The sequence below is a fragment of the Myiozetetes cayanensis genome, unplaced genomic scaffold (assembly GCF_022539395.1).
Source record: "Myiozetetes cayanensis isolate MyiCay16 unplaced genomic scaffold, myiCay2020 scf20-37, whole genome shotgun sequence".
In the NCBI taxonomy this organism is placed as follows: Eukaryota; Metazoa; Chordata; class Aves; order Passeriformes; family Tyrannidae; genus Myiozetetes; species Myiozetetes cayanensis.
Window position 1 is genome coordinate 10702795 of NW_026087412.1, and position 288358 is coordinate 10991152.

The window sequence follows — 288358 nt, forward strand, 5'->3', positions numbered from 1 at the left end:
TGTATTTGTGTACTGAATGATTTATAAAAGATGTTAAATGTAACGAGCAAAGGCAGAGTACAGTAGTAGCTGAAGTGTAAAAATATTAACAGATGATATAACTGTCAAGTTAATTAAATTCAGTATGATATAAATTAAGGCACAGTTCTATGCAAAATAGGTGTTCAGGCACTTAGCTGCTTGGTTGTAACTACTATGTCCAACTGATGTCAAGTAATTATTTCAGGATAAAGAACATCATTTACATTTGTTATAAGCTCTGTGAGGTTAACAGAACTGAAATTCTGTTTGTGGGAATTTGACCTAAGTTAATAATGAAAAATACTACCTACCCTTCATAACAATCCTTTCTCTTCTGGATCTGAGGCTTGTATAAATTAGTGTAAATCCCTAGAGACCAAATATATATCCTAAGGAAAGGGAGTTGGGTGTGAGGAATGTGGACATGGAGTGTTTCTGTTACCAGCTTTAACCCCCTGCTCTTGGCACATCTAACTTAACAAATTTCTCAAGCTCCATCCTAAGCTGTTTCTTCTTTTCACTGCCACTATTTCTAAAGCTGTATTGTCCTGCTGGCTGGAGACTCATTTCTGGTGTCCAATCCAAATTCCTACAGTCCTTTGCTGCTGTGCCAGTATTTCCCTCTGGCTGCTTTCACCTTCTTAGCCTTCACTTGAGCAGCTTTGCTGCTCGTGTAAGTTAGGCTCTCCTTTCTTCTGCTTGCCACTGATGCTCTCCTCTGTAGCTGTAACAATTAGATGTAACCTTTCTTAACACCAGAAACACTGATATTGGCATGATTGTCTGTTATCTGCTTGGCCTGAATGTTGTGATTTGTAGTATTACCCCATGGCTCTTTGAGTGATTCATTTTGTTAATACTAGACATACCTGTGAATAATGTAATCCTGCCCTGTGAAGAACATCATCCCAGTGAAATATGTATTAAAACAGGCAATCATAATACTTCTTTCCTTTTTGATAGCAAACTCATAATATTTTACTATTGTAACAATGATATTAACAGAGCTAGCTACAACCTGTTTTTTAGAAGCTGACATTTATTTGATTATAATGAAACAAAGTCTTTGGTTTTCCTGTTCTTCACTGCTAAGAGGTGTTAAAATTCTAGGGGAGGCTGAGATGATTATTGTGTGAAAATAGGAGAGCTATGAATGGAGAGAATTAACAGTAATGGCAAGGAGATTCGTTATTGACAGTGTTGTATTGGAAATTCATCTCTGACTGGAGGAGATGGCTGTCAGATTGTACATGAAAAGCTTTTCTTTTTGAGATCAGGTATTTAATGACTTTGGAGGGCATGTCAGTTGTGTTTTCTAATGCATGGCATAAAAATGGAGGTGATTCAGGACACAGCTCTGTGGTGACCCCAGATGCTTACAAAACAGGAACAGGAGAACAGATTTACTATTTGCAAAGCACATGAAAGTCAGTAAGACCTTGAGTAACAGTGAACATTAGATATTCCCAGAAGAATAGGTCTTTAAGCCTGTTTAACTTGCTGAACTAACAAGAAGACTGGGGATGTCACGTATCTTGACTTAAGTTTTTTGATACTCTCCCCTTTGAGCTCTTGTAAGGAAGAGAGAGGAACACAGACTGATAACAAGAAAGGGAGATGGGACCAAGACTTATTATGAATGAGTCCCAGAGAACAATTATAAATGATTGTCAGAATGGGAAGGCTGTAGCAGGCAAGTTCCCCAGTGGGCTACCCAGGTACTCCTCACTGCTCTCATTAGCAGCCTGGAGCAAAAAAGAGAGTCAGTTTATTAAATCTGCAGGTGATATGAATACAAGAGCATGTGTGAAGAAGGCTTAATGTTTAGAAAAAGCTTGATGAGTGCAAGAACTGGTTTGCAATTCTCCAAGGCCAAATAAAAAGGGCTAGACTTGGATAGGGATGTTTATCTGTGCAACAGGTTGGGGAATCGCAGGTTGGGCAGGAGCTCTTGGGAAGGGGCTGTGAAGGTCCTGGAGTGAATTGCAGGTGTGAGGGGACCACTGGAGTCTTACTAGGAAAGCTCACACTGGAAACTTCAAGTAGGAAATTACATATATGAAATCATCCTTCCTTCTTCAGCACCTAGTAAGGTTTTCTCCTGCCAGTACATCACCTCAGTCTTGAGAAAATGGGTATTGGTTAAAAAGTGAGCATGTGCATGCCTTAATTTCCTAATTCGAATTAATTTCCTATTAGTCAACTGTTTTATAAAATAATTTTACTAAGATCTAACCTTGCAGGAAAGAGAACCTAAGAATTTTAAGCCGAGTTGCATCAAGTATTTCAGATAATAAGTCTGAGGGAAAGATTTCACTATAGAAGGAGTGTCACATCTCAGTATGACTAAATTTTCTGCATCAAAAAGACTTGAGAGTTGTCTATCCAGGGCAAACACAGAAACATTGCATGGGGAGAGTCACATGTAGCTAAAAATCACCCATGCTCTTTACCTTAAATTCACTATTGTAATTTCTGGACCTTGCTTGTTTTAAGCTGAGGGGCTAGTAATTATTTATTTTTTTATTACTGGCAGAGAAGGGATCACTGATTTTTTTCCTCCAAGTGTGCATTTTATTGTTCAGGTTATTTGTAATCTCAGTTATAAGGGTTTTTACCTAGGGCTTAAACCAGTATTTTAACAGATTTTCCTGCACAGATCTAGCTCGTTTTCCATGGCAAGTCTTTTAGATTCACTGATGAAGAGGGAGTCAAAAGTCTGCTCAAGCCATATGGCTGTTTTGAAAGTTGTACCAAAGTCCTTGCCATGCTTTGCCAAAGAGTGGGCACAACTCTGTTCCTCAAAGGTAACGTCAGGACAGGGTTATCCCTGGTCACAGGAGACTTGCAGGGCTTGGTTTGCTTCTCTATTCCATAAACCATGTGCTTGCTCCCTGCATCCCTTTCTTGGGTGAGTGGTCTGTCTCACAGAGGAGCCCCTGCAGCAACTGGCAAGAATTCGAATCCAAGCAGTTTTTAGAGGGTCAGGGACACCAGAGGAATTGTGGCCAGTGCTTACCTGCAAAGGTTGTAGCATTTGCCAAATATGTATTTATTTGCACTTGTAGTGGTGTTTGGATGGGGCTCTTTGGGCTAGAACTGCAAATGGGTCAGGGACAGTAAAGCTGATTGCTGTCATTTCTCATTTTTAGCCTTATGTAGATAAGGCTAGTTAGGTTATAGGACAAAATTAGTTTTCCAAGGAACTTCTGTGAGCGTAGGACTTGGATCTAATTTAATGCTATGATTTTATTCACACTCTGTGTGATATTTGTTACCTGCCCCTGACAGTTCTGGAAAGCAAAGTAGTTTCAGTGCTCCTCCAATATTTGCAGAAGCCCAGTTCTTTACAGGAGGTACCTGAGGGCCCTGCTGGAGGCCATGGTTGGACAATTAAGGGTTGCAGAGTTTAATATGTCTGTTTTCACACATGATGCACCAACTAGGGACCCTGCCTACAAAATGGTTTTTGTTTTCATGACAGAATTAAAAAAAAAAAAAAAGAAAGAAAGAAAGAAAAGAAAAATCCTGGAATGACATGCAGAATAAGGAATAAGATTGTAGAAAAAGTGGTCCTTCTTCTATCTTTGCCATTTTCTTGCTGTGCAGCTCTGGGTAAATTACTTTTTTTTTTTCCCTCTGTGTTCAGTATTTCCTCCTGATGGCTTTTCCAATGGGCAGGATGGACCCGTGAAACCTGTGTCTGAATCTTGCACTGAATTAGCAAACATGAGAATAATGCACTACCCTACACTTGTTTGCAGGCTGAAATGTAAGCCAGTAAAGCTACAGCAGTCATTAAACTAGGAAATAAATATAGAAGTAAACATTTCTGTTTCTCAGAAATTAACCAGGTACAATATATTGTTCCATTTGGAGTTTATGGTTTACAGTGCAATTGATGCTTGAAAAACCATGTAGGCTTTTAAATATAGTTAAATATTTCAATAAAACCCTGTAAATTAGGGCTGTAAAAATTTAAATGGGACTTGCATATCTTCTCTTTCATGGTCTGATGGACTTCATAGCATGACATTTCTTTCAAAATAGTTCAAAATAGGCAGAAAAACCCATAATGCTGCTGTGAATAAAAGCTACTGTTGTTTCCCAGTCAGGTTTTGTTGTCAAGAAGCTCTGAAACAGAAGGCTTAGGGAAGGACAGAGGGAGGAAAAGATTCAGATTAAAATTAAAAAATAAATAAAATAAGGGAACAGGGGTCATGACCATAAATTATTTCATTCATTATAAGTAACAGAAACACTTTCAACACTACCACAAGAATTTCCTGCGTAATAGTTCCTTGTTTCATTGCTGTTTTCTTTGATGATTGTTGCTGCAAGGGCTGTGGGTGTTTGGAATGCACCTGGAGAGCTGTGCTGTGGAAGCAGCTCAGCCGTGTTCCTGAAGGAGCAGCCATCCACTCGTGCTGCAGAATTCAAACCTAAGCCCTCCAGCTGACGCTTTGAGAATAATTTCTCTTTTTAACTAGTCTGTAAAAAGACTACCCCAGACCAATATACACAGGCAGCCAGATGTGGATCTGCCAGAGTCAATAGAAAGGAAAATAATCTTTCTGTCTTTTGAATTCAGGGCAAACATAGTTTAGTAATATTATAATTTAAAAGATTTAAGGGTAGATTATCAGGATTCTGGCTTTGATCAGCAAATATTCCCTTGACCTGTGCTTCTTTCAGCCTCCTGAAATTTAAACTATAGACTATAACCCCGGGGGCTCCCCAAGGGGCAGGATTGAGCCTGGAGCCTTCAGTTTGACCCCTCAGGATCTCAGCCCTGGGCCTCACCGGGGCTCAGCTGCTGACGACATTGGAGGCTAAGGCTATAATTCAGGTCTGTCCGATATGTATTTGGATTTTCATTAAAGAAATGGCTAGAAAGACACTGATTGGAACATCTTGATGTGAACAAGCAGATTTTGTCAGTGTAATGCCCAGCAGAAACTGTAAATTGTTTGTTGCATGCATTAGGAGATGAGTGGTGGCAAATGCCAGCTGTGAGTTCACAAGGGAAATAGAAATATCTGCTTTCCTGGCCAGATGTCAAATCCCTTTCTTGGATCATGTATAAGCCTTAAAAAGAAGTGGCACTGTTTTTGAATTCAGACCTAATGTCTGGTGAAGAGAGAAGAGATACAGAAAGATGTTTTTGCAACATTAGAGAGTTGCCAGGTGGGTTCTGCTGTGAGTTGTACTCCACTGCAATCAGAGCTCTGGACTACTGATTTTATAAGTCTGGAGTGCCTGAGGGAGGAAATCTAAAAAGGTTTTGTGTAACTCTTCTGTTGCCTGCAAGTAACTAATGTAAAATATGTCTCCAAAGAAAGACATTTCCATGCTGGTTTTGCTTTGATTATTCCAAAGGTAAAAGATTTAAAGAACAAAAATTCAAAAAACCCAACTACAGCCCTTCAAACTCTCTGTACCACCAAAACCCCAGAAAAGCAGGGCCAGAGTTCAGAAAAGTCAGTTTGATGGATTGGAAACACCAGCATCACACTGGGCAGGAGGTGTGAAAGGGCACGTGGATGCCACTCTTCCTTGCATCAGTGTCTGATGGTGGATGGATAATGTCACCACAAGACAATCAGTTCGGGAACAACAAATTTTCCAGCTGAAAGAAACAAATTTGCTGCTCTTCTTCACAATCACACATCTCATCCAAGGGGATGTGCCTCCAGCAGATGTAGAATTATTCACCAGAGCACAGATTTTTCCCCAGTAGGTGCAGTGAGCGGTCAGGGTGTTCATGCTGCAGGGTGGAGTGTGGTGAACCCCATCTCCCAGAGGGAATGGGCCATGGGGCATCACAGAACCACAGAATATGCTGAGTTGGAAGGGACCCACAGGAGCATCCCCAAGAATCACACCACGAGTCTGAGAGTATCATCCAAATGCTCCCTGAGCTCTGCCAGCCTTGGTGCTGCGACCACTGCCCTGGTACCCAAACATCAGCTACAAACCCCCCCCCAGCCACTGGTGTGAATCTGTGGGATGCACCTGGCTCTGCTTCCAGAAACAGCAAATTGTAACAGGAGAGAGAGAGAGACCATGGCAGTAACACAGGTGTGATGCCCAAATGTACAGGTAACCTCTAACTGCAAACTGGACCCAGGGCCAGAGCTGGTTATGCTGCGTTCACTTTCATGGCATGTTATTGGGTTTTGTTTTCTGAGCTGTGGAACAGGTTTTAGAGCAAAGGAACTGATTGTCACAGTGAATGTGACATGCCACCACCTCTGAAAAGGGTTTTTTTCCCACACCTTGTGGTAGCACATGGGAGACAAGTTGGAATTTCCAAGGATTTTTTTTTTTTTTGATGTCTTGTTTTTTTCTATTTTTATCACTGGAAATCAGAGTGATTCACAGCTTTGGCAGGCAGAAGTCAATCAGGAACATTGCTATTTCAGACCCCTAACAATTCTCTCACAAAATCGAGAGCTGTAAATTAAATACACATTTTCTCATTTGGAAAGTGTAGAAAGTTCAAAGACATACAAATGTACATCACTTCTCCATGTGGATTTTCTAAGGCTTGAGCACATTTTGCTAGCAAAAGGATAATTTAGAAAAGAAACTGTATGTTTAACTGATGAATCTGTCTGGGAACTCCATGGGAAGTTGTTTGCATTTAACAGCTTCTATTCATAGGAATTCTAAAAAAAACCCTCTGAAACCTTTAGGTTTCAGCAAGAGGCTGCATGATACTTTATTGCCAGTTGGGGTTAAACTGTGACAGGTATTACATTTTTTATCTGATGGCTTTTGATCCTTTTTTGTCTGCTGGCTGAATAGGTGTGAACACGTCACAGTTCCAAGGAAATTAGTTTTTTAATCAAATGTAGTCAGGTAATATTTTTTTCAGCATAAATTTTTGTGTGGAAATAGTAAAAATTCAAACTCTTTTATCTTATTTTACAAGGGCTGTCATTGATTAGAAAAAGACTTATTCAAGCCCAAGCTTGAAACTGAATGTCTCTTACTGTTTAAAATTTGGGTAGTTGATTTCTTTTCTTTATTGGGTATAACAGAACTTTCAGGGGGAAAGTAGTGCATTAGTTTTTGTAATTTTCCACTGATACAACAGTTGCATTTCCTTTCTGGAAAAACTGCTATCAGTGATATTTTATACCTGAATATTGAGACGAAGAATTGAAACAGGCCAAACTTATGTAATAACAGAGATTGTTAAATAACGAATAGTCATACACTCCCTGATGTCTTTCAAAAAGAGAAAAAAAGCGTTTGTGATTTTTCTTATTTTCACAGCTTGTTTCAGTTCTGGTGAAGAGCAGTGGAAGGAATATTCACAATATTGTCCTCAAGCTGTGTGCTGGCTTTATCTCTGTAACGCTTGTTAAAATGGGCTGAGGAAGAGTTTTCTGAAATGCCAAGTACTGTGTGGTGCCTCAATTCCACTGACTCTTTCTTCTGTGGGATAGAAATTTTTTTCTGAGGCCTTTGAAAAGCCAATGTTCCTCAGGCATTTCTGATCCTTGTACATCAGAAGAGACATAAACTAAAGTTACTGTGCATGGGCTAAAGTCAGGGAAGAGAGGCCGTGCTGCACCTTGGTTACCCTGGCTCTTTCAGGAGCTGGAGGGATGATCTGGTGTTCAGATGGCTCAGAGATATCTACCATGGGCAGCTGAGGATCTTCCTGTGCTGGGAGTCTCCCACAGGGGAACAGAAGATAAAAATAGCTTTGCATCAGCAGCTGCCTTCTGCTTCCATTTTAATGATGCATGATAGACCTTAGGAAAGGTCACAACATCTGGGAATAAGGTGGGATTGTTAAGATGTTTGATTTTTGCTATGGAGTCATCACCTTAGGATCCCTCCATCTAGCGAATTGTGTTTCTTGAATCTCATCAAGAGCCATTTTACCTTGGAGGAATGCCAGGATAAATATACACGTTATGAACATGCAGCTAAGGCAGGGATCTAGCTCATACTGTTAGCTTGGTATATTTTGGGAGTAGTGAAGTGGTGAGCCAGGCCCTTTAGTTTTTAGTTGTAATTTTTCCAGCTTGAGCTGGCATTTTCTACCAAAAAAAAAATCTAGCTGAGCTAGTCAAAAACCCCTTGGCTTGCTGGTAACTGTAAATAGATGCCACTTAATGTAGAACACTGCAACTCAATCCTTGCAGCCATGCATACACAACTCCTGTTTAATTAATGACATAATAAAAACAACTACGAGTTCAAAGTATCTGTTTTAAATATATTCTGATAAATAGGAGTGTACAAGTGTTGAATAACAGCTATTTGTGGGCTGCTCAACGGGCTCTCCTTTTGAATCTTCTAAGGATTATTGTTCATTATTTCTGTTTCCTCTGTTCAGCTGTTCTTGGCTATAAACAGGTACCATATGCTCAATGGGCTGATGGGCTTCACTGTTGTCCACTGATGTTCTTGGTCCACAGAACTGTAAAATAGCAATGTTTGAAGTAACATGTTGCACAAACTTTGTGGATTTGAATTTTAGACTCTTGTTGTTCTAATGCATTTATTAATCTATTGAAAACCCCCAAACTTATAAGGGAGAAGAATGTTCCACTCTAAAATTCCTTTTAATATGGAAAGTTTTCAGTCAGTAAGAACAAAAAAAGGAAGTGGAATAAATCAGCCCTATTATTAATGATTCACCTCAAGGTACTAAAATTACACAATACAATCAATGAGGCTGTAAATGTCCTTTTTCTCTATTTCACTATATTGCTAATGTCTAACTGAAGTCTAAAGTCACTGCTCCTTCTCCTCTGGTTGATTCTCTTTCTTTGTCCCTTGTCTGTCTGTCCCCTCCCCACTAGGCAAACACAGCACAGACAGACACAGCACCTTCCCAAACAGGACTGGGATGTGCCTGGGAGCAGGATGAGGGCAGTGGCACCAATTTAAAGTGCAGACAAGTCACCCAAGCTGAGATTTCTGAGGCAGAGTGGTATGGACAGGCTGCTGCCTGCACTGCCTGTGTAAGAGCCCAGAAAAATTTTGAGCCTGGCAGTGGTAGGAGCCACAAGCACCAGCTTCTTTCTCTGCTTCCAGACCCTTCTACCCCATTCCATGGAGGAACAATCCCAAATGGGACAGCATCAGCTGTCTGCAACACTTGAGTGGCCACCCAAGTCCTAAGTTACCTTTTCTCTGCTGGCCACACACCTCTGGGGCAGAGGGAGCTGTAGCAGGCAGCTCAAGGAACATCTCCAGGGATTTGTGATTTTTGGTAAACCGTGGTCCCTTAGAGTGCAGAGAATTAAACTGGAAGCACCCCAGAGGCTGAAGGGTGTGGAGATTGGCTTTGAAAGGCGTGGGGGAACTTCAGTAACTTTGAGATCCTTCATTGGAGTTATATTGCACAATCCTGCACACTGGGTACAAGAGCTTTGCTCCCTAAAGGGACTGAGTGTTGTCAGCATGCATAACAGGTCTACTTGTAGTTGGAGAAAGCAGCAAAAAAATGAAACACCATGAGAATTTTCTTTTTCTGATAGCTGAGGTTGCCCTAACCAAATTAGCATCTCAGAACTTACACTGGGAAAACCCATGCAGTAGTTAATTTCAATGTTTTACTGCTGTAGCAGTGTAAATCCCAGTAAATTAATTTCTATAATGCTTGAGAAGTTTTTTCTTTCAGACATTTTCTTTCTCATTCATATTTAATAAACTCTGAACATTTACATTAGGACATCCATGCAACTTTCTCATTTTTTTGCTTGTGGGCAAAGGCAACTATTGATGTTTAAACAGAAGGCTAAAAAGACATTAGTGACAGTCAACTATATTCTGTGTTTAACTGACAGGCCTCTTTTTCTTGGGTGGATTCTTTCCAATTCTGTTTTTAAGTATCAACTTTCTCACTTGAGACCGGTGTTCATGGCCAGTTGAGGGGCATGTGCTTTAAGGAATATTTTGATGTAATGGCCCTGTTTTTCCCTTTGATTTAACAATCTTGTAGAGATACAGGTTAGAAGAAACTCTTCTGCTGAGTTCTGTTTATACCTTTGTGCTTAATGCACTGTCTTGGAGAAGCTGCAGTATCCATCGGGATGCAGCTGTGATTCCAACTGATCATGAATTATGTGGATGCCTGCACAGCACTGTAGGAGAAACATCCTACTTACACCCTACTTACACATTTTTCTTAGAAATTTGCCCATGAAGTGCCTGAAAAAGAGAACAATTATTTAAAATAATTACCTGGTGTAGTTACATCCAATATCTTTCTGCGCTGATTTTCGATCCTTACATTTCAGCCTCCTGGCTCAGGCAAAGGGCAGAGTTACAATTGTGCATCAAACTCACCTTATTTGTGCTCAGACAAAATCAACATAATGCCAATGAAATATTTTGGAGGCAGAATATAAAACTCCTAGATGTAAAATTACTTAGAAAGAAAATGAAGCAAATAAAAGTGGAGTGCCTTAGGATGAATACTTAAAAGTTAAAAAATATCTTTCTCCTGCAAAGTCATAAACTCTGCATTTCACTTTCATAACTCCATTTATCCAATTATACTAGCTGAAAACTGCTAAAATCTGCAGAGAGCCATTAAAACTTCATCTCAGATTCATTCCTGTGCAGTGTTGTTAAACACTGACATATCCTGAACGTGAGAACTGCAGAGTATTTTTCTTTCTCTGCATTCTTTTGCAGAGAGTGACCAAACCTCTTGGGATAAAAATATTTGCTTTTTACAAACAAAGCTGCATGCACCACCTTCATAGGATTTTAGTTTTTATTTTTAGTGTTTCTAATGGTGAAAAATACAGTTAAAGACCATTCTACATCTATACTTCCTTAGATTATCCCCTGGGAATGATGTCAGAGGGAGCTGATGCCTCTCCAGGGATCCAGTAGGGAAGAGTGCATGAGTGAAAATGAAGTGAGAGGGAAGGCAGGGAATGTGAGGGAAAAGGAGGGAAGCTCTGTGATTAGGAATAAAGTATCAGTTTGGGTAAAGAGGGTAAAAATTATGGAAGAAAAGTTTGCAGTTGGTGGAAACAGGATAAGAGAAAAAGAGCAGGACTGGCTGAATTAATTTACAAAGAAGGGAAAAGAAACCACTGATAGTAATTCAAGAAGTCAAATAGAGAAAAAAAGGGAGAACTCTCTTTTGGATATCAATGGGTAAGTCTGCAAGCAGAAAAGATAAGTAGCAAGAAGTAAGGCTTGAGAAACACTTAGCTTTTTTTTTTTTTTCTTTTTTTCCCCTTGTAATGGGTTCACAGGATTAGGATTTTTATTATGAGAATTAAATTGTAATGTTAACTTTTGTATTATAAAAAATAAGATATTATTTAATAAATTTCCAAAAAGGATGATCGACTAGATAGACTAGGATGATAATAGCAATTTTCCAGAGCTATAGAGACTGACACACTGACATCAATAAGGTCTTAGAGATATAAGAAAGGCTCTATTCAGCATTTTAGCCAGAGAGACTGGCATGTCTGGCTCTTCTCAATCAGTTGTCCCAATAAAAGTCTATGCAGGAAAGAAGAAAAAGAAGGACAGGCATTTGTGTGGGCTGAATGCTCATGAAGATAATCTATGTGCTCTGTAATTTACATACTCACTCAGAAGGTTCACCAGAGGGGACTACTTATATTCTCCTCAAAGAGTGGTATGATAAAACACTGTCATTTCTGTAATGCACCTTTTGAAATGTGTTGTCAAAAAAAAAATTGTTTGGCAAACCTTTTGAAAAGATACTATTCTCAAAAATGCCACTTTTTGAGAAGAGTTTAATGAAACTCTTTATTGACCCAATTTAATCAAACTTTGTACTTCCCTCTTTTATTGATTAAATTTTCAGTAGAAAACATTACAGCTGGTGATCAATGGTTGTAATTTGGAAATGAATTCTTCCCAGGCTGCACAGCTCAGATGTGTCACTGCCATCCATACTGTCCCTGTGCTGTTGATGTGTCACTTGGTTGTGCATAATGTTTATCAGAAACGATTTCACAAAAGCTTTGGTTGCTTCTTAAATGGGGAGGAGCTTGTCAGGGCCCTGCTTGTTTTGCCCTGAGCAGCCTCACCTGGATCCCCCACTCCCTGCTCGTGCCCCACGTGCTCCAGCTGGGCTCAGGACTTGGTCACTGTGCTGCTCTGGGATTTCTGTCTCCAGCCTGCTCTCCTGAGGTGCTGTTTGGGTTTCCTGGATTGACCTGAGATCTGGTTCATTCTCTTGCTGTATCTGCTGAGATGTCAGTAGTCCCATTCCTGCTGCTTCCCAGCAAAGGTGACCTGCTAGAAAAGAGGTTAACTAGGATGGTTTGAAGGGTGTAAACAAGTGGAAATGAGAAGGAAAAGAGCCTTGTTCCTGCCTCGATGGGTAGGATAACCAAGGGCACTAAGAGGAAATGGATAGAGATAATCAGCTGCTGGGAGAAAAGGAAATGAGAAGCAGCAGCTGATAACCCAAGACAGGATATCTCTAAGAACAGACGTAGGGTCTTCAGTGGTTAAGGTTCATGGAAAAGGAGACAGAAAGAGGACTGGAAATTCATGCTGACACAATGGTAACTGGGTATTTCTACACAGCAAAACACTGTATGGGAACTGAGCAGAGCATGATGTGTGTAGAGCATAGAGAAGAGCACTAAAGTAATTCCCAGCAGGGCTGTGAGGCACAAAGTACAAATCCTGAGGTGAAAGAGAATTATGGAGTAGGTACTAAGTCCAAACAAATCCCAAAAATTTCACTTAGAGCACAGGGAATATTCCATGCATGGCTAGATGCTGATCTAAGGCATGGAGCACTGACATTTACATATACAAGATTTAAGAAGAGAATAAGGAGAAGATTAGAAGAAAAATTGAGCATGGGGGAGCAGAGAAATACAGTAAGAGAATAAAACCAATTTTATTCCAGAATAAAAAAAGAAACAGACAGACATACAGTTACTGCAGAGAAAAGGTAGCAACATAAATGCCTTCACTTGTGTGACTCATTTGGCTCTTTCTTTGCTGGTAGATTGTAGTTTAATTATGTCTCTGTGAATCAAATAGTGGTGAGCTGTGTATGTGTGGAAGATGCCAGGTGCCAGATAGAAATATGCAATTACTAAAGAGGTGCCAGTGTCCTCCAGCCACACCTTTGCAGCTGCTTCTCATCATGGTATTTAGCATAACTAGAAACACTCTTGGACTTTGTTCTGGGTGCTGGTGGTTGAGTCATGGATTTTCCCTGCCAAAGCACAGGTACTGCACTGGCAGCTCTGCCAAGTCAAATGTCTGTGGCTGATTTCTCAGTGTGTGTATTTGAGGAGAAAACTCTTCTATTTGCTGAAACATCGCACTGAATGATTTATGGCAGACAAATAAAGATGGATATGTGAGGGTCTCTAAGTAGGACTGGCATCAAAGGAAATTATTGAGGGAAAGAAAAGTTTGCAAGTCTCTAATTAATTTTGTTTATTTATGCACACAAACCTTGAAATATTAATAGAGAATGCATAAGTAATTGATGGGCTACATATAATTTTTCATTATCTTAATGCTGAGGTAGGCAAGAAAGTTGTTTAACAAAAGGCACAGGCACATTACAACCTCAAAAATGCTGTTACTTAGCCTGAAACAGCTGGGAGTGACTGAGCACCTCTCGCCCAGAGCTATGACCATGACCCACTGCCAAGACTTTCCTTGGGTCTTATGGGTCCTTTCCTAGTCTGGTCAACCTTGGGATCAGATGGTGGGTAAGTTTTTCATCTCCTATTTAAGGCATGTTTTTTAAGCAGTTTAACAGCTGAAATAAAATTAATTCATATCCAAAGGGCAAATAGAAATCCAGCAATATATGGTATTAAATATCTGATAGATTTTAATGCCTGACTCATGATTTTTGTGAGTGCTGGGATTGCCAGCAGACACTTGTCTGAATTGTGAAGCAGACTCTCAGGAGGGTGCAGGAGGTGGCATGAATTAGCAGAGTGGGGAGCAGTGCGTCAAACATTGAACAAGGGCTTCTTTTTTTTCTAAGTTAAGAATTTTTCCTTTTAGAATAGGAAAAATAGGCAAAAGGGAAAGAGTTGAAAAGACTGAACTCCTAGGAATATAATCTTAATTCTACTTCTGTTTAATCTGGTGAAGTTCTGGAAGGGCAGCCAGGTTCGAGGTCTCTGTGCTGGATGTCCACACCTTGTTTTCTTCAGGTTTTCTGAGGTCACTGGTGCTCAAGATATTGAGGTCCCTTGAACCATAAGACTCCAATGTGTGCCAATATGTAAAAAAAGTATCTGTGTTGGGAGAGATAACTGCTAAACCCCAAGAGTTTCATGGGATATATCTCTATGGACTGTAACAAACCACTTCATGATCTCCTGCCTTCTCTTTAGCTGCTTTTCATTCTGGCAGTGCCCATTCTGGCACAGATCAATCCATATGCCTATTCTCTTTAGCCTAGATGTCCTTCCTGCTGGATGGGGTCCCAGTGTCTGTATTTCCAGCTGAAGGAGAGCAAGAAATCCCTTTAATTTTCCTGCAGGATACTGTCCCTGTTGACCTTTTCAGCTTCTGAATGTTTAGCTCTCCCTTATTCTCTGATGTTGGGCATGAATAATTAAAAGACCAGGGAGAAAGGAACACAGGAAATTCTGTGGTTTTTATTTTAAATGCCACTGCTGAATTGATGATAATTTGAAGATTTCCATATCTCTGGATTTGGTTTGGTTTATGTTTTGTTTCTTTAGCTATCCCATAAAAAAGGACAACTAGGACAGTGGATTGGTGGCCAGGAGGCTCATTTCTCTACCAGCACCATATCAGTCTTCCCATAGTCAACACCTCATTTCCCCTGTCAATAAAACTGGCTCATAGTTCTGCACCAAATCTTGCTACAAATGGCCTTGAGGAGCTATAACATCAGAAACCATTTCCTCTTGATACATTTGATAGAGGTTTATCTGAGGCTATGGATTTGCTGATGCTTTTCCTCAAGGCAGTGCTGATGGTGACAGCTGGTTTCCTTCCACAGGAGGTGGTACTGATATATCTTGGAGGGTAATTTAAAAAATATTTTATAATTTAGAGTATTATGCTATTATTCTATATATAATATCTATTATTGTGTTATTATAGTGTATTTAATCAGTCAGTGGAGTCAGACAAGCATTTTCTGAAGGCAATTCATCCTGAGAGATCCCTAATAGTGATTGGTTTGTTTAGGCCAAATGTATGCTGATTTTCAAGCATTTAGAGTTGGTTGAAATTTGTGTCTATATAGAGCACTGGCTTGAACTTAAAATACCATGTTAAAATATTGACTCTACCCTTCTTTCCTCTCTTTCATCCCAAGTGCCCAAATTCTCATGGGTCTCCAAGTGGACATTACAGTAAAAAATAGCAGCCAAAGATCAGACTAATATTTTGCAAGTTGTCTCTGTTGTGAGAAACTTTTTCAGCCACTTCTGAACTGTGTGTCTGTTCTGTGCTTCCTACTTGACTTCTGTCAGAAGTGAATGGACTGCAGTGGCTTCTCACCTGCTCCTTCACCCACAGTCTCACCTCATATGCTTAAGAGAACATCTCAGCAAGCACGAGATGAGTATCCATGTCCACTCTTCTGGGGTGCACTTTCTTTTATCTTAGGTATCTGCAGAAACATCACTGTTAAGTTCACAGTAGCAATTAATACAACTGTGAGAGTTTTCCTTTGCTTAGTTGTTTAGCACTGCTGCCCATCCAAGAGGTCATTTTAAGTCATTAAGGTCATTAAGAGGTCATTAAGATTTTTATATATCTCTCTTGCCTATAAAGTGTATCAAGAATCCTTCCACATTCAAAGCTCCCATATGGGCTTTTACAGCCTAGGGATGTTGCCAAATTAGCCCTAAATCTGCATTATTTAATTTGACTGTTTAAGAGCTCACCACCTTGTATAATAGTTCCCTTTTTCCTTGCTTAGAGGTTGGGGCTGTTTCCACTGCAAGTTGCAGAGGGGGCTGTGCTCATCCTTTCTTTTTCTCTGGAATGCCCTGCATCCAACAGGACTATTTGCTTACCACAATGTAAAAAAAAAGAGATGAAAATCCTGGCCCAGCATGGCTAATAGTTTTGCTGTCCCCTTCAGTGGGCTCAGGATTGTACCTTCTTATTTCAAATCATGTTAGGTTAGGTGCAAAGCTTTTCTTGACAGCCTGGACTAGTTAGCAGCTTAAAAGCACCTCTTTTCCAGGCTGGGCTGACCCAGCAGGCACCTTTGCAATGCTGGGTAAAAACAATGAACTGTTCAATTGGAAAATTATTTTAATAATCAGCATTTTAGTAAAACTTGCAGTTTGCCCTCTGAATCCTTATTAATACAAATAAATCTCCATTACTCTCTCACTTGGTCCTACCTTGCAATTGGGTATAATTTTTTATTTCTTTTCAGTAGCAGCATTAAAGATTCAGCCATTATTCGGAGTAATTCTTATGCAATGCAAATCTAATCGACTTGATGCACAGCATTTTCTTTAGGATAAAAGCTAACTGCCTTTATTCAGCTTTCACAATCCTTTCTGAAAGAGCCCTTTATGCAGCTCATGTCATGTCAGCAGTAATCATGCACTGAGTGGTGGAGCATGCAAATCAGTCAGCAGCTGCTCTTTAATTGGGCTGGAGGAGTCACGTAGTGAATTTGCCAGTAAGTGCAGGGGTAGATCATATTTAATGCTGATGGTCTTTCGGGGCGTTTTGTGGCTGGCACCTTTGGCTGCTGACAGCTGATCAGTCTGTTATCTCTGCTGTCTTCACCCTGCCCACCCAGCACCCTCTGCAGTGCTCATGGACCTTCCAAACCCCTCCTACAGATGTCAGTAGCCAGTGCTGGGAAATACAAGGAGAGTCTTCCAGTTCCCCATGTATTCAGAGTTTCCCCAAAGTTACAGCATGGGATGGAAGCAAGCCACCTTGTCACTGTAGCTGTGTCTCTGGCAAATGTGCTTACCTTCTCATAACCCCAGTGTTCCTTATCACATCACTAAGACAGCTGGGATGTTAATGCTCATCTAAGCAGTTCTGGTGGTTTGGTTTTGGGTTTTTTCCCCTCCCCAAGCATTTAGATATGATGAGAAACCAGTTAGAAATGCAGAATAAGCCAGGCAAGCTGACCCAGGAGTCTGACCTGTTCTCAAAAGCTGGTATTTTGGAAGAGTGGAGAAATGGATTAAGTAACAGCTATAATATGCCAAACTTTTTTAATGACTGTAGATATAAATCTGGTTTCATGAGTGGATAAAAAAATCATCATTTCTTATGCATACCATGCTCACATCAGTGAGAAAACTATGGATTTCCTTTTGCTCAAATAAGCAAAGAATGCTAAAACTGTTTTATACCTGTAGTGTTCTAGCAATAATTTCTAAGCTGCTTGTGTGTACTTCACATTTTACTATGAGTTTCTCTCCTGTCCTCACAGCACAGGTTTCCAGAAGAGGGAGAAGCTATGGGATCCTCACAGAAGGGAAAAGATAAGGTATGCATGGGAATGTTACACATTGCAAACTGAAAACTACCCCATTGCCTTCTTTCTCTTCTACCAACCTCTTCTCAGACAGAACCTTTGCCTGTTACTTTTCACAAGGATCAAAACTATTCCAATATCATTTTGTTATTGGATTCCAGCTATATTGCTTCTCTTATTATATACTTATATGAGGTTGTAATGAAATAACTCCCTGGACTGTTAATTCTTGATGCTTTAGTACAATATCAGTGAATTACTGGTAATAGATAAGGCTTTTAGGGTCCCAGTGGGTTCTGGTTTGTTCCAGAAGAACAAGATGGTGAGGAGGAGAGCACAGGTGCCGTTTGCAGCTCAATGAAGCATCACTGTAACCTTGTTTAGCTGAATTCTTAATTTGTGTTAGGTGATGTCATTTCTTTGGCCATGCCAGATTGCACAACAACCAAAGAAGGGCTCATCACATTTGAGTTTTGAGATGTCTGGAGCCACTAAACACCTTCAGTACGATGAAGGTGTCCTGCTGTCTTGCAAGACAAATGAGCAGGAAGCAGGAACTGTTTCAGAGGAGATAACTGGTTTGGATTTGGTTTTTTTGTTTGTTTGTTGTGGTTTTTGTGGGTTTTGCTGTTGTCGTTTTTTTTTTTTTTTTAATATAAGTATTCAGAAAAAAATAATCTGGAAGTATATATGGATCTCCTCGCTCTGCATCTCCTTCAAATCCTGTTCTCTTTCTTCTTGTGGGAGATTTCCTTGGTGACTGTTAGAGTGAAAATACTCATCAAACATCAAAGAACAGTAATGTATCACAAAGAGGAGATTTTACCATTGAAAAATAAGCTAAGAGCAGTGCAAATGCCACCTGGGTATTGCAGGTGGTGTCTGCTGCTTTATGTTGCCATCAGTGCTCATCTAATCGTTGCTTTTTCATCTCCATTTCAAGATTTTGTGAAGAAATGAAGCACTGTTCGTTCCCACAAACTGCTTTGGGTTTACAGATTTCTCTCTTTACCCCTCGTTTCACCCTTCCTGCCCGCTCCCTCCTCCCCCTCAGCCTTCGTGCAGCCTGCCAATCCTTTGCTTAATCCCAGGGAACATATTTTTGGTACTGGCACAATGAAGAAAAAGAGACAAATTGATTTGCATTTCTTATCTGGGAGATTCACTTGCAAAATCTAGTACAGTTTCACTGACGCAGAGGCAGGAGAGATGATCCTGTAAATCTGACATATCTTTATTGAGGCTGAGAGAAAAGGGAGTGGGAGGATGGTCTGAGCTCACTACAGAAATAATGCTGTAGGTAGCTTTGTTTGTTGTCTCACTGTAGGTTTCACTGAAGCTTTCCTGGTTGGTTTGGAAATGCACTCCCAGTGCCATTGTATGGCTCCCCAGTCCTAGTTTACCCAGTTGTATGCAGCTCCTGTTTCCCTCTAGCTTGGCTGGAACTGAACAGGGGGAAGAGCCACCTGGCAGATTAGGTGTATGCACCACTCTGGTCACATCATCTTTATTTTTACATATATGCATGTGCTGACCCCAGTGAATCAGCTCCAGTGAGGGTAAAAGTTGATTTCAGCAAGTTGTGGAAGATAGATCCTGTTTGTCCTTCCCCTGCTGCCTCCCTGTGTGTGTCAGGGACTTGGCAGGCAGAAGTAACCAGAGTAGAAAAATGACTTTATGGAAATGTCTGAGGTCTCCTCCTTCCTACAGCTGCCAGAGCAGCCCCACTATTGCCTGTCTCTGACAGTTGTCTCGTTCAGGTTTCCCCTACACCAACCTGCAAGCTCTGAGCAGTGACTTGCTCACCTGTCCTATGGCAACCTGTGCTGTCCCACTGCTGCAGCTGACACAGCAGCACATCTCTGACACGTGAGGAGCAGAGGGGTGAAGAGCCAGTCCTGATCATCAGTTGGCAAAATTCCCTCCTTACTTTGAAACAGGCCCTTGGTCAAAGCCCAGCAGCAGTGGTGACGTATGTCCCCTGTGGCAGTACAAGGGCGTGCTTCCAAGTGGGACACAGAGGGGTTCTTTAAGCATAATTTGGGGCAAAAAAAAGAAATTAAAACCTGAGAGGTGGGAAAAGACAAGTATAATTGGCTGGATGAGACAGTAACCTCCTTGGTGCCTCTGCACTCAGCACTTAATGCAGCCTCTCACAGCTGAACTACTCATGCTGTAGGCAGAAGAGTTACCCACGCCTTGGATCACTGTGTTCTCTGTTCAGGTGACTCCTCCACCTCTCCAGGCATGTCTAGGAACACGGAGTCTGAGGGAATGTGGGTTTCTAGGTACCTGATGCTTGAAGGAAGCAGGAATTGCAGATCAGTCAGTATGGATATTAATGTGCTGCTCTGGGAGCTGGGTAATCTTTTAGAGCTTGCTTGTGCTCTGCTTGCTGCAGCAGTAGAGCTGCCCTGTTTTACAGCAGCACAAGGGAAGAAATGGACTCTTCAGTGCTCAGTTTTCATTGTGTGATGCTCCTTTTGCCCCTCTCCTTCCATTCTGCTTGCTTCAGCATCTTCAGAGCTGCTTTCTTGAAATATGAAATCACAGGACAACAAAAGCTTTGAGGCTGGAAGGGATCTCAGGAGATTGTCTAGGGTAGGTTACTCAGGGCAGGGTCCTTGTCAGGTGTTCAGTGTTTCTAAGGATGGAGAGTCCACAACCTCTCTGGGTGACCCATTTCAGTTTTTGATAACCCTCCCAGTGAAAAGGGTTTTTCTCATGTTTGAACAGAACCTCCTGTGTTTCACTTTGTGGTCATTTCTTCTTGTCCTCTTAATGGACATCACCAAGCAGAATGAGATTCAGTGATCTTTACACTCTTACATCAGCTATTTACAGACATTAATGAGACCTTCAGAAACCATTCTCTTCTCCTGGCTGAGCAGTCCCAGCTCTCTCAGACTTTCCTCCATGAGTGATGCTGCACTTCCTTCACTACCTTGGTGGCCTTTAGCTGGTCTTAGTAGTGTCTCTCTGGTACAGGGAAGTCCACAAATGGGCCCAGCACTCCAGATTGTGCCTCACCAGTGCAAAGCAGAGAGGAAGGATCAGTGAATGCCAGAGCACCCATTTCAAAATCATTGCCAGATGTGCAACTGGTTGTGACAGTTCTGTAGCCAGGCCATGGAACAGATTACTTTCAATGAATTTTTTAATTTTACTTTATACTGTATCAGCAGAGTAGTTTGCTATTTGGCCCTGAGTAATCTTTTCTGAATGGCAAAGCAATCCATGCAAGCCAAGCCCCTGTGATGAAGTGATTTGTGGTGCTGGCCTGGCACTTGGGTAAATTTTTTATCCTGATTTTTCATCTTGGCTTTGTTCTACCAATGTAGAAGTCATGATGCCAAATGTAGACAAATGACATTTTTAAAGTAGCATTTTAAGGATTTCTAACTTGGTTTCTGTGATAGACCTATCTTTGAATTCTCGTGAAGGCCAACGAATTGAAAACAATAGTTTTCCGGTTTATTTTTAAATGTTCACATCATTCATGAAATACGTGATGACAAATATTCTGTTGCCTTTTTGTGAGTAGGCTGCTAGCTTGTGTTATTTAGAGACGTTTTTGAATTGGTATACTCAACCAGTTTTTCATCAATTCTGCAACGTTCAGGTTTTTTCATTGGATTAATCATTCCGTGAAACCTGTCAAGTAGCCATCACCCTGGTGATGCTATTTTTGTCACTTCTATCCTTATGTGGAACTAGATTTTTATTATGAAAGCAGACTAGAATATTCCAAGAGGATCTTTGTGAGTAAGGTGTTAAACGTTGTGGAAAGGAGTTTTTGTTAAACATATCCTGGGCTGCACATCAAGAAGTGTGACTGGCAGGTCGAGGGGGGTGGTTCTGCCCCTCAACTCTGCTCTCCTGAGACCCCATCTGGAGCACTGCACCAGCTCTGGGTCCCCTACACAAGAAGGATGTGGACCTGTAGGAGCAAGTCCAAAGGAGGCCATGAAGATGTTCCAAGGGCTGGAACCCCTCTGATCTGGAGACAGGCTGGTAGAGCTGGGATTGTTCAGACTGGAGAAGAGAAGGGCCCTGGGAGACCTTGGAGCACCTTCCAGTAAAGGGGCTGCAAGAGAGCTGGAGTTTGGACAAGGGTCTGGAGGGACAGAACAAGGGGGAATGGCTTCAAACTGACAGAGGGCAGGTCTAGATTGAATATTTGGAAGAAATTCTTCCCTGTGAGGGTGGTAAGGCCCTGGCACAGGTTGTCCAGAGAAGCTGTGGCTGCCCCATCCCTGGAAGTGTCCAAGGCCAGGTTGGATGGGGCTTTGAATAGCCTAGTCTAGTGGAAGGTGTCCCTGCCCATGACAGGGAGCTGGAACTAGATGATCTCTAAGGTCCCTTACAACCCAAACCATCTAGGATTCTATATCTCCACTTATTTTCTGTAAATAGAAGATGCCTTTTCTGTTTACAGGTCTCAGGGAAGAAAGGTCACATTTTTGTCTGGTTCCTATTCTAAGCCTCAGACCAATTCAGGAAGGGATTCTCTGTATTAACTCTGTGTTTTGTATTTCATCATCCAGTATTCTATCTCCTTGTACCAAATGTAAGCAATATATATACACCTTCTTTTAAATACTTCTGGAAAGGAGATAAATGTAGCGTGCAAAATCTAACCGTGGCTCAGCAGACAGAGCTGTGAGGTGTAACTATCCAGCAATGTGGAGACAACCACAGGATATGACCTCTGTTCTGGTCATACTTCCTGTTTCAGTTCCGAAAAATTACTGGTACATAACACACTACAGACTTTTGTAAAAGCCATGGAAGTGCTGATCCCAGAGGTACTTCCTAAAGTACAAATCCCCTTTTCATTCTGGTCTTGTTCCAGTCATAGAAGAGTCGAAGTCAGGCACCTTTTCCTTTTGTATTTAACATGCAGATTGGTATTTGCAGACCCATGTTTGACACCAGTCATGAAGTTTCTGTTGGCTCATGTGGGTTGGGTTCTCCATTCAGCTGCACCTTCCACATGAGATACACGATGTCTGTCTGCCCCAACTAGTCCCTTCTTTGGGACTCTGAGATTATCAACAAAGCCTTTTATAACAGCTCTGGTAGCTGCTCCATGAGTTTTCCAAACTGCCTGGGAAGTACAATCTGTAAGCACAATAACCTGACATCCTCATAAAAAAAATTACCTTGGAGAGACCAAGTGAAAGGTTAGAACTGTTGAGTGTTTTAATCAATAATATATGAGTTGGATGAGCAGTACACTGTACTTTGCAGTGTGCAATCAATAATACATTTTTTATGCTCACCTTTTTAATCCTCAGAAAAACTACATCAAAAATTTCACCCTACACTGCCCACAAGAATCAATAATAGAGAAAGGTTGCCTCTTCCCCTTAGTAGAATTTAATGAAAAGCATAATGAATTTATTTCCTAAATGATACTACAAATCTATTAAACATCTTCTGGAAATACCAAGTGGAAAATAGTGTTTAATATAGTAATAGAGTTATGAATTTTCAAAAACTGGAAATGCAAAATTCAAAGTTGTCATTGTAACTCTTCAGCTAGTTATTGAAGAATAAAATCTAGGAAAATAGAGTTTATGTAAATCAAGCTGCATCTATTACTATTATTTACTTTTTCTCTTGTCATAGTGTGTAAAAGCCTCAACAAAGGGACCATTCCAATATACAGGGCAAATAATTCTCTCTGGTTACCATTGACTATATTGGTCTCTTACAAATGTCTCAAGACTACTTCTGTGGATGGAGGCCTGGCCCTAGCTTGGAATCTGCTTGTAAACTAATATGCAAAATTTTCAGTAAAATTTACAAAAGTTTTAAACTTCACTTTTTTCTACTGAATAGCAAAGTTTTATGCTTTTGAAGTTTTTGTGCATTTATAAAGCATTTTCTATTGTACTAAAAGGAGGATCAAACTTTCCTTAGTGCCAGCTGACCACATTTCTATTTCAGGCTTGCAGGCATTAAAATTCCTCCTTGCTGAATCACAAAGTATATTGCTTTGTTAGCAGTACTTCAGATCCCTGTGGACTTCTGCTGCTGTTTTACTGCATCACCAATTATTTGTGATGTATTATTAATTATATGTGATCTATACTTGCACCACTTCCATGACTGTTGTGGTAGCTCATTTAAACAAGAAGCAGGAGATGCTGTAAAAAGTGGGGTTTTCTTTCTTTTTTTTTTTTTTTCCCCCATGTGGCAAGTTGCCAGCAGGGTGGTATAAAAAGATTTTTATCCAAACTGTTATGAAAACACTCTTGTGTGCATGTCCACACCTGGCAGGTGCAGGTTACTGGACATGTTCACACATTTCTGGACAAAGACTGAGGAGAAGATTGGAAGTGTGCAAGAGAGACACCAAAGTCAGTATTATCTCATTTTCACCTCCTAGAAAAGGAATATGTTGCCTTTGTTACAAAGATAGTTAGGAAGAGAACCAATGTTATTCTCCTGTGGGAATTATCATGCTTTTGAGCTAAGGTCTATGAAAATCTAAAAATCAGTCCTGGTAGAACTGGGATGGGGGTACAGTTGTCAGAGTGTGCATATCATGGCAGCCTCAATTTTTTTAGTGCTATTTTGTGAGGTGCAGCATTTCCTGGGGATCTTTTGACTCCAATAGAATTAGTAGCATATCCTCAACACAACTTGTAGTCACTAAAAATTCCCCTTTTGTGTAGTATCTGTGTGTGGTTGGATGAATGTGTTGGGAATGGCCCTGCTGTTGTAACATCAAAAGATGTTTTCCCTATCCAATGGGATACAGGATCCAGCAACAACAGGAAAAAAAATGGAAAATAGGACAAGTGAATCCTGCCATTCTGCCATTATCAAAACCCACAGAAACCATGACATGAGGATCCCTCAGCAGTTTGTCTGACTGCAAATGCGAGATGTTTTTGAGGCTTTGGCTGTGTCTTGGCCAGCTCTGGTGGAAACCTCCCTGTGGAGAACTGAAAAGCAGAATTCAACTCCTTCACAAACACAGTAGAAGTGTAAAAGCCAGTTTCTACTGTGTTAGGATTGGTACCTTAAGATAAAGCTGTATTTCCTTATCACTTCTCACAGCTACCTCATTGGAAAATAAGTTTTGCAAACCCCTATAAAGCAGGCAAGTAGAATTCCAAGAAAACAATTGTCAGTGTTGCTGAAGGTGGGAAATAAAAACAATTAAGTGTTTCCCACAAAGTAATTTTCCTGTTTTGCAGTTCTGCTTAATTGGCTCTGAAAGGCCAGCACAAGGGATGTAATGAAAATGTCACTTTTTATGCTCATTGTCTCTTTGAGAAAGCATCCCCCAGATGAAACAGACCCATGCAGGGGGCAAGCTGATGCTGATATCTCAGATACCACGACTGTTAAATCCTGGGCACAGAGATCAGCCCTTCCCAGCCGCAGGGTGAGTTCATCTCAGCCCACACCTGCCCTGCCTCGCTGGAGGTATCGCTCAGGTAGTCACTGCCACGGCAGTCAGGAGTGAAACCCTCGGCTTCCTTCATGTTGCTGGAGAGACAAACGCCCCCGGAGTGTGACTCAGACACCAATCTGCTAATTTTCTGGAGGTGTCTGCCTATCTGCATTTACTATTGAGGGAGCACAAAATGACTAGTCTCCTAAATTAGGTATTCTCTTCAGATGTTTCAAGCTGGAAGAATGAATCTGCATTTAAGTCCTGAACACCCTTATAAAGGCTCTAGGCTGAACTTCTTGCCATCATTACTCAACTTGGATGAAGTCAGCCTAAGTGTGCCTGCACATCAGGTACATCGTGATTCTAGCATGGGAAATGCAAGCAGTGACAACTGCATGTCCATGTGGATCTGGCTGGAAACAGGTAGTGCTGACAGCCATGGAAGGCTGCAAAGTGGAGAATGGGTGTGTCTGCTCCTGAAGGTGGGGCAGGGAGGTGAAAATCAGACATCCTGGCACAGGTAAATCTGGTAATTCACAAGAATGCAATTCTCTCACATGATTACTTTAAGCAATATGTTTTATTTCTGTTTGGTGATTAAAGTTTTCCACTTGTGTGGTGCTGAGCATATAACCCTGCACTCACCAAAGGCAGGGGAAGTTACAGTCAGCTGCTGCTTTGCAAGACCAAGACTTGACAAGGTGCAAGGAATTAGCAGTGATTATTTTGAACAAGGATAAACTTTGCTATGTGGGTGCTTGCTCATGGTGCATGCAAGGCTTTCTCCTCTTTTCAAAAAGGAGGAGCTAATTAGTTACCAATATCATCCTTAAAAAGCAAAAATAAAATAAAAAAAAATCTTCTTGATGTATGCTATTCTACATCAGAGGGAAGTAAAGTATGTCTTGAAATATTGCCATACAAACACTCCCAATCCTGAACGTTAATCAAATAATGTGGATGGTTTTGTCAGTCTTGGGGTTTTTTTACCAGTTGTAAAGTCTATATAAAGAGTAACTCAGTTGATCAGGTTAGGTGGAAACTTGAGACATCCCTTGGTGCCTTGCAGAGATCATGGATGACATGGCTGATATCTAAAGCACTACTTGTAAGTCATGGCAAATCTCTCCCTTTCATTCCTCTGTTTTCTTTTTCCCCTGCCACAGTTTTCCTGACCACACTCATTATTGGTATTCATTTTTTATTTTCTTAAAACTGCTGACTAAGGAGCTTTCTCTTGATTGACATACCTCTCAAGTGTCTCCCCACGGTGATTATCATGGAACTAATCGTTGGACTCCATCAGGAGAAAGACCTGCTGTGTTGACTTCCAGCAGGTGCCTGTTATCATTGTTACTGCACGCTAACAAATGTATTTGGGGCTGAATGATAGCAGTAGATGTCATCTGAAAGAGCTAGTTTGCAGTGGTGTTGCTTTTGTTTGATTGCTATAGTGCTGGTTAAAATTCCTCTCAGCAGCACTATTGCTTGATTGCCGGGTACTGCAAATTCAGGAGAATTAGTGCTGTTTGAGTGTCGTGGATAGACTGTGGTGATTCAGCAGATATTATGCCTTTGTTCTTTTTGCAGCACCCCCACACGAAAACCTACTTTTCCTACTTTGCCCATGGAGAGACAACCTATTTTACTTCTTTTAACCACCTTCAAATGACGTCTCCTGAGACCTCTTTGGGAGGGGGGAAGAAGACCTATTGTTAGTTATAACTCGCTCTCTCACTGACATATTTTATGAAATCAAGGGCTGATAGATTACTTCACTTACTTCTGCCTTACTTTTCCATCCTAGCTTTACACTCCCTAAGCGAGGTGGGGGAGGAAAAGTTGAATAATGTTGCTTAAGTACTTGGGGAAGTAGAAAGATGCAGTGCTAGATCCAGAAATTTCTGCTGTTTCAGACATGCATGATGAACCTCAACCTCCAATGAAAACAAGAAGTTTGAGGTTTGCTTCCATCAACACTACGTTTGTTGCCTTGGGGAAGGATAGGTGTGTGATCCCACGTCACCTTCTAACCTGGAGCAGGATTTGCCAGTCAGTTTAAGCCCATCTAAATACTCTGCAGTGGAAGGGATTGGTTTGTGCTGGCCTTTACTCCCATCCCTTTAGTGACCAGAGTATTCTGCAGTGAGTGAGGGCAGCTCAGTGATCTTGCTGAAACTAAACATGTGCTTTGGGTTTGTTTTCAGTGGATGCTCTGCAGGTTCCTCCTGTGTGGTAGAGGGAGGGCAGACCTGCCCGTTCAGCAGCACCAGGGTCCTCTATCTGCTAAGACTGCATGAGAAATTGCAAATTCAGGTGTCTGAAGTGGGAATGCTGACTCTTTAAACAGCCAGTAGGCACAAGGATTCCTTTCAAAGCTTTTCCAGTATAACTGTCTTCAGCAGCAACCTATTAATAGGCTGCTAATTTAGAGAAGTATCAGTGGCAATTAACATTGTGAAGTGACACTCATTCAAGGGTGGAAATGCTCACTTCTGCAGTGATTATGTTATTGCATAGTGCAGCTTCTGCTGAGATTTGTATGTTCATGCAGTACCGGACTTCATCAGGAGCTGCAAAATCTGTATCAGGTCGAGTTTTGTTTAAGCACTGGAGTTTCTTTTTTGTTTTGGGGTTTTTTTTTTAAGTGATTTGCTTGTCACGTGTTCCACTGTAAAACTACATGGAGAAGGAGGCTGAGCTGCTTTATGTCTCAGGAAAGCTGGCCCCTCACTCTTCCCTGTGGAATCAGGGATGCTGGGCAGCAGTGCTCCTTCAGGAAGCCCTTTGGAAGACCCCCCCGTGGACCCAGAGTGCTGAAGCTGCACAGAGATGGTGTCGTGGTGTGCTGTTCCCACAGGTACTCACTGCTTTCAAACACACCCTGATCCTCCCCCCACTCCCACTTGCTTGTGTGGCTCTCAGTGAAGTTGCACAAGGAGGGAGACTTTGGAGCTAACTGGCAGACCAGATCCGGATTACATTGCTCTGTGGATTTTGCAGGCCAGATTAAAGTACTTGGAAGGATCAGACTGGCTCATGGGCTATATTTTTGACATACTTGTTGTAGAAAAGTATTAGGAGTTGTAAGAAGGACTAATGTGAGCTTATATTACAATTTGGTGCTGTAACTGCTTTGTTAGGGAAAGCAGAATTTGAAGCAGTTATACTATTTTTGTCTGTTGGGTGTTTTTGTTGCAGCAAATACCTTTTGCTTCTCCTGAGCTGAAAAGCAAACCCCATTTTCCCCCTTATAACCATTCAATTAGTCTCATCTCTGCTCCCATTTTCCGAGCAACTTAACGAGATGAGAAAAATCCTTCAAATTGCACTTATGATATAAACACTGCCAATGAGCCTTTAGCAGGCAGGAAGCCTAATGGGACAATCTCAATTTACAGAAAGCTGGTTAACAGCAAGTGCATTTCAGCTTCTAAATGAATGATGGGAGGTAAAGGTGTGTGTCTGCATAATACGGCTCTCACCTGTGACATGTTTTCCATGTGGAGGTATCAATGTACCTTGCAAGGAATTGTATCTTTCTACTTCTGAGGCACAAGGAAAGGAAGGACAAGCCTGATGTAACTTCCCAAGGACATGGTGCCATCAGTTGGGAGAGTTCTGTGACTAGGTGTCAAATGTGTTTGTGTTGGGCATCTTCCATCTTAGCCACCACTGGTGAATCTGTCTTGGACAGGTTTATGAATCCTTGTGTCCCCTTTGCAGTGGGAGGTTTTACTGGTCTTGCTGGGTACAGTGAGATTTCTGCATGGCATAGCTTTCAAGGAAAGCCTCATAGATAGTTGATTCTCCAGTGGCATGGGAAACTGGACTTCTTTCTGTGATGTGCTTAGGAACAGTGCCTGGCCTGGGGGAGAGAGGTGCATCCCTCCCTCCTAAGTACCACTGCAGGGCAGGCGATGTCTCCTTCCCTGTGCAAACACGGCCTGAGCAGAGCTAACCTGGTGCCCAGGAGACCTGTTTGAACTTCATATGAATGGGAGCTGTGGAAGAGCTACAAAACCCAGTACAACTTAAATCCTCTGTTTTGGTCCCTTTGCAGAAACTCTGCTCTCAGGACTGAGAGCAGTAAGCACAGTCAGCTCCATGACACCTGCCACTGCTTGGAGTTTTATAATTACACCTGTAGAAGAAGATTTCTAGGTGAATAATCCAAAAAATATTACTGATGGCAAATCTCATGCAGGCTCTGAAAAGAACTTTCACATTTCATGTGTTATAGTACAGGAATACAACAGGAACAACAACTCTACCCTGGTATTTCCTCACAAAAGAGTTTTTCAGGGTAGAGCAGTTTGCTGGTCTGCACACCTATTGAAATCTCAGTGCTTCAGCAGGTGACACGTGGATGGACACTCACATGTCCTTCAGTTCAGTTTCAGGCATCTTACTAGAAAGTGGGAGACGAGTCTGACACTTCAAGTTGAGTTCACTGGGTATAAGATTCTTCCCTGCTGAACATTTCATTTGCTGCTGTTCATTCAATAAGTTTGATGGAGGATATTAAAGGAAGTGGTGGACTTTATACCTTTTTCTAAGGAAAAGAGAGGGACAAATGCCACCCATGTCAGTGTCAGACACCTGATGATTCTCTCTCTCACCTCCCTCATTTGAAGGCACCTTTCTTTTTCTCCGAATATTACAGTTTCTTGGGAAAAGAGATTTGTTTGGTTGAGGGTTTTTTAATGCCTTGCGATGTTCAAATGGCTTGGATCACTCTCCAACTGGTTAACAAGCAGCCCTGTGCATCCAGCTGGTCAGTGTCTGTATGTAGCTTGGAATGCTGGGGATGTGCTAAGCAGATGGCAGTATTGTTGCTAGGGGAAGATCATGAGAGAACTAGAAATATTAGAGGACATCATAATCAGGAGTGGTACAAAAATGACCAAATAAATAGATAGAGGTCCAAACCTTTAGGAAATGTGAGTTTATTACCTCTTCTATTCTTTCATAAAGCAGCAGAAAAAGTTTAGAACTGACCCAATATTTTAATAGAAGAAAAGACAAATCCCACCAAAGAAAACCAAACCAAAAAATCCCAGGCTCCAGTTTGAGAAGTAGCTGTACCACCTGCAGGTCATTTAAATTTTCTTGCTCTTCCTTAACTTGTATATGTAAATGTATACAGATATTTTGGGCAGATTTTGTAGGTTGGGTTAAGCAGGCTGAATATCTTAGCCAATGAGGATAAAATAGTATAAAAGGAATGTTATCTTGATATTTGCATCACCATCTTATATGGAACTTGACATTCTGCTGGATTTCATCTTTGTCTTCATTGCTTCAGTCATCAAATTGCTGCATTTTTAAAAAATGAATTTGGTGAGAATGTGGACATTTAAATTTAGCATTAGAGGTCATGTAACAAAGTTCCTGACAATTTCACCTATTTACTTTTCTGCTCTTAAACTTTCTGCCTAACATTTCTTCTGAGAACACTTCTTGTCCTATGCTTTGTAGATGCTAAAATGCTACGTGGGTTTCAAAATGGATTAGGTCATTCCCTGCTGAACTCTGGATGAGTGTCCAGGGGTTGTATTATGATGTGTTTAAATTGATAGAGCTGGGGTTGAAACTCCTCAAATTGCTAGAAGATTAAAGAAGAATTGTAACCCTTCAGCAGGGACATTCTAGTCTGATCATTTCCTTTTCAACAACAACCTGCTTTGATATGTTTGCCATTGCAGAGTTAAGTCTTTGCATTTGGTATCCTCTTGTGAATTAGTGGCCATGGATACTTTTTTTTTTACTCTCTTATGACTGAACACTAAAAACTTGTCAAGCTCCTAATCTCTTTGCACCAAAAATAGCTTTGATTGTTGCAGGATAAAATTCCTACTAAATGTGCATGATATTAATATCTTTCTTTTTTTTTTTTTTTTTGGCATGTCAATCTTAGGTAGAATTTCCTTGAGCGAAGTTACTGGGACACCAATGGTGAGAAAGTTAGGAGAGGCACAATTTCTATAGATCAAACGAAATGCTTAAAATACTTCTCTAAGAAACTTTTAAGATTTTAAACTGAAATCCTGGTGATTTGCATTTTCAGTGTAGTACAGGCAACACTGGAGTCATCACAGCAAGCCTTGTCAAAGGGCAGTGTTAGACTTTTATTTACAGAGTGCAATTGGGTCACTTACCTCCTGTAAATATTACAGACCAAATGTTTGTTGCCTTGGTTTATAAAGTAATACCAGGGATTAAACACAGCTCAGTCTGCAGTAGACTTCTCTCTGCTGCAAAATCAAGGCCACAGTATTTTCAAGGCCAGTTTCAAAGGAGAATAAAGAAAATCTATGAAATGGGATTTTCCTGAAATAAGATCCAGGTTGGGGTTAATGACAACATTTAAGTTGGTGCCTCAGGACACATCTAAAATGTGTGCAGCCACTCAGCAGCTTTAATTCTTATAGAGGGTTATTCCTGCCAGTAATAAGAGCTAGTTTGTGCTACCGGAGTGATAAACAATACCCCCCTTAGTGAGCAAAGAGATTAACAATACATGACATTAAACATAAGATCTGCAAAAGGGAACAGAGCGTTCAGTAACTCCTCTGAGCTTTGTTTTATCTCAAAACATAAATTTTGTTGCCAATGGAACTCTATATAAGAATTAATTAGGGAACTTCACAAGCAGTCAAAACTCTTGTATGCCATTATAAATTTATCATTGCTGAAAGGATCTATTTCTGCTGTCAGACATCATGCTTATCTGGCAGAATATGAAATATGGAATAAATAATCTTCTTCCTATATAAAGTACACTGGAAAAAATGTTTGGAAAACTGTTTTTTAAAAAACCAAACGTGTTTATTTTCTGTAAGGCATTTCTGATGAAAAAAAAACCATCTAGTTTCTGCCATTCAAATGTTCAACCAGTTGCAGCAGATCCCTTGGACTCCTCAATCAAAGATAACTTGCACAGTGGTCTGTTGAATACCACAGTTCATGTGCTTGTCCATAGATGTTCCCACCTAAGAGAGGTGGAAGGTGGGATGGCAGTAAACCACTGCTATCCAAGTGTTTAGGCAGCCTTTTTGAAATGCAGGGCTAACTTACCTCTCCGTCCATTTTTATTTGGATTGCATTAATCATAAACAGTTACTCTCTTCAGTAATTTTCTAAGCTTATCTCACTCATTCCAGCATCACATTATTAGATGTGTAATCATAATTACACATCTAATACTATCTAGTTACTTGGGAAAGCTAGTGCTTTGTATTTCCAGTTACTACATATAGTTAAATATTCTGTGCTTCTCCTTATTTCAGTAATTCTACAACTCTACCCTGAACAAGTACCAGAATAAGATATAAAGAGGGGAGTTACATATTCTTCCCCTGTAGTGGCTGACATTCAAGGGCCAGCCAGTATAAAATCTGAATGCCTCAGAGGGGTTTTTCCTGCAGTGTGTGCTTTGTTAGTAAAGTGACTTCACTTCTACTGAGGAAAATTCTTTTTCCCATTCTCTGTGCACTATTAGGTACCTTGTGTAGCTCAAACCCCATCACAGATAACAAGACAATCAAATTACTGGAGATGGCGCAGCACTGCTGAAGAGACTCCCATGTGAGCTTGCACTTGCTGTCCCCCAGAAGGGCACTGGCTCCTCTGAGGTGTCAAGAAATACAGCATGAAGGGTGGTGCTGTGTTACATGTTTCCTGCTGCAAAGTATTTACATAGAAATGAATTAATTGTTCGAGTCAAAGCAGCAATAGGTGGTTTGCAGAGCCAAGCTCCTTGGCAGCCAGCTCTCTGCAAGCTGCAGTGACCCCCCCCGGCTCCTCCATGGACGTGTCACCCTGATGGTTTTCCCTGGGAAAGGATAAGGTATCAGAGCCCCTGTTTGTGCCTGGCTTTGTGTGGCCCCTGTGAAAGCTGTCAGTTGAAAAATGAGACCTGATGGATCTGCTAAGTGGTGTTCTGATTTTCTCCTTGTCTCTTTTTCTCTTCTTTGTCTCTTGGGGTGGACACCATGTTACCCTGTTGTCTCAGCAAATTAAGCTTTGGGAAACATCAGACAGATAAGGACTTAATACTGTCACAGCCTCCAGTCTGAGTCTTCCCTAACTCCTGGGTCAGTTTGCATCCTCATGTCTATGTTGCATCATTTTACTGACAAAGCCAGATTTTCCAGAAAATCACACTTTTGTTACACATCTTTCACACTCACACTGTACTATGGTTGTGATCTTTGTTCTGCTTTGTCTGTTGTTTTTATCCATGCTGTTATCACCTTAAACAGGTGACATTAGGCAAAAACTTCTCAGGAACAATATTTTTTTAGGTGGCAAGTCCATGTGCTTTGATGCCATCATTTCTAACTGAAAGTGATCCACTGAACTGTGTGAAGCCTCATAAATACCTGTGAGTGCCTGAGATGTGCTTGTTTGTGGCTCCAGCGTTGCTGCCTGGTAAGCAGGTATTTTCTCACATTCTTCTTGTCATTCCCTCATGTTTCATTTTCTCATGATCCCATGGTTGAAGGGTTGCTTGGTTTTTAATGTCATGAAGATGAAGTTCTTTCTGCGATAAAAAGCTTTAGAAACATTATTGAACTGTGACTTTGCTGAAGTTAATCCATCATATCACTCTTGTTTGAAATCTTCCCCAATTACTTCAGTGAGTCCTTAATGTGGGTGTGATGTGTATGAATCAAATTCCTTAGGGGAACATCCTACATCCTCTTCCTGGGTGCTCATGTTCCTATGGACACTGCTACCCAGCCACAGTGTATAACCATGCTTGGAAAAAATCAAATGCCAATACTTGTGAGTTCACCTAAAAACTCTAAAAAAAGTTAGATTAAAAATTCAGGTTGGATAATGAGACTGTCTGTTTTACAGTGATATTGAAACTGTGGGGTATTTTACCATGGAAGACGTCACAGATCTTTTGCTAGAGGAAAGATGGGACAAATTTTTGTTGGGAATGGTTGGGTACAGTTGATTTGGTTTTGGGAAAGGCATTTTTGGAGGTCCCTCCCATCCCATGATTCTACATTCTGTGCTTCATCATTTCAGTTCATCAAAATGCAAAAATCCCAAAGTAGGCTGTTAAAATATAAATCTGACAGTTCATTGCACTCTAAGCAGAAGTTCTCCAGAGTGGGGTAAACAACTTTGAAAGCCTTGTACTGAAAGCTAGGTCTACACCTGAGAACACTAACATATTATGAAAGCCTGAAAACATCTGCCATCAAGTAAGATCCAGGAGATCCGTATGAAACTCTGACTACAACCTGTTCTGAACATGCAGGAATGCTGAAAATGTGTGGAGATGTTGAAGCAATTGAAGTTAAGAGGCAGTGAGCAGTAGAAAAAAGATTTCCATACTTTGATTGATATATTATTTTCCAGTGTCTGAACACTGAAATCTTGAATGCCTTTGTAAACTCGATAATATTTATGAAATGGGTTAATTGAATTATTCAATTTCCTAAATTTAAAAAATATTTGGTTTTAAATTTTGGTCATGTTACGGGTAAAAGCTGATCCTGGCATGAAATGACATTTGGGGGAAGACAAGTGTGAAGGAAATTACATATTTGGTGTTAAATTTTAAACATGGTAGCATGACATGTTTTGACAATTCCTAGCTCTTATTAGTTGAGGTACTCAGTTCTAATAAAAATCTTAATAATAGACCATGACCAAGACCTGCAGAGAAAACACAGAGGCTGTAAAAGTTACAGAAACAGTGTTAATGGGTGAAATTAGTAAATTAATACTATGTCAGGAGCAGGAATAGTATGCACACCCTGCTGCCTGCTCATTGAGTAGAAATTCAGTCTCTCTAAAGCAGATAATCTTCCTGAGGCTGGACTGACTTTGAGTGTGGACGACGCAGGTTCTTGCAGGCTTTAGACAGGAATACATCTCATCTGATGCAAGATGAAAAACATGGTGGGCAAATCCAAAGCAATGCAAACTGGAAGGAAGAGTTTTAAAATGTTTGCATCTGAGGATGTGTTTAAGATTGATGCAAAGCCATATGGTGTCATATTGTTGAGAACCACTTAAGAATGTTTGCTGAATAAGCAGTTGTAAAAGAACAATAAAAAGCTATGAAATGAAGGAGTGGGTTATATTAAGGAGATAATAATGTAGAAAATTGCTAAAATGAGGAAGTAAATGAACAATCCTATGTGCTCATTTCCCTAACTCATCTATGATGGCAACAGAAACATTTAAATGAAAAAGGGGACACAGTTAAACTGAATTAAAATTAATACAGCTTTTTGTCCAATAAACAGTTCTCCAGTTTTCCTCACAGAATGCTCACTTATTGCACAGATTAGAGATTATTTCTTCCTAATACTCCATGCTTACTGTCACCTATTTGGTGACAGCACAATATTGGGCTGGAAGAAATCTTGATTTCCTTGGGAATGAAAAATTAGGTACTTCCATTGATGTACTTAGACTTGAAGGTGAAATGTGCTTCATGGGGGGTTTATACAATGTGCCATTTTAGGACTGAGATATACACAATTCCTGGTTTACTATCCAGCATATCCTTTGTACCATTAATGAGACCTTCAGAATTTTAAGTTTAGTTGAGGTTTCAAAAGAGATATTTTGATATTTGCAGAAGAGTTAAACTTTTACTTGATCTCCTTGTCTCAGATTTCCTTTCTCTTAAATATATATATGTCTACTGCTTTCTCTCTCTTTTTCCCTCCAAGCTGGAACATTTGCTTTAAAAAGTCATCTGATGCTGAGAGCAGAACCAGATGCTGTGTTTAATGTATTGGCTCAGAGTGGGGTTTGACCAAAATTGAACTGGATGGTCCCTAATGATGGCCAAAAGCAATTACTATGAGTAAAGAAAGTCAAGGCTTTTCTAGTGTGATCCTTTCTTCTAATTTTTAATACAGATATTCTGTTAATTGATTGAGTTTTCTGGGAAATCACACCAAGTACAGCTTTTGGGCTACAGATTTTCCCAGCTTTTAAGAAGCAGTTATAGACCTAAAAAAAAAAAAATCTGTTTAATCACTCTTAGAACAACTTATACTTTGGCTCTCCACACTTCCCTGTGGAAATGGGTTCCAAATAGCTGCTTTTAAATATTCCTGGGGTCGGAGAAGGATAAATATTCCATAAAATTTGTCTTACGTCAAATAGACCAATGCATTCTGATTTAAGATCATCAGGAAGCCCTGTCCATGATCTGCACCAGCTGAGTGTCCTGGTGGAGCAGCCTGTGCGTGCTGAGGGAGCTGCTCCTCCACGAGGAGCTGGTGACAGACCCAACGTTCCATCCTGCTCACTTGTCCCAAACAATCAATTTATCTGAGCAGCCACACCGATGCTCCAGCTAAACTTGCTGCATTAATTATATCTGCCCTGAGCTTACAAGCTTTTAGAGCTATTTGGAACATAAATTTTGCAAGCTTGCAAGTCAGCAAAGGGTTTTTCTTTTTCTAAGGCACCCGACTTGCAATTAAATTAAACTGCCAGATGCTGGTCATTATCAAAACTCTCCTTCAATCTGTGGATTTAGGATAAAGGATTGATATTTCTAGGTTATGGAGTAAGTAGCAGGTAGTGGTTATACTTTAAGACACTTTGTGTTGGAGACTTTCTACCTGTCTCTCTCAAAAAGGGAATTATTCATGTATATTTTTGCTGAGGAGTGTGACAAAGATGTTTTCTTCATCACAGCCTCCCTGTATTCCTTTATGAGTTAAAAGCATGGACTGAGATGCATTATACACATTTAAACCCACCATTTGGCCTAATGTGCACTACCTTGGTATTGTGAGTAGCTAATGATGGAGTATTTGAGCTGTGACAGAGCTGTATGACTTAAAAAAGAAGTCACACATATCACAAATTATATTTTAGGATATAATGCTCCTTGCAGTGGTTTCTGACTGTGCTTAAGGAATGCATAATGTCTCTGTTTGCCTCCTTAGCACAAGGTGAAATGTGTAATTTGGGAAATCTGAATGTGGAGTTTGTGAAGAGATGGCACAGAGATGAGCATGTGCTCGAGTCCATGTCAGCAAGTACTTACCTGGAAACTGAATATAATTGGGTGAGACTCTGGGTGCTTCCTCCTGTGTTTCCTCAGACCTCGGTCTGTTTGTGGATAACTTTCATCACTGTGCCTGAATTTTTGTATCAGTAACCAGCTGAAGGTACACTTACCCAGGCAGCAGTCTTTAACTAGAGGTTTAGTTATTACATAGGAATTACTGACGTAGTAGGAAGCACAGCTTTTATCCACCAAGCATTGTTTTGAGTCAATAATTAACTTGTGGTCCACCAATATAAAAAACCTAAAGAGTGTTTATTAGGTATCTATTTTTTGATGAAAGATTTAATTGCTGGTTTAATCTACCTGGTTTCTGTTTAATCTCTTCCACTTGTTCAGCTGGTATAAAAGAATGTAAGACATGTTATATTGCTCATTACTAAAACACATAAATACTTGAATATTTTGATATTTCAATCTTATCTGTCATAGGGACTTTATTTTTAAAAATATCTTCTTAATCAAGCCACAGCAGACTTCCTGATTGTTCTGAACATGAGTTCTTAGCAAAATAAATGGCAATAGAGCTATAAACTGAACTGAAGAGAGTTGCTTTTAATAGAAACCTCCTATCTCAAGTTTTCTGCAGAGCAGTCTTGGAAGACAAAATCTGTTAAATGAGTCAGGCTGGGACAGCCTCAGAAAAAAACCACCCAGGGACCTGCAGCTTGAATGGCATTGATGTCTCCTGTGAAACCCCTGACGAAGGAGGGAGCCCCAGCTGAGTCCATGAACATGCAGAACCTCTCTGTGTGCCCCAGTGTACAGCATGAGGGCTTTTTTGGTGAGGGGGAAGCATTTAATTCTCTTTGTGAGGGGGATGCTGTGAGTAGGCACTGCCAGAGACCATTGCTCTCACAAAGACCAGCCCCTGTGAGGTGGGTCGTGGAGGTTTTGTTTGCAGGGGGTTACTGCAAAGGCAAACCTGAGCCATGGCTCCTTTTATCTCTGCTGATTTCTCTCCCTCTCTCACCCCTCACTCCCAATGTAGATCAGATTCCTTAAAGCAGCTGCTTGACTTCCAAAAATGCTCAACCCTCCTGTCTCCTACTGAGAGGAGGAAACGGTTACTATGGATTCACCGCACAAGAACAGATGTATTTCAATATGTTGGGTACTAACCACACTGCTATCCGTGTGCTTCAGGTTTTTTTGAGTCCAGAATAGGATTGGCCCATGGATAGCCCAGATAGGGCTGCCCTGGCTTCAAATTCCTTGCAGTGCTGCCTGCTAGAATAGAGGGCACCAGTGAAAAATAGCAGGGGGGGTTCAGGGTCTGAATCCTTCTTATGCTCTTCCTTTCCTAGTGTTTCACCAGGTGTTGGACTGAGTAATGGCCCCTAGATAAGAGAATACATTCAGATGATTCAAAGGCTACATCTGGGACTGATTCTACCCTCAGTATGTGAAGAAATCATCAATGGTTATGTGTGAATTAAGAAGGGGTTTTTTGGTGATTATGCTATTTACCTGTTAATATATTGCAGGCTATTAAAGGGAAGAGAGTGCACATTGTACGTTGGAGTTGAGAGAAAATAATTCTCAAACTTTGGGGAAATTTGAGTGGGGATCTGAGTGCTGCAGTTTGAACCCTCTTCTATGTGCAACGTGAGTGAATCAGAAACATTTTGACATTCTGCCCATGCAATCCTATTCACTTCAGCTTATTTCTCAAGCTCAGTTCTGTGCTCTGGTATATTCTATCTGAAGGGAGGGGTGGTGGACTGGGAATAGTTTCTGGATCATTTCCTCTATCACTAACTTCTATAGGGGCTGTAAATAGAAATGTAGCATACATTGCAGAAGCACATGAAATGTCAGTCCTATGGTGCTGTCATTCATGAGAACTCAGTGATGTTATGATAGTCAATTCCCTAAAATCACACTTGTTTTGGCATTTCTCTATTTTTTCATCTTTGCAGAAAACAGTCACTGTGAGAATCAACCTGTCTAACTTGAGTGAAAGCTTCCATTAAGTGCACAAATAAGCTCTCTCTCTGATTGTCTCAGATCTTGAAAGGTTTTTTAAAGTCCTTTTTGTGCTGACATCACAAGGTCTTACAGGTCAGAAAGCCTAGAACTCAAAGCTTCATCTATATTTTTAATCTACAAAAGTAAATCTTTTGCACATCTGAGTGTCTGGTAAATGTTCTCTTATTTTATTCTCCATTATTTCTTTTGACTGGAGTTTTACTGCTGTGTTTTCTAAAGCACCACAATTCATTTCTTTAATATATGAAAATGTGTTAAAAAAACGGTCCACCTGCAAGGACATTTATTTTGTAGGCATCTTTATAAATCAACCCAAAGACTCCAAACACGATGCTGGGTTAATTTATAAGTGCCCTAGGTGGGGATGCAGAAGGATTAGAATTGAATTGCTTAAGACTGGAGGTCAGGGAGAAAGAGGAAGAAAGTAGGTTATTGGAGTGATATCTCTGGGGGAAGACTTAACAGAACTCTTTCAAAACAATACAAAAATACCACAGTCAGTGTCTGGACAGGTGCGCTCCAAGCAGTGTCACCTGCTCACAGAGCACAGTGAGGACAAGTCCTCAACAATCAGCATGTTCACAGCTTTGGCACTGGGTCACCCGTGCTGGCAAAGCTGGTGACAGCTGCCCTGCAGGCTCAGTGCAAAGGAGGTGCTGCTCGGTCACGTTGTGGCTGCAGAGAAAATGGAAATATTGCACTTGCCTGTCACTGACAGCAACTAAAGGGCCTGTCCCAAGATGCTACAGGAGATTGTGCTGTGAGATTTCCAGTGAAGAAACCATGTCTAAATATGATACTTCAGTACTCTAAGACAAGGCTTGTGAGCCCAGGAGGACCAGCCCTCTGGTCTGTGTGAGTGGCACGGCCAGTGCAGGGTGTCTGCAGGCTCCCTGTGTGATCCTGGTGCTGTGCCACCCCTAATATATCCTCACCCTATGCTTAAGAGATACATGTGTGCCTTGGCTAAATTCCTCCTTCTACTTAAGCTATATTTTCACTGGAAGGTTGCAGCAGAGCAAGAGTTTGCATCCATTACTTGGATATCATTTTAACTGATTGGGAACCACTTCTGACTTTTTATACAGCAACACTTCCATGTGTGACTTTCTTTTCATTCTTGCTGTGACGTGAACAGGATGTGATTTGCTCAAAACAACATCTGAGGCTATCCAAACACAACGAATCATGTCTGGAAAATATGAGATAAAAGGAGAAAAGGTTTAAAAGATTTAGTTGCAGTGAAAGAGCATCTCATCTTCCTACATGATTCTTGGCCTCTGAGGCTTACCTAAAGGTGAGCATAGACATGATCAAAAGTTGCCCTTTCTTTGACAGTCAGGGCTTATTTCTGTATCTGCTAAAACCCTTTGTACATTAATGCCCTGGCCCTTTGTTGGTCATTTTTCTGTGACTTGGACAGGACAGCTGTAACAACTTCACTGAAATGTCCAAGAGCAGAATAAAATCAGTCTTGGAAAGAAATGTTAGCTTCTTTATCCTTCTGGGATTATGTGCATATACAATAAAATGGAGTTCAATGTTCCTGACTGGCTACTTAGAAGATTACCATTCCAGGAGGCTCAGTTCATGGAGGCACTTGACCATGTATTTAATTTTAAGCACAGAATGAAGTGAGAGCTGGTTGTCAGCTCTGTGCTTTTCATCTCCGCCAGCTCAAATTATCTTCCTTGCTGCTCTGATCATATCTTCCACTTACATATTCTCAGTTCTCTGTGGGTTCCTATCTTGTCACCTCTTTCACATTCCTTGCTCTCACTTTAAAAGTGCCACCCAGTTTTTCCCTTCTACAGGGATTTGCCTCACACAGAGGTAGCCTCTTAATCCCACTTGACGCTGACAAATTCCTTTGACCTGCAGTGCCTTCCTTCATCCTTCTCCTTGTCTGACCACAGGGCTGCTACTCTTCTTTCCTTGTCTGGAACATTCTCCCTCCTCAGTCCCACCAAAGACCTTGGTGGTGGTCCATTGCCACCTTTGTTATCACTTTCCCCAATAATTGTCTGTCCTTATTCCTCTTACTCATATCATTGTTCTTTATCATATTTTAATTGGAATTTATGGTGCAATTTAAAACCTCCAGAACAATGGGTTTCACAGGGAAGTAAATTCTTAAATGATGGGGTCGATATTCCTTGCAAGAGCTCTGCATGCAAATTCAGCTGCAAAGGTCAAGTATGGATCTGAACTTCAGCTGACTCAGGATGGTTCATGCTCAGCTATTGCATGGAAAACAGGCATATTATGTTTCAGGAAAGGAGGCCCCGTGGACCTGTAGTTTCAGAATTACAAAAAATTTCTCCCTTTCAGACATTTCTGGTCTTCACCTTTTTCATTCTTTCAAGTTTAATTGTAGTAAATACAGTGTAAATTCCAGTGAATAGCCATTAAAACTTTTTGTTGCAGCTTTAATGCTAGAGGACAGAATTTGGTCCTTCATGAAGTTGTACTACTGTTCACTACCAGCAATATAGTAAATCAGTTCACTCTTTTATGATAGACTGCTCTTTAATTCTTACAGAGTACTGCAATTTCACTTCACTGAAACACTTTTTCTTTCCAACAAAGTTAACTTCAAGCCATCTTTATTTACCTGACTAACCTTGTCTTTGCTTGTTGCATCACTTGTTTTTCAGTATGTGCTGCTGGGATTTTTTGTGACTTAACTATCACTTCTACCAGTTGCCTGTTCAAATTGTATTATGACAATTGTAACATGACTAGAATGACAGGGGTTAAAAATAGATCCTTTTCCCCAGGGTTAAAGACCTGGAACCATAAAATAAGATGCCTTGAACACTGGTTAAAAGCCTGGATTAATTCTAAAACGAATAAAGCAATTGTAGCAATTAACTTCATCTCTCTTAAGAGACACCAACTATACAAGTAAATCTCTGAAGATCCTTTGAAAGTATTGCCCACAGTCATTTGCAGGCACGAGGTCTCAGCAGAGCCCTGTCCTACTTGAGAGAGGTTCAGGCTCAATGAGACAGGATGATTTCCAACCTGTGCTCATAAGAGTCTACATTTGATTTTGCTGGAAATGTGCTATGGGAACAAGAGCCAAAAGCAGTTGTGGCTCATAATCATTAGGAAAGACTTTTATAACCCCCTTTGTAAGTCAGCTCTGACCGCATTTCTCAGTGTGTCACTGCTACAAACAACTTACTTTGTTTCTAAAAATTAATTCAAAACCAGTAACAAACTACTTGGACAGTCTTATCTGAGGTTCTGTACATAAATTTGAGAATGCCCCATTTATCAAGTGACCACTTTTACTTGAATATTTTTCAACCACTGCCTTAGAGAATTAGAAAGGCTGGGAGAGGGAAAAGGGTTGTCGTTTCTGTTTAAAACACAACTGAGAGATTCTTAATGATCTTTAGTCTGCAGCTCCCACAGGGTAACTCTGTATTGCAGCAGTATGCTATTAATTAGCTAGGTTGGGTAATTGAAGCCATTGTTTCATGCAGTTCAATGTGAGGGACAAAAGTTGCTCAAAAGGCAAAATAAACTGTACGTGGTATGGACTTGAGAGCTCCCTGTACCTCTTCAGCCTGTAAAAGGTACTAGAGCTGGCTGTTTAAAAATTGGCTCATGATTGTCTAAAATCCACTGTGGCACTACTGCAGTCCCTGGAAGATACCTGAAAGCTATTGGTCATGGAGAAGGAGCGAACAAGTAAATCCCAAAGGAGCTGCAAAGCTCAGTCATAACTGAAGCAGCAGCTAAATGGTTATGTAGCATAGGAAAAAAAATAAAATCACTGTGTTGCTCGCTACTGTATCTACTACAAAGAGTGAGCTATATCAGTGGTAAGAACATGAAAAGTGTCTTGTTTCCCTGGCAGAGGCAGGAGGCAGATGCAACACCTTCACATTTGCTCCTGTGGCAGACTGAGCCGGCCAGTCCCAAGGCAGCTCTCATCCAGCAGCCATGGATCTGCAATGCAGAGATGAGTATCACTGCCTTCAATTTTACAGATCAGAAAACTGAAACAGGAAAAAGGTAAAATGAATTACCCCAGATCTGTTTTTTTTCCCATGGTACTGTCATTTATAAGGCTGGGACTGGTCCACTCCTGTTCTTTATCCAGTTGGCTCTGAAATTTTTCTGTCCTTTTTTGTGGAGCATATCTTTAATCACAGGCAATCCATTCTCTGACAGAGCCTTGTTATATTTGCACAGTGGGTAGATAGAACAATAAAGTGAGTGTATAAGTACTGAAGTGCAGCTCCTCATAACAATTACTCGGCAGCCATGCCCTGAGTTTAGTTCACACTAAAAGATGGTCTAATCCTCACTAGATTTATCATTGGTAAAGATGTGATTGCTGATCTCACTGCAGATTCCTTCTGGTTTTAAATGATTACTTTGCTTAAAGGCACAAAACATCTCAGTACTTTCTATTAGAGTTATAAATTATATTCCCCCTTCCCCCCCCCCAAGACCCAGTGGAATTTCATCATAGATGTTTTTTATGCCATCAGGTTGTGGGAGGCCATTCTGTCTCCCTGTGTCTAAAACACTCTCAAAAACTTGGTTTTAGTCACATTTCAAAAACAGTTTCTCTATTTCTTGTAAACTGCAAATGCCCTTGAAGAAAATTTAATTCTCTGCAGTTTCCCATCTTAGATTTTATCAAAATGTATAGCAAACACAAAGTTAAATTCCTTTTACAGATAAAATGAGGCACATATGGCTTTTAAAATGGACATATGGATACAAAATGTATATATTTATACAAACATATTCTGATCAACTGAGATTATCCTTTTCTTTCTCTCATGACCAAAATGTGATAAGACACAGACAATAGCATAGCTCGTGCACAGCCAGATGTGAACCTTGCAAAAGGCATTTGAAAGATTTCCAGTGATCTCACTGGGCCTTGGATCAGGTCTCTGTCGTTGGGTGCACATCAGTGAACAGTTCAGACTCACGTTATCTCTGTGTAAACCCCCTGTAAACAGTTAAAGACACAAAATATTTCCTATGTAATTTTGTTTCCATTTTGAATGTGTACTTCCACTAAATGACTGAATAAATAAATAAACCTATGCAAAATAAGCTAAGCAAAAGAAAAGAACAGCCTGTAGATTGCACTCATAGAGAGATGATGATATGGGCAGAGAGGTTTGCCAGTTGTTTCTGATTAGGTTCACAGGGGAATCAATAGAGACTCACTGTGTTTTCATGTGAATAGTGCTAGTCACCTACACCAGTTTCTGAGATCTGCAGCTTCTGTGTAAGCAAACAATTCAGGTAGTAAATAGTTGTGTTAGAGTCTGTAGAGTTATACCAGCTACATAAGATGAGGATCTATTCCTGGAGCAGCTGCCTTGTAACATCAAATACTCAGACAGCTCAACAATTTAGCCATTTGAATTTCAAAATCTCATAAAGATAAATCTCATAAACTGCTCTGCTGTCAGGTTGTAAACATGGTTTGTGTTTTTTCTTGTGCTGCTTGTGTTTTCTGAGAGGATCATTTTCATAGTTTAGTAAAGAACATCCATGACACACCTTCCAGCAATGCCATTTCACTACACTGAAATACCTGGTTAATGGCAGCTTTGTATTGAAAATGGGCTTTTGTGGATCATAGGGAGCATTAAAAAGGAGGCATTTCCTTATCTGCATGTTCAATAGCTTTCTAATTTCTCTTCTGTGTTTCACATAGCATTTTACAAACCACTAAGATTTAGATTTTCTTCCTAGTCACTTAAACAAAACAAAACAAAAAAATGAAATGAAATGCAGCCAAACAAATTTGGAAGATTTGCACCCTGTTATGGGCCATAAGGAATATTTCCTATTGCAATTTCCATCTTGTTAATAGAGGGTAAGAGTGTCCGTGTCTATATTGTATGCCTCTCATTTTAATTCTTTTCTACCTTTAAGTGTTGTTATTTTTCATATGTAGTAGGACATAAATATAGCCACTTCTCAGTAACAGTGAGGAGAAATATAAAAAGTATTAAAATATTGAGTATTTGCTGGTGAAACAGATTGTGTTGCAAACTCCCATTCAAATTCCATGGGAGCTGAGGGCTTTCCAGCTCTCCCTTGTTCTCAGCAAAGCCTGTGGGGCTCTGAGGCTCCTGCACTGCACTGTCCTGGACATGTGCTGTGCCTGCTGACAGTTATATATGGAGTGCTGGGAAATGTCAAGGAAAATAGATTTATGAGGAAGCTAAACTCCTGTCTGCAGCTACAGCACTTTGCATAAAGATGGTGTAAGGGAGTGCACTCGTGGGCACAGAGTTCAGCTTAGTATTTAAGGTAAATATCCATAGCTGTCTTTTGGAAAAAGAGTATGAATGAAAAGGAAAGAGCAAAGGACAGATGCCATCTATTCTCTCTCAAACTGAAGTTTGTAACTGTATTTTCCTGCCAGGCCCTTTCAGGGAACAGGATGGGATGGGAAGGTTGTGTGGCTGCTGAAGGTGCCAGAGATCAAATCTCACCTCTGCACTAGATCACAAATTTTCCTTATCTGTTCAGTCATGAGGTAGCAACAACTGTGCTCTGCAGGGCCAGGAGTTGGACTTTTATGATCCTTATGGCTCCCTTTCAACTAAAGTTATTCTATAATTCTAAGGGTCAGCAGTGGATTTATGGTAAAGCAAAAGGGAGGAAAGATGTGGAGTTTCTTTGCAGGAGGATGTTTCCAGTACAAGCTTCTCCCTCCAGTGCCAGCATAGGGTGAGCTGCTGCTAAAAAAGATAAAATCATAGAATCCTAGGCTCAAGAGGCCACCCAGTCCTCCTCCTCCAAATGGAATAGCTGCCCAGTCCTGACAGCTGTCTGTCTAATCTGTCTTCAGAGATTTCTGGTGATGGAGACCACTCTTCCTCCAGGCAATCTATTTCTTCCATATCCTTTTCTGTGAGATAATTTTCTTGATATGCATCTTGAATGTTTTGTGTACAGCTACTCGACTTATCTGATATAAAAAGAAAAGGATTGTTTATTCCTCTCTTTCATAAAGAGCTCACAGTTAAGCACACCCCACCTTTTTCTCTGTTTGATGTTTATTTTGCAGTGCATTGTGTGTACTGCTAAGGATATAGAAACAACCTGAATCTACCAGCCAGCTCAGAAAGTGTCAGCCAAGGATGCTAAAAGGCCTGAAAGTTTGGAGAAGTTTGGACTTGAATTTAGATGATAAGCTTTGGCCCAGGTCCAGCTGTTGCTAAGAACCATTCTGCTGCACAGACAGCAGCTTTAACAAGCTGGAGCAATGGGCTGCCAGCCAGGCTTTGCTGGGCACAGGCAGAAACCTGTTTCATGTGCTGAACAGGAAGTGCACAATGAAGCTGAGGACAAAATGTATGAAAACATTGATATCCAGGGTCCCTGGACATGTAAACAGGTCATTCTGGGGCTAGACACACCCTCCAGAAGGCCAAGTGACATTTGGTAGCTGACAACAGCACATGCACTCCTTAAGGCACAAAAGATACTGTGTCAGAGACAAACACAGTTAAAAACACCTGAAATGCTGCAAAATACCCCAAATGGCTGAAAGACACTCCTGAGAAGTGATCTTGGCCTCTTAGGACTGCACTGTGATGCTGGACAGTCAGTCCCAACTCTTGCCACTCAGATATGAATGTAAAATATGGAAGCATATTGTCTGCTGTCACAACTCATCTGTGAAGCAGATGTTTCTTTTGGGGAATTATTCATGCTAAAGATCACACTTCAAAGTAAACAATAATTGTCATTTGTTCCCTTTAAAAAAATGAAAGCTGGAAATCAAATTAATGAGTACGTTTCCTCAGAGGAACAGATAGAGCAGAGAATATGATCCTTTTGGTATATTTGTAGCAAATATTTTTGGGCAAACATATTAGTTCCATGCTATTTTCACATGGATTTAGGTAAGAGGGTTACAAATGACAGTAAGTGGAAAAAGAGTAATTGCAGAGGGGCTGAAATGGGAAAACTGTAAGCTCTGGAGGGTGAATACATTTGGGCAACAACAGCAGCACCCTGAAGGGAAAAATAGTCTAGAAATTTGTAGAAACTGCAAAATTCTGCATGACTAGACAAAGCCAGGCAGGTATTTTAAAAGGCCATATGGTAAATGCGATGCTGGGGGTCTTGACTTTACAGCCTGCATTAGCTTTGTAAAGCTGGTTCTGCATCTGATGTCTTGGTGTGGGCAGGCTGGGAAGTCTGCAAGGAGAGATGAAACACATTAGGTTTTCTTGTGGGTCACTGCTCAGCAGGCTCCTGGTCAAACTTCATTTCAGTGAGCTCATTCGACTTCACAGAAGCCAAAAGCAGTTGCATTTCAAATTACTACATGATTTATCACACAGACCAATTCTCACGTACTTGGGTCAAATACAGGATGAATGGCAGCCTCTAAGGGTTTATGAATAACCTGGGAAATCAAAGTCCTGTGTGATATGTTCTTGGACTCACAGGCTGTTTTCTTAATAAATTAAATGGTGCCAAGGAACATTCCCAGGCACCAGACTGAGCTGTGTTGCTGCACTGCCAGGGTGGTCCTTTTGACTGGATTGCCAGAGAGATGCAGAACCCCCTTTGGGCTGGTTTGGATCCCCCAACAGCCTGTCTATCTAGAAATCTTCCACATGAAATATTTTGGACTCACTGACCATGTTTTGCAACAAAAATATTTTGTCAGTTGAATTTCTGGTCTTTCTTAACTGACCATATGCAATATTTCGGAACTTGAAAGAGACCCATTTTGCATTTATATCAGCCACATAAACACTGCTGTATGGACTTATTTTCCTGTTTATTGCTACTGAAATTTAAGAAAATATTTTGAAAAATGTCCAAAATATTTTGGTTTTTCATACTTACCTCTTCTTGGAAATTCCTGGGATCATTAATCTTTTTTGGTTACTTCCCTGTACCAAGACTATTTAATAACCTATGAGGGTGTTCCGGAGTCAGGCTTCATCAAAACTTGTCATCATCAGTTCAGAAGCTTGTACTTAGAGCTAGTGCAATTGCTGCTGTGAACTTTGAAAAGGGTACTTTAAATGCTATAGCCTTCACTGAGTTTTGATAAACGCTTTCACTTCAAGTTTGTATCCCTAAGACATTGTTGTTTTGGTTTGACCAACTTGGGTAAAACTAGTGTGTGCTGGAATTTTGAGGACGATTATCTTGCTTGGAAGGTAGGAAGGAAATTGAGGTGTTATTTCGATTTTTTATTTATTTATTTTGTAACGTTAAAGCTGACAATTCACAACATGTCTGTGCAAGCTCTATTTCTTAGTTCCTAAAAGCAACTCCTCTGCTGAGCCGATTTGGGTTTACGAGTATGGTGTATAAATCGTTACAAGACACGGTGCTGGATAATTAAACAGCTGCTTTGCACAGAGCTCCTTCATTCCTCAATGAAGCAGATGTTGTTTCATCTTTCTGCTGATCTCAAGTATTCCATGCTAACATATAATATACATTAATATTACTCACAGTTTTAATACGTTGGTACCTTCCTAACCGAGGATCAAAGTCCCACGCTCTGATATCGGAGGCTCTGCACAAGCAATTGGCAGAGAGGAGGGCTCATTTCCCATCCTACCCCCACATCCTAAATGAGTGTCAGTCACCGCGTCTCCACCGGGCCCGGAGGAGCCACAGCAGCTCACGCTGGCTGACATTTCAGTTGCAGATGTCAGACACGATGCCATCATTTACATACCAATAGCTGCGAGTGGGAGAATAAAGCTCCGGGAAGGAGCAGAAATGGAGAGGGATGCAGAAGTGGGAGCTCGCCTTCTGCCTCTCTCCTGCGGCTGGCAGTGGCAAGCTGAGCCGCTCAGCTGCATCCTGAGCCCTCACCAGCAGTCGCCCAGGGCACGGGGTGCGGGAGCTCACGGCGTGTGGGTGTGCCAGCAGGGACACCAGACCTCTCCCGCATTTACCTTCTGCCGTCACCAGAAACACCGATAAAATCCCAAGTGGTAGACGAGCTGAATAAAACAAAGTATCGGGTTAAGTGCTGAATATTTCTCGCCAGCCTGGAAAGCTGTTCATGCATCAGGGGTTTGTGCCCTTTATTATCAGGGTGCTATGATTTAAGACAGGCACGTGTGTGCACAGAGCCACAGCAGGCAGGTGCATCCCTGGAGGTAAAGCCCTCCTACCCTACCCTGCCCTGGTAGTGGTGTCTTGTGGCTGACACTGAGGCTGCTTCCCAGGGCAGTGTGTCAAGCAGCTGCTAAAAGCCTGTGAATGGAAAGAGAAATATTATAAATATTGGGAAGCGATAGCTGGGATGTTCCAAGGATGTGTGTGTGTTAACCAAGCAAGACGGCCTGAGCCAGTCATCAGTCTTCAATCAAATTCTGATTTCCAAAGGTCTGTACTTCCTTATACAAATATTTCCTTTCAGTTATGTGCTTCATTAGGATAAATTTCATGCAATATTGATATTTTTTGACCTGCAGTTTTTTTAGTTGGCCCTGTTAGGAAGCATACATTGTTCCTAGCCCTAATTTATGTTGTACATATTTATACTTATTTCCAGTATATTTATAATGGGAATAAAGTTATTACTTCAACTTATTCCTAGATGGGAAAATGCCCATGAACTTGCTTAGGGGATAAATGGGTATTGCAGTACATGGTCCATATTCTGCATAGTTATATACTGATGTAGCTCCCCAGTTACTTCAAATTAATGTACCTCTTTGAAGTGAAGTGAGTGAAGGAGATGTGCCAAATTCAGAGCCTGGCTTATTTTCTAGAGATGTTGAATTTTCCAAGGCTGGCACTGTACCCTTCAGTGATGCAGAAGAAATAACTGCCTCAGAAGGTCTCTCTCCTTCTCACAAAAAGATAAAATTTTAAAATTATTGTGTAACATGCCCTTTTCTCCATCACATGGTCCTCATTTTGTTCACCATTATTTTTAATGGACTCATTTTCTCTCTTGCTTTTCATCCACTGAGTCTTTATTATTATTATCATCATCAAATTCTTTGTGGGCTGCCAGCATTTGATATTTCATTTCACTGATTTAATTATGTCTGTGGCTTGTTCTGGGCCTGATTATTTTTATAGATCTCCAAATCCTCTTCTTTACCAAAATGCTTGCACGGGAATCTGTTTGCTCAGTGTTTATACGGCGCTTGGCAAATGTGCTCCTTTGTACTTTGCGTTTGTTCCGGGGGGTGTTTTAGTCTGATCAGATTTTACAACTTCATCAGCTGGATATGGGCGGACAACTAACACCACAGTGCCTTCCCACCTGCAGGTAAAAGGATGTTGTGGGCACAGCTGGTTGCAGCTGCTGTTTGGCCCCTGCTCCCTGTGTGCCATCAGCCCTTGGGGACTGACGGCTCAGCACTGCTCGGTGGGTGACAGGTTAAAGGAGGAGATATAGGACCCATTCTGTCCCTGACTCTGCAATAGGGTAAGGCTGAGCTTAGTTTAGCTTTTGGAGTGTGGAGGATGGAGATGGGGACAAGATACAGAGGTATAAAACCTGTTTAATTTAACTTTACTGTCACTGGCGGATGTTACACTGGTTTAAATAATCTGATTTTGTCTTCTCAGCATCATGATCAGCTTTTGAAACTTGGGCAAGGGACAAAAGAAAAGAGAGTCTCTATGAGACCACCTGAGCTAAAGGCACTTTTTGCTGCCATCTCTGCTATACCCTAAACTATTCCTCATATCAGCTGTTAAGGTTTTCTGCCCTGACTCTGTGCTCTAGGAATGACACATCAGGTAGGAGTCCTCACTGGCACTGTACTTCAAAATCTCCTCCTACAGCTTTCATCACGTTTTCCCAGTCAGCTCCCCAAAACGTTCATCTTTATATGATCCAGAATATTTGACTTATCCCTCCCTAGCACCTCAGTGGCTGGTCCCTCTGTTCTCATTCCTCCAGCAAACCAGGCCAGCCATGTGCTGTCAAGAAAGATCTTGTAGCTGTTACTCTTTCAGAGAACTTCAGCCCAGATTTTGCTTTGTGCTGATTGGCTTCTTGTAATTGCAGTCACTTCAGCAGTGATGACATACACACACACATGCACACACCGTAGTTTCATGAGTTCCTTGGATCTGTTATCATCAAGAGTCCATAAATAACTGTTTCTAATGCATTGGACTGAAGAAAGTAATTGCTATTTAAATGGATAATTTATTGTGTGCTAATTAAATACCCAATAGGTGAGAACATTTTAATGGAAAGTAACTTCACTCAATAAGCAGGTTTTTAATAATTATTAGTTGCTTGAAAAGCATCTGATGCAGAAGTCATGTAATGACAAGCTCTAATTGATGTTTTTAAAGTATACTTATCGTGCATAAATAGCAATTTAATTGTATACGTGTCTCTCCCTGTCTCCCATGTGCATGGTTTCCCAGCTGGAGGCCCTGTTCTGCTTTATTTTAGTCTATTCTTCCCTGCTTTGGAAACTTCTCTCACTCATGCTTCTGAAATAATCTCAGTTACAGCAGCACAAAGCAGGATACGAGCAGAAGCAGGGACCTGCTGGCTTCTCCAGAAGCAAAAGTTCTAGTTTTACCTTCAGTTGGCTACCCAGTTTTAGGTTTTCTGTCAGGATCAGGTTCAAGGCCAACAGAAGTCTGTTTTCTACACAGTCAGGTTTACAGTGTGAGCCAGAGAAACCCTTGGAAGATCAACTTCCTCCAGAGATTGAAACCATAGTGGCAGGGCAGGGTGTATTTTTTGCAGACATCCTTACGGTCACAGAGATACACAAATGGTTCCTGTAGTGTCACATCTCAGAAGAGAAAGCTCATAACTGAGGTTCTCTTGGATACATGGACACTGCCCCACCCCTGCTGATGGTACCTGAGCAGAGCTGGGAACCCCTACAAACAGAGAGCTTCTCATCTGGGAAGTGTGCAAGATGCCAGCTGTTGTCCTGGAGCAAAATGACTGTGCAGAAAAAGATGATAAACTGGAATGTCCATTGTTAATGAATTTCATTTGCAATGGGGGAATCTGAGGAATGGGAGCCGGACAGGGGATGTGCTCCAGGCAATGCAGGATTGTGCTGTGATCGAATCAAATCAAAACCCTGAAGAGGTTTGATCTGGGAATAAGTAGTATCAGATTTAAGGACTGGGGGAGTAGACAGCTGATTTTCTTTCTTGGCAACAGTATTATGGGAAAGCCTGTACTGACCTTTCCTCAGCACTTGCTTGCTGTTCATCTTCACAAATCTTCACTCCATTGTAATTCACTGGTGTCTTTTTTTGTTTTGTTTTGTTTTGTTTTTGTGAATTCAAAGATCTTTTGTGAGTAAAATGAGTGGTGGACAGAAAATGGATCTGTTGGTAGCCCTGGTGGGATAGCCTTTAAAAAGTCACTGCACTTGCCTGGATCTCTTTTCTTCCCATCCATAAGATGGAGTTAACTATGCACATTTCCTTCATGAATACCATTTGGTATTTTCTGATGAAAACTCCTATATATGTTATAAGTGTTAATCATTTTTGTCACTCAGGCACTGATTTAGGAATTTCTGGAGTACTCCCACATGTTGAGAATCACACTTATCTTAAGGACGAGAATATTAAATTCCAGTGCTGAACCTGGCTAATTTGACAATGACACATTTTTCTAGGATAATGCTTCAGATCTTATATAAGAAAATGAATTGCAATTATATCTAGAAGGAACTATGGATCATATGATTTCACCTGCTTCAGTCCAGCACTCCTGCATTTAGGGAAGCATTCTATGTCTGATTATGGTAGTTTTTCCAGGGAAACATTATATCTTCCTCTTCTGTTGGTCCTTTGTTCCAGTGGTTAGTCACTTGCTAACTTATCTCAGAATTGTTGTTTCCTGGTGTTTTTTTCTTTTTGCAGGAAAAAAGTTAAATTACTGAGGAGGTTTTATTTTTTTCTTCTTTTTGGGGGGCAAAGTTAGGGGTCAGGTGTGTGGTTGAGTCAAAAGTCTAACAACCCATCAGTCTTACAACTCCTTGGTTCCTGTTGCTGAAAGAAGATGCCCATAATTATTTAATTAAGAAAGTTGTTGAGGTAAAACCTTAGGGATTTGATCTAATTAAGATGGTACTTATTCAGTAAAGAAGCAAATGCTTTAACTGCAGGTACCATCCCAATGAATTATCCAGCTTGACTTTTGAATAGTCACTATTAACTGGAAAGAAGAAATCATTGCATGGCAACAGAGCAAGCTTGAATGCTACTATCATAATCTGCTCTATCATACAAGATAATTAAATTTTAATCTATGTGTGGGCTTCAGAGGGAATATTCACAAGGTCCACCTTCAGTGGACAAATTCTGACACTCAGACCACTGGATGCAGCCTGAATTGTCAGAGAAAAGAAAACAGTAAGGACAGATTTGAAGAGGCAGCAAATTTCTTTTATGCAAGCAGCTAATAGAGCTTTCAGAAATGGATATGCTTTCAAATGTGTGAGTTCTTCTGCAGGGCTGGCAAACTATAAACTTTAAGTTTAGACCAACCTGTGAGCAAATTACTGGAGTGTTATGATAATCACCTGGACAATTAGGCAGAAGAAAGGTTAACTCCTTAGGAATAGAGGAGCATCTGGGGATGCCAAAATAGGTCATTAGCTAATGAGCCCCTGCAGGCCCAGGAGAGGGAAGGAGAAGCCTGGAGAGAGCTGTTGGTAAAGGGCAGGTGGGAAAGCTGTACCACCAAACCACTGCCTCTGCTGGCTCCATGGGTTTTACTGCCTGGGAGAGTGCTGAGTTTCAGTTCCCAGGTATTTGATTAGTCTTCTTTGGGGAGACTGGTAGATTAGGAGTCAGAGAATTAATTGGCAGACCTTCAGCTAATTGTAAGCAAGAAAGCAGGAAAGCAATCCCTGAAAACCACAGTGGAGATCGATTAATTCAGAAACATCTCATCACAGAATATGAAGAACACCTTCCCCCTTCTCCCTCTCAGCTGCAGATTCCTACTTTAGGTGTTAGGGAAGAAACTGTAAACTTGCCTGAATTACAAGCAAAACTGTATACTGCCCCCAAAACCGGGAAAGGAAGTATTTTTAATGCTTATACATTATATAACACATAAGCATATATCATTTAAAGTGATATGAGTAAATTCACTTATTTCCTTATTTTGGAGGTGATGCATTAAAAGGGAAAATGCCACTACTGCAGTTTTCTTCTTACATAAAGGAGATTTGTGTCCACAGCACCTGTGCTCAGGTCTGGTGTGATGGAGCAGCAAATCCTCCTCACCCACAAGTAGATTTCTTTGCCTTCCCTTGAAGGCCACTGCAAAAAGTTCTTGGGCAGAGTGGCCAAGCAGGCAAAGGTGGCACAAAGGGAGCCTGGTGGGCCCTAGTCACAGTTTCTTTCAGGTGCCTTGGGTGGAGCAAAGTGGAGGCCATTTGCCCAGGTCCTTTATTCAGTGCTGAATCACTTCTGGTAAGGAAGCAAAACCGCTCTCACTCACATACCTATTGCACAGCAGGGAGGTGTCAGTGCAGGCAGGCAGGGCACACATCCACCCTACTCTTGGTTTACATCTCTCCGAAATATCCTTAAAATGCAGGGGAAATTAAAAAATCGGTGTCATGGAAGGTCTGCTTTGACAGCTGAAAGCCAACCCATCCTCTCACACAAAGGTCTGGTGAGTTTTAATTTGCAGAGTCCCTCCCAGCCTGGAACCTGGAACAGTAGGTTAATGGGAGGTGCTGGGAAGGAACCACCTTGTAAGGAGATGGCCATGGAAATGAACCATCCACAAGGTGCAGAAAAGTTTTATTGCAGCTGCTAAAATTAGGAAATATATGACATCCTTGCATACCAGGTATTTTAATAATGTTATTGACTATTTATATACATTTTTTCAGACCACTTCCCAAACACCTTGTAATATATTTTCCAAATCACTCTCCAAAGAAAATATTTTTTTTTCCATTTTTTATTTTATTTTCTGATGCCTCAGGGTTGTTTGCCTCTCATGATACTGCAAAAAGGAAAGAATTTGCAGCTTCCCTGGGTGTTGTAAGTATAAGTACCCATTCAGAAATGATCCTCACTAAGAGACTTTCAGTTGCAATTTACTTTTGACCTTTGGTGAGAATCTACCTCAAGTAGGTAGATTCAAAGGGCTGTGTGTACCTCCTATGAGTCCCTGTTTGTATCGTGATCCAAAGAAAGGGCTGTAATTCTTCACCAAGTGCCCTATGATTCCTTTGGAAATTACAAGTCTAGGTGTTATTTCTCCAGCAGGAGAGTGGGCTCTGTGTAACTGCACTGACAGTGGCTCATTATAGTGACCAAATTTGGGAATCCCTTCCCAGGGGAGGGGAGCAGTGACCTGCTGGGGGCTGGACAGCTCTTGCACGCTGGCCATCCTCAGGTCATGCCTGCATTTGCTCACTCAGGTGTCTTCCAGCTCTCCAGGTGGGTCAGCACCAGTCTCCACGTGGTTCCTTTTTATCTGTGTGACTTCAAACTCCTGGCAGTGCCATCAGCACACCTGAGCTCGGAGCTGTTTGTTTGCTGCCAGGCTCTGCATTAGGAGCCCTGCACAAATGTTCCTCAGGCGTGGAGAGAGATAACAATAGACGTGAGTCTTACAGAAATGCACCTAATCCTGAGGCTTCCTGCTTTCTTTTCTGTATGCTTTTTGGATTTAAATTTTACGGTTTTCCCCCTGGAGAGGGAAAAACACTCTTCCTGCTCAGCACCATGAGGTGTTTGTCCCAGCCACAGGTCTCTGCACCTGGGGAGGACTCAGGGCTGCAGTACCCGTGGCAGGAGCACCACGAGCTGTGTTGGACTGAGCAGCGAGAAGATGGCCATGTGTTTATCATGGGAGCTTTGGCTTCATGGTAAGTCAGGATCTCTTATTATTGTTTTATCATATTTTTTGAGGTTCATATTTAATTCAGGTCAAATCTAAACTACTAAACAGAACTGTTATGCAGCACACATATCAGATAAATGAAGTGCGGGTTTAGTGTAGCTCTGACCTAGTTACTTCATGCAATGTTTTCTAAAAGCAAAAATTGAAATCTTTTATCTGAACACGAAATGAGTCTTTGTTCCCCTGCCTATTGCAGCACTTTGCATATATTTGGTTTCAAAGACTGATGAAATTTGCCATTCTGAATATTTCACTTCAGAAAGGCTTGTCTTTGCTGGTAACCCAACCCAACAGTGTATATTGGCAAAAGGAATGTCTGCCATCAGAGGTACACAGAGCAATCTTGACACATCAGCTGGCAGAAAGACAGGACCAGAGTCGGTAAATATTAATAAAACATTAAAAATAGCTGGATGTTTTTAAAAAGAGTAATTCTATTTTTGTTACTGTTCTCAAAAATTAAAAAAATAATAAAAAAAAAAGACGATGCTGGAAAGAAGAGTCAAACCAGAGTATGAAATGCCAAGATGTTTGAAGGACTCGCAAAATACAGATGTGCTTTTCTAATCTTTCTGAAATAAACATTTATTTCCTACCATCTATATCTCTATAAAGATTTTGAGTCTGAGAAAGAGAAAAAATGTAATTAAAAATTCTTTAATTTCTTTAAATTTCAATTTATATTATTTTAAAAAAATGGTTTCACTTTGAATTATTAAGAAATCCATAAAACAGCTATGGGATTATTTCAAGTTTTTAAACAAACATGGTTTTCAGTACTTATTTTTAATTGTTTTTGATTTTAGAAATCCTAACAAGTTCCAATTATGGTTAAAATGGGAAAAGCGAATGTAGAATGAAAATGATGAAAAACAAAATAGAATGTTCTGCATTCAACCCCCCACTGAGCTATCCAGAAAATTAATGTTTAATTAAACCCCTGATTTTAGAGAAATAGAGGTTTTGTGATAAAAAGATGGTAACAAATTGCCAAATAGCTGTGTATTAATAAGTGCTACATGGCAGTTATAGGGCAGATTCCACCAAGAGAGCTCAGTGTTGCTCATTACTGCTTGGCAGGGAAAATGCTGATGTTCTAATTTGAGAAACGCTGTGTAATTTGTAACAATGCAAGATGTCCAGTAGTTGCACTAAGAAGTAATATAAATTGGAGCTGGAATGAAGTGCTGGGATAGGTGAAGGAGATGAGGATTTAGTCATTCCCATCAGGTGAGTCATTGGGATTCTGCACTCATCACAGAAACACCTGTAGCTCTGCAGGACACCGGCGTGTACCAACGCAATTTTATACTTCCCACAGTTTCCATTTTGTACCTTCTACTTGGCCTGCCTCTTCCCTCTCTTTTTTTTTTTTTTTTTAACTTTTCTTGCCACTCTCCTCCATTTCTGTCTTGCATCTCCTGCTTCTTCCTGACACCCTTGAAAATGTAATGCTTGTTACTCCAGCGTACGAAGCACTCAAACCTGAAACCACGCCATGGTTCATCTCTTTTATCTATTATTTATCAGGAAGGCTTTTGAAAGCAATGATCACTGCTAGACATAAAGACTGGATAGCTCACAAGACAGCACAACTCAGACACGTGCCAGCTCGGGAATACTGCAGTGGCAGAACAGCCATGTCACAAATGGAAGAGAGAAAATCAGCTTATGGAAAGTGTAAACTGCATTAACTCTGCCCTGGGTCTCTGCTCTGTGATCCACAGGAACTGCAGGCTGTGGAAAGGACTTTTCCTTTTTCCTTTAAAAACTTTTTAAAGTTGCTTTTCCTTTAAAAACTGAAGGGAGAAAGAAACAAAAATCTTCATTAACAATATTCAGGTCAGTAGTGCAGGGTTATTTCTATGGTATAAGTCAAATTTATCTGGATTTACCTGCTTCCTGAAACTTTAGGTAAGGGGGCAGTAAATAAATAGCTCATGAGAAATTGCTGCTCGTGCTAGTTTAGGCTGGGACTGGCCCTTACAAAGATGTGGTCTCATGAGGAAGGTCAGAACCCTGCCTTGGATGGGACACCGTGGTTCCTGGTCCCCTCTAATTCCCAGGACCAGCACCAAAATGTGGCTGTGGCCACTACCCTTATTCCTAACACTGGCTTTATCACCTGCTGTTGGATGATAACAGACCTTGGAGGGGAATCCTCTAAAACTCTGTCCTTTCCTGAGCTTTCTTCCTCATGTATGGAGTTACAAAAATTCAAGCCAGCCAACAGTAACCAGAGATGGACGAAATGTTAACTGTGAGTGATTTATCACTTGAAAGGAGGAATAACTCTCTCCAATTCTTTGCCTTACCAGGCTGCTCTTAGACTTTGCTGCCATTATTCCTTCTCATTTTGAACATGGCAGAACTCTGCAGAGAATATACAAATTCCCAAGAGGTCTCTTCATGTCTAGTTTTATTTGAACAATTAATCTCCGTAGAACCCAGATTATCTGGACTACTTTTCCTTGACTCCATCTTCATACTTTTTTTTCTCTAACTCAGAGACATGTCCAACTTGGATATGGAAAGGAAATACAGAATAAGGGCAGACTGGGAGACTACTTCATTGAAATTCTATTTTGGCTTCTGGCATTTGTGGCTAATACTAGGAAATTAGTCAAGTTGGATTTTTACACTTCATGTGTGATTATGCTGGGCATAATTCAGCTGTCACTCATGCAAAAATAAATACTGAAACTAATGGAGTTATATGAAAATAAAACTGATGTAAATGAAAAGAGAATCAGCCCCCCTGTGGATATGAGATCAGATTACTACCACACTCTTATTTATACTAAAACTCCTTTATACCTCTGACAGTCAAAAGTGGTTTTAAATTGGTGGAACAGTGATATCCACTCAATATAAGAAGCCTTTGTGCTTTATGAAGAGTGGTAAAGGCTTTATTGTAAGTGTGAATTGAGTCCCTGTTAACAGAGGCAAAGTATTGAGAGGAGTGCTGGAAGATGCAGTGGCTCCTGGCACCACCACAGCCCTCCCGACTCCACTGCTCCCTTCCTGCCTCAGACCAAGCACCTGAACCACAGGCTGGGCTCAACATGGGGTTAAAACAGCTGGTATTAGATTAACAATAATGAAATGCCTCCTCTCTTCTCGGGTAGGGAGAGGTGTGCTGTGCAGACCTGTGTCTGTCTCACATTGTTGGGGGTGTGGTAGGAGGGACAGAGTGAGACTGGAGTGAATCAGAAGCACAGAATAGGAGCACTAAACCAGATTTACTGCATTTATCAAATGGAGGCATCCACGAGGTGTTAGACAACGAGGTTTGCTGTGCCCCAGGTCTGCTCAGGGCTTGCTGAGAATAGAAGGCAGAACAGGAGAGAGGCTCTTCTTGGAGCACTGGGAGTGTCAGCTGCTCAAAAGTTGGTCCTGTGATTTTTCTTGCCAAGAAGCTTTATAATCAGGTTTCTTTTGAAATCTTCCAAATCCTTCTTTGATTCTGTGCATAAAACTACCTAACTTTGGATAACATGTGCTGCTATGATGGGTCCTGAAATTTAATGGCAAAATAAACTGTCAGATAAGGAAACCATAAATCCTGCCACCTTAAAAGTGTCTGAAGGAAGGGCTGAAACAGTTCCTTGTTTCTATGAGGAGCAACCTCAAGAGGAGCAGCAGCTTAGATGGCAGTCAGGGTCTTTCCCAGAGGATCACACTGATGGTTTGTATTCAGTGTATTGGGAAGGAATGCAAGTTAGGAGGAGTGAAATGCTTTAAGGTGCTTAGTTGTTTGCTGTCACCTTGAGGCACCTTTCTATCCCCAGGAGATCACTGGAGTAGATAACTGAGATGCACACTCGTGGGCTGGGAGATATGCTGTGGCTCCAGGTGATTTATTTGCACAGGCAGAGCGACTGTTCCTGCGCTGCTTCAGGAGCTCACCTTACAAACACCGGCGTTTCAAGCACTGCACATCAAAATTGCTTAAGTATGAGATGGGCAGCAAAAAATGAAAACTGGATAAACACACGTGACTCTGCAGACACTTGAAGCATAATTAGCGGTAGTATTTTAATGATCTCTTTACAGAGAATGTAAAAAAAGCAGCTAATGTTTACACACTGAGTTCAGCATTAAGAGCTGTGCTGTGATTTGTTCTCTGGAAATGCAGTGCTGCCTGCCTCTGATTTTATAATCTGTTGACTGAACTCATGGACTGTCAAGTACGTTTCAAGATTATCCATGTTTGGATGTCAGATTATATTTTTTTGGGAGCACAGCTTCTATTTATTCTTAACTCCGCTGCTGATTTTCCCAGGTCTCTGCCATATGCTACACGTCACAGATGAGTATTTTGCTGTCTTAAAATCTGACAACTCTGTATCCAGTTTAATGGTTCTGTCATCTCAGCATTGTCATTAGCGCTGAATTACAACAGAGGATATTTAAGCACCAGATTATGGCACCCAATATTTGTTAAAATAACAAATAAGAAGGGCAGACATTTTAAGAAGAGTCAGTAATACTTCAAAAATATCAGTCAGTCAACAAAGTCATAAAGACTGATTTAGCGACTAATTAAACAAAGTTTGCTGAATGGTTATGCCTACCTAGCTAAACTGCAGTTTTATGCATCTGCCTCACTGTGGGCTTTATGCATAATTCACACACACTGACAAAACTCTGTTGAAAAAGATGTATAGAAAATATATTTAATGAACAGTTTAAAGAGTCTGAAGATTAAAACCAGCAGATTTGTAAACCCATATTCAGAAAATATGCAGATATCTTCTTGTGCATAAATTGTACATTAGCTGGCTCTCTAATATAGTTTATGCAAAATAGAGATAATATGTAGTACTGTGCAAGGTTAATATTGATCTGATCTTTTGAAACCACATTCCTGCCCTGCTGAAGGTAAACACCCTCCTTAGATTCAGAAAAACAGAGGAAATAAGTGGGTAGTTAGATAAGTACTATGAAAAACACAGCCTTTAAACTCTAGTCAAATAAATACATACTGCTAAATGATAGCAGCCATTTAGTGCTACCATTTCCCTGCTGTAATATCAAAGCAATGAAATTTGAATCCTTTTAAAAACAGGGATTATTTATGGGCCTGAAATGACACACTTTATTGGATTAGAGACACAATTCCAAATATGAACCTGATTTGAACAATAACTGCAAGTTCCTTGTTATTGAAATGACAGCCTTGTTTTTCTGCAGCTTTGCTTCCAGCATTTTTTTCCTCTTTTTTATAAACATTTTTCTTTTAACATCTCTCAAGTACTTCAACTGGGAACAACCCAAAAACGGTAAGGAAAAGAGTTTCAATCAGCAGACAGGAATTTGGGGTCCTTTATCCTTCTAAACACTGCAACCCAAACCCAAGCATCAGCAGCCAGAGCTATTTTTTCTATTTTTTTTTTTTTCTTTTCACACTGTGATTTTTAACCAGCTCTAAACATTTAACTCATGTAAGTGAACATTTTTCTCATGGAAGCAGTTCTTCTGTCATGTTCAAGTTATTAACTCTGCTTTACCTTTGCTTGGGAGGATTTATCTGCCCATTGCTCACAGGCTGCTGGGAGATGTCCAGCCTCTTCATGGCAATGTGCTGATTAGAAAACTTGCAACAAATGGAAAAATCTTGCACACACTCCTGGTCTAATCAACTTCAACATGGCTCTTCACTAACTTTGCAAATTAAAATCTAAGTATTAGTTCACTCTTTAAGTTTTCAGGTCACACTCAGCGTTGTAGCCTGCTTTATGCTGAGCATAATTACCCCGGTATAATGTGGGAATGGAGGAGGGAAAAACCAGAACAAGAAAACAGCATCAGTGTTCAATGTTGCTGCAGTTTCCCGTCCCCTGGGCAGATTTAGCAGGAGAGGGATGAGCTTATTAACTGCAAAATCCAGTCTGGAGCCCACTGGCATTTCACGTGAGTCAGATCTGGAGCTGGCAGCACAGTGGGACAATATATTTGCAATTAGCAAATATTTTAATGTGCACTGGCGTGTCCTTTAATCAGCTGTTCTCCCAGCCTTTTCCTGTTTACTTTCCTGTGAAGAAGGTTTGCTCTGGTGAGAAGGTTTCTCCGAGCAGATTTCTCTGTTGGCAGGAAGGTGATGGAATAGCAGCTTCTGTTCTGTGTTCAAACCTCAAGGACACCGGCACTGGCAAACACTGCAGATCCCAAGCCAGCCCTTACAAAGTGTTCATAGCCAGGCCAGCACAGGGAACAAGATTCTGTGACTGACACAGCCCTACCTTTGTAGCAACTGAGGATCACAGAATCTCTTGTGAGGAAGATGTGAGTATGAGAACATGAATCTCTTCAACTGTTTCTCTGCTGCACTGTGCTGGCATGCAATCTTTTAAGGTATTAGGTGAAATGAAAACATTGTTAGCTAACCAAGTCCACTTCTGAATAGTTCACAGAGAATAAAACATCTGTGTACTATAATAAAAAAGCTTGTAGCTAGGTGAAAATTATAAACTTACAGTCTTGCATTTAATAATATCCTGCTTCCTATAAACTGTGTGACTGGGAAAAATATGTGGCTGTTTTCTGACTTCCTCTAACCCCCCACTGCAGGGATTAGTTCCAAGAAGGGATAATGGAGGGATAAGATGGGCAGTGGCCTACCTCCATGAGTTGCCTTTCCTGGATGTAGCTCCCACTGGGGCTTCAAGGTCCCAGTGAAAGCTGTAGGGAGTGACTCTTCTTCCCAATTCATTTTTCTGTGTAGCTGTTTAGGCTGCTGCTTTCCCTGTACCAGGACAGGCTGCACACTTTATTGATTAAGCTGCCTGGTTTTCTCTTTCAGTGACATCCTTCATTTGAATGTGTATCTGTTTTGCTGAATCAGCTGTGTATTGAAATGCTGGAGGGTTCAGCTGCTCTTCTGTTTGAGCTGCATATTTGGTTTAATCCTCTTGTGATTTTTTGCTTGCTCATCTGGCTACTACTTTAGCCAAGCAATTCTGGGGGGTGGAGGGGTTGCACTGCCAATTTCATTTCTGACTGGGAAACATATTGTATAAAATGAGTGCAGTCATTCACAGCTGCAACTGTATGTTGTTGGAGTTAAATGCCTTTTAAAAGAAAATAATACAAGATTTATTTAATTTCTGGTGTTGGCAACCCAGTGTTGGGAATATGGGGGGAGTTCCCAACCTGGAAGCTAAAGCTAAGTAATCAGGAACATAATCTGAAGCTGTGGAGGGGAGGTGGGTGGGTGAATGGGGGGTGGTGGGAAGGAGGGAGGGTGCCATTTTAAATTGAGATTCAAGAAGATCTGCTCTTTCTCTCTGTCTCTCTTTAGCATCTGTGGAAGTTGGGAAGCAAAATACAGCAAAGGGAGCATCGGTGCAGATTCAATTGTGTTTCAAGCAAACGCTTTATTTCTATGGCAGTAACTCCCCTCAGAATTAAAGCTGAGGTCACAGACAACTCTGTATATTTATTTATTTTGACTGGGTAGAGACCCCAGACTTTAAGAGATGTGTTGTAATGCAGACCCAGAAATGTTAGCTGCCCAAATCCCAGTGAATCCTAGCTGCAGAAACCACTGTTTTCTCCAGCATCATCTCTCTTTTGGCATCGAGCTTGTGTTTGAGACCTTTCAAATGCTGCAGAAGATGCTTCCTGCTCAAGAAAAAATTAGCTCATCTCTCGGGAAGGAACAGACTGCAAGTTGTAGCTCACAAACTGGTAAGTGATAGCCCAGACCCTGGGGAGAAGAGTGAGCTCCATTGCCAGCAAAGGTCTGATACTGCAGCTCAGTGCTGGTCTTAAAGTGGTGTCCTTCCACCTTCCTCATCCTCACCTTTTTGGGCATCAGGCAATGCCTGAAGGCACCTAAACCAGCACTGCCTTCCACAGGTCTTCAGAGCAGTTCATGCTCTGTGTACCCTCCAGGGAGAGCCAAAGGGTTCTGTATGGAGCACAGTTACAGGGAACGGCTCAAGGGCACATTAAGCTGGATATAAAGTACCATATGGATAGACTTAGCATATTCATTCCTAAACCTGCTTTAGTGTCTACCTTGTCTCCAGCTGCTCATCCTATAGACTCACCTAGAAAGTGCCTGAAGCCACAAGGATTAAACAGAGAATTGCCTTGCTGGAATTAGACAGGAGACCACCCTCCATCCAGGCTTCTTGGCTGGAAAAGTCTCTCCTTCTCCTCTGGCTTCACAGCTGCCTGCAGCCAGAGGGGCCCTGCTGAGCGTGGGCTGTGCAGGATGCAGAGGTCACACACTCAAACTCAGCTGCTGGTGCTGGCTGTACCTCTCCGTGAGCTGCTCCCAGCTGGACCATGGGGCTCCCTGCGTCTGGGTGGTCCTAGCAGGGCTCCTCCATGGCACGACCAGGAGCTCACAAGAGTATTTTTAACTTGCCTACTAAACCCTTTCCTCTTTCTGCAGAGGGGAGATATTAAAAATTTGCAGGAGCTTTCTCACTGACACAGTGAAATAACCCCCAACAGAGCTGCTCCCTCTTAACTCAGGAGGAAGGCTTTGTGTAAGTGGTGACCCTGGGGGTCAGGCATTGTGGCTAGCAAGTGTGTTCCCCTATTTCAGTTCTTTTTTATGCCCTTTTTTTATTTTTCTGAATTCAGTTTAGGTCTGTATATTTAAAAAAACTCTCAAAGACTTTCCTTAATCTCTTACAGCCTCTGATTATCCCTTATTCTTATGGTATTGTTTCTGCCAAATCGTTTACTTGTGGAATTTTGAAAATGGACGTGATAAGAGAGAAAGGTTATCAGAAAATCTTGTGCTTTCTCAGTAGAACTAAGCAAGATTGCTAGCTGTAAAAAAATACTTCTGGGAGGTTCCCCACACAAAGCTTTTTTGGTGCTACTTGTATGGTGCTTAAAGGATTCCGGTGCAGACTGACGACTGCAATGGCAATTCAGTGGAATTTATATCAGTGTCTACACCTGCCTCTTCTGTTCGAGTGGTGGCAGGCCTGTGAAATCATTATTAGAAATTCTGTGATCCCCTTCATCTAGGCTCTGCATTTAATAGGAAAATTAAACAAAACTCAAAGCAATGCAAAAAAAAAAAATAATCAATTATTAGGGAAAAGAGCAAAGTTGCAGTGAAGTCTAGCAAGAAACAGACATTCAGTTCTGGTGAGCAGACTGGGCATAATGGATGTTTAGGGTCCCTCTTTCAGGACCCAGCTCTCATAGCCCTTAAAGCACAGGCAAGATCCTTTGCATCTTCCCTACCATTATATCCTTTTCCAAAAAGTATCATCTTTTGTGCCCGCATTTCTATTTACTAGTTACATTTTCTGTTATTTCAACGCTGTTGCATTTTATAACACCCTCCCCTGGGGCAGACCAAGTGCAGGAGTGAGCTGCCAGTGCTGAGAAGATGAAAGGCTGCTGGGGTGGCTGGCCCAGCACTCGCGGTGTCCCGAGAATGGCTTTGCCTGTTGTGAGCAGCCCAGGGAGATTAGAGCAGCCCGACTGCTGCAATCAGCCCTCCGGAGACCTCTGCTCCCCAGAGCTGCAGCCAGCGTCTGCCCCCACCGTGACCTTGGTCCACTGAAATGACATTGGACTGAAGGACTTTTTAATTTTCTCTACTTTTTTTCCCCCTCTCCTTTTCTTTATTCCCTTTCCCTCCCTCCCCCCACCCCCTTCTGTTTTTTGTAGTGTATCTCGGACTGCTGCGGATTAGAGAGTCTCTGCTGTAAAGGAGAGGGGCTCAAATGTTATCAGTGTTATCAGTTCGTCTGTAAGTGATGCTTAACAGCCAGGCAGCCTGCAGCTGAGCAACTGTGCCATCATCAGGCTCGGATCAGCAGCACAAAGTCGGGGAGACATCGCAGGAGCTCTGAGCGGCCCGGAGAGGCACAGCGGCTCCTCGCTGCAGGCACCGTGCCACGGAAGTACTGTAAGAATTTGCAGCTATCATAGAAAGTTTCCCTTTAGAGTACTGGAATTTTTCTTTTTTTTTTTTTTTTTTTTTTTTTTTTTTTAATCAAAACTGAGGAAAAAATAAATCTGAAGGGAAAGGCTATTATTGCAGTTCATGAGCTGACATTTTATCTAAAGGCGAGAGAGATAAAGAAAAGCATTAGAGAAAAATCGCCCAGGGAAGTTTGAGCTGGCCTTGGCAAACACTTCTAAATATTTACAGGAGACTTCTGCAGATCAGCTACTGCTTAGAGCTGCAGTCATCCCAGTGCAGGAATTAAAACACAGGTTGGATAATCAAGGTCACTAAACACATATCATTTTATTTCTTGGGTCAACCAAGCTACCTAGGGAAAGAGATAAAGCTGAACCAAAACTCTTCATAAAGCAGAAACTGAACCCGAAGCAATCCTTTAGAGCTGAAAAAATTCTCTCCTCTGAGGAGAGAGGGGCCCTCACTTAAAAGTCCTGTTGTGTGTAATTCCCCTCCACCCAAAAAGAAGAGGCAAAGCTGTCCTGCCCAAAAGCTTCCATAAGATATAGGGCTGACCAAGAAATGTACCTATAGCAGCACAGAGACTCAGTCCAGCACACACAGTCTGAAGGATTTATGCAGTTATAAACATTTATGTAAAGAAAGATAAAAATCAGCTAATAGCAGGAAAGTTCATGTTTTATACATATTTAATAGATGGGCTCTTTCCTAGCTCATGTCTATAGAAAACCCAGGGCTGCAGTGTCCTGGGTATGATGCAGCTATAAAACCTCGCTGCTGTTCAATCCCAGGGCTCCAGTGTCCTGGGTATGATGCAGCTATAAAACCTCACTGCTGTTCAATCCCAGTGCCCCTGGGATTTGGTTTGTAGGAGTTATCTGTGGCAAGGGCTTGGAGCACAGCACTCAGGGGCTGCTGCTGCTTTTAGGCAGTGCAGTGGCAGCGTGTTTTCCTTGTGCTGTTCACTGAGCACTGCAGTGCTGGCACACAGATCACAGGGATCTCCTGCTGTTACAGAGACAGTCCCAGTGCCCAAAGAGCCAAGAGGGGCAAGGGACACAACAAAGACAGCCAAGTTACCTGTGCCGTGCACTCCCCACACAGGTGATGTCTGATTCCCCTCCAGAACACTGGGATGGCCCAGGAACAAGAACATGGGAGAGCAGAGTAGAAGAGGGTCTCCCACAGCCCCTCCACCTGCTGCCAACTGAAGCAGCGTGAGACAAGCTTTGGGGTGACCTTGTTCTGCTGCTCAGCTCAAACCTGGAGGGCAGCACTGAAAGCCCCTCTCATTGGGCTGGTCACTGCTCAAGCAGCAGAGTTCACCTCTGCAGGCCAGTTGTAAACACTCAGGTTCTGCTGCAGTTCCCTCCCCTCTGCCCCTCTCCTGCACACACGTTGAGGTGTGACTGTTCTACAATGCTAAATATAAATATAGAGACAAGAATCAATGTCACCAGGAACGTCCTTGACCACCATCAGGCTTTCCTTCCATGGTCAGCATTAGTTGCAGGCAGTTTGGATTTAGAGAGAAGGATTTGTGATTTAGCCTGATCTTTAACTCAAAGACAAGAAGATGGGAAAAATAGTGATTCTTCTGAATATTCACCTTATACTAGAGACAGAAGAGCTGAGTGACTGAGGTAGGTGAACTGGATCATCCCTCTCCCAGAGCATTCCTGCACTCAAGCAGCTGCAGCTGCTGGAGGTGTTGCTGGTGCTTTGCATGTTGGGCTTATGTGTAAATAGGATTGCCAGACCTGTATGCACAATTTGGGATCGGTTTCTCATTCCCAGTTAAGCAGCTGGATTTTATTCTGAAGATGCTTTTTGTTCTTATACAGGATAAGTTCCACAGTCTTGTGATGGTTTTGCACCCATGTGTTTGGTAGGGAACCATCACCTTGGCCCACCATGGAAGAAATGTCCCATTTTCTCCCTTCTCATTGACCTGCAATGACTCCTAAACCTACATATTTCACTGTTGGTCTCATGGTTATTGTTAGCCAAGGTTGGTTGCTTGGTTTTGTCCGAAAACTAGAAACCTTCATCAATCCAAGCTCTGCTTTTTTCTCTGCCTATGGGCATCTTTAAAGGTACACGGCAGCTAATGAAGGGAAGAAAGCCTGTTTTCAGAATATCAGAACTCTTAAATAGGGGTTAGCACCTCTGTTTCAAGATTTTTCTATCAGAGAAAGGCTGAGATCTGCTCCTTTGGAAAACTAATTCCTTACTGACCCAGAGCAAGACAGTAGAGCAAGACAGTAAATTCAACAAAGCAAAATGAAAAGGATGAAGCCTGCAACCTGACTGGTATACACAATTTCTTTTCCTCTGCAAGGTTAAATGCATAAAATGTATAAAACCTGGAAACTGGTCCCTGTTTTGCTTCTAAACCCCTCCTTCAGGGGTCTTCAGCCCATTGGAACCCTCCTGAGGACCCAAGAGCCCAGAGATGTTTGGTGGTAGACCTTTGCTAGGACTGCCCCAAGAACTAAGGGGCAGTGGGGAGTTTCTAAACAGACATCAGGTAAACTCATCGTCACAGAGACTGCCAGAATAAACTGGAAGGTTTTGGGTAAAACAAGCTTATTTCCTACTGATGTTAATCCTTCATGAAGTATGGACGTTAATCCACGAAGAAATTCTTAGAAAATTATCTGTTACATCTCCAGGGTGGAAAGGTCTCAGATGTGGCACTGAATACTGAGAGTATCGTATTTGATTTACCAGCGATCACCAAGGTTTACATCAAAGGTCAGGAATAAGCCTGGAATTTGTAAGCTGTGAAAAAGGTATAAACACTTTAATTTATTGCCCTGTCACTGTTAATTCATTCAGTATTCACTGTGATAGCATTGCTGTTAATGAATGTATTTGGTAATAATGTGGATGTCACAGATATTTATGCTCTCATCTCTTTCAGTGGCTCAGCAGGCAAGGCAAGTTAGGAGCTTTGCCATTTTACATTTTATAAATTAAAGAGGGAAAATAAATCATGTTTTATTTCAAAGAAGTACTTAACAAATATCTATTACATTTAGCTACCTCAAATGAGGGCCCATCTTATCGCAGAATTAGTATTGGACACAAAATGATGGGTGTCTGGAATGGATGGAAGCCAAAGGGGAAGCTTCCCATGTATTTCAGAGGCATCAGGTCAGACTCTGTTCAAAATATGTAGATTAGCTCATGTTTGTTAAATATAGCTAATAAATAAATTTTAAAAACCATGTCTTTTTGTCTTAGGTATGAACAAAACTAGAGTCACAAATGGAAAAAAATACTCTTGGATATCTGTTTCAAATCCTGAATCAACAAAAAAAGGAATCAACAGAGGAGCCCTAACCTTTGCACAGTGGAGAAATGTGTGCCTGTGTGGAGCTTATAGAAATCTCCTAATTGTAAGTTAACCTTGATTTCTGAACAGTCAGGTGGCACACATACACTGAGCTGACTCTGCATTAACATGATTTTCCACACATTTTAAAATTAAACACAAATACTTTGTAATCCTTTTGTACATATTTTTAGCCTGCACTCTGCAGATCATGCAACGGTGCCTCAAAACATGGAGTTTTTCCAGTTAAGGTCAGCAGAAGCCTGGCCATTGCTTTCAAAGGCTCCAGGACTCGGATTATGACCAATTCATTAACTTTGTAATCTGGTCAAAAGCAAGTCCATAATATAAATATGGATAAGCAGCAAATACCTTCCTCATTCTGAAATACTGACTGGGAGCAGGAGGCCCTGCACTCCTGGGCTCATGAGAACATTATTGAGCAGCTGCTGACAGTTCGTGCATGGAATCCTAAAGGAATGCCTGGAAAATGCTTATGCACCTGGGCAATGGCTAATGCTCTATTATTATGCAATAATGCATTATTACTCATATTTGAAGAGCAAATGCTGATCAGACAGTTCCATTGATATGAATTTTCATATCTTTTGATGGTGAAAGTCCTGCTTCATTAATACTTTAAGTCCAGCTCAACAGAACTGAGGCGGGAGGAGGAAAATAAATGACTACAAATACACTTTAGAAACCTCTGCTCTGACCTAAACCACCTTGCCCATAAATCACGATCTTGCACTTTCAAAACCTGGTTTGGGATTGTACACATGGGCTATACAAGCACAAGTCCTGGCTCCAGTCTGCCTGGGGAACAGGAGGATGGACAGTCCTCCTCTCCACAACCCTCACAGGCCTCTTTTCCACAGCTGCCCATTATTGCTGTAATCGCTTCATTACGGGCTCTGTGAATTGATTAGATTTGGAAAGTGCTGCAGTGGGAAAAGGGGACTCTGGCAGGATGTGTGCCAGCCCGAGAGCTGGTGCTGCTGGGGATGTGCTGCCCATTTGTACATCACAAGTGGGACTGGGCTTAAAAAAAAAAAAATTTTGAGGGGAGTGGGAGGGACAGAACACCCAACTTGTGGTTTTTTCGAAGCCTCTCAGTGTTTTCTTCTGAAAAGATCACTCCTTTACTATGCAGTACTGTGTTCCACAGATTAATTTTATGTCTTGATTAGGAAAACTTCAATGTTTCCTTGAAGCCTTTTACAATTTGTTGCCTTTTAATTAAGATGGAAAAGTACCTAAATGCCTGAGTGGTATCTATATTATGAAATAATTTGCTATTTTGTATTTTCCCCATTGAAGTTTGCAACTTGGTGTCATACAGGATCTAATACCTTCCTTTTGTGGTGCTCTGAATGCCTCTGGAGCTGTAAGCAAGTGTTGGATACACAAATGGAAATGGTAATATTCACAGAATACTGATTTGGGAGCTTATGAAACGTCAGGCTTGCATTCAGTACAGACGTGACTCTCTGTGAAGGAGTCTTCTGGCTTCCTTTGTTACTACATGAAGAATTCATTTTGGCATCTCCCTTTAGGGCTGGTTTCTTTTAAGCTGTGATTGCATTAATAATATCAGCTCACGGTGTAACTGATTGAATCCCTTTCACGTTGAGGAAGAATTAAAGCCCAATCTAATTCACTACTGACCCATAATCAGCAAAGCCATGAAGTAAAGGGCATTATTTTCTCACAACTTTCCTGTATGGATATATTAATTTTTATGTTTCAAACTCCTGAGGTAATTAAATGCCCTTAAATGAGAAAATGCTTTATGTAAATGTCATTTTAACACCAAAGATTGTGCCTGTTCCCAGGGAACAGTGTTATCTAACTAAAAAGCTGGTTTCATTTCTTAAAAGCAAATCCATTTTGAGGTCAAAATTTTCGTTTTATAGTTATTACTTTGCTCAGATGCAAACACTGGTTTTCTAACTGAAGAATAGAAGGACACCTTGATTTTTTTCAAGTCTATACACTGTATTTTTTTGCATGGTTCAGCTTGCTGGATCCTTAGATCTCTTTGCTTTAGGATTAGCAAGATAACAAACATATTCAGGTTCTAAGAGATTGTTCTGGTGATGTTCTTTGAAGTGGTGAAAAAGGCAAGCTTAGCCCCAGCTTTATAACTGAGGCCAGTTTACCATAGCTAAGCTAAACACAAACACATGTGGCATGTTATCTGAGAGGAGGATCATTTCTCCCCAGTGAGGTTCTCCAGGAAGCTGACTGTTGTTCACAGCCAGTTTTTCATGGGAACTGGGCCCACATTCATGTTGGTTTTGTCCTTAGTTTATCAACTTACCTACTGGATGCCACACGGAGGTCACGGAGTGCAGCAGCACAGTTCGGATGTCAGACCCATTTCTTCAGCTGTGCAGTCCCCCATCCTGCTGAGATAGGTATGTCTCCTTGGCTAACCTCCTTTTAAAAGTCCCTGATCCTTAAATGTTCATTTAAATCTGAAACCAGAAGACTCTTTCCATTTCTTCAGTTTGAAGACTTATTTTTCTGTTTTCTTAGTGATATGTTAACGTGCCCAGCCTTTCCTGAAGCTTTTTAAATTTCAGTGACTCCCTACAAGTCAGGGAAGGTTTAGGTTGGATATTAGGTAAAGGTTTTTCACCCAGGGGGTGTTTGAGCACAGAAATAGGTTCCCCAGAGCAGTGGTCACAACACCAAGCCTGACAGAGTTCAAGAAGCGTTTGGACAACACTTTGAGGCCCATGTTGGGATTCTTGGGGTTGTCAAGTGCAGGGCCAGGAGTTGGACTTTATGACCCTTGTGGGTCCCTTCCAACTCAGGATATTCTATGATTCTATAATGAGTCCTTCAGCTTTTTTTGGTCATTTTAATCATATTTAATGTTGTGTAATAAGTCACCAGGAACACAAGGCTGTGGTCTTACCTACCAAGATGAAAGATACCTCTGCAAGTGGGATCTTCAGCAGATGCTGATCTTTGCTGAGCTGTCTTTGACGACTTGCCAACATTGAGAAGGGAGAGGCAGAAAAAGGGCTGGACCATATTTAGAAGCAAGGAGTCCCTTGGAGAAGAGCCCCGAGGTGGTCCTGAGGGTCACAGACTCACAGGGCAGCACTTGCCCTGCTCACTGAGGAGCCAGCTCCCCTCCCAAGTGAACCCTTGAAGTGAGCAGAGGGTGAGGGCTCTGACAGCCACCCATACCTGAGCCCATGCAGTTCCCACAAGACTGTTCAGAAACAAGAAAAGTCACCTATGAATGTTAAGCTTAAAAAAGCAGCAACACTGATGAGTATTTTTGGCATGAACTGAAGAATCCTTTTGTTCCAGCTACAGCCCACATGCTGATTCAGCTCAGCAGTTCTCCTCTTCTGTTCTTTTCCTTTCCCAGGGCTTTCTTAAACGCCACTTCTAGGTTGCTGTTTTCTTCCAGCCTGCTTCAGTTATGTTTGGGAATGATGGCTCATAAAAATATTGGCACGTACTCTCAACTGGTGGCAATAGTCTGTAGGAGCATGCTATCAGTCAGGATATGACTCTGTTCTTTTTTCATGGTTTTGCTATATTTATTTGATCTCATCTACAATAAAGCCTTTTGATACTGCCGAAGTGATGGAAAGGCATCATATGGTAAATGGTAATCAGGCTTTTCAATATGAAATGGTTTGAATAAATTTGCTTTGTGGAGTCTACCCAGAGCTAAACTCTGCTGTAATTTACCACCGAGGCCCCTGCCCAGACTGCTCAGCATTAGCAGGTGAGATCTTCCTGAGGCAGAGTGGGTGGTGTCACCCCTACATGCTGCACCCAGGGTGACCTGCTGGCCTGGACTCCAGACTAAAGGTGATTTTAAGTAGAAATGGATCTCATCTATTTCTTTCCTACTTAAGACTCGTCATTTACAAAACAACACTATAAATTTTTCATACAGAATATACCAATATTGCATATAAAGCCAGAATCACAACTCACTGCACACTAAGGTGTCTAATATCTTGAGTGGCTATTTATGCCTAAATAAATGGGGAAAAAACCAAATAGATTTTTGAAAAGAATATAAGGGAAAGGATAAAGACAATAGTCTGAACATGCTGTGGAAAAAGGAGGATAAATACTTAAGAAGAACCAGATCTTGACCAAAATTTAAATATCCTCCCAAATACAAAATTTCCCTGTGACACCCCTGCTTCCAGCAGGAATAAGGCACATGAAAAAGCTGCACCTGCACTGGCTGAGCTCTGTATAAGAACTAAAGGGGGGAAAGCATCTAATTAAGAAGTCCCTAAGTGATGAGGTGAGCTGTTTTCCCAGGGAAGGTCATTCCCTGTCCAGCAGAGCTGATGTTTCCCATAGAGGTGTCCTCAGTCACTGCATTCAACAGCATTCAGGTTGGTTCATTTACTTCTATATTCATACCATCAGAAAGGAATCTTTTAGTGCTAGTTTACCTCACCTGGCCTGGAGACAAGAGAGAGATGTTTACTCGCTGCCAGGTGGCACCAAAGAAGCTCCAGGGACATTTACTGCATTTCAAGCCCCAAGTGATAACGATGTGATGTGTTTATTTGATTTCATCACGCAAAACCAGAACCATCTTATACAAAACTTCAAGCAGAGCAGTCTTTACTTTTTATTTTTCCCCTTTTTTTGGCTCTAAACCTGCCAGATTATTTCTAAGTTACCCAAAATGGAACTTTTCTTTCTTTATTTTCAGGTTTATGAAGTTCCTTTATGAGAATACAAAAAGTGTTGAATGCCACCATAAACATATCTATGGAGGATTTATTTCTTCTATTACTATTTCTCATATGGAATATTTTATTTGTTGAAAAATGAGTTCTGTTCTGAGTCTGATAAGGCTTGTGTCCATACGCTCTCAGCCCAAACCATAATGACAGAGCATTTCCACCACATCCTCTCACCCTTGCACTCAAAAATCTCTTCTGATGGTAATTGAAGCTGACTTTTCATTTCCAGTGGCCATGGAACCACATTGTGCCTCTTCTGTAAGGACGTAAGTGCTGGGTAATTTCATGATCATCTGCACCAAAACCTTAGAGGATGCTGGCAGAAAGCTGATATGGTTTTTTGAGTTTTTTGTTGTTTTGGGGTTTTTTTGTGTGGTTTTTTTTTTAAGGGAAAAAAAAAGAAAGTAAATGCTAAGAATTAAAAGTAAGTTAGTTTGAAAGCTTAACTGGGAAGGTTGACTGCAGGGGGATGACAGGTGTTTGTGGAGGTGCTGGAGATCTCCCACTGGCCAAGTCATGACCTCAGCTGCAGCTGCCTGGAAATCTTGGGCACCCAAAAGTAAAATTTGCCAGTGAATCTTCACCACGAATTGCCACTAATATCCACTGAACCCCCCTGGCCCAACCTTCACTGGCTGGGCTGAAGGGCTGGTGTCCACAGGCTTCCTACAGAGCCAGAGGGGCTGGTCTGATCCTGATCTTGGGAATGCAGCTTCTGAGGAGCTTGTCTTTTCCAATTAGCAGACCCTGAAGGACACTTCCTCACAACCCAGATGAATGCATATAAAGTCAAAGCTGAGCATATGCTTTGTGTTAGTGTTCCGTTGTTGGGTATTTTATCATTCTTATTTTCTTTTTTTTTTTTTTTTGTCTTCTGAAAAATGCTGTAAGGAACTTGAAATGCAGATTTCAACCAGCTGTATTTCTTATCTGATGTCCTTTCACAACACTACCATGCTGTTGTCAGATATGTGTGATGACACTTTGAGGAAAACTGATTGCCAGAGTCTATTGATTCTGTGTAACTATATTAAAATATTGGAAATTATCTTGGCACGCTCGTGACTGGTTGTTGGTTTTTTTTTTAAAAAAAATGCTGGAGAAAGGATAAAGTGAACATTGGACTGATTATTTTCTCCTTCTATTGTTTATAATAGTGAGTGACCTTTCTTTGGAATGGGAGATCTAAAAATGGCATTCCCTGCCGGTGACAGGAGGGTGTTTGAGATGCAGGCTCCAGCCCAATCCGTTACTCAGATGTAGGAGTAAGCTATTTCTATTGAACAGTAAGATGGATTAAATGCAGAATGGCATTAAAGGGAGAGAGTAATGCAGAAGCACCACTGTTGTTTCTTGAATGTAATTTTAAGTAAATGACCTTAAACTGCTCACACGCTTGAAAATAAATCTCTGTTCTGCTTGGGTAGTGTTTCCACAGTGCTTGTTATTTGCAAGAGGATATGAATAAGACAGATTCTGGGTTTTAATTTCTTTTTTTTTCCCTGTTTTCCGTCAAGCTAGCAATTCTTTTAAAAACAAGTCAAAAGTTGAAATAAAGACTTTTTCAGGAAGGAGCCTTGTATGGAATGACCTGCCATGAAGCAGTGGTGGTAAGTCTGGAGAAGGCACTGGTTGAGCTGGCTGCTCCCTGGGCAGCTTGTTCCCCTCCCCAGTTTGTGACACAGCAGCAGGACCGACACACGGGGTGGGCACGACCACAGCTGTGCTCTCCTCTTTTGGGCTGCAGAAAGAGGCCTTTCTACTAACCTATAAGGAAGCAATTTATTTTTCTGGCATGTGTGGCAGATCCCACTGATCTGCAAAGGATGTGGAGTGAGGAGGGAGGCCGGGCCATGGGGGCATCGCAGTGCCCTGCCCTGGGACCCGTTTTGGAGAGGGATAAGAGCATCAGCTACCACCCACGGGTTTGGGGTGCCTGGTGCCTGCCCCTTCACACACACCTCTCCTGGCAGAGCCTGATCTCACACCAGGGCTGGAAACGGCCTGGCTTTGATAAGCGGCCGGACAGGAGCTCCGGGATCGGCTGGCCGGGAACCATCGCGGGCTGACAGCGATCTGTGCCGCGCTCGCAGCCCGGGGACGCGCCGGCCACTAAACTCTTCTTTTACATCCCGAACTTGGACAATGCTCAGTGATAAGAGCGTGGCAGACGTTTGGCAGCAGCTCAGAGAGGCACTTAAACACACGGCCGGTGATAAGCGTATCGACAATCAGGCTGCGCCCCGGGAAAGCGCGTTCAGAGGAGCTTTGCCAGGGCAGGGGCTTAGAGGTCCATCAGACAGCAGCGCTCCCAGACAGGATTATCAAAAGATCCGCTGAATGCTCTCTGCTCAGTATTGGGGTTTTTAGGTAAAACGAAGAGAGAGAGAAAAAAAATTATCTGTGGAAAAATGAATTATACATACAGAAGCAGGGCAGTGAATGTATTTTGATGGATTTGAGGACTCCAACTTCTTTTCTTAAAAAAAATTAAAAAAAAAAAAAAGGGCAGGTGAGGAAAGGGAACTGAACTAGCTTTTCAGGTGAGGAAGTATTCAGTGAATAGGTTCAGTGGAAATAATAGTCATTCATACTTTTGGAACTGTCTGAGCACTTCATTTCTGTATTTTCAAAGTGAGTAATTTCAATTCTTCAAGTTATTGAGCATAAAATATCATTTACCTAAATGCTAAGAAATGTCAGTTTAAAAGAACTTAAAATTGCTGAGGTTGTTTAGTCTGGAGAAGAGGAGGCTCAGGGGGACCTCATAGATCTCTACAACTGCCTGAAGGGAGGTTTTAGCGAGATAGGGGTTGGTCTCTTCTACCATGTCTCAAGTGAAAGGATGAGCAGAAATGGCCTTAAGTTGCACCAGGAGAGTTTAAGAAAAAATGTTAGAAATAAACTTTCACTGAAAGAGTGGTCAGGCATTGGAATAAGTTGCCCAGGAGGTGGTGGAGTCACTATCTCTATATGTGTTCAGGAGGCATCTGCATGTGGCACTTGGGGATGTGGTTTAGGGGTGATTATGGTGGTACTGGGTTGCTGGCTGGACTAGACAATCTGCGTTCTGTGAATCTGCAAATACTATGAAAGTGGACTGAAATATTCTGTTCAGGTTGAAGGCAAATATTAGGTAAGTCTGAAACTGGTTTAGAAACATGTGGTTTCCATTTCAGTGGAAAATTCCATCAAGTAAAATGAATATCACATCTGCCAATTTCTTTGTTTGGTTTTTTGTTTTGGTTTGGTTTTTTGTTTGTTTGTTTGTGGTTTACTTTTTACAGGGTATTTACATTGTTAGGTCAGTGGTCTCTCTTAAAGATTACACTTACAGCCCTTTCCTGCTGATGGCTTTAGCATACCTATTTCAGTAGGTTTTTAGCCCTCCTTGGGGAGCCTCAGCTCTGCCCCCACTTAACCCTCCGCAGGCTGCAGGAGCTGGGATGGCCCAAGGGGTGGGTTTGGTGCAGTGGCCGGAGCTGAAGTGCAGCAGCACAGGGCAGAGAGCACAGGTGGAGCTCCTGCCACATCCATGTACCATCACCTTTTTTGTGAGGAATGTGAGATGGTGCTGTTTTTAGAAGCCGAGGGATGTTGTCAAACTTTCTGGGGGAAAATGTTATGCAATGAGAAGACGTCTGGGTGGAGGGTGCTTCCAGCAGCAGGCAGATGGGAACAGCAGTGAAGGCAGTGAGTGAGAGTGGCTGAGTCAGAACAGGCTCCTGGTTTCACCTGCTCCTTGCTCCTCTGTCTGTAACAAGGTTTTCACACAAACCGGGGAAGATGGAGACTTGCATTTTTTAAAGAACCACTGAAGCTTTTCTGCCTTTAATTTTGAGAAAGGTGATGGCTGTGCATCCCTGGAGCTGTTTCTTCTGTGAGAATGGTTTCATCAAACTGATGTACCTACACTGGGTGATGCACACCTGGACTGGATGGGGTTTTTGGGCACGTGTATCCAATCTCCTGGGGAAAAAAGGCAGCCTTATTCCTGTTCTTGAGCATGTGGTTAACCATAAGCTCAGCAATGAGCTGAACCCCAAAACATTCTCTTTCATGAGAAAGAAATCATTTTAGGACTGCACATTCCTAGCAGGTCATCCTCCATTTACACAGCACTTACAAAGCTAGTTATTTTATATCACTGTTGTTGTCACTATTCTCTACCCTCCACACAAAGCAGGATGCCAAGGGAAGGCACCTCTGAGGGGAGTGTTTGGTAATAACCTGCTCCTGAGTGATATTCTTGCTACTCAGCACAAAGCCTTGATGTGCCTGCAGCCCATCAGGGGCTACCAACCATCCCTCCTGTCTCCTCATGCGTGTTTGAACTCCCCTATATTGTATTTGTGTCAATTAAATTCAGAAAATTGTGTTCAAACTACATTAAGGTTTTGACACAGAGTTTCAAAAGCAGTCACTAAGCAAGATAGATCCACGAGCTGATATTTCAGCACTTTCCACCTACCATAGCTACAGGAGGAGGTGATAACTGAAACAGGAAGGGCTGAGTTTCCGTACAGTTTTCCCAAAGCTGATGTGCAGTTCTCCCACCAGGAAACGTAAATCTTCTTAACAAATAGGACTGATTAGGAGTGTATTTTTTAGCAAAATAGTGCAGCCACGGTGCTCCAGGCCATCATAAAGCATTAGACCCAACAGAGGAGTTACCAGTACATCAAAATCACTTGTTCTGTCAAAAAGGAAAAAATTCTCTATGTTAGAACCACACTGATCAGGCAGGCAATCCTTCTGACTGACCCCAGAGAAATGGGGCACCTCTGCTCCCCTCCCAACCTGCAGGGAAGGTGTTCCAACCCCAGAGAAGAGCCAGGAAATCTCAGTAGGCTCTGCTCTGGTTGCCCTCTCTGGAAGAAGCACTCAAACAGGTTTTACAGGGCAGCAGAGCCCTCTCCTACCATGCAGAGAGTGTTCACTGTCCAAAACACACCTGTGGAGGACAATTGCAGGTGTCTCCATGGGCATTATTGCACAGAGGAGAGTAAGAGGCCATGCTTTCTCCAGGTATCACAGGTTTCTTGTTGCCTGAGCTGAGCAGCTCTCCCCTGTCCACTCTGAGAGGGATTCCCAGCAAGGAGCTGATCCTGTGCACATCTCATGTCTGCTGGGTATCAAGGACATGCTTCATTTCACATTTGTAGCTAATCAGAATTTTATACAAATCCTCAGTTTATAAGAATTTTCTTTTATCATTTCAAAATTTATACTTTTTTTATAACTTCAAAGTTTATACTTTTTTCCCACTCCAAACAAAGCAGAAAATACAGTGATATTGTGACATTTGCAATTTTGTCATAGCAGGAATTTTTACTTGCTGTTTGGCAGATATCAATGTAACAACTTCGTGATATATTCCAATAGGTTGCTTCAACTGCTTCTGTTCATCTTCTATAAGTTATTTTTTGAAATACCATTACAGGAATCAGCCACAGACCTTCAATGTTTATTTCAAGAATTACAATGTTATTCTTTGGAGAATTTTCTACTTCCCTCTCATGTCAGCTGTGGTGCCTGTTCCCCCTGCTGAAAGGGAGAAAAGCTGTGCTGTGAAAATGTTGGATGGAGTTAGTCATTCAAACTGACTTTGCATTTCAAAATTTGTCTCAAAAGTATGCTTTAAACCAGATTTTTTCCTTACTTTCAAACATCAGTGGGGTTTTTTTAATGTATTTATTAAAATCCAGTATGAGTTTGTAGTATATCCTTACTGACAGGTAAATAAACAATATGAGATTATCAGACATAAGAAATTAAATAAATTTGAAAATAAAATTACAATACTTTTAACAGACAATTCATAAATTTAAAATCTAAATATTCTGAGTATATTACATGCAGAAACTTTCATCTCAATGTGTTTGACTTTGTAGGACTTTTTCCACTGCAAATTCCAAAACAAATAGAAGAAAAATATAATTAAAATAGCAACTGCCAGTAGAAAATTCTTTCTACAAAACTATTCAGCTGATTTGAATTTTCAGTATATAATGTCAGATGGTTGATTTCTTTGTTTGCCTTTAAAGCCATTTTTTTCCCCAGTGAAATTCCCCACACGCTGGTAAGCCAAGGAAATGATCCTCATAAAAAAGACCTTGAATGTGAGGTACCCCCTACCCACAAAGCACCCAAAAGAAAAGAGGTGCTGACCACTGATTATCAACTGTCTTGTCTTTTTCCCATTCGTCCCATTTGTCACATTCAAGAGCTGTCACTGAAGGAGGAGTGGTTCCTCTACCTGTTACAAGAAGAGGTAACAATCCAAAACCAAAAAGACCATTTGTGCCCTCCAAAGCATTGGGATGAGAAGGGTCCCCTCTGTCCTTCCCATCCCAGCCCTGCCTGTTGCACCTGGGGGCACCCAGAGGGAGGTGTGGTGCTGCCTGGCATGGGCTCAGGGAAGCAGCTCTAATGGTCCCTCCATTAGCAGCAGGAATAGCTCAGTGGGAGAAAAAGCAAATGCACTGTCAAGGACCGGGCTTTGAAGCTGGGAGTGCTTTTGCAGCGTGAGTGCTCCATGGTGTGACAGCCAGGCAAGAGGGGAGCTAGCACAAAAAATGCCCATTAAGGAATCAGAAGAGTGTACAGCTCCTGGTTTCTTTGATCCTGCCTTCAAAGACACCCCGTGAGCCTCCTCCTCTTCTTCAAGGCTGTCAGAGCATTGCCCAGCGTGTGTGGGCATTTCTGGGGCTCTGGGATGAGGAAGAGAGAGTGTGGGATGGGCAGAGGAAGGGCTCCAACTGCCCACCTGGGGGTTCCTTGCAGCCCCCAGGCCACTTTCAAGATCAGTGTTGATTTTTTGATTTTTTTTTCCCTAGAAACACAGATCCAAAGCCATACAGCTGATGCATTTGGTCCTAAGCCCACGGGACTGCACAGAAGAAGGTCTGGAAGGAGATAATTGGGGCTGCCTCATTTTCCACATGCCACCCTTGACAGTGATTCAGGTCAAAGTGGTAGAAGTCAATGCCAGGCTGAACCAGCTTGCAGCAGCTGGAGGACACTCCCTTGTGCCATCCCTGGAGCAGTCCCACAGCAGTGCCATTCAGATGCCCTGGGAACATGCTCCTCCTAGACATGCTGTGTGGTTTTGGCTGGGATAGAGTTAATTTTCCTTTTAGCCAGCAGCTGCAAGGTGTTCAGCTGCTGCAGGTGCTTCAGCACTGCCTTGTTCTAAGAGCTGCACCAGAAATGACAGACCACAGCCTAAAGATGTTCCCTTAACTTCCTTTCAAGCCATCTTGAAATATTAAAATTTTTAGAGGTACCACCTTAATGCAATGAAGTTTTCAAGAAAAAAAGGTTACAGTGCTTGAACAGCTCTGGGATTTAATACCACGGTGTTGCTGTCACTGGCACCACGAGGAGCTCACAGTTACAGGAGCTAATAGGCTCATGGATGTGAGTGCACTTCCTCCACCATTTTCATACAGGAAAAATGTTGTCTTTCAACCTCACAAAATAGTCTTCAGTAAGACATTTCAGGGCATTACAGACAAAACTCCCACACTGGAAAAAGCGTTGATGGTTTCTGCGAGGCCCGTTCACCAGTGAGCGGCTCTGCGGCGCGGGACGGGGGAACTCACGGCCCTTCATCACTGCTGGCCTTTCAACACAAACATAAATGCAGAAATCTCTTAGGGGAGCTATGGGGAACAGGCTGAACCATCTGCCTTTGAATGATTAGCAGTCCTGAGGGAGCCAATGTGCTCGTGTTCACCGTGCAGGTGTCTGGTGCTCCCGCGGTGGGCCGTGGGCGAGGGCAGCTCCGCGTCCTGCTGGGCTGTGCCAGGAGCCAGCCTGGCACCCAGCCAGCCTAGATGGATGTCTGCACCAGGGAGCCTCATTGACTCTGCCTCAGAAGGTATTTATTTCACTCCTTGGGTTTTCAGAGCAGAACTGCATTTAGCCACCTACCTGCAGCCCCTTCACTGAGAACTTACCCTTGTACCAACCTGGGCACCAGTCTCTGCATCCCTCAGGGAATGGAAACAACCCTCCTCACACTACCCCAGCCAGAAAACATCAACCCTCAGTGCTGTTTAACGACAGAATATCAAATATCTTTGTTAACTAGTTGGGGACATCTGAAGGTTAAAATCTGACTGCAGAAAGTGCTCAGGACATTTGTATTCAGCATCTCTACGTACACACACCCCGAGAGTGCTCAGCGAACATCGTTAAGGAGCTCCAAGACAACGAGGCTAAATTTAAAGTGTGCATGGTTTATTGATACACTGTTCTAGGCTTTCTTGTAGCTTTCTCTGCATTTTCCCCTGACTGGCTGTGTCTCCTTACAGCCCATACACAGGTTTGACCTGAACTGGCACCAATGAAAGCCTGTGTGAGCAGACATTAGTCTTTTACAGTTAATAAATATCCTCATTCTCTACAGGCTGTTGCAAAGGCACTAATGATTCATGTCTTTTGAATAAAACATGTCACTACTGTCCATCTCGGATCATGGGTAATTACAGCTATCATTGTCACCATACAAATGCTCTTGTAGGGCACTTCAGGCATTGTGAAGGATGGCAGAGTTATATGAGGCTCAGCATCGATGTCAATACTTTCTCTGCAATTAGAAAGCATATCAAATATTAAAATGCAATTGGAGTCATTAAAAATTTTTAGAAGAATGGCTTTCCACTTCCAGTCAATCAGATATGCTTTGGAAAATGAAGAATTGGGTGAGGGTGGGGAACTTGATTCACAAATTTAGGTTTCAGCAAATATTTTCTCAGTGATAGGAATCATATCTTTATCTATATTTAAAAAAAAAAAAGAAGCTTCATAAGACTCTGCAAACATTCTGCCATTGCCATTTCATCAAAAGAGAATTATTTAGGAAGGAGTAAGTTCAGTGTGTGGCATATAACAGAGTTATGGTGACAGTCTTCCCATCACCTGGCTCGACCTGGCCAAGCTCCAAATTAAATAATTGCTCTGCAGCATCCTTGGCTTCCCTGAGCACAGCATCAGATGCCAAGGGAAAGGCTAAGGGAATAACATCCCCATCCTGTGCTGCTGAGCATCTGAGTGGAGGGTTGAAAGCCAGAGGGACTCAGGTTCAAAGGCACATACTCCTTGTGAGTGCTCAGGAGCCATCCTGAGACCCACCTGCCTTTGGCCTCCTGGCACCGTGCACATCATCGGATGAAACAGCAAAATAAATTGCTCTGAGCTGCTTACTGCAGACACAGCTCTCCCTGCTGCAGGGGCCAGAAAGCAATTTTGGCATCCCAGGCAAGAGGGAGACTGAAGTCAGGCAGGATAAATCCATGCCTGGCCGTGTTTGAGGGTGCGGGTCCAACGCCTGATCCGCAGCGGCATCTCACGCAAGGCTGTGCCGGCCCTGGGGTGGCTCTGCCCTCTGAGCTGGGTGGCCCTGTCAGGGTGTCCTGGGGCACACGGGGCTCTCTCCAGCCTGGCATGGCAGGACTGTGCCCACGGCTGTGTCTGGGGCTGCTTCTCACTGACCTCGGGAGATGGGGGATCAGCCAGTCTGTGAAAACTCAGCCCTGGGACTCGCTACAATTTCTTGCATTTTCGTGCTTTATGAAACCTAAACTCCATCCTGAGGTGATTGCCACATATGAGCAAGAGAAGATCCATGCTGCAGGAGACAACAAGTGCTGTGTGAGCCAGAGACCAAGTTACTGCAGTCAGTGGTGGAAGAAGATGACCTTCATTGCCCGTGCCATTAGGCCACTATTGACTTTCTATTTCTGTGCAATTTTTCACACAGCCAAGGAACAGAAACAGGCAGAACCTGATTCCTTGTGCTTTTAAGAAGAATTACAGACCTGTGACACTTGGTTTTCAGCAGCTACGTGGGAAGGGTGGGCTAAAGGTATGATATGTATCATCTGAAGTTCATTGCAAGTCCATCCAGCATGTAGTGGCAGCTTTCATTAGGTTTTGCCATGAAGAAGCTTCACAGGAGACAGGAAAAGAAAGTGGGAAAATTATGAAATTTGACAGTGATTAAAAGTTTTATCTAACCCCTTCCTTTGGTCCTAAAGAGCCATTAATCAAAGTGTGGATATGGATTTATGTAGTGCTCAGCAGTGACCATGAAGGAAATAATGCTGACTCTTCTGAAAGACAGAAGAAGAAAACATTACAAGGTTAAGAATCTTCTCTGAGGTGCTCTGGCCCTATCAGTCACCAGGAGAGTGGTGCTGCTTTCCTTGGGAAGGCAGGTGGGCCGGGGATCAGGTGCCCCAGCCCCCCATCCTGGCAGCCCAGTGCCAGCTCCCCCTGCTGCTCCACTCACCTGAGTCTCACCTAACACACAGAAAATGACCTTCGTGCTCATGCTTTTTTTCCCAAGGTCTCTCTTACTTTGTGTTTAATAGGCATTTTTTTCCACTTAGAAGTTTTATCAAGGACAAAACTACCAAGGCCTGCCTTTAACGAGGATTCATTGCTGCCCTCTCCCTCTGGGCCGGTGTTTCCACAAGCACAGGGTGAGCAGTGCCCTGCTGCAGGCTCCTTCAAAGGGACCAGCCAGAGAGACAAATGAAACCTCTCATCAGGGATAATCAGTCTCATCTTTAAGAAACTCCAGTGTAAACTGAGGGCATGTGGAACCTGAGTGTGATGAATTGGGGGAAAAGTTTGTGTCAGCTAATTAAAATCAGACACATACCCTGGAACAGGACTGCTGTGCTGGGTTGGCAGTTGATTTAAAGCCATATCACAGTTTATACACTGACTCTCTGGTTTTGGTGCATGAATTTAGCAGGGCCAGCTTGGAAAACTAGTTAATTAGACTCTCTTTTTACCTGTACCCATTTTTACCATCAAAGACTTCACACATATTGGACAACTGAACCACAAATTAATTATTGTTGCATAATTTCTGTAGACATGTTCACAGAAATCAAAGTATTTTCCAGCTTATCTGTCAAACTCAAACCCAGCTAATTCCAATAACTTAATTTCCAGGAAGCTCACTGATAGTGTTTGTTGTTTGGATTTTTTTTTAATTTTAAAGTGACCATTAATTTAAGATAATTACATGCTTATCACATTTTTAATTTTTAAAATAGATTGCTATTGGGAATATAAAAATAATAAAATTGTTATTGCTTACAGACTCATCCAGCAGTACTTTATTTTGCAGTCTTAAAAAGGGGGGGAAAAAGCCTCAGCTGTACACAAATACCTGGATAGACCTGAAGTTTTGACTGAATGAAACAGTTTTCCTGGGAGAAATCCATAGTTCTGCAACAGTGATTATTTTACCTTGGTGTTTTTGGAAGTTGCTGTAGAAAATGAAGAACAGAAAGTACCACTTAAACTTTGAATTGCCTCATTTGGCTAACTTGTATTCTGAAAAGATATTTTGCTTCTATAGTCCTCTTTTCAGTCTTTAATTCAGCTGGGACTGCTCAGACATTATGAATTCACACCAATATATTTCACAGAGTGTCTTTGGGGAACCAGGCTTTTAAAGCAGCTGCCTTTTTGCAATGTGTTTATGCCTCCTGTATTTGGATTTAATACAAAACATTTGGAAGGGGGAGATACTACTACCCTTATTGCAAGGACAAAGAGCTTTCATTTCTGCTGTTGGTCCATCCTGATGCTCTGTCTGTAGAAAAACACTTCGAGGCTCTCACACAGCTACACAGACTGTAAAACATTGGTGCCTTGAGTGCAATTCACATTTTCTTAGTAACTCCATCATCTGTTAATAGAACAAATCTTAAATTCTTCAATAGACACCAATGAATGTAAACATATATTTGAAGTTAAGTAATTATTTGGGGCCTTTTTGCATTGAGGTGTTGGCAGGCAGAATGCCTGGGATGTATGAGAAGCTTGGTTTGAAAATGAAAGGTAAATCTCTATTTTCTCAGACACATGCTGGCACTGCCCTTGGGTAAAGTTTTTGACAGAAACAAACCCTGACTTGTGTTTCAAACTTAGATACCAGGTGAATCATGTGAATTCTGGCTGTCCCTGAATCCAAGGAAATATGGACTCATCCACTGGCTCCAGTGCTCTGGTGGCTGATTTTGAACATTAAGAAATCATGCTTCTAGAAGTGGGAGAGAAATGTTTATGTCAGCAAATATCCAAAAGAAAACAGAGCTGTGTCACGGGAAGCAAAGCCCATGCAGGGAGAGGCTGGAGAGGCAGCTGCTCAGCACTGCAATGTGCAATAACTTCTGGTAAGTAGAAATTAAACGTATAAAACCAGTCTGAAAGGCAGTGAGTGGAAATGTCACCAGGGTAGATCCAGGAACTGGATCCAGGGAAGCTGGATCTGCGTGGTGGTGTCTTGCTGATCAAAACCATCTCCATACCCCATTGAGAGGTCTGAGCCCCCAAAATCATGAGCTGCCCAGGCCCCCTGCCTCTCTCCTCGCTGGTGTTCACTGCAAGCACTGGGAGGAGGCCTCATTAAAGCACAGCTAATGACGACGGGCTCGTGGTAGGAAATCTAAGCGGTCAAGCAATACCAAAATTAATTTGTTCCTTTATATGATTCATCAGATGAATCACTAGACCTTCCAGTTTACAATTGACCTTTCTGATTTATTTTGGTTTTGTCACACTGCTATTAGAGGCTCTCCTGTTCTCTGCACATACCAGGCTAAAAAGAAACAAAAACAAAAAAACCCCAACATTACAAAAGCCTCAGCTGTTAAGTAGTAGAGTGTTGATAAAATGACTGAACAGAGCAGATGGGTTCCCACCACTGTGCATGTTGGCCCAGGGCTCCTGGTAAATATAGAAGAGCGATTTCTGTCATTCTGTCAGGGGTATTTATATGCTGCCAGTCACCATCCTATCAAGGGCAGAGTAGTATTAGCATTCTCCCCCAGCGTGGTTTCTTCTTGATCACTGCAAAGCTTTGCTCTGGCATGCCAGAAAAGTCATGTAAAATGTTAGATGGTAAAGAGCTTAAATAAATGTAGGCTACTGACCCACCCAGACATGAAACACTGGTCCTCTCTACCTTCCTCAAGCTGGTAAGGGCACTGCTGGCTCAGAGAGCAAAATCCCACACCGAGGAGGACGAAGGCACAGCCGCTGTGACACCCGGCCTTGGCCAGTTAGGGTTGGCAGTTACTGATTCAGAGCTTTGGGGAAGAGTAATTGTTTTTAATTGCATTTGGCATAGAGTTTTTCCCAGGGCTGCTCTCAGGGCAGAACTGCCCCTTGTGACCCTGAGGGGCACAGGGTGCCTGGGGCAAAGCCAGGGCAGAACCAATCCACTGAGGGCAGGAGAGGAAGGGCAGCAGCTCTGCCACTGCTCTCCCTCCCCCAGACATAGGCCTCTCTCTGGGGTCATGGACTTCCAGGCAGATTTTAATGTCTCTGAAATAACAGAGGAAGGGATTTCTCCCCTTTTGGATGAAGAGGGGTTTCCAGTATGTTTCCTAAATGAGATGAGAGCGATACATGCCTTAGCAGGTTATATGTGGATTTTTATCTTTGTCCTGCTGGCCCTCTCCTCTCTCAGAAGGAAACCTCTCACCTGGACACTTAAGTTCACTTCCCACTCCTCCTCTGAACAGCAACTTTGTCTTGCTCACAGCAAACTCTAGAAGGGCCCTGTTATTTACTTACCCCTGAAAGTAATTTCTCAGGACTTTTACTTTCACAGTATCTTTTGTGTTGGTGATATAATGAGCAGGAAAATAAATCCCCTCTTGGGTACAGAAAGATTTTTCAATAAAGCCTGATAACCCTTGTATTTGTGAGCATCAAATTCTTTTTTGAACAGCAAGACCTATAAACTATTTTCAATTTTGATGACAGGCATATATAAAATCAGTGGCCCCTTATCATTTCAGGACTTCACTCTGCTGTACCTTCTTCTTAGGGCAAATGTTTGTGAAATAAGCTTATCCTTATCTTCTGAAACAGGCTTGCTTGTTACAGGAATCTACTGCCTTTGCTTTTGATGACATCTTTCCACTGGTCTAAATGGAGAAACTCAACTTCAGAAAGTTTATTACCTACTCAGGCATGGCATCTCTGAGAATCCACTTAATTCCTTCTCTCTCTTTTTTTTCTTTTTTAAACTTATTATAACTTTCCTGTAGTCTGGACTGGTATTATATAAACCTGCCTAAAAGGACAATGAGATTAGAAAACTTTCTTTAGCTTCTAGCCTGAACACCACTTTATTTTTTTTCTAACTGTTGCTCAGTAAGGATGTTTTACAGCTGAATTTGCCACAATGCCTTCCTTCTTCTGGCATTCAAAAGCATCTGCTACCTTCTACTAGGGAAACCTATTAGTGCACCTATATCTCTGCTCCCCTGAAAAACAGACTTCTCAAAAAACCAAAATACCAATGAAGAAAAAACAAACTCAATCAGGCAGGAAAACAGAGGAAGCCTGTATGGGCAGCAGAACATTAGTCTGTTCCTTCCCTCTGCTTTCCCATGTACCCTGAAAATAAACCCAGAGTATCACAAGATACTTGCACTGCAATAGAAGAAGTTGTGCTGTTTTGAACATATATGATGAAAAGTTCTTCTCATGAGACTGTTTGCTGGGGGAAGACCAGCAAAATGCTGTGATTGATGTGAGGCATATGACTCAAAAGTGCCTGTGACACTGAGATGCTGCAGTATTTCCATGTATGCCAGTGAGAATACAGCCCCTCAAAGGTGATTTAACCTGAACTCACAACAAAGCTGCCTGGGAATCAATGGAAGCTGTGGGAGAGATTTTAGTTTAGTTTAGATGTTTAGTAACAGTCAGTGAACACCTGAAAGTTGCTCTCCCCAGAGAATTGCTATCCTTCTTCACAGCTGCTGCAATATCTTCTAGCTTCCCAGTGGGAAATACTTATGGTCCCAAATGGCAAAGAACTGCTGAATATCATAAATCTATCTATCTGTCTTTTTTTTCTTACCTGTCAAGGACAGGTAAGGGAGCAGGCATGGCCATTTTTTTTTTTTTTTTTAATGGAAGCTCTAGAATCCACATTCTTTATTTGTAAAAATGACAGATTTTCCTTGAAAGGGAAGGTGTGTTGTCATCCAGCACAACTCTCGGCTCATCAGAATGGTAAAACCTATTAGGTTGAGTGATCCAGCGTGGAAAGACACCACAGGCTCTGCATGGCAGCATGAATGGGCAGCTGTAAGGTGGCCCATGCCAACCTGAGCTGGCTGTGTGTGGCTCTGTGCAGCCCACAGCACTGCAAGGGGTCCTGAGCCTCCAAACCCCTGAGACCTCTCAAATCTTGCTGCTCTAACACAATGAGACCACTTGTGCTGCAGCAAAGGAATTTATTAAACCTACTGAAGCCTCACTGGCAATACTCCTAAATGGAAGCAGACATCCTCCCCAGCCCCACAGGTGTTGGGGTGCTCCTGCTCAAAGATGGCACTGACTGAACACTCACAACATTTTAGGAAAATCATGTTCTAGTCTAGATCAAGACTTGGAAAATAAATCCTCTCTGTAACTGCCCAGAGTGAGGCACAGGCTATCAGGAATGGCATGAGGGCTGATGCTTCAATCCTGGTTCCTGTGCCAGGCTCTCACAGCCTCACTTGTGACAGGCAGGAATCGGAGCTGAAACTCTGAGCAAGCAGAGCTCAGGAGGATGTGTTAGTCCTCAATGAAGACTCACTGTCTCTTGAAAGACATGTTAGCATTTTGCTTTAAAAATGCTTAAACTCAAAGCTGAATTCAGTATTTCTTGATCAATTATAATCGAATCTGCTCAGACACAGAAGTTTTATGAGACTAATTACCTACTGTCTCTACTGGAAGTAAATATTAAAGGCAAGAATGATAAGCATAGGCTGAAGAATGCCATGTAAATAATATGTATAATTACCAGTTAAACCCATACATTCATAGTCTGTTAATCACTATGTGGCTTTAGGTAGTATTCACAGCAAAGCAAAGGTAATATGGCAGGAGAATGTTGGGGTTTTGTCCCTCATTGCAAATAACAATTCAGGAAGAAATATATTAACTTGTCTGTATCCTGTGTCTCATCATTGCTACACAAATGATAAGAAAATTTCTCCTTTACCAAATCCCAGCTGCTTTACTCTTCCCAGGGTCTGCTTTTCTAAGAGTGCAGAATAAAGCTTGGGTCACTTGTACGATGCACAAAGCAGAGGGAGATTTTTCAGAAGCAGCGGGCTTTAAAGCAAATCTAATCCTACCAATGGTAACAACATAAAGCCAATTACGAGCACTTCTTAAAACCCCAAAGGGTTTTACTATTTGTTTTCCCACATAAAAAGATGATGAAGAACATAGCTGAAGGAAAAAATACCATAAAGTGAAGATAGTCTGAGAAATACCTTCATAACAACATTGCTCAAGAGAAAAGACAAACCCAAAGTATCACTAGTCCATTAGTGTTAAATCCAGAAAGGAATCTGAGGTGAATGGGGATATAATGTGAAAGCCAGAAGGGCAAGGCTTGTGTGGGCTGAGCTGGGGCAGCTCTGAGCCCTGAGAGGTGTCAACCGCCTGAACTATTTGGGGATTCTTTCTTGGAGAGACTATTTAGAAAAAGCGATTCAAACAATCCTTTCCCTTTTCTTTTTCTTTCTTCCTCTCCTTTTCCTGTGGTGAAGTGTTTATAGAGCTGCGTGAGGTCCTGGCCTATATTTCCAACCTCCTCCTGTTACAGGAGGTTTGACTCAGCTCTTGACCTCCTCTCAGATGGACTGTGATTTCAGTTTCTCTCTTGACAACAGCAGTTTTAAATAAGAAAAAGTTCCTTCCTGGCCAGTGTCCTACATTTCAGACTCCAGCACTGTCTCTCCATGGCTAACCTCGTGTAGCCAGCAGCAGCTCCTCAGCAAGCAGCACAGAGGTGCTATTTTTGGCAGCCCAGGGTTCTTGCCTGCAGGACTGGGGTCCCTTCCCCAGTGCAGAGCAGAGTTGGGCTGCTGGGCCCACTGGGCTGTAAGTGCTGCATTGCCATGAGCCCCTCTGTAACCGGGAGCAGAGAGCGGGAGCTCCTAAAAATACACGAAAGGAAATCAGGGGCTAATGCTGCTGACTTGTGCTCTGTGGGGATGCATTATTCATAGTGTGTAGAGACAAGAGAGGGAGAAGAGATGCCTGGCAAAGCCCCCAGAATGGCTTATTTACCCCTGAGTGAAAACTTAGGTTTGTTGAGTAGACTCCATAAATTTAGGAGGACTCCTGAAATGTCCAGATGTTTCTGAGCAGATGAATAATGTTCTGTTTCTGAAAGCTTACTGAATCTTTTATCATTTTATGCACTATTTGCATGGACAGGTGTTCTGAATGGTAAATAGCAACCTCTGGTGCTCAGGTATCCAGCAAGGGAAGAGAGACAGAGACCTGGAGTACTAAGGATGTCCTTAGGGTGGCTATAGTGGAGACCACTCTTAAATAGTCAGAAAATAAACACTGAATTTATGAGTTAAACCTCTCTTAGGAGTCTGAATGCAGCTGTTCTGTAAGGAGAAGATGGATGAGAATCACCAGCTGTGCTCTCAAACACAGCTGCAGCAGAGTCAGGTGTTGCACTCTTGGGCAGCCGGACCTCCAAGAAGGATTTTGAAGCCAAGGCAGAAATTGAGGTGGCTCTCTCTGCTGAACAAATTATGTATTTTTTCAGATTGGTAATAGTTTTTTCTCCATGGTAATTCTTTATCAGTGCTGCTCACTTAGACAAATATAAACTGGAAGAAAAATATTTCCAAAGAGACAGCAGGACCAGATTTATATCTTTACCTTGTTTATTGTCTGGAGGGTTTACACTTTCATCTGATAATGATCTCTCCTGTGAGATTCCCTCAACACTTAAAATAGAAAATGTCACTAACCCTAGGACTGCTGACAGGACTTGGGTGCCTCTTGGATAGTGGTATTCTGTGTTTACTCTCTCTACCTAAACCAACTGTGCATCTCCTCTGTCTGTGTTTGTGCTGTTGGATTAGGGCCAGCCATATGTATTTAATGAATAGAGACAGCTCCCATGACTTTATAATGGATGCTTAATTATTTTGTGTTTTTCCTTCCAGATTCTGGTTTCTCCTATTCTTGCTTTTATTTCATACTGCCTAAAGACTCAATTTGCTTAAATTCTCAGTCTTTGTCTGTGTGTGCTTTCTTTACTGATCAAAAAAGAGCCTATAATGATTCTGAGTGTGTGTGTGTATATATATATATATACATACACATGCTTGTTCTCTTTGTATGTTCGTGCTTTTCTACAGCTACACCCACATGCACACACATATATATGTAAATGCATACATATGTCTGTGTGCACCAAAATGAGATTTATCTCACTTGTTAGAACCACTGACAGGACTTAAAGTACTGCAGCCTTGATTCACTGGTCACAGCGACTGTAAATGTGAGTGACTCCAGCCAAGACTGAGTTGCCTGCTCAAGACTTGTATCCCAGCAGTTGGATACAACAGAACCCCTGGCTGCAACCGGCTCAAATCATGTCCAAGGTGCAACAACAGCATTTGCTTTATTTTAAAACATAGCTGCAAGAGGAGGGGATGGCATCAGCATCCATCCTTTGTGACTCAGATGGCAGGGGAAGTGGCACAGCTCGTTCACAGCTCCTCCTCCCCCAGCTTCAACCCAAACCCAACCTCCCAAACCAGACAGAAAGCTCTCTGGAAGCAGGCAGGTGTTTGTCACATCAACACTTTGCTGCCATGGGCCAAAGGAAATGAACCTTCTTAGGACATGGAGAGAAAGTCACAGACTCAAAGGCAGAAGAGATTCTCAGGGCAGATTTTTGAGGAGGCAGAGCTGGGTGGCTTAGCAGTCAGTGCATCACTCAGGGAAAAGTGCACCTGGGGCTGGACACACTGTTCACACCCTGTTCACACATGTCACATTACCAAGCTGGCCAGGTAAAACCCAGAAAGCAGCCTGGGATGAAAGGCAGGACCTGAAGCCTCTCTTGCCAGCTCAGCTTCATCTTCACTGCATCACCACTGACACCTCTCCCCACTTCATGCAACAACGTACCATTGCCAGCATATCTGTCATTTTTATCAGTTCCTATGGCTCAGCTGCTCAAAACTTCCTGCTAGTGTCATTTAGCCCTCTCGTCTCATAGATAGCTCCTAGCTGCTAATATATACTAACAATTTTCACAGTCGCCTGCTTTCCATCTGTTATAGCTTCACTGCTGCTTTTTTTCTAACTTCCTCTATGATCTCAGCTTGCTTTTGTTGAAGTTACACACTTTTTCATCCTCACTGTGAATTTTTAGCTTTTTGGATATCAAATAAAATGTCTCTAAACTGTTTTCAGTTCTCAATCACATTTCCCTCGATTTCAGTTCCTTCTCCCAGATGATTTGATTCATAACAGCTTTCAGGCTGGTGACACTGGTGTTTCAGAGGTACAGAAACTGGGCTTCAGAGGCTGGCTGGGATTTTTTTTCATGGTATAAAATGGATGTAATGCAGCCATGCTGTCTTGAACATAAGTGTTTTTTAACATCCAACCCTGTGGTCAATCCTTTAGCTGCCAATGCAGCACTCCCAGAACACTGGGAGCACCACCTTTGGAGTTACAAAATGTCATTTATAATTTGAAAAAGTTCTGACATTTATGTATTATGATGTAAGTCCTCCAGGAGCTGTCACTCACTTGGCAGCCTGCCTGAGAGCTCCCTGCTACAGACAGGTGGAGAAGGAGCTGATGTTCTCAGTTTCTTGTGAGATTTGCCTGTCCTTAGCAGGCACCAGGTAACACTTAATCTTATTCCTTAGGCCCATGAGCCCTGTGCTTGAGTGTTGTTGAATTCACATCTGGGTAATGAAACATTTGCCCAAGCATGTGCTGCTCTCTTGATTTTATCCAGCTGATGCTGCCCAGGTCATCAGAACCACTCTGTGTGTTTGAGTCACATGAACCTTTTGGATTTCAGCAGACAGGTCAAATATATATGCATAAATGACCAGCTCCAGTTCTCTGTGTTTAATCATCAGATGTGTAGCACCTGTGACTCAAGATAAAAACAATTCTTCTCTTTCACTCCCTTGGTTGCTTGACCTCAAGTGGAGTCAATTCAAACTTTTAATTCAAGCCACCTCTAAAATCTTCCCATCCTCAGAGGCAGAAGGTGTTTCAGATTTGCCTGAGGACATTCTGCATTTGAAATTATGGCTCTCAGGTGGAGCATCCCCGGGTGGCTGAGTCTTCAGAGTCCATGTACCTGATGTGCTTTATGCCTGAGTGAGGAGCTGCAGACCCTGGGGGTTTTCTTTCATTGCTGAGCAGGAAGGCAAGTGATGCCAAGCAGACCCAGTGTCATCATCAATGGCAGGTCACCCAATGCCTTGGATTAGACCACAGACACAGGAATAGGTAGCAGAGAAGCACTGAGGACTCTGTAGCACTCAGTAGAAATCCTGCACCATTTTTATTAAGATGATAAAAGAAATGAGGTGTTAAGCGGGAAGGATGGGTGCTGAAGGTGGCAAGAAAAGCATCAACTACTTTACAAGTAGAAATGGCTCTGAGTGGTGGGTTTGGGTGCTTAGAGAAAAAGGATCACTAAGAGGTCAGGTCTATAAAGGCACTGAGGAGCCTTCAAAGATAAATGGCAGATAGATGATTTCCTACAGATAGCTGATTTCCTAGGACAGATTTCACTCTGAGGCAGTGCAAACAAAATTTTCATAGTCAGAGAATTTTTACTGAAGTGCAAATTGAAACAGCTAAACGGTGTTTATGCATGTGTATGCATATAAATATGTATCAACTTCCCTTCCTCACTTGACATGATTGCAAAAGAAATTCCCATTCTGACTTTTCACACCCACATGAGTACAGGAAGAAGGAATTTAAAGGTTGCTTAAATTTATGTATCCACTGTGAAATTCCTGAGTACTGAAAAGTACATTTTGTTGAAGAGATATGAGTGCTATGTAATTTACTGTTTGAGGGCTTCCAACTGAAATGTTACTGTACATCGTGTAACACTTTTCATTGAGTGGGAGTTCACCTTGCTTATCTCTGGTCAAAAGTTTGCAGCGTTATTCACTGTGCAACAGCTGCCCTTTACAATGGAATCAGAAACATTTAACTGGTATTACATAAGAGCTAATTAGTGCTCAGCAACCCCTAAAAAATGATGGAGGAACTTCCTGCCCTCAACAGACAAGAATGTGATTGTTTGCTACTAATACTGATAGTGTTGCTATGGGCAATAGATCTTTGGGGATCTAAGAAGTGTGATATGAAAAATATGGAGGTATAAGTGCAGCAACTTCATAATACATAATGGAAAGGAACAGAAAACACCAATAGCTTCTTTTCAGAGAAGAATGTGTTGGCTCAGGAGACACAGCCCCATCCCACTGCCTGCCAAATCAAATCCTTCCCTATTTTTGCCCAAATGCCAGTCCCTCACTAGTGGAAATGCTGCACTGATCTGCAGGGAATATCCCTATTCCATGGACAGGGGATACTCCTGTTCCATGCTTTGTGCTGAGCTTTATGGAGCTGGTCCTGCTTCATCCTGAGCCTCTGCCTGTGGTGCTCTTAGACACAGCATGGATGGATGAATCCTCAGGAGATAAAAGCAGGGCTTCTGTAGAGCAGCCTTGTGCCTTTCACAGAAACAGGCTTGAAAAACTGAATTAACCCTGTTCTGATTTTTCTGGGCTCCTGCCTAGGCCAGCCCTGCCTGTGGGAATGCTGGGGCTAATGGAGGAAATATTGAAGGCTGAGCCTGCATCCAAGGCCAGGGATACTCACAAAGGATTTCCACATCATGCAAATTACACGTATCAAATTGAATTTGATTTCCTTGCTGGTTGGCACGATTGGCTTAGTGTCGTGAATGTGTAACTGTAAATAAATAAACACATTTTCCTTATGCTTTGTGGATAAATGTCATAAATTTGGCTTTTCTGTCTTGGAGAGCAAGCCCCACAGATGATTACACAGTAAAAAACCACATATGTCAAAGAAAATGTTTCACAGCTGCAGCCAATACTGAATTAATAGGTGACTCAAAAGGCTGCAGTCACTATTTGTATTGCTTTCATGCTACCAGCCTTTCTAAGAAAACTTTCTGACAGCAAAACAACAGACTTCATTTGCCACAAGCCTGGTAAACAGAATGAAAGGATTAAGAAGAAAGAGAAAACATCAAGGATGACAGTGCAGCAGCTCTGGCTCTCCTGAATCCACCAGTGCCAGTTGTCAGGCCAGCTCTTCCCCCTTTAAATTAATTCTATGTTTGGTTTCAGGATAATTTAATTCCCCAGAATACATGCACTGGAAAATCCAAGATGTATTTTTTCAAAAGGGTAAGAATCAGAGAATCAAAGCAACTAAAGAATAACAAAGGGAGTCATATTCAGGCAGCCTAAAATCCACCAAGTCACCATGTCCAGAGCTGTTTATTGGCCAGCTCTGTCTGTAAAGCACAGACAGTTTAAGCTCTGGGGCTTTGGTGGAATTTATTTCAACCCTAAGTCCAAATATTGTCATTAGCGGGGACTGTCAATATTTAGACAAATTGATAGCTATTTCACAACAACAATGCAAACAGTCATGTACCAACAAAGTCAGCCAGAGCCTCCTACCTTTCTTGGCACTGAGGGAATTGTGTACCCAGACAAGCCAGGAACAGATGTCCTGGTGACTCTTGGTGTGGGTCATCCTCATCAGTGCTGTTCCCTTCCCAGCCTGATCCTGAAAAAAATTGACCTTCATGAGCGAGAGGGAATGCTTTGATTCAGAAAATGGGCAGTGCTGTAATAAACTTAATCTTTATTAGCAGGTGCACATTGAGGAAAGTTTGCAGTAATTGTACCTTGACTCTATAGATTAAAAAAAAGAATAAAATCACTTTAAATTTGCCCTTGATATAGGGCATAAAGAAATAGGAAGAATCTACACATAAAGAATTTACTACTGTTTATGAAACCTAAAATCTGACTTCAGGGAAAGGTGTGCAAAGATCAGGAACATCCAGATGTGTCCTCAGATGTTCTTATATCTGTAGCTGACACTAAAAAGGACTTAAACATATAAACTCAACATCCATCACAAGAGTAGCTCAAAATCACTGGTTTTGATGAGCCATCTCAGAAACTGGCACGTAAATTTGTAGAAAATTTGCAGAAAGCCCCAGTGTGCACACTGCTGGGACAGAAGGCTGTAAAAGGGGTGTAAATACCTTGTCCCAGCCCAGGCCTCTATGATTAGTGGCAGGGCAGTCAGCTCTTGGTTTTGTCATAGATGGGGAGGGCTTGTTCGAGGAATTGCTCCTGATTTCTGTGAGTAATGTGTTTTCTCCAGGCTTCATCTCGCAACAAGTGCCCCATAAATCATGTTCAAGAGAAAATGTTTAGAAAGGCAACCAAAAGCTTTACCACTTCAGCCTTTTCCTAACCATTGACAAAGCTCTGTAAATGTGCAGCACGTATATGCTGTATCTTCAGTTTATTAACTGTCTGGGGGTGGTCATTTGTTTTGGTAAACATTGCAGGCAAAGGTGAATGAGCCAACTTTTTAGACTTTGTTTGCATCAGATCACATCCTGCTGCAACTGCTCATGCATTTGTCAATAAATATATGATGAATTCACAGCAGTCAAAGTAACAGAGGAAAGCAGTAAAACACAGAGCAGGAGTCAACAAATTCACATTCTGGAGAAACTGCATGGCTTGAGGACCAGTGACAACAAACAGGGATATTTATATTGGAACAACATGACTGCTCTGATTTTATTGATATGAAAACAGGAATAGCAATAGGACATATTGACTCCCATTAATTACCAGGAATGTCTTTTTGCTACCACTGAGCTATCTTGTTATTATTGGAAGAGTGGGCTGACTGCACTTCTGTTCATGTTTTCGTTGTGCTTGTTTGGAGTAGTGTCCTGGTTTTGGCTGGGATGGAGTTAATCTACTTCTTAGTAGCTGCTACAGTGCTGTGTTTGGATTCAGTGTGAGAATGACACCAACAACACACTGATGGTTTGGTAGCTGCTCAGCAGTGCTTGCCCACTCAAGGAGCCTTCAGCCTTTCATGCTCTGCCAGTGAGCTGGGGCACAGGAAGCTGGGAGGGAGCACAGCCAGGGCAGCTGACCTGAACAGGCCAAAGGGATATTCCATGCCATGGAACGTCATGCCCAGCACATAAACTGGGAGGAGTCACCCAGAAGGGGCCGATCACTGCTCGGGGATGGGCTGGGCATCAGTCAGCAGGTGGTGAGCAACTGTATTTGCATCATTCCTCTTGGGTTTTATCTCTCTTCCTCTCATTTTTATTACAATTATTATTACTATTAGTATTATGTTTTATTTTGTTTCAGTTATTAATTCAGTTATTCAGTTATTGTTCCTACCTCAACCCATGAGTTTTCCTCTTTTTTTTCCCCTATTCTCTCCATCCCACTGGTGGGCAGGGAGGGAGTGAGTGGTCCTTAGTTCCCAGCTGGGGTTAAACCATGGCAAGAGTGTTTTGAGATAACCTGTGGCTCTTACATTTTGTTCTGCTTTGTTTTTCTCTGTAGTTACACAGTTCTGTTGTAACTTTCTTTTTGGAAATATGCACAAGGCTTAAACATCATTGTGAACTTACCTTCAAATGTATTAGCTTTCTTTTTAATCCTGGCTCTTAGCAAGCCTTTCCTAGGTCTTCATGTTACAATCAAGGATCTGACCATAGCAAGAAGGCTTGATAAACATTAACATTTGGCCTTATATGAGGACCAGTCCTCAACTGTCAATGATTCCCATTAGTCTTTCAAGGATGAAAAAGTCCTTTCTGTGTTGAAAATGTAGCTCCTGAATCCATGCACTAAAACATCATTATCAGAAAGCTGTATTTCCTCCTCATTTGTAATGAACATATCAGAGATCTAATTGCTTCAAGTCAAGGACAGTAACAAATTCCACACTATCAATATTTTGGTCTGCTTAAAAGTAGTAATTCATCATATCAGAAAAAGACCCACTTTTTTCTCCTCAAAAAACCCCAAATAAACAAGTGAAAAAACGCACCAAAACTACCAAAAATTCTAAACCAAATCCTACCAGTTCAGCTTCATTCTGTGCTTCAAACGATCAGGAACAACAACAACACACATCTTCTGGTCTATACCTCCCTGGCTGCTCTAATTAATAGTGGCCTGAGGCTGTATTTATTTCTTAGCTCATGAGATAATAGGTTATTGATTGATCTGGGAGCTAATAGCCAAGGTTATGTCTCACATAAGAAGTGATTGTGTGGATTGAAGTTCATCATTGATCCTGTTTCCACACACTCAGGGGGATCATACATTTAACTGTCACACAAATAAGAACAAAAGATCCTTAATGACATTTATTGACTTCTAAAGATGTGATTCTTCACTTGCACCCACCACCACTTACTGTGGTCAGACCACAGCTTGCCTCTGACTTAGCTTTGGTATTTTCTGTTCAGTGGATCTTCCCTGCCATAAGCAGGAAAAGAGGAAGGGCTGAAGTGCTGGAGTCAGCTGCTCTTGCAAGGATAAAGATGCTCTGCATTTCAATGCCTATTCCTCTTGTGGCATTGCCATCCTGTCATGGCACAGATGAGCCCCGGGATGAAAGAAATATCCAAAGGAGTATTTTGAAGGACTAGAAAAAGTTTGGAAGAAACCAAAATCTGAAACTAATGGAGCCAGAAGTGCAACATTGATCTGAATGCAAATACTGAATGACGAGCACATGATTGGAACAGCAGAACTGGGAACAACTGAGAACATCCATTCTAATGAAAGCTTCAGGAGTATAAAATCTGGCCTCATTACAGAATATTTGGTGAAAAATATTTGCTTCAGTTACATCACTTTGACTGTTCCAAGTCTTAACATCCAGAACCAAGAACCTTATTGAAACACGTTATTTCTGAAATGTGTTTCACAAACGTGGAGGTTTCAATAATTTGATGCAGTACTTAGAGATGGTTTGAGTTCCTCTGAATTGGGGTATTCTGAATGGGAAATGATCTGGCAAAAAAACCCTCACCCAAAATATCAAAATAAAAGGCAATGGAATACATTGAAATATCTTCTTTGTTTAGATGGAACCCAGCGTTGAAATGAATATTTTATATCAAAACATTTTGAACTGTTATAATCACTGACAAAGCCAGTTCCTCTGCTTTTAATTCCTCTACCTCATTCTTACCTGTGTGTATATATATGTATATATATAGATTACATTAGTTTACCCTCTCTTGGGAGTCATCTGGAGGCTAATACTGAAAACCAAATGCAGAAAATTACCTCACTCTCCCTTGCAATCTTTGTTAGTGTTACTGAGAAATGCCATCCATTTTTTTCCTGGTCATTGATTTTCCCAATCGTGTAGATCATTTCCACACAATTCTGGCTGACCCTGCCAGCCCCACGTGTGGAGCCACAGCTAACACAGGCACTTTGAAAAGCCTTTTTGAGACTGTTCTCACTAATTGTTTTTAAACTGCCACAGCAGTTTGGGAATTAATTTCACCTTCCAGTTTCCCTGAGCCTTTGGCCTTTCATGAGCTTTAACTGAACTTCTGTTTTTCAGATGCTTGCCCAACTAAGTCAGGATTTCCCAGTTTACTTGTTCACCTCCATTTAATTTACAGGGAAGACACTGGTTATGAAGGTACACGATGGGAACCTAAAAAGCTATTAATTTATTTGACACAAAAGCAGTGCTGCTCAGTGGCACATGAACCTTGTTTTTATTAAGCCACGTAATGGGGAAAAAAATATCAAATCCAAGGGAGAACATTAAAAAGCTGATTTGCCTTAAGGTACAGCAGCTCCTGAAAAATGCGGTATTTTCTTCTCTTTCAACTATTACAGAGAAGTAGCATTTTTATTCTCTCATTTATGTCAGTTAGGATAGCTAATGATATATTATTACATGACCCAGGGCCAGCCTCATCTCGTGTTAGCATTACATTCTCTTCTTTATGTCTCTTACTGCTTTCCTGACTATTTTGTGCCACCCAAACCATTTCAGATACAGTTTCAATTACAGAAAATAATAGGATTCTTGAGGAAGTATAAATGCATCAAATATTTTAGCATCCCTGTCCTGCTCAGCAGTAGCTGAAGGACCTGTCTGCATTTCCAGGGAAGGAGCTGGAGCTGCACATCTGCCTTTCACCCAGCAGCCTTAGAGGCTTTTGTGTAACGTGAGCAGGCTAAATATTATCTAAAATATTATCTACACATAGGAGGGAGTATGTCTTGCTGTTTAATTATGCACATTCACCATAAGTTCCCATTAAGGGACAATGTCTGCTTTCCTTTCCTCTGAATTCAATACAAATCCAACAGCAGACGCAAGATCAAATCCCAAGCCCAGCTATGGAATATTTGTTATACTAGATCGCATTTTTCAGCTCAGGTTTGAGCAGACCATGCTAATTAATAAAGAATTTCCAAATGGAAGTCAATGATTTCAACAAAGCCAATGCTTTGGAGAAAATTAGCCTGCCGTGTGAAAAGAAATCAAATATATTTTGTCCAAGTACTTAACTGAAATTAAATACAGTGAGTATTTGTTGCTTGCCATGCTGTAGCCTGCCTATTGATTCTCTCTGCAGAACTCTATAACTCCAGCTTTTTAACACTGAGGATCTTATGAGCCTCTTTTTGGGTTTCTAATAATAAATATAAAAATTCCCTTTTTGCTTTGGGATCTGGATTTCAATGAACTAATGTCATGAAAGAAACCTGCTCTGAAACAGAAGAGCTTAATTTAATTTAAGATTAAAAAAAAAATCCTGCACTGAATTTCATGATTGGGTGCAAAGATATGTGTCAGCACAAAGTCACTGGGATCTATTCAGGGACACATGGAAAATGTAAGACTATTTTCATGACTGCTTACGTTGCTAATAGACCTTTTAAAAATAGTATAATTGAGATTGAGGTTCGTATCTGAACATATTGTACTATTTATCATTGGCAGCTGCACCTGTTTTTTACATTTATCTTCTCTGAGAACATGCACCAAAGAACTGAAGACTCAGAGCTGAGGCTGATGCTTCTCCCAGAGTCTGCAGGAGAGCCCTCGAGTCCCTGGGACAGCCGGATCCCTGCCCAGCTCGGGGGTACACAGGGACACCACGGGGTCTGAGATGCCTTTGGCATTTACAGGAGGGGGGTTACACATGCTGGGCAAAGCAATCACAGAGGCACTGGAGGTGAAACTCCCGGGAAGTCCCATTCTCCCTTTGCTCCTTGCTGTGGGAATACCAACTGCACCAGGCGTTTTGTTGATGCTGATGACTAAACTGGTGCTGGGCCAGCCCTGATGTGCAAGTCAAGCTGACACTGGAGGAGAGGAGACTTCCAACATCTTTCCTCCCAGTTCTGCCTGAAAACAAGGAAAGCAGCTCTTTGGCTTTGCCTTACATGGCTGTGAAAGAAGGATGTAGAGCCTGGTATTTACATCCTTAAACAAAACAAACCTAAACCCAAACCAAACCAAAGAATCATTACCTTAGGTTGTACTTCCTATTTATTTTACACTATTGCAACTTGAACAAGTTCTTATACAACCACTATGACTTTTGACCTGCTCCTCTTGGCTTCATCCCTGGGTTTATTTAGGGTTCATCAGGACCCAAGAATGAGGTAGGTAAGTGATGTGCCAAACCTCTCCTTAATTCCAGCCTCATCCTCGCCACTGGAACAAGCTCAGTAGGGTACCTGCACACTCCAGAGAGTGCCAAGCCTTGTCAGGATGTTACAAGGCTTTTTCCAAGAAAAGAGAAATTGCCCAAATACAAAGAGAATCAGAGTCCTCACAGAGCACAAGAACAGCCAGGCTGAGAGATGTGATTTGGTACCAGCCAGCTGCATCAGCAGGTATTATTCTCATTTCAATTTCACGTTTTTCTAAATGAAAGGCCCATCTTTGGATGTTTTAAATTGTTGAAAAAACCCAAAAATCTACGTTTATAGAGGTAAAATGCACCATGTAGAGGTAAAATGTATTAGATAATAAAACAGGAGAACACCAGACTCTGCTATAAAGGAAAACAAATTTTTTTTCCAGTAAGCAACATTTCTCTAAATAATGGATTAGCTGCTTTTCATTTTTCAAATTAGAGCCTATTATTTTCAACTTGATATCAGTCAGCACAACTTGGCTATTTTTAAATACTTATAATCATGAACCTAAAAGGCGTTGGCATGGTAAGAAGCTTAATGGCAATAAAAAGAATGTAAGTGGAAAGGTAGAACAGATGAGAAGCAGCAATAATGCTTTTTATGATACTCATCTAATTTTAAAATAGCTTCTCATTTCTATGCAAAAAAGGTATTTGCAGTGGTGCTTCCCACACATCTGCATGGCCATGGAGCAGGATGAGCACTGTGGGAAGGACAGGAGAGCCCTTGGCCCCTGCAGCAGCCTGGAGGCACTCTGGGCTTGGTATCTAAAATATGCTTGATAAAATGGGATTTTCATACGGAGAGAAGCAAAATCTAATTCTGCCAAGACTCAGGAGAAAAAGATTTTTTGGATACAAATTATCAAATTTGGTTCTTGTAATAGAGTTATCCTTCATCTGCCACATCACAAGAACTTTCATTACGTTATACTTTTACATAAATAATGATAGCACATAATTTATTTGCCTCACATGAACATGTGATTATTGTCTACCAGAAGTTATTCAATAATATTATTAAAGAATCCTTTTCTTGTAGAGAAAACCATAATTTTCTATACCTTTATTTTAACATTGCTACAGCAATTCCTGAATTAATACCTTGGAATGAAGCAGAAAGTAAAAACTGCCAAGTGCATTTGCATAAACTCTAACTTTAAGAATAAAGAGTCCTTAGCAGTTTGGAATCAACTTTACAAAGCTGGTAAAAATCCTTAGAATATAATTAAGAAAGGGAAAATGATAATATAGTTGATTTTGTTCAAGATTAGGGAATTTTCCAGTCAGAGATACTCAAGTAACTATGATGACAAGCAGACATTACTTTTCTACAGTCTTTTGTAAGAAAATACCCACAGAGGTGAGCTCTCTGTCAGACTGAGGACAGTTTCCCATATTACAATATGATTTTTTTTCTGCAGAAAGACTGACATTCTCCAGAGCAGCATTTGTATCCTGCTGTGCAGAATAGATCATTTTGACCACAGCAATCTTTTCATAAAGTACTCCATTCACAAAGGAATGTTTATGAGTGATGTGCTTTCTTCTACCATTTATTACTAAAGGCTACACTGTAGCAAATACCTTTCCAATTGCATTTCCCACCTTGAAGGTGAAATATTCTGCTTTATTTCATTACAAGACTTACCATTTGTAACAAAAATAAACACATATATATATTTAAATATCATTAATATTGAATGCTTACTTTGACATTGCAATGGTGTATAGCTTATTAGGTTTTACATATGTGTTTCTGTTTTTTCTGTTTTTTCATGTTTTTTCTGTTCACTAGCTTGATGGGCAATGATATACAAAGTTTTTTCCAAACTCCCAGACCCTTTGTGTCAGTAGAGTGAATCAGTGTGATCCATGGGCTTTTGTTGACTTACTTTGTTGAGTATTTTTTCCCTAAGTCACTCAAAAAATCTCCTGCACTGGGCTCCCTTTCTTCAGGGCAAGGACAGCTGCAGAAGTGCTGCCAGGAGTTACAAAGTCTGCCACCTACAAACCCCTCTCTTATATCCCTATTTCACTGCGTTGATCATCCCTCTTGCAATGCACTGGGCTCATTCACAATGGGCCCAGAACACTTTTACACCCACAGTGTCACCTGGGGCTCCTTTTGAGGAACAGGATTTATCATGTAGGACATCAGTCAGATCAAAGAGAGCTCCTGTGGTGGGAAGTGGCTTTGCCCATGGGAGTAAGCAGAAAAGCTCATTTTCACAGGTTTACTTGTGAAAGTTCTTTTTTTGGAGAATGTTCACGGCATAAATGCACCAAAAAAATCCCTATGTTAGGCAAAGGAAACAAAATCTTACTTTTGATGCTAGTAGAATCTAGAAATAGCAATACATACATTTGATCTGCTCCTGCCCCTGACAGACAGGGTTGTTGCAGCTGAATTGGGCTGGCTCTGTGCTCCTGGAATGGCCCAGGCTCTGAAGGCACCAGCACCCTGGTGCCACCCCACTACAGACATTCCTCCAAGTAAATTATCTACTCCACAGACTGTGTGAAGAGCAAAACTGGAGTCACCATTTCCGTTCAAGTACTGTACTTGCTTAAAGGCACAACACAATTAGTTCCCTGTCACATACAATTAGTTACCACCATGTTGGCACATATGGTAAAGCTTTTTTTCTTTAGCTTATGTGCAGCTAATTGGACCTTGATTCTGGAGAGCTGTACCAGGGGCGTTTCTGCTGCAAGGAGATGGTCCCTTCTGCCTCCACTGAGGGTAGAAGGAGGGGAGGGCATTTTCGACACAAACTTAGAGGACAGTTGTGACATCTCAAATTAAGGATGAATTATGTGATCAGGACTGAAAAAAAGTATCAGGGTCCAATTTCTTGGGACTTTCTTAATGACTATGAAGCAGTTTTTCTCTCTTATCTACAGTGAGGTCCCACTCTCCCCTTGGCCTTGTAGGACCAAGATAAAAGTGCATGGATTACATACAATGTTAGACCCACTTTTTTGCCTAGGAATCAATTAATACCAAGGAGTTAAGGTTTTCTTTAAGCTGTTGCTAATGTTAATCACGTGTGAGCACTCATAAACTCCTCTCAGGATTGCCTTAGCTGCAAAATCCCCATGGCATTGCCTCCCAGTACAATTCATATAAATAAATTACCTATAAGGTAAGGTAATACAGACCTTATTTGACCCCAGCATATTAAGATAATGTTGTGATGCTATTACCATAATAGCAGTGCGGTCACATTGTTATCACCATGTAACAGCAGACAATTACTACCTGTTAAAACCTGCCAAGTTAACCTTGCAGGGCTCATTAAAATAACTGTGAAATGTTCATTTCTCTATAAAGGTGTCTTCACCTGAGTACAGAGCAGGTGCACACAGGCATTGCTCTACATTAACAACAGAAATTGTGAATTCATCTTTGTGTTCCAGAGGAAAGAGCAGCAACTGCAAGCAAATGGGATAGTGCAGTACTGCCATGGGGATGGAGGGATCAGACATAAATCATAAACCAGGGAGTCTATCAGTAAGAGCAGTGCCAGGTTAGGCTAAGTGAGGTGGCCAAAGCAGAGAGTGTTTATTTCTAAATGTAGGATGAGCATGACTGCCTGCTTGAGGGAGAGGTCCCTGCAGATGTGCTCACTGTGGAGGTGCAGCTGCAAATTCTAACAAAAATGTGGGGGTATGATTTAAAGAATGCATGATTAAACACCAATTTAATAATCAGAAAGTATTTGGGTTGCCTTTCAAGGTGTTCTGTCAGCTCAGCAGAGCTGGATTACATCACTGTATTGTGCCTTGCTCTCCCTGAACAGCACAGCACAGCACAGAAGGGCTCCTGGTGGAAATCCACAGAGCCTTGCAGGGAAAAAACAACCGGTCTGGTTTTGTTCTTTCCTGAAATGTACTTGCCCCATTTCTTGACAGACTCTAACCTATGTTCTTTGTCTTCTGCACCACAGGCAATAAAAAGATTTGTCAGGATTCCAATGGAAAACCACGAGTTTCTGTTTCTCATTATTTTCAGCTCTGCCGTACAACTCCTACTGCAAGTAGGAGTTTAAACCTGTCCTGGAAACAGTTTGTCACAGGCTGGCAAAGGTGCAGCAATGCAGGGAGGTGCTACAGGCAGAGCCCATAGTGCTTCAGCTGCTGGCAAGGAGTCAACACAACATTACAGCAGGGAGAGAAAACTGATTAGAAACAGTATTACTGGATAAAAGCCTTTTTTCCCCAGGATGAACAACCCCTTTATGACTTGCAGAGGGCTCTGTCAGTGTTGTGAGGGTGCAGATGTCTTGGTGTCTCTCCCCTGAAACACTCCACAGTGTATCTTTTGTCTTTCAACACTTCATTACAAGTGAAGATTGACAGTGCCTTGCTGGTGCTGGGGAGGTTCTCTCTGCAGCACCTCTCTGCCTAAATACAGAAATAGTTTTGTCATGCTGGATAAAAGCTGCTGAGCCTTCCTGAGGAATCCCAAGTTGGGGGATGTGACCCAAATAAATGTTCTCTGGAAAATGTATTCTGGCAGAAGACTCAGCACATTGTGCAGATTACAAATTGCACCCAATTTTCTGTTTTAGCTGCCTGATTTTTAGTGCTGAAGCCGTTGATTGCTTCCACTGTCCCAATTCAGAGAAACGTTTTCCATGCAAAAGAAGAAAAGTAACAGTTGCAAGCATTTAAAGAGTGCTGAAACACAATGGTTGTTTTTTATTCCATGCTCCATTGCACAGTTGCCTACTATAGACTGATACTGGTGACATGAGCCCTGATTTCACAAGGGCTTTTTATGTGTGAAGAAAGCTCAGAAGTTTTAATGCAGCTTCAATTCTGAGCTGGGCGAATTAAATAAACTCAAAGGTGGTTATGACACAAATCTGTGAGAGTAGTGCCTCTTTGGCCAAGATACCTATGGGACCTCCTCTTTTGTTGTCCCTACCACTGCTTGAAAATTCAGAAATGGCATTTTCTGTAGCATTTCTTTCAGAATCTGCTGTTCCTCAAGTGGTCAGAGAGCTGGTGGCTGGAGGGTCAGAGCACAGGCAGACATTTTTGTGCTTTGGCCCTGATGTTTTGAGCCCAGAGCTGTCTCATACCCTTCCATAACACTAATTTTAACAACAGTTAAACATCTGAAAAACTAGGAATGAAAGAATTGAATAATTTCAAAATTAAGCCTCCAAAATATGGGAAGCCATAACTCGAGGATCACATGGCCCAGCTTTTATTGCTCTCCCAGTGAGAGCTGGCACATGGACATCCCTCCTTGCTCCTCTGAGCTGCTTTCAGCTGGAGCAATGTAAGCCCACAACAAGGGCACACACAAGCCCAGGAGGCACCAGCCAGCTCTGTTAAACACCACAGGAAGACACATCAGAATTCCCTGTGCTGCTTGACACCTCCACCAAGGCTTTATCCTCTTCCCTACCGCTCAGTGTTGATGCCCCAAAGCTGAGAGATGGGAACCTGCTGGCTCAGAGAGACCTTCTGTGTTTAACTTTTTTCCAGTTCCTTCAGTTTTCTCCATCACTTTGCAAGACCTGTTTCCTCAGTGGGAACTGTAGCCCAAACAGGCTTATTCACAGGACATGGTATCTCATGAGGCTGTGAATAAACAAATGTGTGAGAGTTTTCAGCACTTAATAGTGTCAGCCGTGCAAGAGAAAGCTGTTCTCAGCCCTCACCGTGTGGAGGTTGGCTTGCTGCAGAGTTCAGCTCAGTCTGGGGAAAATGAAGCCTCATGTTTAGCATCTCACAAAGGTCTAGAGAAAAATCACAACTTCTCAAAGTTACCTTCATGGCTCTGACCGATGAAGGTAATAGAAAAACTCCTGATTTTGGACAATGTCTATCAACACACTGGCAACCAGATGGTTACTGTCTCTGTCCTGTCTAATTCTGGCTCTACAAATTTGAAGATATTTCCCTGAAATCCAGCAGGTGTGATCAAAGGGATTAGGTAAGGGAAAATTAAGCCCTGCTTTAGCTGCCTTCTTTTTATACCTAACATTAAACCACTGCCTTTTGTTACAATAATGTTTTAAAACCTGAATATCTGGTCATATTTAATCTTTTTCTAGCTCCCACCTGTCTGTCACTGGAGTACCTTACTTTGCCACTCAGAGAGAGAGAGAAATCATACAAGACTCTGAGACAGCAGGAAATTAAGCCCAGCCACTCAGACAACCTCCATCCAAGATGTACCTGTGGTGCTCCCCCTCCTTCTAGTGAGCAGGATGTTGTTGGGACACTTTTCCCATCCTCTTCAGCCTTAGAAACATCAAATGGATTGCATGCACAATGAATTTTGGCTTCTCAACGTGAGTGAGAAAATCTCCATAGAAGTATTTTTAAATGCCTGACATGTATCTTCAATTAAGTTTATCTGTATTAATAAAATACATTTCTCACTCAGTGGGTAAGGATATTTTTAATCTTTTATACCGTTATCCAATAAGCCTGAAAACTGATAAAAAATACATTCATGTGCAAATCAGTCCTTTTTCATTTCCTTTTAATTTTTTTCATCCTATTCCAATATTTTAAACCCCAACCTCTTTTGTGAGTCATGTAAATAATTCCTATTGGCATGGCTAACAAATGTTCAGAAGTAAAATGTCAGCCACTTCAGGGAAGATGTGCACTGATGGATGGACTGTGCTGAGATTCCGAGGGCTGACAATGACATAGGGAGCCTTTCACACTTTGATCATCAGTTTGAATCTGCAATACCCCAAATTGACCACAGTTATAATCATGTGATAATTACCTAGTTGTCTGTATGTGATTGCTGGTCTCTTCATCCCCTGCAGTGGACGGGTATTCTGCTTGCTGACAGTAACTATCTTTTCTTTTGCTATCAATCTCAACCATTCAGTTAAACTAAAGAAATTATTCTCCTCCCCCAGGCTCTCTTTTCCTGAAAGGGCTATGTGACTCTCAGAACACTTTGCAATGATAGCTATCCATCTTCCTGCTGACTTTTGCTGTCATCCTTTTACATCCACCGTAACTGTGAAGAAGAAATGCCTTTAGCAGGAACCAGGAGGAAAGACAAATTTTTCTGTTTAGAGGCGCTTTGAACTCTCAGGCTCTTGCAGTAGAGCTTGGTGACAAAATCACAGTCTTTCCAAGTTCTTTACAAATATCATTTCCTAACATTGCAGAACAACTCTATGAATTCCTCATGGACCTTGTCTATATGGAAATGCAAAAAAAAATGTTGTGGTCCAGGTTGTGTCTACCAAGTTAGTTCAGATTAGGAGCTGTGTCATCCCTCTCTAGAAACACTACCTTAGCTGACTCCTGATACTTCTCTGCCCACACACTGTGAAGACTTTTACCACATAACTCAAGCCAGGCTGCAGTTCTGAGTGATTTCCTCCATTTTGACAGTTCAAATAGGAAAAGTTACACAGGATATTCAGATCATTTCATTCCCACTACCTTTGCCCTTTTCCCTGGGAAACATAGCTCTTGAAGCACATGCAAACCATTCTTTCAGATTTCCTGCTAGTAGTAAATACATTTCCCTTCATTATTTTATTTCCCTGATCTTTGTTCAAAGTAACTCACAAATACAGCAAAGTGTTACCTGTCAATCAGGTCATCAGCTTAGCAAATGTCTGACAGCAAAGAAACATGAAACAAAGCAGCTACAGTGTAATTTTCTGATCAGTCTATTAGATGTTTGTTCATTTGAACAGTTCGTGCCTCTGTTCCACTATGTCATCTGGCAACAGCAGACATCTGAAAATTATATTCTTTCACCAGATATAAAGTCTGTAGCTCTCATTAAAATATTCATGACAAGAAACATTCTAGTCAATTGGTGAATTGCTGTTACAGTTAAAACATAAATCAGCACCATGCCATTACTGTGATGTGGGAGAACTTAATGGACTTGCAGTAATTTATGTATAAATACAAAGAACAGGAACACTGTGATAAGCTCAAAGCAGCCGAGGGCTTCTCCCGTGAAAATGAGAATTTGTGTACAGATAAGTCTGTAAAGAATTTTGTAAAGAAAATACTAAATAAAATGAAAAAAAACCCCTCCAGGTAGAAACTAAATAGCTTAGGTACCAGCTCAGAGGCTGAAGGGAATGCAGCAGAGATTGCAAAATCCATCCAGGATTGTGGATAACTCCCAGGCTCTCAGCCTTACTTCTGAGCTCTGGCTACCTCAGACCATGCAAATATGGACTTATTTTCCTACATGACTGGCTGTCACTGCCATGCACACCCTACATATCCCAATCCCACCTGAGAAACTGCCTGCAGAGTGTTAATTCAAGCAGCCACTCTGTATTTCAGTTTAAAGGACCATCAATCTGACCATCCTACCTAAAGATTTTCTAGACTAGAGACAGCTTATTCTTGAGTAGGGAAGTCCTTCAAATGTATTTGAAAGCAACAGAGAACAAACAAAAGAAAGGTAACTTTTCCATGAAAAAATCCAGCAAATTCACCTGAGACCAGCCATACTGGGAAGGCCAGGACCGATGCCTCTCCCTCAACTGCACGTTGTTATCTCTGCATCATCAACTACAACAGGAACCTTTACTAAAGCCATGAAAATATGAATGAACACATTTTTTATGTTTGACCAAAAGCTCAGTAAATTCTGTAAATGACCCCTAGTGTTCAGCTCAATATTTTGGCAAGGCTGTCCCTAGGATATGTATAAAAATTGGTTCAACAATCTCATTCAAAAAGGCCCAGAAACACTCTAAACCCCCTCCTCAAACAGCAAACCCCCAAATGGAATTATTTTCCCTTATAGTTTTCCATCAGAGTACAAACACCTTTATAAACAAGGTTTTTTATGTTTTTGGTGTCTTAAATAGCAGTATAAGAAAACCACCATTTTTATCTTATTTATCTATTTACCACATCATAATGATTATAGATCATTTCTACTCTCAAATTAACCTTGGGGAGCACTTAGATACTCTTTGGGACTTGTTCAGACAACTCTGGAAATCTCTGATTTCTATATCAACAGAGGGGGTTGCATGCTTGGTTAAATCCGGAATTGTCTGTTTTAATCTATTTCTCCAGATGAATATTTATTTGATTCACAGCCTCTTTCACAGATGCTTTTAAACATATTGTCATCAAGGAACTGGGATGCAAAACGGGAAACTCCTGTTTTGTCTTCCTGGGTGTTACTTTTAAACCACTCATTTACTTCCACCTTCCATTTCTGCTCCAAAGAACAGAGAAGACCTAACCTTAGAAAAGCTCATTCATTCATTCTGAGGTGGGTATTTAGTTGCTAAAGAGCAACTGTCTGCTAAGTGAGGGATTTTGCTGGTAAAACCACTTCTTGCATCTCCTTTCATGCTGAGTGGCAAGTTCCTGACTCTGAACACTGACAGGTCATTGTAGCAGAAGAGTTGGAAATTTTAGTAGGCAGGCTGAGTAATAAAATTAAAAAGATCACCAGTGATAGAAGGAGAAGTGATAAGGCAGAAAATGGAAATAAAATGGAAGAGAGACCTCAAAAAGAGACAGTTCTGGTTGATCAGTGGCAGTCAGTGGTCACACTGCCTGCATGGGCTGGGTCTGCCAGTCCCTGGGAATCTGTATGCAAAGCCAGCCACAAAGCAACTGATTAATGCAGCTACTGCTATAAACCAGAAAATAAATTGTTCCATTAAAAAAAGATATTTTAGGATCAACTACGATCAGTGAATCTCTTGCTCTGATTTTCCTTTGCTTTCCATTTGCCACATGTCCTTCTCCAGCCCCTTCCAGGATGTCTTAATTACCCGCAGTGAGCGATTGCCACAGGGCTGCGGGCAATGAGACAAATCAGTGCAGAAGTACAGTGGCTCATGTGCAACTTCTGCTGCTACAGATTACTGCACTGAAGATTACAAGCCACCCAGAAAATCCCAGAAGACAACATCACCGGGGTTTAAACGGGGTATGAAAACTGTAGGTTCAGATTTTCAAGTGTTTCTTATTGGATTTGATTTGCTACACAGCACCCAGAGTAATTGGTGTTCTTCTATGTTACTTCACACACAGCTGTGTGGAAGTCTGGAAGGTTGTTTGGAGAATGACTATAAATAAAGCTGTCAGAAGCCTGTCCCCACAGGGCCATTTGTTTGTCCATACAATGACAATGTTAATACTCTATTTTCAACAGCTTCTTTCCATAAATGTGGACATAATTTTGAGCTCATATGAAGTCCAGCCAGTCAGAAATTGTAGCCAGGTCCTGTGGTGCCGTTTATCCTTGTCACTACATCCTCAGCAGTTCAGAAGTAAAGATCCAGCTGCCAATTAAACCAAGAGTAACCCTCCAAAGAGATTAACATGTGCCCCAAGTTATCTCCGCTTGATGGTCTAATCCTGCTCCCAGGGAATTCTGTGAAAGCTGCCTGACTCCACTGAAATCCTCTCCTGCCCAAATCAGGCAGAGCTGCATTAACACAGCTGAGGCCAGAATGCAGGCAGGAGAAAAATCAAGGTCATTCTTATAAATGATTTTAAGAAAGTGCCCAGGTGCCATAACCTACATAATGGGATGTACCCAGGAATGGCAAATAAGGCTTGGGCTCTGTTTGAGTAGGTATAAATGCACTTTTGTGTTTATATTTATAGTCAAATATAATGAAAGCTGATGGAAGGAAAAGTAATGCCTTTTTCAAATTGGAATAGCTGTTATTCATTCTGACTGTCTAGATTTGTAATCAACTTTATCAATTTAATTTCTTTTATGGTATGGTTTGTGGCAGTATTTTTTGCAGGTTCAGAGACAGCTGAACTCAGTTTATTAAAGCCTTGGGTGTTCCTCAGGCTTGATTAATGGAAGTATGAATATATTATATGGAATTTAACAAAGGCAGGAAATGGAGATTTTTGGGATGGCAGATATAGCTGTTAGACCATATAGAGAGGGCTACTGAAAATGCCAGGAGAAAAGCCAGACCAAACAAAGCTGAATTTGCCAAGAGAGATCAGTGAAGAATAAAACACTGTATGCCTGATAAGTTGGAAAATGAAGTCAGACAACACAGCAGGCTTTCTCCAGCAGCATGTGTTTCCCAAAAGCTTGACAAAGAGCTGGCAGTGATTCAGGATTCCCAGAATATGTATCCACAAATAAGTAGGTCGTCAACATATTTCAATCAGTTTATCTATACAAGCCCTGTCTGCAGAGCCTCTCTGTTTAAGCAGTGGGACTCTGCTGGCTGGCTCAGATGGGTTGGTGAAGGAAGAGGAGGTCCTCCAGTCAGGACTCAGATCACTGCTGCTGCCTGGTGTCATCACACTCACCCATTCCTCTCTAGCCACTGGCACTCTCTCATCTTGTTTCTTTGAGCTCTTTCTTGTAAAAGGACTTGGAAAACTCAATTTGCACTGGTTGAAGTCACAGGCATCTTCTACTCAATCTGTTCCAAAACTAAGAACCACAACTTGAGGTCAAGGAACATTGGCATGGTGGTTCCTTGCAGACACTCAGTGTGGGTGGCACTCACCTGCATGCAAAGAGCTGACACAGCTTTGATCCATCACCCTGCTCCCTCCTGAGGTCCTGTACATAAGCCACAGGGATTTGCCCACGTGCCTCTGACCAGATTTGAAGGGAGTCTTAAAACATCTCACATTGTCCCAGTCCCCTGGTTTCTTGTTGCAAGACAGTCTAGGATTGCCTCTCAGTGGTCACATGGCAGAAGCAATGGGGGGAACAAAATGACCAGATATTTTGTCGTTCCTGGGATGGCAAAGTGAGCTGGGGATGCTGTTTCAGGTTCACTGGCAAACCACGTGGTCCATGTGCCACACAAAGTGCTGCCAAGAGCTGTGAGCACGGCAGCTTTGGTTTGTTTTCCATGTCTGTCTCTAATGTCTCTCATCTGCTCTAACTTCCACTGCATCCTTCAAGGCAGGAAATCATACAGCCCTCCAGATCTTTAAGTTCAGCTACGTGGATATCGACAGATATATTTTTAAAGTGTTTCTATTGTAAATCAAAGTCGGGGATTACGCTGCCAGATGAAAAGGAAATGCAAAGCCAAAAAATTCCCACAATTAAGCCCAAAATTCTCATTAACATTTATGGATTCAAAATTAATAATACACCCTTGAAGCCAAAAATTCTCATCAATATTTGTGGATCCAAAACAAACCATACACCCTATTTACATGATGCATTTATTTACAGGAGAAATCTAATCTCAAGTGGATTGTTGTGACGGTTAGGACATTGGACTTTCCTTCTTCTCCAAGTTCACACATTCGACCTTCCCTTGCAGCATGTGAAATCAATGCATGCAAATCCTTTTTCACAGCTCTGTTCCCACCTAAATCAATGGCAAAACTCCCACCAAATCGAATGAGGGTATAATTAAGGCCTTTACATTTTAGTAAACTCCATGCCAGTAGCTCACAAACCTACAGACTGAGTAAAAATTTGGTTATGTAGATGGCACAAAGCACAAAGGAGAATGTGGAAAATAACAAACAAAAGCAAGTTTCACAGGCATTTTGGCCAAGTCTAATTATCCCTCTACTAATCCTGTTCCTGCAAGAGAGCTGTATAAAGTCCTGGTAGAGCAAACCTTCATATTCAGACCTGCCACTGAACAATTAGGCTGCCTGCACCTTTCAAATTCAGGATGGCTGATCTGCACAAGATCAGATTCTGTCCCTTTTCTTCATGCTGATGCTATCTACCTCAACAGCAGATTGCTGATTTGGGGATACAAATATCTGCTGAATGTGTGCTGCACCAGGTCCAAAGACAAGAGGTAACCTCAGGATTACTTCTGCAGAGTCATTGTGCAAGGTGGCTGTCCCTAGCAGTGGGAAAAGTTAAACCTCAAGGATGCTGACACTGAGGATTCAGAAGACTTATATTTAAAGGTATGCATAGTATACTGAAGGGGAAAATAACTGGCCCTGGTTTAACATATCTGTGTAGTGAACAGTAGGACAGGAGATTTTCCATATAGATTATGCCCAGCAGTGCAGGGAGAGGGAACCCAGTAGTGACAGGCTTTGTTAGAGTCACTAGAGAAATCATTTCTGCCCAACTCCATGGCTGAAAATGGCAATTCAGGGAAAAAAAATGGCTTGCTGTGACTTGGAAACCACTGCAAAACCATTGCTTGCCAGAAGCATACAAGGGCTTGTAATCCTTTTGGAAGTATTAGTTTTGGAAAATGGCTTTAGAGCATCTTCCAAATCTTTGCAACCCGATCTTGAGCTCTGCAGAAGAGTGCCCTGAATGCCCTGTTACCATCTCTACATTTCACCTTGCTGGTTTGTCCCTCCCCTGCTGCAGTGCCCAGACTCCCTCTGCAAATGCCACCACACCGAGTGGTGCCACATCCATGAGGCAGTGCTGTGGTCACACATGGTGGGGACTGTGTGGGGAATGTCTGCCCTTGGGAAGAGATCCCACAAATGTGCCTGAGAAGTGTCAGAAGCACCAGCAGAGCAGCAGCACTACGATCCCTGCCCTCATTATACACAGATCTAGTAACCTACTTTGCCAAAAAAAGCCCTGAATCAGGTGGGATGGCTGGGGACCACGGAGGCAGCTATCCATCCTGCACATCTCTGTACTGCCACTGCACCCCACAGAGATGCAGCATAAGAAGCAAGGCAGGGAGAAATTCTTCATCTGCCTGGCAGGGAGAGACCTTGCTGCTGCTGAAGCCTTTGATTTATTCCCTGCATGAACACCAGCTTCTTTTCCCATTGCAGAAGAGTCTCTGAGCGAAGTTCTGGTCTCCTGGTGCTGTCATCCTTGTACAGCCTGCTGTTGTCACACCCCCTGTAAACCAGGCCAGAGCAGGGCAGAAGACAGGAATGCTTCTGTGGACTGGTCTGTCGAGGCAGTTGAAGCATTTCACAGCCAGATCCTTCTCACAGGTTTTGGTCACTGTCCAAAATCACTGTCCTGTGCTGATTTATACCTGATACAGTTTAGAGCTACTTTATTTTTGGAGAGCTGGACAAATACTGGGAACAAAAGGAGGACCACTCAAAGGCCAGTACAGGGATTGCCAGGGAAGTGGCCCTAGGAGAGCCTGGAATCTTGGCTATGCAAGCAGGTGACCCTGCAGTACCTGTTTACAGACTGAGCAGGCAGGTGTCACCTCCCTTTACTTTAAATGTCCAAAATACAGACATTTACATGTTATCTGCTTGAACCTCTGCTCCCTGAAGTCAAAGAAAAGAAACCAGATCTCACATTTAAGTCTTTTCACTGGGGTGAAATGACTTGCAACCTGAAAATGACTTTTAGAACAACTTCAATGTAGCCTGAATATGAAGTATTCAAACTTAATTATACGCACTGAAGAGCAAACAACACTGTCTAAACATAAACACAAGCTTTCTCCCACAGTTTTATTTCCCAATGACTCACGTTGAAGGGATGTTGTTTTCTTTCAGGCATTAACTGATGAGATATAAATAAGAAATAAAATTTCTGGACCAAAGCATCCATGCCAGGGAATGGATACCATTTTTCAGCCAGACCTTTCTTATTACAAAAAGTCATTATGAGAGCTGCTTCAGTGCTATGTCATACAGCTCACGTCCTTTTCTGCCTGTGTATGAACACTGGGTCAGCTTCCTATCGAGGTGCTTTGCATCCTCCCAAATTCCACACAGACAATGCTGCTGTGACAAACACAATGTCACACACACACACACACACACACACTCATTTAGCAGTCTTAAGTCTACAGAGAAACCTGTCATTTCCAATACAGCTATACCACTGATTCAGCAAAGAAAAAAGCCTTGCAGAGGGCCCTACCAGGTCAGAACAAACCCTTCAGCAGCTGTGGGTCTTTCCCCTGCCTACAGCCAACTTGGGAAAGTTGAAGGAGCAGAGAGTTCCTTCCCCTGGTGCCTGGGTCAGCAATGTGAAAGGTGTCTTCAAAACCCTTCTGGGATTTCCAGAGAATTTCAAAATTCTCCAGGGAAGAGAAAATTGTCTCTCTTATGGTGTCCTATCATGTGCTGCTGGGAGTTATTCTCCACAAGCTGTTGGACCATGGCCTGCTTTCATTTTCCTGCTGTCTGAAGGCATCTACTTGGGTTTGCAAACAATTCCTGCACATGCTAAACTTTGAAACAATTTATTATATGAAATTTTTTTTTCACCCAGTTCTAATACCCACATCTCATGCGATCAGCACATTCAGAAGCTTGTTTTACAGTAAACTGGACTTATTTACAGTAAGCAAGTATTTTGGTGTAAAAAGAACTCTATAAAATGCATTCTGTTAGATGCACCCCACCAAACATGGTAATCCCTTTTTGTTGTAATCGAGCACAATTTCTAGCATTCGTAACACCCCAGAACACATGTTCAGAAGCTGTTTGTCCTCGTGTTTGTGACCTGAAATACAGTCCCCAAACCCATATATTTTCATGCACATATTCTTTAACTTACGCTGATGATGCAGGAAGTCAGAACAATCCCCTTCCGTGCCTCAAAGTCATGCACTAAGTTTGCTTTTTCCACACCTCTGCCTGCTCCAAATACAAGGAAAGGTGTTCAGAAATGCATGTTAATCAGTTTTTCTTGCAGTGCTTTTTCAGAGTAAGTGATCCAGGAGTTTTTGCCCATCTGGCTTCCTGCTCATGAAAACACCCTTCCTGGATGAGGGCTAATTAGGCAATATAACAGTTTATCCTTCTAATGTACTGATTTACTTAGTGAAGCAAACAGTGTACTGGTGTGTTTATTCACAGCATTTATGTAACTGTTTGCACACAGGTTTTCCAGTGACTGTGAAATAATTATAACGATTTTGAATTAGCATAAACGTTGCATTTTGCAGCTCAGGAAGCGACCCCTTTTGATTTCAGGGGCAAAAATAAGTGGGAGGATGCTTAAACATTTGAGAATGAAACACACTCATTAGCTGTAGCTGAGTTTACGAACTTCAGAGGTTAAGCATTAGCTACAAAAAACCTTTTAATCAAGATGGATCAAGCTTCTCCACTTAAACACATTATCCAAATTTGCAGTCATCTCTAGTTAATGAGTCAGTCTGAATTAGCCTTTCAAAAGAATTAAGGAAAAAGAATCAACACTTTGATGGTGTTTGAAGCACAAGCTGAAGTAATTGAATCAATGTGTTAAATCTTAGATGAGATCTCTCAATCTGTAAAACAGTGATCGAGAGCTATGTGACTGAAACCAGATGAAGTGGTTAATTTGGATGAATTATTCTGTACAGGGAGGTCCCCCTCAATAACAGCCTGTCTGAAAGCAGGATTTGCTTATATTCACCACACCTGAAAAGGAACAATAAGGGTTGAAATGTGCCAGTTCTTCCCCTTACATTCCCCTGTGAATTCAAGACAGATTTTTATCCTTCAGGTCAAGGCTCATACCTGAATGTGTTGCGAAAACAAGAATTTGAGCAAATCTCTTGGGAGTCCACCTGGGAGAGACAGTAAAAATTTTATCTTTCCAGGTCTCTGGGATGAGGTCATTAATAGATAGGCTTTCTGCATTCACACTGTAAACCTACTCTCAAGTTTAACCAGAAAATTCCTATAGTAACACATTAGAGGAAATCCTGCCTCCTCAAGAAGTACTTACTGGACTTATTTTAATATATGATAAACCAGATCCCTCAAAATTCTGATGAGATCTTGAATGTGTAGGTATATAAGGACTGATATGTACCAGCTCTTTGAGTACTTTTCCTACCAGAATAAGTTGCTAAGAGGAGAAGTCATCAGTCTCACTGGGTCTTTGTATTAGTCCTTGTCCCCTGGCTGCCCTGGCTGCTTTGTGTGTGCAATTCCCTTTGAAGCAAAGACCACATTATGTTCATTAGAAATTTCATTAGTTGTCAGGGTTAATTTCTGTAATTAAGATGTGGTGAAACAACAATCAACCAAGCACTTTCTTTCAATGAAGTATTAACTTCAAAGCTCTCCATATGCTTAAATGCGACCCGTAAAACCACCCATCCTTTGATGTTTTCCAGCTGCAAATGGCTCTACTCAGTGACAGAGCTCAACAGAAAAACAAAAGTGGGCATCAAAACCCAGTTTGGAAAAAAAAAATACAATTGTGTTCAAGAAGGGGTAACTGTTCTCTTTTATGGCTCCTAAAACTGCAGAAAGGCACAAAACACTTCTGAGTTAGGAGCTCTTTAAAAGCAGCACGTTAAACCTGCCAACCAAGGCTCTTACCCAATGTGAAATACAGAACAAAATGAAATACAGAAAACAGTCAAGCCCAAAGCTGGCCAGGGTTGTTTCAACCACAGTAGGGATGAAGGTGCAGCACCAGCACACTCAACCCAGGCCATGCCCCAGGCCTTCCCTGCACACCTGGGACTGAAAGCAGGAGCTGTGTGGGAGATCAACACACTGAGCTTGTTCAGAATCTCATTCATTCAGCACGTTGCATTATTTTCCTCGCTTGTTTTCTCTATTTTTTTTCACCTCCTCGTTCACTAAATTATTCCTAACCTGAACTGTGACAAAAATCCCCTCATCTCCTCTGGACAGAATATCATTCAAAAACCAGAAAATGGAAAAAAATGAACCAAATGGTAATTTTACTCCTGTTAGTGAAGCAAAGAGGAAGCCCCAACTGGCAGCTGAGTGCCCTGAGCCTGCTGCGTGCTGAGGTTCAGGTTATCCCCGGGAAAGGGGCACAGAATCTACTTGTAATGGAAAAACTCCTCTGTTGTGTCAGAGACCTCCTTTCAAGGGGAGCAGAGGGGCTCAGTGGGATGCCTGTTATGCAGACAGAGGTTTGCTGTCCAAGATACATGGGTGAAGAACAAAGAACAAAGCCCCAGGCACAGTTAAAAACAGGTTTTCCTTCCAGCAGAGGGAAGGGAAAAATAAAAAACGGGGTGGGAAATGCAATGCAGAATAGCAAAGATCTGAAGAAAATATCACATAATCTAACCAGATTTTTGTGTGGGAGAAATAAGCATTGACAAAATTCACGTGTCTGAGGGGAATTTAATTGAAAGATGGAATGTAAATCAAGACTCAGAGGCCCAACAGCAAAAGATATGCATTAAAAGTAGCAAGTCATGCCCTTGCTTAGAAGAGTCTGTGTTTAACCACGTGCCTTGTACTGGCATAGCCTGATTAAACTGCTTATAAGAATCTGAGGCCTCTTATTAACTACAAATTTTTAAAGTTTGTTTTTTGTAAAAAGACAAAGTACATGTCAAAGCAAGTACAAGATGGTTATAGCCAATCTCTTTTCCAGCACACAAAGATATGCTCCACTGATCACTGACATTAAAAAAAAATAATAATAAAAAATAAACTGCACTGGGTTTTTGAGGTGAGAAATTGAAAAGTTCTATTAGGTTGGCTTGTCCACTGCCCAGCTAAAGCAGAGGGCTTTTCTATGGATTGTTTACCCAAGTTTTCCAGAAAACTTTCACTTGGACTAAATAAAGTGTTGTATAATGTTCTTAGTAATATCAATATTTTCCCTATGCTGAATTAGCTGGATTCATTTCCATGTGTTTAAAATATTATTGCACTGGTAGATACGGGCATAGGGTTCCCACAGCTTAAGAGTCCCAGGCCAGCTCACAAAGCTCCCTCTAAAAACCCAGCTGGCATTGATAGCCCCCCTTCCTCATCTCCTAGAGGAGAGGATTTGAGGACTATTTAGGGCTTGGCAGCTCAGAGAGCCCCTGAGCAAGGGAACAGTCTATGGCTGGAGATGGGCACCTACAGCAGAGGTGGATTCACCCTGGGAGAGCCTTTTGTCCCCCTCTGGGCACAGGCAGGGACATGTGGCACAGGCTCCCAGGCACTGCAGTAGCAGGAGCTTTGCTGAGCACAGCAAGGTACTGTTGAGAGAGAAAAAACCCCTCAATATTAAACTCTATGGAGTTTTCTTTAAAGAAGGATTTTAATACTATGCTTTTCTCTATTTATTGACAGAAGTGTCCCAGAACTGGGGTATGGACCCTCATGCCAGTTGAACTACCCAGTGGAGCAGCATGAGGGGGATGGAGAGGGACTGTCCAGAGTACAGCATAATCCAGGCAGTGGGGAACAATAAAACTGTGAATGGTATATAATTCTATCTGTTTGTTTCAGATTTCTTTTTTTAATAAGCACAAGGAAAGAGACAGAAGTTGTGAGGATAAAAAGCTGAACTGTTAGCATATAACTTCTGTAATTAGATTAATGACATGCCAGAGGATCCAGGTCTGGACATAATAATGTAGAAATTGCAATCACGTTTCGTGCTGTGAGGGCAACTAGAAAAGCAACGACATATTTCAGCAAATGTGTTCTTTATCTGTACTGAGAAAAAGATAGTAAAAAACAATGAGGAGACAAAGCCTATTTTCTTCATTGTCTCCCTTAGAAACAACTGAATTGCAATGAAGTTCATGGCTTTGTTAAGGTAAGACTGGTGGTAAACTAACATGAGTACTAGTTGTACATTTCTGTTGATCACATGAGACTTCCTTTTTAATTAGTGAAAAGCTAATGTATTTGAGTGAAGTAATTTTGCAGGGAATTGCTGCACTGCTGATTGTATATTTTTAGAAATAGTAGGTTATTAGTTGTCATCTTCTGTTTGCTTTTAACACTGCCAAATTAATAGTAGAGAAATAATAAGATACATAAATACAATACCAATATTACTGTACAATGGCACAGATACCTGTAAAAATCCTAGAAAGGATATTTATGTTGTTGAACAAGTCATCTTAAGGGTGACTAACTCTCCTTCTGGCCACAGAATTCCCCATCAATCATAAGGTTCTTACTAATTGTTCTAAGTTAAAAAACTCTCAGCAAAACTTCCACAGAACTCCACAGAATTTTGCAGTTGTTTCACTTGAATTTTTGACTCTAAAAAGAGAATCAATTTTGTTCACACCAAAATCCAGAACTTAGAATTTCTGCATACCTGAAAAACCCTAATTTTGTGACATCGTGAATACTTTTGATCTATCATACCAAGCATGCATTAAAAACCCATATAAAATAAGCATAGAAAAATAGCTTTGTGTTGCTGGTTTTCATTATAAAGAAGTTACAACCAGGTCCATGTGGCAATGGGTGATCCCAAGGAATGCAACCAGAAGGCAGAGCCAGTCTGGCAGTGGGAGCAGCTGCTGGCTCACTTCCCCCATGCAGGACAACCAGGAAAGTCCCAGCACTGCTCTGCAGAATTGTTGATGCTATCACTCCTGTTTCTACCTTTTCAGTGTCTCTCCTTGCCCTGGCTGTGGCTCTACTGACAAAAATCTGCATTTTGTGCTGGTCCACACGTGCTTCATGTTCTTGCTGGTCCGTGGGGGCCAGGGGAGCGGGCTCACTCTCAGGGCTGAGGCTGGAGCCTGCTCTCAGTGCAAGGGTGCCCAGGCTACCTGGAAATGGGATTTGTCACATGCCAGCTGCTGCTCACAACTTCATGGTGGGACTTCATTTACCTGGGTGATCTGCACAGATGCACCACAGAGCAGAACAGAGCTTCAGCACGGAGCTGGACTGAGCCTCCCCACACCAGAACATAAACGCAAGCAAACCCAAAGCTCCTGGTTACAGTAAAGAGCTCCAGCTTTCACTTGGCATGCAGCTGATTCCTGTCCTCTGGCACTCGTGCGTATCCTACCACTCCTTTGGGGGGGCGAGCAGCCAACAGAGAAGCTGTAAAGGCAGCTCAGAAAAAAAAAATACTCGACTCACACGAAACGGAGCACTTCAGTGCAGTGTCACAGCATTAATGAAAGCCTTGAACCAGCGTTAGAGGAGTGTTATCTCTGCACTGGCTCTCCTGCAGGGCGGTCAGCCCAAAGGGAGCACAGGGTTTGCCGGAGCGGGGTTGTTCTCCCGCAGCCGCAGCCACAACCCCAGTGCCGAAGTGAATGTTGATTGTGGAGGGGCTGTGCAGACACAACCCGGTCCAGGGCTGGGCTTCAGTGCTTTACAAATCCTGTCAATACGGGAAAGTTTCCTTCTTACTCATTCCAGTATCCATAAAATGAGAATCGTCACGGCAATTAACACTAATTGAAATAAACAGTAAATGTTAATAAGAGACCAAAATGATCTATTTCAGTGCAACGAAGTAGAAGTTTTTCCTTATTACTCATTATGACCTCGTTAAATATATTCATTTATCTGTAAGTGCAAGAGCCCATATTCCAGGAGGATAGGTACCTCATAATTTTTTCCTCCTTTCTCCCTATCTTGAAAAGATAAATGCTGTTGTACTCAATCTCTTTGAAAAACCGCTGAAGCAAAAGCCAGGAATAATTAGATCTGATGGGGCTGCAAACATTTTTAGAGAAAAATAGAATCCCCTTCAGAAATCATCAAAGTAATTATTACACTACAGGAGCTCTAAGCTTGAGAACAAAGTAAGAGAAGAGTATTTGTTTTGGAGGTTATTCTATTTTGGTCAGAAATTGCTGCATAGCCCTGTTTCTTATTTTCCTTTATTAATGTTCTTTGAATCATGGTATTAACCTCCACTAAAAAGTCCCTTTTTCAGTCTGGTCTCTGCCATTCAAAAAAACCTGCCCCTATTTCTATTCACATATCACTGTCAGATATTATGAGGTCTCAATTACAGATGGACTTTTGGGTGCAGGGCCTGTGCCAGAACCACAGTAGCTCAGAAATTCAGGGCTTCTACTGGACCTCAGGATGCCTCAGGGTTTGGGATCAATCTGGGACTGGTGCTGGGGAGTGCTAAGCAGACACACCATCCCAACAGTGCCCTGGGTTCTGGCTCTTTTTGGTGCTTAAGACACGGGGAAAGCCAAAGGAGCCATGGAATAATCTTTAATCCCAAGTCAAGATCAAGAGATTCAAAGGTTGCACAACTCAAAAGAATACATTTTTTTCTAATGTTATGATCACTTACAAAATGTGTCTATAAACTACTAGCAAATATTCAGCGTGTTCCTGATATGAAGGACTTAAGGACAGCATTTTCTAACAAATAAATAGCAAGTCCATCTACATATTCAGGAGGAGCCACCTTCAGTCCAAATTTCTCAGAACCTTAGAAAAGAACCATTGGCAAGGAACTTTCAAGTCTAAATACACTTTGCCTCTCTCCTAATGGCCACCTCTTGATAATATTTTGGGTGTTTTCTGATTTCATTCCTGTTTGAGCCAAACAAATATGCCCAGACAGACCTATCTGTCTGAGTCCTTGCTCTGGTATCAAAGGGTCTGTGTGACTGAGTTTATTGCAACAAATAAAAATCAATGCATTTTAAATGGAATATTATTTCCACCTGAATTACTGTAGATACAGATGTGGAAAAAATATTAGTCACAGCTTGCTGAATGGTAGGCATTTTTGCAGCTTTGTGAATAGCACTTCATGAGCAAACAACTGCTTCCATGCAAATAGAAAACCTCAGTGTCCCCAAGTACATAGAAACCATCATTGCAGAATGGGAATGACTCACATTAATGCATCGCATTTCATAAGAGCCCTGAGAGATACAAAATTGTCAGATGCTAGCGATGTGAGACACAGAGATTAAATGATTTAACTAACTCCCATAGACTGCTTTTTGACAGAGCCAGAAAATTAACTCAGAATTTCTCAGTCCCCATCCAATATTTTAATTTCAACATTAGCATTAGCAATATTGGAGTGACCTCTCTCCCCAGCACAGCGATAGGCAATGGGCCATTAGGGATTGCTGCAGATATCAAATCCCCCCTTCAGGAAGGGTTTTGCTTCTTTTTCTTCAATCTGTGCACACACTGGGCATAACAAGGCCAGTCACATAAACATAGAACAGCACTGTCAGGCCTCCAGCTATTGGACAGAGTGTTAAACAATTTTTAACATGTAGATGAGGCTTTGGCTTTCCTTTGAATCTGGCAGACAAGACTTTCAGCAGCATAATGTCCAGCAGGATCAGACTGGAGCCTTGCTTTGCCCTTCATCACAGAGAAACTTTCCACCTGCTCTTTCCCTTGCTCCCTGAGGTCTCTGCCTGCTGCAGCCTCACCTTATCCAGCTGTGCAGCAAATTTTGCGTGACACGACTGTGTGGCTCAGGCCATTTGCCTGCAATTCTCGGTGTCTGTGCCACATTTCTGGCTGGTTCACTGATTTTTCTGAGGCTGTCTTCCCTCCCTGTTGTTTCTGGGGCAGAAAAAGGCACTGTTACCCTGGTATTCACTGTGGTGAAGGGCATGGCAGTCCCTGCACAGCACTGGGCACGTACAAATTATCACAAAGAACCCCTGATGTGTTTGTTTTACAAGCCAGTCATTTGGAGAAATAGATGAAGGGTTTTTTTTTCCTAGGATAGTTCTAATTTGTCTCTAGATTGGAGTAACAAATAAACAGAAACGAACCTGCCAAGTGCAATCTCTTCAAAAGGGGTTCAGAAGCTGGATTTTAATTGTTTTAGTTCTTAAGCAAGCAACATTGGCTGCATAAAACTATAAATCACTGGGTTTTAATGACTTACATAATATTTTGTCACTGTGAATACAGGAAAAGGCAACAGATAAAAAGACTTAATCTGTGCAGCAGCTATTTATTTCTTCATCCCATTTATTTGCAGTATTCAGCAAAATGAATAAAAGTTTCCAGGCTACCTTGCTGAGATCACTTTCAAGTTTACTGAGCTTTTCTGCCTTGAACTGTGTAACAGATCAAGACATATTCTCTGAAGTATTTGTAGAAACCTTTGGAAAACAATGTCCTGGTTTTGATACATCTACCAACATATCAGTGGTTGTCTGACTCCAAGAGCCACAGCCCAATCTCATACTGACTTGAATAATGTTCAACTAGTTCCAGTATTTATCAGCCAGTACAAGAGCTGGGGTTTTTAAAATTATTTTAACCTATGTCAAGATCTCATTATTTTGAACTGGCTGCTACAACTTCAGAGCTGCATTGGAAGTTTTTTTTTTCCTTTTTTCCTTAACTAAATATGTGGGTTTGCTAAAGCCAACCTGTTTAAAAGGAGGGTATTGATTTAAAGTTTTTGATGAAAAAGTTCCTGGGAACTATGGTTATTTCTCTGGCCAGTTTGGGGGGGCAGAAAGAGACTGAATAAAATGCCTGACCCTCTCAAGTAGGAAAATGGATGCTTTGACTGAATCCAAAAATACGTTTGAAAGAGTGGAAAATGGTATGGAAATAGAAAAAGACAAAACTACAAAAGCTGTCTCAAACTGATATTGCCATTCTTCAGCCATCTCTGCTTCTGGAAGCAGTTATATGTGGACTAAAGAATGACATTATGAGTCATAAAGTACTTACAATAAAAATATCAAAGAATTCAGATCAAATGCATTGTAAGTGCTCTTCAATAAGATTAAATGAAATTCTTCTTTGACAATTACAGTTCAACAGTACAGCAGACATCTTATGCAATTCTATAATAATTTTTAATTTTGCAGTAGATGGCTATCAAATAAATTTTTCTTCTCTAGGTAAATTGACTTCAAAGAGATTGTTGCCAAAACACTTTTCTATTTCCTTTTATGTTCAGTTATAAAGAATCTGAAAAGACCCATTCATTGTAGGTAGTCAAATTCCTCAGTGTTGAAAAGGAACCAGGAAACAATTCTATAAAATGTGAGATTAGTTATGACTAATAACCTGAACAGAAATTCAAGCTTATGAGCCACTGGTATGTCTTCCAACATGTATGAAACCTACTATCTAATGTGTCACAGTATTTTCAGAAGGATGCTGGTTTGAGAGCAAGCCTTGCTTTTTTGAAGACACATTCATATACGATATGTTTTAAATGAGAAACATCTATGAATTAGCTATAGTACAATTTTCTATGCCACTATCTGTTTGTATGAAGAAAGCTTTTATATCTAACCAGTGATGTATAAAGCAACTTTGTGCTATCCCATCTTTTTGCCTTTATTCTCTGTTAAATCTGGTCGCTTTAGAGGGTTTTTGCGTTTCTGGTCAAAACAATTACAATTTATAGAGGTATCTTTTGTGTAACTTCTGGAGAAAAGCAATTTAGCCTGCAGTAGATTAGAGGGTTTAGATGTTCAGCACAATCCACAGTCCCAATGGAGAAGCAGTCTGCATACCAAAGAAAGAAAATACTAATAATTCAGGGAACCCACGCCAAAGGCCAATGTTTCTGCTATTTTTACTGTCACAGGTGACCAGATTTTGAATAAGTTGAATTCATGCTTAGAAATCTGCTTCAATACTTCAAACTCAGATGACTGAAATAAAAATATTGTAATCAGCAGTAGGTTACAATAAACTGCCTTTCATTAGAATAGATGAAGAGGTTGCAAGTAAGTCAGATCTTACATTGAAATGTCAAATGGCAGCTGACATCATTCACCATGGAATTGAAAGCTGCTTATAATGCAAGAACAGAAATGTAATTTCAACCTATTTCAATGTAAATTGATCTTTAAGGGCCATTACATAAAATAATCTTTAGAAATGTGGTTCTGAACATGTCCAGAAATGGCTATTGGAATCTTTGCAAAACGACATCTTTACTTGATGAAAGGAAGTTTGCATAACCCAATATGAGAGCTGTTCACAGCCCCGGTAAAATTAATGCACGGGGGGGTAATTTTCAAGTCAAGGTTTTTGATTTTGTGTAGTATGCAGGGACAACAGTGGTGGATCTGAGTAACTTACTACTTTATCATCTGTAAATCAGGAGACAAAGCTGCATCCTATGCACACACCTGCATAATCTATAGCAAATGAATGTATAGGTCTGACTGAAAAACAGTAACTCTTTTCTGAGGAACCTTTTAAAGGGAATTTTGTCTCTATCACTCTTTCATATTCTCCTAGTTTTTAAACCTTCCTATTTTTTAAATGAACTGCTAGAAGATTTGCACATCAGCAATGTTTGCATCATAGACTATCTTCCCTTGTTATGACCACTTTAACTCAAGTTTGGCTGCACCCCAGGAATGGACCAAGCTTTCCTTCCCACACAAATAATTAACAGCAGGTTAATTTCTCAGCAGAGAAATCTCATCTTGGTCAGCACTGGGACTCATCAAACCATTTTCTCACACCAGACATTGGCAAGCATGTAAGCCTAGAAGACAGCAGAGAAATGGCTGTCATATATTGTTGTTCTGAAAACTTAGCAGAAAGCCCTTGTTTACGTCCCATAATTAACAGAGAAGAGCCCCTGGTGGCTCTATCACACTGCTAGCAAATAGAAAGAGATAGGGGAAAATAAATCTGCCCTGCATGTGCTTGGCATTGTGCAATTTGCAGCTGAAGGCCAGTGGTAGAGGCAGGAATGAACTGCTCAGGTCACATGTGAGATCTAAATGAAGCCCATCGCTGGTATTTTTAACTGTCAGCACACAGAAAAAGAGGACTGAAAAGATGACAGTCTCTTAGAGAGCTCTGATTCAGTTAGATCTGGCCAACAAGTAGGATCCTTGGATCAAAGCCTCCTTGCTCTTCGCCAGTACTCCGAGTCCTTGGCACTGCTCTGGGGTGGGGGGGCACTCTGGGCACCCTCTGTGCCAGTGACAGCGACCAGGGAAGGGAGTGGCTCTCACTGGACACCGGAGTCCATGCACAGGGGGTTTGCCTGCAACTCCTGCCTGCCCTCCCCCCCTGCCCACAGCCCAGCCTGGCCCTGCTCCAACACTGCCTGGGCCGTGCTGGGGCACCGGGAGCTATTTCGGCAGCACTGTGGGATTCAGGAAGCAGCCGGTCCTTCTACATCACCAAGTGGCCAGGGGAAGACAGAGCTACAGTGATTGCTCTGGAGAAAATGGTACTTCTGCATTGGCCACACGTATGTCCCTGTGCAAACACACACCGGGGCTTTGCCTGGAAGCCCAGGTTTTGGTAAGATACTTCTGACAAGCCCAAACATTGTTTACTGAAATGTTTCTCTCTTCTGATAACCCTGATTTCTCATCCTAAGTTGGAGTCCAGTTAAGAGTTGTTTTACCGTTCACAACATAATTTTTAAGTACCCATCACCTTCCCAGTTCCCCTTCTCCAGTATCACCTGGAGTTCAGGAATCATATAACAGGAAATCAGGAAAAGCAAGGCTTTCAATACTTGGAGCTGAACTTTTTTTAAGCAATATTGCTCATATCCATAGTCACTAAGATAATAAATGAAAGTCAGTCATGTTTGGAGCAAAAATCACTGTCATGAATAATTGAAACACTGAAATAAAGATTTCACTAGAGCTATTTTCCTTTGTTTGCTTTTAAAAAAAAAATTAAAGTGAAGAAGGAACAAAGCAGGGAAGAGAATATTAATTTACAAGATTTCAGACTGTACTGAAAAATTAGCAAGGAAGTATGAAAAGCTAATAACTTTTAGCTCCAGTACACCAGCCTGTGGGGCAACTGAGTACAGTGAAACACAGAGAGCAAACCAAATAATTGTGCAGGAACAGCACAGCCAGCAGCAAAGGGATCTGCAGAACAGCAGCTTGGATTATGCTGAATGAAAACAGGGGAAGACAGAAAGAAGGATGAGGAAGAGATGTAGAATAATGCATTCACCTCTTCGACTGTTTTAGTTAAATCTGAATTGCTAACACGGAGGGGGGGAATCATTCCCTGCCTCATTCATCACCACTCCTGCCATGCTCACAACGTGTTTTAACTGCTATTACAGTAATTGAATGAACGAGGCTGTTTCCAAAACAGATCTGATGTGTTGATGCGGGAAGTTGAACGGCAACAATCTAATCGAGCAGACTCGCGAACGGAGTGGCAGCCGGGGGGATGCTGCTGCCAGCCCAGCCCAGCCCGGCCCATCCCAACCTATCCCATCCCATCCCATCCCTGCCGGCACTGGGAGCGCAGGGATGCGCTGACACCTGCCGGCCGCCCCTGCCCCGGTTCAGCTCCGGGGTTCGCTGCGCTGCAGCGCTTTTGACCAGTTCTAAAAACTGAAGAGCATCAGGTGTGCAGACAGGATCCCTCGGGGACTTGTTTGATTCTTTCTCCCCTTTTTTTTTTCCCCCTTTTTTTTTTTTTTTTTTTTCCCCCTGCCCGCTCTGCTCTCCACAGCCCATATCACACACGCAGCAGCTTTAACCCCACCGTGTTGGTATAGAAAGGTGAGAGCAGCAGCAGTGAGAGCCTCTGCTCCTGTCCATGCCCCTCGGGTCCGGACTGCTGGCATAACCCGAGCTAGTTTGCTCAGCATAAAGTCTAAAATAAAGAGAAGAACTCTGAAGTTTTTGGTTGGTTGGTTTGTTTGTTTGATTGATTGAAAATGCTGTAAGTGCAACCACCAAAAATAATGGAAACCTTTGAAGTCACTGTGCAGTATTATAGATATGAACTGAAGTCCGAGGGAAAGCTTACAGGTTGCACTGACATTACTTTGTGCACCGGTTTTCATCTGTTTACTGATGCTCTCTAATTTGTTGATGCCCTTTCCACAGTGTGATTCTGAACAGAGGAAATCTCCAAGCACCTCAGGGAAAAACTCTGAAAACCTTAGATTTCAAAAAGCTGTTCTTAAATCTCCCTCCCTCCCTCTCCCACCTTACCAAATGCTTTTTACGAGTCTATTAGCTTCATTAAAGAGTCAAAAGAAAAATCCATCATCAGCACTCTAAGTGTTTTTTCTCTAGTGATTCAGAGATATTTATGGACTTGAAAGATGCACATTTAGGACACCCTAGACAGTGATAAAAATGTATAGACTTAAGACTCTATATTTTTAACTTAATGAGTTAGAAAGATTTATCTATTAATTGGTTGATATCTATTAATTGGTAATGCTAAAACATAGGGATTTATACTCTTTTCGAAATAATCTTTAGTTTTAGCAAAGCTTAAAGTGGCTAATATAGCACCTTCCAGGAAAGAAATGTCTTTAATGCTGAGGTTTATTGTGTCTCAGCAACGCTGCCTCAAGCTACGTGCACAGAACTGGTGAGCACTCTCCAAGCAGCCTGTTAGATTTTGGCATTTAAAACCTCCTGGCTTCCAAAGATTAACTCTTCTCTAAAGGTTGTTGTGCCACCTGTGAAGGGCATCTGTGATTAAACCGGTAAACACTCCTTGCCTGTGTGAGCTATGGGTAGGAGAGCAAAGAACACAGGAGATTTATGGATGTTTCTCATTTCCCATGGGCCATTCACCAGGAGCAAGGAGGGTTCAAGAGAAAACACCCTGGCCATTGCCAGCCAAATGCAGGATGGGCTCTGCCAATGCTGAGCAGCTATTTCTAGACAACATAAGAAAGAGCTGTGCTCAGCTCTTTCACTCTGTTGAATCAATGGATTATGCAGAGGTGTGATCTACTTCTAGGTGACAAAAGTGGCTCTAAGGCAAAATCAAAATAATGCAGATTTGACCCAGTGTTCACCATGGAAATTGATAGTCTCTGTCTAGGAGAAGGCATTGAGAACACCTCCTGTTTTTCAGCTCTTGCCTGTCTGACAATCTGGATTTTCATTTGTTGATTCAATTGTTTCCAGTTTCCACATGAAGTGCATGGCATACAGCTGGGAACATGGGGTTTTGGCTAAGAGGACAGCACTAATGCATTTTCCCTCTTTGCACTCACAGAACTGCAGCCTGTGACATTTATAGTACTTTGGTAAATAATCTGGCATGCTTCACCACTTTCTCTTTAAGAAGTACTCAGCTATATTGAAGCATAAACATAATATCTTCCATTCACATAAAGTCTGTCATCAAAGCAAATCCTATAATGGTTGAGAGATTTTACTAGGAGCACAGATTTCTTGACATTTATGCCCTGTATGAGCAACTTCACTCACATAGATATGCAGACACCTTTTAGGCTGCATTAACTGCACAAAGAGGGACTTTGCAGGAGAAAGAAAACACAAGTCAAGTGACAGGAATGATCTTGGCAGCATACTGCTATTGCCTGAAGTGGATTTCATGTGGTTAATCCATGGTAAGAATATTCATTTAAAAAGTACTTTGAAGACTTGAATGACAGCAAAGGCTCTTAATCACTTATTTGTCACTGAAAGACAAATTCCCCATTCTCGCTGTGTCCCCCTTCTGACCCCAGAAGGTCTCACTGCAGCCAAGCCAACCGGCACCAGCAGAGCAGCCAGCACTGCTTCCCTCAATCCTGTGCAGCCACACAAGCTGATGGTCAACTACTGACCTCTGCAAAACCTGTTTATCTTTCCATTTCTGCCAAAAATTGCTGCTTGAAGGAGTGCATCAAACAAATCCTCAACTGGCATTAGCCTCGTGTCTATTTAAAAATTGAAACAGGAATAAACTTGTAGTGTCATGCACCAGTGACAAGGGCCAAGGTCATTCCAGAATAAGCTACTCTGAGCATAAACATAATTCTAATCTCAATTAACACCTAAAGTGCATCTCTTACTGATTAAAGTGCTAAAGTTTTAATGGAATCACTAGTATAGTAAGGAGAATAAAATAATAACATTAAGCTCTTTGCTATGACAAGTTCCTACAATCTTACCAGGAGAGTTTTTTAATCTTCTATCTACAGCAGTAATCAGAGAAATTTCAATTTTTAAGATGAGCTTTCACCTCACTGGAAATGAATTTCAAAGCAGCTTTGCAAGTTCCACTGTTTTCCCTCAGTCCCTAAGTAGAGAGCAATTATTGATTGAACTAATTTCTTAGGAAGACAGGTCAAGTTTCAGGTTAAACTGCATCTTGTAAAAATGTAGTCTCATGCAAAAGAAGAGACAGAGAGGGATTAGCAGCTTACAATTCACTTTCTTACAGGTACGTTTATTGTGTCAGCACCTGCTCACAGTAAGTCTATGAAGTTTGTAAGCAACAAACTTAGTTTAGTTCTTTGTTGGTCCAGAAGATATAAATAACACCCCAATATAAGCACCCCCTTCTCATGGAAGCATGGCTTCTTCAGGAACTGTTCCAAAGGCCTGATCAAAGATTTTACTGTATCATATAAACTGTAAGTGAGAAAAGTGTTTTCTAGGACTGAGAGGAGCTGTGTGACACTCGTGGCTTCTGCAGCCTCGGGGCAGGTGGCTCTGTGGGACAGTTACAGGAATTAATAAGAATCCCATGAGCAGTAGCATTATTGATACCATTGCAGCTGATATAATAATCCATGTGCTATTCAAAGTTAGTAAAGAGTGTAAATACTTCAGTAGGGTCATCCCTGGGCTGAAATGTAGAGGCCAAATATTAAGGCTGGGGAAAAAATAACTTCTGTAGGTATATATAGGTGAGGCCCACACATAAAGCACTCTTTAAAAACAGCTTTTGATTTTTTTTTTCTTTCCAGGCCATGTTGTACCTATTCTCTAGGGCTGAGAACACATCCAGCCAAAAGCAATCATTTGTACTGCTGAGGGGACAAATTCCACCAAAAAGGGATCATCACGGCTTTGGAGAAACTGGCTCTCCTAAAGATTTCTCACAGCTCTGAAAAACTGCATCTCCTGGTTTTCAGTTCTGAACCTTGAAACAGCCTGGTCTGAAAAACAGTAATTTTGGAAGACATTCTTCTTCCTGGAAGGACTGTATTCCTTAATTTTCTTTCTCAATTAACTGTAATCCAGCAATATTAGAAGAAGGTCTTGTTTGCCTATCGCTCTGCTGTGGGGCTCCTCTCAGAAGGACGTAAAAAAAGATGTCTGAAGAAGACAAGTTGCCTCACTCACTGCCATTATCCTTCCACAAGCCAAGATAATACCAACATCAAGGCAAAACACCTGAAATTCAGGTGGCTGAATGGAAACAGCAAGCTGTGGACTAGCAGGGGCTCCCTGAGAGAGAAACAGAGAGGGGTGTCTTGATCCAGAGGCACAGCCACCCCCACCACCTCCCTTTGGGCCAGGAGCAAGGAATACAAGAGGTGCCAAAAACAAGGTGGGGAGGAATGTAAGATATTTATGTATCTGAAGTCATGTGTCTTGTGCTTGCTACTCCTCAGTGCAAGGAGTTATAGGCAAATATTATCAAAATATCAAACTGTCTACTAAAAGAGGATGTTGAGTCAGGCTCCAACCCATATTTGGAACTATTAAATTATGAAGTAGACTGATGTTATCTGCTGACATTTCATTCAGCAGAAAAACTTACTTAAGGAGCAAAGTAAGGCTGCAAAAGAAATCAAGGTCAGGGTGACTAGAGACCTGCAGCTGTGCAAGAGGAAAGTGTGGGTGCAGTGTGGGGTGCCAGCTTCCCCTGGGTGGTAGTGATGGAAAGCACTAGTATCACTAGACATAGCTCTGAATTTAAATTAAGTCCATCTGACAGGGACAATAGCACCTGGAAAACCCAGCAAGGTGGGAATGGGAGGCCCTGTCAGCCACACAAACTCCCCCAGCCACCTGCAGAGGGAACCTGGCAGTGCTCATTAATCTGCTGCAGAGTCAGATCCAGCCCACACAAAGCTGCTTTTTATAACCAGCTATAATCCAGGTCGCCCACTTCCTCCTGACAACCTCAGCTTTCTCTTTTTCTCTCATTTTTTTTCCACTTTCCTGCTCCAGACTGAAATGTGCTGTATTGCCTCAGATTCAGCTTGGAATCAAAGCAGAGGCCGTTTCTGCCACGTGCACATAAAAGCTCCACAAAGACAGGGAGATGAGGGAGCAAAACTGATATGACAACAATGAATAACATCAGATCTTGCAAGCCATGGGGAATGGGAAGAGGTAGAGACTTTAAAAGGTTCTCAGCGGGTATGAGTTAGACATGCTGCATGTTTTGACTCCTGAGAGTTGGTACTACAAACATTTTGAATTATAGTCAATTTAAATGTCATAGGAACCTCTCAGACTGATTCTGCATGAATTTAGGATACATGCAGAATGAACTTTCAGAAACACCTCTGATGCTTAGGTGTTAGAAATTAAATCACTTGGACAATTTAAGATTATTTTGGATCTATTGTTTCACAGAGAAAGTGATACAGCTGGCAGGGAGGCCAGACCACGTAGGACATACCCCAAAAATACATTCATGGATACAACGGTGTCCTAAGACCCCTGAAATTTAAGGGAGCTCAAAGTCCAGAGTTAATATTCTAGTCTAATCTATTGCTGTGCCATCGAGGGTAGCAGGCACAGTTGTAACCTTTTATCCACTCCACTTTTCTTTCAAAGGTGTCAGATGCACTTTCCAGCCTGTGGCCCACCCGTGGTTTAGGAGTGGGAGTCACTAAACTACTCCAGCACCATTTGCAAACCTTAGTCCTGTGAAAGCTCAGCTGTTTGTTTCTGCAATGCATTTGTCTGAATGACCAGCAACCAAGACACATAACTTGTCCAAAGTAGTATTGTTTCTATTCATTAAGTGATGAAAGGATTAAGAGTTACAGAGCATTTCTTGACATAAGAAAAGAGTCTGCCCGATTTAAACACTTTGCAAAATGGATGAATTACAGTCTTGGACCATGTGAAAATAATCCCAGAAATAATTAATTATTTGTGTCCTACAGTGCAACTCACTAACCAAAACTCCAGGATACACATGCAGTCTATGAAGAATGAAGAAATAAATCTCTCAAATTTCACAGCATCAGAGCACCCTCTGGACATTCGCTCGATTTGAATTACTGGCACTTTCTGAAATGCATTTTGGAATCTCAGCCCCACTGCTTTCCCTGCGACCTGCTCACACAGAAAATTAAAACACAGACTTTACTTTGAGCACTGGGGAATTCAGCACCTATTTGATGTTCATGGGCTTCAGGGCTGCAATTGCCTTCTGGGATCCAAAGGTTTTCCTAAGCTTACAACTGAACTGTACAGACAAACAACGGGATTTTATTCACTCTTATTAAAATCAGATCTGCAAAGTACTTTTCTGAACTGGGACCACTTTTGCAGGTCCTGATGAGGCAAAAAGCACGTGTTAGGACTGGCGCTGCTTTGGGCCCTGTAGAGATGTGATGCTGTCGAAGGACAACTGCAGAGATCAACATGTACCACAAGAAAGGCACCATTTCTGACCTGTCACACATAAAAACAAAAGGAAAAGTAAATATCTGAAGTCTGTCAGATGTCTCTAATCACTCTCTAAACCCCTTCCCTCCAGAAGAGGAACTGGTAGGAAAGAGCCTGTTCTGAGCACTGTGTGTGCTGTGCAGTAGCTCTGTGCTGAGTCCCTGTCACTGCAAGAGAGGACAGGGTTTGTCCCTGCTCTGCAGACCATTGGTTGTGCTATTTGGTCACACAGAACAGATTCACTCCCACCTCACACCATGCACAGTTTTCCTGAATGCAAAGTTCTTGCTTCAGAAGTTGGTATTTCTGTGCTCTCAATAGAAATTGGTTTGCAGCCTACATTTGTGCTATAAACCTGATTATTATAACTATTACAACTTGAACCAGCAGAGTCTTAGTTACTTCATAAGAAGAAAAAGAATCACAATGAAGGGTTGATTCATGCTGCTTTATAATCTAATTAGATTTTTAAAAATAGTTATTTACTTCAAATACTTTTATTTCCCTTAAATCAGCATTTCTTTTAGTATTGCATACCACAGCTCTCAAATGTGAAGTTGAATTTTATCTTCAGCTTATAGAAGCAGCAGCCTAAAAAAATCAAGTTCCTAAATAGACCAGGAATTGTGTACATGCTTATGACAAAGACATCCAAGCCACATCCAAGTAAGCCACAGCATGCTTACAGTGATACAAAATTTCCACTTACAGAAGTATAATTTCCTTTGATGACTTCTGTAGAATTATTTCCTACCTTGAAAGTGATAAAAGCACATCTGAGGCCTCCAAAATGTTTATGCTGTTTTCCATATGGGGGTTAGATGAGCTGATTGGAAGCTTATATGCTTTCAGTTCCCAGCTGTGGTACTATTGTATTATTAAAGAGTTGTTTGAGATCTTCTTTGTGTTTTTAAAAGAGAGAACATGAAGGGCCTTAGTTATCGTACGAAAGTTTTTATTTCAAGCATTCCAATATTTATGCAATGAGGTCGAAAGGTAAATACTGACTAGTGTTACATGGTTGTCTCACTTTAATACAAGGTGAAAACCCAGATTCATTGAGGAAAGTGAAATCTCATTCCTATTAACGTTCCTGACCCCTTCATGTTGACCATCTTGCAATAAACCTGCTACTGACCCTGAAATGAGCAGTGCCCAGTGTCTGTGTAGAATTCTACAAGCCAATTTTCCACTTACAGTACTTTGTCACTAATTTAATTCTTATCTAAGCTCACGTAGTAGGATTATATGGATTATAACGGTGAGAAAAATGTGGTTTCCAACCTGTGGACAGGGAGAGTGATGGCAGGAGTTGCAGTACTCCAGAGAATTAAGATAAGGTTTGATGTTTGCTTCAAGGGAAGAGTTGGCATGCTTATATTTCTTTATTCAAATCGTTTCTCCCATCCATTCTTACAAGACTAATTTGGTTCAAATTCAAGTGGTTTTCACCATCAGAATTAAAAGTAGAGCTGCCGAGAGGTTACTGCTGTTGGACAGACCTTGCTGCAGCTTTATCTTCACTGTCAGTCTGGATAGGAGTGGATAAAAGATACAAATTCCTCCAGTTTCTCAAGCCAGGGAGAGGCTCGAACACCTCTGCAGATCCTGCTGGCAACCACACTGCCCTGTATTTGTGGCAAGGTACAAGAAGGGGTTTTTTCTCCCTGATGACACGATTTTAAACCTTCCAATAAATCCATAGGAAAGTTTTCATTACTCTAGCTCATACATGCACTGGCAGCCTGTGCCAGTGTCACATCATATGTCTTGCAATGTGCCTTTCTACATTCCCAAGGGTCAGCATATTCAGGAGTACGTTTGACAACTCCTCAGTTTTCCTGGACATTATTTTTAATACACTTTAATACTTTGTCCTCATTAGCCTTTTGAAGTCCTCCCAGCCCTGCCATTGCTGAATTTCCACAGTACTTCTAGCTTTTCAGACTCATCACCCCCTCCCTTCCCCAGTAATTATCACACCAATGTTGAACTTGGACTCCATTTTCCTGTTTCCAGCTGGATCCAAACCATCCCCCTGCCACCTCATCTGTCTCTGACCTCCTCTGAGCCCTGCAAGCCATGTCCCCCTTCTTCCAGTGCTGTCCCTGTTGAGACTCACACTGATCCCTTACAGCTCTCCCACCACAGCACCCCACTCTGGTCCTCAGCAGCTCCTCCTGTCAGCTGATAATTATAACTCCATGAAAAAAATGAGTCTTTATGTTTATATTTAAATGCTGACTAATTGTCCATACATTGATTATATATATTTTAAAGCAATTATTTTTCATATTACGTACATACACTATTGTGCTCAGTTAATGCTAGGCAGAAGGATGTAGGAACAGATGATGTGCAGGAAGGAGAACACAATATAAAGTGACAGAGAGAATTTATAATGGCAATGGGAGTGACATGGAGAGGTGACATTTTACTAGATTGGCAGATGAAGCTGGAAAAGGGAACTACCATTCTGAGCACACAGGGCCTCAATACATACTGAGTTTAACTTGATGAGGTTAATCTGCCAAACCCCCTGAAAGCAAAGGTCAGTGAGACTGGGGACAGGACAACTGAGTGAAGAGAGAACTGTAAATGTGTTCCCATGCTGTTTCTGTTTGTGGACTGTTTATGGAGCTACGTGAAAGATTGCTGAATGTAAATGTATCCTCCAACAGGGTCTATTAAAAGAATTTTATTTTGAATTCTAGCTTTTAGTAAAATGGTCATAGCATTGCCTTTCCAAGCAGACAGCCAGACTTTGGATAGATCTCCAGAATGCTGAGCCTTCCCAAGGCTCCCAGAAGAACCACCACCACTGCACTGCACCTCGAGAAGGAGCTGGGGGTGGGCTGGATGTGAACCAGCCTCCAGCTCCCAGTGAAACCAGCCAGATGGTTCAATGACACACCTCATGCACTTACTGCAGAGTGAGCTCTAAATGCTGTGGGCCCAAGATCCCTCCAACACTGATAGACCAGTAAATCATGATATTTTTCAGGCAAGTATATACAAACAATCTGCTGAGTGGGACTGGTCCAAAAACAGCTGGGATCAACAGAAGACACCCTTCTGGTCACAGCTCAATGAAATTACGTCTCTCTTTCAAGTCAAATCAGGAAAGCAAAACACCACCAACCACTTTGCTTTATACAGGTGCTTTTTAACCTCCTGAGAATCAGAAGGGTGAAAATCTCTCATCTCAAGGGCAGGGCAGATGTGTATGTATGTGCTGTTGTGCCTGGCCAGGACTTAACGCATTGCAAATGACTTTCACCTACGCACATGCCAATAAATAAGCACTGTACACATTTTCCTTCTGCAAATGCATATTAGTGAGTTGGAAAGAGGCATTAAAATGAAAAAATGTGTTTAACCTTTACCCTTCTGTTGACGTGTACTTTAACCACTATTTTCCTGTAAAAACCTGTGACTGTGATGAGACCTATGGGTGCCCTTTCAGATGGTTGCTTTCTCTTTTTAAATTATACCGCCTTGGCTACACCTGGCTAATAATCCAGCTGCCCACATTTCTCTTTGGTATTAACAGCATATATCTCAGTGGACACCGTGAGAAGTAGGAAAAGTTAGCTTGATGGGAGGAGACATGAAAAAAAAAAATCTTTGTATTAAAACCCCATCTGTAAATTACTATGGTGGAAGGAGGCTCAGCCAACTCAAGAAACATCAAAATAAAAGGTATATTTAAAATCGAGGAGAGATGTCTGAAATGACTGTTTATTACACTCTCCCTGTGAGCCTCAGACATGCCTGCTCTTATATTGGGTCTTATGTGTAATGCAGCTATGCCTGGAGGGCTGGCAGAGGAATTGTGCCAGGGAAGAAGGCTCCTGGCTGAGCTCTCGAGGGGTTAACATGATGGAGGTGGATGGCAACCAAAATGGAATCAGTAAGTGAAAAGAGACTTTCCTGCTTCATGCTTCCCAGCACAACTATTCAGCATTTTCCTATTTCAGCTGCTTCTCAAGCCCATAATAAATGAATTTTTAGCAAACTGAAAGCCTTTTATTTTGAGATGTCCTCCTCTCTTTTGCACTGTGTTGTCTGGGCTTTTGGCTAAGGTACAATTTAGGTAAAACAGATAAAATATTAATCTTTTAGAACCGCATTTTTTCCCTTCTGACCTTTCTCTTTCCCTAGAGCTGTCTGTGCCTGCCATATAAATGCACACAACTCTATCCTAGTGATCTGGGACCATCACTTCTCATAACTGAGCAGAACATTCTTAGCTGTAATAATTTTACTCAAGATTATGCAACAACATATATGCTGTTTCACTGTTTCTCCAGAATAGATATAGCAGAGATGAGCATTTCAGGAGACTACATAAATCACCACAGCTCCAAATCCACCTTTTTTAAAAGAGAGCCATAATAGAAAGTGCTGCTGCAGCAGCAGAGAGCCAAGCACTCCTGGACCTAAAAGTGGAGTCTACTGCCAAAGCCAAGAGAGAGCTCTTCTTCCTTGCAAAGAACAACCAGCACAAGCTTCTCTGAGTGTCCCAGCTACCCAGTGAAGGTCAAAGTCTTGGCATGATGGGAGGAGCAGGACTTCTAGTGGGTATAAGAAATTCCATGGCACTTCCTGACCATCTACAGCACTGTGCTTGGTGCAGAGATGTGACCATGCACCTGCTCTGCATCAGCATTCTTGTTTCACAGTCGAGTTTCACACTTACCAAATGGTCAAGCCAGGTGTTTGTGTCAGACCTTCACCAAAAGGCACATCTCTAAAACCCTGGGAACAGCTCTGGCTTGTTACCCCAGGGCAAAAGGCTGGGAAAGAGATGTCAGAAGTTCCCACATGCTGTGCTGGACATCACTGTGCCTGACAGTTTGCACTGCAAAGATCACCTCCACACTTTGGGACTTTGGGAAGCTCTGGCTAATGGACCCCCCTGCTGCCAATGATAACCTTCACATCACCACAAGAGTCACTCTACAGCATGTGATTTATAACTTATCTGTTTGCCCAGACAGGAAGCAAACTACAAGATAAGCTTCTCCAGCCCATCTACTTTTCTGCTTCAATCACTGCCTGGATTTATCATCTTGAGTTAGAGGACGGATAACTTGGTGACCTTTTCAATCTTGTCTCCTTAGCTAAGGTTGCCAATCACAGCACACACACTAACCCAGAGCTCTAAGCCATACAAATCCAAAAAAATCAATTTCTAATTATAAATCTAAAATTTGATTGTACCTCAATTCCAACCAAAAGGGGCACAGAAAAGCACTTCTGAAAATATGACAGGAAGAGTACAGCTTCCCTGGGAAGCCCCATTCCATGCAACAAAGGGAGACCACCACCTCAGTGCCATCGTATCTCACAGGGCACTAAAATACCTTTCCATTTCATGGTACCTCTTTTTGTTCTCAGCCTTTGCAGCAACATTTGTAATAATACTAATATGATTATAATTTGCAAAGGGTGAGGACAATTTCCCAAACCTGTTGAGATAAATTGCACAATCAATGCCAATACAAAAGACAGACTTCTTTCAAATTTTAAAACTTTACTCAGCACTTACTCTAAATGTATTACATATCACAAATACTACTTCATTAGAAAAAGAAAAAACCCAAACCAAAGCAAACCCAAAACCAAACAGACAACCAAACAAAAGCAAACAGAAAACTGCCAAAACATAGGAGTCAGCTGGTTTTGCTTCATTTGACTTTAGGGACTACAGAGTCATATAAAAGACAGATTAGATTTTGCTATGGATTATTTAAAAAGTATGACTTTATGATTTCATTTCACAATTTTCCCTTCAAATTACCAAAAGCAACCCATTCTCAAAATATTTATGCATAATCTAATATTTACCACTACAGTTACTACAGATGTTAATATCAAGTGAAAGGAATATGGCAAAGTTGAATGTGTCATTTTACTATTGATTAATATGATGTTGCCTAGAAATCCATGTACTTTAATGTTCAGAATCTCAAAGCAGATAAACACTGGCAATAAAGTATTTGAGGCCTATGTGGAAAAAAATAAAAACCTCAGTAAACTGACAGAAAATCACATTTGAGTGAGATGTAGACCTTTGGTTTATCTTTAGTCAATAGACTTAAATCAGTGCTGCAGCTTCTGAGAGTCACAAACAGGAATGATGTTTGTCCAAAGCACACTGACTCATTGAAAATGAGAATTGTTATAGATTATCCCATGTTTCTAAAGCTACTTGCTAAGTTTTACTACCTCTACTGTTCATCCTTTTAATGACTTGGCAAGTTATGGGTCTAGAACTCCCTGAAAGGGGGTGGAGCCAGGTGGGAGTCAGTCTCTTCTCCCAGACAACCAGCAGCAGGACAATTGGGCACAGTCTTAAGCTGCAACAGGGGAGGTTTAGGTTGGACATCAGGAAGAAATTCTTTACAGAGAGAGTGATCAGACATTGGGAGGGGCTGTCCAGGGAGGTGGTGGAGTCACCGTCCCTGGAGGTGTTTAAGAAGAGACTGGATGTGGCATCAGTGCCATGGTCTGATGGACAAGGTGGTGTTGTGTCAAAGGTTGGACTTGATGATCTCAGAGGTCTTTTTCAACCTCGCTGATTCTGTGATTCTGTGAAAGCAGTGCATAGCTCTAGAGGGAAGATACCTGGAGAACCAGAACAGCGCAGCTGAAAAAAACAACCATTCCTGGACTACAAACACCAGCCCGCCTGTTCTTTAAGCCCTACAACAGAGAGAATCACCTTTTGGCTGGACTGGCCGAGCCCATAACTCCTTCACCAGAGCAGTGGGATGTCGGCACAGGGGTGCTGTGAGCTCAGGAGGGCTGTGCAGAGCCGATCCATCGGCGCACAGTCGCTGGGTCTGTCCGTTCGCATCACGCCGGGCGCCGATGGAGCGGCCGGGAAAAAGCAGTAATGGGGGAAGCTGTCAGCCCGGATTACTGCCAGGGCCCTCAGCCTGACACAATCCCATCTGACATTGCCACGGGCAACCTGCCTCCATTTATAGCCAGCTGCACCATTAAATTGCTGCTGATAATTTCGGAGTAAAGAGTTTAAATGATTGAGCATTCCACTTGGAAAGAGCAGGCTTTTTGGTACGTCATTAATAATGCAATGATTTAGACACTTTATTGTCTTAAGAGATGTGCTTGTTTGAGGAGCGCAGGGAGGGAGCTTTCCATGCACCCCTTTTAAACTGACATGTCTGTCTTGGAAAAATGGAGACCCAGTGCTCTTCCCAAATGAGGTATAACTATGATTCCTCACAGAGGGAGAAAAAGATGGATGTGGTGCTGGGAGGCTCACTTTGCAGACTGCTGTGCTTTATTAACTGCAGACTGCTGTGCCATTACACCTCAAAACATTAGGAGATGTTCTCAGTGAAGTAATTCAAATTACTTAGAGTAATACCAAGTTAACAAATGCAAAATGACTGTTTACAAAGTTGGAAAAACATGCATGAACTTGCCTAAAATAAGAAATAAAAATAAAAAAATATAAATTAAAAAAAAAAAAGTTTTTGAACTCTGGAGAACTTTTGAGAAACAAAAAGCACATCCTTATCTCTGAAATATAAGGGAATCATCACTGATGATAAACCTAGAGGAAAGTACAGCTCTTCATGATGCAAAAGCATAGAGCATGGCATATATAATTGTAATGAATACAAGTAGACAGGAAAATTATTACTCTCTGACAAATACAACATTTAGCCTAAGTAGAAAATATGCAACTCACTATGAAGGCTCATCAATAATCTTCTAAATTTCTGATGGTCACACTTTAAAAGCAGCTTCCATAGAATTTTAAAAATTTCATCTTCATCTCCTTTTTAAGAGCTTGTACCAACCCCTCAACATGCTTCTAACTTTACACAAAATATAACAATTATAGGAGAAAAGGGCAATTTGGAGAATAATGTGATATTCCTCTATGACTAACAGAAGATTTTTTCAGTTTCCCTTTACTTCTGTTTTTTTAAGGGAAAAAAGTATTTAAAACTAAAAAAAGAATTCATCAGGAAAAGAGGCAAGTACAAAACCCAAGAACCTGAACCACAGCCTCGCTATAGCAATAACTTAGCAGTAGCTGCACACAACTATCACAGCAAATGCACATTCCAATTATTAAAACAATAATGAGTAGGTTTTAAAGAGTTGGGTTTGCGTCTATTCAAGCTAATTATACGCTTCTCTCTTATCCTCATCCTGATCAGTAAACCAGCTAATTTCTTCCTATTTTTCACCTCAAGCCATTAAAGCTTTCATACATAGCCCAAATCACTAAATCTTAGAGCAAATATTCACTGATCAGTTAATTTAAAAGGATCAGCCTTCTTTTTCTCTCTTACCATATCAGTTGCCATCAGTGAAGAATGCTGTGAGTTGTAGATGTGATGTGTATTCTCCAAGTGTGGAGAAGCTCATATAGACTGATGTAAAGGAATGTAAAATATTTAGTCCTACTAAAGACTTAAATTTCAGAGGGAAATAATGTATTTTTATTGTAGTCACAGACCCTGGCAGCTTAGTCAAGATGAAGGTCCCATGGAACACCGAATCATGAGAAAGATCTCATACATCTGCATATAAATAGCTGGTGAGAGGAATGAAAGATGGGAAATGAAAGACTGTCTGGTGTCAGCCAGGGGATGAGCTGAGAGTCAGTGGCAGAAATGGGAGCACACTGTAGTCCAATGCCTGGGAAAACACTGCAGTTCAGCCTTTGCTGCCTGCAGCTTTGTGTCTTTCATGCCTGCAGTATACGGATTCTAGAAAAAGATGAATTATAATAGTGTGGAGCTTGTAATTGCTTTCATTAGCTCTATTAGTTTACTTCCAGTGCCAGATATGCAATTTTAAAGTACAGATTGTTCCAAGAAGAGCTCTTTCATTCACCAGTATTTTAGAGAAAAGCTTTGTTTTCCACTTCACAGAAAGCTGCCACAGGCTTACTTCAAATGTAAATATCTATTTTTGTTATCTCTGCTGGCATCTGATTTGACATATGCATTTGGTGAAATGTTGTATTCTTCCCATGCTTCTGGAAGCCGTGTCCATCCCATCTGCTTCATTCCCAAATACTTAAATTTGCTTTGTCTTCAGCATCAACAACTCAAAATAAATAACACATATCCTTTGTCTGCTGATGTGGCTGTCAGCCATTTACTACTTCTTACTCCATCTGCCTCCTCCCAGCTGTTCAATCCCAGCACTTCTTTCCAACCTTGGCATTCACCAATAGCACTTGCAGGATGAAGTGCTGACATGGAGCCCTTTCCTGAGATGTGCTAGCCCTGGGGGAGAGAAGTACTGCCCATGATTGGCAAGGATCAAGACTAGAGTATCCATGTCCAGTCCCATAGACAGGGATAGCTCCCTGGGAGTGGACAGACTGCATCCAAGACTGGTGATTTATTTGGTTCATGGCAGGGGCAAACCATCTTCAGTACAAGGCAGAGGGAACTGCAAGCAGGGCAGTCTAACCTCGCTTCCTTGACAAAATTTTGGAGCACATCCTCACAGAAGCCACTGCCAAACTTAGGAAGGACAAGAAAATGAGGAGGAAACAGTATGGACTTACCAAGAGGAAGTTGTTCTTGACCAGCTCAGCTAATTGCTGTGAAATGACCTGCTCTTTAAGGAGATCAGTGCATGTAATTTCCTTTCTCGTTAGCAAGGCTAACGAGATCTCCCATGAATCAGCTGAGCAGGAGCCAGAGGAGCCATCTCTTCCAGTTTTTCTAAGTTTTTACAACCATCAACCTTTTCATTTCACAGTAATACATTCATCCTGAAGTTTTAAGACTTTTTAAGAGGAAAAAGTTTATTAAAAGGAGCAGATGGTTTGAGTGGCATTGTAAATAGGTGTATTATCTAAATGTAAGGAGTCCATTTGGGATGACGAAAAGAGCTCACATCTGTCACATAAAGAGGAAGTTTATTGTGCTAATAAGGTGTCACCTACAGCAAAAACAAAAACAAAAAAAAAAAATCAAAACATCTGTTTGATTTTAAACACAAGTCTTTTGGGAATAACACAATGAAATGCCACTAAAAATTATACATATTTTCAGCTTTCAATGGGAAAATAGAATTTCAAGAGGACATAAAAAAGTGGAGCAGTTTTAAAATTTTACAGATACTTGCATGTAGGTGGTGGTGGGACAGATATACAGTTTCTCATCCAATGTTTCACCACCTGTGATCCACAAAGTATCAGAAAAGGCTATACAACACAGTTGTAAAAACAAATAAAACTAGGCATATTCCTCTCCAGATACAAAAATGCTTTGGAAATAAATGTGGGAAAAGAAATATAATGCCTGTGTATATAAGGTAATGTTTCATCTGGTTATAAATGGAAAGTGTTATAGTAATGTTGCTTGAGTTAGCTCATTCTCTTTTTTTTCACCAGATGTTTTTGTGTGCTTGTCAAGACAAATGTAAACCATCAAAGGGAGCTGGGTCAATTAACATATTGCTTTGTCCTCTACTCAGAAATATAAGAAATAAATGTGTAACCTAAAGACCTTCCTGAAGGGGAATGGGAATGCAGGCATGATAGAATTCTGAGTGTCTAGGGAAGAGAAATTTCAGCTTGAAAACTGAAATCTGACCATTACTGCAGTTAGTGAAGGCTCAATTGGTACTTGAAAAAGCAGGAGAAATTATGTGATGCTACCCAGAGCACTTGTGAAACAGCTTCAGATACAGGTTCTGGATAAAAGCAACAGACAGGGAACAGAGGACATTAATTTTAAAAGAATTGAGCATCCAGGATTCTTAGCAATTCCAAATTCTTGGAAATTTGTTATGCAGTCCATCCAGAACACTCAAAAACCAGGAGACACTGGCCAGTGAGTAGTAAAATGTACTGATGTGGAGGACTGAGGAGTGAAAGAGCTCTGCACGAGTGAGAGCAAACTGCAAGGGTCAAGCCATGATCAACTTTGCCATGGAAAACTGACATTTTCTTGACTTGTTACTAAGCTCTGAAATTTTGATAAAAAGACTTGAAAGGAACTGGGGAAAAAAAAAAAATCCAAGTCAGTGATTAAAGTGACCTACTTGATATCGTTTACTCAAGGCCAAATTTTGCATGCATTATGCTTCTTAGTTAAATGGTACATTTGCATGTATCTATTTTTGATAGTTCTCCTTCCAAAAGAGTTGAAGAAAATTAATAACTCCAGACAAACTCACTTCAAGCATTACAAGCTTCAGGGCTAGGAAATGATTGAGAGCAGGAAACTTCTACTTCTGACAGAAGATTCCTAAAAGGATACTACCAGCCTTAGCTTTGAAAGCGATAATGTTGTGGAGCAAGTAAGGAGGAAGTTGTTTTTGTTTTTTTTTTCTTTAGTGATGATATTAAAATAATAAAATTTCAGTCTCAGTAGTGATAATTCTTAAGTTTTTTTGGCAAAACGGGACAATTTAATATTTCATGTTGTGTTAACTTTCTTTACAATTTTAAAGATATGGAAAATAACATTTTAGAACCAAATGTCTTTTTTTTTTTTTTCTGAATTACTTTTGAAATTTGCAGGTTTTGTACACATTCTGCTTTTGTGAAAGCTCCTAGAGAAAGTCAAGTCAGATTAAAACCATTTTATCCTATTGCCTACAATTATTTACTTTGTGAAAGACAGGATTCTGCTGGCACTGGATGTTCAAGAGCCCATTATTTAAGATGCTCCAGCCTGCTCTGCACACCTTCCAGCTATTGTTCTAGAAATCCATGTGTATCCCACAGTCCAAGTGGATATTCCTAAATGCCACTGGAGATGCTCTGTGAGGGCAAACAGATCCACACCTTAATGTTTGGGGGTGGGAGAATAATTGTTCCATTTTATAAGCCTAGGGCTATAATTATTAATGCTTAGACTATTCTAGATAACCAGATGAATTTTATTTTAGGCCATTATCAACAACTAATCTTCATCTTTTCAGGGAAAATCCCTGAGCTTTGGACATCTCTGCTTATATAATCTCTTCAAATATTTATTCAGAAATAAATAGGTTTTACATATCCCTACAGTGTCAATCCAAATATAACTTTGATTGACATAGATACTTCAGCAAATTATACTGAGTCGAGCAGAATACTACAATTACTCAGTTTTATTTGCTAATCACCGCCCTATATTTATTGAAGTGGCTAGAAAGATTGTGTCACTTGATCTCTTGCCTTTACAAAAATTACTTTGAAACACTGCCTTTGACTTCTTCAGTTATTTTTATTGCACATCACCAGCCTGGCCCCTTTGTTCATGGAAGAATGACAAGCTGCAATTATTGGTGTTTTTCTCTAAGGGCAAAACAATGACCCTGGAAACAGTAAATGCCCTGAGCCTTTCCCCACTAGAGGCATTTTGGGGTTGTGCCTGAGGCCAGCTGTGAGACAGAGCACTCACTTTTGGCCATCCCTGGGGCATCTGAGAAGGGCTAGGAGAAGGTTGGGGTTTTCCCACCCCAGAGAGCTCTGCCAGGCTGCCTCCTTTGCCCTGGGACACTTTTTGAGCCGAGGCTCTTGCCCTCAGGGCCCTGCTGCAAAACCAGCCTTGTCTGCATCAGTAAAACTGTTTCTATCCACAAATGCCAGACAGCATCAATATGGAATCAACCAAGCAGGGGATCTTTTCTCTTCAGAAATCCTTTAATTCTTCACACCTAGGAGGAAGAAATATCCCACCACTTTCACCCACCTGTACATACTCTAGAAGCCAGGAAAAAACCCTATAAAGTCTGACAGTACAGGATAATTCACTCATTTATGATCCAGGTATGCATTAAAACCTTTTATCATCTCTCACTATTTAGTGTTGGAAAAAAATATTCCAGCAGCATATCAATAGATAATGAACAGAGCTGACTTGTTTCCTCCAGAGTAAAATAACTTACCATCTGAGTCATGGTTGATCTATTTGATTTACTGATTTTAAGGCACTCTGAGTACCTGGACTTTGTCATGATGTATATAAATAGTAAAAGGAAGAGTCCATTGTTCTGAAATGTAAAGAAGCTAATGGAAAAATAGATATATAGGAGACACTTCATCAGGAGGACCACAGTAGGGATATAATTATCAAAACTCTTAGTCACACATTTCTCTTTGCTCTAGATATTTCCACAATTTCTGAGGAATATTTCACTTGCCAAAGCTGCAAAGCAACAAGAACAGATATGAGAAATTGTGTTCTAGGCATAGAGTGACCTTTTCAAAAGGGGAAGCATATGTCCTCAAATCCAAGTTGTCTCGTCTTGCTGAAATTCCACTTTCAAGTCAGCTCACAGGATGAATTATGTCTTCTGGTAAAATAGGAAACAGAAGTCTGACAGCTGACTGCAATCTTAAATTTCATGGAAAATAGCATAGCACACTCATGGCCTAGGGTATCTTCAGCTTACAGCAAAACCCTTTTGTTGCAGGACTAAGACTTGCCCAGAAGAAGAAAATATCACAGGTTCATTTTCATACAAAATAAATGGAGTTGTTTGGAAACATATGAAAAGTCCTAATGATACATTCAAAACACTTTTGGCCACAAACATTACCAAAATGTAAAGCCTGCTAGATACTCTTTCCTTGAAGAAAGGCTCTTTCTTTTCATCTTTCCATCCGTCCATCAGCCAATTTGCATTCCTAAAATATCATCGAAACACCAGCATGCTGTAGAATCACTAAACAACCATCAATTTCCTCCCATTTAGGCTCCCCAGTAAAGAAAAGCTTCAGGAGCAGGGAAAAGAAAAGGATCTCATTAGGTTATCCAGAATTCCAAATGTGACCTTTAATAAGAAGTTTCCATTATTTGGGCCAACATGCTAATTCTAAATCTCTTACTGGAAGCTTCCTTTGTTGGGATGAAGGCTTCACCTGCCCACTGGAAGCTGTGAACCAGGGCACCAAAGAGTTGTACCACTTGGAGAGACACATTCCTGCAGGGCATCAGTCCTTTTCCTATCCAGTCTCACAAGCCCTTCTTTCAGCTGTTAGGAATGAAGTTTTCTACTTGGTTTTATTACTTTTCCATCACGTTAATAATTTCTGCTATTTTTAAAATCATGCCAAAAGTGTAGTATTTCGGGAATTCCAGGGTGGGCAGAGGGAAAATGTAAAGACTGGCAAAATTAGAGACTCAGAGTTTCAGAAGTTGCTCTTCTAAACCTGTGAGTTGTTCATTAGTTCTGAAAGGGAAATTAAAAAGAACAGGGAAGGGGTGTCAAACTCTGTGATTCTGTACTATGCCAAGTGGGATATACCCAAGCCCTTTTCTGGTCTCAGCAGAGTCAAAATGCAGATATTGCAGAAGGAAAGGCAATGAAGAGCCTGCCTGTCTTTGTTGTATGCTATTGTTTGTGTTAAGTCAGTAGAGTCAATTTAATGCTATTATTCTTGGTGGGGAAAACTGGGAATGGCTAGTGGCTTTCCCATTGCTAGCAATATTTCCAAAAAATTTAGGCTTAACAATATAACATTATTTAGCAAAAGCAGCATTTCTGATTTTCGCCTTTGCCTCCTTCCTGGCAAATATTTACAGCTTTACACCATTTCCCACTGGAGGAGTTGCCTCTCAGAGCCAGGCACCAAATTCCTGCTCCATTGACACTACACCATTAGTGGATGTCACTTTATCTCAAGGATTGCCTTTATATAAAGACACTGTTGGAGAAGTTAAAGGCTCCAGAGAGGGATAGCGAAAGCCACTGACAAACTTCCCGTGTAACAACATTATTCACCTCCTGCTGTGACCATAAAGGAGCAGACTGAGCTTCCACCAGCACGGAGCATCTTGGTGCCTTAACTACAGATTGTGCTCCAACAAAGGAAACCTGAGGCCAAAAGCAAGGAGACTGGAAGTGGCAAATGTAAAAAAGGTGCAAATGCCTCCATTATTTGAAAAAAAAAGGTGAGAACACTGAACACCTAACAAGATTAAGGGTGAGGACAAATAGAAGGTAGAGGGTAAACTCTGCAGCCAAATAAACAAATAAAATGCTGAAGGGCACTTCCATTCAGGAAAGACAGAGGAAGAAAGAGATCTCCTTTCATGGTGTAGAAGCACTATCACCAGCCAACATCAAGAATTTATTCCTACTTGTACACATGCAATTAAGGGAAAATACCTGTACCTACATCCTGTTCTAGGCTTTATTTGAAGATCTAATAGACTATATTTCTTTCCTATAACCTTATTACAAACAATAACAGGTAAATAACAAAAGTGGTTGCTTATCTTGCGGCTTATAATCATATGGAGGTTATTGCCCACTTATTTTTGCATCCTAGAACGACATACATGTGGGTCTTTAAATACTAACAAGTCATCAAGCACAGGCACAAAATCACTCTTGTACAGGACAATTTAATTTTAGCTAAAAATTAGCTAAAGAGACCTTAACTGGGCTGATGTCAATCCCTTTGTGCAGAAGAACCCCTACATAAGGGAAACATAGTTTAATATTTACAAGTACTCCAAAGAAGACAAAAATGACCTTTCTTAATTAAATGTCATGACATGAAGGGTAATATTGGGATAGAATATCCGTCTAAATAAAGTTAAGATCCACATGTCTCTGGTAGAGTTAAATATTCCAGGCTCAGTTCTCTGACTTAACACCAGTGGAAAAACAGGACTTGCTCTTTTGAGATAAATGGAATTACCTTGTTTTATATCAGCAAATCCTGCACAAACCCAGGCTCTCTGATCCTAGGCTTGCTGGGATAAGTACATTTAAAGAATTTATAAAGTTCTATGGGGGGAAAAAGTATTTTCACAGACTTGTACTCAGTAGGAGGTACTGCTCTATATTAACTTTCACTCAGGAATGCTTCATTATCCAAGATTATAAATTCATTTGACATAATGGAAGGACAGGATAAATTATTCAAAAAAGATGTAAATAGTTTATGTGCCATTAGTAAATTCTCAAGGACAGGGAGATTTGAAATATTTTGTGGCATAAGGTTAATTACCTATCTGATGTGAATTCATACATTCTCATTTTGAAGTACGATTATGCTTTTAAAACACACACAGAACATTATGGTCTGCTCATTTCGTTGTCTTAATCAAAACTTTAGTACAGATAAGACAATATACATTCCTTTGGTTGTTCCTCCTGCTGATAATTTTCAGGGCAAGCTGTGATTTCATTTGTTTCAGTCATGCTGAAACATTTTTAGTATTTACACTAGGTTTTCTCCTTTTAAATTTGTGGGTTTGTTGCAAATGAGAGAAGATACAGCGTGAAGGTACACATCTTTAAAGGCAAAAGAGAAACTTAGAAAGTTCAGAGGATGTTCAGGACATGCAAATGGGAAAAAAAAAGTTTCACATGAAAAGTTTTTTTAAACCTTTTCACTGTAATATGCTTAACTGGCTCATTCTCTTAATTTAGGTCTATAGTAAGGATGAAATGCAAATGAGAGGGCTGATAATTCATCTCATTCTCTAATTTGCTTAAGCAGTGCGTAAGAAAAGGGATAAGATCTGTTTTAGTCCCAGTGTTAGACCAAACAGGTGCTTGAGTGCAGTTCTGGAGCAGCCCTGGTGCACCCAGGTGGCACCCTGGGGATCACTGTCCTTGCTGTCACCTGGGGCAGACCCTCCAACCCTGCCCATCACATCCTTTGTGCAGAGAGAGGACACACACAAAGTCTGTTGTACAAAGCACAAAGGAAGGAAAAAGCCAATCAATACTGTCACCTGGAAGGAGTGCTCTCCTATCGACACCACTGAGTTATAAGGCAAACATTCATGTTGCTTTTCTCCCAATTTTAACCTGCAAGAAGAGAACAGGAGGGTCTTTGGGGTGTTATGCAGCAGGAAAACAGGCACTGTATGAACAGGAGGGGAGCACAAGGAGGGCTGAATGTGAGACTCTTCTCTATAATTAAGAGGTCTGACCCATTAGCTATAGCTTCCTGCTCCTCTCGAGCAGAAATAAAATAGCTATGGGGCAAAATATAAAAAGACAACAAAATATTCCTAGTATTTAGAAAATACACCAGTCATTGCTATTTTGTAAGTATAAGTATTTGATTTTTTATGGATTGCATTTATGGACTTCTTAACTGACTAGCAGTCCTCTCAACCTCCTACATGCAATAGCTCAAAGAAGCAGGGTCACAGAACTTCAAAATATACCTTAAAGCACAAACATGTATTTCTGACACTACTCAAACTTTGACATAAAACTAAATTTAGAAAAACTATTATTGCTATATTACATGATCTTTACTAGTAAGGCCTGATATAAATTCTAAGCCAAAAATCACTTCACCCTTTAACAGTTACTTTATCTTCTGTAACTAATGCTGATTATTTTTCCAATGCTTACATTTTGTTACATTTTTACAGGATTTCTGTTCAACACTATTGAAGACTGTCCCAAATTGGCTCAATACTCTTAATTAATATTTGTGTTTCCAAGATGTTCTAGTGTAATTACAGGAACATTAATCTGTCAGCAGTAATTTTAGAAAGGTTCACAGACTCTGCTCTCACTGCATTTAATAGGGCCCCTCTGCCAGCAGGCAGTGGGAGGGCAGGGCTCTTGTCTCTTCTCTGACAGAATGTTCCTGCCAAGCCAGTAGAATAGTAAAGGAGAATAAACAACTTATTCAATCAATTTTCGGAGACAGGATGTAGGCCTGGTCCAAATTCCCCCAAATCAATAGAAAAATCAACTTTCCCCAGGCTCAGAGCCACCAAGAGCTGCTGGGCTTGCTTGCAGTGCTGAAACCAGAAGCAATCAGCCCAACAGAGCTTGGGTGGATCCCTGAGAAGGAGAGGGGCTGTCCCTGGGCTCCACTGCACCCTCAAGGCAACAAGGCTCAGGTGTTTTGCAGTTTCTCAGAAACCAAAGCTGTGAAGGAGGGTATATTCCTCTGCTGTACAAACTCCTTAAAAGATGGATTCCATATTGGAATGCCTAATTAATATCCACCCAAAAATGAGATTAAGATCTATCCTTCTGTGAAGAGTGAGTTACAACTGATATCTACCTGTAGAGTCTGATACTTGAGGCAACTGATACCCAACCCACAGGCTTAGCAGGTGTCAGGATTGATCAGGTTGAGCCTTATTTACTTGTTTAAACCCCTGAGTATCATTACTGTTTTTAATATAGCTGTTTGTGCAACCAGCTGCCAACCCAACAGGGTACCAGGGACAAGGTCTGACCCACTGAAACACACAGCATCTTTCTTCTCTGTAAATTAAAGTAGGATAAGGACTGAAATAATCTGCTCAGAAAGACACCCGGAACCTTTAAAGGGGAGCAGTGGCTGTCTGCCAGCTTGTATCAAAGTAATATACTATTGCCAGGTTCAAGCATGTTCACAAAGTTGTGAACCTTCTACCACCACTCTGGAATGTCTGCTTTAATTCCAGCTTGTCCCTGGCAGGACTGACTGATGCCCAACCACCATCTAAGTCTTGTGCCCCAGATAAGGGGGCCCCAGATAAGGGGGAGTCCTTGTGCCATGGGCTTGTCTGGCACAGACCAGAGCAGCCCTGTTGACTTCAGCTGCATTGTCTTCTAAAGAACTACACTAATTTATACCAGTTGAGGCTCTGACCTTTTAATTTCGAGACCAGTTTAGTCTGCATCAGTGAATAGGTTATCTCCTTAATTTAAATCACTGCTGCATATGAAATTACTCAGTATAATTTGATGGTTGAATACAATTAATGAAAAATTTGTCTCGCTAAGGGTTTGCACAAAGTTGAACTTTCCAACATTAATCTTAGTAAATTAAGACATAGGAAAATGTGCTTTGTTAGCAGAGGAAGATTTGTGTCATGAAGCAAGCGCTGAAGGAATGAAGACTCACTGTTTAGACTGGATACTGAATCAGTGAATTATGTTCGTGTTATGGACCCTCATCTCAGGTCTGAGCACGTAAACTTGTGCGACTGTAGGGAGCAGCACAGGTAAATTCACAGAGCTACAGCCTCTTTGGCTAACATAGGATGCTGACCCCACACATGCAGGAGAGGGATGCTGTAAACCCCATATCTGCAAGAAGAGGTGTGCAAATCCCATGCAAGGGGAGCTGGAGATGTGCAGGGTTAGTTACAGGAGGGTGGTGAAGAATTCACCGTTATTTTCTAAACCCCAACAGCAGACAAAATGTTACCTCTTGTATTACTGACACTGAATAATTTGCTCACTTATTTCCTGCTAATTATGTGCCACTAATAAGTCACTAAAGCACTTTGATCCTAATTTGATGTAAGCTGTGTGAGCTGAGCATGACAAGACACTGCAGCAGACACAGCACCAGGCACTTGGTTTGTGTAACCCTGAGTGCCCCAAACAGCACATCCCTCCTTTTCCTATGGCAGCTCCATGCTGGGTGTCAGAAAAGACACACTGACACATTTGGCATGAAGGAACATCATCTCAGGCAAAATTATTTCTGTGGGAGGCAATAATTCATAATATGTTGAAGTTCCAGCATGGTGCTCTGAGCTACTAGACAGTGTGGAGGCCAGGCTGGTACCCACTCCTTCTTTGTCTTCCTTCATCCCATTAAAGATTATCTGGACCACTGAATTTATGCCATGCTTATTGAGGGAGGAGCAGAGATGCCTCCTTTCCTCTCATTGCTCCCTGGCACAGTTGAACCAGACTGCAGAACCCTTGCCTATCCACTCCTCAAATAGAGTAATTTTGATTCACAAATATATTATGTGCAAATATAAGTTTCCCCTAGGAGGATGCCTGTTCTGCAGCCATTTTTCTATAAATTATGAAGTGAGATCTGTATGACCTCATGCATCAAAGCCAGGACCATATTTTTTCTACTCTTGTAATTCATCAATACAGGATGCTTCCAAGGATTCATCACAGGCTCATTCATATTCTATTAGACAGCCTTTGCATTCACATCTGCTGCCACCATGCCCGAATGTGAAACAATTTCTAAACCAAAGGGTCCATACAACACTGGGAGATTTTCAGCAAAGCGCCTGGCTAGAGATACATGATGATGATTTTTAAACAACAGGTTACATATAATTTTATTACAACTACAGCGCCCTAAAGGTCTACTTCTGAGGGAGAGAAATTTCTTTGTAAACCAGAGAAGTTTAGGAGAATGTGGTGCCTTGAAAATTTTCAAAGTTCACGGGTTATAATTTAATGCCTGGCTGATAGCACTTTTACAAACACAAAAATAAAAACAAAAATAATTTGAGAGTGAAAACAGACAGCTCTCCTTTCTATCTGGCAGAGTCCAGTAGCATAAAAGAAGTGTTCTTAGGAGCTACTTTTAAACAAGAGCGAGTGCCTTTCCTAAAGCTTTCCCTCAGCAGTGAGTCATCAGACAGGGCACCAAAATGCCTTGGTATAAATTAACCCCTTTAGTTCAGGACCTTGAATCCTTTAGTTTGGTTGCTCCACAACCTAAGCCTAAAGCAAGTGTGGTTCAAAGTGTGGTTTTCCAGGAATGAACTCAAAGGGAAGCTGCTCTGACACCTGACCTGGTGTGCTGCTGCCGATTTCTAAACCCTCCATTACAAATATTTAGCCTGGAAAGCTCAGTCCCTGCCTTCATGAAGGCTTGCCCTTCCTTGTGAACAAAAGGTAGTAGCACAGAATAACAGAACAACACAACCTCAACCTAAAATTTGACTGCACAACCCCTGACCTTCAACAAAGTTGTGGAAATTCATGGATTATCTGTAAAAGACTCAGGGATGTGAATTTAAGTAGGAATTGGTTATCTCATACTTTCATTAGAAAAGAGCTCAGATTAATGTGAATAATATCTTAACTATGAGAGATAGAAAGCACAGGAATCAGCAATAACCCTTATTTGCTATTTGTCTAACTCGGTGTCCAGTTTTCATGCAGCACAACCACAAAAAGCAATGACCTTCGTGTGCACCTGCAATCTGCTCTGTGTGCAGGCACCCCCACCTCTGCCCTGAATAAACACTTCTCATTTCTCTCTGTCCAAATGCATAAAGCTGGGAACTGCATCCAGATGTCAGAAACACGAGAGGGGGCTGCAGCTTCCAAGAAACCCACCCCTTGTCTGTAAAATTTTCCATTTAAATGCAAAGTGGGTTCGTGGAAGTTACTGGTCCTCCTCCTCCTCTCTCCTTGCCACCACAAGAGCACTGCAGAGAGCTGAACTGCACGTACCTCTGTCTCTCACTTCTCTGCCTGCCTGGGTCCTCAGCCTCAGGAGGCTCGAGAACTGGTAGGAATAAATACGATGTGGTCTCTAATACAAGATTCAGGTCTGACAGAAAGGCTGGTAAACATAAGCTTTTATCTTCAGAACAAACTTCAGCTTACTCTTTCCTTCTTAGTAAGAGGCAGAGACTGAATTTTAAAAAGTTTGTTACATAAGGCTGGTTATTTTCTTCATCACAGAAGCATTTCACAGCTGTATTCCACATCACCACATGTAATGAAGGAGCAAGGAGACCCTCTGCACAACCTCAAGACCCTTTCCTGTTTAAGTAGATGGTTTTGTGCTGCAGGAATCTTAAAATATATTTATTCTTGTCTACATAAAGCTATAAATCTGTATGAAGCAAGTTTAAGTCAGAATTCATCAGGAATTGTGATGCTTTATGAATGTGCAAAAGCCAGTGAACTATCAAATTAAGGAATAAAATGTTCCTTATTGGTGTCCTAAAAGTGGTTCCTTAAAAAAAAATCCCAAGTTTTCCTTGAAAATTACAAGTTTCAAGGACTGTCAACCTATAAAGCGTAGACAGGCTATCAATTATTCCTTTCTAAATGTGAAGTTTACAGTGCACCAATTAAAATTATCTAAACACTTAATAATAGATTGCATACTGCACTACAGATTAAAGATCCCAATCTGCTTGTTTACTCCCTACAGTGGGATTATCAATCCTTTTTTTACTTAAGAAAAAGTAGTAATCAATAGTGTGATTCTACTGATCTGTTGGAAAATAATAATGAACAAGGGTTGCTTTTCTCATGCATGGATAACCTTTTGGATGCATAAGTGGATAAAAACTTATGACAGTGTAATGCTTGTATATTGATAAGATGATTTTATTTTTTTAATGAATGGGGTTTTTTTCTTCTTGCTTTTACACCAGGGCTAATTTCTGGGAAAATGTCTTAGTTTTCTTAATTGGAATAATGACTGTGCCAGAGCAGCTAGGATTACTTGCATTCAGAGTAAAACTTGTACACTGCAGAACAGATGGGTATTGTGAACTGTTATGATGGCAGAGGAGTAGGTTTTAAATAATACATGGAGAATTTTTCTATCTCATTAAGTTTCCAGTTTCTTTACGAAACATCTTTAAAATGCAAGCAAAATATTCTCGGTGGAAGCTGTTCTTATTTTGTGTAACTAGATGTCTTTAGATGTTATGAGGGGAAATACGAGGTATCAGAACAAAGGCATCACAGCTTTAGTTCTGATTTACAGTTTTAGTGCACAGTTGTACAGCAAGTGTACACAGTTCCTGGTGCTTCTTCAAAATTGCCAGGGTCAAACACAAATGTAAAGGTACAAATGAAAAGGAAGGTGATAAAAATACCTTCCTTTCTTCCCCTCAATTTCCTAGAATACCTACAAAAGACTCCCACCTCCCCCAAAGGTAGTTTTTTTCATCTCTTATTCTAGTCCTTCTATATTCTCAACTTTTTGTTCAGCTTTTCACCTATTTTTTTCATTTTTGAGTGCATAGTCCCTTTAGTAATCAGTAACCCTGTCTGTTTGCATGTTTTCTGAACTCTGTTAAGAGAGAAACTGGTAAGCACAGAAATGTCTTATAAGTTTCATTCAGAGGCTGCACAAGCAGTAGATTATTTAGCACAAATTCTGAACAAAGAAAGAGAAAAAGGCCAGTGCTAAAGAGGAAAAAAGGTAATTATTCAAATTTTCACTTAGGATGCTTACTTTCTATTAAATGGATAGTTTCTGAGTCCAGTAGTTTTGCTAACATTCAGAACATAAATTTTAGATTTACACCAATCAAAATAATGAAGAAGAGATGCCAGTTGTCAGAATTCATTTTCCCTTTGAATAAACTGAGCTGGAATGCAATTTAAATGAGATGAGCCAGAGCAGCAGACCAGCACATAAGGATTATGGCCCAGTATACAAAGCAAACATTATGAATCTGAGCAGTGAGAACACATTCATTTATCAAGATTAGGAGGGAGGGGAGACTGAGAGCTTGCAGGATACAAATGCACCATCAGGATGGTCAGCCTGGTCTGTCATTGCACATTCCTGAAAATATGCAAGGTTTCGTTGGAAAAAGAGCAAGTTCTGCCTTTTGTGCCACCTGAGCTTCCCTTGTTGTAAATCTGTGCTGGGGAGAAGGGCTCAAACAAAAGATTGGTGTATCTAGTTTGAGAGTGCTGTTAAGAGAAAAGATTTAACTTAGGGCAGTTTAAGGTATCTGCCCACAACTTAAAGACTTCTTTTCTCTTGTAAATGAAAGCATGTGCCTTGAATTCATCTGCCCACTTTTTGAGACTGGCTTAACCCCAGGCTCTGGCAGGAGGGGGTAAGGTGAGGCACAGTCCCCCCGGAGATGAGTCCCTGCAGATGGCCCTGCTGCAGCTCCTCTGTGTCAGCCACAGCCAGGGGGTTTTGCCCACCCTCTGGCCCTTTGGGTTTCAAGTCTATTGTCAGACTCTCTAACTGGTCCTACATCAACACAACACATTGCTTCCTTCACCAGATTTCTAGTACTGCTCTCTCCTGCCTTCGAGTAGCAATCCTGTAGCTTCAAATTTTATTCCAGAAGTGAATTGAGACCATATGAGACTGCATATATGTGAAATGATATCTAATGATAATTAAAAAAAAAAAAATACAACTCTATCCCAGCCAAACCCAGGACAAGCTCTGTGTACTAAAGGCACATGAAACCCTTCTATAGACAGCCCAAATCCCCACACAGCTTTGAACTACAAACTGAACAATGTGAAATTAAATATTCTCTCTTCCTATGAATTTGTGAGATTAAAAAAAATGTAATCACCTCTAGGGCCATTAACTGCTGCTCAAAATTGTCTCATTTCCATAGGAAACACTAGAAACATTCTAGCTCAGATCTCAGTAATCTGATTGGATTTTTTGGGTTTTGGTGTTTTGTTTTTTTTTTTTTAAATATGTCTACCACTATATACCCAGTTTAACTTCCAGAGTTTCCTGATTCTAAAATATTTATGAGCTGACTCAGGTGACATTTGTTTACTGTTTCAGGGTGAACACAAGTATCAGCAGTTTTGTTGCACAGTGGTTAATTTTGCTTAGTCTTCATAGCTCCTTAGCAAGTTTCAGTTGTTTCTGCTTTACCTGTTTCTACAGAGGACTCTTCTCTTGGCACTGACAAGTGAGCTGATGTTTTCTCTAGAATTCCTGGGCAATACTTCCCTCTCAAAACAATTATACAATGCATCTCACAAAAACCCAGCATTCAGCTGCACAGTCACATTTGAAAGGCGAGATACAGGACAAGACATAAAGGTAATTTAAAGCTCATACCTTGCAACCTCTCTGGTTTTTGTTGTTTTTTTGTTGGTTTTTTTAGGGTCAGTGATGACAGTAAAAAGGATTTGTTATAGCAGTTAGTGCAGCTGATAGAGTTTGGCTACATATGAAAGGCTGTGGCACGTGGCCATTGCTTTTGGCAACACATGGATTATAGAATTGTGCATTCAACTCTTTCCTACTCATGTTAGTATTCTGCCAAGTCTCTCAGGGCTTATTTGTGCTTTTCAATAGCATCTGTACCTCCTACTTCCCATTAAAATATACTAAATCGAAATGCAATGAGATGTCCTCAATGTTTCCTAGTTTAGTCAAGAGCTTGGTTGAGTTTGATTAAAGTTCTTAAGCAATTTTAATTTGAGGGGGGAAAAAATGAAGGAATGCAGAAATAGTCATAACAGAATTAAATACTCAATTAACACTTAAAAATGATCTGTGGGGTCAATGGCTTTCAGCCACGGTGAAGACAGTAAACAGATCAAATATAGGCACAGTCAAGTGGGAACTGGCACTTGCAGAGAAGAGTGCAATGGAGTAATGTGACTGTGGAAGCAGTGGAAGAGAACAAGAGACACCTAATAAGGGAAGGAGCTGCCCCCCTCTTTTTCTGCCTCTGGTGCCCTTTGTATGTACTTCCTTCTCCAGGCACCCCATGCCAACCTCCCTGTGTGAGCCTCTCCTCTTAAGGAAGAGATGTTTAAAAGTGAAGGGAACCAAGACAGATGGAACAGCACAGGGACAGAGTCTGACTGCATCCATATGGAAAAAGAATGGAGTGGGATGAAACACAAGTAGGCTGACTTGGCTGATGGGCTGCAAGTCACTGGAGGTAATTTACAGCTTCCTTCCTCTTTATAAGCACCAAAGTATCCTTTCTTCTCCTTCCTTCATCTTTCCCTCTCACTTGAGAGTGGATAATTCACCAAATAAGAATTCATTCTTTCTACAAGTACAAATTCATTCTTTCTATAAGTACTGCCCAACTAATCACTGGGCAGCCCTTGGCAACTCAGAGCTCCTTGCTCCAATTATTTTCCAAATGAGTGATCTTGCTATTATTTAATCTGTGAATAAGAAACTGCATACAGTTCCCTAATAGGCCTTCAGACTGAAGGATGTTAGTAGGTTTATGATATTTTTATTTGACTTCCCACACACACTGAAGAGAAGAGGAAGAGAAGAGGAAGAGGAAGAGGAAGAGGAAGAGGAAGAGAAGAGGAAGAGAAGAGGAAGAGAAGAGGAAGAGAAGAGGAAGAGAAGAGGAAGAGAAGAGGAAGAGAAGAGAAGAGAAGAGAAGAGAAGAGAAGAGAAGAGAAGAGAAGAGAAGAGAAGAGAAGAGAAGAGAAGAGAAGAGAAGAGAAGAGAGAAACCAACACAAAGCCCACAATTTTTAAAATCTTTTGTTACAGAATGGTCAGACCTCCATTTTCTGTGTTCTCCTCCTCTTTTCCAGAGAAAGCTGAGTAGGTAACAGCCCTCAGAAGGAACTGTTCTTGACACAGGTCTTTCCTTCTTCCCAAAAGTGCTCCCTGATTTTTTTTCATGCAAAGGACTAAAAGCCAACTAAGAAGTATTGCCATTCCCCTCCCTCCCCACCACCTTCCCCAAGAGTAATTTTAGTGGAGCTTTGATTGATGTCAGATGAAATTAACTGGAAACATTTAATGTGTTTAACATGTAAAGGCTTAGGGCTCTATTCACTCGGAGTTAGAGACTTTCTGTGCTTCATAAACTCAGAGGACACTGAAGCCTGAATTTCAGCTCTGCAGCCAGATGACTTATTAAACAGCACCTTGACTCCTGCCATCGCTGCTGCTTTTCACTTCATTATTAATAGGAGGAGGACTTGGACTGATGGCAGCAAGAATGGAATAGAAAGTCCTGTGGCAGAGATGCTGTTAATTTTAGTATTGTGTCCATCATTAAGCACTAGATTAAATCAAGCTGTATTTCCCTCAGCAGCTGTTGAAAATCCTCATTTAACCAAGTGAAAAGGAATATTGTGCTTCAAATGGAAGGATGTATGAGGTCCCTGCTAACAAACAGCTTAGAGGGAAGGGATCTGAATAGACAGGAAGGTTTCATGAAGCATATACTCAAGAGTATAGCCTCAGGTTTCTTAAAACTAGAAAAGTCTCCAGTCATTTAAAGTACTGAAAGTTGAATAAATTGTTTCTGCTTCCTCATACTTGTAGCAGCATCCTGGAGAGGAGAGGTTTATTTCTAAGTCAACAAGTAGTTACATCATGTTAGAAAGAAAATATTTTTTAACAACTATCAAAGGTAGATTAACCTGATAAGGGATAAGTAAGAGAGGCTCTGGGACTCCTGAGGGATGCCTTGTTCAACCACAGCTGATAAATGTGAAGGTCTCTGTGACTGTGCAAGGCAGTCTCTGCTCAGGGAATTCACCACTGAAATTTGGTGGGAATCAGGGCAGAGCATAGGCTATTGAGGGCATGCAGGATTTGAACATCACTCGCTTCTACAGCATTTACTTCTTGAAACTGCTTTTCTATTATATTTCTATTCAGTATTACTTTATTGACATGTAATCAAGTCTATTAACAGTGGAATTTTTTTCCTAGGTGAGAAAGAGCCTTTGAAAGGTGTGTCTGTACAAATACCAGACATTATCCTTCCTACTCTCTATGCTTTGCCATCTCTAAGTACACTTGTTTGTGTTCTACATTACTCTGATTATTTACCACCTTATCTTTAGCACACAGCTGATACGCCACGCTCAGAGCAGTTGGGTTTTTAAAGGTCATGCTTCAATGAGACAGCTGTACTCTGTTACTTAGTTATGCCTTAAAAAGTTGTCAGTGATTCTTCAAAATCCAGCAGTCATGGCTTCAGCAGCGTATTTGCTACAGCCATGACACTAACGGAGCAGTAACCACAGAGCAATGGCTTCACTGTTACTGTGCCTTAATGCAGATTAGTGGCTTTCTGAGCAATTTTCCCCCTCAGAAGATCTTGATAAGAGCTCTCCAAGACATTCTTAGCGTTATTACATGCTTTAAGTAGAAAACTCACATCCTTCATTCTGCCAGAAGACTTCCCATTGTCATAGTTCCCTTTAACATCTCATTTTCTCCCAGAATGCAACAAGAGTTGAGGTTCAGTAGCCTTGCTCTGGAGTTAAGCAGCAAGTGGTGAAAAGGCTGAAATATGCCAGACTTTTCCTGCTCATGAAGGATTAAGTCACTTGATGAAACTCTGCAGATACATTTATCTCTGGAAGTCTCAGAGAGAAAGTAAGAATTGAGTTTGTCTGGAGCAGAGAACCAGCTGAGATGCAGTCACAGACCACGTAAGCATTTTAAATCTGCTCAATGTGAAATGAAAGAAGTCCTTAAACTACCATGATGAGCGTATATATGAATATCTGTCACCAATTATAAAATATTTCTCAAAAGTGGGACCTTCCACTAACTTGATTTAAATCTTCCACTTTCCAGAAGAACATTAAGGGACTCATTCAGTGTCCTAAATGAGACTTTACAATATCACATGGTTTTGTCCTTCTACAACAGCATGTGTATCACATATGCTTTCTGGTGAAAATATATATGCATATTTCTGGTGAAAGCAAATAGTTCTTTCTCAAGACAGCTGTAAGATACCTTGGTTGTATTTTATAACTGCAGATGAAAAACCTTTAAAGGTTAATCAATCAGCAACCCTTTTCTAGGCTGTGTGTGAGGCTGGGAAAAAACGGCACCAGTTGTGCTGTCTTTGAGATAATTTCTTTTTCCATATTTTCACTGTAAAATAGTAAGTTAGAAAGCATCAAGAAAGACCCATCTCATGTAAATACAAGGTCATACCCAGTGAGTAGGAGGCTGGCAATTCCTGAGTGTCATAGGATTGTATTGCTGCTACTTATTTCAGAACAGCACAAAGAGGAAAAGTTCCTTTGCTGTGTCTGTCATGTCTGGAAGATCAACCACACTATGCAGCCACAGATGCTACTACCGTGTAGTGAGAGGAAATCAAACAGCCTGTAGAGCTCATCATTGATGTGGGTTTGAAGTGACTTACAGAAAAAGCATCAGAACTATCACATTCCTGGAGCTGAGTGTAATGCTACTGAACAGCCAGGTTATTTACAATTATTGCTGGATCTGTCTGCAGTGATAGGCCACAGATTCTGCCCACCAGCTAATCCTCAGGGTAAAGTTCTTCTGTCGTGGAGAGACTTTCAAAACATCTCTAAATGTCTCTATGTACTAAACAACGCTCACCTATACAGTGTGATCCCCAGGTCATATTTAGAAAAACTCTGTTCAACACCTTTTGATAGGTTAGTGACAGTATTTTTTAGATGCTGAACAAAACCAACATATGTTCTGACTCAGGTTAGACAAAAATAAAGCAACTATGTGACGCATGGCATTAGTTTGATTCAAAAAACATGCATTACTAAAAAAAAATGTATGGCCTTTTCCTGAAGCAGCCAAAGAGAGAAACAGGAAATTATTAAAGGCACAAATCATCATCTCACAGGTAATCTGCCAAAGGGAAGAGTAGTTCTTTTCCTTCAACATGCAGTATTATCTTATGAGCTCCTAAGAAATGGGAAGACATGAAACAGAAGTGATAGTAAAATGGAGATGTAATGTTAGCTAGAGAATTACATTACCCCAAATTATGTCCAGCATTTTAGAAGTTGTGTGCACAGGTGGAAGCTCTGAAGTATCCCTGGTTTTGCATTCTACTTTTATGTTAGCCTCCTATTCCCAAAAGAGCACTAGGAATTTCTCATCAATGCAGAAAATCTAATATTAAGGGGCTGAACTCCTAACTCCACAGAATTCACTGTCCATATTCCCACTCTCTTGGCCCCATTTAGATTTCTTTTCTTTTTTTTTCCTTTTTTTTTTTATTTTATTAGGTAGAAATAAAGCAGGAGGTTAATCTGGGAGACTGATAGCAAGCACAGTCCAGACCGCCTCGGAAAGGCAAACTGCCTAAACTATTGTGTAAAAATGGTAAATCACTCTCCTTATAGACTTCAAACCTGAACCTAACAGCCCACTAAAAACAGATGAGACTGGGGGACGGCTGAGGTCAACAACCTAATGGTTTGCTGAAGAAACAAGGGTGAATGTCAGAAGCAGAACAAAAGCCCATCTCAAAAAGCTTTTCATCAGTATGCTGGGGAGTTGCTGACTCCATCAGGTCATGGGGCAGCGAAAGTGAAGCAGTCTCCCTTTATCAGACTCTATTAGAGAGAAGCAGCATTCGAAATTCAGAGCGCCTCTTCTTCCACACACGGCAATTAGTTTGACAAGGCAGTGTTTGGAGCCTCTCTGGGGCTGCATCACACAAACCAAAGCAGGGTTTGGAGTATTATGAATTGTGATATATCAAAGGTGAAAACACTCCCAGAACAAGGGGTTGCTGAGTTTAAAGTATGATTGGAATTGATTCTGGGTGGCTGAGGCAGTGCTGCTGCAGGACTGGGCAGCAGTGCTCCCACTGAGGTGCCCACGCTGAGCCCTGTGCCACAGTGGGAGCAGAGAGCTGCTGGTGAGCCTGAGTACAGCTGCCCCCAGCACGGCTGCAAACTACAGCACTCTCACCCCAGCATGGAATCAGGACATTGCCACCACCATTTCCATGCCAGGAAACCCCCATTCTGTCACAGGACTGGCTGGGGGGAAAGCCAGCAGCTACTGCCTCATCCTATTGCTTTGGGACCACCAAAGACTTACGGCACAGAGAGAAACAGAGTTCTCCAAAGTGTCCTAGGAAGGCCCGAGGAGGGAAATTGGGAGTTCATGGCACTTCCTGAGGCAGCAAGGAGGCTCCAGGACACAGGCATCAGATGACATGACAGTGCTGGAGGAGAAGCTCCAAGTAGCTTCTGTTCAGAAAAATAAATTTGTGTTTGCTGTCTCCAGTTGCTGGAAGTGGAAAAATATCTATAGTGCTGCCTTTGACCCCAGTAACTCTGCTGTTTATCACAAGTCCCTGCTTTTAAAATGTAACAGAGACTACAAAACGTGGAGTTAAATACTTTGGGATTAGAGATGCAATCTGAGAAGCAACAGTAAAATAGTTCATCCCACAAGAGATTTCACTCATCTCTTTTCACAGATAAGTACACAGGGAAGCTGACAAAATAAATTTGCCCTTGATATCTTCCTGGGTAACCTGAGAGGAAAATTAAATCCAAGTTCTTTCCTGAGTATATTTATTTTGTTTAAGGAAAGTCATGTTTGTCAATTACATGTAGCACTTCTGATTAACCATTAAGAATGAGGGGGAAAAAAACCCAAACAAGTTTTGAGGGCTTTAAGTGACTACAAATATAGATGTCCTGGTTTTGGCTGGGATAGAGTTAGTTTTTCTTCCTAGTAGCCAGTACAGAGCTTTGCGAAGCCAAGACTTATAGAAAGGCTCACAAGATCAGGACTTTTTTTTGACCTGTTAAAGCATGTGATCCTGTTAAAATTATGAATTGAATAAAAGCTTTATAATTTTTTTAAATTATCATTAGATATCATTTCACATACATACACTTGTTTTCTCAATTTCTTTCCAAAACAATTTTTCATATTCTCTTCCTTCATTTAAAATAATCTGCCCCAACACATTATTCAGGGTTACCTCCCAAAGCCTTGTCAATAAAAATCAACAACTGATTACAGAATGTCACCAGTTACCAAGTAAGGACATGACCACAGGGACAATTCTGGGGTCAGATGAGGTACAGAAATCCCCACATGCTTCTTCACTGCAAAAGAATTTTTCCTCAAAGAGCTGCTGCTTCTACTTTTTCAGACACACAAGTCTGAAGCACACAACAGAACTTTTTGGTGTTTGTTTTTTTTAAAAAAAGGTTTCTTAAATTAAGCGGTACTTTTGTTGAGAAAAAACACCTAAAGTAAATTTGCTGACTTTATGCTAAACTCTTTTTCCCTCCCAGTTTAAAGTGACCTTTGATGGAAACTAAAATGTGCAGGTGTCAGAGTGTATCAGTATCGTACACCAGCGATGTGCTCAACTGAGTTTTTTTTGGCACTTTCTCCTTCCAATTTATTAAAGGTTGTGTCAGAATAAATTTATGTAAGCAAGGATCAGATTTTATTAGTGGAACATCATTAGCTTTTAATGAATAAGAGTAGCTTATGAAAAGAGCTGATAACTAAGGTAACGTTTGAGAGCTGAGCTGTTTCTCCTCGCTCCTACCAGCTCTTGTTTTAACCCTGCAAGCAAGCGTGGCATACACTACCAGAGAGCAAAACTAATTGTGCTAAGGCTGTAACCCCAATTCAGCAAAGCAGCTGACAGTGTTCTAGCGTCTATCACTTTTCAGCACAGCAATATGTGCTAAGGCTCTGCTACTTAATGGAACTTCATGAAGTGCTTAGAGTTATGCAATATTTTTTTAAGTAAAAGCTAATTAAACAGGCTCCAAGACTGCAACCACTTACGGGGTTGCAAGAACAGCTAGCAAACTAGGTGCCTGCACAGCAGATGAGGACAGACAGAACAAAGATGGCCCCTGGTCCCAAAGTCTAAATTACAAACTCTTGGAATATCCCGGGGATTGTCCATCAGGAATGTAACTGATCCTCACCAGCAGAGAGAGATTTAAACTGACAAGGGAGCTCTCCAAGCTATCACAAAGGACAGAGATGCTGTTGAGCTCTCCTCCCACAAAACAATTCCCCCCTCTTCAGCAGGCTTGTGGGCACTGCTTTCTCCATCACAGCAGGAAATTTTACTTCCTGCTTGTATTTTATTATCAGCCAGACTGGAATAAGAGAAAATGCGCCAAAGTTACATAATTCTACTTTGAAAACCAGTGCTTGATTATACCTCTGTACAGGTTCTGCCAAGCTGTACTAGGATGCAATAAAGAAGAAATGCAAGACATTTGTGTTAATTGCCATTAGCATTGAAATTTTTTAAATCCCATTGGAAGTACAATATTTAGAGCTCACACCGCTCTTAAAAAGGAGATCTCTCTGCCCTCCTCTTGTCTGTAAAACACCTTATGATTTTTTAGGTTCCTTCCATTCAACAAGGAGTCAAACACAGTTATTTCTCGGCACTTCCCATTTAGTGCTGTGCACCAGACTTTGGGGGCAGCAGAGACACTGGCAATGCCCTTTCTCTCCCACCAGCTCTGCTGGGCACGTCTGGAAGCTGTGGATGCTTTCTGTGCACTGGAATGTGTAAGGACACTGATCTGTGGGAGGCAGATCCCCAGAGGGACCACCCATCACTTCAATACCAGCAAGAGCAGCCTCCCACTCCAAAAGGCACGGAACTGATCCCCAGTGGGTTTCCTTTGTTTATCTGGACACAGCACAGCAGAAGGACACTACAATTTGACAAGAGCAAATCCAGATTTTGGGACTTGCTATTGGATTGGCAAAATTAAGGCAGTTGATTCTGGGTCCTAAACCCAAGCAATCTTATCCCATGTTTCCACTTTGGAACAGCTTTGTGTGCTTTACATTGGACTGTATTTCCCAGGCACCTCTGCCTCTGAGTCCCTAAATAAAGCTGAAATAAGCTCCATCAAGCCCCTGGACCCCTTTGATCATTCTTCATCCTTCTCAGCTTTGTTGCACCAAAAGATCTGGTAGTACACAGATCACCCTGTTTTTACAACCACATCAAAATGCCTGTTGGAGTTCAGACACAGATCTGACAGTCAAACAGGAGTAAATACTAAAGGACCATTAGGTTTCCTGTCCCTAATCATAATGGACTACAAAGATAATTGACTTCTTGGTCCAGATCTCTCTGAGGTTTTGGGGAAGCACTGCCAACAAAGATTTTTCTTATCCTTTCCCTTGGGAAGGTTAAAATAAAGATTTCTAAAAAGCTAAGGCACAGATATTGCCATAATGTACCAGAAGCCCATTAAAGGTTTACATGACCTTAGCCAAGAAATGCACCACATACCTCTGAGACCAGGTAATAGGATAAAGCCCATAATACTGTGTTTGCTAGGCAACCAGTCACCAGCATTCCTTAAGTGTATTGAGCCCAGGTTTAAAGCCAGATCAGCAAAGTTCTTATAAGGATGCAGTTGCTCAGTTTTCCCCAGAGTAGCCCTGCTCATATTAGAAACTAACAACAAGGATTTAGAAAAAAGTACATTTACGTATTTTTTCCATTAAAGAGAGATGTTACTCACAGAAGGTTGGTATCTGCTTATAAAGTTGAAAATCCCTTGTGTGCACAAACAAATATAATTTGAGAGATTTTCAGAGTCATATGCAGTCTGTGCCTATCAATTCCTGTTAATTTGAGGAGGCTGTTGATGAACCAAACAACCACTTTTCTCTCGCAAATGTCTGCAAAGATATGAAAGGAAAATAGTCTTAACTTTCTCATGTATGCCCACAAGATAAAAGAAGATGAAAGACTCAGTAACTCAAATTCCTGCTTTTTGAGCATGCAGAACACAAGCTAAACTGCACGTAAGCACAAACTAAAGTGCCTCTTCCCCAATTCACATTTTTACAGTTCATTGGCGTATAAAGTAGCATCCAAACAGCCTGAAACAATTCCACCTCTGCTGTAATTACAGGCTCTCACTAAAATTGTAGGATTCCACATCTAAAAATGTCTTAACTGCTTTCATACTTTTCTACAGTACATTGCCTATGCCACCCTCCTTCTTACCAGAAAGATATCTATGTATCTATCTATATATAGAGAGAGAGAGAGACATACACACACAGAAATGCCCACCTCAAACCCCACACTGGCCATTGCTACAGCAAATCAATACCCAGATTTATTTTCATGGGCAAACATGTTACAATTCTACTTGAAAAGGCAATTTATAGCAGGAATTAGAAGCAAATGCTGGACAGGTCCAAGTCAGTACTACCCTGAGTTCAGCTGAGTGATATCAGTTTAAACAGCTACAAGATCTGTCCCATAAAGCAGTGGCAAGCTCACTCACTGAAGTTACCTACCTACACACGAACATTCACTTCATACTTTAGGATATTTATCTCTCAAGATTGGGTCCATTTGGTATATTAGTCACAATTTCCTTAGCCATACTTCAAGCAGAGCATAATATAGCATGAATCACTACTCTGAATAATCTAGAAGTATATTTCTAGTATTACTTTTACCATCCTCCTTTTTACTGATCTTTGATGGATCATATTATGTTCACTTTAAAAGTACTTTAAATAATAGCTGCACTTCAAAGGATTTTTTTTCTTTTATCTTTTTTAAAATATTACATCAATTCGCATGTGTCGTGATTCCACCCAGTTATTATTAACATGCTGACGTTTAAATATTGCTTCCTTAGGAATCTACCTGCTAAGTATTACCTGTTGCATTCACCCCTCTAACCAGAAATGTTTATTTCTTACAACAGCAGACTCTTCCACTCTAAAACACTTTCTGCTTTTTAATCTCAGAGCTGTGTTCTTCACTTCTGTTTCTAAAATCTGTGGACACCAATGACTGTTTTCTGTGGCCTATATTTGGAAAAAAACACAACTGCATGACTCAACAGCATTGGCAGGAGCACTGACTATAAGCCTTGCTAATCTAGATGTCATTCTGCAACCTCTGGTTCTGATGATCCATGTGTTTATAAGGAATTCATAGCCAAGGTCCAGGTGATACAGGTTCCTTCTCTGGTTCTGCCTATAAAGTTTTGATTGGTTTCTGAGAAGCTACTTGACTTTCCTCCACTGGGAAGCAGAAGTAATGATGCCAGGTCAAACTCAAAATAAAAGAACATTTAGTTCTTCCCTTTGATCTCCTCTCCTCCCTACACAAAACCCACTGTTTTCACATCCTCTCATTATGCCAAGGTATAGGGTTTTTTCTGCCTGAAGGAAAAAAAAAAAGACATGGTGCTGGGCACACCAGTATATCCCATGGGCAGTACCAAAGATTTAACGTTTGATAAAAGCATTTAAAAAAAAAAAAATCCACTTTTTCCTCTCTTTAGCAAGCACAGTTCATTCTCGTCCTTCTCCTGACAGAGACAAGTACACTTTTTGTGAATGATTTTATGCTTTCTGCCAGCCTTCACTCTTGGTGGGAGGCTACTAATCTGGAGTTCAGCCAAAAAAACAGAGAGGATGAAAAGTAGTTTTTTGCACTTGCCTTAAGTAGTTCTACTTAGGGAGGATGACTTATTTCATAAAAAGTGAGAATTAGATATTAAGCCTGGAAAATAGCCTTAAATTGAAAACCCAGCAACTGTCTTTAAAACCCCAAACTTGCAAGTTAAAGTAGCTGCAAATAAAAATCACAGCTCATATTATGCAAGTGAGACCTTTCTGGCAAAGGCTGAGTACATCTGCACAACATACAGCAAACTAATGACCTATAAACACAAACATCAAAGATGGTTTTAATTAAGTTCTTTTATACTCCAACTTGCTTATGCACTGGTTGTAAACACTGACTCCCTTGTTCAAAGCTGCATTTGCTGTGTTACTTTTGTGGCATCATTTCAAACCTTTTGCAGCTTTGGGAGGAAAGCTAATCTGAGCTGTGGTGTTGCATACCAGTTACAACTGTTCTTCCAAGTAGAGCAGCTGCAGTCCAAGTGCAAAATTTAACTTAGTGAAAGGAGAAAGAATTGAAGTCTGCATATACTCAACTCATGGTTTACATTTATTATACAGTCTCTTGTAACACTCAGCTTTAAGTAGTACATGTGCATTTCTGGTTTGACAGCGTTACTGGTTTTTCATTTGCTTGTTTTGGTGAGTGGGTTCCCCCCATTTTTATTCTCACAAAAGCATCTTGTCAAACCACATTAATATCTGCTTTTCTGCGAGTTCCACTACTCTTTGTTTGTGAAATAAAGGATTTAAAAACAAGACCTGAGGCACTATTTCAGAGCCATTGCACTTAACAGAAATATGAATAAGCTGGTTCCTTTAGTACTCAAAATTACACTTGGTTTGTTTATTTAGTTTTCTGTTAAAACTGATTCACAAAGCAACTGATCTAAACTTCTTTAAAAAAAAAACCAAACAACCAACCAACACACAAACACACACAAAAAGACAATCCAAACCAAACAAAAAACCCACCAAAAAATCCAACACAAATCATAAACAACCAGAAGAAACCCAACCAAACAGCTACAAATGCAACAACCATTTCCTGCTTGGATATGAAGTTTTTTATTTCCATTAAGTACTTCATACACTTATTCATGCTGACCTGGTCACATGTCAACATTCCTTAGTGCATGGAGTAGATGATCCCTGTAAGTCACAGCCATTTCATTATTAAAGTAGAAAAAGTCTGCTATCTAGGGCCTGTAATTCCTGCAGCTCCTCACACTTACATTATACTGCTGCTGATCAGGAGTGCCTTTACTTGTTTTCCAGGTATGCAGTTTCTATCACTCTGTTGTCTTCAATCATAGACTCAACAAGGAAAACTCTAAGTGGAAGAGAAAACAGAGGAGAAATGATGAGAGAACAGAAAGAATTATTATACTGAGTTACTTTAGGAATTGAAAAGGAATTTTGCAGTGATACTACTCCCACAGCCCCTAGAGAAAGACTGCTCTGACTCAACTGCTTCATAGGGTGATTGGGTAGGATTAGGTTTTTCGATGAGAATAAAGCACCAGGTGTGATCTGTTCCCTCTGTGTGGTCTCAAAGGCCACACACAGTTCTCCCCCTTTGTAGAGATCTTTCTGCTCCTCAGCCAAGGGGCAGAACACAGTTAAGAGCACAGGATTTTAACTCTGTTTGCCCCTCCCTCATTTTGGGATCAGTTTAGGTTGAGCCTCCAAAAGCTCAGTGGCACTGTCAAACACACCAAATTTTAGGCAGAGTATTTTTTCCCTTTTAGACAGTGCATATAAAGGCTTGGTTCTAACTATCAGGTAATGATTAGATAATGAGCTAAGAAGCAGTGCCTCTAGAAAGTATTCTACACATTTTGCAGTAATTAAAATTATTTTTAGGATAAGACTATTACAAATTGTTGAGTTCCTGATCATTTATGAGCAAAAAAAAAAAACCCTGGCAAAGTTGCGTTTGTTCTTTTAGCAAGAAAAGAAAGCATTAATAACTGACAAGGCTTTCTCTCTTTCCATTTATAAAGGCTTATTTTTTCCCCCTTTTTCTAACATATTAAATTAATCAGTTTTCACACTGTTTCTTGCTTGTTTAGTATAACCAGTAAGTGCATTAACCCTTTATCTCAGCCATTCAGAGGTAAGTTTCTTTAGATTTCTTCTGATCATGTGTGTTTGTGTTATTTATTATTGAACCTTAGTAATTTTTATGTGAAGCTTATCCTCCTTGATGCAGACATGGTTTTATGCCTCTTATGAATTAATTGTACTTCAATCATAATAAAGGCAGATGTTTACAATGTGGAAGCTACTTATAAGACCAGAGTTATTTCTGGGCTGTTCAATTCCTGTGTTTCAGATGGATTGGAATTACTGCATGTCTATGATAATGCATTCAAACAACGATTTTCTAGGCACTTTAAAACAAAGTGCACACTAATCACCAGTTTCAGCACTGTATTCAGATCCCTCCCCAGGGATGATGGGAGGCCTAGGTTGTGTTTTCACTTCATACCTGCTCCTCCTTTTATAACTTGCATGATGTCAGTGAAGACTTTTAAAAAGGGAGGGAAGATTTAAGCATGCTTCTGAGGCAGAGCTCACACAGCCCTGGCAGCAATTGCATTCCCACTTCTTTCTGACATCAGAGTGTTTGAAGGGCTCTCTCAGGCTGACTCAGTTAAGTGTCTGTGAGACACCATGGGTATCTGATTCAAAACAAACCATAAGGGATGATGTTCCAGAAAACCAGGGGTTAACTGCTCTAGATGCTAATGTACTTAGGATCAGGGAGTTAAATAACATTCCTGCAGTCAATCTAGGGGACAAGCAGGGATCAGAGGGGTGTGAGCTTCCCATTATGTTGTTTTCAAAGAGGTAACAGTCTATGGATCCTCTAATCTCACTGGCCAGCAGCCTCATCAGTTTATGATCATGTTCCATTAAGTAATTGTCATATTATGTGAAAAACAAAGTAATGCTTCATAAGTTTTAAATTAAAAAAAATCAATTATACATCCACAACACCAGTGTTTTGAGCAAATACTTGACCAGGCTTTTTACAGAATCAGCTGCAACCCAGTGCTCTTTCACATCATGATTTACTTCAATCAACTCCAAGTTTCTTAACAAAAAGATAGAAAGTCCTGAAGACAGAATGACTTGAAATATCCCATTGAGTGTCTTAAGTGTACTTTATCTACTGATATCAGTTTTCTCCAAAGTCATCAATGTTTTCTCTGATAAGTGGAAAGATCATCTCAGTATATTACTGAAAATGTGAGCTTTATGTACCAGTGCAGAAATCATAGCTATTTTACCTTAAATACCAACAAATGTTTTATTCCATTCTCAACGGCAACACAACTCAGAGGAAAAGACACAGTGATAGTCCTGATTCCTTCTTGTCAGATCCATTTTATGCTGGTGAGATGCCATCAGTTTCCAGATGATATCACTGCATAGAAGTGCTGTAGTAAAATGACAATCAGGTCAAATAAACCTGACATTTTGGTTTGCTTCTAATTGAGACAGGTAAAAAGCTAAGGCCTGAATGATTAGTTTCAACCGAGTCTACCTAAACATACAGTTCTTTGAATTTCATAAGTTTCATAAGTAGTAGACAAGATCTGTTAAAGTTTTGTTCATCTTCTACACAAGGAATTGCATGTCCCTGGGAGCCACATTATGTGTGTGGCCAAAAAGGATAATTCTAAAATTATTTCTTTCCTTCTGCTAAAAGTTAGAGCTATGTTTTACAGCAACACTGTTTTTATTAACGAGCTGTATTTTAGGTCTCTGTTCTCAGATATGCTTTCCAGAGCAGCTATGCTTGAGGCCTCTCCTGTGCAACATAACTCAATATCCCTGTTATGTAGATAACTCAGATTTATGCCTCTATCCTATGAGACATTTCACAAATGCAGGCTTAGTGTTGTCAGGCAGCTTGATGGATGTTAAATCCCGAAATTTACTCAAAGACATCCAGATAATGGCATGGCAATGCTGGTTCCAAATATAAATGCCTCATTGTTGTAGTAACCCATTCCCTTCTCCCCACCCTCACTGCCTCCTGTGATAGCAGTTCATATTGCTGGAGAAGTGGAATACATCAGATATCACATTAACATTACCCAAAGCACATGCATCACCACTTGGAGACAGCCAGATAATTGAGTCCTGCCCAAAGGGAAGCTGCATTTCTTCATCAGGCCTCATACCTGCTGTGATCATTTAATGTAGTAAAAATGAAGCCAGGAAAGACTTAGAAAAAAATTAATAGTCATTTTGCTTCATTCTGATTTTAAGATTCAACAACAGTAGGAAATGAATACTGCATGACAACCATTTAATATTGACTAACCTGATAAAATTCTATATGACGACACCACTACCAGATCCCCAAACAAGAAGCAATCATTCTGCTAACTTTGCAGCCCTGGAACCATCTGACACATCAAATTAAACTATTTTAAATTCTGGAAACACGTGAAAAATATTTTGCTCATAACATCCTCATTAGGGCTGCAAGAAGCCTCTGTGCAGCAGACAAAGAAATAGAAGCTGATGATAAAAAGGCAGGCAAAGGGACCCTGTACAGTAATGTAGCAGGAGGCAAGCACAGTATCATGTTCAAAGTCTTTAATGAATGGAAGCAGTGGGCAATACTGAGGAAGAGGTTTGCTGCCAGAAGCAAAAGGATCCATTTAATTGTTCTTTTTTTCCGAGAGACTTTGTTCAGACTTGGATCTGTTGAGCCAAGTCTTTAGAAGTAAAAGGGACAGACTCCTGGACTGGCCTCCTTCTATTCTGCTTGGACACAGCTTAAATACAAGGTCTTTTAAAAAACTTCAGACACTGTTTCAAACACCAAAACCCCACAGTTTTATGAGCAAGTGTGGTCAAAGTCCTCAAGTACAAACACTACTGACCAGCTGAACATGAGATAGGCACTAGCAGGGAAGGACTGAATATTTTAACTTTCTATGGAGCCTGCAGTTTCTGGGCAGAATTTCTTTGAGCTGAGCTGACCAGATTTTTATTATTTAATCATTACTTGCCTGGAGCAGTCATTTCCTTTACAAAACTTTCCAACCATTCCAGTGTGGCCCAGATTTGGAAGTTAGACTCAGCTACTTCCCAGTCAGAGGCTTCACAGAAGAAATCATGCGGTGCTGTGAGACTGAGGAGCAGCGAGTATGAGTGGATGTGTGGTTCTGGGAAAACAGCTGGGCAAATCCTTAGTTGTTCTAGTGTAAATCTGCCACCTGAATTCAAGTAAAAGAGCAGAAACCTTATTATAACCTTCAGTAATACCATGATGGATGGTGTTACTGCTGCCTGGAGACCACAGTCGCTATGCCAGAGGTCCACAGGTTAAAATCAGTTCCCTTTGTAACGAAATCTGAGACTTTCAAAGAATAACTCAACTAACAAGCAGTTTTCTTGAACTGTAAATGCAAGCTATTATTTCCCATTATTTCCCACTCTTCTTTAGGTCTGATGAATTATGTATCCATTTAGGCATTGTTGGTTTAGCAGTGGCATCAATAGGAGGTGAAAGGTGGGGAGAGATAGTTGGCATTAAACAGTTATATCAAGAAGGTCTCACCTCTGCAGGGTTCCTTTTGGAAAGCTGTTCAAAAGAAGTTCTGAAAGAATAAGTGTAACGGCAGGAAGATAATACTTCAAATTAGCACAAATAGCTCTAAGCAGCATTGAAAAAGTAGGGTACAAGGTGCAGTGTCCAACAGAAATTCAGACCACAGAGAGATCCATGATAAATGATTCATGCACTGCAGAGTTGATAAATGACACAACAGAGCCATTTTAGTAACAGAACGGAGACTTATTCACAGCTGAAATGAATGGGCTAAGTTTGTGACTCTTTAACAGGAAAAGATTTTATATAATTCAGTATGGTTCCTCCTTACCTGAGTTGTTAGAATACAGAGCTAACCCCTAGGCCAACAAGTTCAACAGCATCAAATTTATTCAGGAACCAGATTTCCCAGTCTTTGCCCTTGTCTCTTCTAAATCTGAACTGAGAAGAAATAAAAGCAGCTTTACAGAATGCTTTAAACCAAAACAGGATCCTGACTCGGGGTCCTCTGTCTCACTTCAGCTTTGTGTACTTGTGTTTCACCAAGTGCAGCACATTTAGACTATGACCAGAAATGTAGGGTTCACTATCTCATTCAAAGAGGTTGGTACATCATCACCTCAGCTTCTGACTCACCCCAGCCATCCTTTAATGTTCGTCCTAGAGATTGAAAGGTTGCTCTAGGCTCATGCCACTTCTCTTCCCAGGGTAGTCAACCCTACTCAGCAACAGTCACTGACGGTACTTACTGGTGCCAGATAAGTACTGGAGAAGGAGCCAACCCACTGATCTTAGATGAAGATGCTCCTCTGGGTTGTCTGTATAGTGAGCAGATCTGGTGCAGGACACTGTTCCTGGATAATGTAAGTCATCTAACTTGATTTCAGGAAAATGGGGCCTTAGACTGGCTCAGAAAGAAAAAAACAAACAAACAAACAATTAGAGCCTTTCTTCTCAAAATCAATTAGAGCCAGCAGTGAGGTCAGCCACTGACCTCTCTTTCAGCTGGAATAGCAGCAGTGCCCCCTTCTGCTCCCCTCAGTCCACTTTGGTGACAGATGTGACGAGGACCTTCCTCTGCTGTGGCCAGACCCTGCCCAGCTGCGCTCAGTTCCTGTTTTCTCCACAGCCAGCAGAGCTGGTATTGTGAAATCCTGTGTTCACAGAACATCAGGGCCCTAAATTTGAGCAGAAGAGGTTCTGAGCAGTAGTAGATCTGCTTCTCCCTCAAAAAAATCAATTATTCAAGACACAAGGAAGCTGCTTTTAGAACAACCAGATTATTAAGCTTTATCCTGTGACTTGAACAAGTGGAATATAGCAGCTTTAACCTTATCTACCATCTGAAGTACTCATTGATTTTTGTTCATCTGGACTGTAAATTTCTCTCCCAGGTTCTATATCTCCATGCCCAGTAAGGCACTTTTCCCCTCACTGCAGATTGTTAAATAAACCATCTGATAGGTAACTCAGAGAAGCAGCAATCTGTGTGTGTATATATGTTAAAGTCAATTTTCTTAAAGGTCTTGGACTGTCCAGAAAGTCCAAACTCCCTTTGGCATTCCCCACAACGGGATCCTTGCTTTGCAATTAGTGTTTCCACAGGAAACTTCCCACTACTTAAGTTATTAGTGTTGCTTTACTCCGGAGTGAAAGGAATGCAGATAAGCTATTAATCATCAAAAAAGGACTAGAGGCAATTCTGGCAATACATTAATCCTGTCACCATCTGGAATGAAATTAATCCAGAATTTACAAGAGAACTGATAACACTCTCTACTTCATTTTGTTGATACATTATACCAACACATTGTTTGTATGAAGAGGCTCCTATAACTCACCCTGCATCTTCCTGTGAATGCCATATTTTGTACACACTGTGAATATTTAGTTTACAGTAAAACAGTCCTGCATTAGCCACTGTGAAGTGGGAAGTAAAATCATAAAAAGCTATTCGTAATCCAGGGAAAAGAGATCCCACTGCCAATATCCAAAAATAGTGGGTTGCTGCTGTACAGCATTTTGGCCGTGGCTTTGCTGCATATGACATGCCACTGAATTAAGTCTTGGGAAATAAGTGACTAATGGCATTAAGAAGAGCCTGCCAGGCATTTATCATTTGGAGCAAAGTTGCTTCTTATTTTTTGGGGAACCATAACTTGGACTCGGAAAATTTGGCTTTAGTTTTAGTATGTCTTAGCATTCCTGTACACACAGCAGCATATTTGGTCTTACAGGTTCTATCCTGTTCATGAATAGCAAAAGAAATAATTCCTAATATCACCACAGTGTTGGAAAGATAAACATTTTAATGTGAGATTGTGCTGCAGTTCTAGAGCCCATGCAGCAGTCCCAGAGCTGAGGAGACAGTGAGGTATAAAGCTGTTTATGGAATAAATCATGGTCAAAAGTATGTTTGCAGGTCAATTCCCTTTACACCAGGCATTCCTCCTTCCCACTGCCCTGTCCTGCCAATCTCCTTGGTCATGAATATGCCAGCTGGTCTAGCACGGAGCAGGTAACAGCATGTGTTGTTTGAGAGCAGCAGGCACTGCTTTGGAAACATGATGGGATTTAGCAAAACAGGAATGAAGGATATTGCACAGAAACAGGAGTTTATTGCTGGTCCTTTTGCTTCACTGCAAAGTTTGCACATGTAATATATAATGTCACTTTTAACAAGATTTTTTATTTAATCATGAAAGACTTATCTTTAGGGGAACAGAGAAGAATAATTACTGCTGTAGGAAGACTTGTGGGGAAAAAAGGACTTAAGAACCGTTATACTAACCTTTCATGAATTCATACAAGGAAGGAAGTGCCTTTCACTCTTGTTGCAAAACCTTTAGCACCAAGCCAGCCGACAACCCCAATAAAACAGCAGGTTAGCCAAAAAATGCTCGTGTTTCTGCAGAAAGCAAGAGGAGAAGGAATACAAAGAGACAAGTCATAATAACCCAAGCCCCATTATTCCTGACTCCAAGACAGGGTAGGGGTTTTCTGTGCCACAGAATACAGGAGAAGTTCATGTGGTGCCATTCAAGGGAAGATATTTCACTGCATTAGGGCTTCAAAGACTGTCAGAGATCTCTTTTTGCTCCTACTACACATGCTAATGAAACAACACTAGCTGATGGCCTCCACACAAGTTTTCTCCTTAGGCTGTATTACTGCTCCCCAGCTAAGCTTGTGAGGATTTCCCAATCTTCACCTCAGGTCCTGTTTTGCAGCCAGTTGCATCTGTAGCTCTTCATGGCAAAGTAAAGCAGAACAGAACTTGGCACAAAAAGTAGAGACAACAATACAATCAATAAAGGTGATAAATTTGTGCATAGTTAATGTAAGCAGTCATGCATTAGTACACACCACATCCAAAACAAACACTGTTTCTCACCACTGTCTAACAAAACCCAGCATGACTGTGGCAGTACAAATAATTCTTTTTTACTTCACTGTGTCCAGAATGCAGAAGAATTACAAAAACTGTTTTACTTGAGAGAAGAAATGGAAAGATTTATAAACAAAAAGGAAATTAAAAGGATGTTTTACTAGATAGAACATCACAGTTTTTACAGCTGGGACAAAGAACCTAGTGCTTGTTCTACAATAAAGCTAGTGGTATCTGCTCACAGAAGGACAGCACACATTTTCAGTTTAGGATGTGAGATTTTTTTGTGGGAAGGAAAGTTTGTTCTTCCTTATTTCAAATGCTGAAGCACATATTTCCTTAAATCAGTGCTCAAAGATCCTTGGCACTTCCTTAGAAGTGTTACCTCATGACAGATTGTCAAAAAAAGGTATCAATCCTCCTTATATAAATGGATGGTGAAATGCAAGCTCCGTTAAGAAAACACCTTCAGTACTTTATCAGTTCCTCAGCAGAGGAAGATACCTCCAAAATAGATCACTCTCCTCCTACACAGAAAGAAGTCATTCCAGTACAGCTAAAAGGTGAATCTGACCCGGTTTATACAAGACTATGGGAGACAACTCCAAGAGTACTTGGTTTTAATTAGTTTCTATATACTAGAGTTGTACTTCTCTGGACTTCTTCATTTGAACCTTTCTTTCACCAACATCCCCACTTCATCATTTCAAGCCCTTATTTCTGTTTTAACCTTAAAACCCAAAAATGGTAAGAAAATGTGAATCCTATGCAACAGAAAATGTGGTATTTTCCACAGCCTCCCCCAGGTGGAAACGACGAGGCCAAGAATTCTCAGGTACTTTCCTACAATCAGTGTGTTCCCTAAAATGATGTCTCTCTTGGCCTGTTTGTATCCCAGAATGTCTATTCCTCAAATAACAACTTTTTGTAAGATAAACAGCCTGGGAAACCTTTTCAAGTATCAGCAACAAAACTACTGAACTAGCACCAGAATTAACAATTAATCCAGGGAATGGACCTGAGATCAGAGTGGTCCCTCTATGAAGGTCACTCTTGGTCTCAGGCAGGATGGAAAGCACCACAGGTTGGATCAGTGCTTCTGGCTGATAGATCCACCTTACATCCCAAGTTAAGGAGTTTTTTCCTAAGGAGTGCCTGGTGGCTGCTGGAAGTTGGACTCTGCTGTTTACTACTTTCAGTGCCCAAAATTAATGCTCACTTCTGTAAATAGTAGCATATTTATTACTGGCTTCAGATCAACAGAACCTTTTAGATGCATTATTTTTCATTTCAGTTACCAAAATATGCCTTAACACTAAACTAAAGAACTTAGAGAATTACTGAAATATGTGTATTTTACCCATATCCTGTAGCTGAAAACAAAACCGTTCTAGCAACTGGAACCATGAATGGAAAAGCACAAAATACGCAAGTGGTTTAAGGTACTGAATAAAAATAACAGAAAACAATTGCCCACAGAAGCTTTCTCCCGTGATTCTGAGTCACAATGTATTTGCAGAAGACAAACTGATCCTTAGCAGAATGAATGAAAGACATGCTCCCAAACCTCAAGTGATCCTCCTCATGTTAAGAGCGCCAGACTCCAGCAGCAGACAGCGGGGTCTGCGCTGTGGGAATGCCAAAGAAGACAAAGTTGGGGAGTTCATGGTCATTCACACAGCAACATAAATTAATAAGTACATGAGGGATAACACAATGTGAACAAAGACATCAAATTTTCTGTTAGAGTGAGAGGATGAATTTCTACTTTTAAATTATGCTAATCCTTTTGCTGGTACTTTGATGGTTCTTTGTGTTTTGCTTGGATGCTCAAAACTCAGAAAGAAGGTTAAATAAGGTTCCTTGAAAAGAAAAAGCTAGTTAAAAAATTAGGAGACTAGAAGAAAAAAAAAAGGAAAAAAAAGTAAGAAAACAACCCCCAAACAGATGGAAGTCAAATATCTCCCTTTAGGCGTGAATGTGATTCCTGACAGTCCAAACCAAAGATTTTCTGTGGTTTGTTTCAAGACAAGGAAAAAAAGTATATATTTGGGATGGCAATATCAGAATGCTCTCAGCATTATTTTGGGAGACATTTATAGACTGTGATAGGTTTCCAGAAAGACAAAGTATTTTAGTAACATGTCTTTATATCTGTCATAAAGAATCTTTCACAAGTGCTGTTAAAAACCCCTGGCCAAGAAACAGTGCTAAGGCTCCTTTCTATAATTTTCATTTGTTTGAATGATAAGATTTAATACATACACTTTGGAAAGTAACTTACAGCAAGCAGTTACCAACCCATGCAATAATGAGGATGGGTAGAAAAACTCATTACAATCACATCTTATTATATGAAAATCATGGTAACTTCTATACAGGCTAATTATTTACTAATGTACAGCTGTTACATTACCTGGTACTAATGACTATTAGAAATTACTACCAGAAGTTCATGAGGTTTTGTAAAAGCAAAATATAAGTACAGTGTAAGTGGAAAATTAGAATATATCCTCAGATTTGTCCCTGATCCTAATTTGGGCTGTTTTGTCTGTGAAGACATACAATCTCATTAAACATTCCACTACAAACAGTCTAATATTTGGCTTCCTCCAAGAGGTCCATCTTCAACTGAATAAAAATATAGTCAGCATTTTAATTTACAAAAACATTCAAGTGAATGTTTAATTTTTCCCCTGTCACAAAAGTTCTCCACTTCTGATTAACTTTGACTTAAGTGGGACAGATCCGTACATTTAAAGGCAGCAGTATGGCTAAGACTGTCCCACTGGGGTTCTTTCCTTTAATCACTCTGTGTTGCCCTTGTTTCTCCCTCCTCTGATAGCCAAGAACATGAGCAAGTGACTCAGTTTTCTCAGCTCTGAAGAAAGGCACAGTGCTCAGTTCTCTGGGCAAAGCACTATCACCACTTTTATACTAAAACTTCACTCTTTCACAAGCCCCAGGTGTGAAGGGAGGCACCTCTTACAAGCAGACCCAACCCCAAATGAGGCACCATACACCAGTATTCTAAGAATCAGGAATTCATCAGGAATATTTTCCTAAAAACAGCAGAGGAATACAGGGCTGCAGTGTCTGGAAGTTAAAGCACTCGGACAAGAAGTTGGAAGTAGAGGTTTCAGGGCTATCATAGCCTGAGGGAATCCAAACCTCCTTGACCTTTAGATATTTAGAGACCAGGAAATTCAGAGCCTGCAGAAAGGTAAAAGTAGCCCTGGAGTTTAATTTGCAAAGAACAAGAGAGTCCTGAGCTTGACTTCTGCTGTTTTGGTTACTGCTTTGGTTTTACATCTAGCAGGACTTTATATAAAAAGAGTAAATAACCTTGAAGTCTAAGACCTGAAACACACTGTGTGACTCTTTCAGTACTGTTAAGAATATATCAAAGTAAATAGTCTGCTAATAGTAAATAAGTAAATAGTCTGCTAACCTTGCAGTCTTTAGGCTGGCATGACATGTATTTAGTGGCTGTACTATGTCATTCTCCCTGGTAAATACATTGCTGACTTTGTAATCAATGAGATACTGAACCCATCCACCAGTCTGATAATGAATAATAGGCTTAAAAGTTTAAACACTCTGCTGCAGAAAAAGTAGGAAAATTGTAATAAGTAATTTTCCTGGCATAACTCTTCCCTTTCCTGTAATAGCTGCTTTTTATTTCTATGAAGAGTCATCCTGTATTCATAGATGACAAGTCTTACTGGCACCAAAGGGCTCGGAATCACTGGAAAAAAATACAATAAAAAATAAGGTTCACAGAAACTGTGCAAGAACATTAATATATTTGAAATGTTGATTAATTAGGGAAATCCAGTCATGATTAATTTCCTAGTGTTTGATGACTCCTTATCTGCTGTCTCCTTTCCCCAGAAAACATTTTACTCTTCTCTTAGCAAGCAGTGAGATTTCACAGAGAGCTTTTCACAAAATGAACCTACTCAAGGCTATTCTGTGAAAAGGCTGACATTCATTTTGCATTTCTGGTAATGTTTAAATAAATACGCTCCCCAAAGTGTTTCAAAAACCCTGGAGTGCTGCACTGAGTGGGTAGATGGCTTCCAGTCATCTTCATTACAGAAAGCAGATTAACGTGGCAGAGCAGCCAGAGAGGAACATGTGGAGAACTTACTGGAATGACATTCCTCATTTGATAAAGATGCTAACAATAGCTATTAAAGAGGCCCAAATAAAAAGAGAGCTAGGGAAAGAAGTTGCAACAGCTGGAGACTTACAACTGCTCTCTTACCATCTTCAAGAAGGCTACCACAAGTGTGCAAGCCTGCATTTATCCAAGCACACATTTATCTAAGCAAATGTGAGGACAAAAAAATCACTCACAGAACTAATTGTGAACTTCAAAAATTCATATGAGATTGAAATAAATTCTCAAAGGATTTGTTTAATCAGAAACAGCAGAAGCACATCTGTGATTCTCCTTTGGTTCACTGGGAGGATGGAAGGGAATAGGGCTAAGGTGGTAATTAATGCAGTGCCTCTAGACCTCAAAGGATGGGAGTCCTACAAAACATTATTTATTCAATAAAAGAAATAAAATATTAATTTTCTCTTCCTGGCAAAGCAAATATATTGAGTACTATTCTGTTGCATTTATATTGAGATGAGCCAACAGGATTGGAGATTCTTTTTAATAATAGATAAATATGAGATTTTCTTGTATAGTTTGGAGAGGTACACAAGGCTTAACAAATATGTAGCAACACTTTCCCTCCTCTCATTGTCTAAGAGAGACAAGATGAAGATGTGACATTTGCAACAGAGTGGGAAAGAGGTTCTCTGTGGATACAGGGAGGAGGGTTGTAGGGATTGATCAAAAGCCACTGAGTTCATGAAATGAAGGCTCCATTTTGACTTCAGTCTCAAAAGAGAGGACTAATAGGTGGGACAAGAGGAATGAGAAGAGTGTCACAACAGTGAAATACCCAGAGCTAATGAGAAAGGTTTAGTGCACCTCAGATTAGTTTTAAGGAAATGAAAGATATTCGAGAAGAATTAAATTTGGGATAAAAGGCTTAAAAGCAAGTTTTTCTGCTATTGTTTGAGGATGGTAGAAGAATAAAACTTAGAAGACAAAAAAGTCAAAAAGAGATGACAAACATCAGGTCAGCATTTCAGAAGCATGAAAGGGACAGAAGTGTGGATTTAAGGGGTCTGAAAGATGGACCAGAGATTTAACACTCAGAGGAGAATGAAAAGAGACCTAAAAATGAACACTGAGTCAGAAGCCAAGAGAAGGCCAAAGACTGGCATTGTCATAAAAAATAAGGCAGTGAAAGCATGAAGGAAAATACTTGAAAGACTGAGTTTGATGATGAGATAGTACTTTACGGTGGCTGAAAAGGACAAGTGACAGAGGTGACAGGGAGGCAAAAAAAGCAGGGAAATAGATACAAAGGCATGAAATGAAGTGGAGAGAGCAAACCCTTAAAAAACAGATAGATAGGTGAGGAGAGTTGTTTTGCTTTACCACGTTACAGTTCGTAGTTAGTACCCAGAGCTGGTGACCAGCTGACAGTGCTGTGCTTGCTGCAGTGCAAATCTGTGCCACTGCTGCTCCTCAGTCACAGCATGCCCAGCTCCTCCTCAGAAACCCCCAGAGACAACAAAGGAGTGCGGTGCTTTACAGGGGATATTCCCTGTCCCAGAGCTGGAGCTGCAGGAGCCACAGGTCTGTGTGCCAAGTGCTGCGTTTCTTACTGTACCACAGGTAAGGTGTGATTCAGTGTCACATGCATCATTCAGCAACCAACAATTTACAGAGACACTGGATTCCTCCTGGCTGCAGTTCCCAATTAATATGAGCTACTGGAGAGCGAGGCTGCCGAAACAGCAGCGCTGGTGGTGTAAACAAGCCAGTTAGAAGCATGTCAGGCTTTGTTCAGCCAGGAATCACATCCTTGTTATGAGCTGAAGCATCACACCTGCTTCTTTCAGGTTAACTGACAAATTGCTGCTGTGTAAATCTGCAGTTTAAATGTAATACCATGCCTCTCCTGAGGCTGAATGACAGTGTGAGAGAAAGTGAGATTGAAACAAAAAACCAGTTGCACCAAACTTGTGATATCTCACATGGCAACATACCCTTCCACCAGGGAATGTAACTCTGTCCTTGAGGCATGATTAGTCACAAACAACAACTATATAATAGCATCCCAACACAAAGAGGAGATGATGTTTCCCTAAACAGTCTTAGTAACTGCAAAAACTGAAATAGAGAAAATTGCCAGTACCCCCTCTGATTCCCCAGAGAAATGAGTTAAATGGTCTCTGAGAGTCATTAGAAGTGTTGGACCTTCCTTCCAGTCCTGCTTCTAGAAATATGCAGAGGAAATGGCCTCCTGTAATTAACCACACAGTCACACTCTTCTTATCACCTGTGGATATGTAGCAGTGGGGGCATTTCCATATTAACAGTGTTGTTTTTCTGAAAAGCCCAATCATCCTACCAATTATCTATGCAAGGCTGTCCTGGCATTCCTGCCCCACCTGAGGACACAAATGGGCTCTGACAAGAGTGTCTCTTCCATGTGGTGTGGCTGCACAATCCCAGACACAGCTGAGGGAGATGCAGATCTGCTGCCCACTGTATCAGTAGGTCTTAGCTCATCTCCCTAAACCCCCTGATGGCTTTGGGAGTGCACAAACAGAACAATTTTTCAAATTGTAAAACTTAAATTCTGAAATCCTATACTTTCCTGCTTATTTTAAAATTGATAGCAAGCTGTACATGTAACATCTAATCATTCATCTCAACTAAACATTATACATCCTGACTTATCAGAATGAATACTTAAGAATTAAACAAGTAGTCATGACACAACCAAAAGAGTTGTAAGTATGACTGTATTATACATACAGTTTTACTTTAAGATTAAAGTATGATAAATCAGTTAATCCATCAAAATCAGAGGAGAAAGGAACTTCAGGTTGTATAATTCAGTGAGTTTCAAAAACAGAACCTAATTGCCTGAAACTGTGCTCTGATCCATAAGTTTCCACGGACAAATGCAATTACCAGCTCTTGTAAACAAGCTAATTGATGTGAGAGAATACAGTTCAGAACATCTTATATGTGAACAACACTTCAAAAAAAGCACATAGACCTGGGGTTGAGCTGGGATCAATAGAGAACATCACAGTCTCATTGGAACAAGTAAAATTAAGCTGTTCTGTTGGTACATCAGCTGAGAGTCTGGTTCAGTTTTCCTTAAAATAATAAAAACATGTCCTCTCACCTAGCAAAATAAATGAGCTGTTCAAGCTCTTGAAATAAATTCTCATTAGCACAAAGGCAAAAAGCCTTTTTTAGGTGAGGCAATCAAAAATCCTAGAGCAACTCTCAAATCTGAACTCCATCAGTGATTGTTCAGTCATTACACAGAAGCCTCTCAGGAAAGAAGCATTCTAAAAATTACATTGCCAATAAAATGACAAATGTTAGCAATTCTTGATTTTTGCCATCAGGCTCCTAAATTAGACCTTGTACGAGACCTTGTGATCAGCCAGTCAGACGTTTTCATGAAGAAAAGGTCATGGGATTGCTGTTAACTCATTTGTCCTTGAACTGCAGGACTACAGTAGAAAAATCCACACTTTTGAAGATGTTTTATTGTATATTTTATCTTGTGTTTGTCTACTTTTTAAACCCATAAGACATATGCATTCATATGCCCCAACTGATGTCACCTTTCTGGTTGTATCAAATTTGTAATCGTAGAAAAAAAATTCTTTCAACAAGGTGTGTTTTATTACTATTAATTATAAAACTCAATAAATCAGTCTCCTCGAGGACCGAAAAGAATTTCAAGCTTTTTAAGTTCCCGTTTCTTGTTAAAAATTAATTTTTTAATCACATTTAATATGATACATTTAGTTTTAATTTCTTACCCCTTAAAAACTTTGGCTTTCTCCAAATTGTGATTTGCCCAAAAGTTACACCCACACAACAAGTGGGTGGAAAGGCTAAAATTTTCTGTTTACAAACTGTCTTCGATCAGTCAATACACTTTACAAAACGTGTTTGGCACCGGTTGAATGCAATTTGTACACATCACAAAACGAGAACAACTCGTCAAGATCTTATGGAACCACTTTCAGATAAATTCTATGTCAATTTCCTTTTTCCTTGTAATGCCTGATCCAAAATATGCTGAAGTCTTTAGGAAGGTATTGACTACCCTGAGTTTTGCATCAGGCTGTGTTTGTTCAGAATGTAGAGCTGGCTAAACAATTCACAAATATCTCCAGTGAACTATTTATTTGTTAAATGTTATGGGTTTATGCCTAAACTCTTTGGGAAATACTATTGTCCCTTATTTATTCAGCTCTAAATCACTCTCACTTTTAAACAGGCAATAGCCCCAGGTTCCTTTTTGCTGAGTAGCTCTCAAGCCACTCTTCCCCCAGCCTGTGGTGCTTCATGGTGCTGTTGTCACCCAAGTGCAGCACCCAGCACTTCACCCTCTTGCACCTCATGCAGTTGTCCTCAGCCCATCGATCCAGCCTGTCAAGATCTCTCCATAGACAGGGATCAAGATGTGATCTCGTGGTAAAATATGGGAGAACAACATTTCTTGGGTTTGCTGCCGTGAAATACATCCCACTGGGGACTTTCTTGCCATTTCCTAATTGTGCTGAGGAACAGAGCAGCCAGTTTGTGGGAACAGATGCTTAGACATTATTTCATGTTCAAAAAGGCAACATCTGTGGCAGAGACAGCTCCCTAACCCAGGCAGAAGGGCTCACCTTGCCTTCACGTGGATGGCCAAGAGAGCTGCAAGGTAACCAAACTCATTCAGGACCCTCTCTGAGCTCTCAGCAGTTTTCTTTTCTCTCATTTTGTGAAAGGATTTTCCCAATGTCCTGCTGCTAACACTAGAGCAGGCTGAAAAGTGAGCTGCTGTGCACTCCCAAGCTTTAGGAAAGGAACAGTTTCCCACGCACATGGCTGGGACTATTTATACTTGCAATGGTCCACTGCACAGGATCAAGGGCTTTTAAATGTTGCTGTGAAGAGCATCTATTCTATGTGAACCTTCACAGAAGGAAAGTGACATTTGATATAATTTTTCACAGATATTACAACACTCCCTCCTCTATACCCTGCCAAAATATTTGCAACCAAGTGCGTTTGACTGAAAACTTGGCATAGAGCTCCCATTAATTTTTTTCAATTCACTGAATAGGTAGATTAGTCAGGGAAAAAAAGCACAATATATATGGGGCAAATCAGGGAGGAAATCATTGGCAGATGCCTTGCCTCACAATTGAAGTATTTTGACCTTAAGGAAAATGGGCATTTAACAACAATGCTTCATTTGTTAAGATATTGCAATCAATACAACACACGTGAAAGGTTATCTCACAAATGGAGACACCCTCAGCACACTGAAAGGACAAGCTTTTAACAAAGAAAACAGTATTTAGCTGCTGCAAATAAAGGCAAAGGAAACGTGTACTTTCACATTAGAGTGCATAGGTAAAGTGAAGAGAGTGTTCCTCCAAATCTGTAAAGAAAATCAGATGGGGAGGTAGCAGGGCTGCAAGGAAAGGCCTGGAAAAGACATCCCTTTGTCTTTAAACATTCTGGCCCTTTGCCTGCCTCAAGACAGACATTTTCTGAGGGAAACTGGCAGGGAAGATCGTTTCACCAGACCTTTGGATCTGACAATGTTACAAGAGGGCAAATACTACCTAACACTGATGTTCATTCAAAAAAAATCCTTCCTGCTGCTTAAACACGTGTGGTATTTTCCAACAGGTAATGAAACACTCACTCTCATACTAGATTTGCTCCATTCACAGCCAAAGCAAGCACTGACACTTGTGAAGTGCTTGTGACAAAACCACAGCTCTGTGTTATTCCTTAGCATTCCCACATTTGCAGATTGATCTGTTTGCTCTTAGAGCTGTTCAGCTCAAGCCACAGCTGTATTTCACTTGGTGCTGTAGTAGTAACACTGCTGTTACAGCCATGGTACAAGCTTCAAGATTTTAGAGAGGAGTCAAATTTTATAGCATAGCAGTTAAAACAGCTGGGAAACTCAGAAACCTGATAATGGGACTGTCAAAGGCTTTTCCACATTTTCCAATTTCCATTGCTCTAATGAAAAATATTCCCTCTGCCTTCCCATCACGCTTCTCTTATTCTTTTAGTCCTTTCCCATAAATCACTGTTCCGCTCTCTGGGTGAATCAAACCCTTTTTTCTCTAAATACCTGAAGTCTTGCCATGACCATCTAGTGATGATGCAAAAATGGCAAGTGCCAATGCAGCCCAGGACACTGTTGCACACTCAGCTCAGAATCACAGAACCACAGAATATCCTGAGTTGGAAAGGACCCACAAGGACCATTGAGTTCAACTCCTGGCCCTGCACAGGACAGCTCCAGGAATCCCACCCTGTGTCTGAGAGAATCATCTGAACACTTCTTGAACTTTGTCAGGGTTGGTGCTGTGACCACTGCCCTGGGGAGGAGCCTGTTCCAGTGCCCAACCACCCTCTGGGTGAAAGGTCTTTTATTCAACCTAAATCTCCCCTGACACAACTCCAGCCATTCCCTCAGGTCCTGTCACTGGTCCCCACAGAGCAGAGACCAGTGCTTGCCCCTCCCTTCCCCTCCATGAGGAAGCTGCAGACCCCGATGAGGTCTCCCCTCAGTCTCCTCTTCTCCAGGTAGAACAGACCAAGCAACCTCGACCTCTCCTCTTATGGCTTCCTCTCATTCCATCACCACAGGTGGCCCAGGCTAGAAAGGTGCTTAGGTGGTAATGATGATGCACTGATGTGATCCTCTTGGCACGCCTTTTCCAGGCCCATCTACATTGAACAGCTAAAAAATCATATTCTACCAAAATACTTTATAAAACAAGAGCCATAGTAACTGGAGGCTGTTCTAGTTTATGTGAAAACAGCTTGAAACAACAAACTAAACTGTAAGATATTGCTCTGCAGACAGGCTTTCAAAGGTATTTTACTGTATACTAGTGGATTTTTACAAACAGCCATTCTTTCTAAAAAGAATGTTTCAGGAGATTTTCAGATCCTGTTGGATAGAAGCAGGTGCAGCTTATATTAATACTTTGGAATTATGAAAGCCAAATAAACTTTCCTAATTAGTTTTTGTTTTATTGTTATTTTTAAAATATTTAATTACCATATTTTAGCTGTTTTTCTACACTAACATAGGAGGGCTAGATTCTCCATCCCATAAAGGATCTTATGTAACATTTCCATGATGTCGAATAGACTCAATGGATATCAACACCCATTTGAAAGAGGCCTCCCTGGCTGGTTTAAATCTCTGTAAAGCAAAATACCAACTCCATTCTAACTGCAGGACAAAAGGAAATTTGGATGTGATTGAAATCATCTGACTACAGATGCCAGAACAGTTTTATTATATAATGCATGTGAGCACAGCTGCTTTCTTATCACAAGACCCATGATGAATATATCATGTACTGAAGGGCAGAGTTACCTTCCCTTCGGCCTCCTCATAAATCCCCCTTGACGGGTTACTTTCCACGGGCCATTCCCAGTACAGAAAAGGTCCAGAGTGCAAGGAATTGGTACCAAACCATCACTCTCTGAATGTTATTTTCCAAAGGCAGCAGGAAGGACACCACTCTGTTCCTTGAGGTACTTTTATGTGGAATAACACAAACAGAGTGCAGCCAGTCAGATGCTTGATTTGGGAAATCTTGGGGTGCCCTTTGCCAGGCAGTCATGTGCAGTGAGTCTGCAGAAAAGCTTTCACTCACAAACAGTGAGAAAGCCATTTCTAATCTATTTTTGACCATGGAACACTCTATTATTGAGTGAGCTCTGCAATTTAGTCAAGACCACTAAGATTATTATCAAGACACAGGTAAGCACACTAAAATTTCATTGTTACAGTATACACAGGACACACAGTTTGACCATCACTGACCTTCTAAGAGAGGGTGCAATATAAAGTATCTAAACAGCAAACCCCACATTTTAATCAAGATGTTACTGACTTTCAACATGTGATCAATCTAATCCAGCTTCTCTTCACAGGTTTTCATTGAGAAACCTACTTCAATATTTTGCTGTTCAGAATATATGGGAAAGGGGAGGAATGTTTCACTAACCAAGATTTTATCATTTGATTTGAAAATTACAGTATAATAAATGCAATATGAAAGTAAGTTTTTCAGTAATTCTCACTTTTCTGCTTTCTGTGTGTAGTATTCACCAGTTCATATGAAGAGCATCTCCCACACAACAAGTTCTTATAATCTTAAGGTGGAACACAAAAGAACTTTGTGTCAAAAGCTGAGAGAGTGAATGGCAAGGTCCTTCAGCCTCTGAGATGCTCAGCAACCAGAAAAGAGTGAAGAAAACTGGCCAACTCTAGCACAAATCAGATGTTGGTACTGAACTAAAATCAGTTTTCTTGACTGAAGGCTGGACAACACATAGTGACAGTGAGGAGAGAAAAGGAAAGGCATATTTCAAAGACAACCTCTACTGTCAGAAATCCAGAGGCTTCCTCCAGAGATGGGGGAATCTGGGAGAGCAAAGGTGGGTCGATGATGTATGAAAGAAAAAGGGTTTGGCAGGGGTTTCATTTCTATTCTCACGCAAGCCTAAGAATTTCTTTTTTTTTTTTTCCTTTCAAGGTGACTTTCTACAAATCATACACAAGATTCTCCCTCCCTGACTCAAGCATAAAAATATAGAGCCCCAATCAGACTTACATTCGTTGGAGGATATCAGGCTGCTTTGCCCCTCCAGGTGCAATAATATCAACATAACTAAACCATTCTTCCCAATCTGTTACCAACAAAAGGATTATTTACAGTTCAAGTCTTTGATTTTAACTTGTCTAGAACAATTTCCTTTCCATGTTCCATAAAGGTGAGAATAGAAGGCACATATAAGGTACAGGAAAGTGGGATGAAAAGCTCTCCAGAATGGACTTTGCCATACTAAATGTTGCCCTCCAGTCTGGTTTCTGGCAAATTGTTATAATGTAACCTGACTCTCAACTGTCCTGACCTGTGGCTATTGTCACATACTTTCCCAAATCATCCACAAGATGCTGAATGAACTCGTCATAACTTATTTCTGTTATGCAACCAAGTGGAGTACACAACTCTGTATCATGGACCGACGGCCCAGAATAACTCTGTGCAGAAATGACTCAGTATCCAGGGAAAACTTTCAAGCTTGCAAAAACATGACATTTTCCTAGAAAGCAACTGTTAAACTCTGACTAATGCATTCCCCTCTTTTCCTCTCCTGTTTTTTTTTTTAAGTCTATCCATACAGGTTTTGAAGCTCTGAATGCTCCTGGACACTGAAGACAATATGAGGTGAAGACTGTTTAAAAACACCTGAGCAAAGGAGAACTCAGGCTGGAGAATACTGTGTATGTGATATTTTGGGAACATTTTGGGGAAATGAAGAAATCCAGGGGCCTAGGGCCAGACATTTCCTTTTTGCCCAGGCAGTCCATGTTGCCAGGGCATCTATTAGGTGTCCTAGAAAGACTGAAGCTTGGCCATTAAGTGATCTCCTTGTGCAAGCACAGGCAGGCTGGATGAGCCATACTGCTGACCCATAAATGTAACTACTGAGGGGTTACATAAATGTAACCCTAAATGTATTAAGATGATGCTTTAGTAAAGGAAGTGTAAACCAGACAAGGCTTCCCCATCATCTTAACAATTGTGGTTGACTACCCAAAAGAGTGCAAATATATATCTTCATCCAGAACTTACCTCAAATTTGCTGCTAGGAAGGCAAGCATCAGTGAATGAGACAGAGAATGCTTAAATTTGTGAAAAAATTCTGATATCTGCTCCTTTTTCTTTGTTTCAGGCTACTTCACACTATTCCAGTCTCCCACATGAAACAGTCAGTCCCCACACTCCAGGTGCACATCATAGGAATATCACAGAATTTACATAAGAAACCTTGGTGCAAAGCTTAACATCAAAGAGAGCATGCTGTAGGATCACAGATCTTGTAATAACAAGGTCAGCAGACTGAGAGCTGAGGTACTCTACTCCAGTCTGTTAGCCATGGAGGGAACCTTGGGCTAATTCTTTTCCTCTCTTTATCTCAATGTATGTCTTCCTGACATGGTTAAACAGGACTATCATCACAGAGAGGCAGCAAGAACGACTGAGACTTGTTGTGTGCCTTGAAACGTTCAAAAAACCACCATGATCCTAGTCCTGACTACCAATACCCATCACGAGAAAATTACCACAAATTATTACACAAAGCCATAGAGTTGCTAAAGAGGATGTGTCTTGTAATTGATGAGCAGGAATTTTAACTCCCTGAGCTAGCAAGGGAAACTCTTTTCTCACTGACAAAGCCTCCAGCTATGTATGGATGCAGTGCTTTGTTTTCTCCAGAGCAATGGTGACATTTTAGATCAACTTTTGTGCTATAAATGGAACACTGTGATCTGCTGAACACTTGCTACCTGGAAGACCATTTCCTGGTGCCTGAGTCATCAACTTCCTTGGATGACATTGCCACATCTGTAACGAAAAGATGTAACGTGCTGCTAATTTACGAGGCCTCTGTAAGTGCTGATATTTTAAACCACTCAGGTGTGAATAGCAAGGCTGGCTGGTATTTGAAATCTCTTCAGCAATATTAGCTCACTGTGGATGATATTTGAAATACTTGTCTCTAAAGCTGGAGAGACGTGGATTTGGCAGATGGAACACTCAGTGGATAGGGAATTTCACCCAAAGAGTTGTGGTCAACAGCTCAACATCCACGTGGAAAAAGGTAACAGGTGGCCTTTCTCAGGGGTAGGGACTGGGACTGTCACTGTTTAACATCTGCATCAAAAGCAGTGTGACCACACTACCACTTCAGTGTCCAGTAGTAAAACACAAATTCCAGTATACTGATTTTACAACTACTGCTATTAAATTATTAAAATCTAAACAAGAGACATCTAAGGCTGTCAAAACACTCAAGAAGAGGGTTTTTTCAAGTTCTAAAATCTGTTACTGCATGTCATCCATGTAGGCTGACAATCAATAAACATGAGAGCAAGGAATCAAGAAGTCTCCAGGGTAAAGGCTCGTTACTCCAGTGCTCACCCCTTTGGCTGGGAGGAAGAACCATCCTCTCCCTTAACTAATCCCAATTGTCTTCTTTCAAAATATAGAATGTAAATTAGTTTGGCTGAAGATAATGGTGTTTCTGTTATTAGTAACACCCTGAAGAGCTTCAAACCCTGGCTGGGAATTTCACTCCTGGGGACTTGGCTTAGCAGGATCTCCTTTTAACAGACCCTGCTCAGTCCAGGATATAAAATGGCTTCAGAGTCCTCTCCAGGGACACTGATAGACCTGCATGCTTCATCACAGGCTATTACACGCTCACATTCACTGAGGTGAAAATCTGTGGGCAATATATATAAATTCAAAACATCCATGAAGCTCTTCAATCTGTCTGGAATTATTTGACTGAAATTCTGAATGCATTTGCTGACAGAAAATAAGAATTTGGTATGAAATCCTTTTCTTCTGTGTTGTTTCTATGGCTATCCAGAGAGACTGAAACAGCAGCTTTCAATCTAATTTTTAAGACACAATTTTATGGTGTAAATTAACTGACCAGCTTGAATTGCACTGGAAGTGGCCTCCTGAGTCAGACCAGAGCGTTACCCAGCTTGGAGAAGGTCCTTTTATTCTTCACAAAAATGGCTTTATTTATAATGGCCAAGGCTTTTAATAGTCTGTTTTAGGGTTACCAGCAGGAATAAACTACAGGCCCAATTTTCTCAGTAACAATGGGGTCTTCACAGGAATTGAAATTTCACTTAAATATGGATTTTTATGAAAGTTATTTTTTTACAGTATCAACGTTTGAGTAAGTTTTAAATATTTTCAGAATGTTTCATTTTTTTCAGGAAATTTATGTTATACTTCCTTGCATTTAATATCCATTGGATAGCCTAGACATTTCTAAATATAAGGTGAAACATTATGTTTAATTTCTTTCCTCTCAAAAAATCTGCTCTGTAAAATAAAAACCTAAAACCTCTCCATGCTCTGTGCTCAACCTGGCTTTGGAACACAAAGTTCTCCAACTGTGGAATTTCCTAAAAGCCAAACAAGGAAGTGCTGCCAAAACCTTCACAGACTCTTTTGAAAACATATAGTTCATGCAGTTCAATATATTTCCATCAATTTGATCAGATAACATTGTCATCTAATTAATTCTAGTACAAATATATGTGCCCTTAAGAGAGAACTGGCTGAAGATTGAGGCTTCTTTTAGTTAATATAAAGACAAACCAGTTTATTATAATGTTCCCTGGGGCAATAAATCCAGAGTGACCTTAAGCATGATTTTTTCTGTCAGTTCAAAAACATAATCTTCATTCTTGGTTAGCCAGGTGATTTAGTGTGTTCTTCAACTGCCCAGCAACAGATTATTTCACTTATGCCTTCCATTTATTCTTCCAACATAGCTGATCCTGGTAATAAAGAATCAGGTTCACAGTTCTTATCCCTGGTTAAACCTTCATAATTGTCTACATCTTAAATTAGGGATGTTATGCTGAGTTGTATTTAATACAGTAGCTTCACTCTGCGCCTCAGACAAACACACACAAAAATGACCTTGGATGACACACAAGATTCCAGTTCTCTAAAAATATCTCATTTACAAGCACTAGGCAGGTGCAGACAATGGTCCTTGTCCTTCTGTGTTACTGTTGGTTTCCATGACACAATTGATGATATTTAAAAAAAAAAAAAAAAAGTACTCCCTCACAATAGGAAGAAAACTATAAATGTCAGAGGTTGCCTTCAGAGGCTGTTTGCACACAGACAGTGGTACCTTGTTTCATTACTCACCTAAATTATGTCCTGGTTTACTTGACTGATGTTCAAGGGTGAAATCTGTGTTCTTTCAAAGGATGCTCTTTTAGGCCTTGTTTTCACAGGTAGTTTGAAGAAACTGAACCTTAACAAAAGAGAAGACAAGTGGGTTAGTAGGTTTAGTTCAACACTAGAGAGATCCAAGTCTTTATTCCTGCCCCATTGTCACACGTGACATAGAAACACTGAACAGCAATGTCAGAGACTCACAAAATCACAGGATGATTGAGGTTGGAAGGGACCTCTGGAAACCATCCTGTCCAACCCTCCTGCTCATGCAGTGTCACCTCAAGCAGGCTGCCCAGGACCATGTCCAGATAGCTTTTGGGTGCCTCCAGGGATGGAGACTCCACCACCTCCCTAGGTAACCTGTGCCAGTCACCACCACAGTGTTAAAGTGTTTCCTGATGCTCAGAGAGAGCCTCCTGTGTTTCAGTTTGTGCCCACTGCCTCTTGTCCTGTCACTGAACACCAATGAAAAGAGTCTCATTGCTTTCTCTTTACATCCTGCCTTCAGATATCTGTACATGATGAGACCACTCTGAGCCTGCTCCTCTCCAGGCTGGGCAGTCCCAGCTCTCTCAGCCTTTACCCACGTGAGCTGCTCCAGTCCCTCAGTCATCTCAGAGGTTCTTTGCTGGACTCTCCAGCAGCTTTGTATCTCCCAAGGCCAAAACAATTATTTCTCTTTTTTTTTTTCCCCTAGGCAATCAGAGAACACAAGCAGAGCAGCAGACTATGATATCAAGAGCACAAAGTAAAAATATCAAAAAACAGACAAAGAAGAGAAACACACCAAGTTGAAGCAAAGTGGTCAGGTGAGACCATCATCTTTTGTCCTACCTCATCAAGAAGCTGAACAGCACACAAAACATTTTCCTTTAACAATGTCCTCCAGTGCCTGCTATGGAGTGACTATTGGAAGGTGACATTTTCCCTTTCTTGTGACTGGTTATGTGCCCTGGGAAATGTAAAAATATCACCAAGGTATGCATAAGAGAGGAGTTAATTAGTTTAACTTCCTGATGGGAATATATTAACAGTGTAATAAGATGCTCAAATACTCTTTTTATGATTGTCCCTGCCAAAATGGTTGTTGGAAAGCTTTTTTGTAACACAAAAAGTTTTATCCTCCATATGGAGATCCAGATGCTGACTATGATCTTTGTGTGGCAGAGGTCACTGCAAACACTCAGCCTCCAAACCTCAGCAAGCTGCACCTCTGAGACTGTTACTGGAAGGATCCTGTGTCAGGATCAATACCTATAGACAACTTTCTCCTAAATTCCTCTACTGATCATTTCCCTGTGTCAATACGTAAAGCTTTGAGAGGAAACAAATTTATTTTTTTTCCATTTCCATCCAGTGTTTTCATATTTTAAAATCTTTTGTAACCAAGTTCAAATGCAATTTGTCCTGCACAGTCATTGCCCCAAGTGGACAACATAATTAATCATCTATTCTTATGCACTTGTGACTTAAAATGACTTCTAGCTGAACACTCTTACCCTAACTCTCCCCTTGATTAAGCCTGAACCATATAAACATGAATTTTATTACTGTCTTTCTCCTTCTGTCATCCAGAATGTCACTTTGCAATTTAACCTAATGAAAAAGAAAATAGTATGTTGATTTCCCCACTGTTCTAAAATACATCTATTTTTCATTTGAAATAATTTTTAATAGATTTTTAGATAGCTGCAATGACTAGAATAATATTTTCTTATGAATTGCATTCTAAAATTACACATAAATATTTTCCCTCTTACATACTGAATATGAGTGATGTGGAATTATATTCCTTATAATAAAACCTTAAATCAACTTCCAGCTTCTTTATAACTGTCTAGACAAGAAAAATATTCTCTAAAAGCCCCACTAACCTTAGGATCATCATTTAAGAGGACACTGTCTCCTAAGCTATTTATACTTTTATCTGTATCTGATAAAAATCTGTGGGTAGGACACACAGTCCAGTTTCTATTTCCCTGCTTTATAAAGGCAAACAATTACATTTAGCTGATTCTTTTCCTCTGAGAAAGGCGTTATATAAGCAATAAAGTAACTAATATTTAAGCAACATAGCCAGCAGTGTGGTAATTTATATAATATCAGATTTACAAATAAGAAGGACTGTAAAACCTTCTTTTCTTCAGGTTGCAAAGGAATGATGGCAAACTCTCAATTATTTCAGGAGGTCAAGCATCCCTTTTCAATGCCAGAGGTTTTGCACGTTTCTGTAACATTATCCTGGGTGATTTCGCCACCTCATAAGTAATTGCTTGCATTAAACAATTCTAAAAACTTTGGGAGATATCAAGACAAATGCCTGGAAGAATAAAAAACTTCAAAATGAAATAAAATTTAATAAAAAGCTTTCTGTCACTGAACATCCCCAAGTCCCCATATTATTTTGCTGATTCATTTATAAGATTATATATATTAAACAGCCATCTTTTTGAAAGGCCTTTCTGGTGCAAAATAAATTAACTTGACACATAAATTGTTCCCATTTTGGAGCTTTTCTAAAAGGCTAAATCTTGTTACCAAAAACAAAACAACCAACAAACCAAACCAAACCAAACAAACAAACACAAAACAACCAAGCATTGAAAGAGATAAAAGAAAATAAACAGAACAACAAAAATGTTCCATGTGGGGAAAAGAGTTTCCCTGCTTTCCAACACCCACTGGCCACAGGAGACACGCCAAGGAACCAGGATTTTCAAGCAGACCCACATCTCATTTTGGGAAGAGATTTTTTCCCAGGAAGCAGGTCCATTCTAGAGGACACCACACTGAGTCACAGGCAGTTCATACAAGCCCGGCACTAATTTTTTAGCATTAACAGTAACAACATTACATGGGCTCCTTTGAAGAATCTTTCCCTTAAGTGTAAGACAAATTTCTGGTCATCTGGTCACTGTTTGGCTGAACTAGAAAATCAGCCCTGGTGCTATAACTGCAGGGAAAAGCTTCAAGAACTGCCTGTGCTCTCTATTCTGCAGCTACATCAGCTGTACAGCTGCTTGTGCTAAGAAGGTTGTCAGGTACTGCCATACCAGTGCAGCTCATTTCCCTGCTGATTCAAGAATGGGTTACAGCTTAAATACTACAGCCATGCCCTGGATAACCCCCTTCTAGCATAAAAATAGCTTGATTTGAAATAATTAAAGAATTTCTACACATTATTTATTGTGAAAGAAAAAGTAAAGTTCCTTAAGTTCTTCAAGAACTTTAATTCTTTACTATTTATCTGACAGGTTTTGATTGCCTTGACTTGCCAGAATGACACTCCTACTAATCCCAGACTGTTTGGTTGTAATAACTAGGTAAGCTTCAAATTATATATTGTGTATCTCCTATCATTGTGGTTCCAGTGGATTTTATCTAAACTCTGTTTCTTCCTAAGCACTATTTTATTCTGACACATTGATGTAGTTAATATCTTTCCAAATCAATTCAAGTCTTGCTCAGGTTGATAAACATATTAATCTATAAAACTGATGCACTTTAATATGCATTCTTTGTCCTTTCTTACTGGTTATTAGCCAATTACATGTTACCACTGCTTTTTCATTCTGAAAAAAAATAAATGATAAACAATAGCTGTTGTGACAGCCAACTTAACCATCTAGCACCATCTTGAGGTTGAACTGCTCTTGACATTCTAAACTAAATGGACATTCCTTGATCAGCAGCTCACCAGAAGCTCTAGAGCGATGCAGGTACCTCGTTTTTAGTTACAAAAGCAACTAGTCATAAGGTTAATATGACAGACATCCTATAGATTTGTTTTCTTTTCTTCTTTGCATAGACTTGAGGACAATTCTGTTAATTCTGCTGGGAATTAAGCTTAAACTTGTATTCCAAAGGAAAAGTGGGACAGCGCACATTTTTATTCTGTAACTGCTCTGGACACTGTACTCAGAAGGCAGCTAAGGGAAGTTCTAAGTTTTACACCTTTATATACAAGTTCTTCCAAAATTACTCACCATTTTCACCGCAATTAATTCTGAAGTTTAGTTCTGGGCAAAAACACACATTTACAAAGAATGCCTCATTCCAAAAGGGCCACCCAGACATAACCATCTTTAAAACTAATGTATTTCTAACTGAAAATATCTGGGTATGTCTGGATATGACATTTGTTGAAACACAATGAAAATGTCAAATAAAGCTTTTGAGTTCCAAGGCTTTTCACTGACTTACAGTGGTTTGGCTCACAGGTTTCAGTACATTTTAACATGAATTATATCTGGACTTTTTCCACAACAAAGATAATTGCCTGGTGAAAATCAATTACAGCCATTGTCAGTGTCAGGGAATTGATTTAAAGTCGATGTTGATGGTAACCATCTATACCAGAAAGACAAATGCAAAGCAAATGCAAATCAAAATACACAATAATCAATAACAGACATGGATATGCAGGAGACAGGGAATCCAGTCTCTGAAGACAGGTACCTATTCTCCTGAGACAGCAGGGACAAGACAAGGGAAGCAGAAGAAAGGAAGTCTAACTCCTCCCAAGCCAGAGCTTTTGGAAGTGCCACCAGGATTTGTGCCAATGCCTTGAGAAAACTGAGCAGAGTATCTCTCAGATCTCAGCAAGAGATGCAACCCACAGGGAGAGCAAGGAAAACTTTCAAAGAAAATACAGCTCTTACTAAATATCTGGAAAATTATTGGGAAAGGGACTGAGGCACTCCTATTGTGAACTGGAAAATCTACCTCCTGGTTAGCCACAACCCCAGGGCTGAGAGCCACCAGTGCAGTTAAACAGCTCTAACTGTGGCTCTTTTAGACTTAGATGAGACAGCAAATGGAACTGAATGGCACCGAAAGCCCCTTTTGTTAGGTGTTCTCAAAATATCTGCAGCAGCACTTCAAACTTTCCAATGACAGTGTTAGGGGAAATTCCATCCATGAGAGCCTCTTCCTAGAGCAGCTATTCAAAACATCATGTGAAGAACAAGCAAAAGTATAAACAGCCCAGCACTTTCAGAGACAATAATTGCCTCTCCTGCCCATTCACACTACAATCATGGGGAGAACAAACCAGGAATGTGGGTCAGTACTTGAGCCAGTGGCAGGTTTAAAACTCCAGACTGAATATGTGCATCCAGATCTACACTTAGCCCACCTTGCAACATGTGCCTTGAAAGACAGCAATGTATAGGAACTCCAGTTGTTTCTGGCTCTGCTCTGATCTCCTTTTAACCCCCCTCCCCATCTCCTGGCTCCCTCCCTTTCCTATCACATCTATGTTGGCTGAGCATTTTCCAGAACAGCAGCTGTGTACGTGTATTCCACTGGGGATTGGGGACCGACTTCCTGAATCACACAGATGCTTCAGCTTTCATCATGTAACCCCAAAGCCTGAGACTGGAGGAGTCCTCATATTTTTATGATGCCTGTCTGTGTGTCTTTAGCCCATCAATGATTTATGAATTATGGATGAAGGAACTAGGAAGAGAGCGTGCACATATACATAAATCTAGCCCAAATTACAGTGTTGACACTTGTTGTCTATTGACACTTCTTGGTTATGTCCATGCCAATCTAATTCTTTCTTAAGTAATCAATTTAGACATTGAAAATGAAAATTACTTTTCATGTTCCAATTGTTCTTGTTTCATCATTGTATTTGACATCTCAAATACTCAATATTTTAATTCCAAACAACCCTTAATCAGTGCTGTTTTCTTTTATGAAGAAAAACATAATTAAAGCAACAAAATATGGCTTGAGACAACAGAAGTTTGCAGCTCCGTGGTTAGCACAGTAAAGTGTTATTTAGCCTTCACTGAGATAAATTATTTGATGCATATTATGTTTGCTGAAAGGCAAACGCACTTTAACATTGCAGTTTGTCTCTGAACAGATCACTTCATTCTGCTGAAAGTTTTAGACCACCTATTTTAGCAAAGCAAAAGAGAATGTGTGTGTCAGATCAAGTGCAGGAAGCGAAAGGGCAGACATTCCAAGGCAGCTCCCAGAGTTAGGTACCACTGGAGCTTGCAGCCTGCAATTTGGGTCTTACACAATGACCTTTGAGTGACATGCAAAGTACATGTGGCACTCAGAAGGTCAGATTAGGTGATCTAACTGCTTTCCCGGGGTCTTAAACTCTTTGATTCCTCACCCAGATCAAAGAGGCTCTGCTGATTGCTTCTTCTTAACCAATTAGAGATTCTTATGGCCCCACAAAGACACAGAAATGTACCTGTAAATTTGGGTAAATTTGTTACAATTATGCACACAAAAGAAAAGAAAAAGGGAAATAGATCTAACTCCCTTGTCATCACACTTCTCAAGAAAAATTTCCAGTATACTGAGGTCCACCCTAAAGTAGATCACCCTTTTGAAACCACTCCTGTTAAAGAGTTAGGCAGGCATTTGTTTCATGTCCTAAAGACTGTTGTAGAAATTAATATCCTGGGTCTGATCTGAAGCCCATTAAAAGTTACTGGGTCATTTTCATGGCTTTTATGCAGGCAGCAGCTCAGATCTTATTGCCATTTAGAATAGCAGATGAAAGTTAGCTGTTTTACACAGATCTGTATAAATTAACACTATATTTGGGATAACAGACTGTGTTTTTTAGCCATCAATATCAAGATCTCCTGCCCTGGTACCATTCCGGGACTGTGGTCCAGAGCAATTGGGAGAGCCAACAGACTTCTGAGAGGAGTGAAAGGCCTCCTGTCTCTGTAATATCCCCCCACAAGTGATTATGCTCAGCCCCACCCAGCTGATATTTAATTGGATTTCTGCAGCTAATGGGTATTTTATTGCTGACATTACACCTTTCCTCACTTCTGACTAAAACCTTCATGAGCTTCAGCCGACACCTCCGAGGTGAAGAGCCAAGCTGAGGATCAGATCAGCTTTCCCCTGGAGGAAACTCTCATTATCTTAGTGCCACGAACAGCAAGCTGATCACACAGCCATTAACATCCCTGAAAACCCCCTGCCCGTCAGCTCCGTGGAAAGAGATGTATCTTGTGTGCTAAACAAAACACATCAGGCAAGAACATCAGACTCAGTAGAGAGAAGGCATAAAAAGATGCTTTTCCACTGCCAACTGTTTTCAAAGCTCCACTTGAAACAAGTGACAAAGCAGTAGTTATTGTACAACAGATTGTGCGGTTGCCATGAAAACCAAAAGTTTCGGCACTCTTAGCTATCATTAGGATCCTCACTGGCACACTGAATCTTGATAGTTGCAGGGTACAAAACAGGAACCCCAGGGGGACCATCTACCCAGTAATTTACGTGGAGCTGTGTAGGAGGCCAATATTTCAAGCAGGCTTGGTGTATGTGTTCAGGGTAAATCGGGGAGCCTAATAAGCTGTAAAAATGTACATCATCCGTCCTTCCCGGGTAAGACTAATGTCCTCTGATGATAATTTCTAAAATGGGTTATGAATACTGAAATTTTAAACTGTTGTGAAAAGCCATAAAACCAGTCAGAGCGAGCATATCAAATTAATGTGTGATAATCCCTCCCTTGCTGCAGCCAGATTTTATTTTTAAGTTGCATTTTAAAAATGTCTACTGTGAAGGATAAAAACAGTGGGGATGTGATAATACCACACCAACCGAGAAAAAAAAAAGTCCTTGTCCAAATTTGCAAAACCCAAATCTGTTATTTTCAGAGCAGGATGCACTTTTAAATGACAGTGTGCAGAGGAAAAAGGGAAAAGGCTACCCTTGGAGCAGTGCTATTCAGACAGATACTCGAAAAGGCCTCAGATATCCTTCTGGCAACCCTGAAATCCATCCCCCCCATTCTTTACTGGCCAGTAGAGTACAGCACCAACTGTGTTCCCATATGTAAACCATGCTGCTCTGCTATGGAGAGAGGTTAATAAGAAAAATACATATTCCTGAGCTTCAAATATTTCTACAACATTGGAAGATGGCACCATTTCTTGCTTGCAAAGAAAAGTGATTTTGGGGGTAGGATGTGAATTCTTATTTTCTCCACAACAACTGACCAATATTTATTGTCTGTACCGGTTTTGTTTCAGCAAGGTATAACGAGAGAGCTTTGAGAGTTTAAATTTCCTGATTCCAAGGGTGTTGTAAATAAAAAAAAAGCCTGAGGGAGCTGTTGGTGAGCAAGCAAGCTGAGTACCTGGTTTAACCTAAAGAGTTTCATTTCCACCAAAAATGTTAACAGAAAAGGATCAGGACATATCCAGCAGTCCTTGCCAGCCTGTGACTCCAAATATCTCAGCTTTCAGGCTGTGGTGCTTCACTGCAGTTTGCCACTGAAAATTTGGCACATCTTCTGTCTGACATTTATTAGATATAAACTCCTGTTTCTTGTTCTCAAGTACAAAAGCCATTATAGAAAAGTATCTAATATGAGAAAGATATTGCATTATAGAGCAACTGAAGGGATAGAATTTGTTTCTGTTTCATAAGCAGAAACTAGATATTTCCTAAATGTGTTCCTTGCATTTGAGAAAACTGTGAAGAAAGATGGAATTACCTTTCTTTGATTCACAGAAAAATAATATGAAAGTGATCTCGAATGCTCAGTATGATAACAGATAAAGCATGAGATGGGATATAAATGACACTTTTTACAGACCATAAAACCAGAAAAAGTAAAGGATGCTTGGGTTCCTAATATCAATTTATAGTTTCTACCTAGAGAAAAATGTTGCATTAACACGCAGACTACAATATGAAATGTATCTCAAAAGACTGGTGCTAGTCCAGGAGATAATTTCCTAAATCAAAAGGGTTCCATCCAATGTGCTAGGAAATCTATATTCCACTTTACCTTGAGAGATAAAGACTAATTCCTCCTAGAGCTAAAAAAGTGATAGTTGAGGTAAAACCAATCATCCCACTGCATTTCTTAGGTGCAAGCAAAATAAAGTCTAAACCCCAGTGCTTTTAAAGAACCAATTCCAGGAAGCCAGAAACAATTACGAAGCAGATTGATTGTTGATGTGAATTTAACAGAATAGCATGAGTGAGAGCAAGTTACAATGCCATTATTTTTCCAAGTGCCACAAAATAATAATCAAGGAAACCTACTCATTTTTAAAGCTCCACTGTAGAGACAAAAAAAAAATCCATGAATAAGAAAAGAATACTTATTAAATTACAAAAATAGGGCAACTAATGATAACATATCAAGAGGTAGCACTTGCAGAAAATTGAGACCAGACGAATAAAATTGCTATCCAGCATAGTTAAAACCAATAGAAGCTTTTTAAAATATGTGAAGAAACAAAACTAACATTACCTCCCAAGATATCATTAAAACGTGCCCCTTACAAACTAAAGTCAGTTCCTTGCTTTTTAAAATCGATTCATGGTTTCAAGACTTGGAGGAAAAAATGCAATATATAATTTTTCTGCCATTTTAAAATTATTATTTTTTAATGACACATTATTACCATTATTGACTGTTGGTTTGTCTCCATTCTATATTATCCACTGCTAATACGACCACTTTTATCAGTCTAACTGATGTAGCCTCCTTTGGAGCCTCCTTTGGGAATTTATCCTTGGGAATCAGAGGCTGTCAAGGGCTGTGAGAGAGGAATTGCAAAAAATAAAAGCAATCAGTAAAAAGCACATATTTACCAAGAAATGTAACTGTACAGTTGCCTCAGTGGTGTTATTGTTTTCTCCCAGGTAAATTGTTTTATGACAGGCAGTGCATTTTTTTTATTTCCAATCCTGTAAGCAAACAGCAACTACAAACAAAATTGCCCCAAAGGAAAAGAAATCCAAGAATAACAAATTCAAATGAAATGGGACATGTGACAGAAAGCAATTCTCAGTGCAGGTTGGGCAATTATGAGATGGAAACCATAAAAAGTTACAGGAGAGGTATTTCTGGTTTTTTCATATTTTCTGTTTTAGCTCATTAGTGTTTGAGCCTTTGGATTACTAAACTTAATTAGCAATAATTTAATTACTACCATATATTTTGAGGTGCAGAGCTCTCCTCAGCAGGCACTTGCTCCCTCAGATGGCACTCTGGAGACTTACAGATGTGTGTTGCTGTTATCAGTGGTTTCTTCTAGTCACCCAGTGCAGCAATGGAGCAGCAGAGAACAGATGTGGCCTCAACTCCTTCTCAATTTATAACTGCCTATAGTAAATCCACTTGCAACTCTGGCATTCAAATGACAAGCCACAATGTTCTTCCTCACTAGGTTCCTAAGGTGGAAAAAAAATATTCATGTCTGGGAAAATATTTATGATTGCAAGTATATCTGTATATCCTTAGGAGACAGACACGTCACAGAGCTCTGGTGCTTCAACTCTAGGATTGAAGTGTATGGTTTTGAAAGAGTATTCCCTGTGGGAGAGAGGCATAATACATAAATCACCAGATTCTGAGCTTAGAGAAGCTTTTAGGCTAACTCAGGCCTAATCTGAGCTCTGGACTGCATAAACATACAGTGTTTCTTTTCCCCTGTGTAAAGGGCTTTGATCAATTCCAATAAATGCTGCTTTTAATTGTCCTGTACTTTACCGGTATCAAATAAAGGAGTTCTTGTGGGCATGTTTTCCTCCTACCATTTTGGAAATGCTTCAATTTTAGTCATTTAAGAGACAACATGAAATCTCTGCAGATGAACAAAGACAGGTGTGGGGAAGGCTTAAAAAGCAACAACCACATTATCATTCAGTAATTCATGGCATTGTCAGCAAGGGAGAAATGTGAAACCTGCCAGGCCAGGAAATACTGCACAGTTGCAATTTTGGCAGCTCTTACTCTCCAGCTAAGCCTTCAAAAGCAAAGGAACAGAAGGCAAAAATATAGCAAAGCACGTGCAATTTACTGAAAGACATAACTGGTAAACTCTCCTTCAGGGTTATAAGACAAAATATTCAGAACCTGGTGGTAAAAATGGACCAGGTACAGAGGTACCAGTTGTCCAGAATGAGCAGAACCTGAAGAGACGCGGCAAATGCAAACAAAGGATACAATTAGTTATTAGTTCCAGTAAGAAGACCTAAAATACTCTTACAGAGAAAGCTCAGGACATGTCTTCCCATTCCTTCACCAAATGAACCTCTTGCATTTCCATTCAAGTTTAAAGTAAACATGAGCAAATTCAGCCTAATTTTTGGAATTCAAATGAGGCATCTTAGGAACTAACTCTCTGTGTCCCCTGGGTTAAAGCAGAATTACAGGGGTCTCAAGAGATGGTTTACAGCATCATGGCATCTCACTGCCTTATGCAGAGGCAATCTCTTGGATTTTTCTGCAAAGTCATAGCAGACGTTCACATTTGGCTTACAAAAGCTGCACAGCAGGAAACTGAAATTCTGGTATGGTCTCGAGTCCAGATGTCATGTCCATCACTGTGGCTTTGATGAGAATAAGGTGGAGTTGCACTCACTTTGAACTCCTTTGGCCTTGGTCTGCTCAACCACACCTGGGAGAAGGTTGACCTGGAATTTCAGAGTCTTATGTAATGCAAATGCCAGTTTGGTCTGAACACACTTGAGCTTAAGCCCAGCAGCAAATTACAGCACATAGAGCTGCTTGGATTGATAAACCGTCTCCAGACAGAGGATTGCTTGAGGATATCTAATAGCATTCCCATAAAACCCAAGGGGCTTTGGCTGCCTTTATCATGAATAGTGAAGAGCTGCAGTTTCTGTCTCTGGAGAATAATAACTGAGGCTTGGTTTGGCTACTGTGCTACTTGGAGGCTCTTCTGATCTCTATTTCAGACTGAAAAGTTGGTTCTTGGAAGATGTGGCACTTCTTAAAGAGGTGTGTACTGTTACTGTCACTGCACACCATCCCAAGGTGAACTCCTGTTATGTTTTCTCAGGCTTTAGAGCTTTCTCTTTAAGTACAAAGTAGGGGACATTTCTAACGTCTCCTGGTTTAATAACTAACATGTTGATATTCATGTTGAAGTGCAAGGTTTTCTCAGGGCAGCAATACATTTTAACATTAGTTGATAGCACTGGAAAGGGCAAACAGGCTGTCAGACACACCACAGAGACATAAGGAAAGGGTTGGAAAAGCGTTCTGGTTTTCAGTAGTAATAACCACTTCTCCCTACAAGCCTTGTTTCTTTTCTGACCTTAAATCTTCTCAAATGCAACAATACTTCTCTGCATATTTATATTCAGGGTTTTAACCACTAGGGTGGGTGGTTTATTTCTAATTTAATCAATTAAGTGTCTCTAAGGCACTTTTGAAAACGTGGTTGGGTCTAAAACGTTTTATATTAGCATCTCACAGGATTTTTTAAGATAAGCTAAACATATTAGATGCTTAAACTTCATTAGTTCCAACTTGCTCAGGCACTTTTTAAAATCCCAGAAGATATTCACATCTATCATTAGATGAATAAATAATTTTTGACAAGCTATTCCTTAACTATATTTGAAAATTACCATAGGAGTAATTTTAAGCTCTGTAGATAAAAATAATTTAAAAAAAAACCTCTGAGAAGTTGGCAACCTACTGTTTCTTATCTTGAACTATGCCTCTTTATAATGAAACAAAATGAAGTTTGAGTGCAACAATTAAATAAAAGTATTCTGTTATGAAAATAATACTAAAAAGTAGTGGAGCCATTAGATATATTTAGAGATCTATGAATGAAAGGTGTTCAGAAAGCTGCACTCAGGCATGCTCCCACATTTGTCAAGCATGTCCACAATAATGCTGATTTCTACAGGTTGGATACAACCTTCTCAGAAGCAGGAGTCTGATTCAGACTAAATACAAATTTGTCCAGAGTGGTTCCATAAAGTTTCTCATCGCTTCAGTTAGAGTTGAATGGTTCTTTAGTGTGCAATGCTGTGCACTTTACATTTTACATACAGAACTTTCTTTAGCAAGAATGGATTGTATGACCATCTGTTCTAGGAAAAAGGTGGAATGGCAAGCAAGTATTGCAAATATTAAATATTTATTACTCACTGGGGATAATTTTCCTGTTAGAACCAGCAGAAGTGGAGAAGCCAAATCTCTATTCTGTTTTATGGACAAAGCAGTGGCTTCACGCTGAAGGGAAAATATAATAGATTGACAAAGTTTACACAGTTCTGTTTACTTCATCCCTCATAGATTTTCTAAAAGTACCTTTGTAATGTAAGTCAGGACTGTCCACCATTTACATAGGTCATATCTGCTGTGGCCAAATTACAGATGTGAGGACTACAGGCCTGTTGCTCCCCCCGCCAAAAAAAAACCAAACAGAAAAAACCAAAATCAAACCAAACCAAAACAACAACCGAAAAAAAACCACAAAAAAACCCACAAAAAACCCACAAAAACAAAACCCACAAAATAAACCCAAAACAAACCAAAACCAAAAACCCAAAACAAACAAGCAAACAAACAAACAAAAAACCACAAAACCCCAAAACAAATCAAAAGCAAGAAAAACCAATTCTATTGTGAGGCTGAGCCTCCTTCCCAAAGAATTCTCATGACAGACCTTAAAGAATGTTCTGAACTCCACCTGTGAGTGGTCCTTGCTGTCCTGCTACAAAATCCTGTTCTCACAGACAAACTTCTCTCTCTTACAGAACATCCTCCTCTGGCACTTACTATGATGAGTGAGAAGAATACTGATGGCTAATTAAGAGCTTCATGATTCCTTAATGTTTTCAACTCCTACATGTACAAAACCTTTTTGAGACAAATCTAAAAATACAGAAATATTATTATGCTTATCTCAGATATGTAACAACGCTTCTGTTAATTCTGTTATGTCTATCAGACTAAAGGTTAGCCAAAGCTCGAATTCAGATTCAAAATCAATAAAAAGCTGAAAAGTCTAACACATCACACTGGAATTTGCAAAAGATCAGCCTCTGACACAATTCTCCAGTATTTTAGTTAAAATTTCATAACTCTTCTCAGAGTATTCCTGCTGGGTCTGAAATAAAGCTCACAAATCCATCCTTTGAGCATCTAACTTCAGCAACTACAAGTAAGTGAACATGAGTGTTTCAAACTACAAGTAAACATAATAAAGATCCTCCAGTAAAATTCCACTGATTTCCTTTAAGTCATTAACAGCAAAGCCCAGTTTTTCTGGCCTGAGGATAGAGAAGTGTGTGCACACCAAAGAAGAAAGCATGCAGCATTTTGTTTGTTTGTTTGTTTGTTTTTTTATTATGCTGAGTCTTAAGCCAGCTCCATTTTACTCTGAAAGCCTGTGGATTCCTAGACATGCTTCTGCAGCTAAAGGTGGAATATCTGCAGAACACCAGGACAATTAATTAGTGACTCCAATCACATTTGAATATTACCTTACCTTCTGTTCAGGAAACTCTCTAGGTAGGAGTTTTTCAACCTGGAAAGCAACATTACACCACATCACATCTGCTTCACTCCAGCAAAAGCTGCTCTTTTACTTGATGTATTCTTCTGCTGGAGTCTCAGTTCTTTCTTTCCACCCCCAATGCCATTCATCTGGAAGATAAGAGATTATTCCAGGACATTGGATCCGTCACAGATTGCTGCCATCCCATAGTCTGCAGAAAAATAGACATCACAATTACTTTACTCAAATATTAATTGCTTTACTGATAAAACTGTGAAGCAGGTCTTATAGCCTTCTTGTATATCTTCTGCATATGAAGGAACATAGACTTGATCTCTTACCAAGAGAATAATTCCAAAAGCAACAAAAAATCAATGTTCTGATATAACTATAAATGAAATACCTTTCTGGACAGAGAAAGGAGGGGCTATTCAAGAGGAGTTAGTGTAACAGCATTATAACAAAGGGAAGGTATTTATATTAAAAATTTAGATGATGAACACAAGAATAACTTCCAACCTAAAAGGTTATAAAAGTAGCAAAAACTAAACAAGTAAAAGGCCTTGACTTTCCCCATATGTATGTAGCCTTCCATACCACTTCGGGTTTTTTAGCTGTAAGAGAAAGACCTATTCAATATTCTTAGTTCTGCTGGAAGTGGAAGATAAATTAATAGGGGGATATTTTATTCAAATGTATTTTACACATAATTGATGTTTTATACAAATACAATAAAGGTTAGTTTTGCCATGTGGAAAATAATATTGCTTTGGGGTTTCATTAGTACTGCTTAAGTAAAAGTAATCCTTTTTTTAAAGGCACAAACCAGAATTAGAATGGAGAGTCATGCAACCCAAAAAAAAAATAAATAAATAAAGGGTTTCCTGTAGTGTTTAACAGGGCTTCACCATAGTCTACTGAAAACACTATTCTTTTAAATTATTGTCCTCCTGTATTTGTATGAAAAATCCATTCAACAAGGAGTCACTAAAGGTATTAGTACAAAAATTGTGCATAATCATATACTATTGTCAACAAGAGGGAAAAATCAGCATTTTAAGTTACACTGGAAAAGTTTTTTCTATCAAAACTTTAGCAGAACTGAGCCTGAAGGGGTTGTGCAGCAAGTCGATTTGAGTTTGTAACTCCACGCATAGAAGTTACTTTGGCATCTAAAAGTCCAGTCAGCTCTTCTTGTCCTTTTATTATATTATCCCTCCATGCCCTTGACATGAGTGATTTTTTTGCAATATAACAATGGTTTCATTTATATGGCTCATTTAATAAGCAGCATTTAAGAACATATTCTTTCTCAGCATGTATCCTGAACTATTGTCTGAATATTACCAAAACGACTAGCACATTAGTAGTATAAAATTAATCTAATTTTACCACTGTTAATTAGCACTATATTTCTAACTTATGTACATAGAAATATTTTTTGACAATGGAGATAAGTCTTTCTCAATTTTCGCTGTTCTGATGATAAAAACAAGATAAATTTCCTGAGAGCAAAAAGATTCCATTCTTATTAATTTTTGAGTATCATAAAACGATACCAATTATTTCCACCTAAAGGCACAGAAGCTTAATTCTGATACTAAGCAAAGTGCCATTTTAAAATCTCAGGATTTGTTTCTTTGCTGCAAAGGGATTTCATAAAGATGAGTGCTCAGAACTAGCTACCAATATGGGAAACAGTTTATTCTACACTGACAGTCTCTCTGGTGTAAGCTATTACAGTTTCTCAGGGGGGTGAAGATGAATCATTCTTCCTGTTGCATTTATTTATATTAACTCACAAACCTGTAATACGTGGTTTAAGGACAGAGTTATGCCAGACTATTCATTTTATTCAGTCCACCGGCCATGCCTAAATGGGGTGTAAATCCTGTTGAATGCCCAGAATCCCACGGCATGGCCAGCTCCTCTGGGATGGAGTATCCCCCCACTCAAGCAGGGGCACTAAGGCAGGTTGCCCAGGGCCACTCCCAGGCTGGCACATTTCATAAAAAGACACAGAAATCTAATGACGACACCTGTATTTCCAGATCATTTGATCTTTGAAAGAATAATCCATCTCTTACCATATGAATGCAATGGAAAATCTCCCAGTGGTATAAGGATCTGAGGATCTCCAGCCCTTGAATGTCAGGGTTTACTGACATTCTTCAAATTCCTTTGATTTTGTTGTTGAAAATTGGTGCAGAGAGCAAGGCTTTTGCAATTGGAACTGTACAGTTAAAACATGAAAGAAAAGTCTCTCCAAGCACTTAAGGGTTGCTGTGTGAACAATTTTGGGCTGTCACTTCGACTCTTTATCAAGCACCGCTTCCCAGATTGGGCCTTGACAGGTGCAAAGGCAAGTTGTGGCAGCGCCAGGGCTTGGCACACACTGACAACACAGACCAGCTAAGTAACAACTCTATTGCCATTTGGAGAAGATGAAAAAAAAAAAAATTTATGTTTTTAATTGGTAAACACTGACTGCCAAGTTCATAAATCAAAATTTAAATGTATATATTGCAGAATCCTTCAATTTCAGGTTTTTTTCTTTCCTATTACACTCTTTGAACTAATTTTGGAGGGCAGCTGGGGCTATCAAACACTTCATTGAACTGTTCTTTTCACTTCAAAAATGTAAAACTCTTTTGTGAAATAGATGCAGCAAAGGAAATGTATCCAGATGACTAATTCCAGCAGTGATTTTAACTCATAATCTCATTAGCACTGCCAGCAGAGTCAGCAAAAACATCAAGATCTCTATGTGTAACATTGTGCTGCATTTGTGAAATTCAACGGGCCAAATTCTGCTCTCAGGGTTTTTTTATCTGATCAAATACGATTTGGACCAGTTTAGCTGATGGCAGGTTTTGGACCTCTATCAGCTGGCTTCAGAAAAGCTTCACCTGTCCTTTGAGTAGACTGACAAAATCAGCAGAAAACAGACACATAACAGCTCCAACAGGAATTGATAAGCCCCAGGTTGGCCAAGAAATTGAACAGCTACATTTGCCCAAGTCTGGTGCAAAGTCCTGCCTGAGACTGACACCTTTGAAGGTAAAATCCCAATTTGGTTTTCTGACATTTGGTGGGTTTGTTTGGGGCTTTTTCATTAATGAGGAAATTATAGAGTTTCCTATATTTGAAATGTAAATATTCCATCTTCCCTTATTCCTTCCATCCTAAACAGCATCCTAAACACACCCCTCATCTATTATACAAACAGAGAGGGCAGAAAAGTCATTTGTCATTATAATCACATAAATGTGTCACTAGCTCTGAAGAATGCCTGACTGAAGGCCAAGAATGCCTCTATTTTCCAGGATGATGAGGCACTTTCTTTTAACAAATACTTTAAGCTCTTTTTAAATGGCTGAAATTATTACAATCCTGGCAACCTCTCCAAAATTTCTTGCCATCAGTTTGACACCAGCACAATGGTTTTCATCCTTTCACGGTGTTTGTGACTATTCCCATACAGATGAGACATTGCCTGGTTAATCACACAACAGATTGAGCCAAGGGAGTGAAGAAGGGTTCCCTGGTACAGATAAATGTAGATGTGGCACAATGTGACACCCACGGGTGTATGGGGGTCCTCTCTTCTATCATAACCTGGTTATGGATCAGTTATTGGGCTGAGAGTCCTTTATGATGGCAATAGTCCTTATTTGTGTGCACACAGTTGTCACAAACTGGAAGGGTATCCTGTGCTCTTACAATATAGGTAGAAATGTGACTCATTTGCATTAAGATCACTTTAGCAGTTGCAAGTTTTGCTTAAGTGGATCCTGAAATAACAGCCCATCTGAATCTCATTCTAAAAACACATCCATGCTCAGGGAAGCCAAATCTGTCACTTACCCAGCACTGGAGTTTAGACATCATTACAGAAGTTTCCCTTAAGGGCTATTGTTGGTCTCCCTGCCAACACTTGAAGTACTTCCCAAGTTTCACCTACTCACATACAGTCCTTAACAAGAGCAAAGGATTCAGTGGAGGAGTCACTTGAGGGCTGCTTCAGCTGACTGTGTGCTCCTATGGCATGAGGAATTCTTTAACCAGTTCAAATACGTATTTGCCTTTTCATCCTCTAGCTTACAGGCAGAATTAAAAACTTGGACAGAAGGAGCCCTTCCTGAAGGAAATAAACCATAAGTTTCCTGTTTCTCTTCTACTGAGAAGCCCAAACAAAAATCCAGCATGAGCCATCAGGACAGCATTTGCTGCACACAGCTTTTCCTTTTGCCTCTGAAATTCATGATTCAACAGAAATGCAACAACTTGGTAACTTGTGGTACCACTGCAAATGCCTGGATACAGACAACTGTGGGGGACCTGTGAGGGCCACAATTCAACCCTAAAGTACTATTTTCTGTCACAGTGGTCCCACTGAAGTCATCTGAACTACTTGCTACACTAATGAGCAAGAACACGATGACTTTTTTTCAGCTGTGAAAAGGTGCCAAGGAGCATCTTTCTCAAGTGGGTGCTGTGCTACCTTCTCATTCCTTAGGGATGTGAGTCATTTGTGGCTTTGTCCTTACCAAGTGCTGCAGCCTCCCTTCGGGGTGTGATGCCAACTGGACTTCAGTGGAAGTTACTTCGAAGGGTCACACCGGTGACCTCCATGTGCCCCGACCCTCTGCAAATACAATGCAATCATAAAACACAGCTCATGGGAGCACAGCGAGATTTATGCAGTTAATATAAATGTACTTTGAAATATTCTATTGGGAAAAAAAAACAAACAAACAAACACAGAAGAGGAGCACCAAGAGTAGCAACAACACCAAATTTGAGTATGTGAGGAGTCTGAAAACGCATCTTTACACACTTATACTTTAAATAATTCAGAGCACTCTATCAGCAGCCCTTGGATGCAGCACTAGGACATTGGTTTGTTAACATTACTGCTATATAAACATGCATTTTAGTCTTGTGAAAGTCTCAAGAGTGCTTTGGCAAGATTTACCCACTAAAATCCCATTGCAAAAAAGCCATTATTTTTGTTTCTTTGATTAATCTTTTGGAGTACGTGGTTTCATGGTAGAATGGATTTTCCAAGATAAAGTTTAAAATGAAGAAGAGAAACAACTAGATTTTTAAATTCATATTTTTGAAGTTTTCCCTCTCCAATTAATTTTTTTACAGTGGAATTGATATTAAAGTACAGAAACGACAGTTTGAAGGAGGATGAAAATGCATGGAAAAGAAGGGATCAGGAAGCTGTGAGCGATTTATGTGTTTCTTGATCAGCCAAGAAAAATTCAGTTTATCTGCAGACCTAATGACTTTTCACTGTACAGCCATATTGCACCAACTTGTAATACATAATAACAAGAAACATAACTGGGTTTTTATGTATTTAGGTCAACATGAAGAGTCAGCAAGGCAGAGGTGCTAACAGAGTTAGAAAGCATTGCAGTAATGATCTGCAGGCCCACATAGTTCAGAGTGTTAGAGCCAACTTACCTCCTTCACAAGCACTTTATTTTTTAAATTGATTCCTTCTACCTTTATGGATTTCTTGAGTCAAGGTCAATACTTTCATTCTGTAGCCAGGAATAGGCCAGACAATAAAAGTTGCAGAAATTAATTCATCTAAAAGAGATGCGTGTCATTGGGATTGGAGAAGAATAGAAGTTATCTTCAAAAAGTTGCTGAGTGTAAATATTCTCCTTTGTTTACTCAGCGCTGCAGCAGGTAGAAACCTGGGGAAGCAGATTAAAGGTCACATTCAAGTATGCCATGCTTATGTCCATTGATATATGGTCCAACTTTCACAGTAAATTCTGTGTGTACCTGACTTATGTGAAGCACATCTAATTCAGGCCTCCAAAGTTCTGAGTTTGTGCAGGCAGGAAGGACCTGGTACTCAGCTCTCTGAAGCATCACTACCAAATTCCACAGCGTTTAGGAATATCTAAGAATAGGTCTGGAAATATAAGAAGTGTCAGAACACAGACTTTTTATAGGGTGGTTACAAGGAATCACAAACTGCAGTGTAATGAGTAGCATGGAAATTATATTTATTAGCAAAGAATTCTGGAAGAAAAGGAACTCTAAGCATTAACCTAAGGACTCATAAGGATGAATCTCTATCAGTGTTTTTCCTAGTGAAGGGCAGATGAGTCTGACAAATTGCACTGATTATATTTTCAGTATGCAGGCAAACTGACATTTTACCTTCATTATTTCTCCATTGTTCTATTTTGAGCTTCCCACAAGGTATGTGCAGGAGAGAAATGAGCTGTAATGCACAAAGACTAGTGTAAACTTACTTTTGTTACTGGGAAAAAGAGTAAAGAAAATTTAGAACTAGAATTAACAAGATGAGTAGGACTACAGTTAACTTGATTTTCACAAATTTACATCTCATCTGGCTAAAAAGAAAAAACTTCTAGTGATAAGTGTTTCAGAACTCAGAGACAAAAATTTATATTTCCTGGATTTATTGCCTCAACACAAAATTGCACACTACATTTTTCTACAGTCAAGCCTCTCCTAGTGCAATGTAGCACTAATCCATGTCCTGTAACTCATCCATGTTTTGTATGACATGCCCCTTCAACCCCAGTAAAACACCGGAGCTTTTTTACATCTTTGTGGATCAAAGTGTCTTTTCCACTGACAGTTGTAGAGCTTTAAAGGAACAATTTAACATCCATGTGACCTTGAAGATGCGCCCAATTTTTTATCAACTGGAAGAACATATCTAGATTTGGTGGAGCTTCAAAGCCCTCAGAGATTCTCAAAACTGTCATATTGTGAGACAAGGCACCAGCTGAGTCTCCCCTCCAAACACTTGGATGGGTTTTGACAGCAAACATCGTGTAAAAGAGAGATCTGGTGTTACAAGAGCACATTAAGGGCCTGCTGGTGGCTACAGGGCTGAGGGGATACTGCCTTGTCAGAGATGCCCCCTCCACAGCCTCATTTATTTGGGCATGTTGAACACAGAAGGACTGTCACAAGAGCTTCATCTTGTCATGGCTTTTATTGAGGTTATGTAAGTAAGAAAAAAATTGCAGAACTCCATTCGAGAGCAAAATATTTCTCCAACAGCAACAAGAAAAAGTCTTTTAGAGTTGTTCCATTAGTTCTGTTATACTCTAAGTAGAAGAAAGCAGTTTTCCACTCTTGCTTTCCACACTAATGAAAATGGACTGTGTTTACCCTTAATGACTGTGTTTCTGGGAACCACAGCCACGGTCTGAAACTCAAGGCAGATGCTGAGAAGCCAGAAGAGTAGAAGAGACATTACTGCCCGTGCCATCTGCTCTCATCAGAGACTCTTCCCTACTTAAATTACCGTGAATGATGTAGGATGAGGCTGCTCCTGGGACACCCCACACACCCTGCTAACACCTACAGACACTAATTAAAAACATGGGGAGAGGCACCGAGCTCCCCGTGCGTGCTTTTAGTGTCAGCTCACGCCTTCCTCTCCCTGAGGATTTGAGAACTTCCACAGAAAAGACAATTGCAGCTGAGGCACTCATAAAAATAGGGACTCATGTGTCACTTCAGCTGCCATCCTTAAGCACTACCATATTCCAGAGAAGTGTTTTTTATCACCAATGAGTTAATAAAGAAACACGAAGGGAAATACATAGACATGTTTTGTCAATTAACTGGTGGAAGAAGACACTTCCAGTGGCTCTCATGGCTTTCTGGTAACAGGGTAGGCATAGCTACCTGTTTTCAGTCAAGTGTTTCTATTTACCTCCAAATTATTGAGAAGGTGCAGCTCTGTTTAAACATGAAATATCTGAAATTTAATTTATACCTAATATTATAAAACAAAAGTGAGAAAGGCACTTAGAATCCTAAGACAATGGGATATTGGTTCTTTCCCTTGGGTTTGAATTGTATATTCAAATAGACTCATCTTACGTGAAGGGCATCATTTTCACACCATTTTCCAGAGATGATGGTAAGTATCTTTCAACTTTAACTGAGAATAAAAAGCAATTTTAAATTCATATGTATTTTTTCAACTTAAAGCATCCTCTATGCAGGAAAATAATATAGCACATTCTTTGCAAATGAAAGTTTTCTAATATTATTTTTTAAATAATTTTCACAGTATTCAATTTTGGCTTAACTCTACTGATTTAAAAAAAAAAAAAATCAACATTTTGGAGGGCCTGTATTTGCTATGTAATTTTCAGTTTATAATAACTCACAGACCCAGCCTGATTCCACTAGATCCATGCAGCTTTTACCCTCAAATTTATGGAAACGGTCAGTTTTTGCATTAGCTGGATTTACACCTCACAGACTGAAGTGCCTCAGCAAGTTAAGATTATTAAACTGTGCAGTGCTTTTTGTGTATCTTTGCTCTGATCTGCACTATTCAGCTACATTTCTGCTAAACAAGTCAAAAGGAGCAGAATGCCTGTATTATACATTATATTCCTGCTGAATAGACCTTTAATAAATGGACTAGCTTTCTATTTTAATCAAGCATCATGCACATAGTGCAAAAAATAATGTGTGGAAGAGCTCTGAATGATCCTGCTGTCACCTTCCATAAAGAAAAAAACCAATTTATAACATTACCATCCTGTTTGAAGATGATACAGATTTTCTGATATTCTAGAATGCTGAATAATATCAGTAAGCAGCAGGACAGGGATTGGAGTAGGTCAGCACATTATATTAATAGCAATTAATAATACTAGCAATAAAAGCTGATACACTTTAACTGTGGTCCCTTTCTCCCTACCACACACAGATTTGTGTTGTACCACTGGGGCTTTTGGTTGTGTGATTTATGCAAGAGGAGGTTCACACTCAAGGTACAAACAAATAGAGTTTCCAAAAGCTGAAACAGTCTCTATCAGGCCAAAGCTGCTGAAATCAGAAATCTGGTACTATTTGTATATCCAGGTTCATATTGTATGATTTTCACATTAGAACAAAGGAATGCAGTTCTGGAGCTCAAAAAAAGCTCCTCCAGTGGCTTATGTTGTATAGAAATATTCTATTATTCTTTTATCTAGGCACTTCCACTGTCTTCATCACACTAATTAGAATAACACTAATTATCTTCCTAAGGCTGTCCTGAAAAGGTAATACAAGACACCTGGGCTGGAGTTTGGTTTGTGTGGTTTTGTGGGGGTTTCCTCATTGCCTGTTTTCAGTATGAATTTTGTTTTTAAAAAATTATTTAATTGATTTCACAACACTACCAACAAATCAGATTTTCTGGGTTCCAATACACATTTGAGTGAAACTTGGGGGGGAAAAAAATTGATTAATTTCAATATCCTGCCAGGTCAGCTACAAAACACGTAACATGATGATCTCTAGAAGCAGAAGATGGATATTTCTTTCCATATTATTTATTTATATTTGCTCATGAGTGCATCCTTAATGAATACATCTACCAAGAGCATTCAGAGGGAAGTCAAGGTGAAAGCAAACAGGAAATGAAACCACTCCATCTCTTTCAGTGGAACATCCAGGGAAATAACAGCACACGAGCATTTACAACCGCAGTGTGATGGACAAGACAAATGCTGGGTATCCCCAGGAGCACAGAGACCAGCTGGAAAGAACTGATGCTCACAAAACGTAAGAGAACTTGGCATGAAAAACCAAAATGGTAGGGAGAGACTTCAGGCAATGTCAGACAACGAGTAATAAGAAAACTGGGAAAATCTAGAAGATGCTTCAAACAGAAAGGGTTCTCTTGCTGTGCACATGAGCAGTTCCCAGGGCAGCCACTGTGGTGGTTGTAGAATCAGTATCCACCCCAGAATTCCCAAACTGCCGGAAGCCCTTCCTTCCATCCGCCTTTTATCCTCCTGCAAACACCTCCCTGCACTCTGCTTTTTCACAATGTTGGTCTCATTTGATTGGCATTATCTCTGCCTCCTCCAGCTCATCACTTACCTCATTTATCTGCCAGCCCTGGGGTCCATGGTATGACACACAGCTGACTCTTTGAGCCATGGAATGTAGTTTTGTTTTGCCTTCCCACAATACCTGCCAAAACAGAGCTGAGCAGATTCAGGAAGATGCTATTATTGCAAAAGCTTTTGAGTCCTCGGCAAAACATGAATCACAATCAAATTAAATGCAGAGGGATACTGGACAGGGAGCAGATGTTCTGTTCACATCAAGTGAGGAATCTGTCACAGTCTGGAAGGAAAGCAGAAGCCAGTAAGCTCCTTTATTTGCTCCTTCCATATATATAAAGTCCAAATTTAATTTGGAAATCTTGTTTTGTGTCCTTTGTGGTTCTTATTTGCCAGGAGAAAAATAAAATAAAAAAATTAACATAATTCAAGAATTTTAACGAGAAGTTGCACTTGCTAAATTCAGTTTTTTCCTTTCCAACACAGCTCTTTTATGCCACTCTGTCACCTCAATATTTTCAAAGCCCCCACATTCCTGCTGAATATTTGAGCTACAGAAGTGAATGTCACTTATGTATTTTCACTTGAGCTATTTCTAAATTCTAGCAATCTCTATTAGAGAATCTCTTTGTCTCTTCTAGCAAAGGATGTTCAGTAAGGAGTGAGAGAAGGATAAAAATTAATGGCAGGGCCTGTCTCAGTACAGGAAGCCACAAAGATGCCTCACTGTCTCTCTTTTTAGAGTTTTCATTGCAGAAAATGCCAAGTACTCTTAAACTTGTAAAATAAATTTGTATTATATACAGTTCATATAGGCTACCTATTTGTTTCCTATGAAAAATACTGGTATACAACAAGAGCTAACAGACATAAAATTGCATGTCTGTGCCTAAAACCCGAAGGATTATTGGTCAAATATCAAGGATTATTGGTCAAATATTGGTCAACTCGAGTCTTCCACGCTGGAGCAATGGCATTAAAGAAGAACCAGGGTGAATGTCAAACACCTGCATAACAATCCAGCCATCCATCTCCTGTCAGAGAGAAGCTTTGCTGTGACACTGTCAAGGTGTGGCTGGGAAGAGGTCAAAAAGAGCAGGGTCTGTTTATTTGGTCCGTGGGCCACGTGCATCCTTGTTCTGCTGTAGTAGCCATGCTTGGATGGAGAATCAACATTAATCAGAGATTAATAAAATAAAAATAATGATCTGACATGGGAACATAGAGGAAAGATTGAATGTCTCTGACCTGGATCCATGGGATGTTAGAGTAAATTTCCCACCAAGGAAGACTGCTGTGTGGTTAAAGCTTTTCATCCTTGGGGAACTTCAAGAGCATAGAAATAGAAGCAGTGGCTGTGTCTCCTGAGGATGTTTACAAGCAGCACAAACTCACCCTGAAGTTCAGCACAACTGGCAGCCCCATCTCACAAGAAAACCAAAGTGAAAACAGCAGGAGTACTGTGGGCTGGGCATGATCTGCACCAGCAGAACGGTAGAGAGAATTTTGCAGATCCCTCCCTGTGTCTTGCTGGGTCTGATCAGCATCATAGAGTTTTTCTCCTTAAGGAGGGACAAATTAATTTCCAACAGACACTCTCTTTTTTTTTTATGAACAAAAAAAGTATGATTTCTACTTCATCAAGCTCTTATAGGCTTAGGAAAAGAAGCTTTCAGGTCCTGTTGTGAAGCTCTCAGGTTCTGTTTCAAATCATTTGAGAAGGGTCATCTAGGAATATATATGAACAATAGACAACTTTTAATTTCTCAGTTAATCACTGGCAGGAGACTCTTAGGAGGTATTCTATTTGCCTGTCTCTAACACTTTATTAAAAAGAGACAGTGCTCAAGACACAAAGCAAATAGATAAGGAAAACTATTCTCTAACCTATAATCTTTTACTAAAAAAACAAAGAAAATAGGAAAATTCCTATGGCAGAGTGAGCTTATTGTTCTAATAACAGTGAAAAGATTATGCAGGAGTAATATGAAAATTCACTTTGCTTTGGATTACTTAAGAAATTATAGTTGTTCCATTATGGATTTGCCAAGTCCTCCAAAGCAGGGATTTAGAACTAGGATTGATTTTATGCTGGATAAGACAAAAGGTTTCTATCACAGGAACACAGAAGCTAACACATCAAAGTAAAGAACAGCAGTTAATCTAATTCAGCTTCTTCCCCAGTTCCCCATTTCGGATGCTGATATACCTCTGTAATTACAAGTAACTATTGAACTCAATGGAAAAAAAAATGCACTATGAAATCTGAGCAAGTTTTGAATGGTTCAAAGGGGGATAAGGCTTTGAGCACTACATTCTACCCAGCAATCTTTTTATTTTTTTTTTTTTAATAAAATATCTTCCTGATATTCTGTCCTCATCTTCTTAGAAATCAATTTAGCACCTTCTGAACTCATTACATAATGCAAAATGCACCCATTTTAGAGACCGGTCTGCAGGCATTTAATTCTGGAGCATCTGACTCAAAAACTTGAAGGTGAGTCTCTCCATTTGCACAGGACCAGGACAAAGCAGAAGCTGAAAATCCTGATCCAAGAATTTAAGCAGGATCTGAACTATTGCACAGACTTTTTGTACAGTGGTGAATTTTGTCCATTGGCACCACCTCGTTCCATGCTGAGACAACCCTGAAAAGCTGCAGAAGAGAGCAGTGCCTATCCCAGAAGAGCTGATTTACCCCCTCTCACAGTTGATTCTCAGAGTAAATCAGTGCTAAAAGTGCAAGGTAAACCATCTCAGGTCTAGCAAGCCATGGGGAGTTTGCAGATTGACTGAAATGTTTTCAAACCATTACAGCAGAGGAGGCACGTAAAGTTAAAGCAGAGATGGGATCACAGAGCAAAGCTGCGAGAAGCCAAGGGGAAGATGCCTCCTGCCTGGGACACAGAGTCACCCTCAGCTGTGTCATGGGTGAACCTGCGAGTTCGATGCACCTGGAAGACACCACAGACTGACCTTTGCTTCCAGCCCTTTTTGGGGGAAAGGTGGAGGTGCTGGTGCTCTGCCTGGAAAGTGCAGCACACAGAAATACACAGCAGGATACTGCAGGGTCCTGACGTACTTGGTACACTGATCCAAAAGGTCCTGGACATCACTGCTGTTGCTCCACTCAACCTGTTGCCTACTCCACATCTATTTTATTAGGATGGAAAACCAGAAGTGGTTTTATTTTAGTAGAAAGTAACACAGGACTAACAGCAGATGCAGTAGGAGCAAGGGGATATGACGCAGCAGAGAAGATTTATCGGTTACAAGGATATAACGTGCAGCAAACACAGTAATTTCGAAGTAAGTACTTATATCAGCTACTAAAAATTAAAGATGTGCTGTGTTCACTTGTTTCTTGTCATAGAGAAGTGTCACAGGATATTGCAGAGAATAAAACCAAGAGTGTTCTAAAGGAGACCCCTGAAAGCGATGAGGTGAGGCTGCTCACAGATGCTGATTAAAGCCAACAGAGCAGATGCAATCTCTGGCTCAGGATGTCCTTATACTGCTGACTGGCAGAAGCAAGGGTGAGTATAACAAGGAAAGTACAAGCAATATTTGTGGGTTTGGTTTTTTTATGCCCTTTTCCCATAAGTATCTACTACTGCTGGCATTGTCAGAGCTTCAACCATGCACAAAGGAAGCAAAAAAATGTAATTTTTCACGTTTTATTAGATCCAATTGTGAGTCAATGATTGTAACATAGCAATTTGGTCTGACCTAGTTCAGCCTTTCTTTAGGAGAGCTGGTGAACATTTATATTTGTTAAGATTGGACCTTTTTTAAAGCTGAAAAGTTTTTAGCAGTGTTAGTTCCTTCCAGCTGTTTCAGTAAAGACCATTTATTTTTTGTCTTTTTGTTCCTATATTTTTCCTCTCTTCCTTTCTGGCATGGAACAAAAGAAGAAAATTTTTAATTACAGGGTTTTTTCCCGGTTTTTGGGTTTTTTTCTTTTTCCTCTGACAGTAAAATTTTGAAAAGCTAAACTTTCAAGCTACTGAAGAGTAAAAATAAAAATCTACTTCCTCCAACTGGCGTAATCCCAAATTTTAATATCAATATTTTAATATTAGGTAAATTAAAGTAATAAATAATATCTGAAATTTGTTTTTCATTCATAGCTGTTGGTAGGGCAAAGATACCACAATCACTACTTGTAATGGAGCTTTGCAGCTTCCTGAACCAGAATATATTTCTCTCATCATGTTTAAATTCCCATCTAGACCATTAGCCCATAAAAGCGGATAATGCTGTGTAAGCACTGTACCAAAGACAGCCTCAGTCCCAGAGACTTTACAAGCAGAATTAAGTACAATTAAACACATTTATAAGCAGTAACATCCATGCTAAAGTCTCAGCAATAGGAGTTTCTGCCAGAAAAAGGGAAAGGAAGAGTTCACAACCCAAACTGCATCAGCACAGGTAGATATCAGTGTGTCACAGATGTACAGCTCAGTTGACACTGGTGTTCTCAAAAGTTTCCTTCAGAAAGAATAAAGAGTTCCCCAAACATTTTTCCTCTCTGTGAAAGTTACTCCAGAAAATGGGGAAAAAGCTTCTCTACCATCTCTTCTTCAAAGCTAAGGAATGCTAAACAGATTGCACTCGTTCTTGTCCCTGTAAGACTCACAATATTAAAACATACCTTTTTACAGAATGCACATGAACAACTGTTTTAATCCTCAGCATTAGCAACCTCCCAACTCTTGTAGGAGTTACCTTCTACCTTGTGGTTATGCAAGTTCCACCTCCTAATAATTTCATTTTACATTTAAATCAAAATCATTTTATTTCTTCAATAAAGAAAGAATAAACGTCAAAGAATAAAATGTCATCCTTTCCAAATGCAAAGGAAACCCTGACATTCATCAGCCACAGAAAGCCTGGTTTTAGGACTAAAGGTTTTATAAAACTAAGGGCAGCTTTGTGTACAGTTTGTGTGGGTGGATTTTTGTGATGTGTTCAAGCAGAGTAGAAGAAAATCTAGTGCCTTGGCAGGGTATGGATATAATAAATGTTGTTTGCCACTTACAAGGCTGGGTTGGACAAGTTTAGTAGAGGTTCAAAGCCTCTGGTTTCAGGAGGTTTCTTTCAGGATGAATTTTGCTCCAGTGGAATCCAAAACACTGCTCAGCAGCACTAAAGAATGAGTGTTCTGGTCACTTCATTAACGGGGAAAACCACTGGCTTTCAAATAATGCAAGAGAATTGGTTTCTACTGATTTATAGCTCACTGGAGTACTTTTAATTGGACTTTGCTGTTTTTCTGCACCGATGGCTAGTCCTTTCTTAACTGTTTGTTTTTTCCTAAGAAGTGGAGCCCTGAGAAAAATTACTTTAATGATAATGTAGGCAGAAAAATTCTCCTTGGCAGAATTCAAACACTGTTAATTATAGCCCCTTCCAGAAATATTTTGCCAGATGCGCGGAAAATAATGCCCATGGATACTTTATATCTGGAATTTAGCAGTGAGATTTTTTTTTTACACAGAAATATTACATTTAGAATTCCTGCCATGAGTTTTTTTCGGGTAATTTTCCATTTTTAAACCTGTGGATTAATCCTTTGTATGAGTGTAGGAATCAGGCACATCTGTGTTCCCTGATGAGGTCATTTTCCCATGGCAGTGTCACACTCACCAGACAGGATCACCCCCTCTTCTTTATCCAGGTTTCACCACCTTCCTCACTAGAACAGAATGTGAATTTAAACAAAGTCATTTGCACCAAAGGAAACAATTATTTGCATTTTTCCCTGTCCATACTGAAGGAAGATGCTGTGTCTGGGCATTCCTGGGAATGGGGAGTGAGGCAGCACCTTGGCACAAGCCAGATGAGGCTTTGCCTCATACCCAGTCCCTCTGAAATATGGCCAGAGGGTTTAATGTCTGTGTGTGCCTGTTCACACCAACACAATCTGGTTCTAAACGTCCAGCTTCCCATTTTAAAATCTCCAGAGGCCCCTGCAGGTCCAGAGACCTGAAAAATATCTATTACCTCCACTCTCCACATACTTATATTCTGATTTTCCTGGCGGATCACACTGTGTAGAAAATACAGTGATACATTTTCTCATGTGCAACCCAAACTTCAGGGGACATAAAAAATGATGTATGTTAGACCCCCTAACATTGAAGTAGATAAAAGGTCTCCACAAGAGTTATTTAGGAGACAGAGAAGAGATTAAGGTATTAAAAGCCTTTTAAAAAATTTAAGGCTTCAAAGGGCATTACTTATTTCTATAAATAATTTAACGCATATATTATGTGATTAATTAGGGATAAAAGGCCTGGAAGATTCTCACAGAGAGTGCCCTGGACCCTGACTCTGCCACAGGGACTGCGAGCAAACACATTTATTGGTAATGTAAACACAGATAATGTCAGAAGGTGCTACTGGCTTCAATGCTACTAAAAACTCAGACTACTCTTTGCTTGCTCTCATGGCTGGGAAAAGCTTGCCAATAAACCAAGATTGGCTCTCCATGGTGCAAGGATAAACCTGGAGTCACTGAAAGGAGCAATTGGTATAATCCTACTTTTCACATCAGGGCAGGAATCCTGCATTCTGGAGGGAAAGGAGAAAAAAGGGGGAAAAAGGGGAAGGGTTTGTAAATTAGCAGCTGGTGCTTGAATGAGTGGACGTGATGTTTCCTTTTTCAACCTTTAACGAAATCAGTAGATAAGAGATGCAAGAGAAAAGTGTTTGCTATGTGCTTTGACTTAAAAACAAGTGAGAATCATAAGATACTTCTTTTAGTTCATCATATGTGCCCCTTGTTTCTGCTTAGTGAGCGCATTTCCCTCTTCTCTACCACGAGGCAAGAGTAAAAAAACTCAATAACTAATGAACTTTGCAGTTGGAGATCAGTTGCTTTGAAAAAAAAAAAAAAAAAAAGTTGGAGGGTTCAATGATGAACTTGGCAAAACAACCATCCCTTTTTGCCGAAGGACCACAGAGCAGAGAGGAAATTCTGTCACCAACAATTTGTCAAGGAAAACTTTCTGCTGGAGAAAATCCCACCACATGGCTTTGCAAAACACTGCCATCGTATTAAAACAGCTTCAGTGAGTCAGGGCTGATTTAAATGCTACCTCTGCCTCTCTGCTCCTGCCTGTCTTCTGCAGAAAGGACAGCAGCTTGTGGGATGTCTGTATTTCCTTCACCAAACTGCTGAAATGTTGTTCTTCCCTTCTTCCACACCCCCTCAAAATTGTCTAGTGCATTACCTACGTTCTATCACTGCACCAAATCATTGTTTATTATCTACTTACTTACTGAATAACAACCAAGGCTGGGCCTATTTCCTCCTCAAATAGCACCAGCCAATGAATCCAGTGCTTCCATGAATGCTGCATGAAGTACTAATCCCATTCTCCTGATGTTCTCAGTGTTGTCTCATCACCACCCAGGGTTGGCCAGTGTCCCTGATAACTCAAAAGTGCTCAAAATTTCTCTTTTCCAGAGAAGGGTAAAGTTTTAATCACAATGAAATTGTGTAAGAGGAGAAACTGTGAAAGTATGAAAAATTCCTCCTCTAAATTTGTAATTTCTATTCACTTAAACTTAAAATTTAGCATACCTTATTAGAAAGGCAGATCATAATGCCTTTTCCCTCACTAAAAAAAAAAAAGACCACCCTGGAAATAATCAGAGAACTAAACACCACCATTTTCTGTCAGCTGGGGCTTTTTTCTAGAAATACTAGCAAAAAAGTTATTTTTGGCAAAAAATTTCTGTTCACCTTCAGTTGAAATTGTCCAATGTCACTGAAAATGACAACTCTGCTCAGCATCACTGCATTCACTTTTAATCACCACTCTCCAGGCTTTACTACATCTTCTACTCTATTGGCTTATGGCCATTTCAAATGTTATGTCCTTGAGCAACGATTTTCTACTTGCCTTTTTCCCTCAAGCACAATAAAGGGTTTCATGGTACTAAGTGTGCAGAGATTTAGCTATTTAATCCTCATTGATCCTATTTGAGGAGAAAAGTCAAAAATTACAGTCAAAACCCAACCCACATTATATTAATTTTTTTTTTCTGACACTTTTAATTAAGAGTTCAGTTCACTGATCTTTCTATCCAGAACATTCCCCACCTAGAATAATGGGAATCTACATGTGTGTATAATGCACTTTGTTTCTAATATAAATGATTGTTTTATTGTTTTTTAATTATATCACACTACATCTCAATATTCTTTCTAAAGAAATTTATTCTCACCTAGAAAAAACTAATTAAAAAATAAGCTCGTTACTAAATTCTGTATATTTTTACAAAAAGTTCTTAAAAATAATAATTTGGGAGAATTCTGAGGTGATTCCAACGATGCCACTGTGACCTAAGGTTAAAAGCTGTACCTGATATATGTGACTTATAGCAAGGAATTCAGTTCCTCCTGGGCCCATTCAAGCATTTAAATGAGCGTAGCAACCTTTTGTGCATCAAGAGTCACACTTTTCACCAGTGTTACTCCTCAGAGAACACAGTGGGGACAGTCTTGAAATTTCTTTTTGTGGACATCAGGGAAACTGAATCTTGATAACAAAATTTCTTATGGACTCCCCACTCCTCCCCTGTAGAGGGAGGAATCTGGGCTCTATTGAGGCTCGAAAATATGAATTAATATGTCCAGGAATGCCAAGCCAAATTTTTTTGCTAAATATGGGAAGTACTGGAAATCAATAGTTACCTCCCCTTACCTAGTAAATCATTTGACTGCAAATACAAATAACTGCCCTGCTAATCCTTAAAAATGTCTTCATTGTAGAAAACCTGCATTTATTCATGATATATTGTAAAGATTTTTAATTATATCTGTACCTATCATAATTACAATGCCTCATTATATGATTATACAGGTTCCTATTCATTATGAAAATTCAATTAAGAAAATGAAAGAAGAACGACATCACAAACACCTTTCAAAACTCTGGAAAATAGCTTCTGGGAAGGCCTAACTGTGCTGGCTGTACTTGGATGAGGAGTCTCACAGTAGAGAAACACAAGCTCCAGGACAAAACAGGCCTTAGGTGGGACACTCTCTATGCACCACCTACCAGTGAAGTTCAACAGAGCACCACTCCACCCTCTGTTGCACTCCTGCTTGGTACCATCTTGCTAAGTTGTTTCCTTTAGAACATTTATCAGGCGCTTTCTTGGCTTAATGAAGATTTGGTGGAGATGGGCAAACCAATTTCTCCTGACACTAACAGCTACACCCTGTCAGCAGGTCTGCAGAACAGGTCGTAATTTCCTCAGTTACCCAAAAGATTTTTGTTCCACTTGAGGAAAAACAAACCAAAAACTTTTGTCTTTCAACATTGAGCTTTCAATTTTGGCAACAGCCAGGCTTTTTTTCTCCTACAGTGCTATTCCTCTGCTCCTAATGGAATATTGATCTTTCTAAGGAAGTGTAAAGCAATCAATACACTACAAGGAAGAGGAGAAATAGGTAAGAGAAAACATCTCGTTATTCTCTTCATACATAACTGGAACAAAGGGACGTAGACTAAAACCAACAAACCAGAAATTTTTGGATACTAAAGATTATTTGTGAGGTCTTCACTCTAAGGCAAAGTATTGGCACACATTGTGTTTGACATGATACAGATACCTGGTGTAAGGGTTTCGTTGCACTGGACTCACAAGCTTGAGCAAGCTCCTAGACTGGGGGAGTGAGAATGGAGCCAACAGTTTAATCTGTGCTGTGATGTTTCTGGTATGCACTCATGAGTGTCCTTTGGATTTATTTTGGTAACAAAAATAAAGCCCATAATGTGCACCCACCAGGAATTCAGGGGTGTCTCTGTGCACATAGAAACAGCCTCCAGTATAGAGGTACCAGGTAGAGTTAGAAGGGAGGAATTTGGTCATCTTTTATCTCTCTGTTTGAACAAGAGGAAAATCTAAGACAAGGAGTGGAAGAGCATGGTGTGGAAAAGGCTTACCTATGTGCAGTACTGCAGATATATATATTACAAGTTTAAGCCCTTAGACATTTCTTTAGGAGCCTGTAGATACTTGAAACAACTCCTGTTATTTATCTGTGACCACAGCTGCTGGCTGGGTCATTACAGTCTGCTTTTCACTTGTCTCAGTCTTCAGCCTTTGAAAACATCCCAGTCTTCCATTTCTTAAATCTTATCAAATAAGAAAGAAAAAACACAAATAGCAACTTGTCCATGTAATTAAACTCTTCTCTAGGAGATCCTTTCAAATAGGTTCAAAATTTCCTCTCCTGGCCTTCTGGGTAACATTCCTGCTTGCTACTGACATAAGTGAAAAAAAAAAAAAGCTCTTCATTGAGTCCATAACACACAGCCAAAAGGAGGAAGAAATGGAAACCAGCAGCTGAAGAACATCAACCAAAAGATTTATTTTTTTTCTTACACCTTGTTTTGCCTTGTTGTGTTCTAAGTACCGACACAATCCATGTGCATTCATTCCCTCAGATATCAACGAGCCCAAAGCTTTAGGCTAATTACAAGAAGCTGAAACCGGCCCTTCCTGCACAGAATAACCTTTTAAAGTAAAATAAAAACAAACAACTACACTCTCGTTCCCTCCAGTTCTTTCTGCACATTATCCTATTATTCAAATAGATATCCAGGAGTTTGTGTCATATCAATAAAAGGCATGAGAGATCATTTTGATATACTCCAGCTGAATGATTTACAACACAAGATAGAGGAAAGAGATCACCTTATCTCCATCTTTCAAAAGATGCTGAGTATACAACTGACTGAATTAATTTCTGATTTTTTACTTCTAATCAGATGACTGCAAATCACCACAAACCCTTCTAGTCTCTAGGGTATTTTCGGTATGGCAAATATGATTTTAAAATTCTTTGATCAGATGGGGCAGTAATCACTGTTTCAAATTGCCTTTTAATTCTCATATATCTATGAATAAACTAAAGGAATTTCAAAAAGACAAAAGAGAAAAAATTCCACTTGGCACTTGTCTTGGGATTTTATCTTGCTATCAGCTTATGTATGCTGAATTGATAATCATAGGTTTGCACAGAAATAAGATCCATCTGGTGAAGAGGCAAAGAAAACTATTCAAGAACAATGAAGAAATAGAAGGTAAAAAGTGGGAAGAATGAGTATTTTTCAGTAATGGAAGTGCTGGCAAGAAGTGGAAATAGTGTACACAGCCCTCATCCAGGAAAGAAGAGACACATGGTTAATTTTAATTTTAACCTCATTTAGAGCATGTGATTCACTGCCCCATTTAGTTCAAAATTAAAATTAAGCATGTGCTTAAGTGCTTTGCTGGACTGAGGCCATACACAAGAGTACATTCCTATTGCCATAGGTTGATCTGGAACTGAAAAGTCAAAGCTTTAAGATAAAACCTGAAATGCTTTATTTTGTTTATTTTTTAATTCAGGAATGCACTGGCAGCACAGAAAACTACAGCAGCTACACAGGGGTTTTTTTGAGAAACTAATGCAAGCAAAATTTAAAAAAAAAAAATCCAAGAGATCTCAACAGGATAAATTAATCTAGAAAATTCCTAGAACTTAGAAAAACAGCTTTTAAAGATTGATTACACTGTCCTATGTGTCTGCGTGCACTGTGGCCACCTGCCTTATGTATGTTCCCCCATCTACAGTATGTGGTTCACAGTCTGTGTCATAGTGAGATACAGCTGAGAAAGAAGCTGCTCTGAACCCCTCAGTGCAGCAACTTTGACACAATTACTGGTTGACTTACCCTCCTGGTTATCCCTTATCCACAGCTTGAGGAGAGATCTAATCCCTGGGCATGCTCAGGGAAATGTCATTTCTAATGTCACCTCTCAAGCACCGGAGCCAAAATGCCTTTCAGTGCCCAATAAATTCTCCAGGTGAATGCAGAGAAGAAAGGGAGCCACAATTCTGTCTTCTCCTTGCTCCAAGTGATTTGTTACCTGTGAGTGCAGAACAGAGCAGGCACAGCAGCCTCTAAATGAAGGAAATGTGCCTGCCACGATCCTGGGTCCTCATGCTGTTCTGTAGCTCCTGATCAGGTCTTTGGGAGTTCTGCAGTTGCCCAACACAGGAAAATGTGGTCCATTGTGAGAAGGCTCGCAGTGGGCACACCAGGCAAGCAAAGGGGTTTTTACCATCTTGTTCCTCTCCTACTCTTCTCCAGACAGGCAAGGACAACCTACTGCACTGAATACTTTATTAACATTACAGCAGGGCACTAACTGCACCAGTGGGTAATGCTCTGGCATTTAAAAATGGACAGCAGAAGACTCAGCTTAGTTTTTAGAACAAGTACTATGCTCATCTCAGAGGACTACTGCTTCATTCCTCAGGAAAATCAGGGAAAAACTAAAAGAAAAGAGAGCAACTGTGATTGATGCTGAGGAACCAGAACTCCTAGAAAGAGTATCTTAAGGTCATCAGGGGCTTTCCATTTGAGCATCAATCTCAACTCTTGAGTTCTACACTTCACACTAATTGAGCCCAGAAGATTCTGGCCTGCCAGGGATTTTTGAGCCTGGCCATATTAAACTTCAGAAATATGATGTTGATATGGTGTTAAGTGTCTGACTATAGCCCCAAAGAGGAAAGAGTTTTGAGTTCAAAGAAAGCAGTTAAAGAAAAGAAATTAAAAAGAAACTTGCCAAACCAGAAGCCTACTTCAAAGCAAAATTAAACTTCCTTTGTCTTTATGGGCCATGGTTTTGACCTAGAAACTCTGTGTAATAGATTATGTCTCTTTGAAATAGGTGGTATGAAAAGAACCTCAGCCATCATTGCAAGGGAAATAGCAGAGACTTATCTGCCACTGATCTCTCCAAGCTACATGAAGGCTGTGTGCCTGCTTGCTTTAAGCTCAGCCTTCTTCCACAAAAGACAACTGTAAATCAGCATTACCAGTATCCGTTTCTGTGCATTTCACTGTAAATAAGGCAGGCTCTTTTGCTTTCCTGAACAGAGATCCATGGAAACAGACAGCTGAAACGTTTCTAAGGTGCTGATGTGTACTGCCCATGGGAACTGCACATTCCCAAAGCCAGACACTGTATGTTGTCACCCTCCATCCAACACTTAGCAGGGTTTTATCTCCTCCTGTTCCTCAGTTACACAAGTACCAGAGAACATTACCAGTCTTACTGGAGCATCAGCACCTCTATTGGCAAGGGGGGAGTTTTGCTAATTTTTCATATGGCTCATTCTTAGCAGAACAGCAGAATGTCAATCCTTTCCTGTACCTTTAGGGTAAAACTATATGTTAGAGGCTCCCAGGCTTAAAATCGACTCTATCCAAGGACTGAAGAAACAAAGACACTTCTTTCCACCAGTGAGTATTTTATCTTCAGTGTAACAGTACTGGCATTACTTAATACCAACAACAGCACTGGGATTTCCCATTTACAGTACTGCTCCTGACTGTCTTATGGCTTAGTCCTGGAGCAGTTCTCACCTCGAGAACACCCTTCAAAGGGTCGCACTGCACAGTCTGCAGAAGGACAGGATCTGTCTGGACTGGACGTGGTTGCACAAAAATACAGGATGGGAACCCTGGTTCTGCTCATCTCCTGTGCCAGCTGGAGCAGCCTGACAGCACTGAAGGGGAATGCTCACCTTGCCTTTTTGCCTGCCCACATCAGAGGTGAGGTGAACTCATGCGTTAAAATCCCTCTTTTAAAGGCTAGTTGGATTTTTGCAGTAACATCTACTCCACACAGTTCCAAAGCCCTGATGCTGGAAGACTTCTAGGAAGAAAAAGAATTCTTTACAGATATCAGCTGAATTTCCTTGGCAATAAGGGAAATTGTTGGTTAATTCTTTGTTAGCATTTAGTGTCTCACAGTTTCCCTTTCAACAGCTTGAAAGAGCTTCTATTGAGACAGACAACAGCTGAATGCTGCACATAACCAAATGCCCTGGCTGTAAAGAAAAGGAAATGTGAATTCTTTTTTTTAATGAGCTTCCTTACCAAGCCTTTGTGCTTCTGCATATTTGTTGATAGACTACTCTGTGAGGAACTAGCTATGAATATAAATGGACAAGGAGAAAATTCACTTGTGAGTTTGGTTTGATGCCTTTTTTTTTTTCTCTCACCTATAGAAGGGGATTCCCTGCACAAGTAGAGATAAGCACTATTTTATTTTCATGCAATCATCACTTATGGCTCGGAGTAGATTTTTCTGATCACAGTAAGGGGAAAAAGAGACAAGACATACCTACTCAACAATAAGCAGGAATCACATGCAACTGCCCTTGCCTGATCTACAGCTTCTGTTTCTCTTGTTAAGGTGTCCTGTTCTAAGTGTTTCCCAGGCCAGAAACAGTGCTCAACCTATGCCTGATATTCAGGGTACCCATCTGTCATTAGTGCTTTAAAACCCAAGTCGAGAATCTTTGTGGGAGCCAAGATCCTAGCAGGCCAAGGAAGAGATGCCAACTGGTGGCTGTGTTCTGAGGGTTTGCTTTCACTAGTAACATTTCTGAAAGATTTGGAAAAATTTCATTTTCATAGATCATAAAATTAATTTAAAATCCTCTTTTTTTTCCCAGGATACATATCTATCTTCATGAAAATTTCTCCTAACAAGTTTTCTCAGACATTTCAGCTTGAAAGAAAGTAAGATTTTCTTATTCCAGTGGGCATTAGCATTTCAGATAAAGGACTTCACAGAAGCTCCCTGCCCCTCTCATGAAGATTCCACCATTCTGGAAAAAACTCCCTGTTTAAAACTTCTTTGGGATTTTTGCAAGATGTTTTCCAGTTAACAAATCTCTCTTATACAGCACTGCTTCTCTCTCAATGCCTCTTTCTGCAAACAACCATATTTCTGTTTATCTGCTTCCCTCTTTCTGCCTGTGCTGTAGTTTCCTTTCTTCCCCTCACACTGTTGCCATCTGCACCATTCCATGGAAGCACTCAAATGTATGCACAGGCAATAGCCTGGTAAAGTTTGTGCTTAAGTGCCATGACTAGGAGGATGGAGTGCTGAGCTGAGATGCAGGAAAGAATCCAACCCCTATAAATGTCTCTTTGTACTAATTTCTTAGTCCCCAGGAACATCATGAGGTTCCAAATGGGTTTTGGAAGCACCTGTTGAGATCCCAAAGAAACACAAGGGACTTCTTCAACCTCGAGGCATTACTCTAAGGACTTAATGAACTGACAACTTGCACTACTGATGAGAATTGCTGGGGTTTTTTCTTACACTTTCACCAAATATGATTAATTTATTAGAAAACTGCGTGAGAAAACTGAACTTTTGAATTTTGCCCATGTCCTTGGGCAGGGACACCTTCCACTATCCCAGGTTGCTCCAAGCCCTGTCCAGCCTTGGCCTTGAACACTTCCAGGGATGAGGCAGCCACAGCTTCTCTGGGCAACCTGTGCCAGGGCCTCCCCACCCTCACAGGGAAGGATTTTTTCCTAATGTCTATTCTAAACCTACTTTCTTTCAGTTGGAAAGATACACTCTTTCCATCCAATACACTAGTCTTACTCCACATATCTTGAAAAATAATGTGATTGAGTAGTTAACTTTCACAAAGATTTGACAAGGTGGGTATTGAGCAAAGAAATGTTGAACTGGACATGGAAGACTGTCAGTGTCACACCCTTTTAACCCGTAATTTCTCCTAAACAGGACTAATCTACTAAGTCTGTATAGTACTATCTCACATATGCCTGTTGTTTTTATTCTGTAAACATGAATAAATGTTCAACATACACTCAGAAAACATAATTATACATCTAATGTAAGTCCCATTTATGGTTAGGCCACTGGCATAGAAGCGGCAGAGAGAAGCAAATGACATGCAAAATAATGCTGTGGGCAAATCAAACTTGAACAATCTGAAAAGGGAAGAAAGAAAGAGGTGATTATCTAAATGGAACATAACAGCCATTAGTCAAACATTCACAGCTTGATCTAAACCCAACTGAAGTTAGCAGAAAGATCCCCCTCGACTTCAGCGAGTTTTGAATTAAGATTTTAAACATAAGAAAGAGGAATATTTGTTGAGATTTCTGTGATTGTACTTCTCTTTAGCATTTCACACTCAAACTCTGCAATAGAAAGGCCATGAAGCAGCAGCTCTTCTTCCCCTTTTACAGACAATGAAGTAGTTGGCTTCAGAAAGGCAGCTGATATTTACCAGTTGTTTCAGACATATCTGACTGTACATGACTTCCACCTCAGTGGCATTGGGTTCTAAGTCCTTGGAAAACTGTCCCAGAACTAAGATTTCATGTAAAACCCAAAGTGTTGTAATTTGTGATGGCTGAGAAACCTTTTCTAGGCACATGCCAGAAAGGCACCCTTTCTAGTTTGGCACATAGAGAAATTGGTTGGTTCAGTGAAATTACAATTCCCATCATCCTGGGATGAGTAAATATATAAAAGTTTTGTAGCTGTGGACTCTCTTTTGGGTGAAATGAAATGAGTGACCTATAGTGGTCCTGCCCACCCTTTAGATTAAACGTGGCTCCAGGTGTGTCTCTGCAAGGCCATGTGGATTTGTTAAGTCTGGAGAAGAATGAGCATCCAGAGCATATTCAGAGCAGGCCACTGGAGACTGAATCACCTGGAACATTCACCAGGTACTCCCATACCAAGAGCCAGATGGCTGCACTGCACTTCAGAGAGAAAAACCTTATGTGTTGTTTCAGCAACATTTATAGCAGCAACAATTGATCTATAGGGGGGGAAAAAAAAAAAAACACACAAAAAACCACTTTAAAGTAGTTCTAATTACATGCAGCCCTGTCATGTTGTTAAATAAGGCCCACTGCTGTTTTATGAATAATTTGCAGAATTCATTGTCAGTAAATTATATTAGGAATTGTGAAAGGCTCTGGACTGCAATGCAGTAGGTTTTTCCTTCCCTCCTGCCTTCTTGTAATACATTCAGGGTATTTGTTATAACTACAGAACATAATTGCAATTATACTCGAAGACAAGGAGCTATAATGTACAAACAACAGTGTTCCATTTCCCATCAGAGTGTGACTTAAACATCAAAAGTAGCTGAGTTACCAAGAATGGAGACTCTTTCCAATCAGTGAACCAAACAAAATGCTTTACCTACAGAAAGCTGTATGGAAAAGTCAAAATTTCTTCTAAATATGTTTAGGTTGATGCCAGGTAAACCCCCAGTTCTTATTTTTCTCCTGAACCCAGTATAATAGCATCTGTAGCATATCCTGGAAGACAAGTCAGTCAGAATCCAGTACAAACAGGAATTTCTGTAGTATACATCCAAGGAGGAAAACCCAGGAACAGAATATAAAAGCAATAAGCAGAGTTAATGGGAAGTAGTTGATTAGGGAGATAACACAGTGTAGACCAAAGACAACTCCAGAAAACAAAATCTCTTAATTCTCTCTTTGACCCCAAGCTACAGTGTGAGCTTACTCCCAGCTCCATTTCACCTCTGTATCCTCTCTCACCTTGCTTTGCTTCTTTTGCTTTGTGTTACACCCTGCCTAACAGAACATTGCTGCAGTGCTGCTATAACATGCCTGGAAGACTTTCTCTGACAGGATTTTTTAGTAACATGACGTGAGATAAGCCGTGGCATAGTTACATATATTTAGTACACGAGCATCCTATAAAGAGGAAGACACTGAATTTCTTTATGGAAAGAAAAAAATCCTCAGATATGGAGTTCACTGAGGTCCTGCCTGCTGTAAATCAGAGGGCTACAGACTCACTCTTTTTCTAGAGCCATTTCCACGGGAGGCATCCTAACCTCCCAGAGACTACAATGAGGAAAGTTCATAGGTTGGACAAATGAGTCACCAAAACTAAGGGGAGCTCTTGCGTTTATTGTGCAGTTCAGGAAAACCTTGAAATTGGTCACAGCATTAACTATTCCTGGCAGCTCCTAACCTTACAATTCCTGGGACACTGGCAAAGAGACAGATTTTTCAACATGCACAAGTTCTCAACAACACCCACAATTTTAACACAGTTTGAGCCGAGCTCCGTGGCCTTCCCATAATGCCAAATTCAGCAACACCTCTGAATGGGTCACTTTGTCCATAATATGATGGGCTGTGTCTGCAGGTTGTGCACAACCTGGGAACAGGGTGTAGGCCTTGTGTCAATCAGTTCTCCCCTTAAGACACAGATCAAAGAAACATTGCACCACATTCTTCACTCTCCCTTTTCTTTTTTGTCTTTTGAAATCTGTACAGGGATAAGGCGCAGATTTATTCTTGCATGACAATGTCTAGTTGACTTCAGAACCAGTTTTGAATTTTTAGTGGTTTGCCTGTTTAGCAGCTCATCTCATTTCTGCTGAAGAACTCATTGCCATGCCTGTGCTGTAGCAAATTACCTGTGAATATTCTGATCACCTGTTGCTGTTTTCCTTGATTGCCAGTGGCCTGGCTGCTCTGGTCCATCAGCACAACTCCACTGCAGTCTCAATGCTGTTATTCTCACAGAGCTGTTTTTCCTCTGTGCACACTATTCAGATTAAAAGAGGCAATTCTTTATGCATAAAATTCTCTGTGAAGATGCATAACAAAAATCATGGCTTTTATGTGATTAATAGAGCTGTCAGGACCTGTTTGAGATTTAACTTCCTTATTGTGAAAGTTTAACTTAGTAGTTTCAGAATAAAAACCTACATAAATCACAATGTTATGGCAGTTGAAAGCAGGGTTGAAGTCATATGGATACATAGGAGCTGAGGCAAAGTATAGCCATGAGGAGTCTTTATTACATTGAAGCACTGTGAAAATCATAGCATTTGATATAATATATGCAACTAGTGCTGGAGTTTTTTTATGCCAGCTAAGCAGTTTGAATCGTTAATCCAGTTAAAAATATATGGAACCAGTGTGCCGAAATCCTCTGAGCACCACCAAAGTCTCTGCCTCCATATATATTGATCTGCTTGCAAACTAAGTAAATAATCTGAAATTTTATCAGAGTTCACAATGATTATTTGATACATAAGCTACATGCATTATTTCAAAGCAGTATAAGTTAAAGTGATATTTTGCAAAGTATTCTGAATGTCTAAAGAGGCTCATCTCCCTGGTACCCAGCACAATGCCCCACACTACCCAGTCAAAAATGACTATGCAAATCAAGGCCATCTCCCAGAAACATTCATTCAGTGCAGACAGTTCAAGCAAAACTTACAGAGATATCACTGAACAGGAGGCAAAGGCTGTAGCTGAGTGAGATTTGGAAAGCGATTCACAGCATACCCAGAAATACGTATCTGAGCACTAGTCAAGAAATGAAAGCTAAATTGGTTATTAACTGATGAAGGGAAATTCAGAGTTAGCCTATCTCTTATGCTTGCTTTCAGTTATAAAATTAGTTTGAATTTTTTGTAAGAATTGCTCTTCTAAGTGTTACAAACACCAGTGCTGGCAGCAGGACAGGATTAAAGCCCCTCTCTGACTTGCCATAGCCATCAGATTGTTTCTCCCTCCTCCTCAGGGCCCGTTCTTCCTTGGTTTTATCTTGGGATAAGTCAAAGTTGTCCATCTGGCTGGCACAAATTCTGCCACGAAAGCCAGTGGTGAGCTGAGCTAACGAGCTGCCTGGTGCTCAGCCCACACAGCCAGGTCTCCAGCAGCCTCTCCACTGACCGTACATGGAACTGCACAACAAACTGCTTCCCAAAACCCCTTCCTGCAGGAGGTCGCTGCCAGTGCCAGTCATCAGCGTTCTCCACTCCCTCCACTTGCTGTGCTCCCGTCTTCTCACCAGGAGAGGGTGGTAAGTTATGTAACAAATCCGTATGTTCCTTCCTTGATCCCTATCCCGATCTAGCATTTAGGTACAATGTACCTTAAAACACAGGCACTGTCTCAACGAAACCAGCCTCAAGTGTGTATGCAAAAGAGCTACATGAAAGTGGATGGTCTGTGCCTGCTTCCCCCTCCTAATTGCTACAGTGTCTGACTGTGGTAGCTGTGCTGAATACCAATAAGAATTTACCTGATTTAAACTCCAGCCAGTAATTTTTAGATCATTTAAAAACCTATTCAATCTTTTTTCTATGTCTTCAGCAGGTTGCTTTGCCCAGAGGTATTCTGTGAGTCATCAGGCTATACTACTCTTTCAAGTCCCCATGTTTACTATCAGCTTTACCTGAATTTCCAAACATATCCTCAAATACAAAGGTATGGTAAATCAGCAGTTCTGCTAATTTCTTAATAAGTTTTTCTATTTTTTTTTCTAATTTTTTTCTATTTATTTTCTATGTAAATTGTAGGGTGACCTTCCTGGTATTTTCAGGGGGGACAACTCTCCGCTGCTGGGCTAGAGCTATGAGCTTTCCTCTCTTCTATATAAGCAGATAAATATATAAATTAAACATTGAGCTTTAACATGCAGTTGTTAGAAATGTCTGCAGAAACAAGACTCAGATAATTGAAACTGCATAATAACATTCAGCTTAATGAAATGTTGATGTTATAACAATAGAGAAACACTGCAGAGTACCCGTATAACAACATTGAATAATCTGATATTATAGCGTTAAAAAACATCCACTTGATTAGAGGCCAGGAAGCAATTTCCTTGGAAACAAATTCTGTGCTCAATAGGCTGCTTCTGCTGCTGGATAATGAAACAGCTACATGAACAACTGCCCAGAGAACAACAACATGGCACTAAGATTTATATATTTGTGCCAGGCACGAAAGAAGTCAGTGATACCCAGAATAGCCCCCACTCTGAGTTAGCATCCCCAGTTCATACACACTCCTTCTCTGTCCTCCCCAGAGAGGGCAGCCCCCAAACTGAGCCAAGCCAGAACATTAAAACCAGCAGGGTTTGTACCATGACTCTATTTTTCTACTACAGCACAATCACAGCCTCAAACTTTATCAAGGCTCCCTCTAAGCTGCACATTTTGTCTTTACAGAGCAAGAAGCAGTTCTGTCTCGAAGTTTATCACCAGGACACGGGATGAGAGGAGAAACAGAGGTAGAGAGATGGAGCAAGTTGCCCTCAGCAGCAGCACTCTGAGTTCAGGTCCCCTTTGCCTTGTCCCCTGCCCTCCCTGCAGCTCCCTGTCCTTAACACCAAGGCAGGCAGGGCAGGCACAGTGCTCACTGGATGTCTGGAGGAAGTTACATGAGAATGGACATGCCATGTTTCTCCGGCTCTTATAAATGTCTTGTTTCTTATCTTCTTTTCTCTGCAAATCAAGAACTTCTCTAAATTTGATGTTGCATTGGTACAAAGCTAATCTCAAAGAATTGGGAAACCATGGACCTGTGATCCAAAGCAGAAATTACATGCAACCCTTGTCTAATCATTAATTTACTCCAGCCTACTGGGCAAACCTCCTGCTAGGATAACAACAGACAATTTGGAGGAAGAATTGACTCCCACACAGCCAGGATGTAGGTAAGATATCAGAGCATTCACAGAGCCCAAAAAAAGGCATAGAAAAAATGAAACAAAGTACTCAGGATGGCTTGTTCCTGCATACTGGGCTTATTAACATACAGACACATTCTCTTAGGCAGGTGGTTTATACAGAGGTTCATTATCTTACACAGTGCTCATAACTCCTTCTACTTAATCTTGAACTCTAAAAGCAGCTCCTCAGTGTTGATTCTAAAGCAGATATAAAAGTGTGTAGTGGGTATTTTTAAAATCTTTTTAAAACAGCCACTAGTTTTACTTTCAAAGGGTTGTGTTATCTCTGGAATAAATTCAAGTCTTTTTTGCATGGAAACAGCTCTTTTGAAATCAGTGGAATTGCATCCACTTAAGACATGGGTGATGTCCTCAAAGCTCAGCTTTGAAGTGCAGTTTTGTTAGGAACAGAGGATGACAACAAAAACTGTTCCATTTTACCTCTGCGTTTGCCATTTCCCAGACTTCATGAAGGCTCTCCAAGCTGCTGTCACAGTCTCCTGCAGCTGTGGACACGGGATTCTGCAGCAGAACAGTTCAGGCAACACAGCCAAGGCTGCTGGCAGGGAATATTTTGTTTTCAAGTGCAGAGAAGGAGTATTTTGGGATCCCTTTCTCCTTGTTTGCAGCTCTACCTACTGAATTTGGTTCTGAGCAAGCCTGACACAATTCAGCTGGGTGTCAATTGGGATATTCACTTGCTTAAACCTAAGAGTCCAAAACCATTCCAGAAAACCTGGGCTAGCCGAGGGTTCGGTTTGTAACAGGTCCTGTGTTGTAATAACCATCCTCATTAGGCAGCTCCGTGTAGGCAGCTAAATCCCACGTTTCTTGACCAGTTATCTTTCCCATCTAAGCACTTGGCCATCTGCTGCACAGAAATTGGGCAGATCTATTGCTGTACAACATACATTTTAGAACTCAGGGAAACAAATCTTGACACCAGCATGGTGCAGTGTTCTAATGTTATTTGAAATAGAGAAAGGAGGGAAAATTACGTAAGAAAGATCAGTTTGGCTGAATTGGCTTTCCTCTTCTGAAAAAGTACTGAAGACTGTACATGAGGTTGATCTATTTCAGAGAGGACTTTCGACACCAAGTCAGACTAGCTTATGGGGAAAATGTGGTTCTGAGCAAAACAAAATACATAAATAGATTGGCTAGATTTGAGAGAGTAAGGCAATAAATCAAATCCCCATAAATAGCACTCAGAGTCACGTACCATACAAAGTCACCTAAAGCAGTGCAGGAAAAAAAAAAATTTGGAAAGCATAAAATTCAGAAACCAGACAATTTCAAGAGGGCAAACAGTGCATAATTTATAAGAGAGGTAAAACTGCAGTGGTAGCAACACAGAAGTGAAAAATAGAAAAGTAAAGTTTTTCACTTCAGAGATTTCCCATAAAGTACAGTAACTGTGCTGTCATGAGGGACTTTGAGGACACAAGCAAGACAAGAGCATAGCTCTCTGTTCTCCCAACAGCAGCCTCTGGTGGGAACTCACTGATGTAAGCACAGCAGCAGTGTAATGTCCAGTCTAGAATGACTCTCCACTGAAGGTATTTCAGTCACCATTAATCTTGACATTAGCAATATCACATCACCCTTATTTTATCTCAACATGTTGTACATAACTTTGCAAAGACATGGGCAAAAGGTGTTGCTGGTTTTGAAAACAGCTGAATGCAACTCACATGGCATTTTAGCAACAGCTTGTTCCCATTTCTTCACGGTAATACATGTGACAAGTAGAAGGCACAACAAATAAAACCCAACTGTTTCCTTCTGGTTTCATTCTTTTCCCTGTTCACACATTCCCTTCCCCACACAGCCCATACTAATATTGCTTTCTAGTCCAGGGTGGAATTATTTAAAAGTTCTTGCTCCAGTTGATCTGTAGCTCTTGACATTTTCACTCTACTTTGACTGAAGGTTTGGCATGGCTTTGAAAAGGCAGCTCAGCCCCCAGCCAGGGGCACAGCAGGAGGAAATGGAATCAGAAAGTTCATGGTTGGAGATAAAGACAGGAAGATCACTTACCAGCTATTGTCACAGGTGAAACAGACTCTACTTGGGCAAAATTAATTTAATTTACTCCCAATTTTAAAAGATTCAAGTAGTGAGAAACAAAAATACTCCAAAGCAAATCCTTTCCTCCCCTTTACCAGGTTCTCAACCTCTCCTTCATTTCCAGCTTCCCTACCACCTCCCAACCCAAGTGGTGCAGGGCAAGGGGAGCTGTGTTCAGTCCAGACCAGCTCCTCTCTGCTGCTCCTTCCTCTTCACACTCTTCCCCTGCTCTGCCATGGTCTCCTCAGGGGCTGCTGGGGACTCTCTGCCCTGCACTGCCACCCATCCTGTCCCTCCCCCTGTTCTCCCCAGGTGCTCCCAGAGCTGGGGCTCACTCTCCTTCCCCACAGCTGAGCAATATTTCATCTCTTCTCTCTGCCTGAGGAAAACTAGCCCAGCTCAGGCTCAGCTGTGCTCTGGGTGGGGCAGCCCCAGGATCCCCTGACAGAGCTCCCCCAGCCCCACTGCCAGCACCTCACTATTTACACTCAGTACGAAGGCAGAGCTCACAGCCCCCTGCCACCCACCACTGCCCCACAGCTCTGCCACAGCCTCTTTCCAAGACTGGTTCACAAAGAGACAAATAATTTTTATAGGCAAACACACCACTGCAAGAATCGCTGTCTTACCACTTACTGGATTTAATGTTTTTTATTGTACACACAGGACAAGAGAGGTATCGAAGAGAACATTCATCAGGAGCCCAGAAGAAGTTCTCACCCTCTCCACCTCCATTTAATAACATCCAGTATTAGCTTGGCACTGAAAATGCCACTTGAGCCCTGCACAGCAATTGCACAGTTAACTAAGTGTTAGTTTTCTTTATAGGACACTTCTTGAGCTTATCATCTTGGGGGAAAAAATAGCTTTTATACTTAGGGGGGAAATGGTGCTGGCTGGCTACGTAGTAATCACTGCCAGTATGAAAAATAGTAGGAAGCCAAAGGCTATATAATCAACAGTGCACAGAGGGGAGAAAAGTACAATCATGGCCATGCTTGAGCTGCTGTTAGTGTCTGTTTCTGGGAGAAGATGGAGCCTGGGATATCTAGCCATAGTTTGTATGATTGCCCCAATTTTCATTTGCTTTTGTAACATAAATGCCATTCAGATGTTATTGAGACAGGTTATCATGAGAAGCTTCAAGTTAAGCTTTGCTGTATTTGCAAACAAGAAAATGAAGTCTGCACTGACAGTGCTGGCTTTGGTGCTCTGAGTTTCCTTCTCACAGTAAGGATTTCCTCCTTGCCCTTCTCCAATGTGTGCCTTGACTCCTTGCAGCATTCAAAGCAGAGAGTAGGATTACAGCCCACAATGAGACTGCAGGAAGAGAGGTTTAGCTCAGTGTCACTGATGATTCCCATCACAATTACTGCCAGCATGAGAGGGAATAACAAACACCACTCAGCTTTCACGTCCTGCCCCCAACGACTGCGAGCTCCAGTCTGAATGTGTCGTGTACCCTCCATGTGAACACCTTATTTTGACCTTTCAGCATTTTCTATTTCAGCCACCTTTCCTTTCTCATCCCCTCCCACTGCAGACTGTGATGGTTGTATTTTCAAAGACAGTATGAAAAGGCCAGCTAATCTTAGCAGCTTTGATTATAAGCAGAGCAATTTCTTCTCCTGGGCAGTGTGGTTCCTCCTATGAATCTTGGGCTGAGTCACACTGTTTCCAGCAGTGATGTAATAGTCCACTTTCTTCCAGAAGTGGGGACACTGAGGAATTAAAAGAAACAGAAATAATATCTACACCTAGTGCCACTCACTGGAGTTTCACCCACTCTGACCCTGCATGCTGAGCCAGCCTTTGCCACAGAAGTCACTGCTGGCAGCCAAGACAGGAGCCAGGACCTGGGAGGATGTCATTGCAAAGGGACTGGCTCTGTGAGCTGAATGTGAAACAGAGCACCAGGCTGGCCCTGCTGCCATCAACCTCTGTCTGAGGAGAAGTGGCAGCAGTCTATATAACAGTCAAGGGAAATTAAGAGGCAAACAACTGCCTGTGAACCTTGTTTCCTGATGCATCACCATCAGGCATCTTGCATCTTTGGCAAGGTTTGTTTGAAACCCGACCAAAAAGAAAGCTGTTGGCACTGGCTTTGGTATTTTGGCTTAGCTTTGAATTAGAAGTCAAGAAAGTAGGAGCAAAATATTCAAGAAAAGAGCTACTAAACGAGACACTTGTCAAACTAAGCTAAAGTCTGACCTGCCCACTTAGACAGCTTCTCTTTAATCAAAAACAAAAACAAGGAGATGATCAGTGCCACTGAATTAACTTTTTATTTCTTCTGAAATATTTAACATAGTATTGTATAACTCTGGCTGGTAAAATATGACTATGACCAAGCCTTTTGGAACATTATGTTTCTATGTTAAGAAGCCCTAGACAAAGCATTTTGCCATGAAATGTTTGTGGTGCACTGCAGTGCTGTGAGACAGTGTTATTCCTGCTCCAAGATAGAAAGCACACAGAACAGAAACCAGAATGGCAGCCAGTGCAACAGCATCTTAGTTAAAACACAGAAAGCTTAAAAATTCTGAGTGATGCTATAAATTTGTCTCTGTAGGAATCGCTACACCACAGGGTCCTTCTGCCTATGCAGGAGAGCCTGGCCTGCATGGTCACAGCACAGGGATTATTAGGGTACAAGGGATTATTAGGGCTCAGTGATCATCTGGGTAACACACAGCACTTTATGATCAGGAATCTTGATGGAAAACAGAAGAAACCACATTATGTCAGTGAGAGGTGTGTGGAATACAGTTGCTGGGTCATTTCTATGTTGTTTATTTATGTTTCCAGCAACTTATAATATTACTGAATTGATCAGGCCTTAACATGTTCCCCTTTTGTATCCTAATTGTATCCTCACTGAGGAAAAGTGCCAAGAAGCAACAGAAGAGCATGAGAGCTGTTCAGGTTTGACAGAGTTTAAGGATTAGTTTGGGGGTACATGTCAGCCCACACATTTTAATTTACTTGTCAAGCTCACGGTACGAATTCTGATAACTTTTCAAAGATTTTACTGCAGATGTTTTACTAACTGTTGAAGTACTGTCTGAGAGCTGGGTATCGGGGACAGGTACTGTAAAAACGGTACATGCAGCACACCCACAGAGATGCAGTCTCCCACTCTCATTCCAGAACAGCATTTCCTTTTCCCATATGAGACTCTCCCATCTCTTTTGGCAGAGACTTTTTGCACAGGTAACAGGAGGACAAAACACAAACCACTGCAACTGAGGTACTTTGAGGACTAGACTGATAACCAGTACAGGGCTGGGATTTAATCAAGGAAGGCTGTGACAGCAAAGAACAATCTGAACAGAGGAGACAAAGGGATAGGAAAAGAGAAATGCATAAAATCTTTAACAGCAGATAAAGGAACACTGCTGTGTAGCCTGAAGGTTTAAACACCGCCTGAGAAATCAGTCTCTTTGCTTCAATCCTCTAATAATATGACTCAAAGGACTGGAACAACATCTGACCATCAAAAGCTTTGCTGGCCAGCAGTGAAAAGCCCACTCTGTACATTCTTGCACCATGAAAAGAAAACGTGGAGGGAAGGAAAAAAAAAAGAAAAGTCTGTCAAGAGCTGTGTGTTGTCAAATCTGAAATACAGGTAGTGTGTGACAATAAATTTCTCCAACACTGACATGACAGAAAGCCTGCCCTGATAGTTGACCTTAATTCCTTATACAAAGCTTTTGAACCTTCATTATACTTATCTATTCATTTGCACAGCTTTAAGAAACTACACAGGTCATGGGGGGAAAAGTATTGCAATCTGAGCAGGGAGAACTTCCTTGGAAACCACCCAGCAGCACTGGAAGAGGTGCAGATGATCTTATACAAAGAGGCATTCTAATTCATTCTTTTCTGAAGGTTACTGAATAAAACTGTCTATTAATCTAAAGACCTGGAGGTAATCCTACAAACATGGTGTTTTCTTGATGGCTCTTATGTATTGCAAGAAAGCTGATAATGGCCCTGTGGGGAAGAAAAGCAAAATAGAGAGTGACTTAGAGAAATACCTGGAGAGCAAGTAGTGCCATTTTTACAGTGCAATTTAAGATGTCTATAGAGAGTGATTTGGTTCTTTCAATGATTCAAGCTGCTGTCCCTCAGAGTGGCACAGCACTGCATTAGCTCACTGAGGAAAATCTGCCCTAGTGGCCAAATCAAGCCACCCCAGACTAATTTTTCACCCATAAAAACAAGATAACAAGCCTGTAATTTCTTGTAATTGCCCACATTTCCCTTACACAACCAAGAGCAAAGTAAATATCCATATTTTGGGGGATGCTGCTGTTGCTCGTTTCTGCAGCACAAGGCAGGGAACAGAGCAAACCTTCCCAGCTCCAGAGCATTCACAAAGCACCAGGAAGTGTCTGTGTCTCTACTGAAGTTGCAACCAGGAAAACAAGTTGAGTTAAACAAACAGGACTCTGCTCCCCCTGAGATGAGAAGCAGAGTCATTCAGAGGAAGCACAGACCTGAAGCCTTTGCTCTTCTTGAAAGGCAGGGCAAGAGACAGCACCTGTATGACACAGTGCTAGAGAAGGAGGGGACATTGTCACCGAGGAGGACAGTGTTTGCTTCCCTGTTTCCAGTTCCAGGGTTCTTGCAGCCTCTCAGGCTGTTTCTGCCCTAAGCAAACTCTGACAGTTTTGCCATATCCCACATGGATCCCAAAGCCATGCTTCTTGTGAGCATTTCAAATTAAACAGATTGTACTAACCTTGCCTACATCTAATTTTGTTATTATATTATCTCCTTATTTTCCTTGCTCTAAGTGTGTCCTTGACATGGTGTGCACTTGTCTGCAGGTCCTAAAGGAAGTGTGGCTTGTGTGTCTCTTCTCTAGATTGCTGCATTATACAGGGAAATCCTCTCTCTGAACATCTCAGCTTCAACTCCCTGGAAAATCTGCGTCTGAACTTCAAAGCTCATGTCAGTGAGGAGCAAAAACCGCTCATGTAACCACCATAAAACAGTCAGGCTGTACAGGCTGCCCTCCAGAACTGCCTAAATCAGCAGAAACAGTTGCAAGAGGGAACCGTTGACTTTTCCCAGATCCATTCCTTCACTAACACCTGTGCCCCATCCTAAGGGTCACCGCAGGCACATTCAGTGATGTCACACCTGCATCACCAGCCTGAGATGTGACAGCACTACAGGTGATGTGACCCAGCACTTCAGTAGTACTGCCAGCACATCACAGGACGCCCTGAGCTGCCTGCAAGGGAACAAGTGAGTTTGAATTAACAGTTTGGAGAACTTTCTTCATATTAAAAAGAAACAAAACACCTCATGAAACAGATACAGAGGTGGCAAGCAAGGTGGGGATGGAACTGGGATGCACACGAAGTAAAAGAGAAGGGGACTGGAGGAGAGATACTGATGCATTCCTTTGACTTTCAGGTGCTCCAAGGTTTGTTAAAAGCAAAACAAACAGGCGATATTTTCTCTGTTATTGACCTTTTAGTCACAGGAACTGCAAATATTCTTGGGGAAGAAGCTATTGGTATGACTCACAGAAAAAGGGAATCTAAATCAGGAGAGCAATACCTGAAAACACAGAGCCAAGACAAAGTGTACCTTTGAAGGACAATATCTATTTTCTAATTTTTGCAGCCTGCACCTCTGAAGGGTCTGGCTTGGTTTCTTTTCCTTTCTTTTCTGTTTCCACCACCACTTCCAGCATTGTTTATATGCCCAGCTCCGGCTCACAGCACACGGAAAGTGAATGCAAATCAAAGAACCCTTTCTCAGGCTGTTCCTGACAGCTTGCAGAACAGAAATGTCTGAGGCGTCCTCAGAGGTTTATTTGTTTGTTGCAAGGGGCTTTCATTTTAATCAGACACCATACCAGCTGTGGATACCCACAGATCTGAAGGGTACAAACACCATCGTCCTCCAATCAGACCTGTTTATGATGAGCTATAAAAATTTCATCCAGTAATTTTTGCATCAAGCCCTAAATCCTATTTAAGCAAAAGTGTATTCTTTACATAAAGGTTGGTACATCAGTACTGACACTATGGAACTAAGCCTCAAGTACTTTTGATTCCCTTTATAAATTATACGTTTCACATCATGGAGGCAACCATGACAACAAACCCACTGAAAAAGAAGACTATTTTCTGTCACTAGAGAGAACTATCATTACATCTCACTCTAAGATTTGATGGAGGATTAATAGAAAGGCACTGTGGAAAACTTACATCACAGCTGTCCTTCAAAGTTCTCTTTTTTCCTACCCTAAGAAAAATTAATCATTAAATTCATAGTAGTTTTTCCAGTGATTACTTTGCCTACTTTATATTTGTTGAGTCCTTATTAAATTTCAACAATTAAAATCTAGCACTATATTTCTTATGAATTCATATAGGGGGTGCAATAAAAAATAAAGTTGATAATAGACTTATTTAATTCTTTTCCACGCTGCAAAGTCATTGCTGGGATTGTGGCTTTGTCTTTTCACTGAGTTTTGCAATTGCCATTATAGGTTCTTTCTTCACATCACAACCTGGCCTGTGGTCATGTCACTGTCAAGGTGGTACTTCAGGGTTTCCCAATTTGCTGGATCATCTCCCCTCTTCAGCTACAAGCTAAGGGCTTATTTCAAGAATATGACAAGCCAGATAATCACAGATTTACAAGAGAAGGCAAGAACATTTTTGGAAGAAAAACAGAGCCTTAGGAAATGGAAAGAGATCAGGAAAGAAAATATCAAGTCATTACGGGAAAAAAACTCAGGGATATGATCACAGCCTTCCAAGGTGAGAACAAGGTTGCCTGCAAAAAGAATATCACTGCAGAAAAAAAAAAAAGAAAAAGAAAAACCAAGCAAGCAAACAAAACCAAACCACAAGACCTTACTACTGGATGAAGTGGATGAAGTAGATGAAGTAGAGGCCTGAAGAGAATCTAGAGTAATGGAAAATTGGGCTGGATCTTTGCAAGAAAGAACTTGAACAGGAATTCCTTGGAGAGTAAAAGCATTCACAGAATAAAACAGCTGAAACCAAAGATGGGGCACAAGGATGCTCAAAGTGGATTCCATCTTCTTAAGCTTGTAAAGCCTTGACTGTTTTTTAAATCTTCACTCCTTTATTTCCTTCCTTTATTTTCTGTTCACTGTCTCTGTTTTTTATGATGTGAGACCATCATTTGACTGCTTGGTCCTAATTCACCAACAGGTGGATAAGGTTGCTAAATTTTATCTCCACCAAGAATAAGCATTAAACATCAAATTTCTACTTCTCCTAATGGAATGGTATCAAAACTTTGTTAGTATTAGTAATTCTCTGTCACTGAAAATCAGTGAAAATGGGAGTATACTTTGTCAGTTGTCTTTTGGACTGAAAAGGAAAGTTAGCTCCAAAAACTTTTGGATTTATGATTGTTCCTTCACATGAGGTGGTCTGGGGCACTGTCCATCCCAAAAAGATATGGGCATGAACACACCCATCTTGCTCAAAGATTTACATAGGGATGAAATACAGCAGATACCAGACTGGAAAAGAAGAGGATAGTGCTTAGAAATAACCATTATTTCACTACTCAGAATCCCATAGCAGTATTCATTCTCTAGAAGTGTTCAAAATCGTCATTTATACATTACAATTCATTCCTTTCCAAGCAGTTATAGAAATTAGGTATATAATATGCATATTTTATATATATATAAAATCCACATTCTCACTATCTTCCTAAAATTCCTATGAATGACAAAATATTTTGGAATAAATGAAAAGGGGAGAGAAGAGGAGAGAGAGTGTGGTGGACAAAGAATGCAAGTCAGTCTGATGAACACATAAATGACAGACAGAAAACATTTCAATAGTGTAGCTCAGCTGACTGCAGAGGGTGCTTTGACCTCTGCAGTTCTGGATGCCCACAGCTTCATACAACTGCATTGCATATTTCCCTGAAATCATATCTATTCTTTCAAGAAAGGAATACAGGTAATTTTCCCTTCCTCGTACTCCACATGAGCTCAGATAACAAAGCATTAATACTGAAGTTTCCACAGAAATCATCACAGATGCACAACAGACCATTTTCTCTCATGTATGTATGTACTGTGTCTCTCTTTGGGATAATTCCACAAACTGTTGCTCTCAGGGAGGAAGTAAACCATTGCTTTTCAAGTGTTTGTTCATTCAGATTAGCCTGAGGTGATGCAGATGTCAAGCCTAATAGTATAAACCAAAAGATGCTCTGAAACCTCCGTGCTGAGCAGCTGCCAAAGCAGCAACATTGGGATCAGTAGGTCTGTGATGGGCACAAGAATATTTTGTGGTAGCCCTCTGTAGAATATTTTAAAACCCACATTGAGAATTAATAAATATTTCAGGTTGAGAGTCTTAGAGATCCTCTGGCCCAATCCCACGCTTAAAACAGGGCCAAACTCAAAATTAGATTTACAGTAGAATTAGAGACACGACACCACAGGAAGGATTTCAAAGTACTAAAACAAAGATTCTCCAGATCATCCTGCACAGTTCATGAGTTTTTGATTATGCTGATACTCACCCCACATGCGTGCACTGCAAAACAATATGAGAGCACTAGTTTATTTCCTTCACAGTCTTTCTCCCTATTCTGAGGAAAATAAAAGTGACTTACACTGACTTCAAGACCTTAATGGATTTCTTCAATCTTCTGGGAGAGAGACAGAGAAATTAGTTCCTGAAGTTTCACATAGCAAAAAATGATGTTTGATCAACTGCTGATGAGTTGTGAGGGAGAAGGAAAATAGAATTAATGAAAGAAAAAAGGTTGTCCCCAGATACACAGGGGACTATAGACAACACTATAAAGACTTGCTACAAAGAAAATGTTATAACCACATTGTCAGTGAGTATTAAGATATAAAAGCTATATAAAGAAAAGATACATAAAGAAAAAAATATAAAAATTATATACCCAGAATGGGTCAATAGTACAAAGACACAGAAAATGTTATGACTTAAGGTGTTTTTACGGCAGTGAGAACATAAAATGAATTAATGGATTGCAATGAAAAGAAAGGTCAGTCTGGTTCACTCCAAGGTCAAAAATGAGAAGGGAAAAAAAAAGGAGCATTAAAAAAAAATCCTCCTTTAGCACTGTGGAGAATCCAAATGTCAAAGAAAACAGACAGACAACCACCACAATAACTGAGAACAACCTAGATGAGAAATTTTACAGTCAGACATGACATAATCATGTAGTAAGAGCTTTTACTCCTGCACAAGTCAGCCCAAGGAATAGTAAAAGTTCTCTGTTACAGGAAAAAGACTTAATTCATAAATATGAATCACTCATAATGTCATGTCTCTTCCACATCACAGTTCTTCACCTCTTACCTATCCATGACACTTAGTGAAACAAATGCAAGTTCCTGAAGTCATTCCAAAATACAGAATCTCAAAATCAAAGTTTCAGTGAAGGCTGGTCAGTACAAGAAAATTAACTGATGTTTGCTCAACAACATGAATTTTCAAAATAAGACCAATCTCTTGGACTTATTCATTCAGGAAGAGATTCATTATTGGAGAAACTACCCATTTCACATGTTTCTTGATCATGAGGACACCATTAACATCATTAAAGAAAACCTTTCCCTCTCTCAAATATTTAGCAGAGAATTTCTCACAGTAGTGCCAACACCTACTCTGACTGTACTACTTAGTAAGGACATGGTTCCAACTTTCAGCTTAAGAACTGTAGCTTTTGCAGAAGATCAACCAAAACCAAGCAAATGATTTTGTTTTCAGATTCTAAATTATTTACTACAAGAACAAGAAGAATAAAGCCTAAAGGGATAGTGGGTGTTTCATTAATGCTGAAGGAAGGAAAGCAAGGAGAGCAGATGTGATGTCTGACAGAAGAAGATGGTTTGATAGAGCTATAAGCTAGACAGGAACTAGGAGTCATAAACAAGACCAGATGTAAACAAGGCTGCAGGAATTGCCCTATAGAGCAATAATACACAAAAAAAAAAAAAAAAGGACATTTAGCAAATGATACACAGGACGTGACTTCTGATTTGACAGGCAATCAGGAAACACAACAATATAATTTTTCAGACATGTTGTGAGTCAAGCTGAGAACTGAATTCATCTGTGTAGGAGAGTAAGCTGAGAGAGAGGAGCTGAGGGACGAGTGGGATCACTTCTTTGCTTCAGGAACTGCCTTCTGGATATTCCAGGCTGACACATTTTGTTTTGACATCTTCTGTCATTTTTTGTCACTTGTATAATGTGGCATTGTCTCCTGGACCATAATTAAGTTTGACAGAGGAAAACAGACCAGCTGAAACTTAACATGATGCGGCAGTTAATAGATATGCATATTTGTCAATGGTTTTGCTAAATAAACCTCACTGACAATAGACTGCAGAAAGGACAAAGGCAAAAAGATAAGAACTCTCCCATGTGGAGAAACAGGACAAGTAATTTAAGTTGTTGGAACCCTCTTGAGACTCTCCATGTTTTCATACACAAGAGGGGCAAGTGCTGCTGTTTGGATTCAGGGCACGAGCTCTTCTGACTGTACTTATAGACTTAATTCATTGTTCCCATGGAGGAGACAAAGGTAGGAAAAGTTGAAGAGTCTTATTCCCTTCACCTCTCACAAGAGGATGACTCTGACACCCACCACCTGAGAAGCCACCAGCTGTATGGAAGAACTCCCCTTCAGACTGTGTCTCTCTTCCCAGGAGGGAAAGGAACCTCTCCTGGCTATGACTCACTGTGCATTAATGGCTGCCAGGCCAGCCTGATCTAACTCCCACTAAGAGGATCACCTGCCTTGGGAAATGCTCCAGGAACAAGCATCAGTGTGCAGATGCAGCTGTACTTGCTGCCCTGGTGTGCCCGTGAGAGCTCTGTGCTGCTCAGCCCAGGTCACTGCTCCCACCCCAGTGTGAGCTCTAAAAGGTCCCAACATGTCCCTGCAGGGGCTGTGGGGGCAAGAGCATTGTGCTGACATCCATCCCAGCAGGGCTGGAGATTCAGCGTCAAGGCAGACAGAAATAGGTCTCAAAACACAAACCAATAGATGTATTCTTGCTTTGGATAGGACAAGGGGGAATTGTGAGTAACACTAGTGTTTAGATCAGAAATTCAGAGAAACGGTCCACAGAAAGCTCAGTTGTGGTTGTTTGGCTCAGCTCCATAAGCTTTGATAGCACGTGGCTAATTTACTCAGTCCCAGAGGAAATCTCACTCCATGCCGCTCTAGGAAACTGATAAAAACATTTTTCTAAGTCTGCTCAGTTACATTTCTCACTTAAGCAGGACACTAATTAAATCCAGCAAATAACCTATTAACTGTAGCTGCACTAACTGTAACCAAGAGGGACATTCTAAGTCCCTCTCACAGGAAAACCATCCTGACCACTGAGATGGCCCTGCAGTATCTGGACACCAGCAAGAAACAGAGATATAAGTTTCTTCAGCTCTTCCTTACTTTTTCTAGGAATTGATTATGTAGATATTATAAAGCAAAGGCATCTTTGCCAGTGGAACTGTTCTACTAGAGAAATAGCTTTTCCCTTGGCTTAAGGGATTAATTCTTTAATCTCTCTCAACTCTTGACCTCCATTCAGATTTATATGTTTTTAAGTGGTGCCCAGAGCAGCTGGATACAGTATTTAGCAGTGGGTTAATAGGGAATCCTAAAAGGTTGTGTTTAGGTTGCAACAGGTACATAATGCAGTTTGGGGGTGGAAATCACACCAATATGTTCACTTGAAACTTAAATAAAACTAAGCAGAGATTCAAAAATCCTTTTACATCAGGTTTTATTATTACATCATCATGGTGTTGCTTTCAAACCACCAGTACTGGGCACATCCTATAAGAAGCCAAGATGCTCCTAGAAGGTGCTAAACATTCTCAACTCTAAGGCCACTGGGAACTCTTTGGGGATGTTATCTGTCCTGTACATTATAAAAATCAGAATCTCAAGTAACTGCATCATAACAGTCACTGTTATACAGCTTAATTTCCACTATATAATTAAACTGGCACAGTTTAGGTTGTATAACAGTTTAAAATGAGCTGCAGTGAATTTTGCTCTAAACATTTGTGCTTTAGTACTAATTGCTTCTATTATAAATACTGCACACTGGCTTCTCCTCTGTGTAACTCCAGTGAATGCATATGGTTGCACTAGGGATAAATTATATTTCACTGCCTTTGCATGGTCAAGTGATTAAAAATGTTCTAATCTGCATCACTGCTGTCTTGCAGCAAAGAGGAACAGGAGGAATGTTGTACAGGTGAGATGCAGCTACTTCAGCACTGCAAAACCCTTTTCCAGGTATCATTTTACCCTGGTAATACAAAGTATGGACTTCACAGCATCAACCTACCCCTGGGCTGAATCTATCCAGGAGTGGGAATCTGACACATAGCAGAGTTTATTTCAAAGGCTGTTTATCTGACACCTATTAGAGCTGTTAAGAATTTGTTACGGGGCTGTACAAAGAAGCATCGTGCCTTATCCCACACTGAGCTGTGCCTACAGATGATCTCTATGTAATTTACCATAAAGTTAGGCCATAAACAGTTTCCCTTGGTTATTTTCTGGTCTTTCACATTGTGCTTCCACTGAGCCACTCAGCACAGATCTGTGCTGCTCTGTACATTGAACAGGTCTTGAAGCCTTCTGGCTTCATTATTCTGCTTTATCTGATCACTGTTTCTGGGATTTCCTCATTACTTGACACACCATCCTTGGTTTTGGAACACTTTGTTCTCTCTCCCTCACCACCCCCTTTCTGCATCTTCCTCTCCCCACATTTTTTGCCTGTTTATTCCTTCACATCTTTTCCTCTTGCACTTGAGCTTCACATCACCCTGTGCAGACTCAGAGCTCGCCCTGCTCTCACTGTCCCTCTAATGTCCTGCACCTGACAGGACTGATCTGCCTCTCAGCAGGGAGCAGAGCTTTTCTCTGCTCAACTCCAAGGGCCTTTGGCAGCAGGTTTTTCCCCTGCAGCTACTGCCAAATCTCACAGAGGCACCTCCATCCAGCTGTTCTGGGACAAGCACAGCTGAACTTTGCCAAGATGCATGTTCTGACTCAGCAGTACCTTGGAATTTTAGGCTTTGCAAAACACCACAGTGGAAGCAGCTCCTCTTGAGACAGAGCTCTGCTATTTTCTTATCCACAATATTTTTCCTCTTGTAATTCCTTGACTGCAGTTTAGTTGTGGTACTACATAGTGAAAGAAAACTCTTCAATGAAGAGCTAAAACTGCAAATAAAAACTGAAGAAATCTTACAGATAAGGAGATTTTCTTCTTTCCACACACATATTTTAAAGCTGATAGACTTTGTTTCTGCTCAGTTTCTGCGAGCTGAACGTGGTGTAGTTGTCAAAGATAAGAAACCGTATTCTGGGAAATGAGATGCCTGGGAGGTCAGAGGAACAGTTCTTGAGCTTTAGCACTTAAAATAAGAAAAAAAAGAAGGCAAAGGCAACTTCAAAGCAATAAATGGGTGTCTGCAACTGCATGTAGACCAAATCAGCAGGGAACTCTATTTTGTTTTCATGACTCATTCCCAGTCTGAGATTTGGACAGATGCTTGCTTTCCTGAGGACACATTTCATTTCAGGGTTCAAGCCAGGCAGGAAATGGCCATTCCTGGATTTTGTGGGCTTCCCCCCATCCCCAGGGGCTCCTTCCAGCAAATGGGGAACACAATCCTGATAACTAGAACTGACTGAATAATTCAACGAATTTGTTGATTAGTAGTCATTTTCCTGAACTTTTCAAATTGCCAAAGTATCACTTAATGAATTCACAGAGGAGCCAAGGCTTTGGAAGTAATCAAACTCTTCAAATGATGTTTCAAAATGAGATTTCTCTCATCATAGCTCTAGAGAGCAGAAAGTACCAAGCTTTGGCTTCACCTTTTCACCTCCATAAAATCAACTCCATTATTTTACCAGACAGCCCTTGGCCCTTTCCATCCCACTTTGAACCAAGTAAAAATTTTCCCCTTGAGTTTTTCCCCTTAATTTTGATTTTTGTGAAAACATGAGGGAACATGTGACAGAAGTCACAGGTACAGCTTCATGTACACCCCAGACCACAGGTTCTGGCATGTTACACAGCTCAGTTAAACAAATTCAGTGCTATTTTTATCCCATATCACACTATCCCCCTTTGCCATTGACAAAAGGCTGACCACTAAAAGGATTTTGAAAGCAATGTAACATCTAACTTCTGCTGTAACTGTGCTCTGTCACAGATTTAGAACTGTCCCTCTTTTATACTGTTCTATTAAAAAAACAAAAACAAGATAGTTTTTCTTTTTCCCTAGTATTGAATAAAAGTGTCATATTACTTCTATTTATTTAATTTGATCAAAAGATTTTGAAGCTATGTTTGAGTCAAACTCAGCTTAAACACTGTCACGTTTATATCATATTATAACAAGTTTGAGAGCAACAATGTGCATAAAATAAAAATATTTGACAATTTTCCATAAAGAAGAGGTGGCAAATATGAATTCAGAGAAGTGTAGCAACAGAAGCAATAGACCTGACTGAACCATTTAGGGAGAAACCTAGACCTTTCTCTCTCTTGCCCAAAAGTTAAGTGGAGTGGTATCTTGTTTACTCCACTCCCAGCAAAGGATGTTTTAGTTTCACCTTTACTCAATCACTGCAACATTAAATGAGCCATGAAAAAAGCTGAGCTCAATGCTTATACCTCAGGCAGGTTTTAGCAACAACTGCAGGTATTGACCTAACTGTACAGATTAATTTCTCTACAGATCTTCAGGCTCTCCTTTCTCTGTCTCTTTGGGACAATTCAGAGCTGGCAGAGCCCTTCACCAGTGCCTTGTCTGGAAAGCGAGACCTCCAAATGTGTCATGAATTTGGCAGGAATGAAGAACTTGAGTTTCAAAGGAGTTCAGATTACACTTTAGAGCAAAACCATTATACACACTGAATTTCTGATTAAGAGAGAAGCTTATGACAGAAGTATGAAAGACAATTATCATGTGAGCTGTAGTATTTGCATTTAGGATTCTATATGGATATATTGTACACCTCCCCAAAATTCTGTCTGCTAATTCCTTTATTAATTGTAAGAAATGTTAATTAGAAGTGTTAGGGTATTCATATTCCACAGATGCCATGATCCCAGAAACCAAGCAGACTGTGGATTTAGGGTAAACCTTTCTCCCTACCCCAAGAGCAGAGTTCAGCCAGTTAAGTAGGGAGTGTTTATGACTGTTTTCATCTTGTAGGTATGGAATTGTAAAACTGTGTTTGGCTTTAAACTTCCTTTCATCAGTACAACCCATAAGAAATTAATATGGGCAAGGCACTACTTTTGCTGAGGAAAAACAAAATTTAAGCAATCATGTAATTTTTAGTAAAACCTGAATCTGTTACAGACACAATAGTTTTGCCTCTGGAGAACAATTCTTTCATAAATGCAGAAATAAATATTCTGAATTGCTTTTCTGAAGCAAACACATTTTATTTACTGGTGGATGCTTCATCCCTCTTTCCAGCTGCAAATCTTCAACAAGACACTGAGACGAGTGCAGCCCTGCCATCACTCTTTGTGATTTCAACAAGAGGCTAGATGAGTCCATTATGATTACCATGTGCTTGCCAAACCATTCACACTTGTTCACTAAGGTACATAGTGACTTACTGCATCTCCAGAGAAAATTACCACTCATTACTTCATGCGTCAGATTATCGCTAAATTATTGTCCTCAAACTACAAGTCTCATGTTTTATTCAAATTCTAACCAGTGCATTAACTCTGCCACTCAGCCAAGATTACAGCTAAAAATAGACAGCACATGTCCTACCTCAGAATATGTTTAACATTACTACCAACAGCATCTCCAGTTTCACATGCGCTCAGATTCCACATCTTTGACCTTCAAGAGAATCTGAAGAGTGAAAGTCAGTAGTCTGTAACTGCCATAAGAGTAAGAGAAAGCCTGTAGCCTCTGGCCACGTGGTACCAGCTGGCATGTGCAGTTTTGTGTGATGTAACATGCACTCCTCTAGCGGAGGAGATAGTTATATTTATTTGGATTGTTTGACTGCTTAGGAATAATGTAGCACATAGACAGGAATAACCACATTCCATAAGTAGCCGGGTCAAAATTAGAATATGTATATTCAAAGCTTCTCCGGGTTCACAGTAAGAAATTGCACTTGAACAGCATCCATCCTTTACTCTTGATCTGCCTGAAAAAGTCTTACCTCAGGTAGTGTGAGTCTACACAGAAAGAATTAAGGGAATATTAACCTTTCTCCCTCTTGGATAGTCAGTGGTGTTGCAAGAACTCCCCTGTCCTATAATATAGCCATACACTGGCCTCCTCCTCACTGGTTTCCTCCCTCTCTTCACTCAAATCAGCACTGAAGACTTCAGAGCTGGAGACATTCCAGCCCTCTTCTCACTCCTGTGGGAAGAGATGATCCTCATCTGATTTACACCATTTAAGATGGAAGAATTCCCCTATGCTATAAATGTCAGGCCATCCAGCACAAAGTTAGTTCTACTCATATTCCAGTCTAAATTATGAACCTTAATACCATGTAAATAGAGCTCAAACCAAAGTATGAACACACGAATGGATATCATTCCCAACCACTTAATTCTGAAAGGAGGAACAAATTTTCCTAGTTCTTTTCTTTTTCTACCAGCATCCTTCAAATCATAACTCAGGTTTTGGCACTCATGCAATTCCATTTTGACAGGGAGTGCACATCAGAAATTCAGCCATTCTTTTTATTCCCTATTGAAAGGCTTTTCTCTTAGGCTTGCTCTAGTCTAAAGACTTAAATTGGACATAAATGACCTGGAGTAGGACCAGAGCATCCTAAATTGGCTTTATATAAGTAAGAACTAAGCATGCAGTGTTTAAAGTAAATGTTCATCTAGGCACAGATTTAGTAAGAAATGGTTCTACATTCATTAATCAACCTATTCAGCTTCCAGTTTAGACACATTAGAGGTACTCTTCTGAAGATGAAATTGGCCTGTAATCTGTTTATAATCCCTTTTAAGTTTCTTTTGTGCTCATTTTACTCTTTCATCCTCCTTCCTCACTATTCTGAAAATTAAGGGGCTAGAATTAATGAGGCCTGTCCCACAGTGCTTCAAAAGATTCCAAAGCCAACACCTCCTGCCAAGGTTAAAGATGAAAAGTGAAAACAACTCCATTGTATTTTCACCTTCAGAGCCCTTTTCTGCCTGCCTGTGTTGCTGTGGTTCCCCTGTTGTATAACAAGGCACTTGCTGCATTTTCATTACAAACCTCAGGCTTTGCTATCTGTAATGCTACACTGTTTAATCCACTGTTTAGATAATAGAGGAATGAAAGAGAGAAGAAATAGGTATAATATTGGCGTTGCCCTCTCTAGCACTTATTTCAAATAAGAAAATGGTTAATTGAGCACTTTTTAATATTATATAAGCCACCTGGAGACTCTAAGGCCGTGTATTTATTGGTTCTGGAACGTGTCTGCATTTTTCTTCTGCAGTATGGAGGCACACACATTTCTCTTGGGGCAGGGAGGATTTATTTTGCCCATTTTATATCATATGGGGTGTATCCTGCATACTTCATGATGAATAAATTAAGAAGGTCACTTCCTGAGCCACAATTTACGGCCAAGAGCAAATCCATTCTTGCTTGTGATAGGTAAAGAAGGAGGTTATTATAATTTATAGCAAATGACAACTGCAGAGTTTCCAACAGGAAAATCTCTTCAAATTTTCATGATGCCACACAGGGGCAGCTTTTTTTCTCCTCTTTGGCAGTTGCTTTCCTAGAATCTTATTTCACCTCTGGTGGAGGTTTTCTCTGGCTTCCAGAAATGCATAGTAGTAAAGCAAAGGCCTAATTTAAATTAGAGTTTATTGAATAATAAAACTGATTCTCTAACTCTTAACACTGTCAAAGAGCTGAAGAGAGAACCAAAAGCAACAGCTGACATTTATTTATATGTGTAAAGCCTCACACACCAGTTCTTGATGATGTCAACTGCAATCTATGTTTTGTATGAAGGATGTTGGTGCAGGTTAACATGCACACAGATTTGTTTGCACAATCCATAATTCATAGCATGCATCAACCCCATCAGTAAAAGTTTCTCTGGGGAAAAATCACAGAAAAAAAAATTTGAAAACCTGCCAGTGGCCACCCCGAGAAAGAAAAGCAATGTGATCCCCAGAAGAACATCTTGTCCTGAGCATTAAAAAATGAAGAGGTCACCCTCAAGCCCATTTAGATCTTTCTCCAAAATTCCTTAATAGTAGAAGTGGGAGCTGAAATGTTTTCTTTCAGACACAGTTTGGTTACACTGGTCAATACTTAGCTCACCCAAGAGATATTTGAGTGGATGATTGTTTATTGGTTTATTTTGATTTTTCTGAGCAAAAACCGGCCAAAAAAAATTCTGACAAAAATCAAGGTTACTTCTAAACAGCGCAAAGGGTAGAACTTATTATCAATACTGATATAACTCTGCTAAAAAGACCCAGATGCTTTTGATAACCATGCTCAATACTAGCATTGCAGGTATGTAACTTCAAAGTTTTGTTACACTGAAGTCAGGGTAACTTGTTTGGTGAAGTGTCAGGGACTTCTTAGGGCAATGAACAGGCTTTCACTGAATTCACTGTAGCTGTACTGACAAATGCTTCTCAGGTAGTGCCACTTAAAAATAAGTGTTAGCCATAATGTTATCTGGAACCTCCAGAGTCCAGAAAAGCCTTTAGTATCTATCACCTGCCCTAAAAAAATCCATTCTTTTCTTCACTTGTAGATCTGTACATTAAAAAAAAAAAAGGATTATTGTTTCATAAATATCTTTTCCATTAAGTGCTCCAGCACCTTAAAAGACCAAAGTGTCACAATTGTCACAAAGAAATTAAACAAGAAGCAGCTGTTCATACACCAGTGATAAAGAACAGAGCTCTCAGCAGCATTTTCTCCTTTTCAGGACAGACAAGCAAACTAACTGATAAATACATTAGAAATTAATTGTATAATTCATCATGTAGGAAGTAGGGCCTTCAAAGCAGTTATCTTGCACAGATAAGAGTAGATTGCTTAGTGGACCTTTAAACACCACTAATGACGTGGCTGAAAGCCGAGGGGCAGGAAGGGCTCCCTCACTGCCAGTTGTTGGGAAACAACTCCAAGACCCACTTACAACCTAAAGCTTTGCTTTCCTCTGCTGCCCTGCTGCCTATTTTATTGAAATTCCAATGCATTTATTGTCTACTCTGAAATGTGCCCAGGGATAAACACTTCAAATGTCTGAAATAAAAGTCTACTTTGCAGTCCATCTCCTCAATCACTCAGAATGAATCTGAGCAGGAACATTTCCGAGCAGCAGAGGCTCTGTGTGTCAAATAACAGCCAGGAATAAAATCCTGACCCTACTTCTCATCAAGTGCACTGTTCAGACCACAGTTAAAACTTCAGATCCCTCTAAATTGCCAGTATATTTTCTACCACTCACAAGACACAGTGGCATGGTCAGGTACAACCAGTGGGTTCTCTGATTTTCTATATGGCATTTTTATGCATCCTGAAGGGCTGACCTTAAAATATAAGAATGAATGCAGTATAAGAAATACAGCTAAGTATAAACAGATATCAATGCTATGAAATGCCTCTGCCTTCTATCCTGAAATGAAACATGGCATTGGAACCAACCAAACCTCCTGTGTACTAAGGACAAGTGAATAAGGTGGTGAGAAAGTACATTTGCTTCTTCAGAACTGCTCACATGAGTAAAGTTCACTGTATTTAAAGTGTTCATGGCATTTTTGCTCCCAGTAGTAGTGCATTCATCTTCAAAACATATATATTTTGATAACACTGAAGTATCTAGCAGGATTATACCGGTGGGATTTATTTTAGACATTCTCACCCAGTTTCCTGCTAACCACACTTCATGGCCAATTGGGCAAAACTGGCACATTTCCAACCTTGTCTGATCTACATCAAATGCCTACCTAAGGAAATTGAGAGAACCTAGAACTGTCTACTTCTTCCTCAGTTACAAAGGGAATCATGCTTAGAGAAAATTAGCTGAGACAAATCCTTTTCCAGCTGACTGAGAGCACAGGATTCAGCAGGAGTCAATGGACTATGCTGTAACTCATTATTTATTTTTTTAAGTAAGTAGTAGGAAATAAGTATCACTTTGACAGCAAGCAAATATATAGATATTTTATTACTAAAATTAATAACTATGTGTACTTTAAATATGTGTCATAATTAATTAAACAAAACATTTACATGAGAAAACGGATATTAGGTCCCAGCAGTACTACTAAATCTTGCATTTACAGAAAGAAGAGACAGTTTTGCACCTGTGAGCCTGGCTGCCTGTTCCCAGCAGAACAACAGCCACATTTATTTGTGAACATCATTCTCTAAGCAGGCTGGGTGCCTCCAAGATGAAAGCTGCTCTCCCAGTACAAGGTGACATTATTGCAACGTTTATCTTCCACTGAAATTTTAGCCCTAATTATCCTTTAATTTACAAGGCATCTTGAGACACAACCAGAGCTAGCATGAGTTATTTTCAGAGTTGTATTGTGACTGTATATTACAAGGTATCACCCAAGTTGCAGACCAACTGGATGTGAATGAAGAAATTCTCTATCATCTTGCCATATACCAGTATGTAACCTGAAAGACAGATTTTTGCTCCATTGTCCCAGGAAGTGGTCAGGACATAAATCCTTGGACACTGCTAAACACATCTCAGAACAGGGTTTTATGTGATTATGATCATGGCTAGGCTTCGCAAATGAAGATGTGATTATGAAATAAATATGGAATTCTGCACTGGAGGAGGAATCAGACTCTCTCGCACTACAGACACGCTACAAATCAGCTCTAACAGACTCCAGCTGCTGGGAAAGCCACCACAGACCTGGTCTGTGGCCAGACACCCTGTAGTGCCCTCAAAACCACAGACCTCCAAGGGCACCCAGGAGATGATGATGAGTTCCAGGTGAGGGGTCACTGGTAGAAAGAGATGCTGGAACCAGTAGCTGTCTTTTCAGGAGTGCCAGCCTTGCAGAAAGCCATCATGGGGTCTGGAGGGCAGGAGGAGACAGCCTGTGGTCACTGGGGTATGTTGACCATGTTCTGAGTCATTGGATGAGTCATTACCAAGGCCATGGACAAAAGGAGCTTTGCCTCACCCCCACAGCAACCACCTCTCTCCAATGCCAGTAGGGATCATCAAGCTCAGGAATGAGTCCTAACTTTCAGGATTGTGTTGTTCTAGTTACAACACAGCAGGTTTATTTTGCAGGCAGAGCACAACTCCTCATTCACAGTGACAGTGTCTACTATAGTGCCTTTGCCACATTAAAAAAGTACACATATTAACACTGTGCTGAAGTCCTGATTTTCACAATTCAGTACACGATTTACAAGTCCAAAACCAGCAGACATTAAAAAATACCCTGCACAAAAATCTGTCCCTGGTCAGTTCTCTCTCTACAACCCAAAATATATATTACTGTTTTTATCACACCATTAAATTAGTACCACAAAGTTTTACGGCTGCTTCCACTGACATTTTAAAAGATTTTTTAGTAGTATGGTAAATAATTGAAAGCTGTGCTTATTATATGGCTTTTTACAGAGTCTTTATCATTACAGTGATTTACCATTTAAAGTTTTATAGCAACAATATATGGAGCAGTGTAAGTCCCATGATACTCACAATACTTACTCCACAACTGAGCCACTGGATCACCTGGATAGCAATGTTTAAACTGGAAGAAGAGGATGTGTAAGGAACAGAAAACAGGTACAGAGGGGTCAATTTTATATAGTGCAAGTAAATAAAAATTGCTGCTCTGTGTTTTTCCACAGTTTATGCACTTCTATAAACACACTCCCTGTTTTCTTGAGTTTTAGCACTGCTCCTTTACAGAGTTGCAGAAACTTCTGCAAACTTTGGCTTATTAGAGGTTCAAATTCACTTTGTACTGCACATACCTCTTCCAAAACATATTAGTACAGTCAACCTGCAAAGCATCTCTGTGCTGCATCCCACCTACTGCTGGGCACGGTTTGCTTAGCCAGCTTTCCTGGCTCTGCTTTCCACATCACAGGAAGACTTCCAAAAATTAACTCCTCTTTTCTGGCAAATACCTATGGCCCTGTTTCTGGACCAGCACTTTTTGAAAGATGGAATTGTAGAAGAGAGGCGGCTTCCTTTCCCCTTCCTGGAAGTTGTCCTGGTGCCTCCAAGTGCCCTGCAGCCAGGAGTGAGGGGGGAGGAGGTGGCCCATCACCTGCTGTGCTCACAGACAGATGGAAAAGAAAGCCATAAACCAGTAAATACTGCTCTCCAGCTTCAACTGCATTACCCTCGAAGGTTTGTGAAGAGCTCTCACTAGCCTTCTATATCCCCAAATACTGGAAAGGAAGTTTTAAGTGACATCCTGAAGGCTCCTCTGGCTGCTGTTGTGCTTCCAGCATTGCCTGTGCATGCAGAGGGTGTCTGCCTGCAGCACCCACCACTACCCCAGGAGATGTTATTGCCACTGTCCTTCCCAGCAACACCCCCTCCATGCTCCTCTGTCCCTTAGTGACACCATCTGTAGACAAATTCCTCAATCTCACTCTTCATCCAGTTACCCTGTCCCAGGCTGCCAACCCTGCCCTGCCCGTGGGGATGGTGGGATTGCCCAGACACTGGTGGGCTTCCCAACAGCAGAAGTGGAACAGAGAAACACTTGGAAACTCCAGCATTCAACACCAATCCCAGTACAGCCTTCCAGCTGAAGCTGACAGTGGTTCCCTGCAGTTGCAGGATTTCAGGTTTACTTTGAAAGACTTCACCCGTTTCGCGTGGGCCTTCGAGATGTGGTGGCATTCTGGGTCTCTGTGACAGACACCACAGCACACAGACACCTACAACAGCCCTGCTGTCAGGGTCACTCCTGTGAGACACATCTCGTGAAACAACTCTGGGTTTGATCCACACAACTCTGCACGCACAGGGCTTGAGAATAAAAACCAGGTTCTGACTGCAGCGTTTACGTGCGGGCTGGTGCATTTACTCACTGCATTGGGGCAGGGAAGGTACAGAACTCCTGAGCCTGGAGCAGAACAGGGTTATTGCAAATAACTTACGGTACTTGTGTAAAAAAAAAAAATAAATAAAGTGACAAAAAAGGTTCTCAGAACCTCATTATCTGTGCTGTGCATTTCATTCAGTAATATGAAAGTGGTTTTTGCTCCACTTGCTCCCCAATATTTCAAGTTAGAGAAAAAACAAGTGTCAGGTGTGCTACATCTGACACACTGAACTCTCTGCAAGGCTTGAAAGGGTACTTTTCTTCTAGTGAAGATCTGCATCTCCTGCAGTAACCCTAACCCAGAAATAAACCCTTCTTCCCCACACAGCCTGCTGCTATCATTTTCAGCAGGCAGATATGATAATGTTCAGAATGCAAAGGCTTGAGCTGACATTAAAAAAGAAGTCTAGAGGTTGAGCTGCCATTACTTTTCTGACCTCCAGACAAATGTAACAGCTTTTGATTTCCTTGAAAAATTCAAAAATCTGTAATTATAGCTCATCAGATGGTGGCTGGCAGCATTATGACTTTGCACAATCATCTGAATTTAAGATTTCATAATTTGATTTTCTACCCAGAGGTATTCCATCAAATTAAATGTGTTAATAGACACACCAAATGCTTAATAGCAATCCCATCTGCTTTTATAGATGGATAGATGACACTGACAATCTAATGTTGTAAATACTCAGAGTAAATGAAATATAAAATAGAAATTTTTAGATTTTTTACCTAGAAAAATTCTTTCTTTTTAGGTTAAAAAAAGAGGATGTTGTAGCCCTATCAGTATTTCAGAAATGCTACATGTAAAAAAAAAAAAAAAGAAATAAAGTCCAGATTAAATGCCATTGATTTTTACAGTTGTGTTTTCTTGGTTGGGTTTTTTGTCTATGTAACTGTAACCAGTAGGATTTGGAAGATCCTGTCTTGATAAAATGGCACGTTCTTTGTGTTTATGGTAAGAATTTTTGAAAGGGAGGATCATACAATCAGCTTTATGACTTTCTCCACTGCTTCTGAAAACAACTACCACAGGCAATACTGTCAAAAAATCAGGATTTTTTTAGTTTCTGAGGAAATAGAGAGCTGTTCCCTTCAGATTAAATGATTTGTCTTGTGTTAGAAAACCTCAAAGTATTATATATATCCAGAAGATTGAGTGAAAGGTATGGCAAATGTCTGTGCAGCCAGCCCCATCCCCACTCCAAGAGCAGCAGCAGGGGCAACACTGCAGACTAAGATCAAGGTGCTTATCATCTTTCTCATTATAGGAAGGTTTTTTTCAGATTATACAGAACAGCAAAAGAAAACATCAAGTATTCTAAAATGCAAGTTATTCTTTTTCCTCAGCAAATGTCCCCAGTAGCCTTCCATCACAATTTTAAGCTCTAAACATTGCTTGAGTGCAGGATTTAGCTGAAGGCAGGAGGACGAACCCAGGAATAGGATTCCAAATTCCTAATATCAGTGTTTAGTACTTACACATCCCCCCCCTTCATCGTTCTCCTAATGTAATCAGCTATTTATTGCATTATCTTAACCCTTACCCTTTCCAAACTCCAGGTCAACCACCTCTGTGGCCAAGGGGGCAGCTGTGATACCCACACCTGCCCCACTCCTACAGCCCCAGCTCCTCCTCATGCAAAGATGCATCATCTGTACACACCAAGATCTCAGGAAAGTATTGAATCTTAGCAGTGTTATTCCTTATTCATTAAATAACAGATAACAGATAGAGCTCTCGGCCAACAAATGCTCAGATATCTGAAGTTTCTCACAGCCAAGTACTTGCAAGTTTTTTCTGCTGTCCTCATTTTAAGGTAGATGGATAAATCGAGATTTACTATTACTACCATTTACAGGGAAAAAATTGTCAAAAATAAATAAAATACTAGTTTTATTTACTTGAGGTGAAAAATCAAGGACTAGTAAAAGTTCATGGCAACTCTTAAGTCTGCCTTGAAAGCACTGAACAAGTTGAAGTGCTTTGTGTTCACTTTCTAAACAGGGAAATATTCTTTCCCTCAGTGTTTCACCATCTCTAGCAGAAGCTGAAATTGTTTACTAAACAGCAGGGAGATCACCTTTACAGAGCTCCATACAGTGTAAACAGGATCATTTTATAAACACTAACATGGTAATATTCAGTTCTAGGCTACAAAAATGAGGGGGAAACGTGCAGAGCCAGCTTGTGGATGTTGGGGTGCTGCCAGCCTGGCCACAAGAAGAGAACTGAGATGGTCATTAACTCCTGAGCAGAGCAGCTTTGTGGCCACCACTGCCACCATGGGCTGAACTCACTGATCTCAGCTGTAAACTGGTCTTAATGTGCAGGTTGAAACCTTCACTTGGGAATCAATCCCACTCTAAGGCGGAAATAAAAGGCAGATTTTTCGTTCTGGTCTTCTGCTGAAACCATCTAGGTTTGTTATTTAGAGATGACTCTGAAGAGTCCACTGACTCCACATAAGCCTTCCTTCTGCAGAAAGATCAAACTGCTGTCACTACAGCCACGTCCCCACATCCTGCAGACACACAGGATGTACTTCTTGGGCAACTCAAATAAATGACACGTGGCTATGTTTGTATCCCTTCATGTAAAGGGAGATCAAACACGCAGCAGCTTTTCTGAGGAAGGGATACATGATGGGCCAGGTTGTGTACAAAGCAGACATGAGTTTGTGAATAAAGCAAATATCAAAGTTGCTCAAAAGCGCATCAGGACTAGTCTTTATTATACCTTGGCTAATACAGAGACCAAGCCAACGTTTTCTGCACAAGAAATAGCTGCAGAAGGAAAGATAACAAGGCTACCGGATACAATTCAATCTTCCGTGTTGCCATCCATCTGTAGGTTCCTGTATGATTTCATTTGATTTGAAATTTAGCCAGACAGAAGCTAGCTGGGACAGCTGGCAGTGCAAATAACTTTTTTTTTTTTAGGGGATAATTTTTTCATCTCCTTGGAGAGGCTGAATTCTGTCTGCTGGAAAATTCATATATTTATTTTGCATGAAATAGTATATTACTTGGTTACCTTTAGAGTGGCCTAATGTTCACTTTTTATCCCCTTGTACTCAAATTGCCTTGTCTTCACAACACTGGAGCCTTTGAAGGGGCACTGCCTATATTTGTGATATAACACAAATAAAAGCAACCTGGAGTTTGAGACATGCCCTTTCTTCACCCTGCCTGATAAGCTGACGTGATCCAGAGAGATGCTGACTTCCCAGTTATAAATTGTATCTCTGGGAATTAGGACCACACAGTATTTTGGGGGTTATATCTCACTGGCAAAGTCCACCTTCCAAAGAATATAGGACACCAAAAATGGAGATGACAAGCTACTGGTAAAGGAAATTTTAAGATATTTAGTCTAACAAGTTTATATTTACATAACACTGAGAGCTGCAGTACACCAAGCCCGGGAGTGTCACACCGCTGCTGGTGTTGCAGTGTGATAGGGGACTGGACAGTAGGAAGTAGCCCCATTTTAAAAGCAAAACAAACAAACATCACAGTACAGCAAACACCCTTCATTCTTACAATAAAAATATCTACTAGCACAGACAAGTTCTCCATATTACACAGGAGGCACCAAGCAGTTTAGATAAAAGGTGGTTTTATCATTACCATTTCCCAAAGTAACAACTTCAGAGGCAGTGAAAAGAGTTTCACATAAAAGCAAACATATCTGTATGAGTGTCTTGGGAGTGAGGTAAAGCACATCAGTAGGAGTACAGTCCCTTAATTTCCACCCATTTTTGGACCCCAGCATTTTAAACCACTAAAAAACATAGATGAAGTGGAGGGGACTCATAAAAGGCAGACAAAAACAAAACATCCACTCCTTAATCCATTTGAAGATAAATTCACAGGAAGATGCCTTTGAGCTCCCCTCCAACACTCAATCATACAAGGCTACCTCTTGATCTTGGACAAAGAGGAGTTTTGGAGCTCCTGAGCTCTCTGATCTGAAGATAGGTGGGAAAAACAATATAAAAAGAAAAGAAATTGTCTTCTGGTCTCCACGTATCTGTGTGGAACACGTATCTGCCAAAATGTTTAATATAATAAATTTTGCATGCTTGTCTCAGCAGTGGTACCAGTGACTGTTTCCCTGTGTTACAGCCCCTCTGTTGCCCAAGAAGCTGGTGTAGCAACAATTTGTGTAATTACCTGACCTAGAGAAAAATACCACCCACAGAGAAATGTTTTCCAAGAGACTCAGCTCTCCAGAACTTCCATGCCCCTATTCTCCTTTCACATTTCAGTGGGTAGAGGTCCCAAAGTTGCTGCCTGTGATTACTCCCAGCAATTCTTTTTCTTAAATACCTTTGAGTGGAAAAGTTGCACAGAATTCTATGCTTGATTATTGGTGCATGGCTGGATCTGCCCTAGCTCTGCTGAATATCTGGCAAACTTTGCCCTTCTTTTTCAGCCTAAATTTAATTCCTCATGGGATTAAAGGCACTTCAACTATCATTTCTAGAGCATTGTGTCTGGTCATAGTTTGACCCCAGCTGGCAACCAAACCCCACCCTGCCACTCACTCTCCCCTGGCGGGCTGGGGAGAGAATCAGAGAGCTGAAAATGAGAAAACTCATGGATTGAGATACGATTTTAATAATTGAAATAAAGTAATAATATTAAAATGTGGGAGTGGGGGCATTGAACGTACACAGATTATTTATTACAAGTTACATTATTATTTATACCTTGTTTTCTCAAGCTTTCCTTGGGATAGGACTTACAGAGATTGCTCCCCATCCCTCCTACCCCACCCCTCTCCCCTGCCTTTTTTGGCCATTCTTAGGCTGTGCTAGAGCAAAAACCAGATTTTTGTGAAGAGAGGTTTTCTGTAGCCCCAAGAGTTAGCAGGAGGGAAGAAAGAAGGTAAAATCCAGGTTCACTATGGTGAAGGAAACATCCACTGAAATGCTGGCTGGTAACAGTGCAGCAGATCAGGGAACAAAAAAAAAGGTTAGATCATAAACCAACAGAACTCCCTGGAAAATAAAAATTGCATTCGTCTTCTTCTGACCTCGAGATGTGAGATGCTTGAGAATGTGAAACTCCAATCTCTTGGAGTAGATAAAGTGTTCTGATGAACAGTATGTGCTCTGCCTCCTGCCAGATGGGATTACTTGTTTCTCCTCTGTTTAAACTACATGTGCAACCTCTTCAGCCCCACTGTTTTCAGAGGGATTTTAAAGAATATCCTATTCTAAAAAAAAAAAAAAAAAAGCAGCTGTATCTGTTCCAGGTAGGTTCTTGATATTTACTGCCACTCAGACACCAGACCTTCACCTGGTATAAAGTAACTACCTGAGAATTCACTGTTTGTTTTTTAAGCAATTTAGAATGCCACTTGATCAACGAAGTTATCCCTTCTAAGAAGCTCCCTGGCAAAGAAACTACTAGGAAACTAGAAATCTGGAAGATTTTCTCTGCTTTTTGTCCCATTCTGTTACAAATAAGTCATCATACCTTCAGCTGGGAGTGTTACAGCACATAAATACACCTCAAGATTGTATGGCAAATGCAGGTCAGTGGCTCTGAAAGTTTGGACTAATGAACCCACCATCAGATTGCAGTGCTACTCATAATCTCTATTTTCTTCCAAGCCCTACTCTGAAACCGTGAACAGTGGCAGTCACTCTGTGCATTTTGTTAATGACATGGGTCTGGTGATCAGCCACCACACTATGGGCTCAAGAAGGGACTCCCTTCAGTACTGGAAGGGGACATTACTCTTCATTAACAATTTAAAGCTGCTTCTTCTCCAGCATTTTGAGCCATTTACATTATGCAGAATCTTAGCAGTCTAAGGCTTTTACCTCCAAGGTCTCAACTGGAAAGTTCAATAAACATGGGGATATACGGCTTGAGTGGGTCTGAGGCAGTAATGTAGGAGATTCCTGATGTGCTTGATATATTGCACCCCACTGGTACTGCAGCTATCCAACTGGAAAGTCATAAAATAACATAAAATGAAGTGCTGGAGCAGAAATGATCCAGTCATTAACACCACAGACACTCAGCCATTAAATCTCTCTCACCAAACAGACAGCAGAGCCATCACAGCGAGCGCTCTCTGGATGTGTGGAGACCCAACAACCCTGTGGATTGTGTCCTGAGGCCTTGATACACACACCAGTGGTATTTACATAAATGACAGGGATTTGCCACAAGGTTTATCCAGGATGTGAGTTCCCACTCTTTTTTTTCTACCAGCACCACTGCCTGGTTCATTTTAGGAGCCTCCACGCCGCACATACAGGTTCCAGGAGCAGCACTTACAACATCTTCACAGTACAAAGTAACTTCAGATTTCTCCTAACAGCTTGGTAAGAATTTCTCAGTGCTCTGGCACCAGGGCTAGAACATACCTGAGCTCCTGCAAAGCACAGAGCTCTCCTCCAGTGGAATCACTTCATCTGGCACTCCTCAACCCCTGCTGCTTGCAGGACTCTAAACATGGAAGACAGCAATGAGAGCATTCACTGCCACGAAGAAATGTCAGTCCACTGAGATGAGAATCAGGTCCCTGAAGGAAAAAACCCCAATTTATCCTCACCTTGCAGTTACTTCACTATTTTGTTCCAATGCAAAGGTTTGCAAAACACTAAATAAATCAAAATGAGAAATCTTTGCTGTGAAGATGACGCAAGGACAATGAGGAATTGAGCCCAAGCCTGAGGGGGAGAGACTTGTGGAAAGATATGAAGCATTGAAGCAATGAGGAAAGCTGGAGGAGAGTCCATTTAGGAGTCATAGGAGTAAAGGAGGTTTTATAGCAGGAGAGACAGACCTCTGAGCCTCTCCCAATCCTTCATTTCATACACCTTTGTTTATTATAGCGTCTTTCTTTCCTAAGGCTGGAGCTTAAGACTTTGATTTATATTTCAGAGTTAATTTTTTTTTTCCCAACCTTGAAATGTAGGGGGAAAAATGAAAAGGTTTTTCAAAATAACTGTGGGGAAGCTGTAATGCAGCCTTTGCTTACCTCCTCCAAGGCTGGAGGTATTTCAGGCTCAAAAGGCAGCACAAACATGAGATGTTCCAGACTGAATTTGCCCTGCCAGTCTGGCTGGTGTGAGATATTTCTCTTTTCTTTGTGGTCAAAAAAAAAAGTAACAGCACAGTACCAAAAAGCCTAAACAGACTTAGCACAGAAACTCAAACCCATGTGTGTAGGCATCAAAAATTACAAGGAAAGTTATAATATGAAGGCAATCTGATGTTTTTTTCTCCCCCCAAGCTAATCACAAGGCTTGTGTTGTCTGCTGGGGAGGGGGGTATTAAAAGAAAGAGTCTGAACTGAGAAGTGCAACTGGGTGAGAGACTTCCCAACAGCTTCAAGCGTTGAATCAAACCTGCAGGCAAGAAGAGGCAAGGAAGCCTGCAACACCCACCCCCACACCAAACCCACTCTGCAGTGTCCACATGAGCAGAACCTTCACTGCTTTAAAAACCTAGAGGGGTTAAATGCACAGTGGGAAGCAGTACCCAGCTGGGAGCTGGTGCCATCAGTCTGGCTGTTTCACACCATAGTTTCACATTCAGCCCTCCTAATTTCAGGGACCTGAAGAGCCTAATGACAGAAGGGAGTTAATCAATGAGCAGAGAGGCATCTCCAGAAGGCAATTCAGCCCACGCTAACACCAATCACCTCACTGTCTGTAGGGGAGCACAAGTTAAATGTGCTCCAAGAGCCAGCACCTCAGTGAAGTGTCTAAAGTGAGATGGAACAAATCTCACCTAACAGTCTTCAAAGAGCCTTAAGGGTTGCTGGAAATAATCACAGATTTCAATGAGTATGGGTCAGGATATAATTTCATCCTATTTTGGTAATAAAGTCAAATGCAGCCTTAAGCATTTAATTAAAAAAGTCACAAATTTTTGCTGAGATTGCTATCTCTTTCAATGTATTAGAGTGAAAGCTTGTGATATCCCCTGTTAGATTCTATGCTGCTGTTTTCAGAAGTCTCCCTTCTCCCTCGAATACCAATCCAAGATCTGAAGATCAACTTTTTTTAAAAAGTAGTAGACTGCCAAAAAAGAAATTAAATGGTAGTTTTAATTTCTAGCAAGAGAACCTGTACTTCTCTTTTTCCAAGTTTAATGTCAACGAAAGAAATGAAATCACATTCCCTTTCACAAACAATCAAACATGATTTCTTTTTCTTTTACGCCTTTTGTCAGCAGGGCCAACTTTTTTGAGTTACTGTTAAATGCAGTCATTGTAAACAGAGCTAAAACCCGTCTGCTCCTATTATCTCACTGCACCATAAATTGCCTTGATGGTGAAATAACAGCAACAAGACTGCATTGTTCCTGCTAAAAATCCCCGCTATCACTGAACTGGGCAGGTCACGTACACAGAGCCAAGAGCAGGCTCTGGCCACAGCAAAGTGTTAAGGAATATATCAGTGAAATGAAAACTGTCATCTACCCACGGTGTGAGACATCTACAGCTGCAGTTAATTATCTGTATTACTGCGGCGACTGAAAACCTGAGATCTGGACCCAAAAATCCCTTCTTCAAAGTGACAAATAAGTGGAGAACGTAAAAATAGCTTGGCGAGACAAGCACTGAAGCCTGTTGTGGAACAGACAGGGGCCATAACCCAGACAGACAGGAGATGATGTCTGTGCAGGTCCACGGGACAGGGAACCCTCAGCCTGCCCACACACTGCCAAGTGCCAGAGGAAAAACTTCCATGGAGGAACAAGAGAAGAGGCCGGGAGGTGGGACTTGTTATCGAGAACTCCTACTGAGTGCAGGAAAACCTCCAAGGTACCTCTCTCAGCATTCAGTAGCTGCACTATTGAGGTTTTTAGCAGGGCCCAGGTGAGAGGTGGCAACAAGAGTAATAAAAAGGAAAATGAGCAGCATCCATGACGTGACTGGGGAGAGGGATGCATTGAAGCTGTTGGGGACAGAGTTGAGGGGACAGACTGGAGGAAATCCTCTTTCCAGAGGCTTCCCAAGAGCTACAAGGCTGTCACCAAGATGAGAAAAGCAGCTGCTACAATAATTGAAATGGGGCACAACCAAATCAGTGTTTCAGGCCTTTTTTACATGTATGAATGGGGGGGAGGGGGGAAGTGTTTTGCAGTGGAAATCAGCAAAATGTAGACATTGGCCAAATAAAAGCATCTACAAAAAAGTCTCAGTTGGGGACAAGGCTTCAACCCAACAGGCAGGATTTTGTCCATGCTGGTCCAGGAAAGCAGCAGCAGGGTGGGAGTACAGAATAACCTGTCTGCAGCTACATGGAGCTAAACCTGGCAGCTCAATAACTCTGAAAAAGTGTCAGAGAAACTTAGATGTTCTCTTGAACATGGGTCAGACAGTGGGGAAACATCAGTGGGGTGATGGAGCTGGATTGATGGTTGCAAATGATGTTGCCTAGACACGAGGTCTGATTCACAGAAAGGAGTAGGTGGGAAAGAGTCCTGGAAAAAAACCCTCACAGCAGTGGGAGGAAGGCAAGAGGGGTCTGGCTAACAGAAGGAGAGGCCAGAGAGGGAGGTCTCTGGCTTTCCATGGCCTGGCTGTATTCAATCATAGGAATGCAGCTTGGATAGCATATCCTTTGGTAGGTAGCTTTTAAGGACACATAGATATATTCTTTATGACTATAGGTATTTCACTGCTTTTTGCAAGTGCAAACAGCTTTCCTGAGCACACTCCAAGACTGTCACACTTCCTTATGCAGCTTTTAATAACCAGACAGAAGCTGGAGAACACAGTAGTCAAAGCCAGTCTTTTTCTCTACAAAATCCTCATGTTGTAAAGAAAGAAATTCGTTAGAAGCTGAACTTCTATGCATCATTCAGTTCTATTTGTACCAAGACTTGCTTCTGCAGGTCACTAATTGCTTCTAGCCCTGCACAGCAATGAAAAGCAGATCAATAATGCCACCCACAGGTGTTCAGGGTTATTGCTACCATGGATTTCGAGATGGGTTTTCTGATCTTGCAGTTCACTGGAATGACAATTCTAGCTCGAGAGCGACAGGGCAGGTGAATTCAGAGGCATCTAAGAACTACACTGCCCAACCTGTTTTGGTACCGCTTGGTTAGAGAGCTTACAGATTACTGTGCAGACAGCTTGTTTTCACTGCAAATAATTGTGGTGGAAACCTGAACAGGTTACAAAACAGAAACTAAAAACCCCTCCCATCTCAGCACTCAGTGATATGCAGGTCTGTGAAAGCATTTCAAAAAATCAACACCATCCACTTTTTGAATTAAAAACATACAAGCACACTGTAATAGCATGTATCATATTTTGTCTTATTTTATTTTGCTGTTCCTATCTCAGAGATCCTTCAACTGAGCTGACAAGGACTGTGATGATTTAAGAGTTCCTCTTCACAGAAGACAAAAGACATCTGAAATAAGAGCTCAATCTTAGGTACGACTGAAGTAGGGAGAGTTTTGCTCACAAGATACCACACTTGTTCTCTGTCTTATCTCCCTTATGTTTATTAAGAATCTCTGAACAGAAACAACACTTTCACCTGTTACCTGAACATTAAAATAGGAGTTTGTGTTTAAGGTAAAAGGGATTAAAGGATATTTATTAGCTTATTCCTCCTTTCTTTCAGAGCCACAGGACTCCAGAATACAAAACAGTCTCACAGACAGACTTGAGATCAGATCACACTGCAGGGGAGGACACAATGTTTTCTCTTGTACTGGTCTCTCTCAAAAGCAATGAAGGTGGGCCACTCAGGGGAGATAAAGCCCTGGCATTCTGCACACACTTATTACATCTCATGGCTGGAATTAATTTACAACTCCTAGCTAAATTCACAGCAGTGAACTCTGAATTCTGCTAGGCATGTGATGGCTCTGTATGCCATAACTCCTCTTCATATTCTGTTGTGCCTCAGATCCTCACGAAAGGTCAATTCATCTGAATTCTCTAGGGGTTCCCAACAGTACAGACATTGGTGCCCTCACAGGAAATCTTGAAGGAGTGAAAACCACAGAGAAAATGGGTAAATACAGGATTTCACATTGCAAGTGTTTTGCTGAACAATGAACTGGTCCTAGCCAAAGTGTATTCCCTACCTGAAACATTTTGTATGTGTTAAGATCGTCTTGGATTTCCGCATCAACTCAGTAATATATGAAACTCAGTGAGGGAAACTTTGTGTATTGGAAAAAAATAATTTGAGAACTGACTTGTCTGAAACACATTTAGTCTGAGAGCTCAAAGATAAGCTATAGCATCCCGCTCTTCATCTTGTATTAGGCATATTACGTTACATTTTTCTTGTATACAATTGTAGATACGGCACTTACATTCCCAAGTGTATGTTATCACAGCACAGCATTAATATCACCATAATTTACATGCAGCAGTAAGCTTTGTGCATTCATTGCACACAACCACAACCATTTAGACTATTTTGACTTGTTTATTGTACAGAACATATCAGCTGAGTCCAGATTCAAGGTAAATTAGAGACACGGAGTGAAGAACATGAAACAGTTCTATCCTAATCTCTTACTAGACACACTCACGCTTTATTGATGAAGTTCATCAATACTCTTATTTAAAGACCTGAAGCTCTTGAGGAACAACTGTTGTTAAAAGCTTGCTGTGACTGCTGGCACCATAAGTAAGAAGTTGATTCTGACACCTAAATGCTTTCTGAAGGTCCTCTGACTTATCCAGTCTCATTAAAATCAAAGGCATCTTCTCCTGTGCTTAACTATTTGAAGAAAAAAAAAAAAACCGAAGGTATTTAACAGATATTTTTTTTCCCCCTCATTAAAACTATATTTAAATGCTTACAACCTTATTTTAATTACAGAAAAGGTGACACACCTACCTCTCACCCTAATGGCCCCAGGGGACAAAGCCCATTTAACGTGAGGGGGAGCTGACAGCAGGTCCTGTAGCTGGGGCAGTGCTGGCACTGCTGGGCTCCCTGATGCAGCCACAGAGACCCACGTCTCCAGCCCACAGGGCACTCACAGCCAGGAATTAAGCTGAATCTGGCTTTCCCAGCACAAAACTCTTCTAAAGAGTAATAAATGGTAATGATTTTGTACAGCTACAACAGAGCAGTGCCTTAGTTTTGGTCTCTACCAATTGCTGGGTCTCTGACATAACAGCAGCTCCAGATGTTCAGAGCAATTGCACAGCACTCACGACACAGAACCACAAAAGTAGTCCAACTCAACCAACTCAAGCTGTCCCCCAAAACAAACATTTCTTTTTATACAGTCATTAAAAGAAAAACCCTATTCAGTTTAAAGATTCACTGACAACACAAGAGCATTTGAACAGTTTTCTATTTGTTGTCGTACTGTTGCCACGTAGGATTTCACAAAGCAGACAATAACGCATCTCATGACAAATAAGACCAAAACACCCTCTGGGCAGATTTATGGAAATCATCGCTCACAACCAAGTGTGGCAAGTGTGATAAAAAAAAAAAAAAGGCATCAAGCTAACTTCAGAAACAGTGAGGGATCTGATCCTCAGCAAAGCTACTTCCAAGGTGACAGCTCTATCTGGGTGATCTCGAGGACACGTTATCTGACAGCGGGATTGGATTGTGCTGATGTGAACGACTGTCTGTTCAGTGGCTTTGCTCCACTGGTCTGTCATTGAGGAAGTGTCAGCTCACACAGACTGTTACATTTATGCCTCCATCCATCATAACCAGCACTGCCTGCTGACTCCCTGAAGAAAACGCCGTTCACCAGGAAAACACCAGAGAGCAAACGCTGATTCATTGGGTGGTTTGGGTGGAGACAGACTGTCAAAGTGAGTTTGTGACTGGAGAAACTGAAAAGGTTGGTGCATCCGTGGACACATCTGGACCTCCTGAATCTGGACACCAGTCCTCCAGGGAACGATGTTCTCCCTGATGGTCTCCCCATGGGAAACAAGAGCACAGGGTCCCCCTTTCTCCATAGAAATCCCTTTTGCATTTGGCCCTTGATGAAGGTAAGGAGGTGTTACACAAGGCACTTCTATTAAATATCCCACACATCACTGAAAGTTGCTTTACACAGAGCTCTCACCTACTCAGATATTCCATCCTCTAGGCACAGTCTGTACCCAAACACCCAGGCAACATAAAACCCACAACCACAGGAGTTCGTGACTCTGCCATGGGAGAAGAGAGGGGCAACCCAAGACAGACATTTGAAAGAGTTAAATAAGGTGGCCATAGGTTAAATCTCTAAATGTCTTTGGAAAATCCAGTGCAACTGTGCCTGGAATTGGACATTCAGTAATTATGTTTTCACAAATATATCCCATGCCCATATTTACAGCTAAAATTCTCACATATCTGGAAGAAACACTACATTGCAATGCAGGAACACCAGCCCCTCAGTGTGGCTTAATACACTGCAGGCACTGAGACAAATAATGGCAAGTAGTAAGGGCTGTGCAGTGGGAAAAACCTCACAACATGGAACCTGAGCTTTCCAGAAACTACTGGAAGTGGTATTGTTGCATGCTGGCAGAAGAGAGCTACTCAGAAAAGCAATAATTAATTTCTTCCAGAAATCTGCAGATGGGTACCATTTCCTTTGGGTCCAACTGAAATGGTACAAAGAACAACAAATATATATTAAAATACACCAAAGATTGGCTCAGGAGAGGCTGTGAGTCCCTTTCCTGGGAGATGATGGCACTCACACATTGCCAGGCTGTGATTCAAAGGAAGAGCAGCACAGGGACCTGCTGGAGGAAGGCCAGCCAGCCTGCAGCAATGCCAGCACGATGCCATAGGAGATAGGGCTGCCAGGCTTCCAGAGAGCCTGGACTCTCCACTTGCTCCCTTGCTATTACATGTCAAGTGACTACCCTCTCCAAAGGTTCACAAGCAGAGCTAACAAAAAAATCCTACTTTGCTTTCTATACATTCTTGGGCTTGTTCTTCATATGTGAGCTGAGCAACAGGTTAAAGACAGGGAGTTAAAAGTGATTACTACTTTTGGCCACTTAATTTTCAGACAGATGAACTCTGAGCACAGCTCACGACCAGAAATGTACCACAGGCTTATGAATATGAGTATGGGAAGGAACACTCCTGACCTGCCATCATCTTCAATGCAGAACCTTGCCAAAAATCACACTCCAAAGAGACCCAGCAGGACATCACAATCATGTAATGCAAAGATTTACAGTGAGGCATTTAAAAAGCACAACAGGGATGCCATGCCAGACCCACAACAACCCCCACAGGGAACAAGGCACTTTGTAGCAGCGAGGAAAACCTGCAAAATTATGCTGTTGATATACTTTGCTGGATTGAAAGAGAATTACAAACGTTATATACTCCACTGGAATATCAAAAAGGAAACCCAGCCACAGCTCCAATGAGAAACAACAGATAAATACCTTGGCAGTCGTCCAGTGAAGGTTCAGCTTACGTTCATCCACAGAGAAGCAGTGGTAGAAAACTTCAAGCATGAGTCCTTTTTTCAATTAGTCATACACCAGTAAAGCAGTCTTTGGGGGAAAAAAATATCAAAAAGTTTTCTTCTTTTCTTTTGCTTCACCCAGCCATCACATCCAACCTGTGGGAGTGCTCACACCAGAGCACGTGGTAATGAGCTAAGGTTTCATCCACCTTCCTTCCTTGAATGCACCTACAGAAACTCCATAACAGCTCACCTACCACCTCTTGGTACAACTTTAAGTCCACCACAGCAGCTGACTACCCTCACTCCCTTCTTTATAAGCCCCACATGAGCTCAGTGCTGCTCATGTGGCCCCTCCCTTCCCTTCCCTTCCCTTCCAGGGTTTGGCCCCCACCTCAGCTGGGACACACAGCACAGGTGGTGCTCGATCAATGCGTGGCTCCAGAGGGTAATTTTCACCTCCTTGATCACAAGGTGAAGTAGCCTGGGCTGATGATCAAACCTGAAGTAAAGGGGAAGAAATCTTTGCATATTGCTGCTCTAGTGAAGGGGTTGGCAGTAATGGCACAGGATAACAAGGAAGAGAAGGAAATATCTACAGGCAGCTACAAATGATGGTGAACTCAGTAAGAACCTAAAAATCTGAGGGATAGATTTGTCCTTCATAGGAATAAGAAGGGAGTACATAGCCTGTCCTGTCAAGCATCCTTGATATCTGTGTTTTAATGCAAGAATTAATTATTATACATTATTATTAATAACTAAAATTCTGCTTACGTGAGGAAACTGGAGGGTAGTGATTCAAACAGGAAAGGTGAACTGCTTAGGTGTGTGTTTTAGCCCTGTTAACAGAAAGGCTGAAGAAATGTCAGGATCATTAGTGATTGGTTTGGAGCAGGAAGATGAACCAGATGGCCCCTCCACCACCGTCTGTGAATAGTGTTGGTTTATGTAGGATCTGGATTTGTTAGTGCTAAGCCAACTAGAAAAAAAACAGTACAAAACCCCCACAGCTTTGGGGCATTTCATGGTCTTTATGGCATTTGCACACAGAGAGCCTTGTTTCAGCATTTCTTTCAATTTGGGAATATTTACACTCTGGACTTGCAGATGTTCAGTGCCACCTTTGACACTTCTGTCTAGCCTTGTTATTCATAGAAGAGTCTAAAATCTTATTAAATTTGCTTTTCCTTTTATGAGTTTGAACTTGTCGTTTTTATATCTGTCCACTCTAGTACAAAACCACAATTAAAGATTTCTGATATGCTTAGATAAAGCAGTCGTTATTTTTATCATGACCCCTCCTTTCCCAAACAAGCGTGGCTAATCTTTTCAAAGCAAGCATGCCTAATCTTTCCAGGCTCTCTTCAAGGCAGTGCATTATCATGACCCAATTATTCCCCCAAAAAAAGATAGCTGGAAAATTTCTATCAGGATGATTTGCTCACAGAAAATGCAGTTATTGCAAATACAGAAAAAGCCTTTGTATCACTTAGAATGGTTCTCTGCTGAGAAAATTCAGATCAAATATTTCCTGCTCTATCAGCTTGATGAGATCTTGTTTGTTGCCCCATTCTGTTCCTGATTGGATAAGCACAGAGCTGCATTAACCCAAGGTCTGTGTGGGTTGACTGTTGTACAATGCCTGGGAATTGTACATTTCAGCAGGGCACACTACTCTTTTAGTTTTCATTTTCTGACTTTTGCTTTGAATTCCCCAGATAAACAAAAGTAAATTTCATTTAATTTCTTGAAGTCGACTGAAGAGAAAAAAACTGAGCAATCCACACCATTCACCTCTGCACTTCCTCACCAGGCTGAATGCTCTAAGCAGAGGAGGGGATCCAATCTCACTGTCTGTCCAAGGTAAACAGGGTGTTACCCACTGACAAGCTCTCTGCTTGGACAGGAATAAGAAGTCGAGCCCAATGATCCTTGCGGGTCCCTTCCAACAAAGAATATTCTGTGATTCTGTGAAAGGTCTCAGCAGGGTTTTGACCAACTGTAGCTGCTTGGAGATGTTTGAAAGATTTTCAAATTGCACTGAATAAATTTGGGATTATTTCTCAGTTTCTCAGTGTTCTGACTTTAAACTAGGCATATTGCAAAAAAAATCCAATAAAAGGCACAAACAAATAGACACTCTTCTGAAGTCACTTCACCCCTATACAATTGTTGTGGCATTAATGAAACTGCCTTCTGGAGAGACTAGAAAGTTTGATATAAACCTTTCCAACCTCAAAACAAGATCAGGGTATGTTAAAGATAAATTTTCCCATTTTAAAGGCAGCAGCACAGCCTTCTGTGAGAAACCCAGCTCCACAACTTATCCCCAGGCACTGCAATGGTCGCTCTCTGTCCATGAAAAAGGAATGTGCCTTTTATCCTGAGCACTGAATGACCATTCACTTTGCTGAAATGTTATTTCTTTTTATAACTGTGCAACAGCTTAAAGGGAGGATGAAAGAGGAGAAGGAGCCCAATGCTGTCACTTTGGAGAGCTCTTATTGTAATCAACCTTACAACGCTTTTTGTTGTACAATACAAAGAATGTTTAATCTCTCCTGGCTGGCACATTCCCTCCAGGGTTTTTACTCCTGACAATAGGAGCTTTCACTTTGACCGTGGCTAAAATAGTGTCAAACCCCATTGCAAGGCACTGCTTTGACTCTGGATACATTTGGGAAATTCTAAAGAATCAATGACTTCATGAGATGAGGGAAAAAATAGGATTACTGTTGGAGAGAGTTCATATATTTCGTACCTTTTGCTTCCCATGAATACCACCACCTCTAAAATGACTTTCACTTTGCTGTTGCAAATATTTGCATGGTTTGTTTTTTGAATGGGTTTTAGAAAAAACAAACAAACAAATAAAAAAACCCAAACAAATATGAGATAAGATTTCCATAACATTTAGTCTTCATAAATTTCCCAAACTCTCTGGATGTGCAGTCTCAGGGCGCTCCAGGTAGGATGGGAGGAGGCAACAGAGATGTTGGAGCAGAGCCACTGAGCCAGTGCTTAGAAGTGCTGAGCTGTTTGCAGAACTGAAATGTCAGCTTTTCCTTCTTTTTTTCATGTTGGTTTAAAGGGAAGTGAAACAGTTTGCATGTAACAAGCGTTTGCCTGTGTATTTTCTAAAGCTTAGGCCAAATTCAACCTCTGAGTTTTGGAAAAGGTAACTAGAAAGTTACAATGCAAGAAATTCCTCTGTACTTCCATATTTGTGCCAGGCCTACAGACTGACAGATGGAAACTCCCCGAAAGGAGTTTTGTACACAGAGAGCCAAACAGGTGATTTCCATCTGGATGACTTCATTGCAGTTGGGATAAGCAAACAGCAAACAAGAAGTGTAGGTCTAGAGAAGTCCCATGAAACAACATAAACTCATGGATCTTGTTACATAAATTTTTCTGTGGTTTCCACACTAAAGGACATTTCAGATAAACATCCAGATTGAATCTCCATATCCAGCAGAAGCTAAAGTTAAACTTGAATTTTCAGGCTCTGCCAGAGCGGCGTATAAAAGAGTATCATAGATAGAAAAGTAAATGGGTTGGGTTGTGTTACCAGCATTTGTGCAGCTCCTGGTGAGGTTAGTGGAGAGGGTCCCCACGGATCCTATGGAAAGACTGTCATCTTCACAGCACTGTCCTGCAGGACAGAGAGAAATGGTGCCACTTTTCTACCTTGTGTGGGACAGTCCTGCACTGTGAACAGCAAATAAACAGGGTGACAGCAGCATTGGACAACCCAGTGGCTGAAAGGTTTTGGCATAAACTGATCAAGAAACAAGGTCATAAAATAGGTCAAAAAAAATCCCTTATATTGACCAGTTTCTCATTCAGTATTTTGATCAATCCTGATTGGGATCCTGATGAAATAAAGAAGGAAGAATAATCAGACATAAGAGAATCTGTGTTGGATAAGCTCTCATTGCTCTGATAGGTGCTAGATGGTAAATAATCCATCTTGGAGTAACTTTGAGAGTCTGGAGTTTTCCCATCTGCTAGAGATGTTTCTTAGTCTTGAGTTAGATATAAATGCAGAAGGCAGGTCACACACTTATGCTGCTGCTCTGTAACCTTCCAGATGATAGGTAATTACTCATAAATGTGTCCTACAGATGCTCCAGGGATCCATCTGCACATGTCAGCCCGAGAGTTGTTGGTTCTGGATGAGCTCAGAGGAGACCAAGAGCTATGTGAAGAGAGACAGAATTAGGGGATGCTTAGTAATTCAATTTTGCAGCCTCTGAATGGAAAATAATAAAGCAATTACAGGGTGGCTCGTATTATAATGACCATATTTTTGGAAACCAAAGATTTGTACAGCCACAGAAAAGCAGGGGCCAAGTGGGGGCAGCCAGCCCAGCCTACCTCCAGCTCCAAGACAGCATCACTTATGACTGCTGTGGGGTTGAGACACTCTTGGCCTTCCTATAAACAATTCCACCACCCCTTAATGATACATCCCTGGGCTTCACTATCTTTTTTTCAGTGGAAGGGACATTTTTCTAAACATCCATCCTCAACCTGCTTTGTTCCAGCTGAAGCCCCCCCATTGTTTGCCCATGCCCTGTGGCAATGGTGACCACCCTGGCTACTGGTAGAATTCAGCTCTTCCCTGTGCTGGGGTGGGCACAGGCTGCACCCCCTCAGCAGATGGGCTGGGCTGGCACAGCCTGCAGGGAGTGGGGAGTGAGATGCATAAGGTGTGTGGAGGTGGGAGAACAGAGCATACCATCGTCTAGTTTGACTGACTGGAGACAACCAGGGAAATAAACGATGCCCAAAATCACCCAGGATAAGTTAGGGCACTGTACTGCTTGCTCTGAAATTAGTAGTGAGGCTTGCAATTAATTCAGCACAAAGAGACTTCCGCACTGACCATCGTTTCTCTGCTGCTGGGGAGAACTGCTCGGCAATTTTCTGGAGAAGGAAAACTCCGTAGCTGAGACAAAGCACATAGGTGGGCAGGCAGTTGTGATAAAACCACAGGGAACCAGCACAGGGAAAATGAGAACCATCTCATGCAGGACTCAGAAACAGAATAAACAGGTTATTTTTACAAGCTGGAAATGAATATATAACTCCAGGGATGAGGAAAAATGCAGCAAGTAACATCATTTGCAGCTCAGCATATTCCATTGCTATTAAAAATATATTAAAAAAAAAAAAAGAAAGGCAATGAAAGCAGATGGGAATAGCACAACCAAAGCACCTCAGAATTTTATTTAACCACAGGAGAAGCATTTTGAGAAGCAGAGAA

At 40.8% G+C, this 288358-nt stretch overlaps 3 long non-coding RNA genes across 8 annotated transcripts in view; all 3 read right to left on the bottom strand.

The window, feature by feature from the left end:
- Positions 1-83673: 83673 nt before the first annotated feature.
- LOC126641036 (uncharacterized) lies at positions 83674-176268 on the bottom strand. Of its 3 annotated transcripts, none has more exons than XR_007629189.1 (5): positions 175304-175546; positions 173240-173337; positions 170087-170246; positions 96428-96536; positions 83674-83800 (listed from the first exon to the last, which is right to left on the bottom strand). It is a non-coding gene; the product is annotated as an uncharacterized LOC126641036 (long non-coding RNA). The 3 variants fall into 3 exon arrangements; XR_007629190.1 differs by lacking the exons at positions 83674-83800; positions 96428-96536 and adding exons at positions 152523-153182; positions 176117-176268 and having other exon boundaries at positions 175304-175453; XR_007629188.1 differs by lacking the exons at positions 83674-83800; positions 96428-96536 and adding an exon at positions 152523-153182.
- A 781-nt stretch (positions 176269-177049) lies between these two features.
- Positions 177050-222924, bottom strand: LOC126641035 (uncharacterized). 4 transcript variants are annotated; one of them, XR_007629185.1, is made up of 10 exons: positions 222112-222924; positions 217681-217919; positions 216753-216850; positions 212194-212351; positions 210849-210932; positions 207868-208108; positions 207337-207471; positions 197885-197993; positions 180377-180493; positions 177050-177250 (listed from the first exon to the last, which is right to left on the bottom strand). It is a non-coding gene; the product is annotated as an uncharacterized LOC126641035 (long non-coding RNA). The 4 variants fall into 4 exon arrangements; XR_007629187.1 differs by having other exon boundaries at positions 207938-208108; positions 212194-212413; XR_007629184.1 differs by having other exon boundaries at positions 212194-212413.
- Positions 222925-286324: 63400 nt separating this feature from the next.
- The window catches only part of LOC126641038 (uncharacterized), a 5241-nt gene continuing 3207 nt past the window's right edge, over positions 286325-288358 (bottom strand). Inside the window, exon 3 of the long non-coding RNA XR_007629191.1 lies at positions 286325-287287. This is a non-coding gene — a long non-coding RNA (uncharacterized LOC126641038). The remainder of the gene's footprint in view (positions 287288-288358) is intronic.